Source organism: Jaculus jaculus, chromosome 1, assembly GCF_020740685.1.
Source record: "Jaculus jaculus isolate mJacJac1 chromosome 1, mJacJac1.mat.Y.cur, whole genome shotgun sequence".
NCBI classification, from domain to species: domain Eukaryota; kingdom Metazoa; phylum Chordata; class Mammalia; order Rodentia; family Dipodidae; genus Jaculus; species Jaculus jaculus.
In genome coordinates, this window is record NC_059102.1 from 228315919 (window position 1) to 228565381 (window position 249463).

Consider the following 249463-nt stretch of genomic DNA (forward strand, 5'->3'; position numbering starts at 1 on the left):
CCTAACTTAACAAGTACTAGGTGGTGCTACAGCTGCTCCCCACACTGGAGCCTAAGTCCACCATCCCAGGGAAGATGGTCCTACATAATAAGACACCACATGCCTTGAAGACACTCTCAGTTACCGGACACAGGCCACAGCAAAGGAAAAGAGCATTTAAAACTAACTGATAGCAAAGCCAGGTGTGGTGGCACACGCCTTTAATCCCAGTACTTGGGAGGCTAAGGTAGGAGGATTGCTGTGAGTTCCAGGACAGGCTGAGGCTACAATGTGAATTCCAGGTCAGTCTGGGTTAGTATGAGACCCTACCTCAAAAAAAAAAAAAAGGAAGGGGGCTGGAGAGATGGCTTAGCAGTTAAGCGCTTGCCTGTGAAGCCTAAGGACCCCGGTTCGAGGCTCAATTCCCCGGGACCCACATTAGCCAGATGCACAACGGGGCACACGCGTCTGGAGTTCATTTGCAGTGGCTGGAGGCCCTGGCGCACCCATTCTCTCCTCTCTCTGCCTCTTTCTGTCTCTCAAATTAATTAATTAAATATATTTTAAAAAATAAAATAAGTCAGTCATGGTGGCACACACCTTTAATCCCAGCACTCAGGAGGCAGAGGTAGGAGTATTGGTGTGAGTTCAAGGTCACCCTGAGACTACATAGTGAATTCCAGGTCAGCCTGGTGAGACCCTACCTTAAAAAACTAAAATAAATAAATAAGTAATAATAATAATAAAAACAGAACAGAGCAGCTGCTGCCGTAGAAGTCAATGACTGGACACTGAGGGCAATGCAATGGTCTTGAATGATAGCATGGAGACCCACCCAAGAGCTCAGCACTGCCATAGCCTGAGCTAGGATCCACAGGACCCAGGCTCCTTGAGAAGGTGAAAGCTACCGGACAGGTGGCCCTGACAGGCAATCCCTGAAGTGGCTCGTTATATACTGATGGGACTTTCCAAAATGGCGAACAGCTGTGAGTAAAGTGCCACATCCAAAGAAGGACATCTGGCCCAGAGCCGCAGTGTCGCTCCTGTCCTGCACCCTGTGTGTGGGAGCAGCCCTCCCTTGATGTCCATACACGGAGCCCACAGCTCCGCCAACCATTGCTTCCCATGGTTCTCTAGCCCAGCAGGGGCCTCCTCTTCTGGCATCTACAAACTTGTGGCCAACAGCTCCATCCAAACTTGTAGATACCCCCAACACTGTCCCCTCCCAATACAGTGACACCAGGGACCACGTAGGTGTCAGCAAGCCGTGAAGCCGAGCAGCAGAACAAGAAGGGGTTAAAATTTGGGCCTCGGGGAATGTAGCATGTTACATTGCTATCAAGGATAAAAGCCTTCAACTGACTGGTGTCTACTGATGGCTTTTTTTTTTTTTTTTTTTTTTTTTTTTTTTGGCTTTTTGAGGTAGGGTGTCACTCCGGTCCAGGTTGACTTGGAATTAACTCTGTCATCTCGGTGGCCTTGAACTCATGGCAATCCTCCTACCTCTGCCTCTGGAATGCTGGGATTAAAGATGTGCACTACCACGCCCGGCTTCCTGATGCCTTCTTAATCATGGAGATAAGGGCCATTACTCAAGCTGCTTGCAGAGTAAAAGCAAAACAGAAAGAAAGTGATTTTTAAAAATATCCACATAGTCCCAGCACTCGGGAGGCAGAGGTAGGAGGATCACCACCCTGAGACTACAGAGTTAATTCCAGGTCAGCCTGGACCAGAGTGAGACCCTACCTCGGAAGAAAAAAAAAAAAATCCACATAGGCTCAGTTAAAGAGAACCAGATTTGACCAGGTAAATCCCAGTATCCTGATGATAGTGACACCCTATCATTTGCATTGCCATATTTGACTCGCTTATTGGCTTCACAAGTAACTTCCACTTGGAATGGCTGATATTAGAGACAGGAGCCAAAAACAAAGATGATATTTTTGTTTGATTGTTTGTTTTTTCTTAGAGGTAGGGTCTCACGATAACTCAAACTGACCTAGAATTCACTATGTAGTCTCAGGGTGGCCTTGAACTCACAGTGATCCTTCTGCCTCTACCTCCTGGGTGCTGGGATTAAAGGCATGCGCCACCACACCCAGCAAGGATGATGATTTTGTACAGACTATAGACCCAGGGAGAGTTCACACTTCTGGACCAAAGGCTGTTTGATGGTTCACGTGGGCAAAGTGGACAGCCTGTTGTGGCTGGCCTGCCGTGCCATCCTAGCACCATCACTGTGCTTATCCCCACATCTGGCTACTTCCTGAGGAACAAAAGCTCTGACCTCAGCCAATCATGCAGGAGACAGAAAGGAGATGGGGTAAAGTCTGTTTGACCACATTTTGTACATCTTGGGGAGAAAGCGCAGCAGGGGGAGGGGCAGCGCCCCTCAAATCACAGAGTGTAAGGGCTTCTTTGCATCAAGTCTCCTCTAGGGAACACCTGCTCAAAGGAGAGCAGCATCGGTGAGCCCCAGGTGTAGGGTAGAAGGAGAGAGAGCCCTGTGCATGGCCTTGCAGAAAACAGGCTTCTCTGACTGCAAGCATAGATTTCTGGCTACCCCAGGTGTGTGTCCTCTACATGTGTATGGGCTTCCCCGCATACCAAAACCCTTTCTTCCCCCTGAGGTCCTACATCCCACTCCTAGGCCCAGACCCAGTACTTAAAAGGCATCCTCCATTTTGGAGTACCCCAGATCCCTAGGACAGGGAAAAGCCATCAAAGCCACACCCAGCCTGAAAGCTAGAGCTTGACTAAACAGGTTGGGTCACCTGGACCACCCCTTGCCAATTACTGCCCTCCTGAGGTCTCCAGTCATAGACCATGACAGTTGCTGATTAGAGCGCATTTGCTGCTCATGTCCCTCAGCCTTATGGCCCCAGGGCTATGGTAAGGCTCACTGGCCTGCTTTCAGGGTGGAGCACTGAGGCAGTTCTCAGACCTAGCTCAGTGGTCCTATAGTCAGTCACAGGCTGGCTCTCAGGCTGAGGCTTGTGCCCTCTTTCAGGGAGGCCGCAACATGCCTCCAACAGAGACATGGGCATAGAGAACCACAATCAGCAAAGTGGGTCCCAGAGAGCCGCGCTTGCTCTCTGTGGGCCGGGGAGCTAGAGGCGGCTTTCTGTTGCTGGCGGGGGTGACAAGTGTTCTCCTTTGAAGACACTTGTGGTGGATGGACTTGCATCTTGCATGGCAGACCATTCCTGCAAGACTGCTCACCTAAGCAGAAGATTGGAAGTAGTCTTGGGGCCAGTGACAGGTATCCGTGGAGCAGCCCTGGGTGCTAGTGTGGACAGCTGGGCACCCATTCAATATGGTTCCCAGTGGCCATTGTCCATAATTGAAAACCTGGGCACACAGGCTCACTCAAAGAGGCATAGATGTTAGTAAAGACCGGAAGGGCATTCCTTCAGTACCTGCCCCCAAAGCTTGAAGTACTGAGCAAAAATAGACAGAGGGTTGTGATCTTACAGGGATGAAGGATGGGCCCCCAGCTCCCTTTTCTTGTACCTTGATCACTTCAGAGGCGAGAGCTACTCACAAAGGGTCCAGTTCGGAACTCCCACCGCCCAGCCAGGGTTACGACAATGTCCTGATTCACGGGAAACAGATTCCAAGGGTTCCGTAAGCAAGTGGACATCTTCCCCTTTCCTACACCCAACCAACGCACAAAGCAGATGCCCACAGGCCCAGAGAGAGAGCAAACCCAGGGATTAAAGACAAGGGACCAGGCAGAAGAGGCCCTCAGAGCATGCTGAAGTTGGGTTCCTGCTGGCAAGGTTTGGGGCCAGCTGCCACAGGACATGAGCCCTTGCTGGAGCCCAGCGTCTCAGTTCCCAGCGGGGTCTCGTGGACAGCATTGCAGCTGCTGCTGGTGGGGGCCCCTGTGTGTCTCTGTGGCCCCCTCGTTCCACACTGGCACATCCGCAGGAAGGCTGCCCGGAACTTCTGGGACATGAGGCTGTAGATGACGGGGTTGATGGCGCTGTTGGTGTAGACACAGGTACGGCAAAAGAGCAGCACCCAGGGGTCCAGGAGAGGCCGGGCCAGGAAGGAGTTGAGCAGCACCAGCGTGCGGTAGGGCGTCCACAGCATGGCGAAGAGCATCACGACCACCGCCAGCATCCTGGTGGCCTGTGAGGTGACAGGAGAGCACAGCTGTGAGAATAACTCACCAAGCGACAGAGGGAGCTGCCTGCGCGGCTGCCTCGAGCGTCACCGCGTTCGTAGCACCGCCTACGTAGGGTGCCAAAACCAAGAGTTGGGGCGTCACTCAGCGCTATGCTTCATGGCAGGGTCATGACCACTTCCCTGAGGTGTGAAAGTAACGCCCTGAGCTGCCCAGGGTTTTGGAGTTCCAAGGAGACAATTCTTTTTTTGTTTGTGTGTTTTTGTTTTTCGAGGTAGGGTCTCACTGTAGCCCAGGCTGACCTGGAACTCACTGTGTAGTCTCAGGGCAGCCTTGAACTCATGATGATCCTTCTACCTCTGCCTCCTGAGTGCTGGGATTAAAGGCATGTGCCACCACGCCTGGCTACCTGAATTGCTTTTTGTTTGTTTGGGGTTTTGGTTTTTTGTTTGTTTTTGTTTTTGTTTTTGGTCCAAGGAGACAATTCTGTCATGTGGCCCCTCTGCCCATGTGGGGTTCCCACTGACTGATGCTTTGGGCATGCCCACATCATTTCCACCTTTCAGCCCCTCGTTCTCTTCCCCACTCCCTGCATGATCCCATCTTGTTCCCTGAGCTCCCCTTTCTGCTCAGCCTGCTTACCTTGACCTTGACCTTGGCTTTGGCTGATCCTCCCCCTGGCGTGACTCTCTGAACTTTGGTTTGTGCCCTTGCCAACCCCATCTATCCAGTTGTCACCTCTCAGCAAGGCCTCCTGGGCCACTCATTAACTCCTGCTTACCCAGTGCCATGTGTTCCCTGTTTCTTCCCGTCCTTTCCTCGGACACGCTTCTATTTACTTGGTCTTCTGGTGTTTCTACCTGCGGCAACTCCAAGAGAGCAGCTGAGCTGGCACAGTCTCCCCTGGACTCCAGTACTCAATGGGCAGATAGAAAGGCTGGGCTCGTGTTTGATGAGTGAGCGAGTGACTGAGTGAATGAATAGGTGGGTAGATAAATGAATACATTTATGAATGAATGAATGAGCAAGGGACCAAGTGATTGCTGAGGTTCATCTGTTCTGTCACACTGGGGTGCAAGTATACTCTTGCTGCCTGCCTGTGCCTCTCCACAATGACTGTGTCTATCTGCCACCCCAACCCGACCCCAGAGGTGCCTCTGACCTGCTTCCTGGAGGATGGAGAGCCTTTGGGCCTGGAGCGTATGCCCAGCGCATCTTTGACTTGCCCATGGGGCCGCCTCGTCTCCTGCCAGGCCTGTTGGGATGGTGGACGACGGAACAGGATCCTCCCAATGAGCCCATAGAGCACCATGGCCACCAGCAGAGGCACAAGAAAGAAGACCGTGAAGTCCAGCAGATAGATGGGCAGGTAGAGGCTGCGGGACACCTTGTAGCCACACTCCAGACGCTGGTTCTCATGGACGTTGAGGTCCACCAGGAAGAACCAGAGCAGGCAGTAGATGGACGTGACCCCCCAGATGCTGGCAATGATCCTCTTGGCCCGGGCCACAGTGCAGATTGTCTGGGCCCGCATTGGATGGCAGATGGCGATGTACCTGTGGGCCACAGGCCGGGCATGTTGGTGCAGGAACCAGAGGCCACAGGACCTGTTTATGTCATGTCTGATGAGATCTTGAAGGATACCTGACCCAAACTGAGCCTTATCTTGACAGCAGTGGTTGTGCCATATTTTACAGGGGCAGAACTGGAAGGCTGTGGAGGTTTGGGGTGACAGGGCCTCAATGAGCAGGCACAGCAAAGACAGATAGCCTCAGAAGAAGGGTGAGGAGCTGAGAACAGCCCTGTGATGGTCTGTTCTATAACTCTCATGCCTCTTAAGAGTGCCTTCTTTTTGTTTATTTTTGTAGGTGTATTGTGCGTGTGTATGTTCACGTGTGTGTGGGCGCACATGTTTGTGTATTCATGTGCACGTGGAGAGGACAACACCGGGTGTCATTCCTTGGGAACACAGTCCATTGTTTTCTTGTTGAAACAGAGTCTCTAACTGGGTCTGGGACTTGCTGAGTAGACTGGGCTTGCTGGCTACTGAGCCTTAGAGATCATCCTGTTTCTGGCTCCCCAGAATTATATGGGCATGCCACAACTCCTGGCTTTTATTATTATTATTTATTATTATTATTATTATTTTGTTTTGCAAGGTAGGTTTGGCTCTGGCACAGGCTGACCTGGAATTAACTATGTAGTCTCAGGGTGGCTTCAAACTCATGGCGATCCTCCTACCCCTGCCTCCTGAGTGCTGGGATTAAAGGCGTGTGCCACCACAACCGGCTCCCACTCCCGGTTTTTGTGGGGGGGTGCTGGGACTCCAACTCAGGCCCTCACACTTGCACTTTACTGACTGCTCTGTCTCCTCAGCCCTCCAAAGATGCCTTGGAATGCCACATGTGTCTCAAAGGATTTTCTGCTGCCCTCAAGGGAAGACGGGCAGCCGTACCATCATCTCTCATAGGTCAGGCTTCCGAACTCTCTGCACTGCCTAGGCCCCTGGAGGCAATTGCATGGTACATATGAGACTCCACAGTGCTGACTAGGAAATGGTAGAGTGTACTAGGTCCCAGACAGCACAAACAGGGATTGTAGAAGAGGGCTTGGCATTTGGATGAGGCTAGTCTGGGCTCTGTCTCAATTCTGGGTGTCCTTGACAAGTTACTTAGCACCTATTTTGAGTTGCTTAAGGCCTCACAGCTCCTGCCAAGGGTGTGGCTGATTTTGACCTAACACTCAGGCTAGGTCAGAGCACTTCACCACTAGGCCATTTGCCTCTTAGGTGATAGAATCAGAGCTCAACTGGGTGTGGTGGTGCATATTCGTAATCCCGGCACTCAGGAGGCTAAGGCAAGAGGATTGCTGTGAATTTAAGGCCAGCAAGAGCTACACAGTGAATTCAAGGCCATAGCAAAACCCCAAAAATATCATAGATGGAGGAGACTTGAGAGAATTGTCATGGCTGGGTATGGTGGTGCAAACCTGTAATTCCAGCTATTTGGGTGGCTGAGGCAAGAGGATCAGAAAGTTTAAGGCCAGCTTGGGCAATGTAACAAAATCCTGTATCAAAAATAAATAAATAAAAATAAAGTGGGGGGGCGATGGAAAGAAATGTCTTCTAAGCACCTATTTTCCTGGTGGGAAACCCAGGCCCAGAGAAAGGCAGGGACTTTCCTGACACCCCATGACGAGCTAGGAGCAGGGCTGACACACACTGCTGGCACTGGTTCTCTTAGCATTCCACACCAGTACCCCTCCTGCTCCACAGAGCCCCAGTTTACCAGGAATCCCCCTCTGAGTCTTGGTTCCCTGGCTTTCCAGTGAGGCAGGCAATGGACAGGAGGAGGAAGCAGGGTAGCTTGCAGGCACCTACCTCTCCACAGTAAATGCCAGGATGGAGCAGGAGGAGATGTTGATGCCCAGGTACTGGAAGTAGGTGATGCCCAGGCAGCCAGCGTGCCCGTAGACCCAGTGCCCCACCAGGCTGTCGGAGACATTGGGTAGCCCCGCAGCCACCAGCACAATGAGGTCGGCCAGAGCCAGGCTGACCAGGTAGCAGTTGGTAGGTGTGTGCATGTCCTGTGAGGTCAGCACCACCAGGACAACCATGGCATTGCCCACGATGCCTGCCACACACACCAGGAGCACGAGGAAGACAGAGACCACTTTGTACTCAGTCAGGGCTAGAGTGGTGTCGCCGTGTGCCACTGAGATGTTGTTGGAGCTGTCCATCCTGCTGGTATTTTCCTAGGTTCCTCACAGGCCTGACGGAATGGGAAGAGGCAGCTCTGGGCCAGTCTAGTGAGTGGTGACAGCAACTCCTTCCCAGGCAAGAGTGTGTTGGACGCACAGTCCTACAACCATCACAGGAAGGGAAGCCCTATAGCCACAGTGGAGTGAGTTGAGCAGTAGAAGGCCAGCTGCGGCCCTGTGTCTCATGGGCTCCACGAAGGGCTTTCATTTTTGTGCAGGTTTATCAGCAAAGGAGGAATGTGCTCCAATGTGTGGCTTTAAAAGGGCTCCCTGGTAGAGTACCGAGTAACATCTCGATCACACCTTCCAAGGCTCAGTCTAATGCGGAAGAGGTGGAGGAAAGAATGTAAGAGCCAAAGGAAGGGTCGGACTCCTTACAACATGCTCCCTCCAGACATAAAATGGCCTCGATATCCATGACCTCACAGTGCCTGACACTACCTACACAAGCCTATCATGAGAGGAGGGAAAGATCATGACATCAAAATAAAAGAGAGACTTATTGAGATGGGGAGGAGATATGATGGAGAATGGAATTTCAAAGGGGAAAAGGGGGGAGAGGGAAGGTATTACCATGGAATATTTTTTATAATCATGGAAATGTTTTAAAAAATTGAGAAAAAATTTAATTTAATTTAATTTTTTAAAATCAAAAAAAAAAAAAAAAGGGTTCCCTGGGATCTGCAGATCCCAAGAAGGTCAGGACAGACAGAAGAGGGTGATCAGATTGATGGTCTGGCTGAGAGGGGCTGCCACTTGGTCGAGGGGTTGCTGGGGAGGGGGAGGATAGGTTTGATGTTGTCTCTGGGGGTGACATGGCAGGAGGTGAAGAAAAACGATCAGGCCAGCCTCCGGGGCATAGGGACATGCCTGTCCAGGGCTGAGATGGGGAGATCGAGGAAGGGATCAACGCAAGGCCTAGGTGGGGAGGCTCAGAAAGTAGTCTATGCAGGACTTAGGTGGGCACTGTCTTTGGGAGGCCGTGGATAAATGTACTATGGACTGTCCACCACCAAGGTCAGTGATGGGCAGGTGCTGGGGGACATCGGGAGCTAGATTTAGAGAGTCAGTGGTCATCGGTACAAGGAGACGGATGGCTTTGCCACTGCATGGAGAATTTTCTGGAGGGGCGGGCAGCTGCTGCAGTAGTCCTGTGCTGTTCCCAAATATATGACGTGGCCTGAGCCTATGGCTGCAGTGACGAGGGAGGGCAGAGCCCAGAGCCCAGAGGGGCAGCAGGGCCAGACCCTGGGGCTCCATGGAACTCTCGGTCCTCCATTTGCCTATGGGAATGTAGTTGGCCAGAGCTTGGGGACACAGTGGTTCGAACTAGACAGGAGGGAGATGGGCACAGGTTCCGAGAGCAAGGGAAGTGCTGGGTGCCATCTACCCAGGTTCTTAGGGGAGGGGGGACTGAAAAGGGGTTTTGCTGAGAGGCAGACAGGTGCAGAATCTGCCAAGGAGCAAACTGGGGGTGCTCAGCCACGGACAGACTTGGAGCACATGCACATATATATGTCACATGCATGACGTACGGCGCATTCAAGCATGCAGAACAATTTTTAAAATGACACAATGCGTACAGCCCACACAGTACAACACAAGTACTCACCCTGAACCCTCACACCCTGTTCCTTGTGTTCCACCACTGAAGCAGACACAGAGCTCAGCGTGGCAGGACCTCCAGGATGACCTGGAGCAAGCAGCAGGGCACAGGGTAGCCAGGCCAGGTACTCCTCCACCTCTTCACAGCCTCATACCGCAGCTGAAGCCGTCAGGGCAGGAACCAGGGCACCAGGGCAAAGTGAGACATGGCAGTTCCACAAAGGCTGCCCACACACCTGCACAATATACTATCTAGTTACACACACATCATACACAGCTCTGTACATGTAAAACAAAGCACATATCTGCACCCATACAACACAGCTGTATGACACACATGCACGTGTAATGTTTGTGTTCACATATGCAAGCAGTACATTGGGTATATGGAAGATACACACATGACACACATTTAAGCACACATCTGGGTATGCACACGCACACAACACATCGTGTTCCCATACACATGCACACAGGTGCATCCCACACCCAAGACCCACCACCTCACACACATATACCAAGTTTTGGGCCACAGACGTACCTAGCACATGTACACGTAAAAGACACGTGCATAATCAAAATCACAGCATACCCAACTGTGTCCCACACAGAAGCATGGCAAATCTTACCCAAACATGTACAATATACATCATGTGGGCACACATGACATCCAGTCCCCACATGCATGCAGTACACCTGTGTGCAAACACAACATAAGCTGACTCCCCACAGCTCAGGCATACGCTGTCAGCACGCACAGGTCCATTCTCTCACACACATGACATCCCTGCCCACATGCACATATCCACACAGCCCAGTGCACTCCTGAGAGCCACTCCTTGCTGGTTAGAAGTGGAGTAGAACAGACTGGCAGCTGCTTCCCCCCCACCAGCTCAGCTCACTTTCCCTGCAGCCGGAGGAGCGGGGTTGGGGGTGGAGGCTGGTGACACAGGGCAGAATCCACAAACCTCATCACCGTGGCTCCCCCAGGTGTGGGAGCCCGAGTCTCCTTGGTCTCCTGGACTCCCACCTGCTCCCACACTTTCTCTGCAGATGTTTTGCCAGGAGGGCAGCAAGGACCATCATGCATTGTGTCCCAGCCCAGGCCTCCAACTCTCGGCCCCTAGACCCCCAAGAGAAACTTCAAAGCCCAGGGAACTTACCCAGTGAAGACTCAATGCCTTCTCCTCCTTCCAGAGATAGGAAAAGAGAAGAGAAAAGGAGGGAGGGAAGGAGGCAGAGACAGACTGAGAGAACAATGCCTGCACTTTAATCATTCCACGGACAGAAGGGTTTGCATTTTCCAAGCTACAATGCCACTCACATAATGCAGATGTGCACCTCACACAGATACTCACAGCCTGCCAACTTCTCCTGGCTCTCTGGCTCCCTGGCTCCCCTCTAGCCCTCCCACTGCAGGCTGCAGAGCGGAAAGCCCAGTGCCAACCTATATCAGCATGAGCAGCCTGGGCCTCTCCAGCAGGGGGATCCTTGAGAGATGCTGTCCTGCTTCCCAGCCAAAGTGGGAGTGGTTCCCAAGCAGTTTATCTGCCTGGCAAGGCCCGACTCTGCTAGCCAGCTGAGCAATCCACCACAGAAAGGGGCTTGGGGAGGTGTGAGAGCATGGTCTCCAGCCTCCAGCTGAAACTGTAGCCCCACCCTGAGCCCCATTATTCACGAGGGGTCAGGCTGGATTAACCAGGGTGACAGGGCGGGGTGTGTATGTGGGGGGGGGGGGGTTGCGATGTTTGGGAGTTTGAAATCTGAAGATGATTCTAATATCCAGCTGCCCTGAGGGTAACCAAAGGAACAGTAACGACCCAACTGTAGGACACACTGGCAGTTCCACGTGTGGCGCCCCGGGAGTCTGAGGTGCAAAGGGAGATAAACATTGTACTCAAGAGAAGGGGCTGTAACAAGAGCCCAGGTGGGGGTCAGAGGAGCTCAGGGAAGCGTGACCCTGCCCGTGCACTTTTAGGCTGCTTCCAGGTTCAGGATGTCAGTTAAGGCAATGCTGCCAAGAGCACACTTGGACATGAGTCCTGTCTGAGTGATATTCTCAACCTCTTGACCCAAAAATGCCATTCTCAGGACCTAGCTAATGTTGGGACCACAGAGATGGGGGGTAGAGGGAGAGGGATGAGAAGAAAGAGGGGGATACACCTGGGGTCAGCACCCCCAGTCAGCACCCCAGCTCAGGGCTCGGTCACCTAGGGCAATGGGGAAGGACAAGCTGACAAGCTGTCACGGCTACATGGTTGGACAAGTCCACGGTGGGATTGTAAATACATGCCACCACACTTGGCATTTATTGATTTATTTAAGTATGAGTACACCAGAGACACCTGTCATTGCAAGCAAATTCCAGATGCATGTGTCACTTTGTGCATCCGGCTCTATGTAGGCACTGGGGAATTTAACCCTGGCCATCAGGCTTTGCACATAAGTCCCTTTAACCATGAGCCATCTCACCAGCCCCACACTTGGCATTTTTATGTGGATACTGGGCAGAAAACTCAGGTTCTCATGTTAGTGAGACAAGCACTTTACTGACAGCTAGCTATCTCGCCAGGCCTTCAAAGAATTTTTTAAAATAAATTTCTTCTTGAAATGTTTTTATCTATCTATTTATTTATAACAAGAAAGAGAGAAAGAGGAGCAAAAAGGCATGCCAGGGCCTCTAGCTACTGCAAACGAACAACAGATACATGCACCACTCTGTACATCTGGTATTATGTGGGCACTGGGGAATTGAACCCTGGCATTAGGCTTTGCAAACAAGTGCCTTGTGAGCCATCTCATCAGCCCTACACTTGGCATTTTTTATGTGAATACTGGGGAAAAATTTTACGTCCTCATCTTAGTGAGGCAAGCACTTTACTGACAGCTAGCTATCTCCCAGCCCCTCAAAGAATTTTTTAAATAAATTTCTTTTAAAAAATATTTTTATCTTTATTTATTTGACAGAGAAAGGAGGAGAGAAAGAGAGAGAGGGAGAGAGAATGGATGTGCCAGGGCTCCCAGCCACTGCAAACGAACTCCAGACACATGTGCCCTCTTGCACATCTGGCTAACATGGGTCCTGGGGAATCGAACCTGGGTCTTTTGGCTTTGCAGGCAAACGCCTTAACTGCTAAGCCATCCCTCCAGCCCTAAAATAAATTTCTTTTAAAAATATTATTTTATTTATTTGCAAGGAGAGACACAGAGAATGGGTCCTGGGGAATTGAAGCAGGGTTAGTCTTTGCAGGAAAGCGCATTAACCACTGAGCTATCTCGCCAGCCTAAAATAAATTTCTTTTTTCTCAAATATATTTTTTTAATTTTATTTATTTATTTATTTGAGAGTGACACAGAGAGAAAGAGGCAGAGAGAGAGAGAGAGAGAGAATGGGCGCACCAGGGCTTCCAGCCACTGCAAATGAACTCCAGACGTGTGCGCCCCCTTGTGCATCTGGCTAACATGGGTCCTGGGGAATCGAGCCTCGAACTGGGGTCCTTAGGTTTCACAGGCAAGCACGTAACTGCTAAGCCAGCTCTCCAGCCCTAAAATAAATTTCTTAATACTAAATGTTTTATTGTATACCTGCTTGTGTGTCTAGAGTCATAAAGAAACTTTTGAGGAAGCCACTGACAAATCCTGCTGGAACTGAGCTGAAAACCTCCTCCTTGTAGACCAGCTGATAGAAAGCTGGAAGAAGCCATTCTACACGCAGTTCAATGGGAGAAAGAGAAATCACCAGTGAAGATACTCAACAGTGGACACTTCAAGTCTCATATTTTGCCAGCCAGGCCAAATGAGCCAATGGGGTGCAATAGTGGCACGTCTGTCATGGTGGAAACCAACTGCCCTCTAATTGGACTGGAGGCCTGCTCCATGGGAGGGAATAATACATTCCTGATACTGAAAACCTAAAATAGGAGTAGTCATGAGCCCTAGGAGGTGTAACGTCTGCTGCTGTCTGGCTAAATGTATAAACTATGCTCATCAAACTGCCCATTAAGCACTTCTTTTAATGTTCATACCCATATTAACTCATACCCATATTAATGCTACTCTCACTTTTGGTAGAGAACCTTCTCTTTTCAGATGGCAGTGACCTTGGGATGACTCAGAAAGCATCATGATGCTAGAAAGAAGTGACAGGAGTGCTCAGCACTGAAGTATCTCTATCACACCTTCCAAGGCTCAGGATCCATTGCAGAAGAGGTAGTGGAAAGAATGTAAGAGCCAAAGGAAGGGTAGGACTCCTTATAATGTGCTCCCTGAGACACAAAATGGCCTGGCTATCCATGACCTCACAGTGCCTGATACTACCTACACAAGACCATCATAATAGGAGGAAAAGATCATGACATCAAAATAAAAGAGAGACTGATTGGGGGGAGGGAATATGATGGAGAATGGAGTTTCAAAGGGGAAAGTGGGGGGAGGGAGGGCATTACCATGGCATATTGTTTACAATCATGGAAGTTGTTAATTAAAAAAAAAAAACTGTCGGGGCTGGAGAGATGGCTTAGTAGTTAAGGCATTTGCCTGCAAAGCCTAAGGACCCAGATTTGATTTCCCAGTTCCCACATAAGCCAGATGTACAAGGGGGCACATGCATCTGGAGTTTGTTCACAGTGGCTGAGGGCACTGGCATGCCCATTCTCTCTTTCTTTTTCTCTCTCTCTCTCAAATATAAATTAATAAATAAATGTATTTTATTTATTTGTTTTTGCTTTTTTGAGGTAGGGTCTCACTCTGGTCCAGGCTGACCTAGAATTCATTATGTAGTCTCAGGGTGGCCTCGAACTCACGCTGATCCTCTGACCTCTGCCTCCTGAGTGCTGGGATTAAAGGTGTGTGCCAACACGCCTGGCTAAAAAATATTTTTAACACATAAACTTTTGGGGTACAAAGGGTCATGACTGGAAAAGTTTAAGGAGCCCTGCCTCCCATAGGCCTGAGCCAAAGGTTAATATCTGTCTCATAGCTGTAAGCAGTTTGGCTGGCATGCAGCTGTTGTCTGGCTATGAGTGAGGAACTGTGAGCATCCTCCCTGTGTATCTGGAGGTGGTCTGTGCTGGACTCTGGTCACAGGCATAGTCAGATCCAGGTGAAATGCAGAAGACATGGGGGTGGAGAGCCACGGCCCATGACTCTACAGTTTGCTCATGGAACTGGATTTCCGCAGGGTGTTGCCATCCTCCCCCAAATGCAGAGGCTTGAGGGCAATTGCAATGCCACTGTCCCTCGCTTTTCTGTGAGTTAGCTGGACTCACTCAGCAGTGGTTCTACTCTCTGCGATGATGAGGCTGTCAGGCTTTAAGACACTCCCCCTGTGTCCCGCATGCTCAGATGGGAGGGATGTCAATCCCCATGGGTGGGTGGGTTGGCCATCTAGACACTGCCTACTATTGTGTTGTTCTACAGGCACAGCTCTGTGGAGATCTTCACTGGGGGGCAGCAGGGCGGGGGGACACTGGTTGGATGCACACTCTGGCCTTTCTAGCTCCTGTTGGTGCCAATGTGGAACAGATACTTAGGGTGCAGACTGTGACATGGGAAGAAAAGAAACTTCAGACCCTATGAGCTGCAGGCCATGGGTAGGAAACGACCAGCCAGTGACCCTTTCCCTCAGTTGTTCACTTACCCAAACCAGTGGCTGAGGCCCTGCAACCTGGAAACAAGAGAAAACCCAGTGGAAGCCCAGAGGCCCAGAGAACTTCTGGGAGTGTGAGAACCTTGTGGGGTAGACAGCACTGAAAGAAGTGGCTCACCTGAGACTGTCATCCCTGCATGTCTCCAAGAAAAGGAGAGAGGCCTGGTTGGATCAGAGCTGGGCAAACCTACAGGTAGGATACGGTCTGAGGAGGACAGAACTGGTAAGCTCCTCCACTCACAAGGGATCAGGTCTTCTGATGGCCCAACCCTACTCTTTCTCCCCATCCCATTGCCTCTGAATAGGGGACCCCACACAGCCCAGGTGAGACCTTTCTTCAAGTTGAGTCCACACCTAGCTACACAGATCCTGGCCCAAGACAGGGCAGCCAGGCTAGCCTGGGCGCCATCTGGTGGCCACCTATGGGTTTAGCAAGGCCTCCCATACAAATGCCGCCTTTGCCAAAGGCAGCTATTAAAGCTGGATAGACATGTATGAATGGGTCTCTACATGCCTTATGTGGGGAGCAACCCAATACCACAGTATTGGGGTGGTGATCCTTAAGTGTGGGTCATCATGGTTCCCTTCCTCTGGGGTACCCAGATGAGGACAGAAAGAAAACAGCACAGCTTGGTGAGCTGATGAACAGCGGCTGTAGTTGGGGCTCTGAACCTGCAGGAATGAGGGGGAAACTCTGGAGGAATCTGTAGAGAAGTACACAGCTCAGATATCCAGGGTAAGATTCCCTTCAGTTCTTATAGCCAATCGCTGGGTCAGGAGCCCTGGAAATACAAAGAGATGCCTGGGCGGGCAGAAGGCTACATAGGGCTTGTTCAGTAGGCAACCTAGAAAAGCAGGCTGAAACTAGGCTCTGCTTCCCACAAGCAAGAGCTCTCTCATAAAACAGACCAGCTCTGCAATGTCCAGCAACTAGGACTTACATGGCTGGCATGATGCCCTTGGTGGTCCTTCTGCTGGTAACAGGCCAGCCATACTCACCTTAGGACCAAGTGACACTATCCTAACATGCTCACAACCATCAACAGCAACAAAATCAAAGAAAGTTACCAGGCATGCCACAAAAAGGGACCAGGGGCAGGGCATGGTAGTACATGCCTTTGATCCCAGCACTGGGGAGGCAGAGGTAGGAGGATTGCTGTGAGTTTGAGGCCACCCTGAGACTACATCATGAATTCCAGGTCAGCCTGGGCTAGAGTGAGACCCTATCTTTAAAAAAAAAAACAACAGGGCTGGAGAGATGGCTTAGCGGTTAAGCGCTTGCCTGTGAAGCCTAAGGACCCCGGTTCAAGGCTCGGTTCCCCAGGTCCCACGTTAGCCAGATGCACAAGGGGGCGCATGCGTCTGGAGTTCATTTGCAGTGGCTGGAAGCCCTGGCGCGCCCATTTGCTCTCTCTCCCTCTATCTGTCTTTCTCTCTGTGTCTGTTGTTCTCAAATATATAAATAAATAATTTTTAAAAAAAGTAACAGAAGTAGAGTGTGTGTCTCTGCTGAGTTGTCTGTTTTTTTTAAAAAAAGAAATCATAGCAGAGACACATAAGGTAATAGAGACCATTTATTTATTTATTTATTTTTATTTTTTTGAGACCACGTATTAACAAGGAGAAAGGCACTCCTCAGAATGGGAATTGGCTAGGGAGCTGGAAAGACAAACACCCAAAAGCCCTGGACCACAAGCTTCAGGGACCTTTATAGGTTGTTGACATAATACCAGCCTCTCTCGTGGTGCACATCTTGGGCTTTTGTCCTTCCATGTTGTTACAGGTAGCCAGCATGAAAGATTTCCAGTCTTCTGGCTGCCATCATCTCCATTCTTAATATGTTAATTTTGATATAACCCTCTCCAAAGTCTCTATTCTCCTGATACAGACCCAAAGGTGACACCATTGCAGAGGTTATCAGTAAGGCCCTTAAGATCATTGACACATTGCTTTCTTCATGTCATTCCCCTGTTGGCCTCAGCTATGGCTCCCCCTTGCTGTTTAATAAGCCAGTCAGCACCCTCCCTGAAAAGCAACCCCACAGTGAGCATCAAACAGGGAGGGCTGGGGAGATGTCTTCATGGGGAAGAGCACTTTCATAATAAGCATGAGGACCTGAGAGGGCCTGAGACTGAGTTCACCCACATAAAATCACATAAAATGGGGCACTTCTCGCCAATGCTGCGGCTCAGTGCGCTGCCAGGGCGCCCAGGCTCTCTGCCTAGAGCCCTTGGGCTTCTGGATTTGTGTTCTGAAGCATTCTGAACTGCCCGTGACTTTGACTTTCTGTGTGAAACCCTCTCCCCGCAAAGCTTCTTTTAACCTACTGGCTCCCATGTGCTTGACTTGGAGAAAACCAGGTTCGGCCAGGAAGCCACAGGTCTGGCCTCACCTTGACCCAGGTGTCCCTTACCAGCCAAGCCTGGGCTTGGACGATGAATATTTGTCAGGGATAGGTGACAAGGAAGGGGTGGGAGAGCTCAAAGGAAAGCAAGGCAGGAGGCAGGGGTCAACCCAGGTCAAGCTGCGGGCACCCACACCCTCATGCCAGGCATATGTCAAGAAACACACTCATGAGATAAGGAGCTAGACTGAGGAACCAGGGCCTTTTCTGTCTGCTGGTGAGGAAGCTTGTCCGTACTGTTGGTCTTTGTGGCAGACGCCCCTCTCACCTGCCTTTGCCTTCTGCTGGTCCTGTAATCCCAGGCCCAAGACCCCACCCCTATCTGCTCAGCCCCCAAGACCTTTCCTTCCAGCATCCTACCCATCTTTGCAGTGTTCCTAAGCAAGGCCCAAGACAGCAAACTGCAATTTTATTTCTGTATCAAAAGTTGATTTCTTCTTTATTATGTTCACAGAACTCTCTTCACTCCAAGTTCTTGTCTCTGTCTTCTGTTGGTTTGAAATGTTAGGTTACAGCCTTGGTGTGTGAATAATGTATGTAGGGTGAGAAGAAACAAAGTTGATATTAAGCTGTTTGAAATATGGAAGCGTAATAACTTTTAGGTATTCAAAATGTGCTTTCTGTGCCATTTTCTGTAAAGACTCAAGTAAAAATAAAATTGAAGCCCTCTAAAAAAAAATATCACATAAAATAACACATGCCTGTAACCCCAGTCCTGCTGGGAAGCAGATACCTGGCAGAAAAGGGAAACAGCGGCTCCAGGTTCAGAGACTCCTTCTCAAGCAAATATGCAAATGAGCAATAGAGGAGGGATGCCATCATTCCCCTCTGACCTATACCCAGAGAGAGAGAGAACAAGTGCATCAACACACACATGTGCATACACCCCCCTAAATCTCCCCCCCTATTACACAGGTATACACAAAATTTAAAAAAATAAAGGAAGATAGGACTGGCTGAGCAGGGGCATGGCCTCAAACAAGCCATCTCTGGTCTCTATAAAGAAGGGGATTGGAAGAAATTTTCTCTCCAAATTGTGTTCTGGCAGTGGGTTGGACAATTCTCAGCCAGGAGGGATTGTGCTGGGAAGGAGGGGACTCAAATCATACATGTGCATTTTATCCTCCGTACAATAGATCTAGTGATTCAGAAAGCCAACTCCCTCTCTTCCTACTTCTCACTCTCAAGAGGCAACGATTCTCAACTCTTTTGTCTGTACTGGCACTTTTTCTATCTCAATAACATTCAGATACATAAATAGATTTCTTCTTCTTTTGGTGTTTTCAAGACAGGTTTCACTATACAGCCCAAGTTGGCCTTGAACTCCTGATTTTTCTGCCTCATCTTACCAAGAACTGGGTTTATAAGCATGGGGGCTGGAGATATGGCTTAGCGGTTAAGCGCTTGCCTATGAAGCCTAAGGACCCCAGTTCAAGGCTCGACTCCCCAGGACCCACGTTAGCCAGATGCACAAGGGGGTGCACACATCTGGAGTTCATTTGCAGTCGCTGGAGGCCCTGGCGTGCCCAATCTCTCTCTCTCTCTCTCTCTGTCACTCTCAAATAAAATAAAAATGAACAAAAAAATTAAAAAACTATTTTTGCCAGGCATGGTAGCACACACCTTTAATCCCAGCACTTGGGAGGCAGAGGTAGGAGGATCACTGTGAGTTCAAAGCCAACCTGAGAGTACATAGTGAATTTCAGGTCAGCCTGGACTAGAGTGAGACCCTACCTGAAAAACCAAAATACATATATTTTTAAAATTTGGACTCAAGAGATGGCTAAATGGTTAAGGCCCTTGCCTGCAAAGTCTAAGGACCTGAGTTCAATTCCCCAATAACCACATAAAGCCAGGTGCATAGGATGGCACATGCATCTGAAGTCCATTTGGCTGGAGGTCCTGGTGCACCCATTCTCTCTTCTATTTCTGATTGCAAATAAAATTTTAAAATAAATATATTTATTTATTTATTTGCAAACAGAGGGGTAAGGGGCATGGCGCTAGGGTCTCTAGCTATTGCAAAAGAATGCCAGATGCATGCAACACTTTGTGTATCTAACTTATGTGAGCACTGGGGAATCAGCCTTAACAGTTGAACCATCTCCCCAGCCCACTGTCTTTTTAAAAAAGTTTCTAAAAATATTACATTTATTTATTTGAGGGAGAGAGAAGGAGAGAGAAAGAGGGAGGAAGAGGCAGATAGAGCTAAGAGAGAGAATGGGCATGCCAGGGCCTCCAACCACTGCAAATGAACTCCAGACATATGTGCTACCTTATGCATTTGGCTTTATGGGGGTACTAGGGAACCAAATCTAGGTCCTTGGGCTTCACAGACAAGTGCCTTAACTGCTAAGCCATCTGTCCAGTCCCCATATTCCTTTTTTTAAAAAAATCTTTTTTTTATTTATTTGAGAGAGACAAAGAGAACAAGGCAGACAGAGAGAATGGGCACACCAGGGCCTCCAGCCACTGCAGACGAACTCCAGACGCATGCGCCCCCTTGTGCATCTGGCTAACATGGGTCCTGGAGAATTGAGCCTCGAACCAGGGTCCTTAGGCTTCACAGGCAAGCGCTTAACCGCTAAACCATCTCTCCAGTCCCCATCTGCCTTTTTTAAACAGCAGCACCATTAACAGTCCCAGCAGAAATGTGCACTTCACTTGTCCTGCACCCCCAGAAAAAATGCTCTCTGTATGTGTGTGTGTATATATGCATATATGTACGTGTATGTATGTATGTGTGGTGTGTGTATATATATATATATATATATAAATTTTTGTTTTGTTTTTTTTCAGTGTAGGATCTCACTCTAGTCCAGGCTGACCTGGAATTCACTATGTAGTCTCAGGGTGGACTTGAATTCACAGTGATCCTCCTACCTCTGCCTCCCTAGTGCTGGGATTCTTTAAAGACATGTGCCACCATGACCAGTTTCATGATCATAATTTTATACGTGTTCATTTGTATTTTTCTGTTGCGGAAATTTGAGTTGTTTGCCCAGTATCATTTATGAGCTTCACCTCTGGTTTATCTCAATATTTTCTTTAACTTCTTAAAATTCATATAGTTTAATCATTACAACATTTCAACTAGTGGGTGGTATTACATTTGCAATATTGTAACTTTTAATACCTTAAACATTCGGGTGGTTTCCAGCATTTTCCCCTTGAGTTATTCCCTTATTGCTGAAAGATTTGTGACTATCCTTGTTCATGTTTCTTGGAGCTTAAGGTCAAAGAATTCCAGCCCAGTTGCTCTCACCCATTCTGAGCATCAGAATCACCTGGGCCTTGTTAAATATTGACCACCCACCCCTCCCCAATCCCTGCCCTCAGCTTCTGGGGTAGAATTCAACCAAGGGCACATCCTGATGAGGCAGCATGTTCAGAGGTCTCCATTTTGTTTTGCTTTTTTGTTTTCAAATTTTTTTTATTAACAACTTCCATGATTGTAAACAATATGCCATGGTGATGCTCCCCCCCCCTTTCGCCTTTGAAACTCCACTCTCCATCATATCCCCTCCCCCTCTCAGTCTCTTTATTTTGATGTCATGATCTTTTCCTCCTATTATGATGGTCTTGTGTAGGTAGTGTCAGGCACTGTGAGGTCATGGATAGCCAGGCCATTTTGTGTCTGGGGGGACCATGTTGTAAGGAATCCTACCCTTCCTTTGGCTCTTACATTCTTTCAGCCACCTCTTCCACAATAGACCCTGAGCCTTGGAAGGTGTGATAGAGATATTACAGTGCTGAGCACTCCTCTGTCACTTCTAGCACTATGATGCCTTCTGAGTCATCCCAAGGTCACTGCCATCTGAAAAGAGAAGATGCTCTACCAAAAGTGAGAGTAGTATTAATATATGGGTGTGAACATTATAACAGAAGTGCTTACTGGGCAGTTTGATAAGCATAGTATACACATTTAGCCAGACAGCAACAGACATTACACCCCTAGGGCTCATGACTACCTCTACTTTAAGTTTTCAGTATCAGGGAAGTATTCCCTCCCATGGAGCGGACCTCCAGTCCAATTAGAGGGCAGTTAGTTTCCACCATGACAGATGTGTCACTATTGCACCTGTTGATTTATTTTGCCTGACTGGCAAAATATAAGGCTTGCAGTGTCTACTGTTGAGTATCTTCACTGGTGATTTCTCTCTCCCATTGAACTGCATGCAGAATGGCTTCTTCCAGCTTTTTGTCAGCTGGTCTACATGGAGGAGGTTATCAGCTCAGTTCCATCAGAACTTCTTAGTGGCCTTACAGCTCAGGTATGTGGAGTCTTCAGCAATACGGTCCAGAAGTCTCCGTTTACCCCATAGTGAGAAAGCCTCCAGAAGAGTCTAAAGTCTCTGTGTTATACTCGCTCTGGGGAAAGACTGGAACCAACCTGAGGTTTAGAAAGGTGGCTCCGGCTACCTAGGGGAAGATGGGCCAATGGCAGGAGCGGGAAGGGGGAGCCGTGATGTTGATGCAGGCTGTGTTGGTAGTGGCTGGAACCAGGGCGGAAGGTGCAGAGACGGGAAAGCAATCTGGAAGTCAAACGGTCCTCTTCTCTCCCTCGCTCTGTGAGTTGCCTTCTTTCATTGCTTTTAAAAATTATTTGCATGCAGAGATAGATAGAGACAGAGATAGAGAGAGAGAGATGGAGAATGGGCACACCAGGGCCTCTAGCCACTGCATAAGAACTCTAGATGGATGTGCCACGTTGCATCTAGCTTTACGTGGGAACTGGGAAATTGAAACCTGGGGCGCTAGATCTTGGAGGAAAATGCCTTAACCATTGAGCCATCTCTCCAGGCCCCCCTTTCTTTTCTCTCTCTCTCTTCTTGTTTGTTTTTCAAGGTAGGGTCTCACTCTAGCTCAGTCTGACCTGGAATTCACTATGTAGTCTCAGGCTGGCCTTGAACTCATGGTGATCCTCCTACCTCTGCCTCCCAAGTGCTGGGATTAAAGGCATGTTCCACCATGCCCAGCTCTTCTCTTTTAAGAGAGAAAGAGTGAGAAGGCGGGGGGGGGGGGGGGGGAAGAGGCGCACCAAATGGTCACTTCAGGGCCTCTAGCCACTGTAAAGAAACTCTCAACCCATGTGTCACCTTATGCATCTGGCTTTCGTGGATCCCAGAGAATCAAACCTGGGTCCTTTGGCTTTGCAGGCAAGCGCCTTAATTGCTAAGCCATCTCCCCAACCCTCCAGTCCCTTTTTTACTTTTTTTTTCTTAAAAAAATATTTGTTTTAGTCAGACATGGTGGCACAAGCCATTAATCCCAGCACTCGGGGAAGGCTCTGAATATACTAAAAACCACTGAATTGTACACTTTAAAAGGGTGAAATTTATGGTATGTGAACTATATGTGTACTCACTGAGAGTACATAGTGAGTGAATTCCAGGTCAGTTTGGACTACAGTAAGACCCTACCTTGAAAAACATTTTAATTTATTTGCAAGCAGAGAGGGAAAGAGAAGCAGAAAGAGGGTATGGATGCATCAGGGTGTCTTGCTGCTGCAAATGATCTCCAAATGCATGCACCCCTTTATGCAACTGGCTTTACATGTGAACTGGGGAATCAAACCCAGGCCAGGAGGCTTTGTAATCAAGTGCCTTTAACTGCTGAGCCATCTCCCCTGCCCTTAGTTCCCTTTTTGCTATGACCAACTACCTGACAAAAACAACTTGGGAGGAAGTATTTCTTTGGGCTCACTGTTTCTGAGGGTTGAGTCCAAAGTCATCCCAACTCTGACCCATCTGTTTGGGCGAACGTGGCGCTAGTGGGGGAGTTACTATGCAGGAGTTTCTCTGTGGCATTTAGATAGCAGAGGCCAGGGTGGAAAGAGTCCCAGGAGCATGATCCCAGTGACCTCCTTCCTCCAACCTCCTCCCGCCCCCTCCCTTTCACACCTCCCGGGACACCAGAACACCATGAATACAACAAGGCATGAATCTATTCTTTAGGTCAGAGCCCCAGAATCCAATCCTTTCTAGAGACTCCCTTCTCCACCCACCTAGAGATGGGTTTCGCTACTCCAGGTGTTTCTCAACCCAATCAAGACAAAAAGCAGGATTAACCACCACATCCTTCCAGCCCATTTCTTCCTCCTTTAACTCTTCCTGCCTGTCTATATTTTAAATTTCAGCTTTGAGATATAGTTCACATACCGTAAAATTCACCCTTCTAAAGTGTACAATTCAGTGGTTTTTAGTATATTCAGAGTACTGTAGCTACTAATTACCAAAATGCAACTATCATTACTCAAACATTCATACCCACTAAGCACTCTGCTCCCCCTGCCCATAGACACTAATCCACTCTATGAATTTAGCCATTCTAGATTATTCCTACGAATACAATATTAGTTAACTTGAACTGTCATACTGAAATATCCTAGAGTGCCTTGTTATGGAAAACTGAGGCACACAGAATGGGCAGAGACTGAGAGGAGAATCAGAGTTTATTCCTAAACCCAATCCCTGAGCTCTAGTGGCTCAGAGTTTTGTTTTTTTTCCTTTCGAGGTAGTGTTTCACTCTAGTCCAGGCTGATCTTGGAATTCACTCTGTATTCTCAGGGTGGCCTCAAACTCTTACCGTTCCTCCTACCTCTGCCTCCCAAGTGCTGGGATTAAAGGCGTGTACCGCCACCATGCCCAGTTTGGCTCGGAGTTTTATAAGCAGTACACAGGGCAGGTTGACATTGCCTTAGATTCTTCACATTATTGGTGGGTTAAACTTCTGAGCTACATGACTGGGGACTACAAGCAGAGAATGACAGAAGCTCAGGGTGTTGCCTGTGACTGCACTAACCAGGTAGCATATTATAAGTAGGGTGCAGCTGCAAAGATTGGAAGGAGACTCAAGGTCATGCTGTCTCCCTGGTAAAGGCTTGCATAGTAGAAACTGCTTTAGAGCATCACCTGGGGCTGGTGTCTCTGTCAAGTTTCTTTTACCAGAGCCTGAGCACCACACAGAAACCAGTCCTTGTGATGCTTGTCTGTGATCCCAGCACTTGGAAGGTAGAAGCAAAGGATCAGAAATTCAAGCTTATCTTTGGTAAGGTACATGAGAGTTTCAGGGCAGCCAGAGATCAGGGCTTGGGAGGATGGCTCAGTGGATAGTGACATGCAAGTGTGAGGTCAGTTTGAAAGCCCAGCACCCATGTAAATGACAGATGAATGCTTGGAGGTGGAGCAGCCCGTAGGCAAGCTGGCAGACTAAACTCACCAATTCTGTGAGCCCTAGGTTCAAGTGAGAGGCCTTGCCTAAAGTGGACAGCAATCACCCATGTCAGCTTCTGGCCTCCACATGCACCCACATATATGTACACATGCCAAAAAAAATTACAAGGGGTCTGAAGGGATGGCTCATAAGTTAAAGGCCCTTGCTTGCAAAGCCTGATGACCTAGGTTTGATTCCCCAGTGCCCACGTGAAGCCAGATGCACAACGTAGCGCATGCAACTGAAGTTTGTTTGCAGTGGCAAGAGGCCCTGGCTTCTCTCTCTCCCGGTCTCAAATAAATAAATACATACACACATATATATATATTTAATTATTTATTTGAGAGAGAGAGAGAGGAAGAGGCAGAGAGAAAAAGAATGGGTGCACTAGGGCCTCTAGCCACTGCAAACGAACTGCAGACATATGTGCCCCCTTGTGCATCTGGCTTACATGAGTCCTGGGGAATTGAACCAAGGTCCTTAGGCTTCCCAGGCAAACGCCTTAACCACTAACCCATTTCTCCAGCCCAATAAATATATTTTTTAAAAATTGCAAGGGGAGCTGAAGACACTGCTTAGTAGTTAAGTAGCTTGCCAGCAAAGCCAAAATACCCAGGTTTAATTCCCCAGTACCCTCGTACAGCCAGATGCAGAAGGTGTTCATTTGGAATTTGTTTGCAGTGGCTAGAGGACGTGGCATGACCATTCTCTCTCTCTCAAATAAATAAAAATTGCAAGGGGAGCCAGGTGGTGCATGGCTTTAATCCCAGCACTTGGGAGGCAGAGGTAGGAAAATTGCTTTGAGAGGTCAGCCTGAGACTAGCGAATTCCATGTTACCCTGGGCTAGAGCAAGACCCCATCTCGAAAAGCCAAAGTAATAATAATGCTGCTGCTGCAAGGGGCCAGTACAAAAATGAGCTCCTGGGCTGGAGGGATGGTTTAGCAGTTAAAGTGCCTGCGTGCAAAGCCAAAGGACCCAGGTTCGATTTTCCAGGACCCATGTAAACCAGATGTAGACGGTGGTGCGTGCATCTGGAGTTTATTTGTAGCGGCTAGAGGCCCTAGCACGCCCATTTTCTCTCTCTCTCCTTCCCTCTTTCTCTAACAAATAAATAAATACATAATTTAAAATATATTTTTTAAAAGTGAGCTTCTGGACTTTTGTTAGTGATGTAAATACTCAGGCCAAGAGAGCAAGGCAGATGTGGGGGGGAAGGAGCACTGAAAAACACTCAACACCCACTTAAGTCTTTTTTCCCAGGTATAGCATTTCATGGAGAACTTTTTTTTTTTGTTTGTTTTTTCGAGGTAGGGTCTCACTCTAGCTCAGGCTGACCTGGAATTCAGTATGTAGTCTCAGGGTGGCCTCGAACTCGTGGTGATCCTCCTACCTCTGCCTACCAAGTGCTGGGAGTAAAGGCATGCGCCACCACGCCTGGCTGTTTTTGATTTTTCAAGGCAGAGTCTCACTCTAGCTCAGGCTGACCTGGAATTTACTATGTAGTCTCAAAGTGGCCTCAATCTCACGGTGATCCTCCTACCTCTCCCTCCCAAGTGCTGGGATTAAAGACGTGCACCATCATGCCCGGCCCACGAAAGTATTTTATTATTAAATGAAAGTATTTAAGTATTTTATTATTTATTTGAGAGAGGAGGAGGCAGAGAAAAAGAAAGACAGAGAGAGAGGGAGGGAGGGAGGGAGGGAAACGGGCCTGTTACGGCCTCCAGTGCATCTGGCTTACGTGCATACTGGTAACTTGAACCTCGGTCCTTTGGCTTTGCAGGCAAGCCACTTAACCGCTAAGGCATCTCTCCAGTCTTCATGATGAGCACGTTTTGTTTTGTTTTTCGAGGTAGGATCTCACTCTAGCTCAGGCTGACCTAGAATTCACTCCGTAGTCTCAAGCGTGTCCTCGAACTCACGGCGATCCTCCTACCTCTGCCTGAGTGCTGGGATTAAAGGCGTCCGCCACCACGCCCGGCTGGTGACCACTTTTAATGAGACGGGCATATTTAGTTCTACAGTCAACAAGTAAGAAATTTTAAGCTCTGTTTAAATACGTTGTTTTCCCATGTATGGAACCCAGGACCTCGTGCATGCTAATCAGGTTCTCTAGCACTGAGCTATGCCCCCACTCCCGGTAACATAATTCACTGGTCAAACTGTTGATATCAAACGAGACGGGAGCCTGACGGGAACAGTCCTTCGGGTCTCAAGTGCCGGAGCTTCTCCTCGCGCACACCAACGTACTACTTGGCCAGGCTCCGCTCGCCCTTTCCCAGCAGCCCGCCCGCGCTGGCCACGTGACACGCGCGGACTCTGCGCACGCGCCTTCCAGCCGCCTGTTAGCGTGCGGGCGGGTGGGCGGGCGTGGAAGAGGGGGAAGAGCGTGCCTGGGAAGCCTGCGCAGTAGCGAGGACTCGCGAGCGCGCGCGCGCCAGCGGGGCGGAGCCGCGCAAGAGGCCGGAAGGAAGCGCGGGCTGGGTGGGGGAGGGCGGGCGAGCGAGGGAAGCCCGCCGGTCCATAGGACGGCCGTCGCGGCCTGATGACGTCGCACAATGGCCGGCCCCCGCGGGTAGTGGAGCCCGTTTGTTCCGCCCGCGTCGCGCCTGAAGCCGGAGCCCGTGAGGAGCTGAAAGGCCGAGCTACGTCCCGTCCGCGCCGTCCCTACCCCAGCGGAGCCGTGGCCCCGTCCCAGCACGCGCGCTGAGGTAAGCGGGGCCGGCGGGCGGCGGGGAGGAGGCCGCCCGGGCGGCGGCGGGAGTGAGGCCCGGGAGCCCGGCGCCGCCTCCCGAGCGCTGGGGCGCGCCCCCGGTCGTGCGCAGCCGCGGGCCGAGGCGCGGCCGGCGCAGGACGGGACGGCGGGGCAGGCGCGAGCCCGCCGCTGCCTGGGACGTCCGGGCGCCCTCGCGCGCCGCTGCCTGCCTGCTTGCCTGCCGCGGAGTTGGTTTTTCCTGAAGCTGTCATTTCTCTTCCGGGCCACTCGCGTGGCACATGTTTGTCGCCTACAAAGAGGAGAGGAGCGCGCCCGGACTGCAGATGGGTCTTCGGGGAACTTTGCGCTCTCCGGAGCCTCCTCCAACTTGCTCCCGCTACTCGCAGTGCGCACAGGTGGAACGTGTTCCCTGTACCCCCGGGAGGCGCCGGTCTCTTAGAAAATCGTAACCTCGCCCCTTCCTTCGGCTGGAGACTCAGATGCCGAGTCGTTGGTGTAAAGCAGCCCAACAGCTGCGATGGTGGAAGGAGATAAAACTTCAAGACTTCCAGGCTTGCTCCTGCTAGGAATCCAGTTTTTCAGAATACTCTTGACAGCTGAGATCACTGGGCACAATGGATGCTTTAAATGAGCTTTGTTTAGCACTCGTTTGCCAGAGTAGGTCCTTCTGTAGACCCATTGGGGGAAAATAGTAGAGGGCATTTTAGCACCTACTTGCCGTTCGGTGGGTCACAAGGCTCTCTCCATTTCTTCTGGAGCCTCACCTCCACCCCATTGCCTGCCCCAGGGCAGAGGTGGGCATTCTCAGGATGGCCCTTACATAGGCTGACTCCCACTTCCCATTCCTGAGAGGAGAATCTTTACACTCTGAGCACTGTGAAGTCTAGCCAGCTCTGGAACCAATCCAATATGACCCATATGCTGGAACCCTCTTCAGTTATAGGTTGGAGATGCTCAGACATTTTAAGAGAGCTTTGTGGAATCCCTCCAGAAGGCACACAGGTAAGCTGTGGTCTTGCTTGTCTTTAGAGAGGTTTTACACCTTCTTGGTCATCAGATCAAGATCATCTTTGGGTGAGTATTTCTATACCAAGGAGTTTGGGATGGTTGAAAACACTTTCTCTAATGATGTCTGTCACCAAACCAACCTTGGCATCCTTGCTGTAGGTATTCTAAGACCATGAACTTATAAATCGGAATTTTAATTACTCTGTTAAAAGTAGCCGTCCCAAAGCCGGGTGTAGTGGCGCCAGCCTTTAATCCCAGCACTTGGGAGGCAGAGGTAGGAGGATCACTGTGAGTTAGAGGCCAGGAGACATACTCCTGAGCTAGAGGGAGACCCTATCTATGGTGGGGGGAGGGGTAGTTGTCCCAAAATGGATGTCATTGATGCTTCTTTGCCAAAATTCTCTTGGAACTCCATTGTCTTGATAGTTAACTCTGAGCCATGTGAGAAAATTGGTCTCGTTCAGTAGTCATACCCCATATTGACCAACAGTTGTTTTACCTGGCTTGGCATCTCTGAGTGGCTTGTAGTTCCTCAGTGACCCACCTGTAATGAGGAGGAAGATGGCCACTATTGAGAACACCAGAGTGTTCTGTAGCTGCTGTTGCCTAGAAGTTCTCCAAAATACTCTTCGTGTCAGCATTGCCATTGGAATCTGTAGCTTCTGGCACAAGAGATGACACTACTCTGTTAGCTCTGGCTATAGTCTCACAAATATACAGCAGTTTTACATTTCTTTCTGATGTGCAACTGGTTGCTCAAGTAACAGGCTTGTCATTTATTCAACAAACATTTATGGAGTATGTCAAATATAGCAAGGAGCAGGGACACGATAAAGGACACTTGTTATTCCATCCCCTGGACATGTTCACCATTATATTTTTTAAATATTTATTTGAGAAAGAGAGAAAATACGGGACCTCCTGCCACTGCAAATAAACTCCATCGTGCCTGTGCCACTTTTTGCATCTGTCTTTACATGGGTAGCAGGGAATCAAACCCCAGCCATCAAGCTTTGCAAGCAAGTAGTGCCTTTAACAGCTAAACCATCTTGCCAGCTGCAGGTTCGCATTGTAGATGGGAGAACTAAAGATTAACTCTAAACCTTGTGAGAGTCCTCAATTATAGGGTGATTGTATAAGAAAAACAACTGAAAAAGCCAGGCATGGTGGTGCACGCCTTTAATCCCAACACTTGGGAAGCAGAGGTACAAGGATTGCCATGAGTTCAAGGCCACCCTGAGACTACCAAGTGAATTCCAGGTCAGCCTTGGCTATAGCGAGACCCTACCTTGAAAAACCAAAAAAAAAAAAAAAAAATCCTGAACAAAAATTCTAAACCTGGGAGTCAGTTGAGTTGGACCCTCATTTCGTTGTCTGTACTTAATAAGAAGCTATGTGCTTCCCTTCCCCCATATCCAGTGTAGGATAGCACTCAGAATTCATTTCACAACAGAACCCTGGCACCCATAGGATCAGTTAACTTGTCTTAAGTGGAACCTAGAAATCAAGCCAAAGATATTTCTCCTCTAAAGGTGTGATTTAGGCTGCTTCTAATAGACATGCAGATTTGTGTTTTTCTCTGAAAGATGTTCTAAATGTGGCTTGGGATAGTAAAGTCCCAGGAGATCCCATGGGAGGAAAGACAGTGCAACTCCTTTTCTCAGGAAACTGGTCAGGGCCTCTGTAGGGTGGCTGGCTGTGTATCCTAAACACCAGGGCAGCTCTGCCCATGCCTCCTATGATTACTAATGGTGTCCCCTGTGGTCTCAGAAGTGTCCCAGCCAAATAACATATTATGTACATTATGTAGTACATAGGGTGTCAAGCGTCAGCCATTTGCTAAGCCTAGGAACCAGACATTGAGTGAATCCCCTTCCCTTCCCTCTCCTCTGTAGAAGGTGTGTTAACTTTTCATTATTATACTTGAGATAGTTAAGTCAGGCAGGTGTAAGTAGGAAGAAAACTCAGTAGCAGAGGCCAGTAAACTAGGAAAGAGATATAAAGGGAATAGAAAGGGAGGGAGGAGGAACTTAATAGGATGGTATTGTATATATGTAAGTAGAAGAGCAGATTAATGGGGGTGAAAAGGCCTAAGTGAGGGCTGGAGAGATGGCTTAGTGGCTAAGCGCTTGCCTGTGAAACCTAAGGGCCTTGGTTCGAGGCTCTATTCCCCAGGACCCTTGTTAGCCAGATGCACAAGGGGGTACACATGTCTGGAGTTTGTTTGCAGTGGCTAGACGCCCTGACGTGCTCACTCTCCTCTCTGTGCCTCTTTCTCTGTCTGTCGCTCTCAAATAAATAAATAAAAATTTTAAAAAATCATAAAATAGGGCTGGAGAGATGGCTTAGCAGTTAAACGCTTGCCTGTGAAGCCTAAGGACCCTGGTTCCAGGCTCAATTCCCCAGGACCCACGTAAGCCAGATGCACAAGGGGGCTCACACGTCTGGAGTTCGTTCACAGTGCTGGAAGCCCTGGCGCGCCCATTCTCTCTCTGTCTCCCTCTCCCTCTCCCTCTCCCTCTCCCTCCCCCCGCCTCTGTCTACTGCTCTCAAATAAATAAACAAAAAAAATTTTTTTAAACACACAAAAAAATCAAAATAAAAGGCCTAAGTGAGGTCAGGGGAAGAGATTGAGTAAAGGAAAGGTGGAGGGAGAGCTAACCAAAATCTAAGAGGATATAAATAAATCATATGGAAACTTTTTTGGGATTTAAAGATGTGCTCCACCACACCCTTGTATTCTTTATTATGTTTTTATATATTTTTTTAAATTTATTATTATTATTGGTTTTTAGAGGTAGGGTTTCATGCTAGTCCAGGCTGATCTGGAATTCACTATGTAGTCTCAGGGTGGCCTCGAACTCATGGTGATCCACCTACCTCTGCCTCTAGAGTGCTGGGATTAAAGGTGTGTGCCCACCATACCCAACTTAATTTATTATTATTTATTTATTTGCAAGCAGATGATGGATCTATGGATGGATAGATAGATGACATGCCAGGGCCTCTAGCCACTGCAAATGAACTGGCTTTACATGGATACTGGGGAGTTAAACTATTAGGTTTTGCAGGCAAGCACCTTAACTGATAAGCCATTTCTCCAGCTTTTTGTTTCTGTTTTTGTTTTTCAGTTTATTTGAAGAGAGAGAACGGGCATGCCAGGGCCTTTACCCTCTGCAAATGAACTCCAGATGCATGTACTACCTTTTGCATTTGGCTTATATTGGTCCTGGGGGATCGAACCTGGGTTGTTTGGCTTTGCAGGCAAGCATCTTAACCACTAAGCCATCATCTTTCCAGCAGCAACCCTTTATTTGTTTGTTTATGAGAGAAAGAGAGAATGGGCATGCCAGGACCTCTAGCCACTGCAAACAAAGTCCAAATGCATGTACTACCATGTACATCGGGCTTGCCTGGGTTCTGGAGAGTCGAACCTGGGTCCTTAGACTTTGCAGGCAAGCACCATCTCTCCAACCCTATCATTATTATTTTGTTAATATGAGTGCTGGGGATTGAACTCAGGCTCACATGTTTACTCAGCAATTGCTATTACCTGTTGAGCCATCTCCCTAGTCTCCAAGGGCCCAAGTTTCCTGTAATGTCAGCTGTGTCATTTTAAGCTAGTTTGATTAAGCATTTGGTTTAGTAACCTTTTTAGTATGACTGACTGAAGGTACTAGGTGCTGCCCCTAAGCAGTTGGGGAGATGAGAAGTTTCTATACTGCTATGGTGGAAATTTAAATTATACAATGTAATAAAAACTGCAAAGCTGGGGCTGAAGAGATGGTTTAGCAGTTAAGGTATTTGCCTGCGAAGCCTAAGGCCCCAGGTTTGATTCTCCAGGTCCCACGTAAGGCAGATGCACATGGTGGCACATGCATCTGGAGTTCATTTGCAGTGGCTAGAGGCCCTGGCACACCCATTCTCACTGCCCCCTCCCTCCCTTCCTTCTTTTCTCTCTCTAATAAATAAATAAAAATAAAAATGTCAAAAAAAAAAAAAACCCTGCAAAGTTGGGCTGGAGAGATGGTTTAGTGAGTAAGGTGCTTGCCTGTGAAGCCTAAGGATCCATATAGTCTACTCTCCAGATCCCATGTAAGCCAAACACAAGGTGACACAAGTGTGCAAGGTCACACACACACACTAGTTGGCACATGCATCTGGAGTTCAATTATAATGGCTGGAGGCCCTGGTGTGCCATTTCTTTCTCTCTCACTCTCATTCTCTCACATTTTTTTTTAAAAAAAGGCTAGTCTGGGCTGGAGAGATGGCTTAGCGGTTAAGCACTTGCCTGTGAAGCCTAAGGACCCTGGTTCGAGGCTCGGTTCCCCAGGTCCCACGTTAGCCAGATGCACAAGGGGGTGCACGCGTCTGGAGTTCGTTTGCAGAGGCTGAAAGCCCTGGCGTGCCCATTCTCTCTCTCTCTCCCTCCCTCTATCTGTCTTTCTCTCTGTGTCTGTCACTCTCAAATAAATAAAAATTTAAAAAAATTTAAAAAAACGGCTAGTCTGTTGGGCTTGTCTCAAAAAAAGAAAGAAAACACTACAAAGCTAAGGATGAGATGTTACACACCAAGGAAATCCTGCGTTGATTATATTGGTATCATTAACAGAGATCCAGAGGGGGTGGCAGTTGGCACTGGCTTCACCATGTGTGTCTGTCTTACATGGGTGCTGAGAAATAGAACCTGGGTCCCTGTGCTTTGCAGGCAAGCCCCTTAACTACTAAACCATCTCTCCATCCCCTGGCTTGTCTTTGACCCTATCTCCCCTCCCCCCCCCACGTGTGTGTGTGTGTGTGTGTGTGTGTGTGTGTGTGTGACTTGCACAAACTCTTGAGCTGTGGAAGAGTGTAGATCCCCAGCCTGACCACATTCTTGGTGACATTCACCTTGAACACTACCCATGCCAGTAGTGCTGTGTGTACCAAGGACCCTTGCAGCACCCAGCAAAAATCAGACTGTGGAGATGGCTTCCAGATATGCTAATAGGATTTTTTTTTTTTTTCTCCTTTTGAAGCAGGTTTTCTGTAGCCCAGGCCAGCTTAGAGTTCACCATGTGGACCAGGCTGGATTAGAATGTGCAGTAGACACTGTCTCAGCCTCCCAAGTGCTGGAATTAGAGGTGTGTGTCATTATACCTGTTAAGCTGATTTCTTTATTTTTTTTTCTTTCCTTCCTTTTTTTTTTTTTTTTTTTTGGTTTTTTGAGGGTCTAGGCTGACCTGGAATTAACTATGTAGTCTCAGGGTGACCTTGAACACAGCAGTCCTCCTCCCTCTGCCTCCTGAGTGCTGGGATTAAAGGTGTTTGCTGTCATGCCTGGCTTGCTTTTATATATATAATTTAAAAATTTTTTTTTTAATTTATTTGAGAGTTAAAGAAAGGTAGACAGAATGACTATGCCAGGGTCTCTAGCCACTGTAAACAAACTCTAGCCACATACCTCACTTTGTACTTCTGGCTTATATGGGTCCTGGGGAACAGAACCTGGATCTTTTGGCTTTGCAGGCAAGCACCTTAACCACTAAGCCATCTGTCTCTCCAGCCCAAGACTGATTTCTTAATAAAGATAATTTCCTTCAGTAGTCCTCTATAGTGTTGCTAGAAGACCAAAAAGTCCTCTTTCTGCTGTGTACCTTTTTTTTTTTTTTCCCCCCTGAGATAGGGTCTCACTCTAGCCCAGGCTGACATGGAATTCACTGTGTAGTCTCAGGGTGGTTTCATACTCACAGTGATCCTCTTATCTCAGTCTCTCGAGTTCTGGGATTAAAGGCATGCACCATCACACCCGGTCATCTGCTGTCTACTTTTAAGTGACTTAGAATAAATTGGTTTGTAAATTTACATTATCATAATTATTATATGTCATAAATAATGAGTTAAGTGGATTCTTTTTAAAAAAAAATATTTTATTTATTTGAGAGAGAGAGAGAATGGGTGCTCCAGGGCCTCTAGCCACTGCAGACAAACGAACTTCAGATGTATGTGCTGCCTTGTGCATCTGGTTTATGTGGGTCCTAGGGAATCAAACTAAGATCCTTTGGCCTTGCAGGCAAATGCCTTGACTGCTAACCATCTTTTCATCCCTAAGTAGTTTCTTATATGTATTATTCAATTAAAATAATCTGGTAGCAGTAATTTTTTGTATTTATTTACCTTTTCTTTTTGAGATAATGTCTCATGTAGCTGGGGTAACCTCATACTTACTATGAAGCCAAGCGTGACCTTCAATTCCACATCTTTCTCCTCTACTTCCCATGTGCTGAAATTGTAAGCCTATGCCACCATACCTGGCTAAAAAATATATATATATTTTTTTTTTTGGTGAAGTTTTACATACCACCTCTTGATACTGCATGTTTAAGCAGGTGGTCTTTTTAAAGTTTTTTTTTTTTTTAAGATAGGTCTTGTTATATAACCCACACTGGCCTGTCTAAGCTGCAAGTTTTCTCTTTTAAAAATATTAATTTGGGGTCTGAGATATAACTCTGTGATAGAGACTTACCTGGTATGTGTAAGGCCCTGAACTCAATCCCCAGCATTATATCCCCCCCAAAAAAAACGCACATAAATTTTTTTTTAATTAGTATGTAAAAATAAAGCATAAGTAATATATAGTATTTAAAATAGGCAAATGTGTATGACTTGGCATCGCTAAGCCCATCCTGATCTTGGAGTGAATAAACTAGATCTTGGTGAGGTACCATACAACCTGTGTTTTCAGCAGCCTTACAAAATGAAGAGCCAAATGAACACTGAGCTCTTTGCCATTCTCATCACCTCATACTAGCTCCATCATCACTTGCCTTCTCTGGTTTGATGGCATAGAAACACTAGCTTGCTAAATGTGTATGTACACACATTCCAGTCACCATTGTGGCCTGTCGAAAATGAATGGAGCACAGAGAGAGGGAGAATGGGTACACCAGGGCCTCTAGCCACTACAAACGAACTCTAGACACATGCACCACCATGTTCATTTGGCTTACATGGGTACTGGGGAATTGAACCTGAGTCCTTAGGCTTTGCAAGAAAGTACCTTATCTGCTAAGCCATTTCTCCAGTCGTCCCCCCCCCTTTTTTTTTGTTTTTTCAGGGTAGGGTCTCGTGCTAGTCCAGGCTGACCTGGAATTCACAATCCAGTCTCAGGGTGGCCTTGAACTCATGGCGATCCTCCTATCTCTGCCTCTCAAATGCTGGGATTAAAGGCATGCGCCACCATGCCCAGCTTCCGTTTTTCTTTTTTTTAGTGAAGGTTTTGCTTTGTTGCCCAAAGTAGCCTCAAACTTGAGGTCTTTCTGCCTCAGCTTCTCCAGTACTACAGTTACACCATGCCTAGCAGAGTAATATGCCTTTTGAGTTGTTAGGTTTGTAAACCAGAAAACATTAACTTAATAATTGGATCTGGATTAGTAAAAATAGAAATGAGATCTTCTAAAAGCCAGTTAGTGTTTACATAATCATACTACGTAAATAAACATTCTGCCAGAGTTCCTTTGCACAGAAAATTCCCATTTGGTATAGTGGCTTATACTCTGGTGTGTCACTGGTCCTGGAGCACTGCTCTTGAGAAACCTGAAGTGTTAGTGAGGTACTGAGAGGTGACAGGAGATCATGTTTGAAAAGTGACTTGGTCAGAGTCACAGGAAAGGCTCTAAGCTGGAAACAGTCATTAACTGGTCCAGGTGTGTCTCAGCCTTGGGATGACTCCAGATATGTACCTTCAACTTTGCTGCCTCTTTCTGTAGTGGAAACCTAACTTCCAGAAGCAATTTACCTCAAGTTGCCAGAGCTTACACCTTCCATGGATTGTAGGTCACTTCTGTTCATATGTGCAGAACACATCACACTTGGCCCAGTTGCCTGGGAAAGAGACTGAGTTGAGTAGAGAAGCCAGCCTCATGCAGTGGAGTTGGCATCTTTTCATAGGATGGCATTGGTGTTTGGAAGGAGCTATATGAGGGCAAGAGTAATGTAGGTCCTGCTTCCTTCCCAAGGCAGAGGTCATGTGGGCCTGGAGAATAGGCTGGATCTGTTCTTCAACTTGCCATGATAAAGTAGTTTGCTTTCTTCTTGTTTTTTTTTTGTTTTGTTTTGTTTTGTTTTTTGGTTTTTCGAGGTAGGGTCTCACCCTGGTCCAGGCTGACCTGGAATTAACTATGTAGTCTCAGGGTGGCCTTGAACTCATGGTGATCCTCCTACCTCTGCCTCCCGAGTGCTGGGATTAAAGACGTGCGCCACCACGCCCGGCTTTGTTTTTTTTTTTTTTTTTTGAGGTAGGGTCTTACTGTAGTCCAGGCTGACCTGGAATTCACTATGTAGTCTCATGGTGGCCTCAGATTCAACAGCAGTCCTCCTACCTCTGCCTCCTGAGTGCTGGGATTAAAGGCGTGTGTCACCATGCCTGGCTTTTTTTTTTTTTTTTTATGTATTTTATTTATATGTGAAAGAGGCTGAGAGTGAGTGAGTATGGGCATGCCAGGGCCTTCTGACACTGTAAACAGATTCCAGATGCCTGTGCCACTTTGTGCATCTGGCTTCTTGTGGGTACTGAGAAATCGAAACCAGGCTGTCAGGCTTGGCAAATGCGTGCCTTTAACCACTGCACCATCTCCCTAGCCCTCTTCTTTTTCTTTTGCAGAACTGTGGGTCCCGATGGATGTGGCTGAGAGCCCTGAACAGGATCCTCGCTTCCCAGAGGAGGAAGAGCAACCTGCGCTCTCAGACGATGACATACTGAGGGAAAGTGGCTCTGACCAGGATTTGGATGGAGCTGGTGGGAGGGCTTCTGATTTGGAGGATGAAGAAAAGGCAGCCAGGGTACCAAGCCAGGAGAATCGCTCAGACGAGGAGGACCAAGCCAGTGAGCCCAAGTCTCAGGATCAGGACTCAGAGGCCCATGAGCTAAGCAGGGGCCCAACAGGCTCCCCATGCGAGGAGGGGGACGATGGGGAAGAAGATCGAGCAAGTGACCTCAGGGACGAAGCCTCCTCGGTGACCAGGGAACTGGATGAGCATGAACTAGACTACGATGAGGAGGTCCCCGAGGAGCCGGCTCCTGCTGCCCAGGAGGAGGAGGCAGAAAAGGCTGGAGCTGAGGATGATGAGGAGAAGGGGGAAGGCGCTCCTGGGGAGGAGGGGAAACCTGGTGTCCAAAGTGTGGGAGAAAAAGAAACCACAGAGGCTGCCAAGGAGAAAAAGAAAGAGGATGATGACGGAGAAATCGACGATGGGGAGATAGACGTGAGTATGGCAGAGTAGGCAAAGTTCCTACCCTGTCGTGGGCATGGCTGATCCAGGAGAAGCCCCTCAGTGAGGTTCTTGGGCATTTCCTTGTCCTTAGACATCTGGTACAGGGAAGCAAGAGTTTGTGTTGGATGTATAGGAATGCTGAGCATGAAGAATGGAAATTAAGCCTGTGCAGAAAACCTGCCTGACTGTTGGTAGCCAGCAGAGTTATTGTGGAACCCCGATGAAGTCCACACCTTATTGTAGCTTCCACAAATCTGGCCTTCAAGTGAAGTAGGCAGGACTCTTAATTAAACATTGGGGTCATAGACATGGGAGGTCAGGTTTTCTTGGCAGATTATTTTGTTGCATGAACTTGAATGAGGAAGTTTTGAACAAACACCTTGAAGTTCTGAGCAATACTTTTCAGAGCAATTGGACTCAAAGCAGGTGAGTGAGTGACAGAATAGATTCGAGCCATCTGGGTTTCTAGGTACCCTTGGAAAGGAGACTGCCCATCTGAGTCATTCTGTCAGAAAGAAGATGGGTTGAGCATCTCTCAGAGATGGGGTGGGCCAAGGAGGGAGAGCAACCAGCCCTATCTGACCCCAGATTCCACTGTGCACATTAATTGGTAGGGTTATAGATATCGCTTACCTGACTGGTTCCTAAGAGCAGGGCAGGCATGTGTGACTGCAAGTGTATAATTCAGGCCTTTTTTCTTCTCATTGCAGCGTAGGAAGTGGTCTCTTGCATTACCTTAGATGGCCCTCATGAGGGATTGTTGGATTGGCTTTCTCGTGTTTTGCCAGCTATGCTACTAGTTTGGGGTCAGATTGTGGACTGCACTTTCACATCATCATGGCTGGGTTTTTGCTATACATAGTGCCAGATGCTCACTTTGTAATTGGGAGGACCAGTTGTATGCCAGTATTCAAGAAATACTAGGGAGGAATTCAAATAGGGTTGCAGGTCTCTGAGGGATGTGGGTGAGCTGTCGTGTTGGGCTGTGAGCAGTGGGGAAATGGATTAAACCAAGCCTGTTTTAGACAGCACCCATAATCTTAGTTTGCTGGTTTCTCCTGGCAACAGAACTGTACAAGATGAATCTGCAGGTTGTAACCTTGCCAGAGCCCCTCCTACCTGCAAAGCTCCTCGAAGAGTAATCTCACAGCAAGACACCAGGAGCAGCTCCGTTGGTCCTCATGGATCTTTACCTTACTATTAACAACTCAAGCCCTATCTCTTTGTCTTACTCTGTTTTTTTTTTTGTCTTGTCGTTGAGTAGACAGAAAATCAAGTCACTTGGCACACACCATCCCTTTGGGAAGGGCAGGGGTCATATTTGTTTATTTTCCACTGGTGCCAGTGCTGTTCAGAGGGCTCTGGATGCCTTTGTGCAGATCAGGTGGCCTGAGAAGCTGATGGCCATAGGTTGATAGGATAGGCCCTGGGCAGGGGTGGTGGAGGAGAGCCCAGAGCAGTGGTCAGCTCTTAGCTGCCTGTGAGAACTCTACAGACTAAGATGAGTTTTAGACTTTGTAAAACTTTTGGGTCAGCTGGGCATGATGGTACATGCCTTTAATCCAGCACCCAGGAGGCAGAGGTAGACAGGTCACTGTAAATTCAAGGCCATCCTGAGACTCCATAGTGTGAATTCCAGGCCAACTGAACAGTCAGGTTGAATGAGCCACAAGGTGGCGCTGCTCGTCTAGATCAACTAACTTCCGATTAGGCATTTATTTTATTAAGTAGAGGTGGGGTTAAATTGTAAAAAGATAGAGAATGCTCTGTTTAAATGTACAAAACAAAAAAAAGCAAAATGTGTCTATTTCCTGCCCAAAATACTTTCTATAGCCTACAGAGTTTTCAGGATTTTTCCAAGTATCCCTCTAGCTCCTAGGTGAGTTTGAGGCCATCTGTTGTGTAGCTGGGAATCGAAATTGGAAACAGACATGAGCTGGTGAGTGGCCAGAACACAGTTGTGGGAAGGGTGGACGTTTTCCCACACCTAGCTTCTGTGCTTCTGCTTGGTGAAGGTGGTATGGTAGATAGACCGGATCAGCTCACCATGTTAAGACCTGTCCTCTGTTCCAGGATGATGACTTGGAGGAAGGTGAAGTGAAAGACCCCAGTGACCGGAAGGTGAGGCCTCGCCCCACCTGCCGATTCTTCATGAAAGGTAATTGTCTGCCTTGGGGCCTTTGCACGGCCACCATGGCCTCGGCTTTTCCTGGGGCCATGGTGGTAATTTGGCCTCATCAGTGCTCTGCACTGTGTGAGGCTGTTTTAAGGGCCAGACTGTGAGAGTTGGTGGTGGTGATGGTATTGGTGGTGAACAACAGACCCTTTTATTGATCATTTCCTCACTTTGAAGACTGCCTTGAAAGGGGGCCAGCCTGTTTTCCACACTGCTGGTTCCAGGCCCACTGCTTATATCAGACCCATGGCTGCAGCAGGCAGTAGCAGTCACTTTCTGAGTGGTCCTTTCTGTGTTGCCAGACATTCCAATATTAGCATTTCCCACCTCTATAAAAGAGGACTGCTTTCTGCAAGGCACATCAGAAATACATCCTTCGTTTGGGATGGACATGAAACGGGTAGGGGAGGGCCACACCTGCAGAGGACCAGTGCAAGTTAAGTAGCTGCAGCAGGAGCAGTTTAAAGTCTTGCTTAATGATCTGGACTGACCACATGTCATGTGTAGTGTCACCGTCTATCATGATGATGTTACGGCGGCTTCTTGTTTTGTAAAGACTTGGGGGATTTGGAAATGGAAGTAAAAATTCCAGTCCGTAAGGGTTTCTTGGTGTGCAGCAGTAGTTTGGGCATGTTTCTTGTGGCTGAGCATTTATTTTCCTTGGACAGGTAGGAAGATGCATTCTCTTGCCCTTAGATGACTTTGCTCACTGGCCCGCCTGCGTGTACAGTCTAAAGTTCACAAGAGCTTCCTGTGTACTTCTTTTCCAGATGTTGTGACACCATTATCCACTCTTCTTCCACCAATACCAAATTCCATACCATTCAGAGGCCAGGTTAAAGGTACAAAATATCCTGTGTTCACTCTCTGTAGTGCCTTAAAGTCCCCTGCGCCAGAGGCCAGACTTCTTTCTCCTGGATCCAGAGCACGGTTGGGATGCCAGCAGGGAGGGACTTGAGGGGAAGAGACACATGCTGGGGCAGTGGCTTTGTGTGTGAAGGGACAGGAATTTCCACAGAAAGACAGTGGAGTCCTGCCCAAGAGTGGCCCATGAATACTCCTGTCCCTCAGGCCAGAGGTACCCTGAGGGAGACACTCGGGAACTTCAGTCAGGTTCACTTCTCTAGGACTTGGTTGTTGTCATTCTTGTTTTTGCTAAGTGAAAATAGTTGACCTATCTGAGTGACGTGTGTATGTGATGGGCCCCCAATGTCAGGTGGCTGGTAAGAGCCTGCTTGATAAGTGGGCCCACATAGCTGTATGCTATGGAGAGACCTTCATGTTATATCACCAGAACTGCCCTGAGAACACAGGGCTGTGAGTGCTGCATGGTAGTCTTCAAAAACATTGGTATTTTGAGTGCCAGTGTTTTAGAAAATATAAACGCAAGCAAATAATCCTTTTCCCATAATGGTGTGAGAGTAAATGATACCAGTCCAGCTCAAATGTCCAGATTATGGTGACAAAAGTTGGCACGCTCATGTATTGTACTTGGATTTCACTACATAACACTCTAGTCCCTGGCAGCTCAAGTGGCACCAGTGTGGAGTCGCTGAAGCCAGGGTCTCGCACCCTGACTCAATTCTCAGAACTTAAAGCACAGAACAAATAAAGTGAGATGGGTACCAATTCTCTGGGCCCTTTTGAAAGTGGACTGTGAGGGCACGGACCTTGTGATGCTTTGAATAGATGTGGGGAGGTGGTGGAAATGTAGAAGGTGGAGCCTACCTGGAGGAAGTGGTCACTAGGGGTGTGCTCTGGGAAGATATAACTTGTTCCTGGGCCCTTCCTGCTCTGTTCTGTGCCTCTTGTCTATCAAGACATGCGCTATTTTGCTTTGCTACATGCACCAGCTACCTTGTTGCTCTGTCATGCATCCGGCCCAAAACAGTGGAGCCAGTGAGCCTCTGATTTAAGCCTCTGAAAATGTAAGCCAAAATAAACCCTCTATTTGGTTGCTGCTTTTAGATATTTGTCACACTGACAAAAATCAGATGTCCTTTGTTTATGGCATGTTGCTAACATTCATGTGCATTGAATCAGGACACAGTTTGCAACATAGCATTTCCTTTGAACAGTGCCCCAGTGTTGGTTTCTGATGAATCCCCATTCCTGTACTTTCTGTGTGTTTACTGGAGGTGGAGCCCTGAGCTTTGCTGCACGCCAAGTAAGCATTCTACCACAGAGTTACTTCCTCAGATGTTCTTATTTTGAGATAGTATCCCACCAAGTCGCCAGGACCAACCTTGAACTTGTTCTATAGAGTAGGCTATCTTTGAATTTTTGTCCCTCCTTGTCTCAGTTTCCCAAGTGCTAAGTTAACAGGCCTTTCTTCATAAGCCTAGTTTGCTTTTATGCTCTTGAAAATTTGTGGCAAACTAGACATAACATAAAGTCTCTTATTTTAATATTTGTAAACATAGAGCTCATTGTTATCGATGCATTCAGGTTGTTGTACAGCCATCACCACTGCATCTCTAGGACTTTTTTTTTTTCCTTTTTTCTTTTTTGGTCTTTTGAGATAGGGTCTGGCTTTAGTCCAAGCTGACCAGGAATTCACTATGTATTGTCAGGTTGGCCTCAAACTCAAAGTGATCCTCCTATATCTGTGTGTCTCAAGTACTGGGATTAAAGGCATGTGCCACCACGCCTGGCTCTAGGACATTTTTAACTAGTAAAACTGAAATACCTCACAGTGCCTGGCACTACATCTACACAAAAACCAGTATAATAGGAATAGATGATTACATCAAAATAAAAGAGAGACTGATTGGGGGAAGGAATGTGATGGAGAGTAGAGTTGTGAAGGGGGAAGTAGGGGGAGGGAATTATCATGGCTTATTGTTTGTAATTATGGAAGTTGCAAAAATTATAAAAATTTAACTGAAACACTCCCCAGTAAATCACAGTTCTCCATTTTCTGACACCCACCTCCACTCCTGAAACCCATCATTATACTTTGTGTCTGTGGCTCTGGTCTTGTGGAGGTAGTGTCAGGCACTGTGAGGTCATTGGATAGCCAGGCCATTTTGTGTCTGAAGGAGCACGTTGTAAGGAGTCCTACCCTTCCTTTGGCTCTTACATTCTTTCTGCCACCTCTTCTGCAATGGACCCTGGGAGATTGTTCAGTGCTGAGCACTCCTCTCTGTCACTTCTCAGCACCATGGTACCTTCTGAGTCATCCCAAATTCACTGCCTTCTGAAAAGAAAAGCTTTCTCTAACCAGAAGTGAGAGTAGCATTAATATATGGGTATGAACATTAAGGTCAGGTCAGACTGGACTAGAATGAAAACCTATCTCAAAAAACAAAACAAAATAATAAAATAATATACAGGGACCTATAAGTATTCCTAGGAGCAATAAATTTAATCTCAAAGCCGGGTGTGGTGGTGCATGCCATTAATCCCAGCCAGAGGTAGGAGGAACACTGTGAGTTCGAGGCCACCCTGAGATTACATAGTAAATTCCAGGTCAGCCTGAGCTAGAGTGATACCCTGCCTCAGGGGAAAAACAAAAGAAAGTAAAGACGATGATGATCTCAATCAACTATTTTGATTATATACCGAGAAGTGGAGTTGCAAATTGCATGATGATTTGGACACTGGGGTGCTGGGAATGGAATGTAGAGCCTTGAGCATGCTGGGTAAGCACTCTACCACTAAGCCATACCACTTTGCTCTGCTTTTAATTTTAATTTTTATGGAACTGCCACACCTTTCTATTGGGGCAGCACCCTTTCATGTTCCTATCCCCAGAACAAGGATCATCACACCCTCACCAACATTGTCATTTTCCACTCTAGAAACATTGCTAAGGCTATGAAGGGGTATGTTGGCTTTGGTTTGCATTTCTTCTACTGTGGTGGTGGTGTCCATCTTGCTAATGTGCTTATGCCATTGATGTATCTTCCTTAGCTTTTTTGCTTGTTTTTTAATCTCGATGTTCTCTTTTGTGCTTAAAGCCACAGGCCTTAGTACCTTCTGAATCCCTGGGGGTCTGTGAATCCATTCATGGACCCCCCCCAAAGTTAAAATTTTCATGGGGTTGGGGGATGGCTCAGTCTGTAAAGTGCTTGCCATCAAGTATGAGAACATAATTTCCCTGTGTCCCCAGCATCCACATAAAAAGCTGAGTGTGGCTGTCAATGCCTGTAAGCCCAGAGTTGGGGAGTGAGAGAGGAAAGGATCCCTGGGGCTCACTGGCTAGCTAGTCTAGTAAGTTGGTGAGCTGTAGACCAATGAGAGACCCTGGCTCTAAAAAGTAAGGTGAAAAGCTAGGCAGAGTGGTACAATTATAATTCCAGCACTCAGGAGGTAGAGGCAGGAGAATCAGGAGTTCAGGGTCATCCTAAGCTACATGGTGATTTTGAGACTAGCCTGGGCTACATGAGGATCTAGCTCAGAATAATAAGTTGGGGAACACAACCACCATTGACCTCTTGCCTCACATGTATCCACACATATATAAGGGCCCACATACCCCTTAAGATAACCAAATTTGTAGTGATAAGCTAACTGGTAGAAAGTATCCCCCACTGTACATTTGCATGTGACAATACCAGCTTCATCTGAGTAGTAATTATAATTTAAAATATGTCAGGTGTTGGGGTACATGTCTTTAATCCCAGCATTTGGGAGGCAGAGATAGGAGGATCACTGTTAGTTTGAGACTACCCTGAGACTACATAGTGAATTCCAGGTCAGCCTGGGCTAGGACAAAGCCCTCCCTCAATAAAATAAAAGAAATAAACACAAAATATATGGCTGGAGAAATGGCTTAGTGGTTAAGGTGCTTACCTGCAAGGCCTAAGGGCTCGTTTTTTTTTTTCCTCAATTTTTTTTTGACATTCTCCATGATTATAAAAAGTATCCCATGGTAATGCCCCCCCCTACTTTCCCCTTTGAAATTCCATTCTCCATCATATCCCCTCCCCATCTCAATCAGTCTCTCTTTTATTTTGATGTCATGATCTTTTCCTCCTCTTATAATGGTCTTGTGTAGGTAGTGTCAGGCACTGTGAGGCCATGGATATTCAGGCCATTTTATGTCTGGAGGGAGCACGTTGTAAGGAGTCCTACCCTTCCTTTGGCTCTTACATTCTTGCCGCTAAGGGTTCATTTTCAACTGTCCAAGTGTAACATAAGCCAGACGCACAAGGTGATGCACAAGGTTGTACATGTGCACAAGGTGGCACATGCATCTGGAGTTCAATTGCAGTTCTTTAAGGACCTATCACACCAGTTCCTCCCCTCCCCTCTCTCTCTGTTTCTCATAAGATTACTAAACGGGGAAAAAAGATTTTAAGCCAAGTGTGGTGGCACATGCCTTTAATCCCAGCACTCAGAAGGCAAGGGTAGGAAGATTGCCATGAGTTCAAGGCCACCCTGAGACTACATAGTGAATTCCAAGTCAGCCTGGGCTAGAGTGAGACCCTACCTTGAAAAACCAAAAAATAAAAATAAAAAGATTTTATATATGTCTATGTCTATAAGGTATTTGGGGAGGGGAAGCTTTATAGAAGTACAGTTTACATGCCACAAAATTTCACTCTTTTTTTTTTTTCATTTGGCTTGTTTTTAGGTAGGACTCTAGTCCCAGGCAGGCCTCGAACTCACAGCAGTCCTCCCACCTCTGCCTCCTGAGTACTGGGATTTAGGGCATTCACCACCATGCCCGGCCTTCACCCACTCTTAAGTATGTAGTAAAATTGCCACATTATACAACCATCACCATAGTCCAGTTCTCAAACATTTCTGTCGCTCTAGTGAGACTCCTCTGTATACACCTTTTCCCCTATAGAGAGAGGTGGCCCATGTTCTGGGATGGGAGCACTGGGAGATAGCTTCTGAGCTTCAGCTAATGTAGTCCCTTACTAGTTCCACAGATCCAGACAGTGCTACATCCTTGCAAAGCCAGGCTTAGGGCAGGAAGGATGGAAGCTCCTGCCTCAGGGATAACAGTCTGATGTTAAAGTCCATTCTCCCAAGTGAGAATTAGCTTTTGGGCAGCATAACTGCTTTCCAGTGTGTAGTGGATTCTCTAGGTTCCAGACAGTTGCTGGCAGTGTGCCTGTGGGCTGCTACCTGTGGGTCTCAAATGCTCCATTGAACTCTGTAGTGCCTTCTTGTGGAGACCTGTGGTGTCTGCCAGCTGTCATGCGGCCGGACTTCTGGACTGGTGCCTGCAGCAGCACTGAACACAGAACTAGTAGTATTGCTGCTGTTCAGGTTCCCCATGAGAGACTGCATGAAAGAAATAATCCACTCTTCTGCCAAGTATTTGAAAATACTTCACAGATGTTTATGATAGCTTTTTTTAACTTTTAAATAGATGAATGAGGTATCTTTAAAGGCTCTCTGAGCTGGTAAGACCCAATAAGAGACTTACTTTCAAGTTGGCAATTAAAAAGAAGCAGTGATGGGCAGGAAAGATGGCTTAGTGTTTAAGGTGTTTGACTACAAAGCCAAAGGACCCAAGTTCGATTCCCCAAGACCCATGTAAGCCAGATGCACAAGGGGGCGCATGCGTCCGGAGTTCATTTGCAGTGGCTGGAGGCCCTGAGTGCCCATTCTCTGTGTCTTTTTCTTCTCCCTCCCTCTCTCTCTCTCTCTCAAATAAATAAATAAAAATAATTTTAAAAAGCAGAGCCGAGTGTGGTGGCACACACCTTTAATCCTAGCACTCAGGAGTTAAGAGGATGACTGAGAGTTCAGGGCCACCCTGAGACTACATAGTGAATTCCAGGTCAGCCTGGACTAAAGTGAGAACCTACCTTGAAACCCCCCCCCCCCAAAAAAAAAGCAGTGAAAAGTTTCATTTCTTCTGCCACAGCGAGTGCTTGTGTAAAGCCTCAAAGCATCACACCTCACTACAGGTGCTTGAGGTTTCTGTCTGTCCATGAGCTGTGAAGAAAGGGCTCACAAGTTCACCATCATGTGCCAATGGCCTGCAGTTTAATTATTAGAGTTCTGTAGCCTCCCCTCTGTTTATTTATTTGCAAGCAGAGAGAAAATGAGTGTGCCAAGTCCTTCCTGCCACTTGCAGACAAACTCCAGATAAGTGCACCACTTTGTACATCTGGCTTTACATGTATACTGAGGAATTGAACCTAGGCTTTGCAGGCAAACACGTTTAGCCATTGTGCCATCTCTCCAGTCCTTTGTTAGAAAGTATGTATTCACAACTCTAGAGTGAAACAAGTGTTTCATGTGGAAACTAGATACTGTAAAATTATCTCAGCTGTTCCAGTAGATATTTTTTCCTGTGCTGTGATAGTGCAGATAAGCAACCAGTTCAACCAACAAAGCCAAATTTGTAAACCTGATCATTTCTGGACCTCTCACACCCAAATCTACTCATGTACTTGCTATTGCTCATATCTGCTTTTGTTTGGAGAGAGGAGTCCTGGCTGTCTCACTTGTAGGGCTGTGGGTAGCAGCAGCTACAGGTGAGGAGGAAGCTGCCGTTTGCCATCTCTTAGTTTCCTAGGTTGCTGAAGAGGGATCTGTCTGGGCTTCTCTCATACTATATCTTTATCGTACATGCAGTTAGGATCTGTTGCTAATTTGCACACAGGTTCCTTTGTGATACATAGTTTAGTAAAAAAAGAAAGTGGGGAGGGGGCTGGGGAGATGCCTCAGCAGTTAAAGACGCTTGCAAAAAGAGTATGTATATGTGTGTGGACACACAGAGCCTCTTCATCTCTCCTTGCAAATAAATAAAAATATTTAAAACTGAGAACAATAAATAAAGCGGGGGCTGGGGTGATGGCTGAACTGTTAAAGGTATTTGCTTACAAGCCTGTGTGGACTTAAGTGGGATCCTCAGTGTCCATTGATGCATTGCAAAGCATGTGTCCATAATCCCTACATTACCTCAGTGTGAGGCAGAGCCAGGAATCCAGAAGTTTTCAAATAGCCACAGCAGCAAAAGACATTCTCAAAAATGTGGAGAAGATACCTTTGACCACCATGCAGGTGTTGCTTGTCCATGCACACATACACAAAAATTCGCAAAAAATGGTGGACAGCAAGATTTCACATGGGGTGTATAATGTACCCAGGATAAATGAGGGGGTTATATTCTGCACGTTTGTAAATGAGCCCCTGTAGGTTTTTGATCAACTGTGTCTGGCATGGAATAAAGGGAACAATTGGCTGTGTGCTTTTGGAAGCAGGGTCTTATGTAGCCCTAGGCTGACCTACAGCTCCTTGTAGCTGAAGATGACCTTGAACTGATCCTCCTGTCTCCACCTCTCAAGTGTTAGGATTACAAATGTGTGCCACCATGCCTGGCTTGTGTGGTGCTGGGGATCGAATTCAGCTAGGTGCTCTATCCACTGAGCTATATATCATCAGCCCATTTATTTATTTATTTATTTACTTTTAATTTGAGAGAGAGGGAGAAAGGATAGGTATAGCAGGGCCTCTTGCCACTGAGAATGAACTCCAGACATATGCACCACTTTGTGCATTTGGCTATTTTTACATAGGTTCCTGGGGAATCAGACCTACGCTGTCAGATATTGCAAGAAGCAAAGTGCCTTTAACTGCTAAGCCATCTTCCCACCTCGAGTCTTTTTTACCACTCAAGAGTAGGTGGAACCCTTACTGTTTGTGTTCATTCACCCTGATTTTCCTCTGACACTTAACGCTGTTCTTTCCCTTTCTGCTCACATAGGTGCTATGGGAATCTCTTGGCCATGGGCCTGTGTGGTGGGAGTTCAATTTGGGGCTGTTCTTTTGTTTTGAAAAATTTTGTTTTGAAAATCACTCATCTAGCTAGATAATGTGTTAGGTTAAGGTATTTGTGCCATTAATACTTCCTTAGACTTGCAAATTTTTTACAATGGCCTTTTAAAAATTTTAAGCAGGGCTCCCAGGGAGGCAGAGAGGTAGGAGGATCACCTTGAGTTTGAGGCCACCCTGAGATTGGATAGTAAATTCAGATCAGCCTGGGCTAGAGTGAAACCCTAACTTGAAAAAAAAAAAAAATCACATATTAGACATAGGGAAAGTGGTTTTTTTTTTTTCCAAGTATGGTCTTGCTCTAGTCCAGGCTGACCTGGAATTTACTATGCAGTCTTTTTTTTTTTTATTAACATCTTCCATGCTTATAAAAAATATCCCTCCTTCCACCCACTTTCCCCTTTGAAACTCCATTCTCCATCATATCCCCTCCCCATCTCAATCAGTCTCTCTTTTATTTTGATATTATCTTTTCCTCCTCTTATGATGGTCTTGTATAGGTAGTGTCAGGCACTGTGAGGTCATGGATATCCAGGCCATTTTGTGTCTGGAGGAGGAGCATGTTGTAAGGAGTCCTACCCTTCCTTTGGCTCTTATGTTCTTACTATACAGAATTAAGGTGGCCTCAAACTCATGATAGTCCTCTTACCTCTGACTCCCAAATGCTGGGATTTGCCACCATGTCCGGAATGGAAGTGTTTTTAAATCTTAGCTACTGTGCACTTTTAAAAAATTTTTTTTTCAATATTTATTATTTATTTGTGAGATTAAGGTGGGGGTTCAGGGCGAGTGGACACACCAGGGCCTCCAGCCACTGAAAATGAACTCCATACACATGCAACACCATGTGCAACTGGCTTATGTGGGTGCTGGGGATTCAAACCTGGGTCTTTTGGCTTTGTAGGCAAGTACCTGGACCACTGAGCCATCTCTCCAGCCCTGCCCTAGATCTTTTTTTTTTTTTTTAACAGTATATACATACGACTTTAAAAACTGATTTTTGCCTAGATAGCTTAATGGTTCAGGCACTTGCCTACAAAGCCAAAGGACCCAGGTTTTATTCCCCAGTACCCATGTAAGACCAGATATGCACAAGGTAGCTCATACTCTAGAGTTTGTTTGCAGTGGCTGGGAGGCCCTGGTATGCCCTTTCTCTCCCTGCCTTCCTGTGCCTCTTGTTCTCTCTCTGCTCCTCAAATAAATAAAATATATATATATATATATATATATATATATATATTTTTTTTTTTTTTTTTGGTTTTTCGAGGTAGGGTCTCACTCTGGTCCAGGCTGACCTGGAATTAACTCTGTCATCTCAGGGTGACCTTGAACTCATGGCAATCCTCCTACCTCTGCCTCCCGAGTGAAAAAAATATTTTTTTAAGCCAGGCGTGGCGGCACATGCCGTTAATCCCAGCACACGTAAGAGGATCAGCATGAGTTTGAGGCCACCCTGTGACTACATAGTGAATTCCAGGTCAGCCTGAGCTAGAGTGAGACCCTACCTCAAAAAATTAAATAAATTTTGCTAAGAGTGGTGCATGCCTTTAATCCCAGAACTTGAGTGGCAGAGTTGCCATGAGTTCAAGGCCACCCTGAGAGACTACATAGTGAATTCCAGGTCAGCCTGGGCTAAAGCAAGACCCTACTTCAAAAAAACAAAAAAAAAATTAAGAAAGTAGTACACTTGATGGTAAAGACATCCAAACATTTTACACTGAAAAGTTGAGTAGTTTCCATCAATAATCCTGGTTTCTGTTGACTATTGATGAGCAAAGTATAAAAACTCATTATAGTTGTCAGAGTGGGGAATGGGGGTTTGGCTGGTTGGTTTGTTTTTGAGGCAAACCCAACAGACTGGCCTTTTTTGTTGTTGTTGTTTTGTTTTTCAATTTTTCGAGGTAAGGTCTCACTCTAGCTCAGGCTGACCTGGAATTCACTATGAAGTGTCAGGTGGCCTCAAAGGTGATCCTCCTACCTCTGCCTCCCGAGTGCTGGGATTAAAGGCATGTGCCACCACACCCGTTTTTGTTTTTTTTTTCTTTAATGAGTGAGAGAATTGGCACACCAGGTTCTCCAGTCACTATAATTAACTAAAAATGTGTGTACCACCTTGTGCACTTGCCTCACCTTATGCATCTGGCTTACATAGGACCTGGAGAGTCGAACCTGGATCCCTAGGCTTTGCAGGCAAGCACATTAACTGCTAAGCCATCTCTCCAGCCTGTCAGTGTGTCTTTAATCACAAATATTTTAAAGACCAGACTACCCCAGAGTAGTTTGTGAGAACTTTGATTAAGGAAATGCAGGTTTACAGTGATGATAATGGTCACCCTGGGACATACTGACAGATCTGGCAATATTAGTGCTGCCCACTGATTGCCTTTGTACAGACCTCTTTGAATCACATTTTAAAAGACCTGCAGGAAGAGAGATGGCTCAGCAGTGAAAAGCATAGGATGTATGTGACTAGAGTTTTTTTTAATATCAAAAGGCCCTGGCATACCCATACACACACACTTTCTCCTTGTCTCTCATTAGTAAATAAATAAATAAAAACTTAAAAATACAAAACAAGCTGGGTGTGATGATGCATGCCTTTATTCCTAGCAGGGAGGCAGAGGTAGGAAGATTGCCATGAGTTCGAGGCTAGCCTGAGACTATATAGTGAATTCCAGGTCACCCTGAGCTAGAGCCTACCTAAAAAAGAATGACAGGATATGCTGTAGTCTCTGCCATGAGATGAGCCCCAGGCCAGGAAATCTCTTGGACTTCTCTGTTCTAATTAATAATCAGTTGATGATACATATGTCCTTTTTTTTTTTTTTGGTGGACTGATTTCCAAGATGTCCACAAATGTCAAAATCCAAGGATACCAAGTCTGCACTGTGAAATTGGGTCATAATTTTCACATGACGTACACATATTCTCTTATAATTTAAATAATCTACTGTCTTATAATGCTTGACACAATGTAAATCCCAGGCAAATCCTTGCTATGATGCATTGTTTCAGAAGTGGTGATAAGCCAGGTGTGGTGGTGCACGCCTTTAATCCCAGCACCTGGGAGGCAGAGGTAGGAGGATTGCTGAGAGTTCGCGGCCTCCCTGAGACTACATAGTTAATTCCAGGTCAGCCTGGACCAGAGTGAGACCCTACCTTGAAAAAACCAAAAAAGAAAAAGAAAGAAAGAAATGGTGATAAGAAAAGTGTCTGTAGGGGCTGGAGAGATGGCTCAGCAGTTAAGGCATTTGCCTGCAAAGCCTAAGGACCTGGGTTCAATTCTCAAGTACCCAGGTAAGCTATATGCACAAAGTGGCGCATGCATCTGGAGTTTGTTTGCAGTGGCTAGAGACCCTGGTACACTCATATATTCATCCCCCCTCCATATTTGCAAATAAATCATTTTTTTTTAAATAAGGGGCTGAAGAGATGACGTAGCGGTTAAGCACTTGTCTGTGAAGTCTAGACCCCGGTTTGAGGCTCAATTCCCCAGGACCCATGTAAGCCAGATGCACAAGGTGGCACATGCCAAAGGACCCTGGTTCAGTTTCCCAGTACTCACATAAAAGCCAGTTGCACTGGGTGGCACAGGCATCTGGAATTCGTTTATAGGAGCTGGAGCCCCTGTTGTGCCCATTCTCTCCCTCCCTTTTCCCCCATCTCTTTCTCTGTTTTGCTGCCTTTCTCATTCTCTCTCAAATACATAAATAGAAGAAAAAGAAAATTGTATATTCAGTTCCACTTTTTTTGTTGTTCTTTTGAGGAAGGGTCTCACTCTAGCTCAGGGTGACCTGGAGTCTCAGAGTGGCCTCTAACTCATGGCAATCCTCCTACCTCTACCTTCTGAGTGCTGGGATTAAAGGTGTGTGCCACCATGCCCGGCCTTCAACATGGTATTTTTGTTGTTGTTGTTGTTGTTTGGTTTATTATTTTTATTTGAGACAGAGGGTATGGGTATGCCAGGGCCTCCAACTACGGCAAATGAATTCCAGATATATGCAGTCCACCTTGTGCATCTGGTTTACATGGAACCTAGAGAATTGAACCTAGTTCCTTAGGCTTCTTAGGCAAGCACCTTAACCACTAAACCATATCTCCAGCCCAACAACATGGTGTTTTTGATTTGTGTGAACTAACTCCACAGGTATAGAACCTGCAGGTGTGGAGGGTTTACTACACACTGTACAAAGGGACTTTGAACAGGGCCTGAGAGTTCTGGGACTCGCAGGGGACCTCATTGAGAGAGTGCTATCTCATGGAAGTTTCTGGCTAAGCCAGTGGTCCAGACCTTCCCTGCTTGCCTCTGGGCCATTAGATGCCTTTGTACATGCAGGGAGAGGGCGGCTGGGTAGGCTTGGGCCTAGGCCTCTCTTAGCTGAGGCCCAGTGACTTGTGGGAGTGCTGGAAGGTTGTTGGCTGACTCCCAGGTTCTCTGTAAGTGCAGTGCCCACCCAGCTGCTGCCCTCCATCAGTTGGGCTTTTGACAACCTTGCTGATCTTACTTTTGTTTCCCTAGGGAACTGCACCTGGGGAATGAACTGTAGGTTTATACACCCTGGAGTGAACGACAAGGGGAACTACTCCCTCATCACCAAAGCCGACCCTTTTCCACCCAATGGTGCCCCGCCTCTTGGACCTCACCCACTGATGCCTGCCAATCCTTGGGTGCGTGAGCTCCTTTTTAATTGCCAGCAGATGGGCCACCTGAGCTCTTGTCTCTTGAATCTAGTGTGCCTTGAGAAGGGCTGGGGAGATTACTTAATGAGTAAAGTGCTGGCCACACAAATATGAGGGTCTGAGATTGGATCCCCACAACCCACATCAAAGCCAGGTGTGACAGCCACATGCCTATAATCCCAGGGCTGGAAATACAGGATAATTATTGGGGCTTATTGGTTAGCAAGTCTACCCAAATTGATAAGGTCCAGGTACAAAGAGAGACCTTGTCTCAAAGTGGGTGTCAGGTGTGGTGGTACACACCTTGAATCCCAGCACTCTGGAGGCTGAGATTCAAGGATCTCTTATGAGTTTGAAGCCAGCCTCAGACTACCGAGTGAGTTCTAGGTCATCCTGGGCTAGAATGAAATTCTACCTCAAAAAAGATTTTTTTAGAAAAGTGTGGAGAATGACATAGGAAGACACCTGACATTGACCACAAGTATACAAGTACATGCCAAAATAAGCAAACTAGTGTGTCTTGTGAAAAAGATGTCTAGTACCTGAGAACAGTCTGAGCTTCTGTTGTCCCCATGAAGAAGCAGCCTTGCATGTTAAGACATGTGGGATGCTGAGGCCAGTTGTATGCAGCTATTTCATGTGGTGATTCTGCATCCGTCTTCACAGATTTAAGCCATCCCTCAACATTTTCCTTCTTGTTTAATAGGGTGGTCCAGTACTTGATGAAATTTTGCCTCCACCCCCTCCAGAACCACCAACAGAGAGTGCCTGGGAAAGAGGTCTCCGACACGCAAAGGAGGTAAGAATCCAATGCGACCTGGGAGGAAAAGGCAATGGGGGAGGGGGGGTTTCCATAATCCCCACAGAGCTGGCTTTGCTTTTATCCAAAGATAGTGTGGAAGCTCAGGAAAGCCTTGGAAGCTATAGGAGTGCTTTTGGAGTTTCTTTAAGAATTAGAAAAAAGGGGCTGGAGGGATGGCTTAGTGGTTAAGGCATTTGCCTGCATAGCCAAAGGACCCAGGTCTGATTGCCCAGGACCCACATTAGCCAGATGCACAAGGGGACACATGCGTCTGGAGTTTGTTTGCAGTGGCTGGAAGCCCTGGTACACCTATTTTCCATTCTCTCTCTCTCCCTCTTTTTCTGTCAAATAAATCTAAAAAATTTTTTTAAAAGCAAAAGGAAGCCATTGGTGGTGGTGCATGCCTCACAGTGAGTTCAAGGCCACCCTGAGACTACATAGTGAATTCCAGGTCAGCTTGGGCTAGAGTGAGACCAAAAAGAAACAGGTAGAAAATGGGAAATGATATCTGTACTAGGCAGACCCCATCCCTGACAAACACCAGTAAGCCAAGGAGTGTCAGCCAGGACAAGAACTGCAGTCTTCTGGTGTCTAGGTCAGCCCAGAAGACAGAGATTATCCCTGGCTATCTCCTTAGTGAGTGAGACAGTCCCTATGATTTCGTGGGGCCTGCTACTGGAGTCTATCTCCTGTCCTCCTGAGGCCCGGCATCTGCTCTCCCTGGCTGTCTTAGGTGTCCTTGTGCTGCCCAGTCTAACCCCAGAGCCTGGCTTACAATATGGGCCCCAGTGACAGCTGGCACCTAACCCTGTTTTCTCAGTGCCCAAGCTATTCTCTCTTCAAGGAGAGGAAACAAAGCTCTGCTCCACACCTTCTGAGACTCACTGCGCCATTCTTACTGTCCAGCAGAGCTCTGGGGCATTTGAGTGTGGGAGCCACAGCGCACTTGTGTAGACCAGCCTCCTCCAAGGCCCCTCCATGGAGGCACCAGGTCCCTGGCCCGACCCTTGCCCTTTGGCACTGGTATAGTGTTAACTATTGCAAGGCTCAGGCTCCTAGTGTTCCCAACAGTAACTGAGGGTCCTCAATCCACACTGCCTTCTTTCTTTCTCTGATGGCAGGTTTTAAAAAAAGCAACCATTCGGAAAGAACAGGAGCCTGACTTTGAAGAGAAAAGGTTCACTGTGACCATTGGCGAAGATGAACGGGAGTTTGACAAGGAAAATGAAGTCTTCCGAGATTGGAATTCTCGGGTTCCAAGAGATGTCAGAGACACAGCGTAAGGAATGCTCTTCTAACACCCTTTTGAAAGAAACTTGAGTTGCCTCTGCTCCTCTGTACCATAGAGAGTAGCTACATACTCACCTGTACTCTGAAGCGAGCAGCTATATTCACATCCCTCAGGGACCACCACCTTCACAGGAGTTGGCGTGCCCTCTCTGAGCCAACTCCATCCTCCTTGGGCTCTGGCTTTTGTACAGAAGATGCTTTCCCTCTGTGCTGGGGGCCATGCTCCTGCAGTTCCCAACAGGCTCTGAGCATGTTATCAGCTGTCCTTGGAGCCCCTTGAATCTGTGCCTTGATCGCCTCACATCTTCGTTGGTTACTCAGAAAACATGAGGTTTCAGCCGGGCGTGGTGGTGCACGCCTTTAATCCCAGCACTCAGGAGGCAGAGTTAGGAGGATCGCCATGAGTTGGAGGCCACCCTGAGACTACATATTGAGTTCCAGGTCAGTCTGGGCTAGAGTGAAACCCTATCTCACCAAAAAAAAAAAAAAAAAAAAGAAAGAAAAGAGAAGAAAACATGAGGTTGGTTATTACAATCTAAGATCTAGGCAACTGGCTGTACTATAAATGCTGTCTGTGTTGTTTCTTCTCCTCAGACATTTAATATGCTGGTCTTTAACAGCCATGACAGGGAAAGTCCATGATCACATTATGTAACCTAAAGCATACTATTCCTGTTTGTCTGCTCCTTTCCCCAGGGTGGTTCCCACTCTCTCAGGGAAGGAAATAGGCCATTTTTGTCTACAGAGGGCACAAAGGTCTTACAGGAATGGATTGTAATCTCCTCAGTGGTCCACATTGGCCTCAGCACTGTCTTGGTCTTACAGAAATACTTAGCCTCAAAAAGTCATCATCATTGTGATTTTTGATTTTCTTTTCTTTTTTTTTTCTTCAAGGTAGGGTCTCACTCTAGCCCAGGCTGACTTGGAATTCACTATGTAGTCTCCGTGGGCTCAAACTCCTGGCGATCCTCCTACCTCTGCCTCTCGAGTGTCTGTACCACCCACACCCAGCACTTAATGCACTTTCTGGCTGGAGTGAGAGTAAGAGCTACCCAGAAGGAAGGATGGAGCACACATATGTATGTTCTAGCACCCTGTTGCCTAGACAACCTGAGGCTGCTCTGCTGAGCTCTGCCTGCACAGGAAGGGGTCGAGTACCTGGTGTCCACACTTATTCAGGCAGTATCCAGTGGGGAGAGAAGAGAACTAAAGATTTAATGATCCAGGGTTGTAGAAATAGCAGCTAAGGCACTTGCTTGTGAAGTCTAAGGACCCAGGTTTGATTTCTTCAGGATCCACATAAACCAGATGCACAAGGTGGCATATGCATCTGTAGTTCGTTTGCAGTGGCTGAAGGCCCTGGCACACCCATTCTCTATCTGCCTCTTCCTCCTCCCCCCCTTCAAATAATAAAATAGATATTTAAAATAATTAATGGGCCATGGCAGTCCCCTCTGTACAGAGCTTTGCATTCTGTGCTTTACTAGCCAGCCAAAATATATTAAATGGAAAATTCCAGAAGTAAGCAATTCCTAAGTTTTCAGTAAATTTACAGTATACTGTTACAATCACTCTTTAAGTTACTAATCTTTTTTTTTAAACTTTTATTTATTTGAAAGACAGCCAGAGAGCGAGTGTGTGTGTGAGAGAGAGAATGGGTGCGCCAGGGCTTCCAGCCAATGTAAACAAACTCCAGACGCATGTGCCACCTTGTACATCTGGCTTATGTGGATTCTGGGGAATCAAACCTGGGTCCTTCGGCTTTATAGGCAAGTGCCTTAATCACTAAGCCATCTCCCCAGCCCTGTTTTTATTAATATTATTATTACTGTTACTATTTTATTTTGTTTGGTTTTTCAAGGTAGGGTCTCACTGTAGCTCAGGCTGACCTTGAATTCACTATGTAGTCTCAGGGTGACCTCGAACTCATGGCGATCCTCCTACCTTTGCCTCCTGAGTACTGGGATTAAAGGTGTGCGCCACACGCCCAGCTAAGCTCTAATATTATTAAGGAGAAACTTTGTACGGACGCGTCATGTGTTGGTACCATCATTTCCCTTCTCCTTGTCCCCATTCCAATGAGGGTCCACCTCAGTATGGTTTCTGGTATTCACTGTGGGGCTGTGGGTTAGGAGTTGTGAGAGCACAGTTATTGTGGGAGAGGGGCAGTACTTCTGGGTATTCCCTCTCACCCTGTGGCTCTTACATCAGGCTACTACAGCATTGTGTTCTTAGCAGCTTCTGGATTTCCACTTCAGTGCGCTTTGAGTATCCTCAGTGTCTGTCTGCATCACTCTGGCTCAGGTTGTCAGGCATGCCTTGGGAGCAGCACTTGCTCACCCACTAATTCCTCTGTGGTTTCACCTAGTCCTGGCTGATGTGTGAGGGGGTGGTTCATCTCCTCGGTTCTTACTGCCTTCCTGCAGTCTACCTGGCCCCAATGAGCAGCTTAGTTGCTAATCTCTTTATCATAGCTATGAAAGCAAAACAGCGTTCAGTGCTATCTACAAAACTTGGAAGCCAGGTGTGGTGCTGCATGCATTTAATCCCAGCATTCAGGAGGCAGAGGTAGGAGGATTGCCATGAGTTCAAGGCTACCCTGAGACTACAGACTGAATTCCAGGTCATCCTGGACTAGAGTGAAACTCTACCTCAGTGGAAAAAAAAATCTTGGAACATGTCCACCATGAATAGGGACTAATGTAGGTAAAACCATACTTTGTTAACTTCTGCTTATGGACAGTGTTAAGAGACAGGTCTTAGAAAAAAATAGGCTCTACTGTCCACAGAGTGCCTTTAGCACCACCTGACTTAGGAGAACAGTCGGTGATGTGGTGTTTGGTACTTCCTTCTTTGTCATGTACCTTCTGGTAGCTAGTATGCAGGAAGCACTCTGGAATGTACAGAGTACTCTTAATGTGCATGGCTATTTGGGGGAAAGAAAAAGGTAGAATCCTTAGCATTAGTCATTAACACTGTTCTTAAGGTTCTCCTGCCAGAACAGGGATCTGAAAGTGAATTTGACTGAGATGGGAAGAAGTTCTGTGGCACTAACCATTTGAGTGCTTCTCTCTAGCTCAAAAGTAGTGTTGTGCCAGGTTAGAAACCGGGCCCTGCCCTGCCAGGAGCAGGTATCTGTGGTGAAGGGCCCTTAGTGACCAAAGCTCCACAGACAGGGCTAAGGTTTACCTGAGAGCTGCTTCTTGACGGGCTGTGGTTTGTTTTTTATTGTTGTCCCCCCACCCTTTTTTTTATTTTTGGTTTTTCAAGGTAGGGTCTCACTCTGGCCCAGGCTGACCTGGAATACACTATGGAGTCTCAGGGTGCCCTCGAACTCAAGGCAATCCTCCTACCTCTGCCTCCCGAGTGCTGGGATTAAAGGTGTGTGCCATCACGCCTGGCTTTTATCCCCTTTTAAGATAGGGTCTCATGTAGCCCAGGCTGGACTCAAAGTATGTAGCTGACGATAACTGAACTAATCCTTTTTCTTCCACTTCCTGAGTTTTGGAATTACAGGCATGTGCTACCACACCCACTTTTAAATGTGATTCTAGGGATAGAACCCATGGCTTTGTGCATGCTAGGCAAGCATTCTACCAACTGAGCTACACCCCAACCCTGTGTTATGTTTTGTTTGTGTTGTTTTAATATCTTTTGTGCCTCAGAGTTGGCTTGGGGGTTTTTGTGCCAGACCCTACCTATTCTTGGTGAGTCAGAACCTCTGCAAAAGCACCACTGTTTCTCAGCGGCACTGAGGAAGGGGACGTGATTGTATTGGAGTCTTGATTAGAGGCAGAGAAGGTATGTTAGCCAATTGATTGCAGAGGTAGGATGCTCTGAACACAGAGAGCCAAGTGCTGGTTGTAGCTACTTCAGCTAAAAAGCTGGGAGGGGAGGTCTGGTGGAGTGGGGTCCCAGACTGCTAGTGGGTTGCCAGATTGCCTTTGAGCAATGAACTGCTCCACTGCCAGTGTGAATGTCTTACATGGGTGCTGCTATGCAAATGTGGCTGAGCAAATCCATTTTCACCTTGGCCTTTCTAAACTTCCCTCGGGGAAGTGGGGCTGACATGGCGGTGGTGTGTGCACAAGTGCATTGCCTTAACATATAGAGTGCCTCTGAATAAAAAATGATGGGAACATAGTTTAGAGCGTCTCACCAGGATCGGTTGCTTTCTGAGCCTTGGTTTTGAAATGAAACAAACTAAATGATCACTGAGATTATAGCTCCAAGCTTTTACTCATTCATCAACAGTGGTGTGTCTCACTTGTCACTGTCATGACAGCAGCCAGGATAAAAACACAAGTGACTATAGTGACTATGAGCATGCCAAAATTCATTTAGATTGTTGAAGTATTATACTACTTTATTAATTATAGGAAGAGCCCTCGATTCTTTTTAAGGCTCAGTGTAATTTACTAGGATAAGGCGTACGCCTCACATCACATGAACATTTAAAAAAAATTATTTGTTAGCCGACCGTGGTGGTGCATGCCTTTAATCCCAGCACTTGGGAGGCAGAGGTAGGAGGATTGCCGTGAGTTTGAGGCCACCCTGAGACTCCATAGCGAATTCCAGGTCAGCCTGGGCTAGTGTGAGACCCTACCTCGAAAAAAATATATATATATTTGTTTATTTGACAGAAAGAGAATGGGCGCTCCAGGCTCTCCAGCTTCTGCAAATGAACTCCAGATGCATGTGCCACTTTGTGTATCTGGTTTACATGGATCCTGGGGAACCAAACCTGGGTCCTTTGGCTTTGCAGGCAAGCACCTTGACCAATAAGCAATCCCTCCAGCCCACATAAATATACTTTTTTTTTTTAATTTTTTATTTATTTATTTGAGAGCGACAGACACAGAGAGAAAGACAGATAGAGGGAGAGAGAGAGAATGGGCGCGCCAGGGCTTCCAGCCTCTGCAAATGAACTCCAGACACGTGCGCCCCCTTGTGCATCTGGCTAACGTGGGACCTGGGGAACCGAGCCTCGAACCGGGGTTCTTAGGCTTCACAGGCAAGCGCTTAACCGCTAAGCCATCTCTCCAGCCCTAAATATACTTTTTTAAAGAAGCAAGGAGAGGCCAGACGTGGTGGTGCACACCTTTAATCCCAGCACTCAAGAGGTAGATGTGGGAGGATTTCGGTGAGTTTGAGGCCACCCTGAGACCACATAGTAAATTCCAGGTCAGCCTGGGCTAGAGTAAGACCTTACCTGCAAAGCCTAAGGACCCATGTTTGATCTCTCTCCAGATCCCATATAAGCCAGACACACTAGGTGGCACAAGCATCTGGAGTTCGATTGCAATGGCTGAAGTCCTGGCGTGCCAATTCTGTCTCTCTCTCTCCCCCGTTCTCGTTCTGTCTAAAAAAAGAAACAAGCAGGTAAAGCATAGTAGCAGTTGGAAGAGCATAGACTATGAATAGATTTTCCTTTTGTGTAATATTAAAATGACTATAAAACCTAGCCTGGTGTGGTGGCACATGCTTTAATCCCAGTACTCTATTCTGGGCTAGAGTGAGACCCTACCTCAAAAAACCAAAGGGAAAAAAAAAAAAAAAAAAGACCAATAAGAAAGACACATGGATGGGGAGTGCAAAGGTAGATTGGTCCAGTGTAGTAACAATAGAAATAAGTAAAGGGGCATTGTTTACTTTGGTGAATTTGCTTTCCCATATTGAATAGTTTTTTTTTTAGTTGTGTGATCCTTTATTCTCATTCTCTTCATGTTCGTGTTTTCTTGCGGATATGATATGAATGTTATACCCTTTATAATTCCATTGTGACAAGAGGTCTGCTACCATTGCTGCAAATACAGCACTGCATGCATTACAGTTAGCAACAAATATTCATATCTGTAAACAGGCAGTCTGTGATACAGAGTATTTACTTACAATAACAAATAAAGATATTTTGTCTCTTAGTAGAATTTGCAGGATTGAAAATTTATGACTATTTTTCAGCATTTATGAAACCTATCTCATAATACTATTAAAATTTAGGGCTTTATTTTTCATAACACTATGTCACCTGCGGCAATTTCTTTATGTCAAGGAAATCAATGACTGACATTTTCTTAAGCAGATAATTGTAATTCACCGCAATTATTCCATCTACATCATGATTAGTGTATTCCAGGAACAAAGTTAGCTTTATCAGATTTTAAAAGCTATTTTAGCATAAGGGATGCAATTTTTAAAACATTATAAGATTGAAATATAAAATTTTGGAATTGTAATTATGGAAACTCTACTGCTTAGGGTAAATCTTTTTTTTTTTAAATTTCATTCTTTTTTTTTTTTTCCTCAATTTTATTACATTTCCATGATTATAAAAAGTATCCCATGGTAAAACCCTCCCTCCCCTCCCCCATATTGGATAATTTTTAAAAGGTGGAGCCAAGTCACCAAATACAGATTTGTGTAGCCCTCTTTCTCCCCATATAATAGAGTCATTGTTACATTCTGTTAAGCCATGGACAGACAAGGAATGTTATGTTTATCATGAATCCAGTCTTTAGTGTCCAAACAATAATGGTGTAATTTCCCAATCTGGTACCATGTCATGTAGGCCCCTGACAGGTTTCCCATGGGATGTTTTGATATTCAGGGTGAGGATCTGTATGAACAGAGCAGCAGGGTATGGGAGGATGAAACAAATTGTTTCTTTGTCATGTTTGTCGTAACTACCCACAACCAAAAATTCAGCTTGGCTGGTTTATAAGGAGCCAAGCCTTTAGATTGGATATAAGACATAGATTATTAGAACCCATACATATTGACAACTGAATGGACCAATAATAGATTTCTGAGGCTGAAATATCTAATATTAAATTAGATATTAATTTCAGGAGGCTGTATGCCTCTAGCCAAGAAGTAATATTGGACTGCTATCATGTCCACAAGCGTAGTAGGATTTTTTTTTTTTTTTGACAGAAAATTGGCACACCAGGGCCTCCAGCCACTGCAAACAAAGTCCAGACGCATGTCATGTACCACCTTGTGCATCTGGCTAACATGGGTCCTGGGGAATCAAACCAAGGTCCTTTGGCTTTGCAGGCAAACACCTTAACCTGCCAAGCCATCCCTCTAGCCCAGTAGTAGGATTTTAAGTTGACCTGACATAGTCAGGATCATCTCAGTTTGATGTGAAAGTTTCTTAAGCCTCCATCAGGTAACAATAGGGCCTTACTGATCTGCAGCAGGAGCAGAGGGCTGGGCAGAATTGATAACATTTGTATAGATTTTAAGAAGTTAAGATTACTTAAGTATATGAATATGTACTTAGAAGGCCTTTTGATATATCACCAAAACATTCACAGTCGCACATGTTCACACTTTAGGTTGGTATATCAGAAATATTTTAAGGGGCCTGGAGGGTTGGCTTAGCAGTTAAGGCGTTTGCTTGCAAAGACAAAGGATCCCGGTTTGACTCCCCAAGAACCACTTAGCTAGATGCACAAAGGCACATGTGTCTGGAGTTCATTTGCAGTGGCTGGAGGCCCTGGTGCCCCCATTCTCTCTCTCTCCTTCATTCTATGTAAAATATTCAAAAATATTTTAAGCCAGGCATAGTGGTGCACACTTTTAATTCAGCACTCGGGAGGCAGAGGTAGAAGGATCGCCATGAGTTCAAGGCCATCCTGAGACTACATAGTGAATTCCAGGTCAGTCTGAGCTAGAGTGAAACCCTACCTTGACAAAAACATACCAAAAAAAGAATCAAAAGCAAAATTAAGAATAACAAAAAGTTGGAAGAACCTTTCACGAGCCAGGTGTGATGGTGCACACCTTTAATCTCAGCACTTGGCTTGTTCGTGTCTGTGGGTCCAGGCAAGGTGGGTGGTCCTGGCTAATAGTAACTGTTTAATGAGAAGAGAAGGTTGTTTCCTCAGGAAGTGGACCTGGGTTTTAGCTGACCGTGAGGGCCAACATTGGAGGTGTCCCCTTCTCATGAGCCCATCTCATACTGTCTCTACCCAAGTCCACAATGCCAAATCCACTCCGTTGTCAGTAAACCAAAAATTATTATCACCTACTGTCTGCAGTGGTTTAAAGAGTTGTTCCTCTGAGACTTGAGCCCCTGAGAATTTTTTTTTTTTTGAATGTCAAAAAACCTTAATTCATGCTATTCTGTAGAAAGTTTTTACACCAGGCAAAATACGATTTAATGGGAGATATGTTTGAGCACTTCCCCCACTGACTGTACTTGCACCTCTATTCAAACTCGTGCAGTTAAAACAATGGGAAGTCAGAGCATAAGGCAGGTCATAAGTTTGTATCAGACCAGGTCATGACTTGTTTGTTTAGGTTCATTTCATCAGGAAATCTTTGGAGAAGCTCTACTCAAAGTGCATAGTCTTCTATGTCCCCAGACTAAGCCTGTGCAGACATTAGCCTTTTGTCAGTTAGTTAGTTCTCCACAGTAAGGAGGGCTCCTCTGACCCGACCAACTTCCCAGTGCCCACTCTGTGAGATGCCACCTTAATATGTGTCCTTGAGCCTGCTTTCATATAAACTAGAATATCAGCCTGTTTAACAGCCTCATAAAGATGCTTGTTGGAGGCTGGAGAGATAGCTCAGCAGTTAAGACACTTGCCTGAGAAACCTAAGGACCCACATTCGGTTCCTCAGAACCCATGTAAGCCATACATACATGGTGGTCCATGCGTCTAGGTTCACTTGCCGTGGCTAGCAGCCCTGGTGTGCCCATATTTTTTTTCTCTCCCCCCCCCCCCCCACCAAATACTATATATATGGCAGCAGGGGTAGGAGGATCACTGAATTTCAGGTCACTCTGAGACTACAGAGTGAATTCCAGGTCAGCCTGGGTTACAGTGAGATCCTACCTTGGTAAAAAGAAAAGATGCTCATTGGGATTGCCTTAATACTTGCAAACTAGGAAGGACCAGTGTGGCAATAGAGCTCCCTATCATATGTTCCCCTTCACATTTTTTGAGTCTTTCAAGAATAAACTGCACATTTGTAGTTGAATGGGTTATTCCTGAGCATCTTTCCTCTGCTTTTATAAACAAAGTTGTCGGTGCTCTGCCTCCTCAGTAGCTAGTCGTTTTCCTGAGTGTGACCAATCAATTTCCATGTTAAGTTTTTTATTTATTTATTTATTTATTTATTTATTTATTTGAGAGCGACAGACACAGAGAAAGACAGATAGAGGACAGAGAGAGAGAGAATGGGCGCGCCAGGGCTTCCAGCCTCTGCAAACGAACTCCAGACGTGTGCGCCCCCTTGTGCATCTGGCTAACGTGGGACCTGGGGAACCGAGCCTTGAACCGGGATCCTTAGGCTTTACAGGCAAGTGCTTAACCGCTAAGCCATCTCTCCAGCCCTCCATGTTAAGTTTTTATCCTCTGCCTCATTGAAGTGGCTGCCTTGTTATGTAAATTGTCTCTGTCATAAAGTCTCTAGGCTTTTATCTTATTAGAAAAGTGTAAGTCACAGTTTTACTGAGAGTTTTCTGCAGAAGTAGATACTGAACATTTGGGCTGGAGAAATGGCTTAGTGGTTAAGGCACTTGCCTGCGAAGCTTAAGGACCCAGGTTTGAGTCTACAGGGCCTACGTAAGGCAGATGCACATAGTGCCACATGTGTCTGGAATCCATATGCAATTGCTAGAGGCCCTGGATGCCCATTCTCTCCCTCTCCCTCCTACCTCTCTCTCTGTCTCTAATAAATAAATAAATAATCTTTTTTAAAAAATGTGTAAGTCACAATCTTACTGAGAGTTTTCAGCAGAAGTAGATACTGAACATTTGTCAATGATGTTTGTCTATCTGTGGATATGTACCTTGGCTTTTGCTCCAGATCCACAAGTAGCTATCGTTTTTAATGCATTTCCTAATATTGACTCTGCCTGCGTTCCAGGCTTAGATGCTACTACCTGGTCATGGCATATTTTCATAATGTGGGGTTGGATTCTTTTGGCTTGGATTATATGTAGATTTTTGCTGTAGCATTCCTAAGTGATAAGATTTTCCTCTTTGCTTTTTTCAGACTTGAGCCTTATGCAGATCCTTATTATGACTATGAAATAGAACGGTTTTGGCGTGGTGGACAGTATGAGAATTTCAGGGTGCAATATACAGAAACGGAGCCGTATCATAATTACCGAGTAAGTATGTCTGAAATATGAAGATATTGAATGTCATTGACCTATCTACCTCTGAAAACTATACACACCTTCCTTTCTGAGGTGTCATTATTTTCCCTAGCCTGGTCTTGAACTCATGATCCTCCTACCTCAGCTGCACAAATATCTGAGATTCTAGACATATGGCCTCCACACCCAGCAACAGTGCAAAATACTATTTATAGGGTTTCTTGTGAGCTGTGGGCAGAATGTATTGCCTAAAGTCCAAATTCAAGCCCCAGTTGATTGTTTACAGGGCCCTGGCTAAATTTGTGACAGTTTCAAGGGCTTTCTTTGAATCTTTGTTCTTGCCATGATTTTGAAAAATTAGATTTGCTTCTGAGGTTACTGAAGCCAATTTTTAGAGGACTCTCATTTTCCAGAGCATATTGCTTTTGGAGGCCCCAACCATGCCTTTAATGCATTGTACCATTCTCACCCATCCAGCCTGCTGACTAAGTACATGCTTCTGGCTGTCCTCACCATGTTGATCAGAGCTTATTGTGTGCCCCATACTGCAAATTCCTAGTTTATCTTCATTCTTTTTTGGTTTTTCAAGGTAGGGTCTCACTCTAGCTCAGGCTGACCTGGAATTCACTATGTAGTCTCAGGGAGGTTTGTCTTCATTCTTGAGCCCACTTGTAAAGGCTGTCCTTTTATAAGCCCTCAAGCAGTGGTCCATGGCTCACATGACAGAGCCCTGAGTTTTCACAGAACCAAAGGAAAGAGGTGGTTCCAGAAACCATAGGTAATGAGCTATGCAGGGCTATGGTGAAGAACTACCATCTCAGAGCATCTTTCTCCTGGAGGTGGGCTGCAGGATGCAGGTACCCATCCCTAAGTACGGCAGCCACCAGGTCGTCCTCTGCTGTGTCCAGTGAGCCAGAAGCAGAAAAGCCACAAGTACATGCAGCAGCATGTCTCCTGAGGTCTACGAAAGCCTGGATTGAACTTCATTCCGCTTTAATGTTGGCTGTTAGAGCAAGTGGATAAGTCAGAAATAGGGATTGTGTTCGTTAGGTGCTTTGTTCCAGACACTTCTCCATGAAGCAGTATTGTGCATCTGCCCCTGGAGTTTGTAATTGGGGTAACTTTGCCTTTAAGTTGAATTCACCTCTAATTTGGAAGCTATATTATTTTATAATGGGTTGTATTTTATTTGTTTTTATATTTTGTATTAATAGCCTGTGCCACCAGACCCAGCTTAACATGTGTTTTTTTTGTTTGTTTGTTTTTGTTTTCTAAGGTAGGGTCTCACTCTAGCTCAGGCTGACCTGGAATTCACTATGTATTTTCAGGGTGGCCTCGAACTCTCGGCGATCCTCCTACCTCTGCCTCCCCTCCAGAGTTCTGGGATTAAAGGCATGTGCCATGTGTTTTAACAATACACTTAAGAGTGCCATGACTTCTCAGGAGTATCCCTGTTGCTGCCTTGTTGCTGAGAAGCAGTACTTAATTGTAGCATCTGTATTTAGATTTTTTTGTGGGGGGCGGGGTTTCAAGGTTTACTCTGTTTTTAGCTCAGGCTGACCTGGAATTCACTATGTAGTGTAAGGGTTGTCTGGCCTCAAACTCACAGCAATCCTACCTCTGCCTCTTGAGTACTGGGATAAAGGTATGAACCAACATGCCTGTCTTGTATTTGGCTTTTTTTTTCCTTTTTTTAAATGAGAGAGAGAGAGAGAGAATGAGAATTAGCACACCAGGGCCTCCAGCCACTGTAATTGAACTCCATACGCATGCACCATTGTGCACACGTGCAACCTTGCATACTTGCATCACCTTGTGCATCTGGTTCTCATGGCACCTGGGGAGTGAAGCCATAGGTCCTTAGGCTTCACAGGCAGGCATCTTAACCACTAAGCCATCTCTCCAGTCTTGTATTTGGCTTTTTAACCCAGGAACGGGAGAGGGAACGAGAGCGAGAGAACAGACAGCGAGAACGGGAACGAGAACGGGAGCGTGACCGAGAGCGCGAGCGCCGACAGAGGGAACGGGAACGGGAGCGTGAACGGGAACGTGACAAGGAGCGGCAGCGGAGGAAGGAAGAGTGGGAGAGAGAGAGAGCCAAGCGTGATGAGAAGGACAGACAGCACCGGGACCGGGACAGGGACAAAGACCGGGATAAGGACAAAGAGAAGCCAAAGCCCCGGTCCCCACAGCCACCAAGGTAGGCCTTTTCAGAATCCTCAAGGGCTGGACCAAAGAGCAGGGCTCACCTTCTGCTCTGGTGTCTGATCCTGTTGGTCAGCACTTCCTCCCTTAGGATCTTTCTCTACACTCTAGAGGAGGCAGCAAAGGCCTTAGGTTTTTCCAGGTAGGGTCTTGCTCTCTAGCCCAGGCTGACCTGGAATTCACCATATAGTCTCAGGCTGGCCTCAAACACACGGTGATCCTCTTACCTCTGCCTCCCAAGAGCTGGGATTAAAGGCGTGCATTACCATGCACAGCTTCTTTTTCTTTTTTAATCTTACCTGGGTACTAGATAGTTAAAGCAGAGAACTGGGTGAAGTTTTATGTGTCTCTATGATTTATAACTTCATTGAGATATAATCCATGCACCTTGCAACATTCCCATTAAAAGTGTACAGTTCAGGGCTGGAGAGGTGGTTTAGCAGTTAAGGCACTTTACCCATGAAGCCTAAGGACCCAGGTTAGATTCTCCAGAACCCTAATAAGCCAGATGCACAAGGTGGCACATGCGTCTGGAGTTCGTTTGCAGTGACTAGATACCCTGGCACACCCATTCTTGATTCCTCTCTCTGCCTTTTACTCACTCTCTTAAATAAATAAATAAACAGCAATATTTAAAAGTATACCCACATAAAACCAGATGCATAAAATGGTGCGTATGTCTGGAGTTCCTTTGCAGTGGCAGGAGCTCCTGGCATGACCATACTCACTCTCTGTCTGCCCCCCACACCCAATTTGGAGGCAGAGGTAGGAGGATCGCCATGAGTTCAAGGCCCTATCACACCCATTCTCTTTTTTCACTCTGCCTCTTTCTCCATCTCTCTTTCAAAAATAATACAATAATAAAGAAAAGAAACAAGCTTTCTCTTTTATTTATTTTTTTATTTTATTTTGAGGTAGGGTCTCACTCTAGCCCCACTGACCTGGAATTCACAATATAGTCTCAAGCTGGCCTTGAACTCACAGTGATGCTTTTACTTCTGAGCACTAGGATTAAAGGTATATACCACCTTGCCCAAGTGTTGCTTTTTTTTGCTTTGTTTTGTTTTGCGAGGTAGGATCTCACTCTAGTCCAGGCTGACCTGGAATTCACTATGTAGTCTCAGGGTGGCCTGGAACTCACACTGATCCTCCTACCTCTGCATCTCAAGTGCTTGGATTAAAGGCATATGCAACCATGCCTGGTCCAGCTTTATTTATTTATTTATTTAACCATTTGTTTATTTATTTATTTGACAGCGACAGACAGAGAGAGAGGGAGATAAAGAGAATGGGCACACCAGCGCCTCCAGCCACTGCAAACGAACTCCAGATGTGTGCACCCCCTTGTGCATCTGGCTAACGTGGGTCCTGTAGAATTGAACCTTGAACCAGGGTTCTCAGGCTTCACAGGCAAGCGCTTAACCGCTAAGCCATTCTCCAGCCCCTGAGCACAGCTTTTTTTGTTGTTGTTCTGCGGATCATGCTTGCAAAGCAAGTACTTCACCCATTAAACCATTTCTTCAGCCCGAGACATTATTTTTGTTTTGTTTTAATATTTTTTTCTTGTCTATTTATTTATTTGACAGAGTGAGAGAAAGAGAATGGCCCATGAGGGCCTCCAGCCACTGTGAAAAATTCCAGACACATGTGCCATCTTAATGCATCTGGCTTATATGGGTACTGGGTCATTGAACCTGGGTCCTTAGACTTTGCAGGCAAGCCTCTTAACCCTTAAGCCATCCCTCCAGGCCTGTTTTGTTTTATTGAGGTCAGGTCTCACTCTAGACCACCTGAAACCCACCCTCTAGTCCCAGGCTGTCCTGAACTCAGAGCCATCCTCCTACTTTATGTGCCATCACACCTGGCCCAATCATTTCTTTCTTTCTTTCTATTTTAATCTTTATTTGAGAAAGAGAAAGATGCAGGTAGAAAGGATGTGCCAGGGCCTGCAAATGAACTCCATATTGCATGCACCACCTTGTGCATCTGACTTACATGGGTACTGGGAAATTGAACCTGGGCCCTAGGCTTTACAGACAAATGCCTTAACTGCTGACTCATCTCTCCAGCCTGCCTGCCTGCCTCCCTCCCTCCCTCCTTCCTTCTCTCTCTCTCTTTCTTTCTTTCCTTCTTTTCTGGTCACTGTATGTTTAAATTTATTCAAATTCAGAGTTCTATTCTACTACCATTTTTTTTTAATTTTTTTTTTATTTTATTTATTTGAGAGCGACAGACACAGAGAGAAAGACAGATAGAGGGAGGGAGAGAGAATGGGCGCGCCAGGGCTTCCAGCCTCTGCAAACAAACTCCAGACGCGTGCGCCCCCTTGTGCATCTGGCTAACATGGGACCTGGGGAACCGAGCCTCGAACCGGGGTCCTTAGGCTTCACAGGCAAGCGCTTAACCGCTAAGCCATCTCTCCAGCCCTCTACTACCATTTTTTTTTATTTATTTATTTTTTTTCCATTTTTTATTTACTGAAAAAAATTTTTTTCAAGGTAGTGTCTCACTCTGGCCCAGGCTGACCTGGAATTAACTGTGTAGTCTCAGGGTGGCCTCCCAACTCACAGCAATCCTCTTACCTCTGCCTCCTGAGTGCTGGGATTAAAGGTGTGTGCCATCACACACAGCTTTATTGAAATTTTTATGTGAAGATTATGCTCTTGAACCCTCTCCCCTTTTCCCAAATCTGCTGAGAGTCTTCTTTGGTGGGGTTATTGGTATTCATTGTGGGGACCAAGACGCCTTAGTCAGTCTCTTCAGGGATTGGGGAAACACTGTGTCTCAGGCTATTCCCACCCACCTTGAGGCTATTAGTCTTTCCACCCTCTCTTCCACAATGTTCTGTGAGCCTTGGCAAGCAATATAGGGACCTGTCTCTGTAGCCTCTGGATCTCTATTTTGATGAGGTTTGAGTGACCACCATGTCTGTTGCCATCTCTCTGGAACTGGTTTTCAGGCTAACCATTAGAACAGTATTTTTGTCACCACTTTCTCCATAATGACATTTGGGCCCAGGCAGATGAGGTGGAGGTGACCCATCCCATGGTAGACACTTGGTTCTCTGTTCTTGATTAATTGGTGTATCCTGGTTCACCCCAGTATTCTCTGCCATCTGTAAGATAGAACAGATTCTCAAACCAAAAGTGAAAGCAGTTTGAAGTAAGGGTATGAGTGAAGTTCACTAGAGAGAAATACTGTGGTATATGTCCACTCTTAGATAAAGAGCAGTGGAGGTTCCCTGTGTAGCCTGTTGGCTTCCTGTTCTAGGGAATTTGGGTTGGTTCCCAGAGCCAGATATGAGTCTCCCCTACTGAATGGGTTTCATGTCCAATCTGTGAGCAGTTGGTTACCTGCATCAGCTGTGTGCCACTGTTGCACAAGTGTGTACTTAACTTTTTTCAATCTGTTGGCAGCCATTATTTTCCAGCCAGTCTCAGTAGCACTATGAGAGTTAGTTAGGAGAAAAGAGGATTTCCCCTCAGTTCCAGCATGATCACTTGATGTCTTAGGGCAACAGCCTTTGGTATTTTTAGCAATAGGAATTTTAGCTTTTGAATGTAACCAAGTGTTTTGGCAATGACCTGCATTATCTTTTTAAACTTTTTTTTTATTGACAACTTCCATAATTATCAACAATGAAACATGGTAATTCCCTCCCCTACTTTACCCTCACAAATCCACTCTCAGTCATATCCCTACCCTCTCTCAATCAGTGTTGCTCTTATTTTGATGTCATCTTTTCCTCCTAGTATGAGGATCTTTTGTAGGTAGTACCAGGCACTGCAAGATCATGGGTATCCAGGCCATGTTGTGTCTGGAAGATTGCATTGTAAGCAGTCCTACCCTTCCTTTGGCTCTTAACATTCTTTCCACCACCTCTTCCACAATGGATCCTGAGCCTTGAAAGGCATCATAGAGATATCTCAGTGCTGAACACTCCACTGCCCCTTTTTCTCAGCACTATGTCATTTTGTTTGTTTGTTTTAAATTATCATTTTTTTTCTCAATTTTTATTACATTTTCCATGATTATAAAAAATATCCCATGGTAATACCCTCCCTCCCCCCCCCCACTTTCCCCTTTGAAATTCCATTCTCCATCATATCCCCTCCCCATCTCAATCAGTCTCTTTATTTTGATGCCATGATCTTTTCCTCCTCTTACGATGGTCTTGTGTAGGTAGTGTCAGGTACGGTGAGGTCATGGATATGCAGGCCATTTTGTGTCTGGAGGAGCATGTTGTAAGGAGTCCTACCTTTCCTTTGGTTCTTACATTCTTTCCACCACCTCTTCTGCATTAGATCCTGAGCCTTAGAAGATGTGATCAAGATGTTACTTAGTACTCCAGTCACTTCTTTCCAGCACTATGATACCTTCTGAGTCATACCAAGGCCACTGCCATCTGAAAAGAGAAGATTCTCTACCAAAAGTGAGAGTAGCATTAATATAAGGGTATAAATATTAAGAGAAGTGCTTACTGGGCAGTTTGATAAGCATAGTATATACACTTTTCCAGACATCAGCAGATGTTACACCCCTAGGGCTCATAACTACCCCTATTTTAAGTTTTTAGTATCAGGTATGTATTCCCCCCCCCCCCATGGAGCAGACCTCCAGTCCAATTAGAGGGCAGTTGGTTTCCACCATGACAGACGTGCCACTATTGCACCTGTTGGCTCATTTGGCCCGGCTGGCCAATCATAAGGCTTGCAGTGTCCACTGTTGAGTATCTTCACTGGTGGTATCTCTTTCTCCCAATGAACTACATGTAGAATGGCTTCTTTCAGCTTTCTGTCAGCTGGTCTACATGGAGGAGGTTATCAGCTCAGTTCCAGCAGGATTTTTCAGTGGCCTTGCAGCCCATGTATGTGGAGTCTTCAGCAATAGGGTCTTAACATCGATTCCTGGTGGGAAACCAAGGGCCTCTGCAATGGCCTATAATGTTTTGGGGGCATCAGGGACCTCCTCCCTGGCCAACAACTCACTGGAGGTATCCTATCCCTGGCACTGAAAATTTTCTAACAACGATCTATGTTCTATTGTCTGAAACTGGAGGATTCCATATGATTTATTTGCATCCTCTTAGATTTTGATTAGCCTTCCCTCCACCTTACCTTTACTCAATTTCTTCCCCTGACCTTATTTGGGCCTTTTCACCCCCGTTAATCTATTCTTCTACTTACATATATACAATACCAACCCATTAAGTACCCTCCTCCCTTCCTTTCTCTTCCCTTTATATCTCCTTTTTAACTTACTGGTCTCTGCTACTGAGTTTTTTCCTTCTCACACAGAAGCCCAATCATCTGTAGCTAGGATCCACATATGAAGGAGAACTTGAGGCGCTTAGCTTTCTGGGCCTGGGTTACCTCACTTAGTATAATCCTTTCCAGATCCATCTATTTTCCTGCAAATTTCATAACTTCATTTTTCTTTACCACTGAGTAGAACTCCATTGTATAAATATGCCACATCTTCATTATCCACTCATCAGTTGAGGGACATCTAGGCTGGTTCCATTTCCCAGCTATTATGAATTGAGTGGCAATAAACATGGTTGAGCATGTACTTCTGAGGAAATGGGATGAGTCCTTAGGATATATGCCTAGGAGTGCTATAGCTGGGTCATATGGTAGATCAATATAGCTGTTGTAGGAACCTCCACAATGGCTGGACCAGATTGCATTCCCAACAGTGTAGAAGGGTTCCTCTTTTTCCACATCCCCACCAGCATTTATGATCATTTGTTTTCATGATGGTAGCCAGTCTGACAGGGGTGAGATGGAATCTCAATGTAGTTTTAATCTGCATTTCCCTGATGACTAGGGATGTAGAACTTTTTTTTAGATGCTTATACGCCATCCATATTTCTTCTTTTGAGAACTCTCTATTTAGCTCCATAGCCCATTTTTTAATTGGTTTGTTTGATTTCTTAATATTTAACTTTTTGAGTTCTTCGTATATCCTAGATATTAATCCTCTATCAGATATATAGCTAGCAAAGATTTTTTCCCATTCTGTAGGTTGCCTCTTTGCTTTATTCAGTGTCCTTTGCAGTGCAAAATCTTTGTAATTTCATTAGGTCCCAGTGGTTAATCTGTGGTTTTATTGCTTGAGCAATTAGGGTTATATTCAGAAAGTCTTTGCTGAGACCAATATGTTGAAGGGTTTTCCCTACTTTTTCCTCTAGCAGTTTCAAAGTTTCAGGTCTGATGTTAAGGTCTTTAGTCCATTTGGATTTGATTTTTGTGCATGGAGAGACTATGTCTTTTTTTTTTTTTTTAAATGAAAGTCCTTCCCTCTGAGTTGCATAGCATTTCCAGAATGGACTTTGTCTTAGGTTGCATTCTCTACTGGGTCTCCTCTGGGAGGATGAGGCCCCACCCCTTTCAGCTCTCCTGGTTGGGTTGACCCTCACCTTCTTGAAAGCTGTTGTGGAATCCTCTGCTTGAGAGGTCTCCCCTTTTGATCCTGCCTTCCACATAATTCCCTACACACCTATGCAAGTATCAGTGTGGATTTATCATTTGTTGTCTCAGGACAGCCCTACCTTTCATCTGCAGTATCTGTCCAAGGATCACACAAGGCTATGGCTCCCTCACATTTGGTGATGGGTCTGCAGAAGCCTGTGTTCTACCTTATGGTGCAAGGTTGATAAAATTGCAAATGGATCTCTGTAAATAGAACCAGCTCAGTGCACTCTCCACCCATAAATTAACCCTTTTTCTATACCTGTCCAGACACTTGGTCTCAGCAGAAAAACAAGAAAAGCCATTGACAATCCATAAACCTCTTTCCCATCCCTTTTAATGTTTCTGCTTGTTTCCAAGATGCTGGGCACTCCTGCATATTGAGTATCTGTTTCAGCTATGGATGCTTTTTATAGAGGACTGTGCTTTTAGAAAAGACCATTTTGCTGGGTGTGGTGGTGCATGCCTTTAATCCCAGCACTTGGGAGGCAGAGGTAGAAGGATCACTGTTGAGTTCAAGGCCACCCTGAGACTACATAGTTAATTCTAGGTAGGTGTGGGCCAGACTGAGACCCTACCTCGGAAAAAAAAAAAAAAGACTGGGGCTGGAGAGATGGCTTAGTGGTTAAGCACTTGCTTCTGAAGCCTAAGGACCCCAATTTGAGGCTCAATCCCCCAGTACCCACATAAGCCAGATGCACAAGGTGGCACATGTATCTGGAATTCATTTGTAGTGGCTCTAGGCCCTGGTGCACCCATTCTCTCTCTCTCTCTCTCTCTCGTCCTCTGTCTCTCACTCTCAAATAAAAAGACCATTTTGGCAGTGGCTACTCACATGCAGGGTCAACAGTGTAGACCCCTGTGGGACAGATGGATGGGCCGGGTGTGGTGGCACATACCTTTAATCCCAGCACTTGGGAGGCAGAGGTAGGAGGATCGCCGTGAGTTCGAGGCCACTCTGAGATTACCTAGTGAATTCCAAGTCAGCTTGGGCTAGAGTGATACCATACCTCAAAAAATGGAAAAAAAAAAAAAAAGATGAATGGATATACAACTATAGTGCCATTCATATCTCCTTGCCCCACGACACACCACAAAATCACCGAAGCAGGTGCCAGTTGCTGGGCCACCAAATGGTAGACCAGAGATGTTCTTTCTCTTGAGTCCTGCACTTCATACCGTCTGAACTGTCCTGAGATCACAAGCAGGCTTAGCATACTCAGGTAGTGAGGTTTTATTGTTCTGTTTTTGCTTTTTACTTTTATTTACACACTTGCTTGCACATGTGTATGTGCATGTGGGTGTGCCAGGGTGTCTTGTCACTGCAAATGCGATGCCAGATGCTTTTTTGCATCAGGCTTTATGTGGGTGGCTGGGGAATTGTGACTGAGCCAGCAGGCGTTGCAAGCAAGCACCTTTAAACACTGAGCCATCTCCCTAACCCCAGGTAATGAGTTTGCCACCAATTCAGACACCAGTGGGGAGCTGCATACCCGTGGTTCTAACCTGGTTTACTTCAATCATGTCAAGCCCTCTTTGCCTAACTCTCTTTCTGCTTACGTGATCACTGTGCTTACCACTTTTGGCCATTTGGCCTGGCTCCCAGGTGTTAGGGCATTGTGGTTTGGGACTTGTTCCTGGTCAACATCTTAGGCCAGCCCAATGACTTAGGGTCTCATCAGGGCTGAATTTTCAGTTTAGAGCACTAGATTCTTTTTTCCTTTACCATCCCTGAAAATTGAGTCTCCCAGTGAATAGAACATTTGGGACCTCCCTTTTTGTATTGACACCTTCTAAGTAGGCCTGGTGGTGGGTGTAAAGAACTTTTCTTATTCAAACTGAACAGATAATTGCCACCAGGGAAAGACTTAGTGTGGTCAGTCTTCAGCTTCGGCACAGAATGTTGTTGGAGAATGCCCTGCAGTAAGAACAGATGATGAGGTCCTTAGCAGCAAGTAGCTGCTCTGAGGAGTCTGCCCAGCAACTGCTCCACTGCCCCAAACCGTGGGTGCTGGTGCTTCTCTTGTCTGTGTTGGTAGAGTCCTTTTCTCTCTTGCAGCCAGCACTGCTCTCTCCAGTGGCTCCTCCTCACCTGGCCAGGCTCCTTTCCACCAGAGAGCTACTTGGGCCTATTCCCCTCAACCTCATAGATAGCTACAGCTTTGCTCTGTTTAGAGCTCTCTGCAGTTAGTTTTTCACACTTAAGCTTCCTGAGACTTGGTTGCGCTTGTGCTGGAGCTATTTTTAGCCTAAAGCAGAGCCTTTCCACCCGTCTCTGAGATGCCTCTGTGTAGGAGGGGAAATCCCTTTTGTGAATACCTGCTTTGTTATCTTTGCAACCAAGCCAATAGATGTGCTCAGCCCACGGAGCTGGGGCAGGCCTCTGCTATGTGCTTTGGCCTGGGTAACTTCCAGGACTGTAGGTGTATAGAGTCCCTGGGCCCTTGCTGTAGGAGTATCCTGGTCACTGCCTTGCATGTTTGCAGGAGGCTTACTCTGGATGGGCAGCACTGCCCCTCGTACTTGCTCAGAAGCCATGTTGCTTTCCTGTTAGAGTTCAGGGGCATATCAGGCTGCAGAGAGACACTAGCACAGGTGTAGGTGAGGCTGTGTGGCCTTGTGCCCAACCTGCTGTGAATGGGATAGGTCACTCAGGTCTGCTTTGGCTGAACCAGTGACATCTTGTTTTTACAAAAAACATAAAAACTGCCTTTTCCTTGAGTGTTTTATCCTACCTGATTCAATATAATTTTTTAATCTCGCAGTACTGGGCATTGAACCTAGGGCTTTGGGCTTTGTGCATACTGGACAAGCACTCAACTACTAAGCTTATCCCTAGCTCTCTCTGTTTTCAGACAGGGTCCTACTAAGTTGCCCAAGCAGGCCTTGAGATACTTGCTCATGCCTTAGCTTCCTAAAGTAGTTGGGATTTACAAGCCCGTGCTTCCAGGCCAAGCTCAGCTTTCTTGGTCACAGCAGTTCTTTTTGGTCTCACCTGGCACTAGTACCCACAGTGCGACAGCATTCATGGCCACCTTTGTAGTGCCAGCATTTGTATGACCAAATCATATAGGGTTTGGAATTCCCTGATTCCAGCCACATAGAAATCATTGATTGTACCTGTGACACCTGTGAGAAGTGCTGCTTCCCTCTGCTGACTCTGATTGGACCTTATGATGACACTTGGGTGCAGTCAGCAGATAGCAGATGTGCGTGACACACTGGAGCCACCCACTCCATGCCTCTTGGTCATTGCACTGAATGAGGGGAAGGGAACAGAGCTTGCTCAAAGCTAGAGTTCCCCCAGTACCATGGGATCACTCTTGATGCACTTTTGATACGGCTGTTGGTTTTTCTGTTGTCACAAAAAAACTCCCTGGAATATATAATGACCTTTATTTCACCTTTCTGATCCATCCTGTCATTGCTTAATTGTCTGGCTCTGAGGAAATTGTTGTACCCACAGTGCTTTCAAGGAAGAGTGTATGTTATTTCTAACTCATGACTACTGACCCAGTGAATTGCTACTGAAGTTGCCCACCCATTAATAAAGATGGTTTGAATTGCCAGGCATGGTGGCGCATGCCTTCAATCCCAGCGCCATGAGTTTAAGGCCAGCCTGAGACTACAGAGTGAATTCCAAGTCAGCCTGGGTCAGAGGGAGACCCTACCTTCAAACACACAAACAAAAAGATGGTTAAAACCCATTTATAGAGGTACGGTATCTCTGTATACAGATGCAGTCAGTGGATTAGAAGTTCCTATGAGTGACCTCATGGCACAACGGTAGTGCGTCTGACTCCAAAAGTTACTGTATGTTGGAGTGGTTTTGGTTAAGGTTCCAACTCTATTTATTGTAAAGTAGCAAGGGTAAGGAGAGAAAACATGAGATAAAGAGCCACAGGCAATGTGGTCAGTCTTCCAAATGTCAAAAAAATCTTGAGGCATTGTCTTACTCTACCCCAGGCTGACCTGGAACTCACTCTGTAGCCCCAGACTGGCCTTGAACTCATGGTGATCCTCCTACCTCAGCCTCCTGAGTGCTGGGATTAAAGACCTGCACAACCACGCCCAGTTTGTGGGTTTTTTGTTTTGGTTTTGGATTTTCCAAGGTAGGGTCTTGCTCTAGCACAGGCTGACCTGGAATTAGTCTCAGGCTGGCCTTAAACTCACAGTGATCCTCCTACCTCAGCCTCAGTGCTAGATTTAAAGGCATGCACTACCATGCCTAGCAGCAGTTTGGGGGGCGGGGGGATATCAAGGCCTCCAGCCGCCACAGACACACTCTAACTCTAGATGTATGCACCACCTTTGTGACTTTATGTGGGTACTGAAGAATTGGACCAGGGTCCTTTGGCTTTTCAGGCAAGTGCCTTAACTGCTACGCCATCTTTCCAGCCCCTGCTCCCCCCCCCCTTTTTTTTTTAAATGTAGGCTGACTTGGAGTTCACTATGTAGTCTCAGACTGGCCTTGAAATCAGTGTTCCTCCTACCTCTGTCTCCTGGTGGGGGTGGGGGTGAGGAAGGGAGAAGTGAAAAAATGAGCATACCAGGGCCTCTAGCCCCTGCCAATAAACTCCAGGTGCATGCATCCCTTTTTGCATCTGGCTGTACATGGGTACTGGGGAGTCAAACTCAGGTCATTAGGCCTTAAGTGCTGAGCCATCTGTCCAGCCCCCCAGCCTGGGTTTTAATGAGACTTGCCCACCACTTGAAGCAATACAATTTTTGGTGGGGGGGGCTTGAGGTAGGGTCTCACTCTAGCCCGGGCTGACCAGGAATTCACTGTGTAGTCTCAGGGTGGCCTTGAACTCATGTGATCCTCCTACCTCTGCCTCCCTAGTGCTGGAATTAAAGGTGTGTGCCACCACACCCAGCTGTTTGTGTCTTTTTTTTTTTTAATTAACAACTTCCATGATTATAAACAATATCCCATGGTAATCTCCCTCCTCCCACTTTCCCCTTTGAAACTCCATTCTCCATCATATCCCCTCCTCCTCTCAATTAGTCTCTTTTATTTTGATGTCATGATCTTTTCTTTGTATTAGGATGGTCTTGTGTAGGTAGTGGCAGGCACTGTGAGGCCATGGATATCCAGGCCATTTTGTGTCTGAAGGATCACATTGTAAGGAGTCCTACCCTTCCTTTGGCTCATACATTCTTTCTGCAATGAAGCCTGAGCCTTGGAAGGTGTCAGAGAGATATTTCAGTGATGAGCATTCCTCTGTCACTTCTTTCCAGCACCATGATGCCTTCTGAGTCATCCCAAGGTCACTACTCTCTGAAAAGAGAAGATTCTCAGCCAAAAGTGAGAGTAGTATTAATATATAGGTATGAACATTAAGAGGAGTGCTTACTGGGCAGTTTGATGAGCATAGTATATACATTTAGCCAGATAGCAGCAGACGTTACACCCCTAGGGCTCACAACTACCCGTTTTAGGTTTTCAGTATCAGGGATGTGTTCCTTCCCATGGAGCGGGTCTCCAGTCCAATTAGAGGGCAGTTAGTTTCCACCATGACAGATGTGCCACTTGTGCACCCACTGGCTCATTTGGCCTGGCTAACAAAATATAAGGCTTGCAGTGTCCACTGTTGAGTATCTTCACTGGTAATTTCTCTCTCCCATTGAACTGCATGCAGAATGGCTTCTTCCAGCTTTCTGTCAGCTGGTCTACATGGAGGAGGTTTTCAGCTCAGATCCAGCAGGGTTTCTCAGTGGCCTTGCAGCCCAAGTATGTGGAGTCTTCAGCAATAGGGTCTTACCATCTAGTCCTGGTGGGAAACCAAGGGCCTTGACAGTGGCCTTATAATGTTTTGAGGGCATCAGGGACCTCTCTGACCAACAACTCACTGGAAGGTATCCCATCCCTGGCACTGAAAACTTTCTAGTACCAATCTACAGCTCCTGAGTGTTCCATTGTTCAAAAAAGTAGGTTTCCATATGACTTATTTATAGCCTCTTAGATTTTGATTAGCCCTCCTGTTTGTGTGTGTGTGTGTTTGTTTTTTTTTATTTTTATTTATTTATTTGAAAGAGGCAGAGAGAGAGAGAATGGATGCATCAGGGCCTCCAGCCACCACCTTGTGCATCTGGGCTTACATGGGTACTGAGGAACTGAGCCTTGAACCAGGGTCCTTAGGCTTCACAGGCAAGCACTTAACCGCTAAGCCATCTCTCCAGCCCCATTTTTTTACAAAATCCAACATCCTTTAATGGTAAAAGTATTACAGAAACTGGGACTAAAAGGAACATATCTCAACATAACAAAAGCTACTTATGACAAACCTACAGCCAACATAATACTAAATGATGAACAACTCAAGGCTTTTCCACTAAATTCAGAAACAAAACAAGGGTGTCCCCTGGCCACACTTTTAGTTCATATAGTACTGGAAGTCTGAGCTATAGCAATAAGGCAAGAGACACTCATAAAAGGGACACAAATTGGAAAGGAAGAGATCAAATTAGCACTATTTGCAGATAATATGATTCTATACATAAAAGACCCTAAAAACTCTCCCTGAACCTGAGCTGATAAACACTTTTAGCAACATAGCAGGATGCAAAACAAATCAGTAGCTTTCCTATATACTAAAAACAAACATATGCAGAATGAAATCAGGAAATCTCTCCCATTCACAATTGCCTCAAAAAACTAAATAAATAAATAAAGTACCTGGGAATAAACTTAACTAAGGAAGTATAGGAGTTCTACAATGAGAACTTTAAAGCACTCAAGCAAGAAATTGCAGAAGACAGAAGCAAATGGAAAGATATCCCATGTTCTTGGATAGGAACAACTAATATTGTGAAAATAGCAATCTTACTAAAAACAATCTACAATTTAATGCATTAAGATTCCAATGGCATTCTTCACAGGAATAGAAAAAAATCATAAATTTTATTTGGAAGCACAAAAAAACCTCAAATAGCCAAAACGATTTTGAGCAACAAAAATAATGGTGGTGTCACCATACCTGATTTTAAGATATATTACAAAGCCATAGTAACAAAAACAGCATGGTATTCAGTCCCGTTTTTTTGTTTTTCTTTTTTTTCTTTTTTTTTTTTTTAGTATCTCTATGGCCTTGAACTTATGGTCCTCATGCCTCAGCTTCCTAAGTGCTGGGCTTACAGGCCAGTGCCACCATGCTCAGCTCTTTAGTCTTTTTTCCTATCCAGAAGCTAAGTCCATGGGGTTTGGAGTATCTAGGTTGCCATTACCAGAAGTTCTGTGTCCCTTGGGTTCTGACTCATGATTAAGGTCAGACCATCTGTCAGCAGTGGCAGCCTCTGTCTGAATGTTATGAGTGACTTGGTTGGAGATGTGTAGGACACTCCTACTCCTGAGGACATTCCAAAGGGTAGAAGGAATTACGAAACTGAATTTTTATTTTATTATTATTTTTTGTTTTGTTTTGCTTTGTTTTTCAAGGTAGGGTTTTACTCTAGCTAAGGCTGACCTGGAATTCACTATGTAGTCTCAGGGTGGCATAAAACTTCTGGTGATCCTCCTACCTCTGCCTCCAGAGTGCTGGGATTAAAGGTGTGAGCCACCACGCATGGCTTTTAAAAAAAAGTTTGTTTATTTATTTGAGAGAGACAGAAAAAGACAAAAAGGCAAGTAGAGGGAGAGAGAGAATGGGCACACCAGGGTCTCCAGCCACTGCAAACAAACTCAAAGTGTATGCACCCCCTTGTGCATTTGGCTTATTTTGGTCCTGCAGAGTCAAACCTAGGTCCTTTGGCTTTGTAGGCAAGCGCCTTAACCACCATCTCTCCAGCCCCTAAACTGAATAAGCACCCACTCTACTGGTGTTGGCTGTTGGGAAGGAAGAGGTGCTATGAGAGTCCGGATTTCTCCAGAAATGGGTGTGGATGAGTTTGGACATAGCAAGGAGCACATACTTCAAAGTTCCTCTTCCTCTGACTTCAGTAGATTTTAAATGTAATTGTCTGGTGTTTATTCTGTGATCCTAAACTTGGCAGCTGTCCAGATTGGAGTTCCCAGACACATAGGCTGGCCACCTTGCTTACTGGCAACTCACTTCCTTGTGTGGCTGTGGCACAGTGCAGTGCAGGTGTGCCGTACCACCATGGGCCTGCAGAGGCTCCCGTAGCCTTGGAGGAGGGATGGCGCTGCAGCTGTGATCAAGGTCAGATCACCCAGGCCACATTCCTCTCTTGACCTTGCCTAGCTTGCTGCCTAGTCCCTGAAGAACATTCTTCCCCTCAGTACATTCTCCAGTATTCACTTGCATACTTTAAATACTTTCACCTTTTAAGCTTAAATGCCCTTTTTTGGTATTGTACATGTTAGGCAAGTGTTCTTACCACTGAGCTACAGCCTCAGCCCCTTAAATATATTTTAAAGGCAAGTCTTGATTCATTGCTGCAAAGTAAACACAAGTATGTCACTGGAGTGAGAAAACCTGAAGTAAAGATGGTTGCCTGGGGCTGAAGAGATGGCTTAGCAGTTAACACATTTGCCTGCAAAACCAAAGGACTGACTCAGGACCCATGTAAGTCAGATGGACAAGATGATGCATGCATCTGGAATTCATTTGCAGCAGCTAAAGACCCTGATGCACCTATTTTCTCTCCTCTCCTTTTCCCTCTCCCCCGCCTCTTTCTCAAATACATAGGTTATAATATTTTATAATATTTTAAAATAAGGGTTGGAGAGATGGCTTAGCGATTAAGAGCTTGCCTATGAAGCCTAAGGACCCCAGTTCAAGGCTTGATTCCCATTCCACAGGACCCACGTAAGCCAGATGCACAAGGGGGCGCCTGCACCTGGAGTTCATTTGCAGTGGCTAGAGGCCCTGGCGCACCCATTCTGTCTCTATCTATCTGCTTCTTTCTCTCTCTGTTGCTCTTAAATAAATGAACAATATATATATACATACTTAAAAAAGAGCCAGGGGTGGTGGCGCACGCCTTTAATCCCAGTACTCAGCACTGGAGAGGCAGAGGTAGGAGAATCGCCATGAGTTCAAGGCCACCCTGAGACTACCTGTTGAAATCCAGGTCAGCCTGAGCTAGAGACCCTACCTCAATAATAAGATGGTTTTCTGCAAGCTAGCAAATCAGCGCACATTGCCACACTCTGGACCACAGATACGGTAAACAGTCTCCTTCCTTGAGGACCACTGCCCAGCCCCTCAGTTAAAGGTAGTTGCACTGGTGCTGGGTTCAGGTGCTCTATCTGCGGGGTGAGAGGAGTTGAGGCCTAGCATAGCACCAACCTAGAGAGGCTTCACTATGCACGTGATAACTTCCTGCTAGAGGGTTCTTCCTGATAAGAGGATAAAATACTCCTAGGGGCAAGAAGCTACTCTGCCCATCTCCTGTGCCTCCAACTGGCTTTATTTTCCATGCTGTAATGAAGACCAGCTAACCTATCCTTCCACATATGGTGGCAGAACTTGAATATTGTCACAACTGTGTCTAACGAAGAGGGAACTCCCCACTGCCGCGGTGTCTTCTGATTCCCTGTGTCGAAGGGCTGCACCAGCCAGGTGACTAATAGCCCAGTAACCTTGTGTTCCACTTCCTCTTGTGTTTTTAGGATGAACGTATTCAGGAAGTGTAAAGGTGAGAGCAGTAACCTAATGGCCTGTGCCAGGGAACTGCCAGCAGGGTCTCCCTTCCTGTATGCTTTCCAGGAAGCATCCGGTTGCATCTGGCATTAATCTGAGTTAAGGCTGAGATAACAGGGACACAAGCCTGATTGAGTGTGTCCTTGGGGCAGGCTTCAGCACTTGGGTATTGCTCCAATGGGCTCCTTAGCATGTAGTAGTCTTGGCACCTGTCAGACTGGCTGGTAACTAAGCAGTTCTGAAAATGTCAGTAGGCAGGGTTTCATTGTTATGAGTGGTGATACTAGTGGTGAGTTTTTCCCCTGTTGTTTTGCTTTGATGCCAGCTCTCACTATGTTGCCTAAGCTGACCTTAAATATTCTTTTTCCGTGTGTGTGGTGTGCATGCATATGTATGTTTGCATTTATGTGGGGTATGCTTGTGTTCTGGCACGTGCGCATATATGTGTGCGCAGAGGCCAGAGATTAGCATATGGCATTTTTCTCCATCACTCTCGTCTTTAAAAAAGAAATTTAGCCAGGTGTGGTGGTGCATGCCTTTAATCCCAGCACTTGGGAGACAGAAGTAGGAGGATCACTGTGAGTTCAAGGCCACCTTGAGACTACATAGTGGACTCCATGTCAGCCTGGACTAGAGTGAGACCCTACCTTGAACGTCTTGACAGCTTAGCAGTTAAGGCGCTAGCTTGCAAAGCCTAATGATCCTTATTTGATTCCCCAGTACCCATATTAAGCCAGATGCACCAAGTGGCACATGTGTCTTGAGGTCATTTGCATCGACTAGAAGCTCTGGCATACTCATTCTCTCCCTCCCTCCCTTTCTCTCTCCCCCACTCTGCTTACAAATAAATAATTTTTTAAATTTTATTTATTTATTTGAGAGATGTCTTAGCAGTTAAGGCACATGCCTGCAAAGCCTAAGGGCCCAGGTTCATTTCCCCAGTACCCACATAAGCCAAGATGCACAAGGTAGTCTATACATCTGGAGTTTGTTTGTAGCTGCTGGAAGCCCTGACATACCCATATTCTCTCTCTCCCTTTTTCTCTCAAATAAGTAAAAATTTTTTTTTTGAAGAAATTTATGCCCACTGTGGTAATGCATGCCTTTAGTCCCAGCACTTGAGAGGCTGAGGTAGGAAGATCGCTATGAGTTCAAAGCCAGCCAACCTGAGACCAGTTCCAGGTTAGCCTGGGCTAGAGCAAGACCCTGCCTGGGGTGGTGGGGGGTGGGATTTATTTATTTGTGCGTATGTTAGGGGACGGCCACACCAGGGTCGCTGAGCCATCTCCCCAGCACCCCAATTTGTGTGTGGTGTGTATGCACGTGTGCTCATGTCTATGTGTCCACCTCCCAGTCACTATCTGTGTCTGCATACCCACCACAGCTTCCAGTGTTTTATTTTGGGCCCGGGGATTGAGCTCAAGTACTGCAGCTTGAGAGAGAAACACTATCCACTGAACCGTTTCTTTATATTTTACTGAAGCAGAGTCTCATGTACCCAGGGCTTCCCTATCAGTCAGTCTTTCTAACCAGCTTCCACCTGGGATCCGGTTTCTACCTCCCAAGTGCTGGGGTCCAAACTCAAAACCTGACATTTGCACAGCAATCGTTTATCTGCCAAACCGTCTCTCCAGCCTCTGGTCTTGAATTCTTCCCTTCCACCACCACCTCTGCATTAGGATGTTAGGTGTTTATACTTTCAATTTGCCTCTAATTATAATTGAAGTCAAACTAATTTGCTGTTAGTCTTAGGGCCCTGAGTTTTGTGTTATCTTCTTTCTTCTTCTTAAGCATCATCTTGTTTATTCTGTTTGCTTGCTTGTTCACTTGTTTGCTTTGAGGCTGTCACTTGCCTTGTAGACCAGGCTGGCCTGGCACATATAACCCTCCTGCTTCTACTGCTGAGTACTGAGACTACAGGTGTGCTTCATCACACCTATCTTCCTGTCACCCTGATGCAGGTGTTTGGGTTAATGGGGCATCTCGGAGGTGCCAGGCATAGCTGGTTGCTGAGATTCCATCCATGGGTGAAGGTGCCACTGGGCCTGGACCACTTGCTGCTGAACTTGCTCTGCTCACATTTCCTCTCCAGCTATGACAAGGGCAATAGAAGATTGAGAACTGAGCTGACGGCTGCCTCCTGCCACCATCATATCCTGCCCACACATGACCTTCTGGACATTGTGGAGTTTGGTTTTCATGAACTCCCTTTTATAGTGGACACATATAGTCCTTGGTATCAAAAATAAGTCAGAGGCTAGGCATGATGGCACATGCCTTTAATCCCAGCACTAGGGAGGCAAAGGTAGGTGGATCACTGTGAGTTCAAGGCCACCCTGAGACTACATAGTGAATTCCAGGTGAGCCTAGGCTAGAGAGACCCTACCTCAAAAAAAGTCTATGGCTTGAGAGGTCATAGCTCTAAGGGAGAACTATTACTGGTTTCTGGCTAAATGGATATATGATACCCACCAGACTACCCTCTAAATGTGTTTATGCTCATAATGCTACTCCCACTTTGGATTAGAAAAGCTTCTCTTTTCAGATGGCTTTGACCACTGGTGTGACTCAAAACTTAACCAAGGTTTTGAGTGAGAAGTGACAGTGGAGTGTTCAGCACTGAGTGAGACATCTGTATCACACTCTACATAGTGAATTCCAGATCAGCCTGGACTAGAGTGAGCTGGAGGAATGGCTTTGTGATTAAGGCACTTGATTGCAAAGCCAAAGGCCCAGGTTCAGTTCCCCAGGACCCACGTAAGCCAGATGCACTGGTGGCACATGCATCTGGAGTTCATTTGCAGAAACTAGAAGCCCTAGCATGCCCATTCTCTCTCTATCTGCCCCTCCCTCCCCTCTCAAATAAATTTTTTTGTTTGTTTTTTGTTTTTCGAGGTAGGGTCTCACTCTAGTCCAGGCTGACCTGGAATGCACTATGGAGTCTCAGGGTGGCCTTGAACTCACAGTGATCCTCCTACCTCTGCCTCCCGAGTGCTGGAATTAAAGGCGTGCACCACCACGCCCGGCTCTCAAATTTTTTAAAGGCCAGGCATGGTGGCACATGACTTTAATCCCAGCACTCAGGAGACAGAGGTAGGAGGATCACTATGAGTTTGAAGCCACCCTGAGACTACATAGTGAATTCCAAGTCAGCCTAGGCAAGAGCGAAACCCAACTTCAAAAGGCCAAAAAACAAATAAAAATTAAAAATCTTTAACAAGCATTAGAAAACGGTACATTTGTGTCTACTCTGGGTCAGTGAGATAAGCATGTTTGGATGAGGCAGACCACAACCCTGTCTGACACTACAGTTGAAAAGGCAAAACTTAGGGCTGGACAGATGGCTTAGGTGCTTGTATGCTTGATTCTTCAGGTTTCATGTAAGCCAGCTGCACGTGGTGGCACATGTATCTGGAGTTCGTATGCAGTGGCTTGAGGCCCTGGTGCACCCCATTCTGTCTGTCCCCCTCCCTTCCTCCCTCCCTTCCTCTATCTCAAAAAAATGATACTAAGGTTGGAGTCCTTTCTGGAGAGAGGTAAGTATGGTGGTGTAAGATCCTCTAGCTCTCGTCTCAGACTTTTTTTTTTAGTTTTCCAAGGTAGGGTCTCACTCTACCTGAGGCTGACCTGGAATTAGTCTCAGAGTGGCCTCGATCAAACTCATGGTGATCCTCCTACCTCTGCCTCCCGAGTGCTGGAATTAAAGGTGTGTGCCACCATGCCCTGCTAAGATTTTATTTTTATTTATTTGAGTCAGAGAGAATGAGAATGGGCACGCCCGGGCCTCTAGCCACTACCAATGAACTCCAGATGCACATACCACCTTATGCATCTGGCTTATGTGGGACCTGGAGAATTGAACCTGGGTCCTTAGGCTTCATAGGCATGCGCCTTAACCTCTAATCCATCTCTGCAGCTCTTCATTCTTTTTTGATGTTTGTTTGTTTTTGTTTTTTGAGGTAGGGTCTCACTCTAGTCCAGACTGACCTGGAATTCACTATGTAGTCTCAGGGTGGCCTCAAACTTAATGGCAGTTCTACTTCTGCCTCCCAAGTGCTGGGATTAAAGGTATGCATTGCCATGCCCAGCCCTTTTTTTTTTTTATATATTTATTTATTTTATTTGTAAGCAGAGAGAGAAGAGAGAGAGAATGAGCATGTCAGGACCTCCAGCCACTGCAGACAAACTCCAGATACATGCACCACTTTGTGCATCTGGTTTTACATGGGTACTGGGCAATCAAACCTAGGCCATTAGGTTTTGCAGACAAGCCTTAATCACTGAGCCATCTCTCCAACCTGGACTTCATTCTTTTTCTTTCTTTCCTTTTTGTTTTAAGTGAGAGAGAAAATTAGCATACCAGGACCTCCAGGCTGCAATTAAAATCCAGATGGGTATGTGTCCTTGTGCATCTGGCTTATGTAGGATCTGGAGAGTTGAACATGAGTCCTTAGGCTTCGCAGGCAAGCACCTTAACTGCTTTGCCATCTCTCCAGCCCTGGACTTCATTCTTAAATCAGTTAAATCAGCCATCACAAGTGCTGTAGCATTCCATTGCAGAATGCTCCCAGTTTCTTTCACCAAGCAGCACTGCTGGAAAAGGGTGGTAGCAACCTGAGCATCATGAAAACCCCTCTGTGATTATAGCCGTCAAGCTGAGCCACCAAAGAAGGAGGCTTCCTCTGTGGGGCCACAAGTAAAACGAGCTGATGAGTGGAAGGACCCTTGGCGCCGATCCAAGTCACCCAAGAAGAAACTTGGGGTTTCAGTCTCCCCAAGCCGGGCACGAAGGCGTCGCAAAACCTCAGCCTCATCAGCCTCTGCTTCCAACTCCTCCAGGTAAAGAAGCAGCTTGTGAGGACACATGGCTGGGTACCATACACTGCCAGGCGGTCACTTCCTCGCTTGCGCACGCGTGTGCTCCCTCTGTGTGTGTGTGTGTGTGTGTGTGTGTGTTGCCCAGGGACAGGTCATTGGGACATTATAGCATTAGATGAGACTGATGCTAACATCTGTGATAAGGTATTACATGCCCAAGAGCACAAAAGCAAAGCAGGATGTATGGCATACAGACCCTAGCCTAGTTGTGGGCTGGAGTCCTGTGCTGGAGGAAGGGGAAAGGACCCATGAAAGTTCCTATGGAAGAGGCTCTGGGGCTGCTGACAAGAACCGCACACTCTGGTCCAGTCAGCCAGCTTCCAGAGAGTTGCCTTAGAGGCAAACTCTGGGCATTTGGGGTATGAACATGTGAGGAAGTAAGTCTCAGGACAGGAGATCTGTCTCGTGTCTGGAAGGAGTTACAGATAGGCCAGGAAGAGTCCATGTGTAGGCAGATGGATTAATACAGAGACATAGCACATGTGCACCAGGGTCAGCTTGCAAACTCAAACCCAGTGCTCAATCCTGGTAATACTCCATTGGAGGGGGATGGGACTGCAAGTGTATCCATAGGTACCTGTTGTGAGTGCATCTCTCTTACCGTGTCTTTGCACATATATGCATATCTAGGAGCATATACCTGTGTGTGCACCAGTGTGTCTGTGCGTACCTTTGCCATCTTTGTCTTCGCTGATTGATGAACAGTGTTTCTGCATATGTCCCACTGGGGTGGTAAAGGTCACATTCTCACTTCCTCTTCCTGCCCCTTGGCCTGCAGGTCATCTTCACGGTCTTCGTCCTACTCTGGCTCTGGTTCATCCAGGTCCCGATCGCGGTCCTCATCCTACAGCTCCTATTCCAGCCGTTCTTCCAGACACAGCTCATTCTCAGGCAGCCGGTCCAGGTAAGGTACAGGTACTCTCAGGTTGAGTGGTCATGTTTCTGCCTACCACAAAAGGCAGTGTGGACTGAGGTGCCAATCAACATACTTAAACTGCATGTGCTGGAAGTTCCTAGACCTGCATTTGGAGTGGTTAGAGGTAGCCATCGCACAACAGTGTAGTCATGTTCCCAGGACAACTCGTCCACTGCAAGGGCACACATGCAGTAGGTACATTGAATGGCAGATAGGTTTCCATCATCCCAGAAAGTCTAGGAGGTTCAAGCAAGTTTTTATTGCATTTTTCCCATGGAAAATAGATACTTGAAGCTGGGTGTGGTGGCGCACACCTGTAACCCCAGCACTCAGAAGGCAGGGGTAGGAGGATCCCCATGAGTTTGAGGCCACCCTGAGACTACAGAATGAATTCCAGGTCAGCCTGGGCTAGAACAAGACCCTACCTTGGGGAGACACTTGAATTTAAGGCAAAATCTTAAGAGCACTCCTATATCCAGCCTGAGCTGACCCCAGGCCATCCTGGTCCCTCTGTCAGTGCCAGTCGAAGGTGTTCTGTTCCTCCCAGTGCTGTAGTTGTGCGACTCTTCTGGAGGGTCACAACTGTAGCATGGCATCCAGCAGAGTTGGAAGGGTGTTTGGATGGATGGATGGATGGATGGATGGGGCATCTTACTCCTAGTTGTTAACACACACACACACACACACACATACAGATGCAACCAGTCCAGTGCTTTGGGACACCTTATGTCTTTGGTACTAAAGCTGATCTGCCTGCCCTGTTGTAACTTGGTATTCCACCCATGACAGCTCTTCCTGACTGATGGTTTTGCTTGAAAATGGAACTCTAGAGAAGGTTAGAATGTAGCCAGGAGAGGTCATTGAAGCTGTTGAGTTACTCTTTTTGTGGGGTATGGAATAGAAAGGTCAGATGAGATGTGGGCTATGAGGCATGGGACAGGTGGAGTAGATCATACGGACTTTAAGACGTTAAAATAGCTAGCAGCCAGGAAAGCAAGTAGCCTTTTTCTACAGTATATGCCAGTCATAGCAGAACACAGGGTCTGACAGGACAGGTTCCTGCTGTGAGTATCAGCAGCACCCAGGGACAGAGAGAGGTATATATGGAGTTTCACTGTCAGGGGAAGACAAGGAACACCTGTTGGAGCATCAGAGACAGATAAACATTGTGTGGGGCCTTGTATAAGACAGGAGGCTGCCTTGCATGGTGGCGCACACCTTTAATCCCAGCACTCAGGAGGCAGAGATAGGAGGATCGCCGTGAGTTCTAGGTCATCCTGAGACTATAGTGAATTCTAGGTCAGCCTGGGCTAGAGACCCTACCTTGGAAAAAAAAAGACAGGAGGCTGGTGAGGTGGAGGATAAAGGTGTGGGGGTGGTGGTGGCTGGGAGGCCAGACAAACCTTTGAAAACTTTGGGCTTATTACACGGAGAAAGTTGTATGATCTTTGCTCTGGGCGTGCAGCTGATAGTGATGGCCCTAACATCAGGGACAGCTGGGACAGGATACAGAGGGAAAGTACAGCAGGTTTCCCTCTGCAGATGTTTCTGGGCCCTTCCTGCTAAGCCCAGCACAGTAGAGAAGTTGAGTGACTTCATAGGCAGTGAGGACATGGAAAGGTCCAGAATATCTTCCCAAGAGGTGTCAAGTAAGATCTAAGCAACCTCATCTGTTGCTTTCCTCCAAAAGCTTGGTCACATCTCACCATGGAACATAACTTTCTTAGCCGTTTAACCCAGGAGGTGTGCCTTGTAGCTGCTCAGCCTCCCCCACCGAACCCTACAGGCACTGTCCTCCTGGAGACCAGCAGGACTGGGCATCCTTCCATTCAGATGAGGAAGGGGCCACTTAGCCCAGTGCCTTGGGTGACTACGCAGACCTTTGCTGTGCTGTGCCCTTCATGAGGTGCAGCTACAGCTGCCCCTTCCTTCCAAGGCTAGGTGCAAGAGAACTTGCCATGGGAAAAGAACACGGGCTGCATGTGTCCAGCAGGAGCATCTCTGGAGGGTCCTCCTCTTGTACTTCTTTCCTGATCCTCCTGCAGTGGCAAGTCTCATCTCAGCTGTAGGCTCTACCCTGACATGGGGAGTTCCATGTGTCAGTTGTTAATAGGAAACATAGTTGGACTCCAAGCCTTTCACCCTCTTGCCTCAAGTGTTACCTCACTGTCAAAATCTCATCCTGGAAATTCCACCTAGACCCAGCTCCCTTTCCCTGGGGCTCTTTGTCCATCCTGACACCTGAAACTTGTGTTGAAATCAGTTGGTCATAATTTCCTTCCAGCTCTAGTTCTCCTGTGCTGAGCCAGACCTTACATCATGTCCCATCACCTGCTCAGGGGCTTCTATTGCCTTTGACTGCTGACATAGTGTTTGGGGACCTTTACCCTCCTTGTCATCTTCCTTGCCCTTCTCAGTTCCCACACTCAGCCCAGAGCCATATCTATACCTGGTTCAGTCCATGACCATGTGATCAGGTCATGCATTTGTCCTCACCAGTGGTGTGGGAACCATAGAGCCATGTACCCTGTCTGCACATGGGTGCTCCCTCCTTCCCAGGGCTGAAAGCTGCCCCTTACCATTTTCCTCTGCTGAGTGTGTGTGTTACCAGATGACAGTGTGGTCTGAAGCCAAACTGAAGTGGTTCTCTGTGGGTCTGGGGCAGAGGAATGCATCCAGCCACAGCCAGGGAAGAATGTGCCAAGCAGCAGATTTCTTCTCACATTCTGTTTGTTCTCTAGGTCCCGGTCCTTCTCCTCATCCCCATCGCCATCTCCTACACCTTCCCCACACAGACCTCCTGTCAGAACCAAGGGGGAGCCAGCCCCGCCTCCAGGGAAAACAGGGTAAGTCTTCTGACCTCTGTTCACTGTGGTGTTCCACTTTGGGTCTCCAGGGCTCCCAGCCTTCTCCACTGTCTGCCTCTTCTCATTGTCTGCCTGGAGGTGAAGTAGGCTCAGAGGCTGCAGGTATGGTTCCTGGGAGGTAGACAAAGGCATGAGCCTGGCTGCCATTTACCATGTCCCAGGAGGGGTGCATTGAACAGGGACCCTTTCTGCTCTGCCTTGAAGCTGCCTCTGTCCCACAGGGAGAAGTCAGTGAAGAAACCAGCCCCACCCCCTGCCCCACAACAGACCACCAAAACTACCACTCCTGCCCCTGAGCCTGCCAAACAAGGAGACCCCCGGGAGGCCAGGAGAAAGGAGCGGCAAGCCAGGACTCCCCCTAGGAGGTGAGCACATGGGCTTGCTGTGATCCTGGTGGGATTTTTCCTGCCCTTGGTACCCCCTGGGTGCATGTACTGATTAAAACCCCACAGTCTGTTGTCAGGGGTGTGGGGATATTCCCAGGGAAGCTGCTGACAGCTAGGAGCTGAGGCCCAGCCTGACCCAGGTCTTGGAGATCAGGCCAGAGCCCAGCCTGCGCAGGAGGTCTGGGTGCCGCCCTTAAGACTGGCTCTTCTACTTGTGTTGCAGGCGGACGCTGAGTGGCAGTGGCAGCGGCAGCGGCAGCAGCTACAGTGGCTCCAGCTCCCGATCCAGGTCACTTGCTTGGTCCCACTCCCCGTTGACCTTGCCTCTGCCCCTCACCCAGGTGGGCTGACTAAGCTAGGGGCCGCCTTTGAGTGTGCAAAGCTGGCACAAGCTTAACCCACGTACACACAGCTCCAAATGAGCGAGAGACTACGGCCTTCACATGAGAGCACCTGACCATGGGGGAGGGGCCAAATATTTAGCCCAGAAGAACAAAGCCCCAGGTTCTCTGTCCATATCCCACTGAGGATGGGCTGGGTCTCCCCTGGTCCTGCCACCTTCCTAGAGCGAGAAGCCAGCCTGAGGCATTCGATAAAACCAAAGGTGAGGGCTGGAGAGATGGCTTAGCAGTTAAGCGCTTGCCTGTGAAGCCTAAGGACTCCAGTTCGAGGCTTGATTCCCCAGGACCCATGTTAGCCAGATGCACAAGTGGGCACACGCATCTGGAGTTCGTTTGCAGTGGCTGGAGGCCCTGGCGCACCCATTCTCTCTGTATATATATATATATCTCTTTCTCTCTCTCTCTTTCTCTTTGTCACTCTCAAATAAATAAATAAAAATGAACAAAAAAATTAAATAAAAAAAAAAAACAAAGGTGAGGCGAAATGTTGAGGACTCTGTCATTACAGTTTTTCGAGGTAGTATCTCACTGTAGCCCAGTTCTTACCTGGAATTCACTATGTAGTCTGTAGGGCGGCCTCAAACTCGTGGTTGTCCTCCTACCTCTGCCTCCCAAATGCTGGGATTAAAGGCCTGCAGCTCCATGCCCAGCTCCTTTTGCTTTCTCCAAAATGATATTTTATGTCTTACTATATTGCCCAGCTGGCCTTGAATTCCTGGGCTTAAGAGTCCTCCTAAGTTTCTGGGACCATGGCTGTTCCATCACAACCCACTGGTTTTTAGCTTTTAAGTTTTTAGACATGGTCTTAATGTGTAGCCCTGGCTGGGCTGGAACTCGAAGCATTTCTCCTACTTCTGCCTCCTGAATGCTAAGATTTTAAACAAAGGCCACCGGTGATGCCTTGTTGTGCATGTTTGTTTGTTTTTGATTTTTGAGCTAGGGTCTCACTCTAACACAGGCTGACCTAGAACTCGTTAGTTCCAAGCTGGCCTCAAACTCACAGTGATACTCCTACCTTGCCCCTGAATGCTGGAATTAAAGGTGTGCGCCACCTCACCCATCTTATTGTGCATCTTTAGCCAGTTTAATATTCTGTCCTCATCATGATTGGCTGGAACTTGGTCATGTTTCCTTTTTCATTGCACAGTGTGAATCCAAGCTAGTGAAGCAGAACTTCATTCCATGGCTTGGTACTCCTAAGAGCCCCCTGAAATTTCATGTTCTGTAGGCACATACCCCATAAACGTGGAAATTGGGTGAAGGTAGACAGTAGAGACCCACTACCTCCTACCTTCAGCCTCCAGCCCAATGGTCCCCAGTCATGATCCGTACCAAGGGAAGCAACTATACTTGTATGTCCAGGTCCCTGAGTGTGAGCAGCGTCTCCTCAGTGTCCAGCGCCACCTCAAGTAGCAGCTCAGTGCCCAGTGTGGATTCAGAGGACATGTACGCAGATCTGGCCAGTCCTGTGTCCTCAGCCAGCTCTCGGTCCCCCACCCCTGCCCAGACTAAGAAGGAGAGAGGTAGGCAGGCCTTCGTCCTATTGGTGCACTCCAGGGACAGGCCTTTGGAGGGGAAGGAATGGGTGCTGCCTCAGGGGCATCCTGTCAGTATCAGACATGCCTTGTGTTGGTGCACATAGGAACCCATCATTGAGGGTTTGTCGTTGGTAGGAAAATCTAAGAAAGAAGACAGTGTTAAAGAGGAAAAGCGGAAAAGAGAGACGTCCACACAGCCACCCAAGTCCTCAAGAGCTCTGGCAGGTGGGAAGTCCTCCCAGCAGGCAACAGCACCTCAGCAGGCTCCCCCTGGGCAGCCCCAGCAGGGCTCCTTCGTCGCCCACAAGGAGATCAAGCTGACACTACTGAATAAGGTGAGGCTGAAGGGCCCTGCTAGGCTGCTTGTCCAATGGCAGCAGTGCCTGAGCCTGAACAAGTGCCAGTGAGTGACCTGGAGCACGCACCAACACAGCCCGGGGATGTTCAGATAGCACCCCATGAGCTGCGGCCCTGCCTGCCTCTGAGGACACTCCCTGTGGCTCTGGCTTGGTTGGCTCCCACACAGCAACCTTGGGACAGCAGGCAACCTGAGACCTTGTCCCCCAAAGCTCTGTACAGGTGTCTGGAAGGGCTGAGGCCTGGCATGTTGGGGTGCTGCTTGGTGTGTGCAAGGGGCTCAGAGGTGGCCCCATGGGTGGAAAGAGGTGGTCATTGGTCACAGTGTAGTCACAAGGTACACCACTGCCCTCTTCCCTGCCTGGTGGCAGCCACTCTTAACAGTACTGTGCTGTTCCAGGCGGCTGATAAAGGAAGCAGGAAGCGCTATGAGCCATCTGACAAGGACCGACAAAGCCCTCCTGCCAAGCGGGCCAACTTGTCCCCAGACCGAGGTAAGCCTCCCAGGTCCAGGGCTGGTGTTCCGTGAGTGCCACACGTGACTCAGAGGTCCCAGCTGCAGAGCCTCAGCACCCCATCTGATCTGAAAACTGTTGAGGACCCAGGAACTCTTGACTGCATAGGTCACATCAGCCCATTGTCTGTACTAGGAAGTAAAAGTACTAGGGTTTTATTTTGTCTTTGGACATTGTCTTTCTCTGTAGCCCAGGCTGGCCTCCAACTCAATGATCCTCCTGTTTCAACCTCCTTCGTGCTAGGATTACAGGCTTGTCTTACCACACCTGATAGGAAAACTGTTTTACTGAGTCTGAGGATGTAGCTCAGTGGTAGAGCTTTACAAAACCCTGGATATGAGTCCCAATACCAATAATAATAATAATAATAATAATAATAATAATAATAATAAACCTCAGTACATTGATACAAATAGAATCTTTAAATGACAAATCTCTTCCAAAAGAAATGAGAAGGCCCTCTGGGCAAATTCTTCCATCACCCAGCTGAGAGAAGTGAGTGTGCCTCTCACCCCTGAGCCTAGTTGTGATCTCGGGAACCCTATATCTCCCAAGACCCCACTTCAAGAGTCTCAAGCCCAGTTGGAAAGGCAGGGGATCCTACTGGCTGGCACTGGCTGGCACTGACAGGCAGAGCAGCAACCCATATTTCTTCCCGGAAGCATTTGCAGGCCAGGGGCCCAGGGCTCAGCCATAGCAGGTCCTGGAGCCCGTTGGGCAGGAGAAAGAAGCCGCTGTTTTCACTATGGACCCTAGGCTGCTGCATCTGGAAGGCCGTGCCTAGAGTCAGAGCCAAAACTACCAGGTTGCCTGTCCTGGTCCTTATCCAGTAGAGCAGAGCACTCCCAATCTCGGGTGTACTTTCACCTCTAAATGGTCAGACCTGCATGCCAAGCGAGGAGGGTCTGTTTTCTCACTAGACAGTGTTTTGTAGGAAGCTGAAGCAAGCTCCGTGGAAGCTTTGCTTTCTGAGCCAGCGCTTTCCTCTTGTCCTTTTTTTCTTGGGCTCTTATATTCTTTATAGAAATGAAGGTGTGCCAGGTTCCTTGACACTTTGGGCCTGGGTCTTCTGTGGGCCTCCAGATACACTGTACTGGTCTCATTCTGTCCTCTGTTGCCAGGTTCTCGGGATCGGAAGTCAGGGGGAAAGCTGGGCTCCCCAAAGCCAGAGCGGCAGAGAGGTCAAAACTCCAAAGCCCCTACTGCCCCCACAGACAGGTAAGTCCATGCTTATAGCAAACAGTCCTCTCCTAGAGAGGCTAGTGGAGAGTAGTGCTGGTCTGGTTGGTAAGTCAGGGGAGAGCTAGGGGTGGGCCACAGAGAAGGGATAAGAGGCAGGGGCAGACCCAACTACTGCTCTTAGAGGCCTCTAGCTCAGCCTTAGCACAGCTGCAGGATTCCACCTGGACAAGGGGTACAAGGTCTCAGGGTCAGTCTAGAGAGGTTAACTAGCAAGGGGCTAAGCTACAGCCCAGACCCTCCCAGACTCCCACAGAAGAGAAAGTCAGGAAGCTTTGGGTGCTCATCCTGAGATGGGACCTTATACCTCCCTCCTGCCTCATGCCTTCCTGCAGGAAACGCCCGCTGTCGCCACAGTCAAAGAGCTCCAGCAAGGTCACCAGCGTGCCCGGCAAAGCCACCGACACTGCCACAGCCGGCACCAAGTCAGGGAAGGCCAGCACACTGTCCCGGAGGGAGGAGCTGTTAAAACAGCTCAAGGCTGTAGAGGACGCCATCGCACGCAAGAGGGCCAAGATCCCTGGGAAAGTGTAGCAGCCTAGCTTGCTCCCTGAGCAGACTCTTAAGTGTTTTTATAAATAGAGTGAGCACAGCCATTTTGGATTTTGCAGTTAATATCTTATTTTGGCTGTGATTCTTTCTAAAAATTAAAAAAGAAAAAAAAAGTTTCTCTGCTGGAAAAGAAGCCACACACGAGATGATGACTACGCTGAAACCCATCCTCCCACCAGACTGAACCAGCCCCTCCATAGTAGTCTCCACAGACAGACGGACAGACAGGCAGGTCATCGCTGAGACACGCAGCACTGGCTTTATGTAACTTACGAGTTCTGGGTGTAGGGGGCTGCCTACCTCCCCCACTCCCCCGCCTTTCCTCAGGGTGGCCTCCCCGGCTAAGATGGCCTCCCCGGCTGCGTGTCCTCAGCAGAGCAGCGCCGTCTCCTCGATGGAGACAGGAAAACTGAAAGCTTCCTGGACTACTGGCAGCCTCTTCCCTTCCTCTCGTCCCCCAGATCAGAAGTATATATATATATATATTCTTGACTAAAGTCTGATTGGGAAATATTTCCTGTCTTTTATTTTAAACATCAAATTGTTTTAGTTGATTTAAAAAAGGAAAAAAAAAAAAAAAGACCAAAAAAACAGCCAAGGGTATTGTTGGGGTGTCTGTCGAATGTGGAGGGTCTTTTTTTGAGGGATCTCCTAAAATAAAATATTTTGATAAGCAGTCTCCTGGTCCTCCTTCTGCACACTGGGAGCCCTGGCCTCGGAGTGGCTCCTGTTCTCTCACCAGCCCGTTGGGAGCCAGCCAGCCAGACCTGTTGCATCAAGCTTCAGCCCTGGAATGTTGTGCCTTGGATCCCACTTGGTGGGGCTGAAGGCCTTTCCTGGGTTGTGAGCTGGTGGCCACTGCCCTGCAGCAGGCCCTGGCTGAACAGGAACTGTAGATCAGGTTAGGCAGATCCCCACAAAGCTACATGTCACTCTTACTTTGAACATGTCACTTGGCCCTGGCCCAAGTGTATGCAGTCCAAGATATGCAAAGCCTGGGCAAGATTGGAACACCTCTAGAGATGAAGTGACAACCCCAGGATGTTCCTGTGGCACTGTCCCATGTGGTGCTCACAGCGCCAGGGGCTCCGAGCCCTGCCACCTCTCCAGGCAGAGGCTTCAGGTATTACGGGGTCTGCATCGGCCCTGCCCCGCATCATCTCTGTTCCTGCTTCCTGTAAGGTGCCATGCTGAGAACTCCCAGTCACAGGGCAGCAACCTGGGTTCTGGTTCATAATGTGGCCTGAATTCCTCTTGCTTATGCTGGGGTGAGCACATGGCTCTTTTCCATTTTATGTCCATGTCACAGGCCACACAACCTGTCTTGCATCACAGCAGCCCAGACTGTACACCATGGGATTTTGCCCAGCTTTGAACCTAGTGGCTGGCAGGACACAAGCTGGAATCCAGCTCACCTGGGGACGGGCTAGCAATAATAATAGCTGCCCTCTGAGGCCACTTTTCTTGAAGCTGTGGCCCAGGGGCCCCTCCTCAGGTCCATTCTGTCTTGTCCAACCTAACTCTACCTTTGGTGGAACTTTCCAGGTAGGTATCTTGAGAGTCCCTCTTCAGGGAATGTGTCGACCCTGTAATGACTGATGTTTCTGGTCCAATCTTCACCAAGATGCCCCTACCCCAAGTGTCAGCACATACACCTCCTCCTCCCCTTCCCACAGCCTTTCCGTGGAGTCACACGTAACAGGTGGCTGGACCCCCAAGCCCAGCAGTGGTGTAGCCCTACCTTTGACAGGCCAACAGTGATCCCTGCCTAGAACCATAGAAACCTGACTTCCTGTCTCCCCACCTCATTTTACCTGGGCTATGGGTGGGGCCTGTGTGGGCTGCCCGACAGCCTTCCTCACCCCTCCTGCTGCCTTTCCAGTCTTGCCCAACCTAGGACTTCTGCGTGAGCCTCACCTCAGGAGTGAGCGGACCCATCTGTTCCCCTACACTCCCATGTCTTCTGTCCCCCATTTTTTATGTAGCCCTGGGCAGTCTGGATCCCACAGAAAATGCCAGACCAGTCCCCTGAATCCACCAGTTAAAATTGATTTTGGGGCTGGGCATGGTGGCTCATGCCTTTAATCCCAGCACTAAGGAAGCAGAGATAACAGTTAGAAGCCAATTTGGGACTATAGAGTGAGTTTCAGGACAGCCAGGGGTGTGAGATCCTACCTCGGGAAAAAAAAAAAAAATGTGAGGGCTAGGAAGATCGGGACTCAAGTTTGGATCCCCAGCACTCTTGTGAAATTCTGGCGTTTGGGCTAGAGAGAGGGTTCAGCAGTTAAGGTGCTTGCCTGCAAAGCCTAAGAACCCAGTACCCACATAAAGCCAAATGCACAAGGTGGCACATATGTCAAGTTCATTTGCAGTGGCTAGAGGTCCTGGCATGCCCATTTTCTCTTAAAACTTCTTTTAATAAAATATTTTAAAATGTAGATTTAGAAAAAATTCTGAAGCCAGGTATGGTGGTGCATGCCTTTAATCCCAGCACTCAGGAGGCAGTGTAGGAGGATCACCGTGAGTTCAAGGCCACCCTGAGACTACATAGTGAATTCCAGGTCAGCCTGGGCTAGAGCGAGACCTTACCTTGAAGGTAAATAAATAAAAATAAAGCTGAGACCTCAGTTCCCAGTGGTGCTGCTCAACTCCACTGGGTTCCATTTAGAAAACATAGCCTGCACATCCAGGGCCCACGGGCCCCAGCCTCTGAGGGCTGAGCAAGCAGGGGAGGACTGAGCAGCCAGCCTTGTTGGCAGTGGCTGTTAGACTAGCCAAGAAAGATCACCAGACCTTTAGTGGGTCTGGCAGGGTAGGCTAGACCTATGGTGGCTCAAACCCAGCTTTGCCAGTGTGTCTGCTGTTCAGCCTGGGGTGTACTGCTGTCACCCCGGGTCTTAGTTTCCCTCCCCGCCCGTAGGATAAATTGAAACTCCTCAACAGGTTTTAGGACAGTTGGAATACATCCCCAAGGCCACATTCTGCATGTGCATCTCCCACTGGGGCTGGGACACTGAGCGGAACAGAGGCAGGGGCTTAGGGGGACCAGTCAACCTCCATTTCCCAGGGAACTCACTCAACTGTTCCCCATCAAATCCCTCACTGCCCTGACTTGTGGCCCCATGTGGACAGACCTCTGCTGCACCCTCCAAGAGGTGGTACTGAAGGGGGTAGGTCACTGGCCTTAGGGTGGGCGCCGAGCGGAGCCCTTCTCATTTTCTTCCAGTGCCCGTGTTTCCTTTTCCTCCTTTGGCTCCTCCTTTCATGCCTCTCCTCCTTCCCTCTCCTCTGTTCCAAGGCCATAAAGTGCAATTAGGCAGCTTATGTACTGCAGAAATCTGCTGATCCTGTGCACCCAGGAAAACGTCCTGTCCTAACTGTGCACAGAAGCCTCAGGTCTTCTCTACTTAAATCTCTTTCCAAGAATGTAAGAGTCAAAGGAAGGGCAGAACTCCTTACAACGCGCTCCTCCAGACACAAAATGGCCTGGACAGTGCCGGACACTACCTACACAAGACCATCATAATAGGAGGAAATGATCATGACAACATCAAAATAAAAGAGCGACTGATTGAGAGGGGGAGGGGTTATGATGGAGAGTGGAGTTTCAAATGGGGAAAGTGGGGGGAGGGTGGGCATTACCATGGGATATTGTTTACAATTATGGAAGGTGTCAATAAAAAAAAAAAACCTCTCCTATATCTTCATTTTCCCCCAGCTCCTGCACCCCAGAATACTCACTTCTCTGGCACACAGGCTCCGAGCCCAGGAATGCCCCAAGAGTCAAACCAGCATGCCCAGGATGGACAGAGAAACAAAGGCCCGGGAATCTTCCCCAGTCATGTCCTCTGGGTTCTTTTTTCAAAGGTGTGGAGCCCCGCAGCCACAGGCGGACGTGTGGGTATGCGCGCGCTGTGGAGGCGTGGGAGGCCGTGGGCTAGGCCAGATGGAAGGAGGCAAGTCATTCAGGGTCTGCACAGTCTCTCAGGCCCAGCGGCAGGCCCTTTGAGACTTTGCAGAAAGTGTTTCCCTGGGGCAATGGCAGGTCTCAGCCCCTCCTGGCTAGTTCACGTGCAGAGAGATTGGGAGAGTGCACAGAAAGGGGGCAAGTTTCTGCCCTGGTCTGAGAGGCTCTGGGAACAGACCTGCAGCAGAATGGTCCTGCCTTTGGCCTCAACGGCAGGCTCCACTTACTTAACCGGCCCTGGACAACAGGTGGCCTCATGAGTTAATGAGCAGAACTGTCCCTTCATGCTATCATTTCCTGGGCACGTCAGCTCTCATGCTAGGGTAGAGGACTCATACCATAGTGCCTCAAGTTGACACCACCTCCTGGTGCGGGGAGGGAGGGCTGGGGAAGGAATCTGAGGGCCACTGCCTCTCTGCACACAAAGCTAGACATTCTCCACTCCAACTTGAGAACCAGGATGGACAGGCTCCTCGGCCTTGGAGGTTGCTAGGTCCCTTGGAAACCCTAAGAGGACCCTCTTGAGATGACATTTAAACCCCAGACATTCAAAATGTCTCAAGAGCTGGTTCACCTCAGCCAGCCCTGCTGCAGGCAGCTCTATCCCAAACTAGCTTCCTGCAGCAACTTGTGCGCCTCTCCATCAGGCTCAACTCCTCCATCTGAGGATTTTCAGCTTGGACTTTGCTTTTATAAAACTATAGGAGTGCCGGGCATGGTGGCTCACGTCTTTAGTGCCAGCACTTGGGAGGCAGAGGTAGGAGGATCACCATGAGTTCGAGACCACCCTGAGACCACATAGTGAATTCCAGGTCAGCCTGGGCTGGAGTGAGACCTTACCTCAAAAGAAAAACAAAATTCCCCACAATTCCCCAGGACCCACATTAGCCAGATGCACAAGGGGGCACATACATTTGGAGTTTGTCTGCAATGCCTGGAGGCCCTGGCGCACCCAGTCTCTCTTTCAATCTCTCTCTCTCTCTCTCTGTCACTCTCAAATAAATAAATAAAAACAAAAATAAATAAACTACAGGAGCCCCATCAAGACCTGAGGGCAACCCCTCAATTCTGACCTCTCCTCCTGTGCAATTATTGCCTTACAGACAAAATAGAACGTCAGTGTGCGCTCACAGAGGGCAGAGACTTGCCCTGATGGAGCCATGATGGGCGAACAATGCTGAAAGTACATGTCAACTCCAAACCTGACCCCTGGTCAGCAGGTCCAAATAGCAACACTGGCACAAGTCAAAGCAGAAAACTGGGCAGCCGCTCAACTGAACCCCTGTAGAGCCCCCCCCCCCCGTGCAAGCGTTCCACATAGTCCCTCTGGGCTCATGGGTGTCAATGACGCCCATTTCTATGCAGGGTAGGTGTGGTGGGGTGGGGCGGGGCACAGCGGCCCTTGCATGCGAACAGGACAGGAGGAGGAAGGACTGGTGCTGGCTGTACTGATGAGGAAACAGTGCAGGATTTTCCCCAGGTGTGGCCCCAGGTATAAAGAAGCACAAAGCCAGGCTCCACCAGGTGCAGCGCCGGGACCATCGCCAGGTGTGAGGCCATTCCGTGCCTGCTGCCATGGCCACCGCCCCCCTGATGGTGAGCCAGGGGCCTCCCCGGCCCCTAATGCCAGCCTAGCCTAGAAGGCTTGGGTCCTTCTAGTAGTCCCAGGAGGCAGATATTGGGAAGGGGTCTGGGAAGCCCCCAAATCTGGGGAGGGGGGAACCAGCCTCACCCAGAGCTTGGGTGTCTTTGAGCCATATACCTGTTTATCCATATGGAGATGGAGGGCTAAACCCCATCTTTCCACTGGGAACAAGTAAGCTGGGGAGGAAGCAAGGTGTCCCCTGGGGTATCCCCTAATCACACACATCTACCTATTCCCCAGTTCCTCCCTGGCATCCTGCTTCTGACCCAGCTGTCTGCTGGCTTGGCACACCAAGGCCCCCCATTCTGGAGGACCCTTCATGGTCATGGGACCCCACATTGCTATTCAGCTGAAGAGCTGCCCCACGGTCAGGCTCCCCCACACCTGCTGGCTCGAAGTGCCAGGTGGGAACAGGCCTTGCCTGTGGCCCTGGTGTCCAATGTGGAGGCCATGGGCCACAGAAGGCAGCATGCGGGGCCCCTGGCTAAAGCCCAGTGCCCTGTGTTACGACCGGAAGAGATCCTGGAAGCTGACACCCACCAGCGCTCCATCTCGCCCTGGAGATACCGGTGAGGGTGATGGGCTCCTCACTGGCATGGTAGCAGGGCGGCTCCCTCCCCAGGTCCCTAATCTGCTCAGTGAATACTCACACCTTGAGCCTTTCCACTCACCCTCCTAGAAGGCTGAGGCTTGGGCTAAGCAAGACCAGGGGCCCATTGAAGGCCCTGTTCTGTGCTTTGGAGGCCATAGGGAGGTGTGGACACCTGTATTTATTGAATACCTACTGCTTGCCAGCCCTCTCTATGCTGGCACTGCCCTTCTGCCTGATGTATGCATTTCCTCAGGTCTCACACCACCCATTCCTGGGCACATGGGGTAGCTGTGTGAGCATATGGGCCTCCAGGCAGGCAAGGGGGCTCTATACCCATCCTGTTAACTATGGAAGTTCAGATTGGTGTTGGACATGACCAGACCAAGTCACCTCACTGTCCTTGTCCCCGCAGCATTGACACGGATGAGAACCGCTACCCACAGAAGCTGGCAGTTGCAGAGTGCCTGTGCCAGGGCTGTATCAATGCCAGGACAGGCCGTGAGACTGCAGCGCTGAACTCTGTCCAACTGCTCCAGAGCCTGCTGGTGCTGCGACGCCGGCCCTGTTCCCGTGATGGCACTGCAGCCCCCACACCTGGAGCCTTCACCTTCCACACGGAGTTCATCCGCGTGCCTGTGGGCTGCACCTGTGTCCTGCCCAGATCAACACAGTGACCGTGGTCTCTGTTGTCCCCAGAGGTAGGGCACAGGTCTCCTCCCTCTCCAAAAGATCCTGCCTATTTATGAGTATTTATTGGTTATTTATTGATTCAGGATGGTGGCAAGAGGCTAGACCTTCCCCTGGCCCTGTGTTCTTGGGCTAATGCCCAGCTTCAGGCTGCTGGCCCCAGGCATGGGGAGACCAGTATCCCCAAGTCTGGAAGGGTCACTCCCAATGGCTCTCCAGCCAAAATAGACAACAGGCAAGGCAGAGCTGTGTGTTGTGTCACATGTCACACGCCTATAATCGCCTGAGGATGTGCAAAGGAAGGAGTGCCACAAGTTCAAAACTTGGCAAGCTTTAGGACTACATGGTGGGACCCTGTCTCAAAGAAGAGAGAAGAAAGGCTGGAGAGATGGCTAAGCCATTAAGGTACTTGCCTGCAAAACCAAAGGACCCAGGTTCAATTCCCCAGGACTCACATGTGCAAGATGCACAAGAGGGTACATGTTTCTGGAATTCATTTGCAGTGACTAGAGGTCCTGGCAAGCTGGCAAGCCCATACTCTCTCTCCCTCTTTTTCTCTCTCTCTCTTTCTCTTTCTCCTTCAAATAAATAAATAAAATAAAAATAAGAGAGAAGAGAAGGAAAGGAAAGGAAAGGAAAAGAAAAGATAAAGATGTCTGGCTTCGTCTTCTTGAACTTCTATAGACAGTGACAGTTAAGGCCACGAGGGACGCCATTCACCCCAGGGCCCCTCTCCTGCCTGATCACCGGTACTACACTGGCCCAGCCTCTAAGCCTCCTCTTCTCCGTAGCACTGAAGTAAAAGAACCTATTTTCTTAAGCAATTATTTATTGTAACTATGTTATTAAATGGATATGATTCAGTGGCTTATTCATTCTTTCTTTCTTTCTTTCATTTTCCTTCCTTCCTGATGTTTCCCACTGAACAGGTCCCTGGGGACTACCACAGCCCCCCAAATTTCTTCCCAAAGGTTTGTGTGAGGAGCAGGTGTGCCAGTGGGGAGGGGCTTAAACAGCCCCACATAGGTGCTCCTACCCTGAGCTGGGAACAAGTGTTGCTGTCTAAGGTCAAGCTGTGACTCCCCTTGTTACCATCTTGAGCATTCAGGAGTACCAACTCTGCCCCAAGGTTGAGTCCCTGGGGACAGTCCCCTGCAGCAGCATAGGCAGCCATCGTTACGCTGCCCCTTCCAGCAGAAGCCCAGCAGGCCCCTGCTCTTAACAAGGACCCAACGCTATGAGGCCAGACCTGAGGCCCAAATGCCAGTTCAGCTTCCTGTCAGGCCAGGGATCGGCAAGGCCAGCAGCCAATGCCCCTGCCCTGTTGGTTTAAGGGCCTGGACACCAGCAGTTTCCATCCTGGGAAGGGCAGCCAGACCCAGGGCAGACTCAGCGCCTTAGCCTCCTGCCTGTGACCACAGGTCCAACCACAGCTGACAGCAGCAGCTGTCAGGGCCTCCCCAGCCATCATCACCTGACTAATGCTGACTGTATACACGTGCATGGATTTGGGTGGCTGAGAAAGTAAAGGCACATGCCAGTACTCTAGTGTACCAAGAGGTGGAGACCACAGGGAAGGGCTTCCTGGGAGAGATGACCTTTGTCTAGAACCTGGGTAGACATTGGCTATGTTTCTACCAAGTGCTCTGCTCAGGGCCCTGAACAGGGCAGGGCACAAAACAGACAACATCCCTGCCTCCTGCTGTGGCCTGCCAACAAGAGCAGACAAGCAGGGCTGGAGAGATGGCTCAGCAGTTAAGGTGTTTGCCTGCCAAGCACAAGGACCAAGGTTCTATTCCCCAGCATCCATGTAAAGCCAAATGCACAAAGTGGTGCATGCATCTGGAGTTCATTTGCAGTGGCTGGAGTCCCTGGCACACGCACTCTCTCTGTCTCTCTTCTCTATCTCTTTCTGCTTGCAGATAAAAATATTAAAAAAAAAAAAAAAGCAGGTAAGCAGGAGGGACACTGGAAGGGGTATTTGAAGTGGGGCAGGGAAGCTTCCAGGATGTTTTAGTGCAGATCTGACAGAGTGGAAGGGAGCCACTAAACCCCTGGGTAGTGATGTTCCTAACAACAACAGCCAGTGCAGGCTGGAGAGATGTGGCTTAGCAGTTAAGGCGCTTGCCTGCAAAGCTAAAGGACTCAGGTTCAATTCCCCAGTACCCATGTAAGCCAGATGCACAAGGTGGCTCATTCATCTGGAGTTCATTTGCAACAGCTCTCTCTTTCTCTCTAGTAAATAAATAAACATTTAAAATTAAAAAAAAAAAAAAAAAGAACAGCCAAGGGCAAAGGCTCTGGGCACCTCAAGCACCTGAGCAAAGTCAGTGTGGCTAGAGCCCGGTGGAGGGGAGGGACGAAGGAGTCAGAGCATAACTGTGGTTGCTGCGGCAGCCAGGTTCTGATACTGCCCACCACACAGGGCCGGAGGCTTGGGTCCAAATGGCTGGTTCAGAGCTTGGAGGCTGCCAAGCGCTGAGGCTGAGCAGGATGACAGGCAAGTGGGCCAGGCTGAGGCATGGGCCATTCTGGGTCTGTGCTGGAGGCAGAACTGGAATAGATGTAAAAGGTGTGGGAGAGCAGGTGCTGGCATTTTGCCTTCTGTAAGGAGAGGGTCCTATGGCCTGGGATGGATTGTGGCTAAGTATTGGCTGTAAGGTACAGATTCTGACTGGTTAAGGTTTCTACAGGCCACAGACCCGTAACACTAGTGGACCCAGTAATCCTGGCATGACTTGCTGACAAAGCAGTTGGGCTGGAAGTGTGAGAATTTCAAAAAAAAAAATTGGGGGGGCTGGAGAGATGGCTTAGTGGTTAAGCACTTGCCTGTGAAGTTTAAGGACCCCAGTTCAAGGTTCGATTCCCCAGGACCCACGTAAGCCAGATGCACAAGGGGGCACATGTGTCTGGAGTTTGTCTGCAGTGGCTGGAGGCCCTGGCGTGCCCACTCTCTCACTCTCTGCCTCTTTCTCTGTCTGTCACTCTCAAATAAATAAATAAAATAAAATAGAATAATCTTTCTTTAAAAAAATGGGGGGGGGCTGGAAAGATGGCTTAGCAGTTAAAGAGCTTGCCTGTGAAGCCAAAGGACCCAGGTTCAATTCTCTAGGACCCAAGTAAGCCAGATGTACAAGGCAGCACATGCATCTGGAGTTCGTTTGCAGAGGCTGAAGGCCATAGCACACCCATTCTCTCTCTCTTTCTCTGTCAAATAAAAAATAAAATAATTTTTTTTCTAGGTAGGGTCTCACTCTAGCCCAGGCTTATCTGCAATTCACTGTGTAGTCTCAGGGTGGCCTTGAACTCAAGGCGATCCTCCTACCTCTGCTTCCCAAGTGCTGGGATTAAAGGTGTGTGCCACCACATTTGGCTCTTTATAAATTTATTTTAGGGTTGGAGAGATGGCTTAGCGGCTAAGCGCTCGCCTGTGAAGCCTAAGGACCCTGGTTCGAGGCTCGATACCCCAGGACCCATGTTAGCCAGATGCACAAGGGGGCACACGCATCTGCAGTTCATTTGCAGTGGCTGGAGGCCCTGGCGCGCCCATTCTCTCTCTCTCTCTCTTTTTGCCTCTTTCTCTGTCTGTTGCTCTCTAATAAATAAATAAAAATAAATAAACACAAATAAACTTATTTTATCTTATTTATTTGAGAGAGGGAGGCAGAGAGAAAGAGACAAGGCGAGTATGGGCACACCAGGGCCTCATGTCACTGCAAATGAACTCAGGATGCATTGTGCCACTTAGTACACTTGGCTTTATAGGCGTACCGGGCAATTGAACCTGGGCCATCAGGCTTTGCAAGAGAGTGTCTTCAACCTCTGAGCTATCTATCCAATCCAGTGTGAGGACTTTTGCAGGCCCAGGGGCCATAGGTGTCACCAAGAAAGCCCAGCCAGGCGTGAGAATGTTCAAGCTATATCCAGGCAAACCCTCAAGTCCAACAGGAGCTCCTGGCTTAGGGAGGGACAGGCAGACTAAGCCCTGGCCAGACAGACAGCACATCCCTGCAGACGCGTGTGAGAAAGCAGCTAGCAATCCTGAACAAAGATCTGGACGTCCCAGGTGGCAAGGAGTCCCTCCCATACTGAGGAGTATGTACGCATCCACCAGCCTCACCTCACCTTTGCTTCGGCAATAAGAGGTGCAAGAGGAAAAGCCAGAGGCTGCCCAGGAATCCTGGCTCTGTCCTATGGGTCCCCTGCACTCTCCTGCCCGTCAGCCCAAGGGTGCCTCCAGAATCCCTGCCCCTGTGGGCACTAGGGAACAGAGGTTCCAGTCCTGCAGGGTCTGGCAGGACACCCATCCAGGGTCCAGGGCAGGCATTCACATACCTGAAATTCCAGGTACCATGTTTCACAGAACATACAATACATTCCCATTTCATGAGTTCCTGAGAAAGAAGAGACCGAAGCCCAACCTGTGAGTCACCGGGTAGGAAGAAGAGCATGTCGCATTTGGTGCTCCATCCCAAACCCCTTCCCACTCCCACAGGAAAAGCCACTTGCACACAGCAGCCATTTACTTGTTTATTGCAGTGAGCATCGCCACCCCCTGGTGGCCACCTGAGGGAAGCGCCAGCTGGAGCCATGGGAAGCCTGCCCAAGGTCACACCACCTCATCGGTCACCGGGATGGGGTTGATTTGAGGGCCCCCAGCTGCTGCTCCGGCCTCCTCCCCTTCACTGGGCTTCTTCCGAACCTCTGCAGGTGGCCGGGGTGGGGGGTTGGTGGGGGGTTGCTTGATGGTGCCTCCAACCTGTGGCCGCTCCTTGGGCTTCTGCTCAATGGGGGTCCACTGCTCACCTCGGATGGCAGCCTAGGGGCAGAGAGGGACTGCAAGCTACGCACTACCACCAGGGCTTCATGGTGGACGTGAGTCTCAATCCTTAAGTGTGGCTTAGAGAGGTTAAGTAACTGGTCCATGGCCACAATCACGACACAAGATTTTTTTTTTATTCTCTCTCTCTTTTAAGGTTATACTCTTTTAATTTAATTTATTTAAGACAGAGGCAGATAGAGAGGATGGGTGCTCCCAGGACCTCTAGCCACTATACATGTGCATCTGGCTTTATGTGGGTACTGGGTAATTGAACTAGGGTCCTTAGGCTTTGCAGACATGTACCTTAACTGCTGAGCCATCTCTCCAACCCAGGACCTAGGACTTTCTTACACCAAACCCAAACTATGTGGCTATGCCAAGAAGGCCCTGCAGGGAAGGGGGTATGGAGTACATGGACTTCTAGAACAACCCCCAAGGCTTCTCCTAGATGCAAATTCCATGACTCATGGGGCTCTCAAGACTCCTCCAAGGGACTAGGGCTGGGAAAGCACCGGATTTTTCTGTCTGGTGGGGTACCCACCTACTCTAGACCCACCCAGGCCACAGTCTCCCCGGGGGGTGCCAGGTATGTCTGCAGAAAACACTGTAGGCCTAGGAGCTCCCCCACCTCAAAAAATGTGCTGGGTGTGGTGGCGCATGCCTTTAATCTCAGCACTCAGGAGGCAGAGGTAGGAGGATAGGCTGTGAGTTTGAGGCCAGCCTGAGATTACAGAGTGAATTCCAGGTCAGCCTGGGCTAGAATGAGACCTTACCTCAAAAAACCAAAATAGTAACAATAATAATAATCATACAAGCAGAGACTCAATGCCTGAGAACTTGCTAGGAACATAACCCTGGTCCCTCACCCTGAATTTTAAACATGCCTGCAACTGGGTCAGAGGCCTCTGGTGTCATTTTAGATTTAGCATTCCAAGGCTGGGGAGGTGGCTCTGTCAATACAGTGCTGCCCCACAAGTATGAGGACCTGAATTCAGAACCTGTACCCACATAAAAGCTGGGTGGGGTGACACCCACCTGTAATCCCAGTGCTGGGGCAGAGACAGAAGAATCCCTAGGGCTTGTTGGCTGGCTAGTCTAGCCAAATGATTGAGCTCTAGGTTCAGTGAGCACCTTGTCTCAAAAATAAGGTAGAACATGGGCTAGAGAGATGGCTTAGCCAGATGCACAAGGTGCGCATGCATCTGGAATTCGTTAGCAGCAGCTGGAGGCCCTGGCTTGCCCATATTCTTGATCAATCTCTCATTCTCTCCCTCCCTCCCTCCCTCCCTCCCTCTCTCTCTCTCTCTCTCTCCCTCCCTCCCTCCTTCTTCCTCTCCCTCTTTCTCTGTCCCTTAAGTAAATAAAGCTGCTGGGACCTAGGTGTGGTGGCATACGCCTTTAATGCCAACACTCAGGAGGCAGAGATAGGAGGATGGCCCTGAGTTCAAGGCCACCTGAGACTAATTCCAGGTCAGCCTGGGCTAGAGTGAAACCCTACCTCAAAAAAACTAAATAACTAAATAAATAATATATTATTAAAAAATAAGGTGAGGTTGGAGAGATGGCTTAGTGGTTAAAGCACTTTCTTGCAAAAGCCTAAGGACCCAGTTTCAATTCCCCAGTACCCACATAAGCTAGATGCACAATGTGACACATGTGTCTGGAGTTCGGTTGCAGTGGCTAGAGGCCCTGGAGAGCCCATTCTCTCTCTCATCCTGGTTCTCTCTCTCTCTCTCTCTCGCTTAAATAAATAAATAAGGTGGAACATGATAGAGGAAGACACCCAGTGTTAACCCTTGGTATGTACCTACACCCATACCACACACACAAATATGTCTGACAGATGAAGTCTTTATTATAGCACATACATCTGTGACCCCACCTGTGTCCCTGTGTATGTGTGAGGTAGGGTTTCATTCTAGCCCAGGCTGGCTTGGTATTCCCTATGTAATTTCAGGTTGGCCTTGAACTCACAGCCATCCTCCTACCTCTGCCTTCCTAGTGCTGGGATTAAAGGCGTGCTCCATCACGACTGGCTCATGACCCTACCTCCTCCCCCCACCCCACTCGCTTTTTAATTAATTTTTTGACAACTTCCATAATTGTAAACAATATTCCATGGTAATTCTCTCCCCCCCACTTTCCCCTTTGAAACTCCACTCTCCATCATATCTCCTCCCACTCTCAATCAGTCTGTCTTTTATTCTGATGTCATGATCTTTTCCTACTATTATGATGGTCTTGTGTAGGTAGTGTCAGGCACTGTGAGGTCATGGATATCCAGGCCATTTTGTGTCTGGAGTAGGACCCTACCTTTTAGTTGCAAAACCTGAACATTCTATTCTGAAGGTGAGACCAAGGCTGGCAGAAGAGAACTCAGAAAGGTATCACCTTGGAGCAGGAAAAGACTTTTAGAAAGCACCAACTAAGCTGGGTGTGGTGATATGCATCTGTAACCATAGCATTTGGGAGGTAGAGGCAGGAGGATTAGGAATTAATGCCAACCTCAGTTACATAGTGAGTTTAAGGCCAACCTGGGTTACAAGAGACCCTGTCTAAAAGGAAAACAAAGAAGAAAGAGGGAGCGAGAGAAAGGAAGGAAGAAAAAGAAGAAGGAGGAGGAGGAAAGGAAGGAAGGAAGAGATAAAAGGACTGTGTTAGCAGCTCCTCAGATGTGCACCTGACATAGGCCCAAACTGGAGGAGTAAGTGTCTATAGAAGCAAACCCTCGCTGGGCGTGGTGACGCACACCTTTAATTCCAGCACTCAGGAGGCAGAGGTAGAAAGATCACCATGAGTTCGAGGCCACCCTAAGACTGCACAGTGAATTCCGGGTCAGCCTTGACTAGAATGAGAGCCTACCTCAAAAAAATGAAGTAGACCCATATCCATTGCTGGGCTGTGTGACCTAGGCTAGCCATGCTACCTCTCTGAGCTTCCATAACCGCACCCACCTTCAGGGCAGGGCTGCAGTGCATCTTCAGTGGGGACACACTGGGAATGCCCAGTGTCCACAGATAGTGCAGCCGCCACCTCTCATGACATGAGCCAGTACGCAGGCTCCTGGCTTTGTCAAGGCCCCCAGAGCTGACAGAAGGGCCAAGGATGCAAAGCACCACAGTAGGGCTGGCCAGGGGGCTGACCGAGTAGACATCACTCACCAGCAGGTAGATGGCGCTTGCAATGACCAAACAGACGGTGCCTAGGATGGTAGCCAGCAGGAAGCCTGCGGGCACTGAGAGCCTGGAGGCGGGCAGGAGGAAGCAAACACAGATGGCCATCAGGCGAGGTCTTGAGCCCTTTGGCCATAAAGTCTCGGAGGGAGACAAATGGGTGCCATCCCCAGGACCTCAGACAAGGGGAGGCCAGCCCTGCCAAAGACCTGGAGAAACTCCTCTGTTCAGTGATGCACCCCTTGATTCTCATGCACCAGCTCTTGGGCCAAAGCCACCATGGCGGGAAGAGGCCCAAGTTAAAGCATGGGCACACAGGGGTGCCCCAGCGCTCGTACAGAAAAGACTAGCAGTCACACTGCACATGACACCCAAGCAGGAACCACCCAGCTGAGCCCCAAGAACCCCAGCATCATGACTATGGATCAGTGACTAGGTGGGGGGGGGCGGTTTGAACTGTCACACTCCACACACAGGGACACACAGCTTGGGGACCCTTTGCCCACACCTGAAAGCTGGGTTTGTGTCTAGGCAAACATGAGTGAAGGAGGGGCTTGTCTGAGCCACACCACCCGTGCAAGTACCCTCCCTCCCCCAGCCTCCTGTTGCCCAGGGGATGTGCTGCGGACTCACAGGAGGTGGAGGACTGCCCGGATGTAGTAGTTCCTGGTAAGAGGCCCAAACAGTTTCACCACTGCGGTCATGTACTTCTGTCCGCTAGATGTAGAGGAAAGACAGATGACCGGGCCAGGGCCAGTTACATTCGGGATGTCTTGTCGTCCTCCCCGCTGCACTGGGCACACGAGCCCAGCAGTTGGGGCAGGAACCAGGTCTAAAAGCAACAGGCTGGTCCCACAGGTCCCCGACTGGTGGAGAGTGAAGGACTCACCAGCGCTCCATGGTGGAGCCCTTTCTCCTCTTTCCCCGGGGGTATTCAAGCAGGCAGATGAACACTCCTGCGGCGCTGCAGCCCCTCGTTAAGGATCAGCCGTGCTCGGCCTGAGCCACAGCGAGGTGCCTCTGGCGGTGGAGGACAGAGGACACACGGCCTAGGAACAGCCTTGCAAGTTCCACAGGCCGCTGGCTGTCCTATAGATGGAGACAGCCTGCTCCTAAGGCCGCCGCTGAGCAAGATGCAGGCAGCAAGCGCTCTGCAAATGAAGGGAGCAGCCTCACCTCCACCCCAGGCCCCGTAGAAGGATACATGGAGTAGGCGCCAAAGTACCACTGCACGAAGCGCCCGGCAGTGGCCACAATGCCTCCCGTGATGAGAACTGAGGATAAAGGGGAGGTCGTTAGGAGTCGGTTCCTTGTTGCAGGGGCTCACTCCGGTCACCTCCCCTTCTATGCCCGCTGAGGCCACCTGTGAGTCCCCTGTCCAAGTGATGGAGTGGCAGCACTGCCCCAGGGGAAGACTGCCGCCCTGCTGAGGGTGGAGGGGGGTGTACGGACAGACACAGGAGAGTTTGGGGGACATGGCAAGGGTCACTCTGGGTTCCAGAAGCTGCAGCCACATGGGACTTACCACATTCAGCCCTGGGACCCCCAAGTCATCCTGGCCACCTTCCTGTCATTTGCCATTGCTTCACAGCTGAGCCTCTCCATCATACTGCTGGAGTGGCCCTTTGTTCAGTTCCATTCCTGCCTCAGTTCTATTTCAGCTGTCTCTGGTTGGTAGCCGTCAACCATTCTGCCCTTTCTTTCCAGCTGTGTGTGTGTTCTCTCTGGTCCTTTTGCAAGAAGCACATATCTGGATATTCCCCACCCCCTCAACTGTCAAGGGGCATGGTGGCTCACAATTTCTTTTTTTGTTTTTGTTTGGTTTTCAAGGTAGTATCTCACTGTAGCCCAGACTGACCTGGAATTCAAATTCACTCTGTAGTCTCAGGTTGGCCTCATAGTCACAGTGATCTTCCTACCTCTGCCTCCCAAGTGCAGGGATTAAAGTGTGCACCACCATGCCCGGTTTATGGCACAAACTTTTTAAAGTCTTGTAGGCTGTTACACATTTGTCCAGTCATTTGTTAAGTATCACTCCAGCCACGTGTGGTGGCACACATCTGTAACCTCAGCACTTGAGAGGCTGAGACAGGAGTTATCACAAGTTCCAGGCATCATTTCTTTTCTTCTTTTTCTTTCTTCTTCTATTCTGAATGTTAGTGGTAAGGCTTATTGGACTCAGTTTTTTTTCCCCTTTTTTTCAAGGCAGGGTCTTGCTCTAGCTCAGGTTGAACTGGAACTCAGCCTGGAGCCAAAGACTGGCCTCAAACTCATGGCAATCCTCCTACCTCAGCCAACCAAGTGCTGGCTCAAATATACATATATATGAAGAGAGAAAGAGAGGTTTTTCAAGGTACAGTCTCACTCTAGCCTAGGATAACCTGGAATTCACTATGTAGTCTCAAGGCGGCCTTGAACTCATGGCAATCCTCCTACCCCTGCCTCCCTGCTGAGATTAAAGATGTGTACCACCACATCCAACCTTCACAATTTATTTTTATTTTTCAGAGAAAGAGAATTGGCATGCCAGGGCTTCAGCCACTGAAATAGAACTCCAGATGATTGCACTACCTAGCGGGCATGTGCGACCTTGCACTTGCCTCACCTTTATGCATCTGGCTTACATGGAATCTGGAGAGAGGTCGAACATGGGTCCTTAGGCTTCGTAGGCAAGCATCTTAACTGATAAGCCATTTCTCCAGCCCTCAAAATTATTTTTTATCAAAAATTTTGGGAGCCGGGCATGGTGGCACACACCTTTAATCCCAGCACTCAGGAAGTAGAGGTAGGAGGATTGCTATGAGTTCGAGGCCACCCTGAGAATACAGAGTGAATTTCAGTTCAGGGCTAGAGTGAGACCCTACCTTGAAAAAAACAAAACAAAACAAAACAAAAAAAAGGACAGAACTAGGGCTGAAGAGATGGGAGAGATGGCTTAGTGGTTATAAGTGTGTGCCTGTGAAGCCAAGGACCCTGGTTCAAGGCTGGATTTCCCAGTACCCACATAACCACGTCAGTCAGATGCACAGGTGGCGCATGTATCTGGAGTATGTTTGCAGTGTCTGGAGGCCCTGATGCACCCATTCTCGCTCACTCTGTCTGTCACTCTCAAATAAATAAATAAAAATAAACAAATAAAAAAGAATTTGCAAAGGCAGCTCCTATCTTTCACCTAGAGGAGTGCATAGTGAAGCCGTCCCTTTTTCTACCCTTACATTTGGAAATAAGCTCCTCAAAATGCTGAAGATGCTGAGTGTGGTGGCACACGCCTTTAATCCCAGCACCTGGGAGGCAGAGGTAGGAGGATCACTGTGAGTTCGAGGCCAGCCTGAGACTACACAGTGAATTTCAGGTCAGCCTGAGCTACAGCAAGACCCTATCTTGAAAAACAAACACAAACAAAATGCTTACGGTTACTTGTCTCAAAATCCTCTGTCAGAATCACAGGTGGACTTTGGAATGTTAACTGCATTTTATCCCAAGTGTTCACTTATTAATTCTTCACCTCATGCCGTGTGCCAGTCTCCTTTTGGGTTCGCTTTCCCTCTTTTTTTTTTTTTTTTTTGGTTTTTCGAGGTGGGTTCTCACTCTAGCCCAGGCTGACCTGGAATTCACTGTGGAGTCTCAGGGTGGCCTCAAACTCGCGGCCATGTTCCTACCTCTACCTCCTAAGTGCGCCACCATGCCTGGCTTCACTTTCCCTCTTGATGAAGTATGTCATTTAGGCACATTGGCAGTGAGGAGATGTTAGCAACTCTTGAGCATGTCTCTTTCCTAGATCTATCACCTCACTGTTTGTCTTCAGGCACCTGTGATCAATATTGGGATCACTAGAGTCTGGCTCTAATTCATTTATTTTATTTATTTGGGAGAGAAAGAGACAGAGAGAAAGAAAGAGAGAGAATGGGCACGCCATGGCATCCAGCCACTACAAACGAACTCCAGACACATGTGCTCCCTTGGGCATCTAGCTTACTTGGGTCCTAAGGAATTGAACCTGGGTTCTTTAGATTTTCAGACAAGTGCCTCAACTGCTAAGCTATTTCTCCAGTCCTTTTTTTTCCCCCTTTCCTTCCTTCCTTCCTTCCTTCCTTCCTTCCTTCCTTCCTTCCTTCCTTCCTTCCTTCCTTCCTCCCTCCCTCCCTCCCTCCCTCCCTCCCTCCCTCCCTCCCTCTTTCTTTCTTTCTTTCTTTCTTTCTTTCTTTCTTTCTTTCTTTCTTTCTTTCTTTCTTTCTTTCTTTCTTTCTTTCTTTCTTGGTAGGGTCTTTAGGCTGACCTGGAATTCACTCTGTCATCTCAGGGTGGCTTCAAATTCATGGTGATCCTCCTACCTCTGCCTCCCAAGTGCTGGGATTAAAGGCATGCACCACCATGCCCAGCTTTTTTCCTTTCTTTAATGGTACAATTTCATAGCCATGTGTCCAAGAGTGGATTTGTTTTCATTAGTTCTGAAAAGGACTTTTTTTTTCCCCTTTAAGATAGAGTCTTGCACAAGGTGGTACATGCATCTGGAGTTCATTTGCAGTGGCTGGAGGCCCTGGCATACCCATTCTCTCTCTCCTTCCCTCCTTCTTTCTCTGTTAATAATAAAAATTAAAAAAAAAAAAAAAAGATAGGGTCTCGCTCTAGCCCAGGCTGACCTGAAATTCACTACATAGTCTCAGGCTGGCCTCAAATTCACGGCGATCCCCATACCTCAGTCTCCTGACTGCTGGGATTAAAGGCATGTGGTACCACGCCTGGCCCTGAAAAGTCCTTTTTTTCATCTTTAGTCTGTCTCTTCATTTCTGGGAAGTGTTCACTTATGGTTTTAGCCTCCCCCACATGCTGTGAATTGTCTCTTGAGGAACTTCCTCGACTCACATGTTCACTCCTCCTGCACAACGTATGACACAATTTCTATGTAGAAATCCCCACCTCGGTCCCATGGGGCCACATTTTCTTCATGGTTCCTCTGATCCATCTTTCTGTTTCACTCTTCATGGGCCATAGCAGCCACTACCCACTAGGACAAGATGTATTTGTAGTTGTAGACACTGTATGTGAATTCACTTGCGCATATCCAGTGGATTCCTTTCTCTCCATGAGCACTCGGGGCACGCTTGCTCCCTTTCCAGTGGGCCCAGCACCCCTTCCTCTATGGGTGCACATGCTCCTGTGCACAAATGACCTCCCTGGCAGTATTCATTTCCTTAAACAGCAAGCTTGTGTGGGCTTACATTGGCAGGGTGTGTTTCCCAATGGCCCTGGCTGAAGGCTTCTCCCTTCAATCTGGTTTCCCTGTTTCTGCATCTGGGGGTAAATCCAGCACCCCAAGGTCCCACAGGGGCCTGCATTTCAGGGTTTTGCTATCATGATCTCTGTCAGCTAGCCAGAGCTGGGACAATAGAAGTGTGAAGTGTGCTTGCTGTTCACAGCAGCCACAGGCACACAGGCCCTTGTGAGTCCTGCCTGTGTAGGCAACACCTCCTGCCTCCTTCAACAGAGATGGCAGAAGTGTCTCACAAAAAAAGCCATCACACTCCAGGTCAGCCTGGGCTAGAGTAAGACTCTACCTAAAAAAAAAAAAAAAAAGCCGTCACACTCCCCTGGGTGTCTCTAAAAACATCAGCCTTGCTCCTCACCTGAAATCCCACCAGTTTATTCTTATCCTTGGTTTTGAGCTCAGCTATATATTAACTCTCCCGAACACCTGTTTTTGTTGTTGTTTTTGTTTTTCTTTTTTTTTTTTTGTCATGGACATTTTGTTGTTGTTGTGTGGTTTTTTGGTTTATTTATTTATTTATTTATTTGAGAGCGACAGACACAGAGAGAAAGACAGATAGAGGGAGAGAGAGAGAATGGGCGCGCCAGGGCTTCCAGCCTCTGCAAACGAACTCCAGACGCGTGCACCCCCTTGTGCATCTGGCTAACGTGGGACCTGGGGAACCGAGCCTCGAACCGGGGTCCTTAGGCTTCACAGGCAAGCGCTTAACCGCTAAGCCATCTCTCCAGCCCTGTTTTTGTTTTTCATGACAGGGTCTCGTGTTCTATTCCAGGCTGACGTGGAATTCACCATGTACTCTCAGGGTGGCCTCGAACTCACAGAGATCCTCCTACCTCTGCCTCCCAAGTGCTGGGATTAAAGATGTGTGCCACCATGCCCAGTCAATTATCCCATTTTGCTGGTCAGCTTTGTGTGTGTGCTGGACCAGGGAAGAGAAACCTCCTCACCTGGCTTGTTGTCCACTCATCTTTGGGGTATTATGTCCTAATCCTGAAGCTCTGTTTTGCTGCCCACTATTAGCAAAAGGGGACCAAGACATCCTTCTATTTACCAAGGAGGCCTGAGGACTCAGCCCAGCATCCTAAAAGTGCCTACTGTGTGCAGGAGACCCTGTGGGGAGACAGTGCAGGGCAAGACCCAGACCCACAGTAGTGAATCAGATAGTGATGGGTTGGAACAGGGGACTGTGGTACAAGGGGATTAGGCTGCTCCAGATTGGATGCTTCTGAGCAGGCGACATCTGAGTTGAGAGGTGAAGGGAAGGAGGTATCAACTCTGGGTGCTGTGGAAGCTTGGACAAAGAAGGCCTTGGTGCAGAGACGCAGGAATAGAAAGGAAGTTGTGCGGCTGGAGTGAAGGCACGGGGGTGCCTGGGAGGCGAGCAGGGGCCCCTGCAGTCAGGTTTTTGCTCTGCAGTGGAGCTTGGGAATGATGTGGTCTGAATAGGTGGAATTTTCCGTGGCTGATTATAAAGAAGCCTGTCCCTGCTGCATGGGCCATGCTGTCCTAGGTGACTACACTTTCCAGTCACAAAGTAAAGCCAGCCGGACAGATCTCCAGCAAATCCCACTTACTGGATAAAGAAGTGGCAACAGCCTGTCCCTTCTATAGATCTCCATCGTGCTGTACTGAAACACTGGAGATGCGTCCGTCTGAGTACTGAACTTGAGCTGAGGCATGGAGCAGAAATTCTACACCGCAAGTCTGGGACCTGGGCCACTGGGTGGGTGGTCACTGCCCACACCCACAGGGACTACAGCCCAGGTCTCCTGGCCTTGGGCCGATTCCACCTCTACTTCCTGGAGGGAACTGAGAAACCGTGGGTGGTGTTTAGGGCACAGTCCATGGGCCAGCACGTGACAGCCCTGTGGGATGCAGAGAGAGGGGGAGACTTGTCTAAGGTACACCACCCCCACCATTTCCAGAACAGACTGCAGGGCTTCTGCTCCAAGGTTTACCACCCCAAATTGAGAGATTCCAGGGCTAAGCTGGGAAGATCTGTTTCCACCCTCTCCCCATTCACCGTCCCCGGGTGAGTCGTAGGCCCTCACCCCTCTTTCCTCCTTCCTGACCAGCTCCCACTCGGGAGCATTTGAAGTTTCCTCTGGCCTCAGATGGGCACCTGGTACCCCAGGATATAATGCATGCCAGGGTCCCACTGTCCCTTAGCAGACCTCCCAGACACCCAGGGCAGGGTGAGGCATCGACCCAGCCATTCTGCCCAAGGCCAAGTGTCCCGTAGTTTAGCAGACAGGGCGGTCATTCTGGGTAGTGTCCAGACCCTTGTGAAATAGCAGGGCTCATGCGCAGATTCTGGTTTGCAGGATGGAGATAGCTGCTCCCCCTGGGGGTGAGCCCAGTTCCTCCCACTCCAGGACCCTCCTGGGGGGCCAAGAAGGGTCTGGGGACCCCAAGGCTGGAGCCCCTACTCCAAGACAAGAAGAGGGCTGTCAGGGGCAGGTCCTCCAGTGGGTTTTCCCAACCAGGCGGGGCAGAGACTCCCGGAAACCACCGGGTGAATGCCTCTTGCCCCGACTGCAACTTCCTCTTCTGAGGTCCCGGCAGGGGCAGAGCAGGGTGCCGTGTGGGCACAGCGCAGGAAGCCAAGCACTGCCTGGAGGGGCTGCGCCTACCCTGCCCCCACAGCCCACGCTCCTTCCTACCTTGCAGCTGCACCCCAGGCCCCCTCGCCGCTGGTTTCCTGCGGGGTGTCCGGGAAGCCCCCCAGCCCAACTGCCCACCGCACTCACTCAGGCCCGACGCCAGTGCCTGCTCGTTGGCCCACATGGCCCACTCGATCTGCCCCATGGCAAAGACCCCGGACGCTCGCTGCACCCCGCGCAGTTCACTGCAGCCCAATCCACAGGTTGTGGCCCGCTCCCTCCACCCGGCGGCCCCACCTTCCAGGTTCCCCCGCCCCCTAGGCCGGCGCTGCCCCTGTCCAGCCCCGCCTTCCACGTACGCCCCGCCCCCTCAACAATGCCCCAGCGGCAGCATTCCTGTCACTTGTGTGTGACCCGTGGGTTGAGCAGCCTCCTCACGGAAGCCCCTCCTGCTGGAATGTGCCCCAAGGATCAGTGGTTTCTAGGGTGCTCAGCACAGGCCTCCGGAACTGAACAAAGAGTGAAGGGTCCCTTCGCTTCACCTGGCGCATTATAGACCTGACACTGGCAAGGGGACCCACATTCCTCCAGGCAGGGCTCTGGGATTGAGCAGGGGTGGCCTGGGTCAGACCACGTGACTATCTGGCCGAAGCCAGACAGGATGTGCAAAGTTGGGAAAACAGAGGAGCCACTATTGGCCCTCTTGTCTCCTTCACCCTGGACTGGCCCCAGCAATAGTGGCAGTCTGACGAGGGAATGGCATGTGAGCAAGGAGACAGGATGCTGCCACTGGAGGGCGCAGGCGATGGTGTTGGCTCCTGGGCACAAGGAGAACCTAGTCCATGGAGAACTTGCTTCAGGGGAGTGGCTGGAGAAGAAAGCACTCTCTCAGCTGTGGGTGGGGCCTCCAGGAGAAGAAAAGCCTGAGACTGGTAGGCAGCAGCAGAGTTTATTTCTGGGGGTCACCAGGTCCACCCCCCAGCTCCTTCACACCCACACTGGACCCAGCTGTGGCTCAGCAGCCCCTGGCCCCTCCCAGGGAGGGATCACTGGTTTTCTCATAGGCCTTCCATACACAGCGTAGCCTGAGTTCAGGAATCCCATCCGAGCATCCTGCGCGATCTTGGCCCAGCCTTTGTACTAGAAGCCACTGCTCGGATGAGCGCAGTTCTGAAGCACAGGAAGGACCAGGAGCAGGCCGGGTGAAGCATGTCAGTAGCTGCTGGGGAACCTGAGGCACCGGGCGGGGGACCAGCCCCTGCTGGGGTGGCTTCACTCCCCCAGGACAGCACCATCACCAGGCAGCCTCTCAGGTCCCCACAGACACAGCCATGCTGGTACACCATCTTCCCAGTCCCTGCGAGCAGCCCCTTCCTCAAGTGGGTCATGAGACCCGATATGGAGGTGTCAGGCAACCCGCTGTGGCAGGCCATCCGGGCCCAGGAGGTGAACGTGTGGATCATCCAGGACTTGAGGCCCTGGACCCACCTGGGGGTAGAGACAAACTAGTGTCAGGTCAAGGGGGACAGTGGCAGCCCTGTACATTCCTCTAGGCTCTTTTGGGGCCAGGCAATCTAGGGGTTCGGTGGGGAGGTAGGTTCTCCTCCTGTCCGAGGTCAGTGTAGGCTAGAAGTTAAATGGGCCGGATGGTAACCCATAACCACCTAGACTATTGCGTGCTCCCTCCCCAGAACCCCTGTCCCGGGGCTCAGTGGGTCGCAGGACCACAGGAGCAGCAGCCCTGAGTGCACAGCGAGTCTGCAGAGCAGGGACTTGCCAGGGCCCATGCTCATCAGCTCTGGATCGCTCCAATTTTAGCACGTGTGCTTCCAAAGCGAGCACCAAAGCAGGGGTTTGCAACTGGTCACTATGACACAGGGCTCTTGGCCTGCTCATGGTGGGGTGCCCACCCAAAGGCAATCTTGGGGGTCCAGACACTCAACTATGCTCATGAGTCGGGTGTAGCCAAGAGCAGAGTCTCAGGGATCCTAGCACCCATTTATGCTTGTGAATGGCTCCCCAAGGTCTGCATCTGACTGCATCCTCACATTCCCAGCCCCTCACACCCCACATGCAAACCATAAGTCCACTAAGAGGAAGCAAAAACAAGTGGCACCCGGTAGCTTTGAGCCTAAAGAGTTGCATGGGGCTAGTGCGTGCCACTGCTGCTGTCAGCACCTTGCTTCCTGTCTCAGACAGTGGGGTACAGGACTCTGGGGCCCTACACCAGGAAAAGAGGTACTTGCTGGGCACCAGGCCTCACCTGAGTGGCAATGATGTACTGGACGCCACCGGGGGTGGGTTCCATGGCCAGTGCAGCTTTCAGCTCATCAGAAAGAAGGGAAGGGATCACCTGCAGCCCCTTCAGAAACCTGGTACAGACAAGGCAGTAGGAGCATGTACCTGACTCCCTAAGGAAGGCCCAGAGCAGGCAGGTCTTGGAGACAGCAATGCGAGACAAAGCAGTCAGCTCCACCCCAAAGGAAGCGCAGTGCCAGGGAGTGGCATGGGACCACCTGCACAGGCTCTAACTTGTTCAGTAGAGCAATCAGGGCTTGCTTGTCCCCCCCAAAAAAGCTTCAGATAGTTAACATACTCCTCAGAATTCCAGTACTTCCTTAAGTTACCCTTCTCTGGGGCAAGGCATCACTGAACTCCAGGGAATTTGCAGTTTTCTTTGGTTTTCTGAAGTAGGGGCTTATACTATAGCTGAGGTTGGCCTTGAACTCACCTCCTGAGTGCTAGGATTACAGGTGTGAGACACCACTCCCAACTCAGCATCACCTCTTTTTTTTTTTTTTTTTTCCAAGGTAGGGTCTCACTCTAGTTCAGGCTGACCTGGAATTCACTATGTAGTCTCAGGGTGGTCTCAAACTCATGGCAATACTCCTACCTCTGCCTTCCGAGTGCTGGGATTAAAGACTGCACCACCATGCTCAGAATTCTTTCTTCCTCCCTCCCTCCCTTCCTTCCCTCCTTCCCCCTCCCTCTTTCTTTCTTTCTTTCCTTTTCTTTCTTTCTGCCAAGCGTCATGGCGCATGCCTTTAATGTCAGCACTCAGGAGGTAGAGGTAGGAGGACCACCATGAGCTTGAGGCCAGTCTGGGACTATTCCAGGTCAGCCTGGACTAGAGTGAGACCCTACCTCAAAATACCCCCCAAAACAATTGTTTATTGATTTATTTGAGAGAGGGGGTAGAGGGAGAGAGAATGAGTAAGTGTGCCAAGGTCACTTGCCACTATAAACAAACTCCAGACACATGTGCCACTTTGTGTGTCTAGCTTTATATGGGTACTGGGGAATTGAAACCAGGCCAGCAGGCTTTGCAAGCAAGCATCTTTAACCACAGAGCCATTTCCTCAGCCCTGAAACATCATTTCTTAGGAGGGGAGAGAGGAATATTATTCACACATGTGTACCCTGTGAGACTATGAGGCTAGATGTGCAATGGTTTCTATGTCACACAGCTGTGACCTCTGCAGGTGTATGGCCTACAGCTTGGACACCCAGGCTCAGCAACATATAGCCATATCTGTTCCTAGCAGAACATTCTGGGCACCAGTTCCCAAAGAGGGGAAGGGACGTCTACTCACTTGTCTCCATTTGCTGTAGGGGGAAAGCTGTGCCTCACAGCAGCCACAAACTCAGCCACGGTGTCATCCAAGGTGAAGATCACAGCGTTGGGGCCGGCATCAAATGTGTATGCCACCTGGAACCCACAGTGTCACCCCAGCTGTTCGCTCAGCACCCCTAGCTCTGATCCTCTACCTGTTGGAAAACCCAGGGCCTCTAGAGTTGAGTCAGGCCCTTGAGACCAAACCAGGGAGTACTGTCACCAAATCTGCTGGCACAAGTCACCTCTGTCTGCAGCTCACAGAGAGGCGAGAGGATGTGACCTGCATGGGTTGTACAGCCTGCATACTGGCCAAGAAACAAAGCACCACAGAACAAGGGCTCCATGCTCTGTCCTGTTGGAAGGAGTGGGTCTGGGCTGTGCCTGCCAGGGTTGTGAGCCCCAATCTGGAGGCCACTCACTGCCCAATTCTCTTCATCTGCCCATGTCTCCCATGGCCTGTCATCTTTGCCTGCCCACACCCCCTGTGGTCCCATCCCCTTCAGTCTCCTTCATCTGCCCGTGTTCCCTGCGCTCCGTCCCTCTCATCCAGCCATTCAGTCTACCCCCACCCCGCCCCATCCTCTATCTGCCCGCATCCCGACAGCCATCACCTTTGTCTGCCCGTGGTGGGCATTAAAGCGGTGCACTAGCTGAATGATGCGCCTGGAGGTATCATTGAGGTAGGAGATGGGCGGGAAGGTGTCAAGGCAGGTGGCGTGGAACTGGTTGCTGTCCTTCATGGTAAGCTGGGCAAAGCCGTGGAAGTCCCGCTCCTTGATGTAACGGGTCATCTCTGTCATGCGCGCAGGCACCACTGCCTCGGCCCGGAACTGCAAGGCGTGGCTATTGTTGAGTGGGTGGGGCGTGCTCTTCACTGTGTAGCTACAGGTGCAGGGTTCCCCGGGGTGGCCCTCCCCAGCGGGGCATACCTTGAGCAGGGCGCTGGTCTCCACACTGGTCTGCATGCCCACTGTGCTGCCTGTCAGCTTCTTCTCAGCACTAACCTGAGAGTGGAGACAGGCACTGGCCTAAGTACAGGGACCCGCAGCTCCAGCCCAGTCCTAGGCCCTCCGCTCACCCCTGCCGCAGGACTCCTTGCCGAGGGACAGGCCATGCAGGTCTGAGGTCACACCCAGGTCACAGAAAGGGAGGCAGCCGTGCTGTGTGCGAGCCACCCCTAACTGCTCAGCCTCCACCCCTTTTTCCACGCCTTGTCGACTCAGGAGTCCAGAGATACTGTCCCTCCATTCCCAACCCTGGCCTGAGTGCTGGACTTTAGAAAAACACCCCAAAGGCTGCAATGCCCCATCTGCTCACCACAAGGACAAGGACTCGGAGTTGAGGCCAGTGCCACTCAGGGGCCACCTGCTGGGCGATGCTGTCTGTTCCATCTGCCTGTTTCCCCATCTGCCACTCCACAAAGCCCCCGTACAGGCTGCGGCAGGCGCTGCCGGAGCCCCGCCGAGCCACTTCAGAGAGGTCGCCCTCAACACCATAGACCTGGGCCAGGGTGTAGGCTGCAGGCACAAGGGACGGCATGGAGGCAGGGTGAGGACGGCCCAGGTGCACTTACGTAGCCCAGGATCGACATCCCTAGCTCCCACATCCCTTTCATTTGTACCAGCTCTGAAATTGCAAAGGCTGCTACAGAAACCACCCTTGGGATGGGGGCTGCAAACAAGTGGGACTTTGAGGGGAGGGAAGGAGTTCAGAAGGCCACCTGGACAGGGGCCACCTTGAAGGCCTATGGAACTTGTCCTCTGGGGGAGGCTGGGAGGTAAGCTTCCTGGCTCCTAGTCTCCAGAGTGACCCTGACTCCAGATCGGGCTCACATACTCTCCCGGTTCAGGATGGCACAGGAGCCATCTGGACTAGGAAGCATCAGCTCTGGACCCATGTTCTACTCCCCAGATCCCACGTAAGCCAGTTGCACAAAGGTGAGGCAAGCACAAGGTCACACATGCCCACTAGGTGGCACAAGTATCTGGAGTTTGGTCTCAGTGACTGAGGCCCTGGCACTCCAGTTCTTTCTCTCTCTCTAAAAACACAACAGCAACAAAAATGATATGCCTTACAAAATAAAACCTTAAAAAAAAAGTCTGGAGCCAGCTGTGCCTAAAGCTAGATGCATCTCTTGGAATTTTAAGTTAGGGGACCTAAGAAATCATCCCCACTTCAGGCATTCATTGGCTCAAGGTGGCTCTGTCACTTGGGGCACTTGGGAGCTGGCAAGTCCTCACATGAGCATGTGGAGCATCCAGTGTACATGTGAGTTCTGGGCAAGAGTGAGTTCAGGGATCATGCACAGTCCATGATGGGCATCCTCAGTATGCCAACACTGAGCACTTCCTGCTGCCTTAGCACCACAGGTCTTGTGCATACCCACCTAAGCAGGCATAGCCTGCTGCTGAGGATGCCAGGCCTGCAGCTGTGGGAAAGTTGTTCACTGAGGCCACATGCACCTTGTAGCTGAGGCTGAGGGGCAGGGCATCTCCATCCCCTGCAGTCCTCTGCTTCTGGGCCAGGCGGCGGACTGTGGAAGAGGGGGACATGGTGAGTGGACCTGTCACCCAGCAGACCCACCAACCCAGTCCTGGCACCTCACCTGCCCAGGGCTGGGAGAAGGTGTGGTGTAGCTGAGACAGGCTAGTACCACAGACTTCCCACAGACCTCCTCCTGGGGAGCCCTGAACCCAGAGCCTGGCAGTCTCCCAGCCTCCCCATCCACTATGGCTGGAGCAGCCAAGAGTGCCCCTTTTGGGCACTCAGGCACAAGAGGAGCGGCTGCCACCCCAACTCACTCTCCCTCAGACAGGCCTGCAGGCGTGGCTGCCGCACGTCCTCCTCCCGGCCATTCAGCCAGATGCGGTCCTCCGTGAAGTCCTTGCTGATGGCAGCAGTTGTGGTGGTTTTTAGCTGGGAAGGAAAATATGGGGCCACTCAGAGGGCCAGTGTCACAGGCTGATGCTCACCCACCACCCCTTCTGCCAAGGAGGCCCTTGCCACCCATGGCCTGCATGGCTGCATGGGAGGGCAGCAGACAAACCAGCAAAGCCCCAAGGTGGGGCGCACGGGCCTGGCCTTCACCACACTGAGGCTGTCCCACACTCACAGCAGGACTGTGGGCACCTGGCCTTTCCTCAACAGAGGGAGGAGAGCTTCAAAGAAGTCCCACGGCTTTGGGAAAGTGTGTGAGGGTAATGAGACCCAGCACATGAATGCCAGGCAGCCCCAACATGGGAGCTGGAAGGATGCAGCCTGGCTGTGGCTCCCACGCTAACCGCTTCCCCCTGATAAACTGTTGGCCAGAGCCTGGTGTCCATGTGGTGCAAGCTCACCTGGTCCTGGTGCAAAGTGACACTCAGGGAGGAGTTGATGGGCAGGATCAGGGCCTCATCGCGCTTGCCCCCTGTAACAACCAAGGCCAGGCCAGTGAGTTCCCAGAGCCCCCCACCCCTGCACACACCGTAGCTGCCCCTACTCCTTTGCAACCTCCCCACCTCCATCCTGCTCTCCCTGCACCTGCTGACCACCACCTCACGAAGCCCTCCTGGGTTTTCCTGGCTTCAGCACTAGAGGCCAGCCCACTTCCACATCATTGTGGGTTTTTTTTGAGGTAGGGTTTCACTCCAGTCCAGGCTGACCTGGAATTAACTCTGTAGTCTCAGGGTGGCCTTGAACTAATGGTAATCCTCTCACCTCTGCCAACAAATGCTGGGATTAAAAGCGTGTGCTACCATGCCCAGATAAATATTTTCATTACCAACTTCCATAATTATAAACAATAAACCACGGTAACTCCCTCTCCTCCCCTACTTCCCCATCACAAATCCACGCTCCATCATATTGTCTTTGATTTTTTGTTTTGTTTTGTTTTTCGAGGTAGGGTCTCACTCTAGCTCAAGCTGACCTGTAATTCACCAGGTAGTCTCAGGGTGGCCTCGAATTCACAGTGATCCACCTATCTCTGCCTCCCGAGTGCTGGGATTAAAGGCGTGCGCCACCATACCCAGCTGTTTTTGATTTTTTGAAGTAAGTTCTCACTCTAGCCCAGGATGATCTGGCATTCTCTCTGTAGTCCCAGGCTGGCCTCAAACTCGCAGCAATCTTCCTACCTCTTCCTGTACGTATTCACTAGGTTGCAAGCCCTTACAGTGTGGCTTGTGGCCTTCTCCACCACCTGTGTGTCCACCCAGAAGACTCCAGTTCCTAACCACACCCCAGATGGCACCGTTCAGAACTGCATCTCCTCTGCCCAGCACTCCACACCCTACCAGTCATAGCCTGCAAAGTCAGCCTTTTTTCTTTCCTTCCTTCCTTCCTTCCTCTTCCTTCCCCTCCCCTCCCTCCCTCTCTTTCTCTTTCCCTCCCTCCTTCCTTTTCTTCCTTCTTTCCTCCCTCTCTCCCTCCCTTCCTTCCTCCCTCCCTCCATTCCTCCCTTCTTTCTTTCCTTCCCAGAAGACCAGGCAGAAGTCCTTGGTGGGCAGCACTCACAATGCTTATCTCAGAGCCTGGGTTCTTTGCCAAGCATCTGCATATGCTCAGCTGGTTTGGGGGGGGGGGGTCTCCAGGCTAGAAAGTAGCAAAACACTGACACCTAGCAGGAGAGAATCTTCCTACCCTTCACCATCCACAGACACCTCCCCATACACTGCACACTGAGTGCTCTCCTGGAGTCACAGGGTTGTGCCAAGGGTCAGGGGACAGCTTCTGATCAAGAAGATGGAGAGATGCCCTATTTCTATGCCTCTGGCTGCCTACAATGGAAGTCAAGTGTCCTATGTAAGCCAGCAGGAGTCTCTCACAGGTAAGAGAAATAAGACTCCAGGTCTTTGGCTCCAAGCATGGCTCAGACATGTCACCTAGATGTCTTTCTTTCTACAGGCCCCATATCCTTGAGGCCTATGCAGTAGCCAGAGGACTGGGAACTTTCTGCCACTGTTCTACTCCAACCCCCTCTTCTATCGCCCGAGGCCCTGGAAGCCTGGCTAGAATGAGTGCTCCTTCCCCTTCTCCCTGAAGAACAGGCTGCCTGGACTTCACACCCAGGACAGGACAGGTGCCCCTCCTAGAAATACATGGTGTTGTCAGAGAACACCCAAGTGGCTACAGGAACTCAAAAGGGCCCCCAGTTGGGACAGGCCCTGCCTCACTGTGGTGGAGTCTGGGCTTCTGCCTCCCTCTGCCAGCACCCCTCCCCACCAGAATGGAGTCAAAACACCAGCTAGATTTTAGTAAGACCCAAGTCTCAGATACAACAGAAACCCTGTGATGAGTTCCAGGTAAACCTGGGCTAGGTAGGATGAAACTGTGCTTAAAAAAAAAAAAAAAAAAAAAAAAGAAAGAACAAAAGAATAACAGAAAAAAACTTCAGCAAAGTGGTCTTAGACATCAAGCTGTAATGCACAAAAGGGAAGGCTGATAAGATACCTTGAGCTATGCTAAAATTAAAAACATTGTCTGACTTCGGTAATATAATGACCTCTCAAAACTCAACAGAGCCCTGGGGAGACCGCTCTGCGGCTAAGGTAACTTGCTTGTCGAGCCTGTTGGCCCTGGTTCGATTCCCTAGTACCTATATACAGCCAGAATACACAAAGTGGCACATGTGTCTAGAGTTCGTTTGCAGTGACAGTGGGACCCTGGCACGCCCATTTTCATATTCTCATTCTCTCTCCTTGCAAATAAATGAAATATCTTTAAAAGATCTCAACAGGGAAAGGGCAACCCATTCAATCATAGCATGAGAAAAAGACCAGCAGCAGCAGCAGCAGGCTCACCACTCACCACCAGGGAAATGCCAATCACAACCGCCATGAGCTGTTACCGCCTACCTGTCAGAAGGGCTAAAGTGAAAGATAGCAATATCACTGGGGAGGATGTAGAAACGCGGGGGCTGGAAAAACGGCTTAGCGGTTTAGGCGCTTTGCCTGCGAAGCCTAAGGACTCAGGTTCGATTCCCCAGTACCCATGAAAAGCCAGATGCACAAGCTGGCGCATGCATCTAAAATTCATTTGCAATGGCTAAGGACCGAGTTCCTTAGCAACTGCCACCTCACAGGACAGGCCCTCCGGGTTTGTCCCCGAGGATGAACCCTTAGCTTTACAGGTAACATACGAGAATCTACGTGGTCCTTGCTAAAGGACGTTCTCCGCGTGATAAGTAAAGGTGGAAGGATGCAGGTCCGCAGCTGCGCAGGACATCGCGCGCCGGGCCGAGAGCCACCCCGGCCTGTCTGCCCGGCCCGCGGGAACTGCCGGCCCCGGCCGTGACACTCACAGTACTTGATGACGGCGATGTTGACGGGCGCCGTGCAGGTCACCATCACCTGCGGCTTCTCGGAGGCCATGGTCGAAACGCCTACGGTCCAGAGCAGCCGAGCTGCCTTACCCGACCGGTCACTAAGGATCCACCGCCTCACGCGCTGCCACGCGATTGGTCGGCGCGGACGCTTGCTAGCGCACCGCCCAATCGACGGCGGGCCGAGCCCTTCGATCCATCTCTCAACCAATAGAAAGGATCGGACCATGGGCCGCCGACGCTGAGCCCGCCCTCCCTCCTCCGCGGGCGCCCCACCAGCCGGCGCGGGGGGCGGGGTCTGCGCACTGGGCGGGGCCCGCGCTTGCGCCGTGGGCGCGTGGGTGAGGTCTGCGCTGGCGCGAGGAAGCGGTGTTTCGGGAGCCGGTGCAGGAGGTCCCGAGTGAACGCTGAGGTGGTGATGCTGGACCCTGTGGGCCAGGCTGAAGACCTTCCAGTCTGACGTTCCTGAACGCCGCAGCCCGAGGGCACTGTGGCAATCAGCCCTCAGTTCTCCCAGACGCTCAAGCGAGGGGGGGCTCTCACAATCTGTTCCGCCACCCACATTCTGGATTCGCATCCTGGAGTCTCTTGTGCTCACAATCCTGGGTCTTCACCCCACGACCTGGGGTCCCCAATGGCCTGTCTAAGCCATCTAGATTAGATGGGGTATCAGGTTACTGATGGATGCTCTGCAACCAAGGCGCGCATACTTGAATGCCCCCCACTTGGGCCCCAAATAAGAAGTTTGTCGGTTTTTTGGTCAATTCTCACAGCTGAAATAGATTGAGACCTATGTATATATTTTTCTTTTTTAACTTTGTTTTTTTTTTTTTTTTTTTTTGGTTTTTTGAAGTAAGGTCTCACTCTAACCCAGGCTGACCTGGGTCTCTCTCTCTCTGTAGTCACAGGTGGGCCTTGAATTCATGGCAGTCTTCCTACCTCTGCCTCCCAAGTGCTAGGTAGGATTAAAGACATGTGCCACCACGCCCGGCTGTTTTCTTTTTATTTATGGTAGACTATACATAGCAAAATGGCCACTTAACGTTTGCTTAAGAATGTACAGTTCGGTGGCTTTTAGTATGTTTGTTCACTTGGTTTTCACTCCTGTTAGTTTCCAGAACTTTCCCGTCATTCCCAACAGAAACTTTGTTCCTATTAAACACAACATCCCATATCTCCTTTCTCTACAGTATCTTGCTGCTGCAATTGAATGCCTATCTGGCTTTATGTGGATGGCTGGGGAATTGAACCCTGGACTGGTAGGCTTTACAAGGAAGCATCTTTAACTGCTAAGCCATCTCACAAGACCCCACTCTCATTTCCTCTCTCTCTCTCTCTCTCTCTCTCTCTCTCTCAGATTTAAGATTTATTTGAGAGAGAGAGAAGAGTAGAGGATGAGTATGGCAGGGCCTCCAGCCACTGCAAGCAAATTCCAGATGCGTACACCACCTAGTGCATCTGGCTTATGTGGGTAATGGAGAATCGAACCTGGTCTTTAGGCTTCTCAGGCAAGCAGCTTAATCGCTAAGCCATCTCTCCAGCCCTCATTCTCTTTTTAAACTTTATTTTTGGCCTATGAGCAGTTCAAATTTCAGAAGATACAAAAGTATACGTTATGGGAAGTGTGGTGGCATATGCCTTTAATTCCAGCACTCAGAAGGCAGAGGAAAGAGGATCAGCATGAGTTGGAAACCAACCTTATACTACATAGTGAGTGGAGGCCACCCTCCAGCCTGAGACTACATGGTGAAGTCCAGGTCAGCCTGAACTAGAGTGAGACTACCTCGAAAAACCAATAAAAGAAAAAGGAAAAAAATGATTAAAAATGAGCTGGGCATGGTGGTGTGAACCTTTAATCCCAGTACTTGGGAGGCAGAGAAGAATCACTATGAGTTTAAGACCAGCCTGGAACTACATAGTGAGTTTCAGGTCAGCCTGGATTAGAGTGAGATTACCTCGAAAAAAACAAAACCAGTAAAAGTAAAATAAATAAAGATGGGGGGGGGGCTGGAGAGATGGCTTAGCGGTTAAGCACATGCTTGTGAAGCCTAAGGACCCCCCCTTCGAGGCTCAATTCCCCAGGACCCACTTTAGCCAGATGCACAAGGGGGTGCATGCCTCTGGAGTTCGTTTGCAGTGGCTGGAAGCCCTGGTGCACCCATTCTCTCTCTCCCTCTCTCTCTCTTTCTTTGTCACTCTCAAATAAATAAATAAAAATGAACAAAAACATTTAGAAAAAAAATAAAGGGGATGGAGAAATGGCTCAGTGGTTAAGGCACTTGCTTGCAAAACTTAAGCACCCGAGTTTGATTCCACAGTACCCACATAACACCAGATGTACAAGGTGGCACATGCATCTGGAGTTTGTTTGCAGTTGTTGGTAACCCTGGTGTGCCCATTCACTTTCTATCAGCCTGTTTCTCTATCTCTTAAATAAATAAATAAAATAAATAAGGCAGCCAAGGTGGTGCGTGCCTTTAATTCCAGCACTCAGGTGGCAGAGGTAGGAAGATCACTGTGAGCTGGAGACCAATCTTACACTACATAGTGAATTCCAGGTCAGCCTTGGGCACAGCAAGACCCTGCCTCAAAAAAAAAAAAAAAAAAGCCAGTTGTGGTGGCACACACCTTTAATCCCAGCACTTGGGAGGCTGAGGTAGTAGGATCTCTGTGAGCTTGAGGCCACCCTGAGACTACAGGTCCCGGGGGGGGGGGTGCTAGAGAGATGGGTTGGTGACTTAAGATGCTTGCCTGCAAAGCCAAAGGACCCAGGTTCAATTTCCCAGTACCCAAGTACAGCCAGGCAAGAGTCTTAACCACTGAGCCATCTCTCCAGCCCCATTTTCATGGTTTTGTTGAGAGATATGGGGTTAATGCCTCTTGGATCATAGTGGGGTGATAAGTAGGAGAACAGGAACTTTATTTATGCATGTGTTTGCTTTTCTGGGGGGGGGGGCTTGGAACCCAGAGCTTTGTGTATATTAAGCAAGTGTTCTTTACCACAGAGCCACACTCCAGCCTCCATGAAGAAAGGACGTTTTTACTATCTCAATCCCAGGAGCTGCTGGCCTTATGGAAGCTGCAGGAGTTTCTCTCTATATATGTGTATTCAGTGCCAAGGATCAACTTCTTGGGTTTTGCTCATGCTAGGCAACCAAGGATCCTTTTCCCTGGTGTTCTCTCAAATTCTGGCATAGAACTTACTGTGACTCTTTTTGTACACGGAGAAGCTGGCTGTAGGATGAACTCAGGGGGTGCAGGAAGGTGTGCTCATGAAGTCTCCTCCTGAGCTGCTGTCCCTGCAATGTTCGCACCCACAGGCGGGGCAGCCTGGAAATTTGTGTTCCATCGAGCTCTGCCAGTGAGCTATTCTTAGCTACTTGGGCGCAGCCGGGAGTGGGCTCTCTGGGTATAGATAGTAACAAGTGGGCTATTTTCAAACATCTAGAGAACCCCCCTAGAATATTATGTGCCAACAAGATATTTATAGAGCCCCCTGGGACTTGGAAGCTACAGCCATAACCTTAGCGCCTCTTTGGCTTTCAGGAGAGGTTTCTTTCAACAAGGTAAGGGAAGAGAGACCGGGTCACCCAGAGGCCTGCTGTCCCTCACACACCTCTTTCCAGGAGGCCTTGCATACTCTACTGTCACCCTTGGCTCAGAGAGTAATTGAGGCACACACCCTGTCCCAACGTGTCTGTACTGTTTCCTTTGTGGCAGTCTTCATCTTCAAGGAAAACCTCACCGACATGATGGATTATATATTGCTATTGCGTACAATCTCACTGGACCCCCAGGCCTCTGCTTCCACTAGACAGAAGTGGGCTGTGACCGCAGCACGTGCTTCAACTCACCAGGGGCCCATTGTCCCTCCTCTGCAACTGTTCCCACTTGGGAGAGAGATTCCAACAATGCGCCTGGAAGTTTGCTCAAAAAGCCTTCGTTGGGGAGAAAGGCGGAACTGTGACAATAATGAGTTGGTAGGTAGCTGGCTGTGAGTTCAAGGTCACCCTGAGACTACGTAGGAAAAAAGCCAGGCAGGGGATGGTAACAGTAATCCCATAGAAAGAGTTGGTCAAGCCAACCTCACCCAGGGACACTTCCTTTCCGATTGTCATTTTGTAGATGTGGGGACTGGGCTCCAGAAATCCACTGTGAAATGAGTATCTCAAGTGACTTTTCTGTGACCCAGCAAAATAAAGTGAAGGATGCCGCCACAGAGTACCAGGCTAAATGGACAGACATAGGCAGAGGGGTCCCCAGATACAGGTGTCCACAGAAAGGCAAACCAAGCCGGCTGCCCTCTGTGGCCTGACTTCATCCTGGCCTGCTAAGTGGAAAGTCTCCTCCATTCATTCCGTATCAGTTGCCTGGCAGGTGCCTGTTCCTTCTACTCCTCTGCCAACCCACCCTCTGCTACCCCTGCCCTCTGCCAGCCCAGATATAAATATAAGAGCATTTTCCATGGGCTGGTACCAGAGGGAAAACATTTGGCTTTATTTTAGACCTGTGAGATTCCCTGCCTTCAAGTCTGACAGGTGTGACCACCCCATTTAGACATGAGGGGCCAGAAATAGAACACAATCTACAATATAGCTTCCTTTAGGCATCTGAGTGCTATTTTAGAAGCTTGCTCCTGTGGGGTGCCCAAGCTCATGTTGATTGGGGCTCTGGAGACCCCTCCATTTGGGCTCCTTGACCTGCTTGCCAGGCACTTTGGGACAGGATCCCTGTTCTATCTCCATCCCTCATTTTGCACTGACATGGAGGGAGGGAACTCTTCCCCAACCTTTGGCTGTCCCTGTATCCTGTGTGGACTCAGAGAGAGAGGCCCTTGCCTTGCTGTAAGCAGGACCTTGGAAAAGAACTTGATAAACCATGTGTCTTTGGCTGTTTAACAAGATCCAGAAACTCAGAATGCAAGCCTGGAAATGAGTCTTTGTAAGACGAGGTTGCTATGGTATATGGTGGGCCCTAACCCAATGGCTGGGTGTCCTTGTAAGGGGAGAGAGACACACAGGGATAAGAACATGTGAAAGCCAAGACAGAGATAGTTGAGCTACTCCCACAAGCCAAGGATAGCAAGAACCACAGCCACCTCCCACCTCAGAAGGCCACCTTGAGCTAAAACCTGTGGCTTCCAGAACTTGGAGAGGGTGCATTTCCCTCCTGTGGGCACCCTTGCTGCTTTGAGGAGGGTCCCTGTGGAAAGGCAGTTGTCTGGGTCTGGAAACAGGAGTGCAAGTATCTCGGAGCACTTCCCTCTACCAGCTGGCACTGGGCTGGTGCAGGCTACAGCCACGGCTCTCATGGGGAGGGCGATCTATTTGTAGTCTCCCCGAATCCAGAGAGTGGAGCCAAACCCAAGCATGGTGGCTCAAGCCTGCAATCCCAGCACTTGGAAAGCTGAGGCAGAAGGATTATGGGGAGCTCAATGCCAGTTGGGGCTACAAAGGCCCTGTCTCAAAAAATTTCATCTTGGGAGGTCCCTAAAGCACCTCAGAGGGCCATTATCAAAGCAGCTTCCCACGGCTGGAAGCTCGCTGTGGGCCTGAAGCAGCTGTAGGATTGGAGGCTGAGGCACTGTGTGTGTGGCATGTGCGGGCCCACAAACCCTCCTGAGTGTTCGCTGTCACAGATAGCAGCTCAGCAGGCTCCTTCAGTTCAGGGGAGCTGGAAGCCTTGGAAGCTTAAGGCCTGGACATAGGTGGCTGGCTCCTGTCCCTTATTCTGGGATAGAAGTGGAGTGGCAGATGGCTTTTCTGGACCCTTCTACCCACACCTTCCATGGGGAATGTCACAGACTCTCCCGCTTTGGTGGATTCCCTGGGCCTCCTTGCTGTGTCCTAGGAGCCACCTGGAGGCAGTCCAACACACTGGGAAAGCCAGAGCTTTACTCTGTCCTATATCTGGAGTGCCACACACCCACACACAGCCAACTCAGTAGTCCCCAACTTTGACCCCATCCAAGATTGTCCCCTCTCATGGGCCCCACCCCTTATTCCTTGAAGCCAAGCTGTACCCTGCAGCTCCTGGTTTGGATCTCTCATTTCCTCCAGGGAGGGCACCGGGCTCACCTGCTCACAGGAGTGCTGTAACACTCTGGCACAATGCCCTTATCCAATCGCTCACCTGCCCTGTGCCCAGAAGCACCCAAGTTATCTGGGGTCCTGTCGCCCCTGTAGGCCTCTTCCTTAGACCCAGGGGATGGGTCAAAATGGACAACTTTAAGGACTGCTGGACCAGAGTGTGGGGACTCTTTATTACCCCACAGCTGTTCCCCTGAGAAGTCAGCGAGCCAACAAGGCCAGCTTACCGGACAAGCACCTAGGCACAAGTCAGGAGGGGTCTGGCTTCATCCCAACCACCCACCTCCTCCTCTCTGCCTTGCTCCATTCTAAGGGATACGTGGAGAGGAGGGCAGGGTGTGTGTGTGTGTGTGTGTGTGTGTGTGTGTGTGTGTGTGTACATATGTATGCACATACAGGGCAAGAGACAGTGTGTTTCACATCTCAAGCCAAAGGCAAGTGAGACTGCCTGAGAGGTAACTGTGCCTTTTGAGGTCTCACACACACACAATGTGTTTGCCTCAAGTAAAGATACTCATTTCAAGTTGTCTGCAGAGGGACCTGGAGCCAGTTCACTGGTATCTTGGCAGGATGTGTCCAGTACTAGTGACCATCTCCCAATAGTGACCATCTTCTAACAGTCTCTCCTTTTGAGAATAGGACCAGCAACAAGGCCACACTGAAAATGGAACGGAAGTTCTCATTTTGGCGACAGCCTCCTAGTGACAAGTCTCCTAATGGCCCCATTGAGCTTCTTGGTTCTGGCTGGATCCAGGCAACAGTGGGCTCTTCTAGCTGCCCCAGAACTGTTGGCCCTGTCCCCTCCACCTTGCTGTGCCTCTAGGGGCCAGGACAGCAGCTGGCTTCCTCATGTCGCACCAGGAGTGACATGCGGGAGAAAGTCTTGGCACAGACCTTACACCGGTACTTCTTGGTACCAGCGTGAGTCTGCAGATGAGCCCGCAGGTTGGAGCGGTCAGCGAAGGCTCTGCTACAGTGGGAGCAAGTGTAGGGCTTTTCACCTGCAGGGGGAAGATGAGAGGCCAGGTGAGCGACCACGGCCAGACCCATGCCACAGGTGGTGGCCAAAGGTGAAGAGTTTCCATCAGTCAATAAATCCCCCACCTGGCCCTCCTTGCCACAGCCACGCTCCCAAAAGCCTGAGCGCTCAGACAGGTGGAATGTCACCCTGCGTGGGACGGCAGCTTTAGAAGCCCTTCCTCGCTGCTGCTCTCACTGTTTGTGCCTGTCCCTCCTGCAGCCCAACTGAGAAATGCTGGAAGCTTCTGGCTGCTCTTCCTGGCCATTGGCCAGTGGGATATGGCACCACTGGGCTCCGGCTGAGGTCACCATGAGGGCAGAGCTGGACAGAGGGAGCCTGGACAGAGGCACCATCTCCAGTCAGGGTGACTAGGGATTGGGACAAAGTCCTTCTCCTGGGACCTCGGATCCCAGATCAACTGACCCTACAGAATGGAAGGGGAGGGATCACTGAGAATTATCTGTCAGGGCCTACAGCCCTTATACCTCTGTAATAGCAGTTGGCAGTCCCCAAAGGGCCCAGGGTACTTGCGTCCTTTCTGACTCCATCTCTCCAAAGTCTCTGCCCCCTCCAGGCCCTATGCCCTGCTGGAAAATCCCCACAAAGACCAGGCTTTCTCCCCGTCTCACTGCCCTGGTCCTAGAGCCACAGAATGTGGGCAGACAGGGCCCACAGAGGCCCAACACATTCCCAATCTAATGGGTTGAGTTGTGTAGCTCCTTAGAGATATTAGTGTCCTGACTCTTGCTCTCTGACCCCATTTGGGTCACGCCTTTAATCCCAGCACTTGAGCGGCAGAGGTAGGAGGATCGTTGTGAGTTCTAGGCCACCCTGAGACTATGGAGTGAATTCCGGGTCAGCCTAGGCTAGAATGAAACCCTTCCTCAACCCTCCCTCCCCCAAAAAAAAACACTCGAAAGATAATTAAGATGAGGCCATCTAGGTGAATCCTAATTCCCTGATTTACACGAGTGTCCTTACAGCAGAGGGAGATGTGGACATCACATACAGTCAGGAGAGATGGTGTAAGGAAGACAGAGGCAAACAAGGATGTGGCCAAAAGCTAAGGAGTGGGGCAGCAGCCAGGAGCTGAGAGTCACAGAGGGTCCCATGTAAAGGGTTTTGTATCAGCAAGTGCAAGAGTTGTACCCAGGTCCCAGAAGGCAGAGTCGTCCACACTGAGCTGAATAAGTACAGCTCTCCCCATTGTCTAACCTCCTGCCCTTCCTCCAACCCAGATCCTTCTCCCAGACCACAGTCCTGCCTGACCTACCTGTGTGGGTGCGGATATGGCCCTGGAGCAGCCAGGGCCTGGAGAAGGCCTTGCCACACACTTTGCAGACACAGGGCAACGTATGGGTGCGGATGTGCATCTTAAGGGCACCCAGGCTGGCATATTCCTTGTCGCAGTATCTGCAGGTGAAGGCACGTCCAGCTGGCAGGTGGCAATGTAGCTGCTGGTGTCGGGCCAGGCCAGCCAGTGTGTGATAGGGCTTGTGGCAATGAATGCACTTGAAGCCACCTGGGGCACGAGGTGTCTCCTCAGCCCTTAGATGTTTGTCTGATACACCGTCTACTTCGGGGCCCAGGATTGGGGGCCACCGCGTGGGCAGCATCAGCAGCGGGGGCAGATTGAGGTGATTCAGGCTGTCTTTGAGGGGCACGCTGGGGGCCCAGCCAGCCCTAGGGCCTACCCAGCTGATTTCCTGGAGGTCTGACCCAGAGGGCCCCAGAACCTCCTCATGCTGCTGCAGGAGAGGCAGCGAGACACAGGCAATGGCAGAGGTGCTGTCCCAGAGCCGTGGAGGGTCACAAGGCATGGAAGGAGCCTCCTTGTCTGAGGGGCAGGGGGGCTGTATCAGCTCCTCACATGGAGAACAGGAACCATTAGCTTCTAGAAGGGCAGAGGGGATAGAAAACACATGGTGAGGACTCATCTAACTGTAGCCCTGCCCATCTTACAGGCCATCTGCAGTTGGCACAAAAAAGGAGCTGCAAAGGCTCACATGCACCCATTACACAAGAGATGGAAGTGCTACACGCGGGGAAGAGAAGATGGCACCCAGGAGCCAAGGACTGTGGGAACTAGAACAAACCCAGGCTGTAGACAGCAAACCCAAGGTCCTTGTTAAAAACAGAAAAAGAGAAGCTGGGTGTGGTGACACACGCCTTTAATATCAGCACTGGGAGGCAGAGGTGGAAGAATTGCCATGAGTTCCAGGCCAGCTTGGGCTAGAGTGAGCCCCTACCTTGAAAACAAAAACAACAACAACAAAACAAACAGAAAAAGAGAAACATCTCCTAGCCCCAATGCAGTGTCAAGTAGTAGAAAATAGTCCTTATAGCCAGGCATGAGGCTATGAAGAATTCCAGCAGTAAGAAGGCTGAGGCAAGAGGATCTCTCATGGCAGGCCAAGCTGAGCTACATACTGAGACCCCCCAAAGAAACAGTCCTGATGGGCAGAGGACTTGCCCTTGCTCCAAGTCTCAGCCTGTCCAAGGGACTCTCCTCATTCCCCCACTGACTGTGAGCAGGAGTCAGGGCCATCAGCCTCAGGCTCCTATGCTGCTGCAGCAGCATGAGCTCAGAACACCAGGCGCCTGGCCTGGTACCACACCCGCAGCAGTCAGCCTCTAGTCACTGTATAATCGCCCCTGTGGCGTCTCCTTGCGTGTGTCATGATGTGGTGCGATCAGCTGTCTCCCCGGCCACTGGGCAGCACCTGTGAACACACATGCATATGCCCAGCCCGGTGTGTAGCTGGAACGCCCATCTGCTGCTTCCTTAGGCAAGCCTGCCGTGGTGTGGCCTCAGGCTGTGGTTCCTATATTCATAGTCAGCATGCCATGCGTTTGATCAGATAATGCCAGTATCCCTAAATAAAGTGGTCGGTCTGGGGTACGAGGCAAGTCCTGGATTCCTCAAAGCCCAAATTGCTCAACAGCCCCCTCCATCTGTTTTTTTCCTGTGTCGAGATAAATCTCTGCCCCCATTTCTACCTCTGTGCTGAGGCTTTGGGTAGAAAAGGCAGTTCACAAGACGGGAGGCAATGTTTAAAATTAGATGTTTGGTCAGGAACTACTAACTAGAATATGAAGAATGCTTATAACTCCACAATAAAAAGTCCAATGGGGGCTGGGAAGATGGCTTAGCAGGTAAGGTGCTTGCCTGCAAAGCCAAAGGAAATAGGTTTGATTCCCCAGGACCAGATGCACAAGGTGGCCCATGCATCTAAAGGTCATTTGCAGCAGCTGGAGACCCTGGCATACTCATTCTCTTTCTCTCTTTCTGCCTCTCTCTCCTCTCTCTCTCAAATAAATTACACACACACACACACACACATATACATATACATATAAAGTCAAATAGTACAACTTAAAATCTGAGTAAGAGCCAGGCATGGCGGTGCACACCTTTAATCCTAGCACTCAGGAAGCAGAGGTAGGAGGATCGCTGTAAGTTCAAGGGCAGCCTGGGACTACACAGTGAGTTCCAGGTCAGCCTGAGTTAAAGCGAGACCCTTGAAAAAAAAAAAAGTCTGAGCAAGAGGGTGTGAGAAGAGAGCTCAGTTGATAAGGTGTTTGCTTCACAAGTATGAGGATCGGAGTTTGATCCCAAGAACCAACATAACAAATTTGGGTATGGCGGCACAAAGTCCCAGCACTGGGGAGGCGGAGGCAGGAGGATCCCTGGGGCTTGCTGGCCATCCTATCTAAGCTAATTGGTGAGCTTCAGGCCAATAAGAGACCCTATCTCAGAAAAGTAGAGTATTGGGACTGGGGAGATGACTTAGTAGTTAAAGGTATTTGCATGCAAAGCCTGCCAGCCAGGGTTCAATTCCTCATCACTCACATAAAGCCAGACCCAAAACGTGGCACAAGTGTCTGAGGTTCCATTTGCAGTGTCAAGAGGCCCTGGCATGTTTTATCTCCTCCATCTATCCTCCTCTCTCTCACAAGTAAACATTTTTTAAACGGTAGACTATGTTTCCTGAGGAGTAACACTCCAGGGGCTGTCCTGTGTCCTCTACAGTCACATGCACACATGTGTGCACACACCAGCACCCATATACACACAAAAAAATGGCAGGAAGGGTTAGAGAAATGGCTCAGTGGCACTTTCCGTACAAGCATGAAGGCCAGAGGAGGCCTGAGAGACCAGTGGAGTTCAATCCCTAGAACTAACATAAACAGCTGTGGCCAGGCACTTCTGTAATCCCAGTTCCACAGAGAAGCAGAGACCCAGGAACCGCCAGAGCTCACAGAAAAGTGGCAAGCTCTGGGATCAGTAAGAGCGGGTGGACGAGCAGTGGAACAGGACACCTGACTTTGCACCCCAGCCACTGCAGACAAGTGCAGCCTGTGGCAGTGCCCCTTGCACTGCAAGGGCATACACATGTACATAGCCTGCCACCACCCCCTCCCCCCAGATACACACAAGCAAAAAAAAAAAAAAAAAATATATATATATATATATATATATATGGGCAAGCTGGACCTGTCTTTAATCCCAGCACTCAGAAGGCAGAGACAGGAGGACTGCTGTGAGTTTGAGGCCAGCCTAGGACTATAGAGTGAGTGCCAGGTCAGCATGGGCTACAGTGAGACCCTACCTCAAAAAAAAAGTATATATATATATATATATATATACACACACACATACACACACACACACACACACACACACACACATATATATCATTCCAAGATATAGGAATAACCGTCTTTCCAAAGATACGTAAATGGGCAATAAGCACATGAGAAAGTCTTTAACAGCATTATGCAAATCAAGAACCACTGCAAGATTTGCCACTGTACACCAGGAACTAGAACTTAAGAGAAAAAAAAAAAGACAGTAACAAGTATTGGAGAGGATGTGGAGAAATGGGAAGTCAGCGTCGAAGTCCCTCCCTCCCTTCCTCCCTCCCGAGCTGACTTCTTCCACCCAACTTTCTGAACTGTAAAATGAGCACATCAGGTTCTCTGTAGGACAGGTAAGACTCAGGCCAGAGGAGATCTGGAGAGACTATGTGGGCCAACGCTCTGGAAGGCATCCCTTCTGTGCAGGAGAAAGTCCCATGCTGGGTCCCTAGCGCTGAGGCCTAGGCACGGCTACAGAGGCAAACCCTTCATGTGCATGGTGCCCACCCCATAGGCAGAGTCCAGAAAGTGACCCGAGGCCAGGAGCTAGTGACCATGGTTTCTGCTAATGCCTTCCCCACATTTTCTTACTCTTTTGAGCTTTCTGTAAATCAAGTTCCTAGGAGAAGGTTTCAGGGTCCTTCTGGCTGAGAGGGGTTTTCCTGAGTCCCCTGAGAATAACTAAAAGGAAGGAAGGAAGAGGACCCTCAACCTCAGCACCTCAATCTACTCTAGGGTGACTTCATGACAGAAAGAGGGTCACCAGGGCCATGGGCCCTGGGAAAGCCAGGAGAAGACAGTGTTGAAGGGCAGTGAGGTTGTCCTGGACAGTGTCCCCCACTTCACCCCTCTTGGGGCCCTTCAGGGCATCATATTTGCGCATTCAAGTGGTAAGCTGTGGTTTACTGTGGGAGTGAACATCAAGGTTTTAAACTATTAAAACTATGCCCTGGGGCCTGTGGTAGAGTGCTTGCCTAGTCTGTGTGAGGCTCTGGTTCCCCAGTAGCACTAGATGAAAGCTGTGTTCCATGTAAATTCAAGCTCTCAGCCTATCTACAGGTATACTCACCTAACTAAGTGAAGGAAAAGTTTCATTTATTGCAAACCTTGCACTCCATAGTTTCAGTTCTCTCTTCTGTTGCAAGCTTAACTGGTGGTGACTCATGAAATTGATTTTAAAATGCTCCCTAAGGTGTAGGATCCTAGACAGCACCCTCTGGTGGCAGCCGGGGGTGGGGATACCATCCCCCTGCGGTTCTTGGCAAGGTTCACATGTGTGAAGGGTGCTGGCCAGGGCACTGGTCTTCAAAGCGCTCCCCCCACCAGATACCCAGCAATGCCCCAGGGCCAGGGTTCCTCCCAAGACGTTGCCCGGTTGAGTAGGGGCGGTTCTCACAGTGCAGCAGGCTCTCCCCAGATGCTCCAGCCCTTGAGCCTAGCGAGAAGCAGAATGGTGGACACCTGAGCCTATGTGGAGGGCGGCTCCTCCTTGGTCACTGCACCAGGACAGCAAGACAGTTTCTGGGGGGAGGGGTGCCCACCAGGGCGTCAAAGAGGCAAGCAGGCCCACTATACCAAGAAGGAGTCCGCGTGGTCTGTCCGCGAACTCACCACCTCCAGCCAGGATGCACTTGGTGAGCCTTCGCTCCCCTCACCAGCCCCACTGCCTCTGGGAAATTTTCCTGGCTTTGTGGTCCAGTGGGACATTCTCTGGGTGGGTGGACACAGCACCTGGCTGGCTTTCTAAAACTAGATCCTCCCATATCTCTGCATACAGACGGCTCCAGGGTCCCCGTAGGTGGCACTGTAGTGGTGGGAATGGGCTCAGTCCTCAAGGGAGAGCTACAGGCAGTGAGTCTCCCTGGCCCTGGACACTTCCTTTTCGGAGTCCGAGGTCCCAGCCATGAAGGAAGACATGTGCTGGGGAATTTGTCTCTTGCCCTCTCACCTGGGACAGGTGCGCCCCCGCTCCCTCCCAGGGACCTCCAGTCCCGCAGAGCTGAGTCCAGCGCAGGGAGCCGGCCAGCCCCTACCTCTCTGCGTCTCCAGCTGCCCATAGTTGGGGACTCTGTGGCTGGGGTGCGTTTTCACCAGGAAAGAGCGCGGCATGGTGTTCTCCCGCACAGCGCGGCGGCCCGGGCGCGAGCCCGCAGCGGGATCGCGGCTGTAGCTTCTGCCGGGCGCCCGCGAGCCGCGCGGCAGGTGCGGCAAGGGTCAGGCTCATTAGCATAGCTCGCCGGCTCAGCCTATCAGCGACGGGCGCGGCGGGGCGGGGCCGCGGCGCCACGCCCAGGACAGGTGCGCGGGCGGGGCCCGGACCGCGTGGCGGGTGGTGTCCGCCCCACGGGACTTGGCTGGCACGCACCGCGGTCACGCACCGACCCCGCGCGGCTGGCCGATCACCCGCTGCAGATGAAAGGGCAGAGTTCAGGCTTGGATGGATAGCGGGCCGGGTTGCAGTCCAGATCGCAGAGCCCGGTGCGCAGAGAACCCTCGAGGCTCACTAGCCCACCGCCTTCCCTCCCCACCTCCTCTGCATACGCACGCTGGGCGGACGAGCCTTGAACTCCAAGGCTGACCCACCTGAGCAGCCACAGTGATGATCCAGGTTCAGAACCCCGAAATAGGCTATGGACAAGCACTTGGCGAAGGCCCTTTCCAAGGGGATGTGAAGCCTGAAGGACCTCCCCCTCTTGACTCCCTATCACCACACATTCCCAGATAGCTCATTTGGTTGCTACAAACAACAAAGATTGAATGTCCATGATTATGGGAAATACTAAAATATAAGAAGGCAAATTGTGTGCGCTTGGCAATCTGGACAAGCCTTGTCCCTTCTCTCTCTCTCTCTCTCTCTCTCTCTCTCTTTTGGTTTTCTGAGGTAGGGTTTCACTCTAGCTCAGGCTGACCTGGAATTCACCATGTAGTCTCAGAGTGGCCTCCAACTCATAGCGATCCTCCTACCACTGCCTCCTAAGTGCTGGGATTAAAGGCGTGTGCCACCATGCCCAGCTAACCTTGTCCCTTCTCAGAATTATTTATTTGTTTGTTTGTTTGCTTGTATTTTTCGAGGTAGGGTCTCACTTTGGTCTAGGCTGACCTGGAATTAACTATGTAGTCTCAGGGTGGCCTCGAACTCTCAACAATCCTCCTACCACTGGAGTGCTGGGGTTAAAGGCATGCACCACCATGCTGGACCTTTTTTTAAAAATTGTTTTGTTTATTTTTTGATAGTGGTTTGTTTTTGTTTTTTCAAGGTAGGGTCTCACTCTGGCCCAGGCTGACCTGTAATTCACTATGGAGTCTCAGGGTGGCCTCAAACTCACAGCGATCCACCTACCTCTGCCTCCCGAGTGCTGGGATTAAAGGCGTGCGCCACCACGCCCGGCTTTGTTTTGTTTATTTTTATTTATTTATTTAAGAGCAACAGACAGAGAGAAAGAGGCAGAGAGAGAGAGAGGGAGAATGGGCATGCCAGGGCCACCAGCCACTGCGAACGAACTCCAGACGTGTGCGCCCACTTGTGCATCTGGCTAATGTGGGTCCTGGGGAATTGAGCCTTGAATTGGGGTCCTTAGGCTTCAAAGGCAAGTGCATAACCACTAAGCCATCTCTCCAGCTTTTTTTTTTTTTTTTTTTTTAGAGTCTCGCTCTAGCCCAAACTGACCTGGATTTCACCATCTCTTAGGCTGGCCTCGAACTCACAGACAGCACTCTTCCAACCTGTGCCTCCCAAGTGCTGGGATTAAAAGCATGTACCACCATGCCCGCCTCAGCATCCTTTACATAGGTACAGGCCTGTCTGGTTCCCTAGGTTTCTTTCACATGGCTGTTTCACTTCACAACTTTAGGGATCCTATGGGACAGCCTCTGGGTGGATGGACATAGCACTCCTTTGGCCTCCTGAGAGCCACTGGGCAAGCCTGGGCCACAGACCTTTCTACCTAGCACTGTTCTATACCAGATAACCTGGTGCTCTTTGGCATCTGTGCGCCGAGGTGGGATGGGGAGATGGCGGGGAACAAGGCTGAGTCGCACTTGAGTCCTCGTTCCTATGGTTGCAGGGCATGGATAGTGGGGGTCATTTCATGCCTATTTTGCATAAGAGAAAACCATGGGTCTTAGAGGTCTGGGGAGAGCAGATTTGGAACCCAGCCCGTATTTCTAGCTGTTAGCTGTGGTTTTGAGTGCTCATCTGTTGCTGGGTGAGGGAGTGCGAAAGTCCAAGGCGTCTGTGGAAGAGGTACAGGTCTCTCCTGTGGCCATGGCCTGGCACCACACTGCACATGAACACGTGCTTGCCGGCTGCCTATTCACCTGTTCCTTGGCTGTGTAAGGTTTCTATTTGTAGTCTTTCTTTCTTCTCCCCTCCCTGACACAGACAAGGCCTGTGGATTCCTGAACCAGCCCCTCACCCACACTGCTCTTCCCTCACCCACCAACCACTGTGTGGCCACAGGTTAGACCCTCCAAGTTCACCTCCTATTCCCTCTTATGATGGGTGCCCTAGCACAACTATGGGAAGCTGCTGGCCTCATGCAGCTGTGGTCCAAGATCTCAAGAGTCCTAGGTCCACCTTTGGGATGACATCAGTGGCCCCTAGGGACAGTCATCACCCTAAAGGAAGTTTGAGGTCCCCACAACCCACACTTACCCTCCTTATAGCTGAGCAGGCTCAGTTGGGGGTAGGGGTTGAGATAGGGTTTCACTTTAGCTCAGACTGACCTAAAGTTCACTGTGCAGTCTGAGGCTGGCCTCAAACTCACAGTGATCCTCTTATCTTGGCCTCCCAAGTGCTGGGACTAAAGGCAGATGCCACCACACCTGGCTAGGCTTATTCTTCAGTCGTGACTCATGGCTGTGTCCAGCTGGCTCCATAGGTTGTCTTCCCTGTCCCCATACATACACTGTCCCAAGACCCCTGAGCTGGAAAACCTCACCAGTGAAGCTGAACTGACCCTCAACTAGCTCAGAGTTCATCAGGCCTTTGTTTAAAGAGGCTGAAACTACATTGGTTAGGAACCTTGATATCCAACATGCTAATGAGCCCCAAAGAGTAACCACCTTGAAGTTATTTTCAAGTGAGATAACTAAAGGATTGTACATATCAACAACTCCCAGTTTTGGAAGGCTTGCTTTAAAAAAAAAAAAAAACTTTAAAAAGACCAAATGAAACAATAAGGGAAGCGCGGGGGAAAGTGCTAGTATAAAACAAACTTCTAAAAGGTGTGCATGTCATCCATCTAGTTTTTTTTTTAATAATTTTTAAAAATTATTTATTTATTTATTTGAGAGCAACAGACACAGAGAGAAAGACAGATAGAGGAAGAGAGAGAGAATGGGCGCACCAGGGCTTCCAGCCTCTGCAAACGAACTCCAGACGCGTGCGCCCCCTTGTGCATCTGGCTAACGTGGGACCTGGGGAACCGAGCCTCGAACCGGGGTCCTTAGGCTTCACAGGCAAGCGCTTAACTGCTAAACCATCTCTCCAGCCCCCATCTAGTTTTTTTTTTTTTTTTTTTTTTGGTTTTTTGAGGTAGGGTCTCACTCTGGTCCCAGCTGACCTGGAATTAACTCTGTCATCTCAGGGTGGCCTTGAACTCATGGCAATCCTCCTACCTCTGCCTCCCGAGTGCTGGGATTAAAGGCGTGCGCCACCACGCCCGGCTCCATCTAGTTTTTTAATGTGGCAAATTTCCACTATAACTTAAGACTTGAGGTGGAGATTTATAGTTGAACATACCCTCAGCAGATACAGTGACTAATTGGAAAGTGCAGTTCAAGGTCTGTCATGCTCAACCACTCCATTTGTTTGATATGAATATTAAGCATGTAGACCTAGTGCAGCATGGGAGCCATTCAGGAAGCTTATGCAATTGATCAAACTTTCATGCATAATTTACATGAAGTGGGCAGAATTTCAGCCACTTCTCTACACAACATTTAGTTGTATATGTGAACTCTCCTTTCTTAACTGGGGAATGTAGCCTTATGTAGAATGTTCATTTTAATCCTTTTTGACTTTAACTTTTTTTTTTTCCTTTACTTTTTCTTGGGAAAACCAAGTGATCTGTCTTTCAGCAGTTGTTTAGTTTTGATCATTTGAAACTGTGATTTTTATTTCATTTGTAACCAGCTGTTAAATTATTTTGTTTCCTGAAAAATTTTGTTTTGAAACAAAATAAAGGCTGTGTTAAATGAGTAAAAAAAAAAAAAAAAATGCTGAGACTAATGGAGAGAGGGAGGGGATATAATGGAGAGTGGAGTTGTGAAGGGGAAAATGGGAGAGGGGAGGGAAATATCATGGTTTTATTGTCTATTAAGTAAAGAAGTTGTAAATTTTTATTTTATTTTTTTGGTTTTTCGAGATAGGGTCTCACTCTGGCTCAGGCTGACCTGGAATTCACTATGTAGTCTCAGGGTAGCCTCAAACTCACAGTGATCCTTCTACCTCTGCCTCCTGAGTGCTGGGATTAAAGGCGTGCGCCACCACGCCCAGCTGTAAATTTTTTTTAATGGAGCTGGAGAGATGACTTAGCGGTTAAGGTGCTGTCTACAAAGCCAAAGGACCCAGTTTGATTCCCCAGGACCCACGTAAGCCTGATGCACAAGGGGGCACATGCATCTGGAGTTACAGTTTGCAGTGCCTGGAGGCCCTGGTGTGCCCATTCTTTCTCTCTCTCTCTCTCTGTGCCTATTTCTGTATCTCTCTCTCTCTCAAATAAATAAAAATATTGCTTTTAAGAAAAGATGTTGAGACCAGCTGCAGTCCTTCTCTGCTGACCATGACTACTCACTTGCATCTGTAGTAGTCCGAGTCCCGAGACTTAACTGAAAGGCCACAGCAGGACTCTATGGGTCCTCAGTAGTTCCAGGATGCCCCAGAAACACTCAGGCAGGCCACACAGCAGCCAGCACCCCTGGCGCAGTGAGTCAACAAGTGCTCCCAAGGTGCTACCCCACTGGGGCCTTCAACCTGCAAGGAGACATCCCAACTTGTCCACACCTTGACCTTGGAAGCATTAACTCTGAGTTGACAGATGTATCCTGGGTTGGTGGCAGTCACACCCTGCACCCATGTGTGTGACCTGATTCAGAGATTGGGTCCGTGCAGATATCACCAAGTCAAGAGGAGGTCATTAGGAAGGACTCTAACCCAATGACCAGTGTTCTTGTAAAGAAGAAACTTGGAGGATTGAAGGGATTGCTTAGTGGTTAAGGCGTTTGCTTGCAAAGCCAAAGGATCCCGGTTCGATTTCCCAGGACCCACGTAAGCCAGATGCACAAGACGGCACATGCGTTTGGAGTTCGTTTGCAGTGGCTGGAGGCCCTGGCTCACCCATTCTCTCTCTCTCTCTCTCCCTCTTTCTCTGTCAAATAAATAAATAAATATAATAAATATTTAAAAAATAAAAAAGGAAAAACTTGGAGCCAGGAGTGGTGTCACACACTAATTTCAGCACTCGGGAAGTTGAGGCAGGAGGATTTCTGTGAGTTTGAGGTCACTCTGAAACTACATAGTGAATTTCAGGTCAGCCTGTGCTAGAGTGAGAGCCTACATTGAAAATAAAACAAAACAAAAAGGAGGAGGAGGAGAAGACACTGGGATGCTCACAGAGTGGAGGCATAGTCATGCCATCAGGCCAGACTGCAGAAAGGCAGCTTCACAGGAAGGGGCTCTGTAGTCTAAGTAGCCAACAGCTGGGGGGACCCTGTTCCTCTCTCCTTCCAGCCCTTCCACACACCTACACACTGGACTTCTGGCTCCAGGACTGCGAGTGGCTACATTGCTGGTATTTCCAACACCCCACTTTGTGGTACTGCATTCCATCAGCCAAGGATTCTTGCTCAGACAGTGACCAGGACAGGTCAGAGCAGCTGAGTAACGAGTCTGCGGGTGCACACACCAGCGCCCTCGACCACACAGTGTCATTGCTCTCCTCCCCAGGGCTAGCGCTCCCATCCCGTCACGCGTGCCAGCTCTCCCTCGTATCTCTTGGGATTTCTTTGCTTCAAAATTGTGGATCCCAGCAGGGTGTAGTGGTGCACGCCTTTAATCCCAGTACTCGGGAGGCAGAGGTAGGAGGATTGCCATGAGTTGAAGGCCACCCTGAGACTACATAGTTAATCCCAGGTCAACCTGAGCCAGAGTGAGACCCTACCTCAAAAAAAAAAATTGTGTTGGGCTGGAGAGATGGCTTAGCGGTTAAGCGCTTGCCTGTGAAGCCTAAGGACCCTGGTTCGAGGCTCGGTTCCCCAGGTCCCACGTTAGCCAGATGCACAAGGGGGCGCTCACGTCTGGAGTTCGTTTGCAGAGGCTGGAAGCCCTGGCGCGCCCAGTCTCTCTCTCTCCCTCTATCTGTCTTTCTCTCTGTGTCTGTCGCTCTCAAATAAATAAATAAATAAAAACTAAAAAAAAAATTGTGTATCCCACTTCTAGGGAGGGGTGGTCTTGTCTCTTCCCTGCTCTTCTGGGGATGAAAAAGCCCAGACCAAGGGCCCAAGTCAGAAACTGTCTTCTCCCTTCTTTTTTTTTTTTTTTTTTAAATTTTTTATTTATTTATTTGAGAGCAACAGACACAGAGAGAAAGACAGATAGAGGGAGAGAGAGAGAATGGGCGCGCCAGGGCTTCCAGCCTCTGCAAACAAACTCCAGACGCATGCGCCCCTTGTGCATCTGGCTAACGTGGGACCTGGGGAACCGAGCCTCGAACCGGGGTCCTTAGGCTTCACAGGCAAGCGCTTAACCGCTAAGCCATCTCTCCAGCCCTTCTCCCTTCTTTATCCTGAAGATGTGAGAGGGAGGCCATTCGGGACCTTTGCTCTTGCCCTACAGAAAGTGCTCCACTTGCTACCAAATGTCCTTAGATAGACACTCCTTGGGCTTTGTGGAGAGTTCTTAGACCTCATCAGTACGGAATGCCTGCAGCTGGGCGAAGGTTCTTTCTCCGAGTGTTCAGGGCCCAGCAGGAGGACAACTCAGGGTTAGAATGTATAGCCAGCTATCCCTTGTTTGGGGCCCAGTCACTGGGCATTTTGTGTAAGGGAGGCCTATTTCAGCCTTCTCCAGGCATCACATCTAGGGTGGAGGGTCTGGATCTCCTGCAGATGCCATGCTTTGCAGGTGAGTTGAGTAAGAAGCTTGGGGGCCCTATCCCCCACTCTCCCCCTTTTTCTGAGGTAGGATCTCATTCTAGTCCAGGCTGACCTGGAATTCACTATGCAATGTCAGGGTGGCCTCGAACTCATGGTGATCCTCCTACCTCTGCCTCCCAAGTTCTGGGATTAAAGGTGTGTGCCACCATGCCCAGCATACACACTCTCCTTAATGAGCTTTGGGCCAAATTCCCTTCAACTGGGCCCCAGGAGCAGTAGGTTCAGCCTGAACCTTTCTCCAGGCTCTTGTGAGCCCAAATTAAGATGTCCCTGTGTTAAGCAAAAACCAGACGTCAAATGAAAGTGCCTGTAGGATTATGGGAGGCAAGGGTAAGGGTGATGGATGAGACACAGCTGATACCAGCTGCTTGGGTTCTCAGGAGCAGGCACTAGAGAACACAGGGCTTTGCAAATCACACTCAGTGCATCTGCCCTGTAGCTGTGGAGCAGCATGCAGGGCTCCTGAAACCGGGAGGCAGGATCATGAGCAGTTTCTCAGAGCCCTGGGGCTGAGGATGTCTTCCTGAGAAGCTCCCAGGCACCTGGCAAATGGGCAGCTTTCTAGGAAGCTGGTGCTCTCTCTTGATGCTGTTGCATAACCTGAAACTTAGGGCATGTTGCTGCCAGCCCAGGTGTCTGATGCCCTGGACCCTGCAGGGCACAGCAGGCTGGGTACTGGGGGATAGTTGTGAGAGTTCTAGCTTACAGAACTCTTCTCCAGAGAGAGTGGACCATGTCTGAGCAGCTGCATGCCTCCTATGCACCCATCCTGCTTGGGACAGGGGCCACCTGGCTGACCCGCCCATAGCTGGGGCAGCAGACTGTTCTGTCACTTCCTCTGACCATTCTCATGATTGACTGTGACAACACAGAGGAATTGTGCCCCCCCCCCCAAGAAACAGCCCACTAGAAATATAAATTCTGCCTACTTGGCTCTGACAAGGGTTTTATCAGAATACATGGGGGTGATTGGCCCATTCTGTCTCTCTCTGCCTTCTCTGCCTCTTTCTCTGTCTCTCTCAAATAAATTAAAAAAAAATAATAATAAAAGAAACAACCTGGCTGGCACCTCCTCCACCCCTTTTCTTTCACTTCAGACTTGCTTCACATGGAGTAGGGCTGTGGTTAGTCTGTCCAGGGAGGTGGAAGCCATGTGTTCACAAAGGACAGTGGCCAGCCAGCTGAGATGCATGAAAGACTCCCCTTTTGTCCCATGTTTCTGTTCCCATCACCAACACAGGAGCACCTAAGCATTTTTTAAAAAACCTTTTCCCACCCTTCCCTGGGTCTTCTGTGGGGCGGGATTGGATGACATGATGTGCAGGACCCCATGAGTCCGGCTTGACTGCACACAGGCCCAGGAGGCAGAGCGCAGCTAGTAGGCCAGGCTGTCCTGAAGTCCCATCTTGGCCACATGGCGACGGTGGACCCATGGCTTTACAACCTGCTGTTCCTCTCTTCCCTCGAGCTCGTGGGCTTCCAGGCCCTGCAGCTGCAAGGAACCTTACAGCCTGTGCTGGTGCTATGACATAATGCAAAGGAACCTGGGCAGCATCTGAGGAGCAGGGGTGCTTCTGAGGTCAGGGCTTGCTGCAGTAAGCCCCAGAGCTGCCTCTAGGGCTTCCTGGGCATCAGGGGTCATGGCCCGTGAGGACTCCGTGTCACATGCAGTCAGGAGTGGGGCAGGCCTGGACCTGTGAGAGCAGCATCTGGGCTCCCACTGGCCGTGGGTGGCTGCCCAAGAGACGACAGGCTTGGCCAGCAGCCAGGGGGCGAGTACAGACCAGCCCTGCTCTGACAGCTCTCATCCTGCCTCCTAGCCCAGCCCCGTACATGGACACCTCACCAGTGGCTGCCTGATGTTGTGTCTGAAGTCCCCTCTGGAAGGCCACAGCCCTGTTCATCCCAGAATCCAACATGGTCTGGAGAGGGTACCTCAGCCACCGGAAACATGCAGATGGGAGTCAAAGAACACTGAGTGGGGCAGGGGTCCTTGATGGTCCGCTGTGGAGCACCTGAAGGTCACTTTGCTGCTGCTTCTTTTTTTTTTTAATTTTTTTTTTTTTGAGAGCAACAGACAGAGAGAGAAAGAGGCAGAGAGAGAGAGAGAGAGAGAGAGAGAGAGAATGGGTGCACCAGGGCCTCCAGCCACTGCAAACAAACTCCAGATGCGTGCACCTTCTTGTGCATCTGGCTAACATGGGTCCTGAGGAACCGAGCCTCAAACCGGGGTTCTTAGGCTTCATAAGCAAGAGCTTAACCACTAAGCCATCTCTCCAGCCCTTTTTTTAAAAATTATTTTGTTTATTTTTATTTATTTACTTGAGAGTGACAGAGAGAGAGAGAAAGAGGCAGAGAGAGAGAAAGAGAGAGAGACAGAGAGAATGGGCGCGCCAGGGCCTCCAGCCACTGCAAACGAACTCTAGACGCGTGCGCCCCCTTGTGCATCTGGCTAACGTGGGTCCTGGAGAATCAAGCCTTGAACCAGGGTCCTTAGGCTTCACAGGCAAGCGCTTAACCGCTAAGCCACCTCTCCAGCCCCAGCCCTTTTTTTGAGGTAGGTTCTCACTTCAGTCCAGGCTGGCCTGGAATTCTTCACAGTGATCCTACCTCTGCCTCCTGAGTGCTGGGATTAAGTGTGCCACCACGCCCAACCGACTTTGCTTCTTATAGGGTGTACACGTTAGCCCAGTGACCAGTGGCCCCCTACCACCACCTTGAGTTACAGCCTGTGACTAGGAGTTACCTGGCCCACACCGCAATTTTAAGCTCAAACCACCACATTTCATTTAAGATTGAACTATCTTTCAGGGCTGAGGAGATTGCTCAATGGTTAAAGGTGCTTGATTGCAAGGCCTGTCAGCCCAGGTTCAATTCCTCAGTATCCACATAAAGCCAGATGCATAAAGGGGCACGTGAATCTGGAGCTTGACTGCAGCAGCCAGGGACCTTGGCATAGTCATTCTTTCTCTCTCTCTCTGCCTTCCTCACAAATAAGTATAAATATTTGAAAACAGTGAACTTTCAGAACAGAGACCTGAGAAAAAAGTGGGGACAGTGATGCAGGAAATAGCAACCCACCCACAATGACTAGCTGCCCTGTGACTACTGGCTACCAGGTGACTCCTCAGTTGTTTTTTTTTTTTCAAGGTTGGGTCTCGCTCTAGTCCAGGCTGAACTGGAATTCACTATGTAGTCTCAGGGTTGCCCCAAACTCTCGGTGATCCTCCTACCTCTGCATCCTGAGTGCTGGGATTGAAGGCACACACCACCACGCCTGACAATTTTTCTTTATTATTATTATTGAGACAGGGTCTTGATATATAGCCCTGGCCATCCTGGAACTATGGAGCCCAGGCTGGCCTCAAGCACTCCTCCTGCCTCAGCTTTCTGAGTTGTGGGATTACAAGTGTGAATCACCATGTCTAGATCTACTAAGTTTTTGGAAGCCTTTGATGAACTACATGACAATAGGGTGCTCTGTACCCCGGAGGTGGCTCCTTGGAAAGCCCTAAGCAGCTGGCCTACTTCCCAGAAGCCCAGGGGTTTTGCCCCAGCCAGTGAGACAAGGAGGTTGGGGGGTACTAAGTCAGAGGGAGGAGATGGTGCCAATATCTGTGTGACCTCCAGATGTCAGAGAAAGCTAGGCGAAGGGCACACAGGCAGCACAGCCACTAAGGAGAAACCACTTGCAGAAATGACACGGGGGTAGGGTGAGACTTCCCAACAGCCCTTGTGCTAACACCTGAAAGTGAAACCCACCCACAAGAGCACTGCAGATGCTCAGAAACATTTTATTTAAACTTTTTTGAAAAGACAGCAATACTTTATGCCATGAATAGAACAAGAGTGCTAACAAATGTTTTCTGGCCTGACCTGTCACCAAGCAGACCCACATCTGGATCCCCAAGGGCTCTGCCACTGTTAGGGACAGTTCCTGCCTGAGGCAAGACATGATTGGCTCTGGAAGGTGACAGTGGGTTGAGGACAATTCCTGTGGTGGAAGAGACGCTTGTCCTGACTGGGCTGCTCTGTACCTGCTGGGAGCAGCCACAGAAAGTGGCTGAGAGTGCTGGGATTTCTTCAGGTCATCAACACAAAGAAACCAGCACACAAGAGCCCCATAAACAGGAAGTTACCCGGGAGCAACACCTCTGTCCCACACAGGGGAAACCCTGCTCATCCTGTGGTCTGTGCTGTCACGCCTTTCCTTTTTGCACCGATCCCACACGTTTATTTTTGATTGTTTTTTTTAAAAAATATAATTTGTAAATGCTTCATAAAAATACTATTCTTCCTAGTCAAACACAGAGATCGCAATATGAAGAGAACTGCGTGTCTTTGCTCTATAAAACGTGAAAAGATTATCACACAGGGGAAGATAGAAAAACGCAGGGTTCCTAAGTATCACAAAAGCCAGTACCAAATGTGCACGGTGGAAGCGAAGCCAGGGGAGCCGGGCACCCCTCCTGTGGTCCTGCAGGGGTCCAGCTCAGGGTACCCCATCCTACTCCACATGAGGACACCATGGCTGGGAGGAGGCAGATGACTGCTCTAATCCAAAGGCCAGCACCTTGCCCCCTCAAAGCACCGATGACCCAGTGCCACTGGCCAGGACACAGGTAGCCCTGCTGATGACAAGTGGCTGGCCAGCCAGCATCCTGGCCTCCAGGGCTCCAGGACCAGCTCTTCTCACATGAGACTCCACCCAGATAGGGAGGCACGCTCCTGTCCAGGTGCTGGGGCAGGAGGGCAACAGTTCTGCCCCTCAAGGCGAGAGGATGTCTTTGACCCCAGGATTGGAGCAGGTGATTGGGCTGTGCCTCAGTTTTCAGAGAGGGACAGAGCCAGGGCAGCCTGGAAGGCGGCTTCTTCATCGATGCTGTAGTCCTGGAAACAAGAAGCAGAGATGGGTGGAGCGGAAAGGCACAGACAAGCCCTAGTTCCTATAGGCAGACCACCTCCTCGGTTCTAGTCATCACAGACTGACCCAGTGTGGCCCCCTGCCTCCCTTCCTGCGTTCCTCAGGGTGCCTGAGCCTCATCCACAGAGGTGACCCCACCCACTTATTCCCTGCCGACTTCTGAGGGCTGCCCGGGCCCCCATGTGCTGCCCGGGGTTTGCAGCTGCATGGTCAAGCCTGAGGGGTGGATATGTGGAATGAGCTGATCTTCCCCCCTTGGATGGTAAGAACCATCTCAAAAGATGAAAGGCAAGTCAGAGGGCAGCAATATCTCCAGCCATGGGGACCCCAAGCAGACAGGAAGCCCTGGGCAGCTGGAGGATGCCAGAGGTGATGGAATAGAGGGGATCACATGAAGGAAGGAGACTGGGTGAAGGATCTGCAAGCGGGTTGTGTCCTCCTTGTGGCAGGGAAACAGGGGCTCATGGAAAACTCACTCTAGCTCCTCTCCAGAAGCACCCAGGAGGAAGCCTGACCTACCCAGGACTGTCCCCAAGGCCGCTGCCTCAGGGAGGCCTAGGGTAGACACCAGGGAACCTAGAACTGCTCTGCTTTTTGCATGTACAAGAGCCTGGCAGCTCAGGTGCCTGGCGCCCTCCAGCGACTGGTCTTGGCAATGTCATTGGCCCTGCAGGGGTCCCTCTGGAGAGCTCACCACGAAAGTGTCATAGGAGAACTTGTGCCTGTGCAGCAGGTGCTGTAAGAAGTTGGCGCTCTTGTAGCTTGGATCTCCCCAAGGCATCGCCGAACAGATGGGGCAAACCTGAAACAGTGGTCAGTGTGTAATAGTGGAGTGGCTCCATGTCTGCCTAGCTACAGCGTGGCCGGCAGAGCTTGGTACCCTCTGCCTATGATGCTCGTGTGTGCCCTGTGGGTCTCCCACCCCACTTACAAATAGATGTCCCTCTTCTTTTGCCAGGCACAGCTATCCTCCCTTGCTCCCCAAGTGGGGCCTCCCCCAGAATGGGGAGGAACTCAACACTACGGACACTCACCACACGGTTGGGGTCACTGCGGTGGCTCTCCACACAGTGCTTCACAAGCTCCTGCTGGTCCAGGTTGCGGGCACCGCAGTAAGGGCAGGCAAAGGTAGACCTGTTGGGGATGTTGCTGGAGATGGAAGAACAGTGAGTGAGGCTGGGGCCACCAGCCACTCCACCTGCTCTTCTCAAAAACTTAGCCCTCTCTCTGTCCTAGCCCTCTCCACCTCATACGCTAGGCCACTGGGATGCAGCCATGACAGATGGAGGGGACTATGTGTGGCCCCTGATCCGGGAGGTACTCTTGCTCTACCCATCTGCTGGCCTGACCCAGGACCTCATTTTGGGTTTCACATCTGAGGTATCCCTATCCCCACCCAGAAGGCTGCCAACCTGGGAATGGGCTGAGATGTGGGTACCACGGGGACAAACTTGGGGCAGTTAGCCATCTGCTCCTGGACCTTCAGGCAGGAAGAAATGTGCACTCTCATCTTCGCAAGTGTCACCTAGGAGGCAGGAGGTGAGGCAGTGTTAGGCACGCTGCAGCCTCTGGCAGCAGGGACAAAGGACAGCCAGCAAGAGCCACATGCAGTAGCAGACCCCTCCCCAAACTGTCAAAGGATCTGACCAGCAACTACAATGGAGGCTTCTGGGAGGGTCTTGGGAGGGGCCCCAGTGAGGAAGAAACCACATGGAGACGCTGCCGACTTAGGGTCCTCACGGAGCCACCCAGACACAGCAGTGTCACAGGCTTGAGCAAACTGCAGAGTGCCGAGCCAAGGCCAAGACACTAGCCCCCCAGAACAGGAGACAGCACGCCCTGTGCCCAGGAGACCCTGAAGAGAGCTGCAAAGTGAAGCTATTCCATTGAGTGGAAGGAAACAGCACTGACTAGGGGAAACCCGCTCAACGGGAGGAAGACTTGACTGCTGGCAAAACACCTTATGTGGTATAAAAGCACAGCCCAGAGTGACGAAACTGCCACGTAGTCACAAGTCACCAGAGCCACTGGTGAACTTGCCAAGGGCAGCAGCCGAGCATGGATTCAGGGCTTGGGGAGGACAGAGGACTCTTGTGGGAGAAGCTCATCTTGGCATAACCTGGAAGAGACTGGGGCTAGCCCTTCCTTAAGAGTGGGCACAAAATCCTGACACTTGGCATGTGTTGAGAGACAAATAGATGTCCCTCTTCTTTTGCACTTTACAGGCCTATGGAGGTGGGAACAGGTAAGGATGCCAGCCTCGGTATGTGGATGTAGGGCAACTATCCCTGGCATCCAGAATAAATGCCCAGGACCAGCAGGTGCCCAAGAAGAGCCTCATGGGCCACCTGCCCCAGTTGTACATTCATGCAAAGACATGTGCTCAGAAGACCCAGGTTAGAGGAGTGAGGCGTTGGGGAGGGCCAGGGCCACGCCACTTATGATGTGGGGAGGGGATTCTGACCTCCCTAGGAAAGAAAGTCTGATGAGGCACTCAAGCACCAAAGCTTTCATAGCTTTACCTCAGGACAAGTTGACAGAACTTATTGAGACACAACCATGTCTAAAATGTCAACTGCAGACATATTCCAAAGTGTTCATTCCTCCAGGAGCCGTGGAAACAAAGGAACCTCCCACCCAGCAGTGAGCCTTTTGAGTGCCAACCAAAGAGGTGGGGAGACAGGCAGGCTCCGACGGGTAAGACCTTGTGTGCAGAATCAGTGGCAGTGCCCATACTGTTCAGCTTGATGGATGCTGGTCTCAGCCGTGAGATAATAAAATTTGAGGGGTCCCAACTGCCTGGTCCCACCTCCACCTTGAAGTCCCAAGAGCTGTCTTGGCTCCCACAACCTGTTATAACCCAAGTGTCTAACCCGTATCTGGGGAGTGTCAGAAACTGCAACAATTGGTATGGCCAGGAGCCCAGGTTAACATTCTCTGAGAGCCCTGCCCCAAAGAGCCCTTGGCCAGGGCCCTGGGAAGCAAGAGGGAGGGGAAAGGGCCTGGCAGGCAGCCTCACATTGCATAGAGCTGCAGAGGAAACTACCTCACCCAGTCTCCCCGGCCTCAGGAAGCCCAAGCAAGGTGTGTACCTTCTTGTTGCAACCCCGGCAGGGTGCCTTGTATGATGAGAGTTGCTTCTCCACATGGGAGGCCTTGTCCACTTTCTTGGGGTCAAAGGGCAGGCGGCAGAGCGGGCACAGAGGAGACGGCACCTGCAGACACGGCTGGAGACACTCCCCACAGAACCTGCAGGGGACATGGGCCTGAGGTCTTCGGCCAGTACAGGCCTGTCAGAGGCTGCTTCCCCCATACCAGCGCACATAGGGACAGCTACCCAGTGGTGGTCAATGGTTCTGGAGGTGGCTGTTCCTGTGTCTATGGCTCCCAGCTGGAGGGGTACCATCTGGCTAGAAGTAGACTGGATCCCTTCCAGCAGCAGGACCCGTGGTACAGCTCCTGTATTTGGAGCCTTGGTCCTGCAGCCTGAATCAAAGAGCTTTCACTGGGGTGAGACACCCAGCTCTGCCCGAGGGCTCCTGGTCATGGGGTGGTAACAGCACTCCAGGCAGCATAGGATCAGCCCAGGGGACAAGGGAGTAAATCACGAACCATATGGAAAAGGAGATGCAAGGCCCAATGATTCTAAACAATCAAAATCAGCTAGGTGACTTTGCTGGGATAGGGTCTCAGGCAGCAGGAGCTCTCACACCCTGAGCCATGGCTTGGTGACAGTATTGGCTGGCTTGGGTGCTGGGCACACACTTGGGGCAATGAGGCTCCCCAGGGGCTCCTGAACTCTTGGATGCTGGTGTGCTCTCGGATGCCCACAGCATAGCATGAGCCCATGCTCCCACCCCAAAGCTGGCATTTGTACCACTTCCCACCCTACAGACACATGCCAGAGGGAAAGGAGTGCAACTGTAGGACAACCTCTGCACAATGTTAAGTGCTGCCAGAGCACTTAGTCCAGTGAGAGTTCTGGAACACAGGGATGACGAGATGGAGGCCTAGGCCCTGAGGATGACGCTCACTGGGAAAGCTGGCCAGTGTGGACAAAAAGATGGCACCTCTGCAGACCGTGAGGAGGCTGCAGGAAGCCGGTGTGGTTTCACTTCTTCCTGTGATCGCCTGGCAGGCTGTGGGAGGGGGACCCAGAGCCATGCTGGTCAGAAAATATGTAAGAATGTCCTAAATTTAGCAGGTACCCTTTGCCATCATGAGACCTCAAGAAAAAGTCCTCTGTGCACTGAGGCAGGCAGGCAGGCTCAGACTAAGGTGAAGACAATGGCTCTTGCACTTTGGTTTCCCATGGAGCTGCCACCAGGCCAATCATGACTGCTGCGCAGTCAAAAGGTGGGCTCCCTGTCACTCTCATCTGAGCAGTACTCTCACCCATACAGCCCTGCAGGATGGTGCTGCCAAGATGGTGTGCACAGTGGGGCCCCATGAATTCCCACACACCAGTGTTCCTGGCTGGGAGAAGTGATAAAAGCTCAAGTGTGCATCAGTGGCAAAGGGTGCACTCACACTGTGTAGAAATGTTACTCGTGCCGGCCGTGGTGGCACACGCCTTTAATCCCAGCACTCAGGGGGCAGAGGTAGGAGGATCTCAGTGAGTCTGAGGCCACCCTGAGACTCCACAGTAAATTTCAGGTCAGCCTGGGCTACAGTGAGACCCTACCTCAAAAAACCAAAAAAAAAAAAAAAAAAAAAAAAAAGAAAGAAAGAAAGAAAGAAAAGAAATGTTACTCAGCCATGAAAAGGAGTGGGACAGTGACACATACTACACAGGGCGAGGCTTGGAAACATACAAGAAGTCAAACACAAAAGCGCAGTACCGTTTATACAAAATGCATCACACAGAACAACTGACAGAGGCAGAGGCAGAGGGAGAGAGGGAGAACCTGATTAGTGGCTGCCAAGAGGTTGGTGGGAGGTACTGGGCTCTTTTTGGGGTGAATGTTCAAAATGGTGCTGATGGTTGCATAACTCAGAACACTCTAGAAACCAAACAGGTTCCACATTTTTTATTTCCTGTTAGACAAATTTTCACTATGTAGCCCAGGCTGGGCCTGGAACTCACTATCCTCCTACCTCAGCCTCCCGAGTGAGCTACCATGCCTGACTTGGGTTCTATACTTTATGTTTTATTTTTATGTTTTTGTTTTTTCAAGGTAGGGTGTCACTCTAGCCCAGGCTGACCTGGAATTCACTATGTAGTCTCACGGTGATCTCAAACTCACAGCAATCCTCCTACCTCTGCCTCCCAAGTGCTGGGATTAAAGGTGTGTGCTACCACACCTGACTGATTTTTATTTTTTGAGGTGGGGTCTTACTCTAGCCCAGGTTGACCTGGAATTCATTATGTAGTCTCAGGGTGACCTCGAACTCATGGCAATCCTCCTACCTCTGCCTCCCAAGTACTGGGATTAAAGGCATGCTCCACCATGCCTGGACAGAATCTACATTTTATTTTAAACATCGTATTTATTTATTTGAGAGAGTGTGAAAGAAGAAGATAGACAGAATGGGCACACCAGGGCCTCTAGCCACTGCAAACAAACTCCAGACGCATGTGCCATCTCATGTATCTGGCTTACATGGGTACTGGGAGAATCGAACCTGGATCCTTAGGCTTCACAAGTAAGTGGCTTAACTGCTAAACCATCTTTCCAGCCCCAGAATCTACATTTTGAATGAACAAATTACAAGGCCCTGAATTCTATCTCATGGAAGCTATTAATTTCCACAGAAAGCAAAGCCATTTGAACAAAGCTGGGGAAGGGTCACAGCCACTTCATTGGGAAAAGGGGGAAAGGGAGAGATGGCTCAGTGGTTAAAGGCACTTGCTTGCAAAACCTGATAACCCAGGTTTGATTCTCCAGTACTCACATAAAGCCAGATGCACAAAGAGGTGTAAATTTTGCCTGTAGTTCATTTGCAGTGTCAGGAGGCCCTGGCATGCCCATACAAACTCTTTCAAAAGAATAAATAACACTATTTTTTAAAAAGAAAGGAAAAGGGTCTCAGACACAGCTAGGAATAGACACTGGTGGAGACAGGGAGGAAGGTACCCATACTCCCCCTCAGAATCCAGCTTAGACTCCAGAAGAACCCTGCTTCACTTGCAAAATGACTTTCCTCAAGTCATAGTCCCTAAGGAGCAGGAGGCAGAATGAAGCACCCACGTGGTAGGGTGCAGTTCTCAGCCTAGTTTCCAGTGCACACATCTCCTGTAGGAAGTTCCTGCCTGCATCTGCACAGGGCATGATGACAAGTAGCTTCTTAGCCTAATGAAGTGACTAAGAGCAATGGGTGTGGAGCTAGCTCTCCCTCCAGGAATGCCATCCTCTGAGGAATGGGCACTACTGATGTGATACTCCTGCCTGGGCTCCTGCCAGACCAAGATTTCAGACACCTACAAGGAGGCCAGTCCCCTCAGGCAAGATCTGCAGCTGTTCTGACTGGACACTGCCTGGTCAAGGCTCACCCATGTCTGTGCCCACCCTGTTCTGGACTCCATGTGGTTCACAGCCCAAGCACAACTTGGTGGCCCCAGGGAAATTCCTTGAGCCCTCCCCCCACCCCTCTGCTCTACTGACGGGCCTCTTTCTTGCTTGCGGCTGCAGCTTGAAAGCCCTCTTCACATTCCTTCCCTTGTCAAGTGCTGGAGCAGCAACACCAGCATCCACAGTAGGCTCCATGCACTGTGAGAAAAACAGCCCTCAGGAAAGACACTAGTCAGGTAGCTCCCAGGCAAGGGGAAGAACCAAGGAACTTTTGAAAGATGCTGCTTCAGTCTTTTTACTTTGTGCACTTTTAGACACACAGCTTATCTGTAAACAACAGACACTGGGAGGGAGTAAAAGATGGATGAGAACAGCCAGGAGAGGAGAGAGTACATTTCCAAGGCAGAAGCTGGACAAATGGCTCCTGCAGGAGCAGCAATGAGAACATGTTATAGGAAAGATGCTTTTCAATCCCGTATAATCTGTACCCAGGCAGACTGAATTTTAAGAAAAGACTTGGGGGTGAGGCATGGGGGAAGAAAGAGCAAATAATGACTTGTGCAGACTAAGAGGTCAAAAGTGCAATGGCCTGCATCAGGGTTGACGTGTTTGTGCCAAGGGGACAATACTGCTCCATGCCTTGGAAAGGCTTTCAAAAAGTGAAGCCCAAGACAAGCTCCACAGCCCTCTCTGAAAGACTGGGTGATGAAGAACACACCTCCATGCTCACTCTGTGTATTCAGAACAGGTCGTGTCTGAGGCTGCCCCACCAGAATGTTGCAGCAGAGTGAGAGGAGGTGGGAGCTGTGACCTTACAAGTCGACAGAGCTGTCAGTTGCGAGAAAACGCCTGTGCAGCCTGACACTGGGGGCAGGGAAAGTGAAGGCAGCTCAGGAGGGAGACAGTACCCCTACCACCTCCCTGGATGACTAGCAGGCACACGCCCACCCAACAGTTCTAGTAGTCTCCCCATGAGGGGCCTCCAAAGTCAGCTGCCTTTGTTTGCAAAATGCGCTAGGACCTCCCACCAGCCTGGGTGCACCTAGCCCAGCCCAAGCCTTGGAGAGCCCCACCTACTGGGCGGCATGGCCCTCAGCTGGGAAACTCTCCTGCCCTCTCCCTGGCCGCTAATCTCCTTCGAGCTGTGTAGCGCGTAGGGAGGTCGTGGAGCTGTCGCTCCATATTGGCTCCTTCCCAACCAGGCTAGAGCTCCGAAGGCTTTAAGTACCGCTCCCCGTGGGAAGCAGAGTCGCAACCTTGTTTCTGTTCCTGAAACACAGCGGAGCTGGCTGGGGGGAGGAGGGGGTGTCCTGGCCCAACCGGACACTCTAGCAAGATGCTTGGTGTTTGGTACCCTTTGGAAGCGCTTGTCTGGTAGCTCCAAGCTCAGTGTGACCCAAGTCCTTCAAAACAAAACAGCACCAGGCTCCAAACAAGCCCTTCCCCTAACTTTAGGGAACTCCTGTTCTCAGTAGTCGAGACGAGCAGACGTGGGGTGCAGAGAGTGGACTGCAAAAGCCACAAGTCATTTATTTACAACTGCCCGCCCATTTCCGCAAGCACGAACCCCAGCGCTTGGCGCAGCCAGCGGCCTTAGGCAGCTCGCGGGGCCGCGGCCCGGGCGGGTGCAGGTCGTCCCCGGGTCCGGGTGGCGGGGTCACGAGCACGGCCGGCGGGGAGAGGTCGGGCCGCGGACGAGCCGTGCAGAGGGCAGGGCCCGCGTCCCCACGTCCCCGCGCGGCCGCCCGCCTGGATCCCGGCCCGGACCCCCCCTCCCGTGGGCTCCCGGCGCGCGTGCTCACGTGTGGCCGCAGCTGCCGATGGCCACGGGCCGGTGGTACACTTCCAGGCAGATGGGGCAGCTGAACTGCGCCTCCAGGCCGCTGTCACCGCCCGCAGGCCCGGCCGGCGGCTGCCTTTGCTGCGCCGAGGCCACCAGGCTGCGGAACATCGCCATCCCGGGCCAGGCCGCCGCCGCCGCCCCCTGTCCAGGCCCGGCGGCCTGCGCGTCACCGCCGCGACGGCGCCGCGCTGACGTCACCCGGACAGACCCGCCCCGGCCTCGCTGGTGCCGCGACGTCATCAGGGCGCGCCGGCTCTTCCAGGGCGGACGGCCGCAGAGGGGCCGGGCGCCGCCATGTGTCAAGCGAGCGAGGACTACGCGGAGCCGGTGCGTGAGGACCCTCCGCCCGTTCCGCGGCCGGGGTAAGAGCCAGGCCTGGAGCGCGGGGCAAGCGGAAGCGCTTGGCGGGTGAGCGCAGCCCCCAGGTGGGCTCCACCAGCCGTCAGTGCCCAGGGCCACGGCGATCCGGCCCGTTTTGCAGGGCCTGCGCGGGGTGGGTGGAGGGAGAATGAGCCCGGGTTCGAGGGCCTCTGCCTTTGAGCAGGCATTTAGGTCTAAACACGGGCCCTGGTTTGTGTATGAACCAGATGCCTTCCTCTGGCCCAACGTGGGCTGGTAAGCAGGACGCTAGCTGCCCCTTTCCCGCTGCGGCGGGCGAGCCTGCCATCTGTGTCATTCTCTCCAAAGCCGGGAGCAGAAGTGCGTGAAGTGCGCCGAAGGCCTGCCCGTGGTGGTGATCCGAGCGGGAGATGCCTTTTGCAGGTGAGGCCTGAGTAGCCATGTTTTCCAGGCCAGTATGCTTGCTTGCTCTCTCTCTTTCTCTCTCAAGCACTGTTACTTTATACCTGCTAGTCACCTTTGCTCCTGGTCACCCTGTTGAAGTCGAAGGCATATACCTCCATACTGAGCTTAATAGGGCTCTTTGATAGCTAAGGTCAGGTATGGGCGGAAAGTTAGCCCTTCCCGGGCCACAGAAAGTGTGTGATTTCAGGAATGAGGGTTGTATGCACACAGTGAATGATGCTTGAACCCGAGCCGGTGAAACGGGTATCTGTGGTGTTCTCCTCGTCCTCAGGCAGCACCTCCATCTCCTCATGAGGAGACTTTTACCAAACCTCAAGCTGCTCCCTGGGGAGTCCCTTCCTGTGTCTAGGCACCATACTCGCTGGCCACTTGAGCTCAGCATTTTATCTTCAGCCTCCGAGCCACTTTACTGTTCTTGAAAGGAACCGCTGCGTGAGAGCATGTACAGTGCCCATTCGGTGTTAGGCGAGATTGCTCTGTGTTTTATGGGAACAAAGAAGACACACGGGGCGCAGTACAGGCGTAGGGCAGCCTCTGGGGCAGCATAACTCACCTTTGTACCGGGCCCTAAACTCTGACTACTTGCTGTCAGGGTTGCTGCGGGAACTTTTCTTCATTTTGATCTCACTGTCTGTGGTTTTGGGTATTGAACCCAGGGCCCTGCACATGCTGAACAGGTGATCTACCAGGGAGCCACACCCTCACCCCCTGGGAGCTTTTCAAGATTTCTGGGCCTCTCCTCTAGCCTTTCTACCTCAGTTGGTCTGTGAGATTCTGACTACAGCCAGGGCTGAGAACTTTTGCCCTAGTGACTCAAGAGAGTCTTTTGGAACATTTGTTAAGAATGCACCTTTCAGGGCTGGAGAGATGGCTTAGCGGTTAAGCGCTTGCCTGTGAAGCCTAAGGACCCCGGTTCGAGGCTCGGTTCCCCAGGTCCCACGTTAGCCAGATGCACAAGGGGGCGCACGCGTCTGGAGTTCGTTTGCAGAGGCTGGAAGCCCTGGCGCGCCCATTCTCTCTCTCTCCCTCCATCTGTCTTTCTCTCTATGTCTGTCGCTCTCAAATAAATAAATAAAAATAACAAAAAAAAAAATTAAAAAAAAAAAGAATGCACCTTTCAGGCTGGGGAGTTGGCTTAGCAGCTAAAGCACTTGCCTGCAAAGCCAATGGACCCAGGTTCAATTCCCTAGGACCGATATAATGCTAGATGCACAACGGAGCATGTGTCTGGAGTTCATTTGCAGCACTGGATGCCCTGGTGCACCCATTCTCTCTGTCTCTCTTCTCTCTCTCTCTGCTTGCAAATAAATAATTTTTTTAAAAATTCTAGCTGGGTGTGGTGGTGCACACCTTTAATCCCAGTACTCAGGAGGCAGAGGTAGGGGGATTTCAGTGAGTTTGAGGCCACCTTGAGACTACATAGTGAATCCCAGGTCAGCCTGGGCTAGAGTGAGACCCTACCTCGGGGGAAGAGGGGGATCCAAAAAACAACAACAACAAAAAGCTCCTTTCTAGGCCCCAGGTGGATGTTCTGATTCTGAGGGTGTCAGAAGGGGCGTAGTCCTCTTATTTGCTAAGGCTTCATGATCATGGCCATGGCCACCTCTGCTCAGGTGGGCTTGGGATACTAGTCTTAGTGGGCAAATCTGGGGACCCAGGATGCTGGGCTCTCTCTGCTTCCCCCTTTCATCCTGATGTGACACTGTGCCTTCTGCCTACAGAGGCCTTGGAGGCAGGTCATGAGCACAGTCTCTTATGGGGCTCTAGTGGCTTCATTCTGCTGTGGCCAGTCCATTGCCCATGCCCTTCCTGAGCACCCATGGAGCATTAGGCAGACCCAACACACTCTGCATTGCTCATATGCTGCAGTCTGGGTGGGAGCCTGGGAACTGCAGCTGGAAGAGCTTCTCCTCTTAACCCCCTTCCCACTGTGGTGGAGTGTCTGTGTGAAGAGGACACTTAAAAATCTTTAAGGGAGGAGGGTACTGAATAGGTTGATATTGTATATATGTAAGTACAATGATTGAGATGGGGAGGTAATATGATGGAGAATGGAATTTCAAAGGGGAAAGTGGGGGGGGGAGGGAATTACCATGGGATATTTTTTTATAATCATGGAAAATGCTAATAAAAATTTTAAAAAAATCTTTGAGAAAGAGAATTGGCAATCCAGGGCCTCAGCTACTGCAATGGAACTCCAAAAATACCTTTTAGAGAGAGAGAATTGAGCTACTGCAATGGAACTCCAGATGTTTGTGCCAACTAGTGGGCATGTATGACCTTGTGGTTGCCTCACCTTTGTGCATCTGGCTTATGTGGGATCTAGAGAGTCAAAGAACATGGGTCCTTAGGTTTCACAGGCAAGAGACTTAACTGCTAAGCCATCTCTCCAGCCCGAAGGGGCCACCTCTAAGGGTGGACATTGCTAAAAGAGAGACAGTGTCACCCAGTGGGGCCTCAGGCTTTCATAGCTACAGAGCAGCCCTCCTTGACATCTGTTGCAGGGACTGTTTCAAGGCCTTCTATGTCCACAAGTTCAGAGCCATGCTGGGGAAGAACCGGCTCATCTTTCCGGGTGAGAAGGTAGATGTGGGGCCTGGGGGTGAGGCTTGGTTCTCAGCCCCTGCTGCCCCCTGTGGGCAGCTGGTGTCCTGTGCATGTTTCTGCAGCTGGCCTGCTGTCTCTGGGTCCTGAGAGTGGACTTGGAGTCTGGGGCTGTCAAGAAGTGTTGAAGATTCATGCTTTGCTGGTGTCGCCCTCCTCAGGTGCTCTTGGCATGGTCTGGCGGACTTTCATCCAGCTCCATGGTCTGGCAAGTTCTTGAGGTATGTCTGCACCTCCCTGAGTCCCAGCTGCTGGGATGAATCAGGTGGGGACCTCCTTTCTCAGTCCACACTGCAGGGCTCTTCGGACACATGTTTTCAGATGTGTATACAAGGACACAAACCAGAATCTATGTCCAGGGTACCCAGCTGGGTCCCAGTTTAGCTCTGTGCATTTGCCCAACATGCATGCAGTGACTGGGACATAGTGTTGCAGCTTGGCCAAGTGTGGCTTGTGGGGCAAGGGTATGCTTCTCTGCAGTGTGGAGAAATGTGGTCTAAGAGGAAGTGAGGGGAAAGGCAGAGTGGAAGGCTCGAGTTGTGAACCTAACGAAATGCTTGCAGGTATTACAGTTCCTGTGAGGGTGCCTTGGCATGGGGGAGGACTAACTGGAGGGGCAGGTGTGAGGAGGCTGTGGCTCCTAGAAATGGGTGTCAGTGGTCTAAGCCAAGCCTGGGTGAGGGGAAGTGCTACTCCATTGTGGCTGTCCTGTGGTTGGTTTTCTCTCATGTGATGGTCCCTTAAATCTGCCTGCACAGGGGCGAGAAGCTCATCCCAAGACTGCCCAGTGCCCAGTACTGCTCCTCTTGGGCCCTGCTACCCCTCCTTCAGTGTGTTGTCACTCTGGTTTTTACCCAGTAAAATACTTGAGGGGTCTGAGGTTCCCAGCAGATCACATAGTGGCCCTGTGGCTTATCACAGGCTGCTGGGGTGTTAGACAGGCGGATGAGGTTTGGTTCTGAGGTTGAGGTGTGCTCAGCTGGTGAAGGAAGAACTGAACCCACACACTCTGGCAAGGTGGGCTTTTCAGCCTTGCTGGGTGTCTTTGTCCACTACCAGCAGAGTGAAGTCTTGAGAAATGCCGTATAGATAGATCTGAGTCTCTGACACTTCTCCTCTAGGGCCTGAGTCAGGATTCTGCCAAACGACTGCGTTTTGTGCCAGGGATCATCTATGTTGACGGTACATCTGGTCCTTCTTCCTTCTAGGCCCAAGACACTGGTATTGGTCCTACCAGCCTTTGGTATAACTTGTGCAGGAGAGTTAGTTTTGCTTTTGTCCCTACACCAAAGCTCTGAAGGGGCATTTCCAAAAGGAGATAGTGTTTCCAACGCCAGATGGCACTGCTGTCCTGGAGCCCTGACTGGGAGAATCTGGGCTCAGGAGTGCCTGCCAGGTCCTATTTTGGGGCCCAACAGCTAACGAGTGGTGCTGGGCAGGTGGGGTGAGGGTGTAGGGGGAGGCGCACGTGTGCATGCGCACACATGCATGCATTTCTAGTCATAAGGGGAAGCAGCTGTCAGGAAAGGCTGGTTCCAAAGGAAAATGCAGTTCTGTGCTTCTTACAGAAACCGAGGCCTGCAGAGTGGGTCTTTTTTGTGTGGCATTGGCCTCAGCCTGCCCTACCTGGCTTTTACTCTGTGGCCCTAAACCCTTTCTGCTGGGGTTTTGCAGAAGGAGCAGCCTGCGGCCAGAGCCCAGAAGACAGAGCAAAGACCCTGGCTGAGGTGAAGCTGGTCTTGCAAAGCACTGGCCTCCCATGGCATGTGGTCACTTTAGAGGAGGTAAGAGGGCTTGTTTCTGGACAAGGGCTCTGGGTTGACCTTGGAGGATGCCCATGAGGTCCACATGCTTGGTTATTGTCGCCAGCCTGAGGCGCTCGGTTTCCCCAGTATTTGAGAGGGTGCATGTGGGCCTAGCACTCACTGCCCTCTCCTGCTTCTTGGAAGGTGTTCGGCCTGTCACCGTCAGTGCTGCGTTGCGCTGCGCAGGAGCCAGCAGGGACAGAGGAGGCCTACAAGGCAGCTGTGGACAGCTTCCTGCAGAAGCAGCACGTACTGGAGGCCGAGGGCAGCTCCAGCGTGGCTCAGGGGAGTGAGCAGCTGTGCTCGCCCCCCAGCCAGGACCCTCCAGGCATGGCTGGATCCCCGACAGCCACCCAGACTGAGGCCCTGTCCAGACTGTTCAACTCTGTGAAGACACTGACAGCCAAAGAGGAGCTCCTACAGACCCTGCGGTGAGCCAGCCCTTGGGGCCCACCCCAGCCTATGAGACCCTTACCCGAGCGTGCACAACATGCCCCCTGTGCCACAGGACCCACCTGATTCTGCATGTGGCCCGAACCCATGGCTACTGCAAAGTGATGACTGGAGAGAGCTGCACCCGCTTGGCCATCAAGCTCATGACGAATCTAGCTCTGGGGAGAGGAGCCTTCCTTGCGTGGGACACAGTATGTGGGACCTGGGGGCCCCTTCCTGCTTTCCCTTTGGTCTCCTTCAATTGAAAGCATCTATGTATGGGTCATTGTGAGGGCTTCCACATGGAGGAGGGGCCAGGGACCCACTCATAGCTGCCAGGGTACAGGACCTTGGCCACATAGTTCTTGCTTCACAGGGCTTCTCGGATGAGCGGCATGGGGATGTGGTGCTGGTACGGCCCATGCGCGACCACACACTGAAGGAGGTGGCCTTCTACAACCGCCTGTTTGCTGTCCCCTCCGTTTTCACACCAGCCATCGACACTAAGGTGGGTCTGCGGTGGTGAGCTTCATGGGCTGGCTGGGGAGGCTTCTCTGCATGGTTAGAAATCCCCAGTGTATAGGCTGGAGAGATGGCTTAGCGGTTAAGCACTTGCCTGTGAAGCCTAAGGACCCTGGTTCGAGGCTTGATTCCCCAGGACCCACATTAGCCAGATGCACAAGGGGGCGCATGCGTCTGGAGTTTGTTTGCAGTGGCTGGAGACCCTGACACACCCACTCTCCCCTCCCTCTCTGCCTCTTTCTATCACTCTCAAATAAATAAAAAAAAAAAAAAAAAAGAAATCCCCAGTGTAGAGTCAGAGACCCAAATGGTCTATATCGGCCTGCCTGTACTAACCCTGAGGTTGTAGCTGGTCTTCTGTGGCTTCAGCAACCACCCTGCCTCTGATGGGCCAGTAGCAGTTTCCCCCAGAGCCTCTGAGCTTTTTTTTTTTTTGAGGTATAGTTTCACTGTAGTCCAGACTGACCTGGAATTCACTATGTAGTCTCAGGGTGGCCTTGAACTCATGGCAATCCTCCTACCTCTGCCTCCCAAGTGCTGGGATTAAAGGCGTGCGCCACCACGCCTGGCTCACTCTGAGTACCTTAGAGGACCAGGTTGGTACCTTAAGGGGGTGGCTTGGAGGGCAAGGAGCTAGCCAGCCCCAGCCAGCACTGCAAAGATAAAGGGGTGGCAGGAGGACCTGTTAGCTATGCTGCCAATCTCCCTAGCCCCATCTAGGGCAGACTCCAGGGACTGGCTGTGCAGAGCTTATAGTACCTGCTCTAGGGGCCCCTCAACCCTCCTGCAGCCCCCATCTGATTGTATGTAGGCCCCTGAAAAAGCCAGCATCCACCGGTTGATGGAAGCCTTCATTCTGAAGCTACAGACCCAGTTCCCCTCCACGGTCAGCACTGTGTACAGGTGTGTGTGTGCCACCAGGGAGTTGCTGAACCCACTGCCCATGCATGAGGGGACCAGAGCCTCAGCTGGGGCTGCGTTTGTGACCTGTTCCTGCCTGTCTACTTGTCCGCAGGACAAGTGAGAAGCTGGTCAAGGCTCCCAGGGAGGGCTGTGCTGACGGCCCCCGCTGCCTCCTCTGCATGTGTGTGCTGGACATCGATGCTGTTGGTTGGTATAGGGTCTTCTCGGGGTGTTGTGTGGGTGGGGGTTGACTGCCCCAGGGTCCCCTCAGCCCCTTTCTGTTGCAGACAGTGCCACAGCCTTTGGGGCTCAGACCTCCTCACATCTCTCCCAGATGCTGCCAGTTGAGGCTGGGCTGCCCACCCCGTCCTGCTGCGGAGCAGGGGAGGGCCAGGCCCAGAGGTGCTGCAGGGCAGTCTGTGGGAAGTGAGTCCTCACGCTTGTCTCACCTTGTGGGGGAGGCAGGAGGGCCACAGCCTGGGTCAGAGCCCATGAGGAGACCAAGCACATAGGTCACGTCTGCTGTTGTAGGGAGGACATGCAGGCTTTTGTCCGGGAGCAGCTGTGCTACGGCTGCCGGGTGAACATGAAGGACCTGGTGAGTGGCTGCCTGCAGTCCCTGTCGGCTGTCCCCTGGGGCCTCTGTGGCCCTCACCTACACTATCATCTCTTGTAGTCCTCCCTGGACCCACTGCCGCCCTATATCCTAGCTGAGGCCCAGCTCCGCACTCAGAGGTACTGGTACCTACTTTGTGGGGAGCACTTTGTGGCGGGGGGGCAGAGCTGGTTCCCATTGTGCTCTTTCCTCAGGACCCGGGTCACACAGGAAGTCCAGGAGTATCTGATCCAGGACAGTGATGAGGAGGAAGAGACTGGGCAGAGCTGAGCCTTAGCACACTCACTGGGCCTCTGTGGCAGACCAACCCCACAGACAGGAGTAGACACACGGACTGGCCTGGGACTGTCCATTTGTATAAATAAAAACATTTTTAATTAGAAAACTCTACAGTACGAGTGGGGAAGGGAGGGCCAGGCCCCCAGGCCCAGTGTGGCTGACCCTGGGCCCCCAGCATAACAGATGGGGACGCAGCATCCTTCTGACAGCAGCATCAGGGCTCAATTGGGCCAAAGAGGACAATCACAGCTGGTGGCCTGGGGCAGCTATACCCGGCCCAAAGAGTGTTGCCAACCTTGGTGGCTGTGCTGCCCCTGAGGAGGCTCCTTCATTCCCGGTGCCCAAGAACCAGGATTCTACTCCTTCTCACGTGTCCACTTAATCATGGTCTCGGGTGAACGGTACAGGAAGATGAGCTTGGCGTACAGCTCCTCCTCCAGTTCCAGCTCACGGGTCTCCCGGACCAGGAAAATGTCCTGGCACAGCTTGAGAATACGGTCCACGCACGGCAGCTCCTCAAACATGATAGAGTGTGAGATCTCACTGAAGAAGCCCCGCACAAACTTGCCGATGACCAGCACGATGGATACGTACAGCCCCATGATCCTGAGGAAGGAATGAGTGAGACGAGGGCTGCCTGACCCACTTGGCTACAGGTGCCTCCCCTGGCCAGTACTCACCCGTAGCCGGCCAGGAAGCCCAGGCTGGGAGGGCTGACCTTGTCGCTGAAGATGACCATGGGCAGCAGATTGCATTTAGCCTGGCAGTCCTGCAGCTCAATGACCCACCACTCAAGGAAGCCCGAGGCCCCCGTGCCCACTCGCTCCCTCCGCAGCTGGATGCGGACGCCAAGGTAGTCCGCTTCCTCACCTAGATTGAATGGGTAGTTAGAGCCATGGGCCCTGGCACACCCCTGGCCAAGACTGTGCCCCAGTCCACAGCCCCCCACTCACCTGGCTGTAGCTGCTTCACAGGGTTAGCCTCAGGCCCATTAGGGGCGCGGATGTACTTGGGGAAGAGGTGGGGGATGACTCTGTGGGAGAAGCCAGTGGGGTCAGGGCTGCCCTGGGCCTCCTGTCCCCCCCCCCACCATGGGCTACCACAGGCCCCTGCCCACCTACCCTAGGCAGTCCCCACTCACACTGATTGGTCTGATGTGCCCTCAAGTAGGCGGGCCAGTTGCCGTCGCTCTGTGCTATTAGGGGCCAGTTCCAAGGTATGCTTCTCATTGGTGTACTCCACATTGCCACCCTTGGCCAGGTCCCTGGGTGAGGAGGCACAGTGTGATGCATTGCTCAGTATACCCACCAGGTCCCCGTGAGCACAGGACCCACCTCTGGAAGTTCCAGGTGAAGCGTAATGTGATGTCGGCCGTGCCATTGTACAACTCCCGCTTCATTTGGGCCCGGCTCGGGGGGCTGATGCGCCACAGTGCTCCAGAGCTGCCCTCAATTTGCGCAGTGACGATATCCTCAGGGCTGTACTGGCTGATGAACTGCATGGCCAGCTGCACAGAGCACACTTCAGTTGGGGGCAACTGACCACCCCCCACCAAACAGATACAATAACGTGGAGGCCACTCACTGGGTAGGAGTCAAACTGCCGGGACAGCTCCTCGTAGGCCTGGGGTGTGAAGGGCTCTATGGACGGCTGCTGGGCGCTCATGGTGAACAGTGGCTAGGGACAGAGTGCGGTTAGTGCGGGATCCCACGTAGTCCACAGCATGGGGGCAGGGAGGGTGCAGCCCCAGCCCCACTCACCTCATAGCCACCCAGCTTAAGGGTAACGGTGACATCAATGGGCTGGTTGACAACACCAACCACTGAGCGCACCAGCGACATGAAGAGCAGTGGGAACCAGATAATGGCGATGAGGAAGAGGATGATGAGGCCACCCATGCCGTACTTGACAATCTTCTTCTTCTTCTGCCCCTTGGGCTGTGGGTATTTCTGTGGGTAGGCAAGACATGGGTCACCCTCTCAGGCACATGTACAGAAATGAACCCTTGGGTAGGGTCAGCTGACCTGGGCAAGGTGCTGAGGGTTTAGCAGGGACAGCCCTTTCAATGAAGGGCTGGGTGTCAGATGCAGAACCCATGCAAGAAGGCCTCCCACAAGGACAGTGGATCAGAGCCAGGTGAGTTTAAACCTTCCACAAGAACAGACTTGTCTTCTTTGCAATCTTGGATATGACAGGAGGGCTCGATATAACATCAAAAAATGAGCAAGTATGGAGCTGGAGAAATGGCTTAGTGGTTAAGGTGCTTGCCAGCAAAAGTCAAAAGACCTAGGTTTGATTTCCCAGTATCCACATAAAGCCTGCACAAGGTGGTACATGCTTCTGGAGTTTTGCAGAGGCTGGAGGATCTGGTATGCCCATTCTCTGCAAACTACCCCCCCCCCCACTTGTCTCAGTTTTTCTTTCAATGTAGGGTTTCACTCTAGCTCAGACTGACCTGAAATTCACTAGTGATCCCCCTACCTCTGCCTCCTGAGTGCTGGGATTAAAGGCGTGAGCCACCATGCCTGTCTCCACTTTCTTGATGGTCATTTGAAGTACAATAGTCTTGAAAATACTTAGTTTACCATTTTTTATTTTACTTGTTTGAAGCCATCCTGAGACTAGGAGTGAATTCTAGGTCAGCCTGGGCTAGAGCAAGACCCTACCTCAAAAAAACAAAACAAAGCCTGGTATAGTGGGGTGTGGTGGTGCACGCACTCGGGAGTTCAAGGCCACCCTGAGACTACATAGTGAATTCCAGGTCAGCCTGGACTAGAGTGAAACCCTACTTCAAAAAAATCAAATAAAAATAAAAGGCATCAGGCTGGGTGTTAGTCCCATGATCACCATGAGTTCAAGGCCAGACTGGGTCTACAAAGTGAGTTCTAGGTTGGCTTAGGCCAGAGTCAGGCCCTACCTCAAGGAAAAAAAATAGTAAATCAAGCTGGGCGTGGTGGTGCATGTCTTTAATCTCAGCACTCAGGAGATAGAGGTAGGAGGATCGGTGTGAGTTCAAGGTCATCCTGAGCCTACAAAGTGAATTCCAAGTCAGCTTGGGCCACGAGACCCTACCCTGAAAAACCAAACAAATAAAAATAAAAAATCAAGTAAGGCTGGGTGTGGTGGTGCATGCCTTTGATCTCAGCACTCGGGAGGCAGAGGTAGGAGGATTGCTATTAGTTCGAGGCCACTCTGAGACTACATAGTGAATTCCAGGTCAGCCTGGGTTAGAGTGAGACCCTACTGGAAAAAGAAAATCAAGGCACAGGACAATTTGCAAAGTGGCCATATGGCAAGGAACAAGTAGCTTTAACCCCAGAGAATGCGACAACTCTGTAACAGACAAGGGAGCCGAAATAAGGATGGGAATGGTCTGAACAGACTTCAAAGAAGACTAATGGCCAGCATCACAGGAAATCAGAAACTGAAATGCCCAGGTGGCTGATGCGAGTTTAAGGTGGTACAGCTGCTTGAAAAACAGAATACAGACCAGTGACCCATGAGTGAGAAGTTCCATGCGAAAGCTGACACCCACAGCACTGAAAATGTCTACCCAGACTCTCCTGTACAGGTGGGAGCTGCCCACGGAAGTCATGGTGGAAACAGCAGCAGTGCCTCAGCACAGTGATGTACAAATGGGGGCTGCTGCACCCCGTGGAATATTAAACTACCACAGAAAATGAAACGGTCACCCGTGTCAACAGAGAAAACCTTAGGAACATTACTGGGTTGAGGCAGCCTGACACAAAACAGCAAATACCCACGATTTTATATTAACTACCAAACATCTCTGGCAGGCAAGCTAGAGACAGAAAAGACAGGAAGTAGACTAGAGATCACCATGGGCTGGAGAGGGGATAAGGAGTGACTGCCAAAGGGATTGAGGCTTCTCTGTGGGACAGTGATGGCCTAAAGCTGGCTAGTGGTGGCTACATAGCTTTGTGAATGTACTGAGCAGAGTCCCTGTAATACAGTAGACAGGGTCTGTCTGCCCCACAGCCCTGCTATAAGCCTGAAGGCCAGTCTACCGTCCTCTGTTAACACCCAGGATCCCCTGTGGTAGCTCAAGGATTTTAGGAAGCTCCTTTCTCTGGGCTGCTGTGCACAGAGGCTGTGAACCGCTGGGAAGTCCCCTCTGCCCCAGCACCTTCTCTGTCTCTCGGCTGCACTTGATGATAAAGATGTTGGCGTAGATGTCCTCTACGCACATCCAGTTAGACAGGGACAGTGTGGTGTCGGTCCACACCCAGTCCATGACTGCTCGCAGCTCCACTAGGAATGGTACCAGCCGAAACCTGTGAGGCCAGAGTTCTGTTAGTAAGGCTGCCTACGTGGGCTGCAGTGGACCTGCCTGCTCCTCATGGCCCGTGGGCAGCCCACACTCACCCCTGGAAGAGGAAGAGGTTCAGATGATTGTACTTCTTGGTGAGAAAGTTGCCAAGGATGCGGGTGGGATAGCCGCAGCGGATCTGGTAGGCAGACAGGGCAAAGTAGATGCACTTGACAAAGTACCACAGCTGGGCCACTGCATTCTGGTTGAACATCCTGTATGGGATAAAACAGGACAAGACGGCAGGAAGGAGAGCCTATCAAAAATGATGTCCCTGAGCCAGGTCTCCTGGTGATGCCATCCCCAGGGAATGTCAGAAAAGAGGCCCCTTGAGGAAAGCAGCGCACCCGGCGCTCACCTCTCGGTGACCGCCGGCAGGATGAAGAACATCCAGAGGTGGATTGCCAGCACCAAGACCACCTGGAAGGCCAGCTTGCCCAGCACGGTCTTGCGCAGGTAGAGGGCACGGTCAATGACCATAGTGCTGAACTGGACTAGCAGCATAACGAGGAAGGCCTCTGGCACCTGGTCATCTGACAGCGACGACGCGATGTCTGTGGCCGCAGAATGCTTCTGTAGTGGGGGGCACAGGTCGGGGAGCTGGGGCGTGGCAACCACTGAACACCACCACATGGATGTTCTTTGGCCCAACTACCCCAGAGACCCACCAGGAAGTCCCGGGCCGGCTCACCCCAAAGGCCCAGAAGCCAAAGATGATGATGATGAAGTCAACGACGTCTGCCAAGAACATGAGCGCATAGACATCGGTAGCTGCGCGGTACTTGGTGTGCAAAATGTCATGGAAGAAGCGCCGCAGGGGCTGGTACACACTCTGGGCCCTGTGGGTGGGTGACCTCAGCTGAGTGTCTGGTCTTGGACCTCCCTCCCTGCTCCACTGCCACAACCCCTCCCAGCCTGGTCACTCACAGCGACAGGCAGAACCTCTGCAGCCGGCGTCCAGCCGCCTTCATTCTTTCCTTGGAGGCGCGTGGCCTCCTTTTCTTGGAGACTTCTTTTTCCTTCTCCTCCTTCTCCTCTCCCTTTTTCTCCTTGTAATCAGCCTCTGTGGGGGCAAAAGTGCCTCTGACTGAGCCCACTAGGAACTGGACAGCCACTCTGAGGGGCTGACATCACTATGGTCACCAGTGAGGGGCAAGCTGGGACATGTCCTTCCCTGGGGTAATTTTGATGCTTTAGCTTAGGCCCATAGTGTCCTGGGCTGGGGGACAGCTCCACAAGCAACAGCGGGGAGGACACTGAGGCAGCTGTGTGCGTCCATCTTCCCTGGTGGTCCAGGTAGTCCCTATGCTGAGCTGGCCATCTCCAACCAGGAGCCAAGAGGCCTGGGCTGCACGCTCACCAAGGGCTGCTGCTCCTTTGTGTGCTGGAGTCTCCTTCCTCCTGAAGCGCAGGCTGATGCGTCTTGTGTCTTGGGGTTTGAGGTCCACTGGGGGTTCTGAGGTCCCATCCTCAGATCTGACACTTGCTCCCCTCTGGTGGTCCTTGGTGCCTTCAGCCAGCCCCAGCTCCTGGGGGTGCCTTGTGTCTGTCTCAGGCTGAGGTCCCAGCAAAGCTTCTGGCTCCTCCTCCGTCCCCTGATCCTTCCCGCTATTCCTGCTGGGCTCCTTGGAGAACCGATCCTCCTCATGGTCCCAGAGGCCGTAGCACTGTGGGAGGGCAGGAGGGGGCAGTGAGGGGGGCTGTGCCACAAATGGACCTGGTCTACCCTGGGTAGCTCAGCGCCCAGCCTCATGCCTGGGCTTGAGTGCCGTGTGGTGCTTGGGGACCCTCGCTGGCCTCTGCACTCACCAGCAGCTGGGAGCGGTGGAAAAAGAGCGCCATGAGCTGCACCAGGTCGTATTTGACGTAGCTGTCCGTCTTCTCCAGGCCCAGGATGCGCGGTGGGAAGTAGGGCTTGTTCTCGTAGCGCCGCAGCACCACGTGGCTGTTCCAGGGGAAGAAGCCAAACTGGAACAGGTACTTGGTGACCACCATGACCTGCGGGACAGGGAGCTCAGCATGCGCCAGGCCGCCCCCCGCCGCCCCCCGCGGGCTGCCACCTACCTCAGTGAAGATGATGGCTGTCACCCAGAAGTGCTTGCTGGGCCTCGGGATGGTCAGCATGGCCCACAGGAAGACGAGCACCGGCAGCACCAGGGAGGCGGCGGAGGCCGTGACCATGTGGTTGAGAATGATAATGAAGTAGCACAGTAGCTCTGAGTGGGCAGCCACGCACTGGTACATGGCCCGCAGCAGTCGCAGCGTCCGGCCCTGCTGCTCCTCAAATCGCTCCGCCTCCTCCAGCTCCGGGATGTGCAGACGCCTGCCGAAGGACCCCCCAAGCCTGAGCACGGGAGCTGGGAGCACTCCTGGGGCGCGAGGTCCAGTGTGCGTCTATAGTGACGAACCGGCTCCGTCCCAGGCCTGGAACCCCCACCAGCTCCCAGCTCCTCCCACTCAGCCTCTTGCTCAGAAGGGCTCAGTGAAGGACCGAACTAGCTCTGCCCTGCCCCACCTGTCCAGGAGCAGCTCGCTGGCGGTGCGCGTTCGCGCCCGAGGGTTGGCCAGAAGCTCTTGGGAGCCATGCAGGGAAGCCTCAGCCTGGAGGTCCCCAGCATCGGGGACGATCTCCTCGCTGCCACTCCGGGTGTTGTAGCCTGTGCTCAGGGTGTCATCCGTCGTGCTGCTCAGAGGCTCCTCGGCCCCCAGTCCACTGTGGGAAAGAGGCAGGTCAGAGAGAGGGCCAGCTCTGTCGCCAGGCCCTAAGCCATGGGGACGGGTGCAGGAGTGACCCCAGGGGAACAGGAAAGGGTGGGTGGCCAGGCAGTGCTGCACCCTATGCTGTTCCTTCAGGAGCTCAGAAGTCAGTCCTTGCAGGCAGAAAAGGGGACTCACTCCAGCCCCCGTGGGCTCTGCACCCACCTTGACACCGTACTAGGGCCGTCATGGGGCTCTGCGGGCGCCGGCAGCTCGCTCTCGGTCTCACTCACATAAAGCTGGTCCAGCACTCCCCGGTGCACATCTCCACCCTGTAGGGCATGAGGAGGTTCTCTGGGCCACTGGATTGGCCCAGCTCTGCTCCACAACCTGTGGCATGCCTGGGAGGAGCCAGGCAGTAGGCATGGGCCTGGTGTAAATGGGGATGACGGCTAGTTGGGATATACCCTCAGGAGTTCCTGTGTGAGCAGATAGCGCTCTGCCCGCAGCACATCACTCATGGTCCGGTGGTGCCTCGTGAACATGCACAGCCAGCGCGTCAGCCCGTCCACCGTGGCCTGGCCCAGCACCCACAGGAACTGCACAGTGCTCAGCACACGCTGCATCACATGGCTGCGGCCTACATGGACGGCAGGACGGTGCTGGAGGGGCGCCCAGCCACGAGAGCCCCTAAGCCCCTGCCCATCAGACCCACGTACCTGCCACCTCGTCCTCCAGGGTCTCTGTTGGTTCTACCTCCTGACTGGAGCCATCTCCTGGGCACAAGGGTAGTCAGCATCTGGCAACCCTGTAGCTCCCCCACCAGAGCTGCCCCCACCACACAACTCACCCAAGGGCACCTGCCCCGCTTGCTCCTGCTGCGCCCGCTCCCGCCGCTGCCTCAGCACGGCCTGTGCATTCGTCACCCAGGCCTGGTACGCCATCTGCCGGCCATGCATCTGGGTTAGGATGCTGGCCTCCTCAACCTGACCCTAATTCAACCTGGCCCTAATGGCCCCTCCCGAGAAAGAGGAGGCAGAACCTGGCGCTAGCCAGTCCAGCACTGGACCCTGTTGTGTACGGCTGGAGACCTGCATTTCCTCAAGCTCTCTTTGGGACTGTGGTGACAAGATACAGACAGGCAACGGCTCCATGCAAACCTGGCCCTTGGTGCCAGAGTTCCAAAGTTGGACAAGAACCTCTCTTCGCCCTTGCACACCAACGTGTCCAGCACATATACACAGCCCTTCTCACAGGCTAGAAGACAGCCAGAGCCTGGAAGACTGCGGCAGAGCAGCAGCTGGCTACCCCACCCCTAATGCCCACAGGCATTAGGCTGGTTTCCCAGCTGCTTGGCAGTTCTGAGAGTGGACTTCCTGGATATATAAGGCCTGGAGTGTCTATCCCTCCACACCGTCATGACCCCACCTCACCTGGAAGGCACTCTGTGTTGAGGGCCTGGGGTCCTCAGGCAGGGCCTCCTCTTCCTCCTCACTGTCCGACTCAAACAGGAAGTAGTCCCCGGAGTGGATAACTATGGATGGAGAGGTGTGAGAGCTGGTCCCAGGCAGGGATTCCCCGCTCCAGCCAGACCGTCGTAGCCCTCGAGTTCCTTTTGTCAGTTTCCAGTTAAGCAGCAGCAGACCCATTGTTAGGGATGCGGGCTCCTGTCAGCATCCCTCCCACAGGGCTTTGCCCAAGTGCCACTCCTCCCACAGGGACCACTGGATGCAGGGTTCAGCAGGCTGGGGACAGTGATGCATGCACACACGGGCCAGAGAGCAGGACAAGACCAAACAGGACAAAGAGTCGCTGGTGGGGAGCAGGTCAGCAGTGAGGTTCAGGAGGGTCTTGGCAGGGTACCTGTGGCGTGGTCCAGCCAGGGGCGCCACCACTGTCTCCGTGGCGGGGAGGAGCCCCCTGGACTGTCAGGCCCTGTGGAGGGGCAGTGCGAGCGTGAGGCAGCAGGGAGGTTGTGAGGGAGACCCGCCTTTGGGACGAGGGCACATGGCAGAGATGGGGCAGAAACTGATGGGAAACCCCTGCAGAGTTAGGGTGTTCCATGCCATGTTTCAGCGTCCAGGAAGGGCAACAAGTTTAGGAAAACAGTCACAGGGGCCAAATGGCCTGCTGAGACAGAGGGGAACACATCATATGACACAGGACAGGGTGGCAGGGCCCCGTGGCACGCCACCAGCACAGGTGAAGGACAAAGAAGAGGTTTCTGTGGCACACCACTTGCACATGGCACAGGACGGGGTGCAGGCAGGCTCCGGTGGCACAGACATGCCTAGACAGGGGACCGTCTGAGGTACTGGGCTGTCCGCACTCACCTGGCTCCTGGCTGGGGTCCTGAGGGTCCAAGGCCTGGGAGCGGCCACGACTTGCCCGGCCCTGCCTGTGTTTCTCCTGCTTGGCACGGATGCGCTTCATCCTGTAAGTGGGAGAGGGCTCTAAGCACCAGGCTGGCCAGGAAGGGCCCAAGGGTCCCGCCCACATTGGGTACCTACTGTCTTTTCAGCTGGGCCAGGGACTTCTCCTCGGCCTTGCGGTGGAAATCGATGCTCTTAAGATTGGCTGCGTTGTACAGGGCGAAGCCCCTGCAGGGAGATGGTGTAAAAACCCAGCACTGAATTCCAGGTGCATTGGTTCCCTCACCTCCGGGGCTTAGCCTGGCCCAAGCCTCTGCCTCTAGGGTGTCTGCCCAGTCCTCCTGATTACAATGAGCACCTGCTAGGAGGTGCTTGCCACTCCATCCCTGTGCTGTGTGTGGTGAGGGTAAAAGACCCCCTGACACATTGTCTCCTAGAGCAGAAAAATCACTACAGGAAGAGGCATAGGGGTGGTACCCACACACTCTGCCCATGGAGTTCTGGGGGGAGGCAGGTGAAGTCACTGAAGTCAAGCTCAGCTCTGGGGGCAGAGGCCTCTGCTAGAAGCATGACACCACATCATGGCCTTCCAGCTAAGGGACCCTTAGGCCACTGGAGGGCTACAAGCTGGGCTGAAATATTATGGGACCACACGCCTTCTAGGTGAAGGTGGCCTGTGACAATGACTATATGCCCATGGTCCATTGCGTTCCCTCTTGGTGACAGCATCACTGGACAGAGAAGCTACTCTCGAGCAGCCCTGGCCCTAGGGCAAGGCTCCCCTTTGCAGGCCTGGGTGTGGCAACTGGTGCATGGGGCTGGGCACACCTGGAGGCCTGCAGAGCAGTGGCCCGCAGGTCTGCGCTGACGTGGAGGAAGTAGTGACTGAGGAAGACACGCCGCTGCAGCAGCAGGAAGCAGAAGCAGACGCTGTCCCAGATGATGCCAGCCTCCTCCACGGGCAGCAGGCAGTCTCGGTCCCGCCCCATCATCTCTTTGGCTGTGGGATGGGTGTCAGCACGGCCAGGGTCAGGGCCACAATCAGCAGGGGTGCCCGTGCCCCACCATGCTCACAGGCCTAGCCTACTCACGATTGTAGTAGCCTTTGACCGTGCACACGAGGCTGAAGAGCTGGATGACCCAGCAAAAGTTGCTCTGCATCTGCTCCACGAAGACACAGGACAGGAGCTGGCGGCGGGGGGTGGAGGGTGCAGGGAGCAAAAGTCAGGCTCGGGCGCCCTGAGACAGGACAGGCTGGGGTGGGCAGGCACGCCCACTCACCGACAGCATGTTCTTCGAGATGATGACAGTGACATTGTAGAGGATGAGGCAGTCCCACAGCACAAGGCGGGCTTGTGTGTCCTTCTGCAGCAGGGAGGTGCCGAAAAGCAGCAAGTAGAAGCAGGCCAGCAGGTAGCCCAGCCCGAAGATGCTGATGCGGGTGGCCCCAGTGACAAACACCACGACCAGCACCAGCCAAAACAGGTACCGGAAGATGGCCACCTTCAGCATATCCAAGTAGGACCTGCCAGGACAGCGTGTCACTGACAGTACCTGGGTCACCCTGGCCACCCCCTCTCCGCATGTGTCTGGTGGGGGGGGGGCGGGAACGACGACAGCAAGGGACCCACCTGCAGTGGATGAAGTTGGGCACAGGGTTGGGCTCCCCCCGCAGGGGCTCCAGGCGGTCAGTGTTGATGCCGGCCATGCGCTGCCACTCCTCCATGCGCTCGGCTGAGAACACCTGCCACTGCTGGGAGGCACAGAGCAGCAGGAGGAAGTCACCTGAGGGACACAGGAGAGCGCTGAGTGACACGCAGAGGAGCAAGAATGTGCCACTGGGGACTACCCCCTGCTCACACTTGGGAGGGTGTGAGTGGGTACGAGTTGGGCACAGGAGGGTGTAGATGTCAGCAGGCAGGTGCTGAACTGAGGACACGTCCACCTGTGTGCATAGGTTCTCTGGGTACAGTATCAGGGAACACTGGCACTGTGTACCACCCTGCACACTGCAGGGTCCTTAGCATGTACCTCCGTGTACACACACAGGCTCTTCTGACTGGTCATGGGCATGTACTCTTTGACAGGTCCCCACACACGTGAGTCAGGCTCTCAGCACTGTCCAGGTGTGCCTGTGGGGATGTGCAGCTCCCCTTGAGGAAAGAGCACCCCCGATAGCTGGCAAGACATGGACAACTCATCCCGTCATTGGCTCCAGACAAGGGTGCCCACATGCCCAATGTGCACCCTGACTATGGAGCCTTCATAACATATCCCCCCACCATGGGGCAGGCAAGTGTTCCTCTGGGAGGGTGGGAGACATGGCACTCACTGATGAGGTTGGTAGAGTTGGGGGCCCTGAAGAAGTCAGGCAGGTACAGCCACTTGATGAGGGCAGAATTCATAGGGATGGCCCGGCTCCAGCGCCACGGGTAGTCTGCGGGTGGAGGGCACATCAGGAAGGGCCCAGGTCACCCCTGCCCTGTTCTGCTGACCAGCAGCCTCAGAGACTGTGACTCCATCACAGACAAGGAATCATCCTCAAACCACTCACACGAGGCCTCCCTGAGACTACATAGTGAATTCCAGGTCAGCCTGGGACACAGCGAGACCCTAACTTGAAAAACCAAAAACAAACAAAAATGTTAAAAAACAAATAAAAAAAAACACCCAAAAACCAGAGCAGCAACACTGGAGCAAATCCCAAAGAAGAAAGCAAACATCCCGAGTAAACACAGATGCGGACAGACAAATGGAGAGAACAGACAGCTAGCTCTCTTTAGAAGAGGCCAGCCCATGAAGAAATGGGAAATAAGGGTGGGTTTAGAAAGCCAATTATTGGCTAGGGAAATGGGTCAATCATTAAAGTGCTTGCATTGTAAGCATGAGGTTGGTCCCCACGAGCCATGTTTATTTTATTTTTTTAAAGCAAAATGGCAGTATACACCTATAGCTCCAGAACTGGGGAGGGAGAGATGGTAGGTAGGTCCTTGCAGCTCACTGGCCGGTCTAGCCTAGCTGGTGAGCGATCGTGTCTGAACACAGGTAGATGGAATCTAAGGATGACACTTGAGTTGTCCTGTGTTCCACACTAATGCACACCCACGTGCATGTGGGATGACGCAGTGCCATGGCAGGAGGCGGGATTGTTTTCTTCTGCGCAGGGAGGTGCTGAAAAGCAACAAGTAAAAGCAGGCCAGCAAGTACCACAGTGTGTGTGTCCAGACATGTGCAAATAAATATACAAACACATCGCCCCCAAAGCAAACAGAAAAAACAAAGGGGTAAACAAAGGTGCTAGTACACAGCTCAGAGTAGAATACTAGCCCAAGGGTTCCATTCTGTCTCCAAAAAGAAAAAAAAAAAAGAGGCAGAGTCCCTACATCTGTAGATAAAGAAGAATTTTAATTGGGAGCAGGTGAAAAAGATAAGCTCCCCCCACCCCACAGATGCCAGAGGAAGACATATGAGAACGGCAACAGGAAAGGCTACAGTGTAGCATCACAGAACAGTGATCCCAGAGTTACTGCCTTAACACATTATGTGACAGGCATGCCTGCAGTGTCCAGGTACAGGCAGGCAGTGCAGCTACTAAGCCAGGTCAGATGGACAAGCCTGGCCCCCAGTCATGGGACGCACCAGTCTTTGGCACCACTGTGAGGTTTCTGCCCACAGCATTCCTCATGACTAGCCAGGCAGATCCAAACCTCAGGGCAAAGCCACCAGCCTGTCACTTTAGAAATGTCACAATGGATGAGAGAGACGTTGAGACAGCCAGGCCAAAAGACAGCTATGGCAGGCTGGGGCCATTTCAGAGTGGACTACACATTCCACAACAGTGCTGCCTGGGATGGGCTGTCACACAGGGAGGCCAAGCTAGAGTTAGTGCTGGGTGAAGCGAAGTGCCATAGCTAAGTCTCATGAGGCCCAGAGAGAGAACACAGGTGTTCCTTGCTCTATTCTCAAAACGCCTTTGGAATGTTTCAGGATAGCAATATTGGCCAACCCCAGGCCTGGTGGGACAGGCCTACAATCCCAGTTACTCAGGAGGAAGGAGGATGGTAAGCTCAAGGCTAGCATGGGTAAATGAGCAAGACTCTTCCAAACTAAAAATTAGAAAAATAGTTGGGGATATGGTTCACTGGCACAGTGTTTGCCCAACATGAACAAGTCCCATGCCCAGTTCCTACCATAGAAAGTTTAAAAAATAATAGGGCTGGAGAGATAGTTTAGCAGTTAAGACGCTTGCCTGCAAAGCTAAAGGACCTCAGTTTGATTCTCCAGGACCCATGTAAGCCAGATGCACAAGGTGGTGCCTGTGTCTGGAGTTCATTGCAGTGGCTAGAAGCCCTGGCACACCCATTCTTTCCTCTCTCTCTCTCTCTCTCGCTCACTCTGCCTCTTTCACCTCTCTCAAATAATACATAAAAATAAATAAAATATAAAAATCTTAAAAATAATAATACTATTGGGCAAAAAAAGGAAAAGAAGAAAACCATGGACACAGGGGGCCAGGCTGCACCCCTGAGCAATAAGGGAATAGCCCATGCAGGCCATGGAGTGTGATGGGTGCTCTTGGGGGACTCTGGGTGTGGGTAAGAATGAACTTACTGGGGCTGGGCTGCAGTAGACAGGGTTAAATCCAAGAGAGTGGTCAGAAACAGCCCACAGGCTCCTACACAGACACGGCCACAGCCACTCCAGCCCTGGTCCCCAGCTCACCGATGCACAGGGCAGGTGGCATGCCCAGGCACAGCAGGTACTGGTACAGCAGGAAGAGCGTGAGGAATAAGCAGTAGTTGGGCCAGAGGCGAGCAATGGCTTCGCGGCGTCGGCGGGTGAGGATGGCCACCAGCCAGCAGCCATGCAGGATCACCATGAAGTTCATTCGCTGTCCGATCACATTCACGGCCATGAGAAAGCAGATCTGAAAGAGGGGGAAGAGAGACGGGGTAGATGGATGTACCTTGTAGGCAGGAATTCTCTTGCATGTCTTAGGCCTGTGGGTTCAGAGAACACTTGTCTTGATGATGTAGGGTAGTGTGGCCTTACTGGGGACCCAGTAGTTCGGGTTACCCTTCTGAGAGGGCAACAGGGGAGAGACTTTAACCTCAAGACACCAGCCAGTCCCTTCCTATCACCTTCCAACCCCATCTTTCTGGGCACCGTGGAAAGGCTCGCAGCCCCAGGATGGACTGTGATTATGGTACCCACACAATATACAATCTTAATGGAGCCCTCAGCTGCCAACCCTGCCCTAGGGAGGTGAAATGCGATGCCTGGCCTCACCTCTAGCCCGAATTTGTAGAAGAAGAAGTTGACAAAGTACTTGAGGCAGCTGAGCAGGTCCTGGTCGAGGCGCTGCCGGGTGCCGTCGGCACAGACCGCCTGGGCAGGCAGTGGGGCCTGCTGGTGCTGCCGGCGGTAATGTTCTTGGCGCCGGTACACCATGGCCTCAAACACCAACAGCAGCAGGATCTGCAGGTGGTTCTGTAGGGGGAAGAGATCAGGTATCATCAGTGGGGACCAATGCGTGAGGGACTGCCCATCCTGCCACCAGCCTCAACTCACCTGGATGTACCCCAGGTTGGGGAAGCCCTTCCGCACTCCAAACCAGTTGGCAGGATCAACGGGGCCACGGTACAGCAGGGACTGGTTGATCTCCACAGCCTGCAGGTTGGTGCTGTTGGGGAAGGGCTAAAGGGAGGCACAGGTATTAGGTCCCAGGACTCAAGGGCAAAATGGGGGCTGAGACCACGGGTCCCGCTTTGAGCCTATCCCATGGTCAAGGCTCCAGGTCAGGGCCAGGCAGACAACAGCGTGAGCCAGGGGTTCGTGAAGTTGGGAGAGCTCATCAGACTTGGAGCCACCTTGGCAAAACAGGAAGACCAAGCATTTGGGAGATAAGGTGAAGAGATGCTCAAGGAGAAGGCAGGATGGAGTAAAGTGAAAGAAAGTAGATTATGGGCCCTCCCCTCACTGCAGGAACCTCTGGCCCGCCCAGCTGCCCATACCTCCGTGCAGTTGCTGGAGTACTCATGGGGGTTGACAATCTTGAGCTGGTACAGCATCTTGCACACAATGATGATGCAGGTCCACACGGTGGAGAGGCACGAGGCCATGGGCCGGAAGCGGGGATAGGGCAGGGCGAAGGCCCACAGCACCACCAGCAGCAGGTTCATTACGGACACCTGTGAAGGGCGGTGGCGGTGGTGGGTGAACTAGGCAGTGTCCTGGGTTCCGCAGCCACCCACGGAGCCTGGGATCAGGGACGCCCAGCAAGGCTGGGTCAGGAGCAACCCCACTCCAGATGAGGAATCTGAGGCCAGGCCAGCCACACCGACCTCCTTCAGGGACACCCAGACAGTGTACAGGGCCACCAGCTTGAAGATGTGCAGCTCTAGCAGACGCCGTACAAACACCTGGATGCGGGTTAGGATGTGGGAGAAGCTGGCCGCCAGCTCCAGCAGCCGCTCGGCGACAAGGCCCCACTTGCTGGTTGCGCCTGCGGGGACAGGGCTCAGTGAGGTGGTAGGGCTTGGGGAAGGAGGTAGGGTCAGTGATGAAGAGGTGACACTCTTGGGATTCAGGGGTGCTTTTGTGAATGTCCCAGAGGCAGGGCACAACAGAGCAGACCCCAGACCCGCTTCTCAGTACCTTGTGCCAGTGCTCTGCCAGACTCACCCTCAGGGACTTGTGTGGCTTGGTGGCGGCCACCCATGCTCAGCCCTTCTTCACTGAAGACTTCCTCTTCCTCTTGCTGCAGGAGAGGGGCTTCGCTCACTGCATCCTGCCTGGGAGAGTCCAAGAGTCACTTCCCACTTCCTCACTCTGTTCCTGGCCTCCTTTCTCCTGGGGACAACGCCTGCCCGAGTCCATCCATTCTTCCTGCTCTCCACTTTGTGTCTCTACCCTATTCTTTCATACGCAATCTCTTGGGCAAGCATATGTGGCCTTTAGCTCCCGGCTAAGAGTTGTCATCTGATCTTGTGATTTCTCACATCGATCCTGACCCCGTGGGCTATGTGAGAAAACACACAGTGCCCTTGACATCTGAAGGCAGCAGCCATGGCCTTGGCTCCGTGGAATCCCCTGTATACTGCACACCCAGGTGAGGCCTTTCTGAGTACCTAGGGGCACCAGAAGGGATTGGGCTGAGACAAGAGCCTGCTTGTCTTGTGGATGGCAACAGCGAAGGCAGGTCTAGTGGCCAGGGGCCGCGGAGCCCCACCTGTGAGCCCACCGCGGGCGGCGGGGGCCGGGCGGGGGGACGTGCTCCAGGTCAGTGAGCTGCATGAAGGGCCGGTGGAAGTAGTGCAGCTGCAGGATGCAGGCCAGCAGGAAGAAGCCGGGGATGAGGATGCTCGAGAAGAGCTCCGACACGCTGAACTGCTCCAGGCCCAGGTCCCCCAGCCTGGTGGGAAAGGACAGTCAGCGCCCCATCTGCCTCTCCTTAGCCGGCCCCACTCTAGCCATACAGGGAAGCCTACGGGCAGGAGCAGATCCAGGGGTGTGGGCCAGGCGTGATGAAAGCCAATGCCACCCTAACCTAACGGGGGGCGCCTGGCAGCGTCAAACTCACTGCTCATCCGTGAAACCCGTGAGGTTTCGCCAGTACGTGGGGAAGTCCTGGAACTGGAACGTGTAGACGGCGATGAGCACCAGCATGGTGTAGGCCACCACGAGCCACCAGAACACGCGCAGCAGCTTCCGCCACAGGCTGTAGTAGACCTGCCGGCGGCGGCCAGTGAGCAGGGCGGCCGGCGCTCGCCCGGCCCCTCCCGCCTGCCTGTGGGACAGTCACCTGGAACAGCGTGAGGCACAGCAGGAAGAGGAACATGTAGACGATCTTGTAGACGACCAGGCGGCCGGCGAAGCTGACCACGATGAACATGCCGGCGCACACGTAAATCCAGTATTTGGCGTAGATGCCCGTGACCAGCTCGCCTAGACTCCGCAGCAGGGTCCGCGCCTGTGTGGGCTCTGCAGGCCAAGACAGGAGGCAGGTTGGTGCCAGCAGGGGACCACTGGCGGCACCCCGGCCCTGCCCACCACTCACCTCTGTCGGCCACTGTGACCTCCAGCAGTGCGGCGGCGGGCGTCTTCGTCTTTTTCAGCAGCTTCTCCTTCACGAACTGTCGCACCAGGAGCCAGAATGTCAGCATGTAGAGCAGCTGTGCAGAGTGAGAGCGACACCAAGGGCCCAGGCCACGTCAGGGCGATTCCCATGGGCACAAGTACACACGCACCAACACACGTTCACACAGGGGTTAAGCACACATTCATATAGCCACAGATCCACATGTACGCACACAAGGTCACACACAAACTCATATATTTGTTCTTACCCACTAAGGTTCCCATATCTGTGCCCCCAGATTCACATGCGTATGCACTAGTGTGTGCACACACACACAAACACGCTTACACGAGTTCATACATAGGTGTTTCCACACATTGAGATACATTATAACCCACTGGGTCCACAAACAGGTGACAGGCACAAAGACACTGACATGAATCTATCTCACACAAGGACACCTGGGTGGCCCATGAGTCACAGTGGAGACACATGGGCTACATATGATGCCACCCTATCAGCAGGCAGAGTATATGTGGAACAGTCCCCAGCATCAGGGGTGCAGAGACAGCGCTCACAGCAGCACAATGGCACTCGGTCACTCAACAAGTGGACATTGAACAACTGCAAAGTGCTGGATGGGCCCACTGAGGCTCCACAGTGACTTCAGACATTTTTATTCTCCTATAGTTTCTACCCATCTAGACAAGTGCCATTGTCCTTGTAGGACCCCAGGCAGAAACCCCACCAACACCACATAGCTCCCGGATGTGGCATGGGACACTCACCATAGCGCCAAGGTCCAGGCAGGGGTAGCGTGTGTGCTCCAGTCCCAGCTGGCGCAGGCTGACAGGACCCAGCATAGTGGGCAGCTCAGGGCGCAGATCCATGGCCCACACGTAGCGCAGGCAGCAGAGCGTCAGCCCGTAGAGCAGGATGCAGGGTGAGCACAGCATGGCTAGCTGGTGGCGGCTACGGACTGTCCAGATGAGACAGGCCCAGAGCAGCAACACGAACGTCAGCCAGCTGTGGTATGTGATGCTCCACACCTGGACAGCAGGGCCAGTGGGCAGGGGCCGTACAGGCCACCTGGCCGAGTCCCAGCCCACCAAGGCAGCATGGCCCACGTGAGGCATGCCACATACATACATAAACACACGTACACACACACACACCATTCGCAGATGCAGTTCAACCAGCAAGTCTCCACCCAGCACCCTGCCCATGACCACCTCTCTGATCCCCACTGTCACTCCTCACCATCATGGCAATGAGGGCACACACATAGCTTTGGTCCATGATGAGGTGACCCAGGCCGTGCAGCGGTGACGTCTCTCTCAGTTCAGCCAGTCTGGGGCGTGCTAGGAATGGGGCTGAGGTCAGCTTCAATGTGACAACACCTTGGAGTCCCTTTCACGTACCCAGTGTGGCTCTAAAGCACAGATTTAGCAAGCAGAGGCCTTGGCTATAGTGGTAAGGTGGCGACAGGGCGGGGTAGAAGATTGTCACAGTGAGAGCTTGCCAAGAAAACAATAGAAGGCCAGGCATGGTGGCGCACGTCTTTAATCCCAGCACTCGGGAGTCAGAGGTAGGAGGATCGCCTTGAGTTCAAGGCCACCCTGAGACTACATAGTGAATTCCAGGTCAGCCTGAGCTAGAGTGGGACCTTACCTTGAAAAACAAAAAAACAAAAAAAAAAACAACCAAACAACCAAAAAAACCCAATAGGAACTGCTGGCTGCAAGTTCTGGCCCTACTTTTTTTCTGTTGTTGTTTATTTTTTTGAGGTAGGGTCTCACTCTGGCTCAGGCTGACCTGGAATTCACTATGTAGTCTCAGGGTGGCCTCAAACTCACAGTGATCCTCCTACCTCTGCCTCCCGAGTGCTGGGATTAAAGGTGTGCACCACCACACTGGACATGATCCTACTTAAAAAAATTTTTCTTAAATTAACTTATTTTCAAGCACACACAGAAAGAGAGAGAGAGAGACAGACAGACAGACAGACACACAGACATGACAGAATGAGCACACCAGAGCCTCCAGCTACTGCAAATGAACTCTACATGCATGTCACCTTGTGCATCTCGTTTTATGTTGGTACTGGGGAATTGAACCTGGGTCATTAGGCTTTGCAAATAAGCACCTTAACTGATGAGCTCTCTCTCCAGCCCTGACCCTACTTCTGGTATGTGTGGGGCCTTGCTTTCCAATACCCAGGGTGCGTGAGAAGACCTGTGGCCCCTTTCAGATCTGTGCTACGACTCATGGGTTTCATTCAATGAGTAGCAGAACAAGAAGGACTAGAGAAGGAGCTCAGTTGGACAGTGCTTGTCTAGCATACATAACCTAGGGCCAATTCCAGCACTTCAAAAAATAATAAAAAATAATAATAATAAAATAAGCCAGAAATGGTGGCGTATGCCCTTAATCCCAGCACTCAGGAGGCAGAGGTAGGAGGATCGCCATGAGTTCGAGGCCACCCCGAGGCTACATAGTGAATTCCAGGTCAGCCTGGGCAAGAGTGAGACCCCACCTCAAAAAACAAAATAAAAATAAAAATAAATAATAATAATGAAGAAGAAAAATGCAAGATCCAAGTTCAGGGTAAAGAAGCACCCAGAGAAGAGCCAGTCCTCTCCATAGCGACACTTCCGGGACAATCCTTCCCAAAAGGTAAGACTCCCGAGGCCCTGGCCCACAAGGAGCCACTTCTCACTCAAGAACGGGGGCGGGAGACATGGGAAGCACTCCAGAGAGTCTTGGAGATCAGCCCCTTGGCCCCTAGAGTCGCCCTGAGTGGCCCTAGCAGAACAGTGGGCGAGAAGTCTGTGTGGTGCACACTGGACTTGTGGCCACGAGGGGGCAGCCCTAGCCTTGCCCACAGCAGAGAGAGATCTAGGAATGGGAGCAAGCCAGGGAGAACCCAGGAGGGTGACCCTCATGATGGCCACGGAGCCCATAACTCACAGGGACGCTGTCGGACGGGTGTCTGGCTGGTCAGATCGTGTACGATGCAGTTGTCAGTGCTGGGGTCTGTGGACGTCATCATGTGCTGTGGAAGACAAATGGGTAAGCCAGCTGCGACACGCAGCTCCCCACAGCCCTTGGCCACCTGCTCACCTGGAGAGTGTCCCCATCCTGGATCCCTGACTCCAGCTGATCCAGTTCCAGCTCGTGTTCCTCATCCTCTGTAGCCACCTCCTTCCTCTGTGGAGACCAGAGTCTTGAGCACACAGCCCGAGCAAGGGAGACCCCGGGACACCTGCTTCACAGCCGGCTCGGTCCTGGCAGCCCACAGTGGCTGATGGCAGGGGCTCACCTGGTCCGGGCGGGGACACTTGCGTAGCTTTAGAAGGGAGGTGGCCGTATAATACAGCAGCAGCAGGATGCCCGGGCTCACGTAGACAGGCCAGTCATGGCTGGTGTTGAGTACCAGGGCATTGGGGCTGGAGTAGTTGGTGAGGACCACAAAGTCCTTGAGACCAAACACCCTGTCAGAGAGGGCGTGTCACTGACTGCCAGCCTCAAGGGCAGCAGGGTCAGAACGAGGCCAGGCAGGAGGGCCTGTGTGGGAGCCTTACCTGGCGCAGATGCTCGCTGGCGGGAGCGAGTGCTGAACGAAGGGCGTCTGGTAGCAGTAGAGGCAGATGAGATGGCCAGCACCGAAGCAGCTCACCATGACGCAGAGCGTGTTGAAGCCCACTGGGCTGATAGGAAAGTGGCAGGCCCACCAGGTGCAGATGGCCAGAAAGACCAGCAGGTAGAAGCTGGAAAAAGCCGAAGGGTGGGCGATGCCTGCAGGGTAGGGCAGGGCAGAGGCAAAAATGGGTCACACCTAGCCAGGTTATCAGGGTGCATGGGGTCCCCTCCCAGTGCCAGGCAACCCCAGACTGCCTCTTTCCTTGCCCCAGGGTACCTGCCAGCGCCAGCAGCACGATGGCCAGGGTCCGTCCAGCAGCCACCAGCAGCCAGTTGGCTGTGACCCGGAACCGAGTGGCCAGCCACAGCCTACGTTTGGGTGCCAGTGCAGGGGCTCCCCGCTGCCCGGCAAGGGGGGTGGCATCCAGATCCCCATCGTCATCATCTTCACCATCATCCTGTTGAGGTCACAGGAATATGAGGCCAAGTCCATGACCTTGAGGCCACCCTCCCCTGCCCAGCTGGGTGCAGAGGTGAGGCCTGGCCCACACCTGTCCCCCTGACACAGCAGAGTGCTGGCACAGCCTCCTCCTTGCCCTGAGATTGACCAGAGGCTTCCTTCCTCACCCTTCCCTTATTGCATCAGGCCCTGCCAAGCATAGCCATCCAGCCCAAGACACACAATCCTACCCAGACCAGGCACACACCAAGGCAGGCTGACCCGACTGTTCCAAAACACCTTGTGTTTCCTCTTTATCGCTCTATCTGGGTCATGATTTGAGACAGGACAGCTCACAATTCTCAAATGGTCCCCAAAGCCCCTGTTCTAGTATGCTTTTATGAGAGGGGATTTTGTTGTTGTTGTTATTTATTTATTATTATTTTATTTGGTTTTCTGAGGTAGGGTCTCACTCTAGCCCAGGCTGACCTGAAATTCACTATGTTGTCTCAGGGTGGCCTCGAACTCGTGGCGATCCCCCTACCTCTACCTCCCGAGGGCTGGGATTAAAGGCATGCGCCACCACGTCCAGCTGAGAGGGGATTTTTAGGAAGGAAGGCAAGTTCAAATGTGAGGGCACACCGTATACATTACATTACACTGCACAATTAACACAGCCGTTTAACACCTTGGAAATAGGTCCAGAGGTGACTTGCCCCAGTCACTTAGCCAGGGAGAGTAGGGCTCCATTTGGGTCCGGTGAGGTTTCTGGAGAGTGAGTGGAACCCTTGGGGACAAGCCAGGCACCAGGGTCTCCAGGTATCCTGCCAGCTGCCTGGATGGCTCTTCCTGTCGTTCCCCAACCTCCCACACTTGGGGCTGCTGCTGCCCTCCCTGACTCTCCAGAGTGACAGTGGTGGCCAGCTGCCTGGGAAAGAGAGGCACAGCCCATGCCTGGGGCGAGGGACTGGGACCTGTTTTCCCTGGCCCTAAGGGAAGGCTTCCCAGAGCACAGTTGTTTCTTATGCCTCGGGCCTGATGGAAAAGAACAGACTGTCATCAGCTGGCAACCTATGGCCCCAGCTGTGCCTGTGGGAACAGTTGAGGGGTACACGGAGCCCAGGCTGAGCACACCAGTTCTGCAGCCAGTTGGGCCGGCCCCCTCCCAGCTCCAACAGTCTGCACTACGTAGCTTTAGGAAGGGTCCTGAACTTCTCTGAGTCAATAAAGCAGGAAAGGCGAGCCAGTCCTGCCCTCACAGACCTCAAGGCAGGGGGGATTGTTGAGCAGATCCTGGAAGCAGGGGACATGGTGAGCAGACAAGGAAAATGCGGGGCTGGTCCTTAAGCCCACCCTGTTTTTAAGCCCACAGCAGCTGAAGACAGCACTGGAATGCAAGGTGCCCCACTGAACCGCCTGGGATTGTCCGGCAGAGCACAAGGGGCCCCTGGGAAGATATGACAGCCTGGCCCGGACTCTGAGAACCTCCTGAGAAGCACTGTGACAAATGATTCTGGACACTGTGGGAACAAGACAGCTGCTAATAGAGGGACAGATGCCCCGAGGCCACCCAAGGGCCAGCGCCCCCTCCCCAACCTTCTGTGTAACCTTGGAAGATGCTCGCTCCCTCTGGAGTCCAGCGAGTGTCAGCTGTCGACAAATGGATGTTGGGGTCTGGCACGTCAGGGCAGTGAGTTCCTATGTCGGGACACCGGGGCAGTCATAAATCCTGGCCATGCCCTGGGGGCCCAGCCCTGGTCCACAGAGACTAAGGGAGGCATAGGGTGGGGAGGCTGGGCTGCAGCTCACGGGCATGGCTTGGGGCTGCTGAGTGAGTGGCAGAGAGCCAGGGCTATATCCTCAGGTCTCCTGGACCCTGCCTCGGCCTAGAGACACACGGGCCGAGGCCTCTCTGACTCCTGTCCACATCTTCTAACTTAGCTGAGCCACATATGACAATTCCCACAGCACGGATCTGCTTATCATGTTTGGTAACTGACCAGTGCCAGAGCCCTGCTAAGCCGGTCTCAAGTGGACAAGACCACACGGCTGGGGCCAAGAATGGGATGAACCTCTTCTCTTCTCTTTATTTTATTTATTTGCAAGCAGAGAAAGAGATAGAGAAGAGAGACAGACAGAATGGGCGTGCAGGGCTTCCAGCCACTGCAAATGGACTCCAGATGCATGCACCCCTTGTGCATTTGGTTTATGTGGGTCCTGGGGAATTGAAGCAAATGCCTTAACCACTAAGCCATCTCTCCAGCCCCTCACCTCTTCTCTTGCATGCCTCTTCATACTCTACTCATGAATATACTCACAACTTAAAAAGGCAACACTTGAGCTGGGCATGGCGCCGCATGCCTTTAATCCCAGCACTTGGGACATCGAGATAGAAGGATCACTGTGAGTTCGAGACCACCCTGACATGACACAGTGAATTCCAGGTCAGCCTGAGCTACAGTGAGACCCTACCTTGAAAAACAAAAACAAAAACAACAACAAAAAAGCAACACTTGGGCAAGGTGGTATGTACCCTTAATCCTAGCACTCAGAGGCAGAGGTAGGAGCATCACTGTGAGTTCGAGGCCAGCCTGAGACTACAAAGTAAATGTAGGTCAGTCTGGGATAGAGTGAGTCCTTACCTCAAACAAACAAACAAACAAACAAAAGCCAGGCGTGGTGGCGCATGCCTTTAATTCCAGCACTTGGGAGGCAGAGGTAGGAGGACTGCTGTGAGTTCAAGGCCACCCTGAAACCACATGGTGAATTCCAGGTCTGTCTGGGCTAGAGTGAGTCCCTACCTAGAAAAACAAATTTAAAAAAACCAAAAACTTGTTAAAAATCAAAACCACCCTTAAGGTAGCTGGGACTTCAGTGCCAGCAAAGTGCACTCTCTACATGCCCAGCTGCCACCACCTCTCACCGGTTCCTGGGCACACTGGCTCCGCTGGGCTTGCCTTGTGAAGCGTCTGCAGAGGCCAAGGCACAGAGAGGATACCACCAGTACCCCCAGGTCGGGCGCCACTAGCCGGATGGTGTTAGGGATGTCCTTCAGGTCCAGCCTGCAAACACCAGAGAGAGCCCATGAGCCGCAAAGGAGGGCAGGGTAGAGTGGCAGGGGTGAGGGGTGGAGAGCAGAGACGGGCCCAGGTGGTCTTTGGGACAGAAAAGCCCAGAGGAGGCTCACAGGTGGCTTACTTCGTGACTCCTACGTGTGTAGAGATGGTCTCCCAAAGGTGGCCTGCAGAGAGAGCCCGGAGAACTCAGGTCAGGAAGGGTGCCCTGTGGCCAGCCTTGTGGGGATTGGAGGTCCTAGGTGTGTGGCAGTTAGGGGCTAAGGTTCCTGAGTGGAGCAGGGTGCCGATGACCCAGGGATGCTAACAACACCACCTTTACAGACAGGGAAACTGAGGCTTAGCTAGGGGGGCTCATGCCATTGGCAGGACAGGGGCTCTCAGCACAGTTGGGCAGGTATAAGCAGGGCTCTCAGGATGTCACACTGGTCTACCAGGAGGCAAAGTGAGGGCCCTGGTGCCCAAGTGCCTCTGACCCCTGCTGGGAGGCACTGACTTTTCTCCTGACCTCTGTTTCTAAACAGTAGGACAACTGTCATAGGATGACAACAGGAACACTGGGTGATGTTCACTGGCCTGTGTGGCATAGCAAGACGCCAGGATGGTGGGGACTCAGAGCCCAGGGCTTCCACACACACCATCAGGGCGCTGGTATTGGTCCCTGTCTGGCTGGAAGGCAGGTAACACATGGAAACAGTACACGGGCAAGAAAGGGAGAAAGGTGCTGGGGACAGGCAGGGGACACCATGGGCTGCTGCTGCTGCTCAGCTCATGTGGCTAAGCCCCAGGGGGTATATGAGGAAGGCACTGACAAGCAGAGGCACCTGGAAGCCCAGGGCTGCTTCCCAGCCTGATACCACTCCAAGCCTGGCCTCGACCCACCAGCTACATACATCACTTCTGGGAACATGTGACTTGGGGCCATCTGGGTTGGACATAAATGGTGACTGGATCTGGCGGGGGGTGGGGGGAGGTCAACCCATATAAGGCAAAGCTTAGATGAGGCTGGAGACCCCAGGTAGCCGGCTGATGCTCTTATGCTCTCCCCACCTCAGGACTGCTGTCCCCTGGCATCCCGCCCCTGCCGCGCCCCTCACGACTCAACTCTGTTCCAGAAGCTGGTTCAGGCGGGGTAGAGTGTGCAGGCATATCTGGAAGGCGATGTGGGCCACCAGGAAGAGGCAGCTGAGGCAGAGCAGAGCACGGAGCAGCCGGCCTGTGTGACCTGCAACAGAATGGGCAGTGTGGGGCAAGGAAAGGACAGTTGGCAGAGATGCTCCACCCAGGCAAATTGCCCCAGGGCAGGCCATGGCCAGTCCCCACGGCCCAAGACACATGCCCAGCATGGACGCAGGGTCCGAGCAGGGGCCTAGCCGGGGGATGCCTGGAGTCACGGCATCTGTCAGGAGGCCATGCAGGCAAACTAGAAAAACCCGCATGGGGCACTTGCTCCTTCCCAGGGCTGTCTGAAACCCCGGTGCCCTGTGAGTGAGCACGACCATGACCCTGGCTTATAGATGCAGATGTGAACACAGTGGGGAAGTGACTGGCCCGGGGTCACCGGGAGAGGTGTACAGAGCTTGCCGGCCGGGCGGCCCCGCTGGCTGGCTGCTGTCTAGACCTCGCTCCTGCTGCCCTTCTGCAAAGGGGATAGAGGTGGGGCTCTATCCAGGCTCTGCTAACTCCAGGGAGGCGAAATCGAATTTTCCCATTTGGCCAGCAAATATGGATGCCACAACTGGGCATGAAGCAGAACAGGAAGCCACGCTGTGCCACCGTAATGCCCACCTGTCCCTGGGTGTGGACTGGAGATAAGAGCACAGGGCGGGGAATCGCAGCCAAGGGGACGAAGCCTTCCCAGAAAAAGGAAAACAAACAAACAAAAAAAAGCAAAAAGCTGCATGAATGGACTAGGGTGTGCTGTGAACCACACTTGTAGGGATGCCACCATGTTGGTATAGGGAGGGCATATTGGGACAGACCTGGGTGTGGAAGGGGGTCAGAAGTGACTCCCACCAAGGTGGCATCTGAGGGGAGGAGGCATTCTGAGCAGTGGGAACCACCTGTACAAAGGCCCTGTGGTAGTTAGAGGGCAGCAGATCTCCGGGAGGGGAGTTATTTTTCAGGTGAAGCCCTGCAGATCTAGTGGGTTGCAGGGGGAGCTGGAAGAGAGCTCAGTGAGGACACGACAGCGGGCCCTGGAGCAGCCAGAACCACCAAGAGGGGCAGAGATGGCTCGATGGCGCAGGCCCTGCAGGATAACCCCCGAACTGGGGACAGAAGGATGGACAACCCTGGGAAGAGCCACGTGTCAGCTAAAAGCTCCATCTCGTAACCAGCTGGGTGGGGGTCCTGCTCAGCCTTTGGAACCCCCACATGTCCACCTGAGAGTCAGCCCTCGAGCCCACAACCAGCCTCGTGGCAGCGCACCCTCTCCGCCTGACCGTGGGGGCTCAGAGGGCCAGATGAGCTCAGGCAGACCCTTCACGCCCCTGTGACTGCTTGCTGTCAGCCTGAACCCCAGGCTCAGTCGGGCACAGATCCTTGGGCTCACACTGGAGCCCCAGATCTTCTGCCCCACTGGGCCTTGGCTCCCTCCTGGGCTGGGCCCTGCTCCTATCTGCCCGGCTGCTCCGGGGAAAGGGAGCAAGTGGGGCTGAGCAAGCTCACCTGGCCCTGGTCGATGGCCACCCAGCAGCTTTTGTTCCCCACTGGCATCTGGGCCCCAGCCTGTCTGCTTGGTGGAGGGAGCCCCACTGTGGGGAAGGAAACAGACCCCTCATCAAGGCAGGTAATGCCCCCACTTCCCCTCCAAGCAGAGCATGGACTCAGCATGGTAATGCCCACTTGGGAAAAGAAGAGGGACTTCTATAGGGACACCCTAAAGGAAACAGGAAGTGGCCTGGGGGTGGGCTTCCCAGCAACAGGGAGGGTGCCGTAAGCGGTCTAGGGCTTTGCACCCCCGTTGGAACCCCTGGAACCAACTACTGCTCAGCTAGCACATGCTCAGGGGTCCCATTCTCTTCTCTGCCTCCCCATAGTTCCACCCCCTTCCCACCTTCAGGGGCCCCTCCCCCCATATACCAACTGTGGCCCTCCCCAGGCCTCACCCAGACTAGGCTCCTGAGCGCTGCCCAGCCTCCAGGCAGAGGCACCATCTCTGTGGAGCTCTGGAGTCTTCATACGCGATTGGCAGACATTATCCTCCTAGCAGTAGCCTCTGGTAACCACCCAGCTGGTTACGAGAGTGGGACTTTTAGCTGACACGTGGCTCTTCCCAGGGTTGTCCATCCTTCTGTCCCCAGTCACTTAGGAGCCAACCTTGGATATCCCCATTGTAAGGGAGCCATCAGCGACCCTGTGTTCCTGAGCCCCAGTCACAGGGTACAGGCATTTGCCCTGGAGGTAAAGAATTGTCCTAACAGACCCTGGAGTCTACCTACCAAATGATGGGATTGTCACACTGCCTCTGTCCCTGGTTGCAGACCCTAGCAGCTTACCAACAGCTGAGCACCAAATGAGAGTCCTGAAGGCATTAGCAGGACAGGGCTGGGGGAACAGTACCTCCAAAGCAGAGGACAGGGCTGGGACATGAGGCCAGCAAGGGAGGATGGGAGGGACTGGTGAAGCTGGGGAGAGTGAAGAGGGGGATGGTATCCCTGCAGACAGCGAGGGCAGCCTTGGAGGTGGGCTTCGCTCTCAGGCAGGCATGGGGCTTCATGGAGCAGGTGGCTGGGAGCTGTGCCCACGGTCACCACAGCTTCTGCTACAGCCCAGCCGTGCTGTGCCGTGCCATGCTCTGTACTGCCCTGCCCTGCCTGGGGCACCTAGACCCAGGTTGATCCTCCACCCCTCCCGGTATAGCCCAGCTCAATTCTGGCCCCTAGTGTGTCAGGCAGCCGCCTACGTGGGGATCAGAGCCGGGCGGTGTCAGACCTTCCACGGGCCAGCGCCAACTCAGCAGCTGTGTAAGTCATAGACTCACACAGGGCGCTCCGCTCTGCATAAGCAGACCTCACATTTTCCTCTCTCACGCCTGGAAAAATCAGGCAGCGTCATGTCCCCGAAGAGCTTCTGAGGCTCGACAGATGGACGAATGAAGGGTCAGGTGGGAAAGTCTTCCCACCGTGCCTTCCAAGTCTACCACACAATCCCTTCTGCCTGGCTGGAAGCCTCTGCCTCCCACGGCCGATCAGGGATGCTTCAAAGCATCACATGGGGCATAAAACAGTCATGAGACAAGCGGCTTTGAGACACAAGAGTCTTGAGGGCACCAGCAGGGCAGGGCTTAGCTGACCATCAGGGACAAAGGGGTGGGACCCAAGGAGAGCAGAGCCTGGGAGCCACAGGACAGGAGAGGGCCCAGTGTCTGGGTAGTTAGCTCCTGGAGGGGTCGAGCCCTGGGTCCCAGTTGCTGCCCACACTCTGCTTGCATTGAACCTCTCAAATGCACACCCTTTGTGTTGAACCTCCCCTCAATCCTACCCATGCTATAAGACTAGTGCTGGCTCCAGAGCACCCCAAGCTGGATAGGAGGTGCCCTCCCCCCTTATGCTTGGAAGAATGACAGACCTAAAGACATCCTTGCCCAATCTCTGGCCCCCATGCACATGACTTACATGGCAAAGTAGGTTATGGTAGAGGTGGGGCTAACCCAACAAGGGGAGACTCTCCTGGGCCATTAGTGGCTGCATGTCCTTGCAAAGTACCAGGAGTGAAGCAAGACACGGAGCCATGGGATGTGGAAATGATTTATCTGGCCGCTGTGGTTTTGAGATGAAGGCACCCATGGGCCAAGGATGTTCCCACCAACAACAGACAGGAAGCTGGGTCCCCAGAGCCTCTTGGAAAGGCACAGCCTTGACCACGACCTGATTACAGCCCTGTGAGCCACTCAGTCTGGCCCCCAGAGTAAGTGGGCACGGCTCTTGGCAAAGTGGCTCGTTATATAGCCCCTGGAAGCTCGCTCGCTCTGAGGCTCCAGGCAGCCAGGCTGCTGCATGGAGCGCCTTTCGTTGTGGGTCCTGGGCATTCACACCCAACCTCAGCCCCTGCTGATCCTCAGCTGCTCGACTACTGTTCTCACCCGTGTCTCTTGCTCTGATGATGGCTCTTCCCAGGGTTCTTCCATAAACTTGGCACCTCAACCCCTCCAATCCCAGAGGACAGCAGAGAGGCCTCCCCACCTCGAGACTGCAGGTGGCCTTGATGGGACATCTCTGGGCACTTATTGCCACAACAAAAGCAGGCACTACACACCCATAGCCTACATGACAAGAACTCTGGGATGCTCTATTAAATCATATTTTGGGGGCTGGAGAGATGGCTTAGCAGTTAAAGCGTTTGTCTGTAAAGCCAAAACCAGGTTACCCAGGTTCAATTCCCCAGGACCCACATAAGCCAGATGCATAAGGTGGCGCATGTGTTTGGAGTTCGTTTGCAGTGGCTGGAGGCCCTGGCACATGCCCTCCCTTCCTCTCTCTCTCTCTCTCTCTCTTTCTCTCACTCAAATCAATAAAATAAATAATATTTTAAAAAATTAAGAAAAAGAATTCTGGGATGAAGGGTTCTCAGGAGGTAGATCTTCTGTGGCTGCAGCCCTAGTCATGGGCAGAGGCCCTGAGGAGCTGGGCGTTGGCCCTGTCACCCCATACTCCTGCCGTTGCCCCTTACCTGGAATGCTGTGCCGCGAGGGGCCTGGAAGCCAGGGCAGCAGCAGCAAGAACAGCAGGTAGACCAGTGAGAGTGCATTGAAGCGCAACAGGGAGGCTGGGGAGGAGACAGATGGTTAGCATATGCCGGAGCAAGGGCTGGCCCGCTATTACCCCGGAAGGGATAGTGCCACCCAATACCCCTCCTCATGCCATGAGGCTGGCACACCCATGTGAGTGTCCATAGACAGAAAGCCCATATCCCTACCACTGGGTACGTGACACTGTGATGCCATGCACACTTCCCTAGGGTGATATATGCATCCATACATGTACACACACACACAGCCCTGGCCACTTCCCTGTGACCCCATACACACACAACTCGTGACCCTTCTCCTGAGGACAGGCCCCAGGAAGAGATGCATTTTCCTGATTTCCTTTCCCTCCTTTTTGAAGTTTTAGCCTGTTGTTTAGCAGGCAGCTCAACTGGCTTTTTGTTTTTGGCATTTGGTTCCAGGAAAGGAACATGGGGGAGATTATCAGGACATGGCAAGCCTGGCACCCCTCCTGCCCTTCTGGGCCACTGGTAGAATTGTACAATGTGAAACCTGACTTCCTACTACTCTGCCCTGAGGGTCCTTATAACCCTACCCATGCCAACGTACAGCACAGATTTCCCCCCACCTCCCGAAGCTTCCCTGACACCCACGATGTACTGATAAAAGTCCGTCAGAGCAGCCAGGACACCTGGAACAGAGAACATGTGACTTGGCTAGTAACTCGGCAGCTGATCAGGCTTCCCCTGGGAGTACGAGATTTGTCAAAGACAAGGTATTGAACCCTATGCAGGTCCCGGCCCCACGGTGCTGGGCCACTCAGCCTGCCCTGGGGATGGACAGGACCAGAGAGAAGGCTGGATCATAGAGACTCCACACGCTGCCTTGGGGGGCACCAGAAGCACATGACTCCACCCACAAACCCCAGGACCAGAGCCACTCTCACGCCCTTCACATCTTGAGCAATCACTGCCTATTGGGGCTCATTATCCCAGACCAAAGAAGGGAAGAGTGTGGGACAGGTGCCAGGGGGCATCACACGCCCCATTACCCTCCCAGACAGCTCAACCCCAAGATTGAGACTTCTGTGGCTGTTGTAGTTAACTTCTCACGGCTGGGATAAAAAGCAGCTAGCTAATGGTAGAAAAGATTTTGTTTTGGCTTACAGTCTTGAGTGGAAGCTTCATGATGGCGGGGCGGGGTGGTGGGGGGAAGCGTGGCTTGACATCATGATCTGCCACAAGCAGGTGGAAAACAGCAGCCAGAGTGAGCCGAACCCTAGCAATGGGGAGCTGGCTATCACACCCCCAAGCCCATCCTCAACAACGCACTTCCTGCAGCAAGGTTTCACTTCCAAATAGCCACCAGCTGTGAGTGAAGCACTCAGAACATGTGTGTTTATGGGGGACATCTGATTCAAACCACCACCATGCCCCAGCAGGGGTGGCACTGACCCTTCACTATTTTACTGAGCTACAACTTCCTTGGGGGCCATCCCCCAAATTCACTTTCTTGCAGACCCACAAATGCAAAGACCATGAGCCCAGCAATAACCCTGGCACTCTCTTAGGGGGCAGCCACTGTGCACAGCCAAAGCCAACCTGAATTTGGGAACAGGGATTGGCCATAGAGGCATAGGCCCACTCGAAGAAGGTGGCAGGCCTGTGGAGGGTGGGGCAGGGACAAAATAAGTTCAGCTAGGTCACACTGCCTCTGGGGACAGAGGCCCAACGTGACAGTACCCACCTTGGGTAGATGCTTCTGTGCGGGCCATTCGTGTGTGACTGCCTGACTTAGGCTTGCACCCCATCCTGAGCTGCCCCAACATGAGATTCCTCTAGGGTCCCCAAGCACAGTGACTACTCCAGAGCTGAGGAAACACTTCTGGACCGCCCAGGGAAGCTGAGGGTCCTGGCTCTGGACGACACCACCTTCCCTCTGGGAGGCACTTCGCTCTTTTCCCTGGATCCTCCCTGGAGTCGGGTCACCGCCCTTCTGCAATGTATACTGGCTACCAGTGTGTAGCTCGGCTCCCTTAAATCTCAAGTTTTGAACAATAACACATTTTCACAAAAGAAAATCAATGCGCTCTGGCTCAAGAGGCAGGAGAGAAGTGCATTTATGGAAAAGCGTTCCAAAATCCCCTTCTGTTTTCCAGAGCTGTACTTTTCAGCCAGCCGGATCCTGTCTCTCCCCACCATTGCCAGCCCAGCACTCTCCCCTTCTGTTCCAACCTGATGATGGCTTGTCCACCTATCTGTCCATTTGTTCATCTCTTCATCTGTTCACTCATTTAACTACCCATTCAATAAGTTTGCCCGTCTATCATCTGTCCACCCATCTACCTATCCACTAGTCCATCCACCCACTCATCCACACATCCACCCATCCATGTGTGAATCCCAGTGACTACCCTGAGGATTGATGCTTCAGGTCCAATGTCTCAAGACCTTGATCTGATGTGATCTTCCAGAACATGGGCACTGAACTAGTCCAAGTGCCCCAGAAGTGGTGATCAAAAGTCCATGACAGGGCTGGAGAGATGGCTTGCTGGTTAAGTGCTTGCCTGTGGAGCCTAAGGACCCAGGTTCGAGGCTCAATTCTCCAGGACCCACGTTAGCCGGATGTGCAAGGGGGCGCACACATCTGGAGTTCGTTTGCAGTGGCTGGAAGCCCTGGCATGACCATTCTCTCTCTTTCTATCTCTCTCTCTCTGCCTCTTTCTCTCTGTTGCTCTCAAATAAATAAATAAACAAAATTTTTTTTTTTTAAAAAGACTATGACAGCTGGGCGTGGTGGTGCACACCTTTAATCCCAGCACTTGGGAGGTATAGGTAGGAGGATCGCTGTGAGTTCAAGGCCAGCCTGAGAATACATAGTGAATTCCAGGTCAGCCTGGACTAGAGTGAAACTCCACCTCCTGCCCCCCCCCAAAAGTAATTACATAGCCCAGTACTTGGGAGGCTGAGATAGGAGGATCCTGTGAATTTAAGGCCACTCTGAAGACTACATAGTGAATTCCAGGCAGCCTGCACTACAGCGGGACTCTACCTTGAAAATCCATACATACACACACAAAAAAAAGGAAAAAAAAGAAAAATTAAAAGTCCATTACAGAACACCCCAGTATAGCATGAACACAGGTGGCTGACCCTACAGTCTGTCTAGCCCACTTAAAAACTGGCCCCTGGGCTGAGGAAATAGATCAGTGTGAAAAGTGCTTGTCAAGCACGTGTGAGGACTTGAGTTCAGACCTCCGGGATCTACAGAAAGTTAGGTGAAGTTGTGGTATGTCTATAATTCCAATGCTCCTGAACCAAGATGGGAGGCAGAGACAGAAGACTCTTCAGAATCTTGGAGGCCCCCTCATCTGACCACACAACAATGAACAAGAGACCCAGCCTCAAACAAGGTGGGACTGACACCAGAGGTTGGTCTCTGACTTCCATATGCCCAAACCACACATACAGATTAAAAACAAAAGCACCTATTCATTCATTAATTCTCTCTCTCATATATAAAAAGTTTTTCTTTTCTTTTTTCTTTTTTTTTTTTTTTGAGGTAGGGTTTCACTCTAGCTCAGGCAGAACTGGATTTCACTATGTATGTAGTCTCAGGTTGGCTTTCAACTCATCATGATCCTCCTACCTCTGCCTCCTAAGTGCTGGGATTAAAGGCGTGCACCACCACACCTGGCAATAATAAAATATATAGATTTTTCTTTTTCTTAATTAAAAGGGCTAGGACTGGAGAGATGGAGCAAGAAGCCACCTGGAAAGGCTGTTGGCCTCAGGCCTGTGCAGGGTGAAGGCTGACTGGTGGGCTCAGATGAGAAACCAGGTTTGCGGGGAGGAGGGTGGTGAGGGGCAATATGGCCAGGCTGGACCAGGCCTCCTTGCTGCAGACCAGGGTTCCTTGGCACTACCCCCCGCCCCCTGTGCGGTGGTTGGTTGAAGCATATTAATATGACCTAACGGTGCCTGGAACCTCCGAAAAAGCCAGAGGAAGCATCAGCACAGGCAGCCTGGAGGAGACAAATTTGCTTGCGTCTGTGAAGACTGGCTGGACTTTAGCCACTGAGGGGCCTGCGGAGGACAAAGACATTCTGAGCAAGATACACAGCCTGTCCCTATCCTGTGGGAGCTGCTGACGGGGCCTGTGACTTCACGGGAAACAGGCCTTTCCTGAGCCAACAACAATAGGACAGGCAGAGGCAGGAAGGGCCCCTCAACCGCCAACACATGCTTAACCCTTCACGGACCCTTACTCCACAGCCAGAGGCTGAAGACCCCAGTCACCATCCATTCCCATGGCCTGGGTGCACTAAAGCCAATGGCACGGCTCCCCTGACCTCTGTGCGACCCAGGGCAGGGCTGACCTCTGCTGTGAGCAAGATATGAGCCAGAAAGGAAGAATGGGTAGATGGCAGGACCACACACAATTCCCCAGAGTGTTCCACACACAGGGCCAGTCTCCACCCATCCCACTGCCCACAGGCAGACAGGACTTCAGATATCCCAGACCTCATTAGAATTCCTGGGACACATTCCCAGCACGATCCAGGCCTGGGGAGGGAATGGGAGTTGCCAGAAACCACTGGGCCTACAGGGCTTCTGCCATGAGAAAGGGGGCTGTTAGGGTCTCAATCTCCTCTGTAAGACAAGTTGAGTGTAAATGGTCATGGTGAAAGGGCGCCACACATACCTCTGCTCGAGGAATGTCACAGTGACATGGGGCAGGTGGTAACCCCCTTTGACTGAGGCCTGAAGCACAATGCTCTGCCCCAACCAGAGCACAGATGCACACAGTGAGTAGCCAACGTGGGTGGGTGGCATAACTGGGGATCTCAGGGGACTGGGTTGGCACAGCAGGAGGAACAGGCGAGCGAAGGCTCAGATAAGGCATCAGGTCCCTGTGGATGTTAGAAGTGCATTGGCCCAGACAGAGATGGGCCTCATGGGCCAAGGAGACAAGTGTGGAGATCTCAAGATGAGGCTGAGCAGAGGATGGACATGCCTCAGCCCTCACGTCACTGCCCAGTGCAGACACAGGTCTGGGTGGGTGACCTGGGTCTCACGTAATCCCATGTGCCCATGAGAGCTACTATTATCACCCCTAGGTGCAGAAGAGAGAGAATGAGTCTGATGTGCCAAGGCCTCCTTCCCCAGTGAGAGGCCACAGGACACCTGCCTTCCTAGTCTTCTGGTTCTCTGCCTCTGAGGAGCAGGAGGTGCCATGGGAGAGGAGCACCCTAGGGCAAAAGGAAGCCCCTGGTGGCAAGGGGGATATGGACAGAAGACAGCCTGAGTGCCTTGTGCAGACAGGACAGGGCTTATCCAAGACCAGTGGCCATTGCCTCCGGCACCCATGGAATTAGGAGAGGTAGAGCAGAGCCTGCAGTCAAGCTGACCACTGGCCCCTTCTTCCTGATGTGTAGAGAAGTTCCCGAGGGCCTGGAGATGGCAGCCAGCTTGTCCTCTGCCAGGAAAGCCTGCTGCTCAGAGGGGTCACGGTCACTGCAGGCTATATTTGGGGGATGAGGGCAGCCTATGCCCTCAGAGTCTAGGCTCTCTGAGGGGCAGCAGCTGTCCCCATTCCATCACATCTCATATGAGTCTGTAAAACACCACGCTGAGGGATAGGGATGGAAATGTTTGCCCAATTCAGGTCCCTGGAAACTGGGCCTTCAGGATTGAGACAGGTATCAGGAGGTAACCTCTACACCCCAGAGTCCACTGACCAGGGCTCTGGATACACTAATTATTGGTGGTAACCACTTCAGAAAACGGCCTGGGAAGGAGGAAAAGTGGGGGGGGGGGCACTCAATGTGAGGATCACAGACTATGGCAGAGCCCAGAGGAAGTCTTGGGAAGACCTGGCCAGGTAAGTCAGGTCCATGACTGACAGGGTAAAGGGCAGGTGGGGGCCAACAAGCTGCTCAGGGGTGGGGGTGGGGAGCATGGAGTAGCTGAATCTAGGAAGGGATTCCTGTGGTCTCCCTCCACCCCACAACCTAGGCTGGGTGCCCAGGCAATGTCCCATCCTGCCTTTCCTCCTTCAAAAGAAGGGACAGCCAGGAGACAAGGACTCTCAGGCTTCACAGCAGGAATAGGCCCAATTTCTTGCCTAGCATTCATGACCCTCACTGTCAGCCCTTGTGTCCCTGTGAGCTTTTACTGTTTCCCTAAAAACAAAAACAAAAACAACAAACCACTGTCCTGTTTACATTCCAACCTTTGCCTGGAAGTGCCTCTCCTCTCTTCCTGTCGCTCTTCTCTCAGCCCGGGCTCCTCTCTACGCTGACGGCCCACAGCAGCTCGCACCCCGCTGCCTCACCCTGAGCTGGGAACAGCACTCCGAAAACACCCGGCCCACGGCTGCCACTCCAGATGCCCTGGAGAAACACAGCTGGGAATCTCCAAGATAGAACGGGACTGGCACCCACAGCAGTGAGCTCAGCAACACCTTTCGTGCCCGGCAGTGTCTGAGGCCACAGACAGCACAGAGCACCAGGGATCCCATGGGCACTGGGATCTAGTCTGCAGAACTAACCACACAGGGTGTTTGTGACCCTTGCAACCATTTGCCAGCCGCAGAGAAACTCATCCTAGTTTGGACAGGCAATCAAGCAAGAGTCTTGACTGCCTCCCCATCATGGAACTGCCACAGGTTCGCTTCTAGACACAGAACACCAGAGCCAGCATGCACCAGTTTCTGAGGTATTGCTGAGTGACAGATATGCCAATTTCGTCTGCTAGGACTTCTTTTGTTTAAAAACTGAAAGCAAGCGGGGTGTGGTGGAGCACGCCTTTAATCCCAGCACTCGGGAGGCAGAGGTAGGAGGGTTGCTGTGAGTTTGAGGCCACCCTGAGACTACATAGGGAATTCCAGGTCAGCCTGAGCTAGAGTGAGACCCTACCTCAATAAAATAATAATAATAATAATAATAATAATAATAATAAACTAAAAGCAAACCAGAAACAATTCACATGTCTGACCTTCATGAATGGATAAGAAGGTTGGAAGGGTCCCATGAACAGGGCCAGGGCCGCCCTCTGCAGAAAGGGCACTGGGTCCTCTCACCGACATCTCCTTTCTCTCCAGAAGGAATGTCGTCACATGTTACTGAAATGGTCAGCGAGGGCAAAGCCTGGGAAAGGATAAGGAAACAGTCCAAGAGCATGGTCAAGTCGGGGCGCCCGACTCCATCTGCCCTCCAAAGAAGGGAATGGGGCTGGGAAGGGCATAATCTATTTGTGTCCCACAGTGAGTAGGGACCTAGCTAGGCTCGGCGGCTCAGACTTGGGATACCATCAACTCAGGAAACTGACACAGGAGGATCTCAAGTTCCAGGCCATCTGGGAGAGACCCTGCCACAGAAAGTAAAAAAAGGCTGCCAGGGTGTGGTGGTGCATGCTTTAATCCCAGCACTCGGAGGCAGAGGTAAGAGGATTGCTATGAGTTCAAGGCCACCCTGAGACTACATAGTGAATTCCAGGTCAGCCTAAGCAACAGCAAGACCCTACCTCGAAAAACAAACAAGCAACAAAAAACAAACAAACAAACAAAAACAGAGAACCTGTCTCAAAAGCAACAAAACCAACCAAACAAAAGACTGGCGATGTGACTCAGTGGCAGAGTGCTTGCCTAGCATGCATGAGACTCTGGGATTAATCCCTAGTAACATAAGATAAGTGAATACATGAATAAACCATACTAGAGCCCAGGCCTTGGGATCCCAGCAGGCACCCAACTAGATCTTGCTTTTTGCTGTGCCAGCTGACTACTTGAAAGGCTGGTGGGAACAGGGGAGAACCAGATAATAGCTGCCAGGCCAGGTGTCCTTGTCCATTCCTGGGTTGTACCCCGCTCTACTGGCTCCAACACCCAGTCGCCCCGCCTGCCTTATTTGGCCTGAGCCGCGACCATAAGCATTTCTGTGTGAGGCTTCTGCCAGTGGGTGGGGCCCGACAGAGGAGGAAGAGGAAGGGGGAGGACGTGGCAGAGAGATTCCAGCAACAGCTGGCTCGGCCTTGCTTTTTGCTAGAGCTGGGACAAGCTTGGCCTATACTCCAGTGGAGCCTAGTGGCCACGCCTGCCACTCCCCCCACCCCCCAGGAAGCAGAGCATGAAAACTAAACTCAAATCCAGGCCAGAGGGATGCCTGGGCTCAGGTCAGTCCACCTTTCTGGAGGGCTGGAGGGGGTGGGGGACTGTACAGTCAGCTGAGAGCACATGAGGAAGCTGACTGCCCGGGCATGACGAAGCCTGTGGTCAGTGTGAGCTTAGGTAGAGTAACTGGATACCTGAGAGTCCCTTGAGAGCAGGCAGGGATGAAACTGGTCAAGCAGGGGAGGTCCCCATCTAGCTGGGCCAGGCCTGCTGTGCTCCTTTCCCTGGTTATCCACCTAGTATGCCCACACTTCCCACTCACCACCTCTAAGGCCCTAGGTGGACTCTGAGCCTGACAGGCAGTTAAACCCCCTGTGAGCATAAGCCTGTAGGGACCTGGGCTCCACCTTCGACTCCAAAGCTCACCCTGATCCCCCGCCAGCAGGCGCCTCAGGCCCTTGGTAACTTGGTACTGGCTGAAGACGACCATGTTCCTAGACATGCTTCCAGGTGGCTTCTCAACCATGGGTGCTATTCCCAACCTACCAGCACTACGGCCCATTGGAGTCAGAGAAGCACCTCTTCCCATTTACCCACATGGGCAAAAGGCACTGGCAAAGCTCAGCTGACATTCCTCCTGAGTGGAAGGTGGACCCAGCAGTAGTCAGGAAGGGTGTCTGAGCACATCATGGTTATAGACCCCTAAATGCCTCAGCGCTTCTGTTTGGTGGGGAGAGAGCCGAGACACCAGGACCACGGCTGCAGGAGGGCACGAGAACCAGCCCCAGCTGAGCAAGCACGGGCTGAGCAGGGAGCTGCCTCAGCCTGGACACCGAGGGCAGCGAGAGGCGCAGGGAACACGGTGTTACCTACTTGGAGCCCAGCCAAACAGCCTCGGGCTCAGGGAGCTCTTGGAGCATTTAATTAGCACAGTGTCCAGGGGTTTAATTAGTGTGGTGTATGGGAAACATGGTTTTCCGGCTCATCTGGCCAGCGTGGAGCAGGTCGAGTCAGCCGGGCTCCCTCGGCACCACAGGTTTCATTGAGCCAAGTGGCCAAGGCTGAGGGTAGCCTGGTGTCCAACCCCCAAGAGGAGCAGGGAACCCACAGTCATACAGCCAGCCACCATTCCCAGTGCCATTCAGCCTACAGTGACCTTGTAGGGCAGGAAGAGGACCATCTATGTGTGGCTATGCGTGTGGCAAAGGGACCGCTGAGTGTGGCTGTGTGAATGGGAGTGGGAGGGGTGGCTGCCGCCTAGGGAACTAGGTGTGGCCCATGGGGCACTGTGCACTGTGGCCACAGCCCCTCACATTCTCACTAGAGCCTAGGGGATTTCCACAGCACCCATTTCACAGGTAAGCAGACCAAGGCTGCTGGATGAGGTGGCCTTTCCCGGGGACCAGTCGGCAGGTAAAGCAGGTGGGGTTCAGTTACCTGCACCCCAGCTCTCAGCTAGTAGGGCTGCCTGCCCATAAGGATGCTGGGCAAGGAATGCAGGGTTGGTAAAACAGATGGCAGCTGGCAGCCTGACAGAGGAGACAAGGAGACGTGGGACTATTCACAGGCCTCTCAATGGATACAGCCTTACCCCAAACCATGCCAGGCAGACATGGATGAGCTAGGAGAAGTGCCCTCTGGGTACTGACCTCCCATCCAGGTCTACTCAGTACAGCCAGGGACCAGAAACCAAGGGAAGAATGAAAGTAACCCCAACCATCAGCAGCTCCCCTCTCGCCAAAAGCCAGGCTGAACCCCTCCCCCCAGCCAGCTAATTCCCCTCCAGGGACCTTGCCCATCACCTACTGCAAAACAATCCAGGTAACTAAAGTTGGGCAAAGGTGTCCCCTGGAGGGTCAGGACTAGCCACTTGCAGGAGATGTCTGTTAACAACCATGTGTGTGGGGGGGATTTCCAGGGTGCAGAGTTCAGTGGGCCACATTCCACACTAGCAGCCAATCCCCGCCGCCGCCCACCTGTGGGTCCTCTCCAGCTGCCCTCCAGCCTCCCAAGGAGGGAGGGAGGGAGGCTCAGCCATTTCTGCTGCTGCCACAGGCAAAGAGGCAGGGAGGGTCCAGGCAGGAGCAGGGCCTCGAGAAGGACTTGGATTTCAGATGGCCTCCATCCCAGCTGGAGGGAAGTGGGCTGGCAGAGCAACATCTCCTTCCTAGGCCACCTGAAGCTCAGGGGTCACTGGCCTCACCAGTTGGCCACTACCGCCCCCATACACTGTAGGCCATTGCCCTTCAGTTACTGAGGACTCCCCAGAACCTGAGATGCTGACATAGTGAGACACCCTCAGAGCCTCCAGGTGAGTCAGCCTTGTCCACTGCCCTTACCCGACCCATGGGTCACCACCTTCCCAGATGCTGGCCACTTGAGACCCTTAGGGACAAGGCAAAGGAACGAAAGGTATGTCTGGGACTCCCAACTAAGCTGCAAAAGACAGAGAAAGAGAGAGAGAGAGACAGAGAGTGCATGAGCGAGCGAACAGGGGGATAGAACTCCAAATGGGTCATGTATGGGGGAGAAGCAAGAGCCGAGCAGCCAGCAGCAGGCTGTTCTGGGTGGAGCCCCCTCCCCATTGCACCATGTCAGATGGGGAAACTGAAGCACGATGGGTCCACAAGGTGCTGGTGTGGACATCACAGCCACCCACAGCTGCAGTTGTTCTCCCAGGCACTGAGCCCAGGCCAGGCCCAGCTGGGAAAAAAAAAAAAAAAAAAAACAGGCCAGGACATGCTGGTTCCTTGGTCCACCAGCAACAGGCAGACAGGTCCCATGGGCTCTTTACAGGGGACATATATACCACACCTGGACATTCACACAGACCCAGGTTAGTGGGGTCAGTGGTTAATTCCAGACTGAAGGCTCCCTAACCAGAATCCAACAGTGTCAAGGAAGGCGCAAACAGAAGAGACTGGCTGTAGGCACTGCGCCAGGACCGGGGTTTGGGTGTGGGGCCCAATGACGCCTGGAGTTCCAGGTAATGATTCAAACCTGCCTGGTGCCCAGCTGGTGAGCTGTGGCGGGCAGGAGGAAGCCAGTATAGGGAGCAATTGCCCAGACAGGCAAAAGCTCCTTGGAGTTCAGTGATGGCACTCCCTGGCTCCCAAACCCCTTAGGGTCTGACTGAGTGAGCTTGTAGGGTGGTCTAGGCTGAGGCTGGCAGCAAGGACAGAGTGGAGAGGACAGCTCTGGCCTCACCCCCTCTCAGAGGAGTGGGGATCCTGATGAGATATGAATGAAGGAATCTCCTGGACAAGGCGCTGAGCATCCTACTAGCTTACTAGGCAGAGCACACACAGGTCATCCAGTAGGCAGTTTCCCTCACCCCTCGTTCCAGAAGCCTCTTGAACCACACTCATTAATGTGAAAACACTGGCCTTGAGCTTATCCCAAGATAAACGATGCAGCAGGAGCCACTGCTCCCAGAATTCTAAGCAACCCAAATGCCAAGATTCCTCCAGGCCACCCCTGATTGGGCACTGAGAAAAGCAGGCAGAGAGCCATAGAAAATGAAGATGACACTCTGGTCTCTGCCATCTTGTAATGAAGTCATGCTGCCCAGAGCTCTGCACTAGAATAAGGACCCTCAAGCAACCCTCATCCTCCTATCTGCCACACAGCAGAAATCTACCCTGGGACGGACCACAGGCAGCGTCCCTAAGGACAGCAATAGTACAGCTGTTCTGGCTGGTGAAGATGGCAACCACCACCTACTACCTTGGCTCTAAGAGAAGCTCCCCACCTTGAAAATGACCTGTGGCCTGGGACACCCCAGCCCAGCTATGATGATCATGAGAGAGATGAGCAGAACTCTAACCCCGTACACTGATGGGCCGCAGCTCATCTAGTGAGAAGACTATTGGGCTGTGAGTCAGTATGGGGTCCAGCCTCCAAGTAATAAATACAAGCCAGGTACGGTGGTGCATGTCTGTCTCTCCAGCACTTAGGAGGCTTAGGCAGGAGAACCACTTCAAGTTAAAGGCTAGCCTGGGCTACAGAGTGAGAACCTATTTCAAAACAAACAAACAAAAAAAAACCCAGACCAGCCGGGCGTGGTGGCACATGCCTTCAATCCCAGCACTCGGGAGGCGGAGGTAGGAGGATCGCCGTGAGTTCAAGGCCACCCTGAGACTCCATAGTGAATTCCAGGTCAGCCTGGGCTAGAGTGAGACCCTACCTCAAAAAACAAAACAAACAAACAAAAAAACCCAGACCATAGACTGTTACTAGAAAATAAGCAGTGTCAAGGATGGGATACTTTACAGTGAGTTGTTGGCCAGGGAGGTCCTTGACGCCCCTACAGGCCACTGCTGAGGCTCTTGGTTTCCCACCAGAACTAGATGGTAAGACCCTATTGCTAAAGACTCCACATGCTTGGGCTGCAAGATCACTGAGAAATCCTGCTGGAGCTGAGCTGAAAACCTCTTCCCTAAAGACCAGCTGAAAGAAAGCTGGAAATAGCTATGCTGCATGCAGTCCTATGGGAGAGAGAAGACATCAATGGTGGTAAACAGCAAGCCTTAAGATTGGCAGCTAGGCCAAAATGTGCCAACTGGTACACTAGTGGCATGTCTGTTGTGGAAACCAATCACTCTGTAATTGAACTGGAGGCCCATCTAGTCAAAACCCTACAGCAAGGGAGGTCATGGGCCCTAGGGGAGTAACACCTGTTGTTATCTGTCTAAATGCATATATTTTATGCCCATCAAACTGCCCTGTAAGCACTTTTCTTTTTCTTTTTTCTTTTTTTTGCTTAAAAAATTTTTTTTGTTTATTTTTATTTATTTATTTGAGAGCAACAGAGAGAGAAAGAAGCAGATAAACAGAATGGGTACACCAGGGACTCCAGGCACTACAAACGAACTCCAGACGTGTGCACCCCCTTGTGCGTCTGGCTAACATGGGTCCTGGGGAATCGAGCAAGCGCTTAACTGCTAAGCCATCTCTCCAGCCCATTGCTGTAAGCACTTTTCTTAATGCTCATATCCATATATTAATGCTTCTCTCACCTTTGGTTAGAGAAGCTTCTCTGTTCAGATGGCAGTGACCCCTGGGATGACACAAAAGTCACCCTAGTGCTGAGAAGAAGTGACAGAGGAGTGCTCAGCACTGAGACATCTCTCTGTCACCTTCCAAGGCTCAGGGTCCATTGCAGAAGAGGTGGCAGAAAGAATGTAAGAGCCAAAGGAAAGGTAGGACTCCTTACAATGCACTCTTCCAGACACAAAATGGCCTGGATAGCCATGACCTTGCAGTGCCTGACTCTACCTACACAAGACCCTCATAATAGGAGGAAAAGATGACGACATCAAAATAAGAGAGAGACCATAGCCAGGCGTGGTAGTGCACGCCTTAAACCCCAGCACTTGGGAGGCAGATAGGAGGATCACTGTGAGTTCAAGGCTACCTGAGATGACATAGTGAATTCCTGTGCTAGGACGAGACCCTACTTGAAAAAAAGGGGGGGTGCTAATTGAGAGGAGGAGGGGATAGAATGGAGGGTGGATTTGTGAGGGGGAAAGAGGGGATAGAGAGGAAACTATCATGGTTTGTTGTCTATAGTTATGGAAGTGGTCAATAAAAAAAGCTTAAAATGTAACTTTAACATATATTAAAGTTCCCAATAGGGCTGGAGAGATGGCTTAGCAGCTAACGCGCTTGTCTGCAAAGCCAAAGGTTCCATTCCCCAGGACCCACGTTAGCCAGATGCACAAGGGGTGCACGCGTCTGGAGTTCCTTTGCTGTGGCTGGAGGCCCTGGCACGTCCATTCTCTCTCTGTCCTCCCTTTTCTCTGTCAAATAAATAAATGAATAAGGTTCCCAAAAATTTTTAAAGAAAAAAGTAAAAAACAAAACTATGAGTAACTCTCAATATCTACACCAGAAGGTTTTGGGTTTCCCACGAATGCAGCATGACCCATGTCAAATCCCTTCTATAAACAGCAGTGTTTGCACAGAAGTAATCATCCCTCCGCCTGCCTGTACGCTACACCTCCTCGACAGGACTTACGATACCTACCATGACATAAATGCAGTGTAAACAGCTGTTAGAATGTGTGGCTCCGGGAATAATGATAAGAAAAACAGCCAACTGCTTAGCACAGACAGAGTTATAACCTCATGGCAGGTGACTGAGGTGGGAGGTGCATGATGCACCCATAAATACAGAGCTTGCAGATATGAGGCCCAACCACAGGGGGGACCTGCTGGGCCGTGCAGCTACAGGCAGGAGCAGGAGGGCCAAGTCTCACCCTCGGGAGCTCATGGTAGCCCGGGACCAGAGTGAACAATAAACAAGGATGCGAAGAAACATACCAGAGGGCACTGGAGCTGGACACAGTGGTAAGACGGTCCCGGGCTTGAGGACTTCAACGAACAAAACATCCAGTGCAAAGGCACTGGGGTGGAGATCCATGATGAAGCAAGCCTTACTGTGAACACCATGTGTCAGTCACAGAAGGTGAGGGGCCCCTCAAGGCACACACAGCCATGTGTCCCCACTGCTGACGTCTTAGCTGGGCCAAGTTAAGCCTCAGCCACTTACAAAGCCAAAATCCTCAGAGCGGGGCTCCTGGGTCATGCCATCGGGTCTCACCTGGGAACCACGGAAACACAGAGTTCTCAGATGTGACTAGACTTTGGGGATGGGCAATCTGGTCCCCACATGCTCCTGCTGAGGTATGTTCCCTGGAGCAGAAACAGGTGGTGGGCCACACCACCAGCCATCCAGTTCTGCGTGCCACAACTTGTCTAAGTGTATGGTGTCACCATCACCAGAGCAGCATCCCCTGGCAGGACACAGAAGCTGCAGCCAACTCTCTATGACTGACAGCGGCTTGTCCCGGAAAGGTGGTGGGTTCCACGGGAGCTCAGACAGCTGAAAGCACTCTGATCACCACTCCTTAGGACTAGCTCTTTCCTTGCAGATGCAGGTAACTGGTCCAGGCAGCTCCATCCACCCCACGTCTCTGCAGCTCCAGGTTGCACACTGACTCAGACCACCGCCCCCCCAACACACACCCTGTGACTCACCCCACACCTCTCAGCCCATCCAGTCTGCCTTATGCAAGCTGCCTAGTACTCGGTCATGAGGCTGACTGGCTCTACAAGGCCTCCCGCCATCCCCCCCCCCCCCCCGCACCTGGGAAGAATGTCACAAGGCTGCCTCCGGCTCCTGGCAGGGCAGGAATGGGTCGCTGGTCTAGAAATCAGCCTAGCAGGGGAGGGGGTGGGGGCACTCCTCCTTTCCAGCCCTGGTGTCCACCTCACCCTACACGCTTCAGTAGGAGAGTAGCATCTGGTCCCCTAACTTCCTGGCCTTGCCTTGGTTTCCCCTTTAGTAAATGGGAATGACAGGACAGATTGATAGATACAGACCCAGATGACAGATGGAAAGATTACATATGGGTTAGGGTGGGTAAACAAACAGCTATAGAGAGCTGGCACAAGTACTGCAGAAGCTCTATAGGTAAGGCCCCCCACCCATCCCAGCCCTCTGACATGACCCTGAGAGAAAACAATATGAAACAGGCCCAGGTCTATTCTGCCAGTCTGAGGCCTGGGCCCAGGTGGCTGTTCTCAACAACTGTGGTCATGGGCAGGACAGCAAGGTGCCAAGTCCCACATGTACTGTGGAAACTGAACAAGCTTGTAAAGTGACCAAGGGAAAAATCAACAGCATTAGCTTCTAGCAACCAGCCAGGTGGCCAGGCCTGGTCCCACCCCCACAAAAAGCTGGCTCCATCCCACAGTGAGACCTCCAACATTCAGGCACAAAGGCGTTGACTATCTTAGGCCTGCTAAAACTCTGGGCCCATGGCCTCAGTTTCCCTTTTCATGAAAGGCCTCTGACCAGCTCAGAGGTTTTCTGGTCTGCATTTTCTAGTCTTTTAAAGTGTAGAGGAGGGGGTTAGAGAGATGGATCAGCAGTTAAAGAATATTGCTTGCAAAGCCTGCTCGCGAGGGTTCGATTCCCCAGTGCCCACATAAAGCCAGACACACAAATGCATCTAGGGTTTATGTTATGTGGCAAGAAACCTTGGTGCACCCATTCTTTCTGTCTGTGTACCTCTCTCTTCCTCTCAAATAAATAAATAAAAATATTTTAACTTCCATAATGAATTCCAGGTCAGTCTGGGCTAGAGTGAGACCCTACCTTGAAAAACCAAAAAAAAAAAAAAAAAATAATAATAATAATAATGATATTTTAACAAATAGACAGCGAGGCAGTCTTCCTGTGAGCTAAGCTTTCCCCAGCAAAGCCCGGGGCTGAGGCTGATCCTCTTTGCCCAGTTCTCATAGTTCTTTCCCCTCCCCAGAAGAACCCTTCCAGGGAATAACTGCTTCTGGGCTCCAGGATTTTACCAGGGGTTACTTCCAAGGACATTCCAAGCCTGTAGCTCCAATATGTTTGGGGACCAGAAAGACTAAAAGCACTCTGGCTTCCTAGCCCAAAGAGGGGCCCAGATGACTTTTGCAGGAGGGGCCATGTCTGTCCAGTCTTCAGATCAGGGCAGGGGGGGCTCTGGGAGTCCCAGGCCCACTGCCGGGTTGGAAGAGTGAGGAGTAACCCTGTTTTATACAGCTGCCATAATGCTTTCTTGACCCTGATCGCGATCACTTTGAAGGTGACCTAGGAGGGGCAGTACTGCTGTCCTGTGCTAGAAAACCCATACCAGGGGGGACAGAGCCAGCTGAACATGCACCAGTGAGCTGGCCTCTCAACTCCAGGGTCCCCACTCCATGACTCCCCTCAGGAGTTAGGGCACGAGGGAATAAGGTCGAAGAATTCAGCTGTCACCAGCTTTTTATGTGGAGCCCATTACTCAAGGGATAAAACCTTCACCCCTAACATGCCTCACGTTTTCCCTCCCAACAGCTGGACTCTCTCAGCATGACTGGTGGCCACACAGATCACCTTCCACCTCCCCCGGACCAGGCACTTTTTCTTAAGGTCCCTCACTGTTGGGCAAAGTAGGCATTGTTCCTCCTGCCTGTGCCGAGCAGTGTACCACAAACCTCTGGGGCAAGTAGCTCATGAGCCCCTTAATTCTGTGATGTGTGGGTGTGTCCTGGGGAGGGGTCCAGGATGCCAGAGGCACAGTGAAATCAGTGTTGCCCAGCTGCCCACACCCTTCCTCCCACTCCCTGCCTGGCCCTTAACACCCAGGAATGTCCCCACAGGAGCTCACTGACTCCTGGAGAAGCAGATTAAGAAACCACTTAAAGAGGAGAGGGTAGGCTTTTCCCCGCACGGGCAAGCAGGGTGGGGACAGGGACAGCGCCGGCCAAGGGCTATATGTTCAGTTCCTGGAAAAAGAGGAGTGAGAAAAATGACGGGCGGGCAGTCCTCCTACCCACCACATCCTGTTTTTATGGAAAACTAATCTAATTCCTAACAGTGAAGCCAGCAGCAGACGTCCCTGAGGGTCCCCGGGGACTGCTATGTCAGTCCTATAGGGTGAGGCCTCTGTCCAGTGTCAAGAATGGCTGCCCTCCCCACTGGCCCCACCCCTGGAGGGCTGAGGCCCCACCTCGGCCATGTTCCCCTCCCAGGGAGAGGCTGGATCGATGGGCCTTTGGCGGCAGCGAGGCATGGGCTGGTTCTTATCCACGCTCCAAACTTGGGCCAGTCTCTGCACCGCACAGCCTCCACCAGTCTGTGTAAAAGGCAGCTGTCACCTGATGGGGGAGGGGGGCGGGGAGAGGGGCTGCTGCTCATGACAGGCAGATTGAAAAATTCTGGGAACACCATGTGCTTCAGGACCTAGGCCTGGAAGCCACATGGCTTCAGAACACAGGCTTTGGAGCCAAAACATCTGGCCAGGGTAACGGAGACACCTGGCTCCACTACTTCATGGCCTCTAGGCCTCAGTTTCCTAATCTGTAAAGTGGGGACTCGAACTGGATCTGCTTCAAAGACTGCGAGTGAGAGTGACTATTAAAGGTCCTTACACACTAACAGTATACAGTTAGTACTTGCTATGGCACAAGTGTCCCTTCCTTTTTTTTTTTTTTAAAAAAATATTTATTTATTTATTTATTTTGAGAGAGAGGAAGAGAAAGAGGCAAAGAGACAGAGAATGGGTGTGCCAGGACTTTCAGCCGCTGCAAGAAAGTCCAGATGTGTGTGGTCCTTGTGCACATGTGCAACATTGCGTTACTGCATCTGGCTTATGTGGGACCTGAAGAGTCAAACAGGCATTCTTAGTCTTTGCAGGCACGCTCCTTAACTGCTAAGCCATCTCTCCAGCCCCACTGTTGCTTCCTAACATTATACAAACTATATTTGCTGGGCACTCATCTGGAACTAGACTATAGAGTCCCTGGGAGACACTGGGCTGGGCTGAGGGATTCTGGGAGTGACCCTGTCCTGTCTCCCTATGGCCCTCAATGGCAGAGATGTCTTTGGGCTTACTATGGTCCTGGCTGAACTGGGGCTCTTTTCAAGAGAGAAGCCCAAAGGGCTCCATCGGAGCCAACCTCATCCCTGGGTCAGGCTGCCCCTTTCCCTCCTGGGGTGTGGGACCAGGGTGTCAGGCTAACACAGAACAGACATGCGCTCCCAGTGAGGGCCAGTTGAGGTGGATGGTGCTGGGACAAGCCTCATGTACCTCCACTCCCTGGAGGCGTGACTGGCCGAAAGGACTATTATTAACTCTTCTCCCAGGGCCAACATGGTCAGAGGGTGGTTAACAGATCACTGGGGACATTCATTAATCCCAACACCAGACAGTGACTCCCAAGACCTGCTCCAACCTCGGGGTTAGGGACACTGTGCCCTGGAGGGCTTACAGCTCAATCAGCCCTCAGTGGCGAGGGTCTCATGACTCCAGGTGTCTTTCCCATGGGGCCAAGGACACTACTTACATGTGCTTAAGTTCTGGCTGGGCACCTCTCTATTGCTTTCCCTACTAAAGGCATGTTTGGTTCTCCACAGCCTGGCATGGGGATAGCAACTGAGCTGCTGGGACAAAAGCAGTCATGATGGCTTGCCTACAGACACCCAGCTGGGGGGACCTTGGTGAGTTCTAACCCAGCTCCAGGGCAGTGGGCTTTGTTGGTTGGTAGCATCTGCTGAAGGGAACAGCTCGGCAGAGGCTGACAGCAGGCCCCAAGCACTTAAGCCAGCTGTCCCCTTGGGCAAGCTCTTAGCTTCCAAGTCCCCTGCATCCTGAGCTTCCAGCACACTCAGGGTAGGAGCGGTGGTGACGGCGCAGTAGGTAGGTGGCTTTCTCACCCCTCATCCAGTAGCCCGTGAAGTCAGAAGCTTGCGGTGTGCCTCCTCCTGACTCACCCACAGCCCAGGCAGCATGGCACACGTGGCTTCCTCCTGAGGGGCCGAGCCGTGGGCTGGACTCAAAGCTGCGTATCCTCAATTCACAGCCAATGCAGCCCCTACCTCAGCCACAGGGTGACACCACAGAGGTACAGACTGCTACCACCGCCTGGTCTTCATCTGGGTGGCTGTCTGCGTGCCCCGAGGAACAGGCTCCCAGCGAGCAACAGTATGGACATGTGGCTGTTCCTTGCGGGCCCGGAGACACAGCGTCTGGCCATGGTATGTGCCGCCCAGCCCGCACGGTGAGGGCATGGGCTACATCAGCCCCTCTTCCATCAAGTTGGATTTTGCAAGGCACCATGTCACCTGGGAGGTTGTCCCTGGGAGCCGTGGGGCCAAGCAAGGCAGGTGCTAATCTTATAACTGGAGATGTAAAAAAAGACTGGGCGGGAGCGTCCCTATCAACAGAATAGTTACAGTACTGGTCGCGTGTCTCACCAGGTGTTGGCCAGGTACTCAGCCCCATGGATTCCGTGAGGGGTAGAGGTGGCTGCAATAGACACTTTTTAGAAATTACTTATTTAGGGCTGGAGAGATGGCTCAGAGGTTAAGGTGCTTGCCTACAAAACCAAAGGACCCAGGTTCAATTTCCCAGGACCCACATAAGCCAGATGCATAAGGTGGTGTATGTGTCTGGAGTTCGTTTGCAGCAGCTAGAGGCCCTGAGATGCCCTTTCTTTCTTTCTTTTCTTTCTTTCTTTCTTTCTTTCTTTCTTTCTTTCTTTCTTTCTTTCTTTCTTTCTTTTTCTTTCTCCTTCTCTCTTTCTCAAATAAATAAAATAAATATTTAAAAATTACTTATTTGTGAATGTATACGTCCCAAATGTTTGGAATTATAGACGTGATCCACCATGACCAGCTGACGAGCCCAATTTTTGTTTTGTTGTTTTCGAGGTGGGGTCTCACTCTAGCCCAGACTGATCTGGAATTCACTCTGTAGCCTCAGGCGATCCTCCTACCTCTGCCTCCCAAGTGCTGGAATTAAAGGCATGTGCCACCATACCTGGCTTGTTTCTTTGGTTTGAGGTAGGGTCTCACTCTAGCCCAGGCTGACCTGGAATTCACTCTATAGTCTCAGGCTGGCTTTGAACTCACAGTAGTCCTCCTACCACTGTCTCTCGTGTGCTGTGATTAAAGGCATGCATCACTATACCCAGCTTCCAATTTTTTAAAATACTTTTTTCTAATTTATGAGGTGGGGAGGGGAGAGAGAGAATGGGTGCCAGGCTTCTTGCCGCTACAAATAAACTCCAGATTCATGCACTACTTTGTGCATCTGGTTTAACATGCGTCCTGGGGAATTGTAACTGGGCTGATGAGCTTTGCAAGCAAGGACCTTTAACCACTGAGCCATCTTCCCAGTCCCTCGACTAGCCCAACTTTTAAAGATGAAGGAGGGAGGGTTCAAGGCTCAGAGAAGGAATGTCACTTGCCTAAAGGAACCCAGCAGAACCAGAACTCAGCCACATCTGAAGGCAGGAAAGGGAGAAAGGTTGAGAAGTCAGACCTATGAACTCTTCCCATCTACAGCCTGTACCACAGATGAGCATGAAGCCTTGCCAACCACCAGTTCTAAGAAGCTATCCCAAGCAACCACATGTGGTTGCACCCAGCCAAAGGAAGGTCTGATGGCTGAGCCCCCAGCTAGAGACACTTGAAACACAGTTTCAATGGAGATATGATTCCTGGGTCACAAGTAACCACCTTCACACCAGAAGGCCCTAGCCACAGACAGGTAGGCTGTGTGACCCAAGACATTACAGGACAGTTGTTGCATGAGGCTGGGGCTGGCAGAGGGTGTGAAGGAGCCACAGTTATGGCTTCGCTGCCCCATAAGATGCTTGCAATACTCAGCTCAGGGCGGCCACCTCCTCCCGAGGCCCTCGGCAGTTCCTGCCCAGATCCTGTACCATCCACGGAAAGGCAAAATGGGGAGCTCCTGAGGCCACTCAGGTCTGGTAGGACCCGCTCCACAGGGAGGGCCACCCTTCCTCCTGCACATTACTAGAGGGGCCACTTCATCTGAAACACCTCCAGCCCATGCCAGGTCAGCAGTGCCCACTGGACACAGGGAAGGGTGTGTGCTTCCCCATCAGCCCCCAGGAGTGCCTGGAAAGGCTTGTCGTCTCTGGAATGTGACACAGCCTGCTGGCCCAGAAGCCTGGGGAACTCAAAGGACCTTGTCCTTGGAAGCAAAGACTACACCCTTGAATACATTACCCCCCTACACACACACACACACACACACACACACACACACACACCATGGTTCCTCCCAACAGCCCCAGGGCCGTGGTGTCTCCCTCTAAGTCTTTCTGACTCACAAGTCCCCTCTGCCTGGCCAGGACATGTGGCCTCAAGCCCCGTACCTGGTCTCTACAGTAGGAGACCTGAAGGAAGGGTGCAGAGAGGTCTGATCAGGGGTGGTTGAAGAGGAGGCTTGTCCCCTAGTGTGAGGTGTGAGGAAAGAGTGGAGGAAGGACAGAGAACAGGTCACGTGGGTGGGTGGGGGCCTGTCAGGAAGCAAATGCCTGGCCAGGGTGGTGGACCGGTCAAACGCAGCCTGTTTTTTATTTATTTATTTATTTATTTGACAGAGGAATACAGAGAGAGAATGGGCATGCCAGGGCCTCCTAGCCACTGCAAACAAACTCCAGATGCTTGTGCCACCTTGTGCGTCAGGTTATATGTGGGTATGTGGATACTGGGGAATCAAAACTGGGTCCTTTGGCTTTGCTGGCAAATGCCTTAACTGCTAAGTCATCTCTCTAGCCCCAGACCTGTGTTTTATGCACTCAACACAAGCCTGGCCTTACCCAGGAGCTCCAGAACAAGCAGCCGGTGGTTTCCCACAGGTCAGAGCCACCAGGGACCCCCCCCCAGGCTGAGGGACAGAGCCTGAGAGAGCAGGGGCCAACAGGTGGACTGTCAGTGGAATGGTAGGCAAAAGGCTGGCCACACAACTGATGTTCTCCCAGACTGTCAGAAAGAGGGTCTGTAAGCCGGGCGTGGTGGTGCACGCCTTTAATCCCAGCACTCAGAGGCTCCTACTCAGGTAGGAGGATGGCTGGGAGTTCGAGGCCACCCTGAGACCATAGAGTGAATTACAGGTCAGCCTGAGCTAGAGGGAGACCCTACCTCAAAAAACCAAAGAGAGAGAGAGAGAGAGAGTGGGCAGGGCATGGTGGCACACGACTTTAACCCCAGCACTCGGGAGGCAGAGGTAGGAGGATCTCTGTGAGTGTGAGGCCACCCTGAGACTACAGCAAGACCCTACCCCACACAAAAAAGAAAGGATCTGTAGCTCAAGATACCCAACAAGTCACCCCTTATTTCACCACCACACAGAGCTGTCCCCCACTCCATCCTCTGCTTATCCACTCTCTAGGCTTATATTCTATGGGTGCTGTGAGGAGAGAAAACTGAGGCAGGAGGCTCCTTGCAGAGGTCACACAGCAAACAAGCCCAAAGGCCAGATACCTGCTCACGGGGAGGCTGCCTCAGGTTCCACCACTTGCAGCAAGGCCTTGCCACTACCCTCTGACCACCAACAGCTTCCCGTAGGGCCACCTGGTCCCCAAAGCGCCATAAGCCTCCCCCGCTCCACTCCTGACCCTTGAAGATTGGGGCCCACCCGGCTGCCCTCCTCTGTGGCTGGGAAGGCCTGCACCCACTGATAAGACCTGGAATGAGGCTGCCCCACAGGGACATGTCACCAGGCAAGGCTGAGGCCTGGAGCAGCACCCACTTCATTGCCTCCTCCCGGCTCCTGCTGATGTTCTCTTCCCACCCCCAGCATGGTAACTCCAGCCTAGCCCAAACCCACTGAACGTAGGAGCACAATGATTGCAAATGGCAGGTGTGACCGGTGGAGCTGTGAGTGTGCAAGGCCCAGCCACCATCCCCAGAGACCGGCAGGAAGGCCGGTGTGGTGGAGGCTCATTCCGAGGCCCTGGTCTGCAGGGAGCAGGTCCAGCCACCTCTAGATAGTAGAGCAGAAACAGGTGGCACTGCAGGGCCAGTCAAGGACTGAACTGGGTTCTAGGAGGCAGAGGAGGGAGCGGGAGGTAGCGGCACCCAGACTCCACAACAGCGTGGTCACTCCAGGGTTCAAGGACTAAAGGACAGCTTCACGTCACACCGCACCTGGGGAGTGTTGGCCTGCATGGGCACCCCAGAGGACCCACAGACACGAAGCATGCCAGCACGTGTGTGCATGGGACAAAACTTGTGTCTGCTGAACCCTGGAAGTATCAGATTCAGACTGATGCCTGGGAATGCATCCTAGGGGGACAGTCCAAAGAGGGGAAAAACAGATGGGGTACAAAAACGACCACCACAAAGCTGGACATGGTGGCTCATGTCTTTAATCCCAGCACTTGGGAGGCAGAGGTAGGAGGATTGCTATGAGTTCAAGGCCACCCTGAGATACACAGTGTATTCCAGGTCAGCCTAGGCTAGAGTGAGACCCTACCTTAAAAAAAATGACCACCACAGTCCCTGGGAACAATGATGGGGAAGAGATCAGATGCCAGGGCTTCACTATGCAGTGGCTCCATGTGACAGACACCTACAAGGTCCCAAGTCCAGCAGCCCAGGGAGGTCATGCAGCAGACAGAATGAGGACCCTGTATTCACGAGGCTACCACATAGGGACATGACACATAGGCCTCAGACAAGAGAGTGAGGACACAAGAAGGGACAGCCAGGGGATATGATGTAGTGTGGATTTGTGAAAGGGAAAGTGGGGGAGGGGAGAGAGAATCATGGTTTATTGTCTGTACATATAGAAGCTGTCAATAAAAAGAGAAAAAAATTAAAAAAAATTAAAGCCAAAAAAAAAAAAGAAAGAAAGAAGGAACAGCCACTCAAATGGCTCAAGAAGAGGCTAAAAAGCAGGAGGAGCCCAAGCAAATGTGAAGCTGAGAAAGCCACACAGCCATGAAGAAGTGGAGAAGTGAACATCTATACAGAATGGTCATGTGAGCTAAGTGGACACTGCCCAGATTAAAGATGCCCATCCTCATAGATGGTAACACCCTATTGCTGAAGACTCCACATACTTGGGCTGCAAGGTCACTGAGAAATCCTGCTGGAGCTGAGCTAAAAACCTCCTCCATGTAGACCAGCTGACAGAAAGCTGGAAGAAGCCACACTGCATGCAGTTCAATGGGAAAGAGAGAAATCACCAGTGGAGATATTCAACAGTGGACACTGCAAGCCTTATATTTGGCCAGCCATGCCAAATGAGCCAGCAGGTGCAACAGTGGCATGTCTGTCATGGGGGAAACCAACTGCTCTCTAATTGAACTGGAGGTCCACTCCATGGAGGGAATACATCCCTGATACTGAAAACCTACAACAGGGGTAGTCATGAGCCCTAGGGGTGTAATGTCTGCTGGTGTTTGGCTAAATATATATACTATGCTCACCAAACTTCCCAGTAAACACTTTTTTTAATGTGCATACCCATATATTAATGCTACTCTCACTTTTGGTTAGAGAACCTTCTCTTTTCAGATGGCAGTGACCTTGGAATGACTCAGAAGGCACCATGGTCATGAGAAGAAGTGACAGAGGAGTTCTCAGCACTGAAATATTTCCATCACATCTTCCAAGGCTCAAGGTCCATTGCAGAAGAGGTGGTGGAAAGAATGTAAGAGCCAAAGGAAGGGTAGGACTCCTTACAACATGCCCCTCCTGACAAAAAATGGCCTGGATATCCATGACCTCACAGTGCCTGACACTACCTACATAAGACCATTATAATAGGAAGAAAAGATGATGACATCAAAATAAAAGAGAAACTGATTGAGAGGAGGAAGGGGTCTTTGTGGATCCTAGCTTCAAGTGTTTAGATTTGTATGTGAATTGGAATAAAAGTCAGTAGTAGAGACCAAGAAGCTACAATGGGACCATGAGGGAGGGAGGAGTGGGGAGGTCTTAAGGAGAGGGTATAGTACATATGTAGGCAGAAGGACAGATTACTGGGTAGGGAAATGGTCTAAGGAGAGGAGATGGAGGAGAAGAAGGGGTGGAAAGAGAGTTAATCAAAATTTAAGATTTAAGAATAAGCAGAGCCAGGCATGGTGGCGCACGCCTTTGATCCCAGCACTTAGGAGGCGGAGGTAGGAGGATTGCCATAAGTTCAAGACCACCCTGAGACTACATAGTGAATTCCAGGTCAGCCTGGGCTAGAGCAAGACCCTACCTCCAAATACAAAAAAAAAAAAAAAAAAAAAAAAAAAGATTTACGAATAAGCAATATGGGGGCTGTGCAGAGATGGCTCAATGATTAAAGGCACTTGCTTGATAGCCAGGGTTTAGTTATCCTGTCCCCACATAAAGCCAGATGCTCTCTAAATTGTGCATGCATGTGGAGTTCATTTACAGTGGTATTCTGTCTTCCTTTTTCTCACTCCCAAACAAATAAACATTATTTTAAAAGAACAAGCCATATGGAAAACTACTTTTTAAAATTGTCCTTTTCTTTCTTTTTTTTCTTTTTGGTTTGTTGAGGTAGAGTTTTACTCAAGCCCAGGGTACCTAGGTCACTAGATAGTCTCAGGGTGGCCTCGAACTCATGGCAATCCTCCCACGTCTGCCTCCTGAGTGCTGGGATTAAAGGCATGTGCCACCATGCCAGGCTAAAACCTACTTATTTACTAGCCAATAATACATTTTTTATTAAAAAATATGGAACGTTTCACAAATTTGCACGTCATCCTTGCACAGGGGCCATGCTACTCTTCTCTGTATTATTCCAATTTTAGTATGTGCTGTCAAAGCAAGCACAATACATATTTTAAACAAGAAAGAGTTTGGGTAGAAGTTATTTGTGGAGGTGGATAATATTGTGCCCAGAAACCAAAGATTGTTCTTAAATTTTTTTTTTTTTGTACTAGGGTAGGATACTTTCCAGCAAGTTATTGGCCAGGGAGGCTCCTGATGCCCCCACACACTACAGCTATTGCCAAGGCTCTTGGTTGTTCACCAGAACCAGATGGCAAGATCCTCTTGCTCAAGATACCACATGCTTGTGCTGCAGGATGCTGGGAAATCAAGCTGGATCTGAGCTGAAAGCCTCCTTCCTGTTGACTAGCTGTTAGGATGCTAACAAGACACAGGTTGGGGGAGAAAAAAGTCATCAAATATGTTAACCAACAGCAGATCCTACACACTTTATGGCTGGGCAGCCAGGCCAAATACCCAACTAGTCAAATGGTGGCATGTCTGTTACAGGAGAAACCAATTGCTCTCTGATTGGACTTGTGGCTCAGCCCATGGATGGAACTTTCTGATTGGTAGGATAGGAAACTACTACTGTTATCTGGCTAAAAGGATATATTATACCTGCCAAAGTGCCTCTAAATACTTGTGTTTATGCCCATATATTAATGCTACACTCACTGTTTTGTTTGTTTTTCAAGGTAGGGTCTCGCTCTAGCCCAGGCTGACATGGAATTCACTCTGTAGTCTCAGGGTGGCCTCAAACTCATGGCAATCCTCCTTCTTCTGCCTCCTGAATGCTGGGCTTAAAGGATTAAAGGTGTGCATCACCAAGCCTGGCTTCTACCCTCACTTTTTTTTTTTTTTTTTTTTTTGGTTTTTCGAGGTAGGGTCTCACTCTAGCCCAGGCTGACCTGGAATTCATTATGGAGTCTCAGGGTGGCCTCGAACTCACAGCAATCCTCCTACCTCTGCCTACAGAATGCTGGGATTAAAGGCATGCGCCACCACGCCCGGCCTACCCTCACTTTTGATTAGTGAAACTTCTCTCTGCAGATGGTGGTGACTACTGGGATGAATCAAAACTTACCAAAGTGCTAAGAAGTGACAGTGGTGTGTTCAGCACTGAGACATCTCTATCATACCCTCAAATGCTCAGGGATTATTGCAAAAGAGGTGGCAGAAACAATATAGGAGTAAAAGAAATGGGAGGAGTGCTTATAATACTATCTTCAAGACAAAGCGGCCAACACTGCCTACGCAAGATCTGAATAATAGGAGGGAAAAAAATGACAATATCAAAATAGGAGACTAAGCCGGGTGTGGTGTTACACACCTTTAATTTCAGCACTTGGGAGGCTTGGTAGGAGGATCGCCACAAATTCGAGGCCACCCTGAGACTACATAGTTAATTCCAGATCAGCCTGGACCAGAGTGAGATCCTACCTAAAAAAAAACACAAAAAACAAAAAACCCAAAAAACAAAAACAAACAAACAAAAAAAGGTTTTAAAGAAAGAAAGAAAAAGGGGGCTGGAGAGATGGCTCAGGGGTTAAGGCACTTGTCTGCAAAGCTTAATGTCCCAAGTTCGATTCCCCAGTGCACACATAAAGCCAGATGCAGAAAGTGCTACATGCATCTGGAATTCATTTACAGCAGCTAGAGCCTCTGGTGCATCCATATTCATTCCTATTTTTCTCTCCCTTTCTCTCTGCTTACAAATAAATAAATAACATTTAAAAAAAAGAAAGGCTGTGAGTTTGAGGCCAGCCTGAGACTACACAGTGAATTCCAGGTCAGCCTGGGCTACAGCAAGACTCTACCTCAAAGAAAAAAAGAGAGAGAAAGAGAGAGACAGACAGACAGACAGACAGACCAAGGCTGGAGGGATGGCTTAGCAGTTAAGGCGCTTGCCTACAAAGTCAAAGAACCCAGGTTCAGTTCCCCAGGACCCACGTTAAGCCAGATACACAAGGCGGCACATGTGTCTGGAGTTCATTTGCACCAGCTGAAGGGACTGGCACACATATTCTCTCTCTCTCTCAAATATTTAAAAAAGATAGGGCTGGAGAGATGGCTTAGCGGTTAAGCGCTTGCCTGTGAAGCCCAAGGACCCCAGTTCAAGACTTGATTCCCCAGGACCCATGTTAGCCAGATGCACAAAAGGGCGCCCGCGTCTGAAGTTCATTTGCTGTGGCTGAAGGCCCTGGCAGCCCATTCTCTCTCTATCTTCTTCTTTCTCTCTCTGTTGCTCTCAAATAAATAAAAATTTTAAAAAATCTTAAAAAAAAAAAAAAAAAAGAGAAAGCGGGCTGGAGAGATGGCTTAGCAGTTAAGCGCTTGCCTGTGAAGCCAAAGGACCCCAGTTTGAGGCTGGGTTCCCCAGGACCCACGTTAGCCAGATGCACAAGGGGGCGCACGCATCTGGAGTTTGTTTGCAGTGGCTGGAAGCCCTGGTGCGCCCATTCTCTCTCTTTCCCTCTGTCTTTCTCTCTGTGTCTGTTGCTCTCAAATAAATAAATAAATAAATGAACAAAAAAAATTAAAAAAAGAGAGAAAGAGGGGGAAAGAGAGAGAAAGAGAGAATAAGGACTGGAGAGATGGCTTAGCGGCTAAGGCACTTGCCTGCAAAGCCAAGGGACCTCGGTTCTCTTCCCCAGAACCCACATGAGCCAGATGCACAGGGTGACGCATGCACCTGAACTTCGTTTGCAGTGGCTAGGGACCCTAGCACACCCATTCATTCTCTCTTTCTCTCTCTTTATCTGCCTCTCTCAAATAAATAAATAAAATCAGAAAAATTAAAAGAGACCAATGACCAGGCATAATGTTGCAGGCCTGTCCTTTTAGCACTCGGAAGGCTGAAGCAGGAGATTCATGAGTTCTAGGTAAGCCTGCGCCTGGGCTATTATATATTGAGACCCTGTTTCCAAAAACCAAAACATAAGCCAAGGCTGCAGCTCATTTGGTAGGGTGTTTGTCTAGCATGCACAAACCCTGGGCTCAATCCCCAGCACCACATAAACCAGCATGGTGGCGCACGCCTTTGATCCCAGCACTCAGGAGACAGAGGTAGGAGGATCCCCGTGAATTTGAGGCCACCCTGAGACTCCATATTGAATCCCAGATCAGCCTGGGCTAGAGTGAGACCCTACCTCAGAAAAAAAAAAAAAAGAAGTTCAAGGTCAGTCTTGGTTACATAGCAAGTTTGAAGCTAGCTTGGACTTCATGAGACCCTACCTTAAAAAAAAAAAAGAGCAAGGTGTTGCGGGGGGGGGGGGGGAAGCAGGCAATGAGCAGAGTCATACAGTAACCCAGAGGAATGTTATATGGCTCTCAGGACCAAATCTTGCACTGGGCAGGGACCCCCAGCCACGCTGCACACTTCACCATATTCTCCTCTGAGAAACTGAGCTACCCCTGCCTGTCGGCTCAGAAGTCAGCCTCTCCCCTGCTTCCACAGCCTGGGGAGGTGAGTGAGACTAGCAAGTCAGAGGCCCAGGGCTCTCGCCATGGCACAGCCATTCAAGGGGTTACTTGGAAGAAAGAACAGCGGGATAGGGTCTAAAAGGAAGCAATAGAGGTGGGTGCACCTGGATGCAGAGCCCCAGATCTGGGGCAGTAGGAGCACAGAACCCCACAACTATCCACACAGAGGCCATGGCAGCAGAGACCAGGCAGGTTGGTGCCCAAGAGACTGCTCACTAGCAGCTGTTTTGGAATATATCAAGGTGAAGAGGGAGCTCGAGCCCGTAGTGCCTGACCCCATGGAGGGAGAGTAGATGGGTTTGGGGGGCTGCAGCCCACACGGCCATGCCAGCAAGGATAGCACACAAGCCTGCATGTGACCAAATCGTTAGGGGGCATGCTGGGCATGTGAGGGTAACCAGGCCATGGTGTACTCACTTGGGCACAGAGTGACCTCAGGCAACTGGGTAACCCTCTGATCGGCTCTTTTGCACACAGCACACAACAAACCCCACCCAGGCAGAGAGAGACCAAGGCATGGCAATAAGCCTGGTACAGAGCATGTAGGCATCATGTGGGGTCACTATTTTCATCAGCCCTCAGACAGGCTGGAGAGGAAAGAGAAAAACAAAAACAGCTATTAGGCCAGTGGACGGTCTTGTTTCCCTTTTAAAACTCCCTTAGATGTTGTCAGAATGATGCGCAGTGTTGAACAGCATTGTAATGATAAACAGAAATTGAGCAAATGAGAGAGAGAAAGGGAAGGAGGTCCACCAGCATGTCTGGTGCCACTCCACACAGCGGTAGGTGTGCCCACTGGGAGCCAGGGTGCGAGGGGCCAGGAGTCAGCAGGCTTTGGGGGGGGGTTCCAAGAGATGTATACTGGGCCCAATACCTGTAGTCCCTGAGGATCCTCAAAAGGCCACCTGCCCAGGACCCACAGCTGATCCTCGGGGCCCCCAATAAACACTGGCCTTCAGTGAGGTCCCAGGAATTTATTTCTGTAGTAGTTGTTTTCTCACTGAGTATCCTGGGGGAAGACTGGCCAAGGCAGTGGCTTCTAGACACAGGAGGGGAGCAAGCACAGGATGGTTGGGGGAGTGGGGCGCTAAGACCCCTGGATGTTGCTGGGGTCAAGAAGGCCCAACCTATATGCATAGCCCCTCTCAAGGCCTCAACTAGGGAGGGGCAGCAAATCTAACCATAAGTCTCTGGGTCTGGGTGGGAGGCTACCCTGGCTCCTCCCAGTCTCCCATTCTGGGCCCATTTTAGCACCCCATTCAATGGCAAAGGAAACCACAGGAGGCTGAGGAGGCCCTGTCCCTCAGCAGCCCGAACCTGGGGAAGGAACAAGCAGCGGCCCCAGCTATATATACTTACGGAGAAAAATAGCATATGCGTTATGTAGCCTGGTAAACAGCTGCGGCCAAACCCTGCCGGCCCGTTAGAGGGAACCAAAAATACCCCCTATAATTATGTTATTAAAACACACCAGAAAAATGGACCGGTCCCACTTGGCAATGACTCTTGGGATGGCTTCAGGGAGCCGGGAGGCTGCCCACATTGTCCAAGCAACCTGGCATCATCCAGGTAAGATAGTCTGGCCAGACACTTGCTAATGGCCCCTCCCACTGCAGGGCCAGCACACCAAGAGAGCACTCACTTCCCCATGGTAGCCAGTTCCCCAAGGGCCCAGCCTCTTGTCCTTATCCAAAACTGGGACCCCTGGCACTGTAGGGCACACTTTTAATCTTAGCATTCAGGAGGCAAAGATAAGAGAATGGCTGTGAGTTCAAGGCCACCCTGGGACTACAGTGAGTTCCAGGTTATTAGCCTGGACTAGAGAGAGAGAGAGAGACCCTACCTTGGAAAAAAAAAACCAAAAAAACTGCCAGGTATGGTGGCACACACCTTTAATCCCAGCACTTGGAAGGCAGAGGTCGGAGGATTGTCATGAGTTCGAGGCCAGCCTGAGACTACACAGTGAATTCCAGGTCAGCCTGGGCTACAGCAAGACCCTACTTCAAAAAACAAAAGCAAACAAATAACAACAAAAAGCGCCTATCATGAGTCAAAACACACGGGACCCAGTGTACACACCTGAGAAACATGAACAAATGAACAGAAATCCAGGAGCACATGCAGGACATGGGGAAGAGATCCCAAAATAACTGTGGACATTCCCACTATGAGGAAAAGACAAAAACAAAACAAGGAAAAAAAACAAAACAGGAGGCCAGGCTTGGTGGCACATGCTTTTAATCCCAGTACTCAGGAGGCAGAGGTAGGAGGACTGCTGTGAGCTCAAGGCTATCCTGAGACTACATAGTGAATTCCAGGTCAGCCTGAGCTAGAGCAAGACCCTACCTCAAGAAAAGGGGGGTGCAGAGAGATGGCCTAGCGGTTAAGGCACATGCCTGCAAAGTCTAAGGACCCAGGTCCAATACCCCAGGACCCACATAAGCCAGATGCACATGGTGGCACATGCATCTGGAGTTCATGTGCAGTGGCTAAAGGACCTGACACGCCCATTCTCACTCTCTCTCTCTCTCTCTCCCTCTTTCTCTGTCTCTAATAAATAAATACATAATAAATCTTAAAACAAAAAGAAAAACCCAAATAATGCTAACTTTTTCTTGTGCATGTGCACAGACTGCAGTGGTTATCTGTGTGTGTGGCGTACGCGTGTGATGACGCTGCACCCGGTACAACTGCCTGAGGTAGCAGAACACCAGGTGCTTCTCTGCACCATGGACATGCCTGTTTGTCCTTGTGATGGAGTTTTTTATGGATTCTGGGAGCATGCTGTTTGTGAGCCCCGACAATTCTGTCTCTGCTCCCCATAGGATGTGTGTGGCCACATCCAGCTATTTATGACAGTTTTGGAGATTCAAACTCAAGAGTTCTTAGACAACCTCATGGTGGTGCAGGAAACACTTAACCACTGAACCCCCTCTCCAGTTCCTCAAATCACTGTTTGTTTGTTTGTTTCTGAGATAGAGACAAAGAGGCAAAGAGAGCAAAAGTATGAGCATACCAGGACCTCTTGCCTCTTCAAATGAGCTCCAGATGCACTGGAATTACGTGGGTACTGGGGAATTGAATCCAGGCCATCAGGCTTTGCAGGCCAGTACCTTCAACTGCTGAACTATCTTTCCAGCCTTCAAATAACTTTTTTTTTTCTTTTGGTTTTTCATGATAGGGTCTCACTCTAGCCCAGGCTGACCTGGAATTCACTCTGTATTCTCAGGGTGGCCTTGAACTCACAGCGATCCTCCTACCTCTGCCTCTCCACTGCTGGGATTAAAAGTGTGTACCACCACACCCAGCTAACTTGGTTTTTTTTTTTCTTAATTAAAATATTTTTTAAGGGGCTGAAGAGATTGCTTAGTGGTTAAGGTGCTTGCCTGCAAAGCCAAATAACCAAGGTTCAATTCCCCGGGACCCATGTAAGTCAGATGCACAAAGTGATTCATGAATCTGGAGTTTATTTGCAATGGCTAGAGACCCTGGTGCACCCATTCTCTCTATCTGCCTCTTTGTCTCTCAAGTAAATAATAGAAATAAATATTAAATATACATATATTTAAATTTATTAAGATGAGACTTTTTATGGATACATCATGTTCAAATAACTTTTTTTTTTTTTTTTTTTTTTTTGGTTTTATGAGATAGGGTCTCACTGTAGCTCAGGCTGACCTGGAATTCACTATGTATTCTCAGAGTGGCCTGGAATGCATGAGCCACTTTGTGCATCTGGCTTTACGTGGACTGGGGAATCAAACCTAGGTCTTCAGGCTTTGCAATACAAGTGCCTCTAACTGATGAGCCATCTCTCCCAGCCCTCAAATAACTTTCTAAATTCTTTATTTTCATTTATTTGAGGGAAAGAGAGAGAGAAGGAATGGGAGTGCCAGGGACTGCAGCCACTGCAAACAAACTCCAGACACATGTGCCACCTTGTGCATCTGGCTTACATGGGACCTGGAGAATCAAACCTGGGTCCTATGGCTCTTAATACATTGTCATAATTACCCTGCCTCATTGCAGTTATTGTAGTTAATCTGCGCCTCATCTATAAATTAACCCTTATCACAAGTGTGTATAGGGAAGGACCAGCAGGGTTTGGTACTACAGCAGGTAAGGGTCCAACCTCCACCATGGCTGTTTGTTCTATGATGCTGAGGACTGAACCCAGGGCCTTGCGTATGCTAGACTAGTGCTCTACCACAGAGCTGCTCCTCCAGCCCCCTTTTTACGTTTCCTTGAGACTGGGTCTAAGTTGCCCAGGCTGGCCTTGAACTCGCAGTTGTCCTCCTGCATCAGAGTAGCATCACCACATTCAGCTCCACCAGAGGTCTTGGAACATGCGCCCAACAGATAATGGGGAACAACCATAACTGAAACTGAGGGGTGAGCTCTAGCCTCAGGCTTTGCCCAGCCTCCCTTCCCTCCCTGGCTCCTACCCCAGGAGGTGGCTCTGCAAGAAGGGAACAGGTACGGTGGAGGACGCTTCTGCCCCTACCCTGTCCCAGGAACATCCACTTCCAGTAACTCCCCATCTACCAGGTCACCAGCTGGGCTCCTTCTGGAGGGCCTTGGAACTCCACCCTCTACCCTGGCTGCCCATTCTGTCTTGCCAATGAGACTGGCTATCCGATACCTGTGCCTACCTCTCCCCAGTCTCCTGCCCCCCCTGCAGGGCCTCCTGTGTCCAGTCAAACTAGCTCAGCCTTCTGAGCCTCGCACCAGACAGTCCAGTGTCTACCCTGACCATCTTGCCTGTCCACAGGGAGTGGGAAGGAATAAGCCCCACTTTGGAAGTATTACTGGGGCTGTTATTGGAGGGCATCATTACTGGGGACCCCTTTGGGTGGTACTAGTGGGGAGATACTATTTTGGGTGATATTTTGGAGGAGAACCTATTTGGGACAGTGTTACTGGAGGACTCCATTTTGGATGGTCAGTTCCGCAGACACATGGCTGCACTCGCTCCTCTTCCCACCGGTAGACATAATAGGGATTCCCAACACCCTCAAACCTGGCTAGAAAAAGGCAAGAGCTCTCATTTCCCCATACCCAGGCACCACTGGCCTGGAACCAGAACCTGATTCTTGGCTCCAACTCAAGGCTCTGTCCCACAAGACTCAGATGAAAGGACGCATGAATGAACTTTGGAGCACTTAGGAAGACGCCCATTTGAGCGAGCAGCAGGCAGTCATATGCAGGGTGCGGAACTGCAGACTCCCTGGGAGACACATTCTGTGTGGAATGTGAGGACAGCTGCCACCCAGACCGGCACCCAGTGCCTCTCCTTCCTGAGAAGTGTCCTTTGTGCTGAAGGACGTTGGCCCCCTTGCACTGAGCTCCCCGGAGGCCTGACCTGGCTGCAGACCACTAGCGTCTGGCCCCGAGTGGCACACATGGAAAACCGCTCGGAGGCGCCCGGCCCCCAGGACCTCAGCACTGTCCATTCCCCAGGGAGGGCTGACTGGTCATATCCACCGGCTCCCCGGCCTGGGCGTGAGATCCACAGCCCAGAGACCAGAGATCAGAGGCCTGGAAGCAGCCTAAAGCTTTTATAGTTTCATTTACAGGGGAAGAAAGAAGATCCAGAAAAAGGGTAAGGGTCAGGCAAGTCCAGAGCAGCTGTCAGCCACCCTTTACCCACAAATCCCTCCAGCAAAGCCTCTGCCCACAGCAATTGCCCAGCTGCCTCCCTTTGTCCTTCCACCTAGGTCCTCCCACAGGTACCAGGTCGGCTGTCAGCAGGAGGTAAGGACTCACTAGCCCAAGGAAGGGGGAAAAAAAAAAAAACCACCCAGGCGGCCCCTTCTCCCACCAGTGAACTTGAGTTAATGCCCTGCATCTCAGAACCCTAACCTGAAACAGCTGTATTCCAAGGGGAAGGGTGTCAAAGGTCAAGAGGACAGGTATAGAAGGTTGAACTCAAGAACAAAAATACACATGGGGCTGGAGGGATGGCTTAGCGGTTAAGGCGTTTGCCCACAAAGCCCAAGGACCCGAGTTCAATTCCCCAGGACCCATGTAAGCCAGAAGCACAAGGGGGCACATGAGTCTGAAGTTTGTTTGCAATGGCTGGAGGCCCTGGCATGCCCATTCTCGCCCCCTAACTTTCTCTGTCAAATCAATAAAATAAAATATATATATATTAAAAAATACGTTTGAGGTAACCCAGGCCCAGAAAGCCAAGTGCCACATGTTCTCTCTCATATGTGGATCCTAAGTACAGATGATTGGGCTTCTGCGTGAGAAGGAAAATACTTAGTAGGAGAGGCCAGTAACTTAAAAAGGAGATATAAAGGGAAGAGAAAGGAAGGGAGGAGGGTACTTAATAGGTTGGTATTGTATATATGTAAGTACAATGATTGAGATGGGGAGGTAATATGATGGAGAATGGAATTTCAAAGGTAAAAGTGGGGGGGGGGGAGGAAGGGTATTACCATGGGATATTTTTTATAATAATGGAAAATGTTAATAAAAATTGTGAAAAGAAAAAAAAATGCATGAAGAAGTGAATGTCTAATTATGCATCTCGAAAACGGGTAACAGAGAAGACCACTGTTCTGCAAGGGGATTGTGAAGGACGGGGAGGCAAGGTGGCTAACAAGGGGCCTCCATGCGGAGCCTTCCTCACCTCTAACAGTGACAGAGAGCAAATTTATTGTAATAGGACTAAGGCACAGACATTGACCAAGGTCAGGGGCAGCACTTCTGCCCATCTCCAGTAAGGTCACTTCCTCTGCAGGACCCTCCTGCCAATACTCAGGGATGGGCAGAGCACCCTCAGCTCCCAGGTGGTCCCTGGCCCTTCCTCTAGTCACTGGTTTCCTGTGTTGCTTACTCAATCCTCCTCAGGCCCAGTGTGGAAACAGTGGCCCTCCCCTCTGCCAGCAGAGAACCCCTAGAGCTGCAGAGGGAAGTGGGACCTCACCCACTCTGAGGCTACCACGTTCTGGCAATGTCCCAGAAGCATGGGTGGTGACAGAGGATGCATCTCCACTGCTCTCCCTGCTCCTGAGATGCCCATCCGACTGCCACCCAGTCCTTGCTCTGTCAGACAGGTCAAGCCAGAGCCAGAGACCCCTTCTCACTGGCGGGTCACACAGGGTGAACAGTGACAGTGAAAATGTTCTGGAGAGGACAGGCCCACACTTAGACAGTGACACTTCTGAGAGTCAATCAGTCCAGGCCAGGGGCCACCCTGCTGTGGATGTGCATGTGTGGGTGTACGTCACAGACCTGGCAGTGCAGTGACCGTTGCACTCTGAAAGGAAAGGACAGGCTACAGAACCCTGCCACAAGGGTCATTCCCCATGTCATTCTCATTGAACAAGTGAGTTGCACTGGTTTGGTTTTTGCTTTTTTGTTTTTTTGAGGTAGGATCTCCCTCTAGCTCAGGCTGACCTGGAATTCACTATGTAGTCTCAGGATGGCCTCAAATTTTCAGCAATCCTACCTCAGCCTCAGGAGTGTTGGGATTAAAGGTGTGTGCCACCACGCCCGGCACGAACTACACTTTCTTACCACCTGGCACCTGCTTAGTGTTTAGGTTCCTGGTTGTCCCTGGGAGGCTCAGAATCACAAAGTGTGGGTCTTTCTATCCTAAACACAAAAAGTCCTGACTGGACATCTCTGAAATCCTCATGCCTGGGTCTTGATCCCCCAGGGTTCCAGGTCAGCAAGTGAGACAGGTCACTATTCCCTTGGGGATAGAAGCAGTGTCCCGCCTGGCTTTTCAGGTAGTCATCCTGTCTGGGGAGTGGCCTGGGGGATGGGGGGAGCCCGGGCACCCTAGGATGACTCAAACTCTCATAGAGGCCAGAGCCAGCACTATGAGCACACAGTGACTAACTTCTGAAAGCCTTGTTTCCAAAACACAGAACCCTCCTTGGAGGGTGGAGGGTAAGGGAGCCCTCACAAGAGAACAGAGTGAACATTCTACCTCCAGCAGGCAGCAAACGGTCCCTCAGGAACTGCCCACACCCCGTGGTGGCATGCCAGCCACCAGAGTCTCAGGTGTCACCAGGCAGGGCTCTTGGCTGGCTTTGTGTCCACCTCCCCCACCGTAAGGAAAACCGCCGAAGGCCCAGCCTCACACCCAGGCTCGGAGTCAGGGCAGGGCATTGCCTGGGCATCGGTATGTTCTCATGAACAGACTTTATTGGGGGGCAGTTTGGGCCTAAGAAGAGCCCAGAGCATATTAGTCACTAATATGCTTTTGAAAGCGCCCCAGGTGACTAACACAAGGCTGGTGGGAACCCCCCTGAGCAGGCACAATCTCCTCCACAACCCAACCAGAGTTGGGTAGGAAGTTTCCTCTACCACCCACGCGGGGCAGCTGGGAAATCAGAGAGGGGGGCCTCAGGACCCTGACTGATCCTCAGAGGTCACAAGCTGGCAGCCACTAGGCCTGACCTCCCTGTCTGTACTGGTACTGCCCACAGGCTAAGTACGGTTTGTAAATGGCTGGAAAAAGTATCAGAAGAATATTTCGTGATGTGAAAATATTTACCATCTGGTCTGTCAGAGAAAACTGCCAACTTTGCTCAAGGGCAAGTCACTGTCTGAGAGAGGGAGCCTCTCCAGGAAGAAGCCCTCCCTCTCTCACCAACTAGGCATCAATCACCTACTCCTAATCCCTGGGCTTCTCGTCCCCAGGCATTTGAAGGCTGAGTAGCCTCGGGTATCCTGAGGGACCTGGGACTGCCCCTTTAAGAAAATTACCTGTCTTCTAAACTCAGCCTCTGCATCCTCTAAGCCCTTTCAAGTTGTTTTTAACTGTCTGGCTTGTCCGCGAGCCAGCGAGGAAAACACGCCAGGAGTGTGGGCTGTGGACCCTGGTCCTTCTGAGCAAAATCCAGGCTCCCTGTGCACTTAGGCTGCGCTGAGAAGTGTCCCTAGGCCCCTCCTTTCCAAGCTCAATGGTGTTCATTGATTCGTGCTTTGAAAAAATTTTCCCCAGGTCTCTCACCACATTTTGGTGGTACAAATCAAAATTCAGCCCGTCTAGGGGTTCACAGGATGGCTGCGCTGAATCCCCAAGACCCCCAGGAGCCTGTACCCACGAAGGACTTTGAAAGACTCTGGGTGTGATCAGACACAACCCCCTCCCCTCTCAGACTGATGGATTTCCACACAGCAAGCAAGACTTTCATAACGCAAACCGCTCCATCTCTGTGGGCTAAGTTAATTAGGCCGTGAAGAAGGTCATACGTGGAGGAGAGTTGACTGTTGGAGGGGATGTAAAATGGGGGTAAGCTTCTGGGCACCTTGCCTTGGGTGACGCCGAGGGTGGCAGGGGTACAGAGGTGACCAGAGACAGCACCAAAAACACCGAGTGTGGGGCGCTTCCACAGAAGCAGGGGACACAGATGTCAGGATTGGGGATCCCCAGCTCTGACACCCGCACAAGGCATTGTGGGGCACCCTCTGCCCCAGCACTTCTGGAAGGGAGCCAACTAGGGCACGAGGAAGACAGAAGCCTTTTCCAAAGCAAGGAACTGAGTGAATGCCGGGGAGCTGGGCCATGCAGCGCCAGGGGCTGCGCCCAGGACTGGGACATTAGTTCTGCTCGGAAACTTCAACTTGAAAAGCTCCAGGCAGGAAGCCGCCTTCTCCCAGATTGGCCAGGAAGTCATGATGCAAGTTTTACTTTTTCTTTTCTTTCTTTTTCCTTTTTTTTTTTTTTAACGCGAAAGAGGAAAAGAGACCCGTGCTCCCCTCACCGTGGCAGTTTTTTCCTCCGGCGTCACCCGCCCCCAGCCAGGGCCTCTCTTCCACAGCCCGCGCGGAGACCACGGCGCGCAGTCTCGGGCGCTCCGGGACCCGAAGCCTCGCCGCCGCCCGCCGCGCTTCCACCCCGCGCAGAGCGGAGCTGCCCGGCGCGCTCATGCTTCTGGAATGCGGGCACCGGGGGGCGCGCGTCCCGGGGAGTCTCCGCGCCCGCCCGCGCGCCCAGCGCAGGGGCACCGAGACGCGGCTTTCCCGCCCATGCCCCCCACTCACCGGCCAGGAGCGTGCTGGGCAGCAGCAGCCAGTAGAGCCCGGCGCCCAGCACGTGCCGCTCCATACCCAGCCGCCCGGGGCCCACCGGGGGTGGGGGGGTTGCACCACCGCGGGCTAAGGGGAGGCGCGGGGGCCCGGGGGCCGGCTCTCCATGGCGCGCGGGGCGGCTCCCCGCACGTGCCACGCGCCGCGGCCGGGACCTCCCGCGGACCGGAGGGCACACGCGCGCGCAGCGGCCGCTTCCTTGGGTCAGGGCCCGCCGCTTCCTCGGCTACCGACGGCCGGAGCCCGCACGCGCCCGGGTGTCAGCGCAGCGCGGCTGGTGGAGGCCGAGCAGGGCCGGACGGCGGCGCGGCGGCTCCCTCCCTGCGCCCGCCCGCGGGCCTTTATAAGCTCGGCCCCCGCCCTCCCCGGCGTGCCCGCCTCCGCGCTTCCCCCGACGGCCGGGCGCGCCCAAGCACCCCTCACCGCCCCGCGCGGCCGGCGCGCACGCCCGCCCGCCCTCCAGGCCCCGCTGGCGCCCCGGGCGCCCGAGACCCCTGTCCGCGCTCGCCCCGCACACCCTCCGCTACAGGGAACTGAACGCGGCCTCTGGGTGAGCGCGCGCCACGGACAGGGCGCTTCTTCCTGGGGGGCCGGAGCTCGGCGACATATAAAGGCTCCTAGGGGCCACGTTTCCCTCCCCAACTCACACCCCCCCCCCGGCTGCACCCACGCGCAATTGCGCCCCGCGTGGCCAGAGCGACTTTCGCTTTGCTCCCCGAGCCACGGGGGCGCAGCGCCCCCTATGGACCTCAAGGGGCTCCGAGCTCCCACCAGCGGGACTTGGGGCAACGCTGGCCAGGCCTTGGTGGTTGTGATGGAGAACCATGGGCTGGTACCATCAGCAGGACAGCTGGGTCCCCACTGCGGTCTGTCCTGGGGCTTGGGAACGGATTACAGCCACATCTGCCCCCTGTGCTGCTTGGCCTTGATCTGTGTACTGTAGATGTAGTGAGTATAGCCAGAGCACCTGCTGACCTGTTGGTGACTGAGGAGGCCTCTTCTGAGTCTGAGATAGCCTGGTACCTCACCCAGGCCACTTCAGTTTGCCCTTGTCTGTGGGCACCTTAGGTGGGCAGGAAGAGGGAAAGGACCTATGATCGTTCAGCTGGGCACGTTCAGATGCAGTACAGAATGAGTGCGGATGACGCAAAGACTGCAGAACCAGGGTAGACTGGCCACCACTGAGCCTCAAGACACCAATGCCTGAAGGCACCAGTAGGGCCCTTTAACCCTCCTAATCAGCGGGAAATACAGACCTTCTGTAGACATTCCTGTGCTGATTAGCTTTCTCTCCACTCTGATTTGGCTCAGAAGTAGTGCTGCAGAGATGGGGAAGTATCAGAACTCCACTCTGCAGTCTTTTTTTTTTAAAAAAAAATTTAAATCATTTTTATTTATTTATTTGAGAGCGACAGACAGAAAGAGAGAGAGAGAGAGAATGAATGGGTGCGCCAGGGTCTCCAGCCACTGCACACGAACTCCAGATGCGTGCGCCCCCTTGTGCATCTGGCTAATGTGGGTCCTGGGGAATCGAGCCTCAAACCCGGGTCCTTAGGCTTCACAGGCAAGTGCTTTAGCGCTACACCATCTCTCCAGCCCCACTCTGCAATCTTAAAAAAAAAAAAAAATTTCGGGGGCTGGAGGGATGGCTTAGCGGTTAAGGTGTTTGCCTGCAAAGCCAAAGGACCCAGGTTTGATTTCCCAGGACCCATGTTAGCCAGATGCACAAGGGAGGTGCATGTGTCTGAAGTTCCTTTGCAGTGGCTGGAGGCCCTGGCATGCCCATTCATCCTCCCCCCCCCCCCTGTCTCTCGGTCAAATAAGTAAATAAAAATAAATAAAAAATAAAATATTTTTGTTGGGTGTGGTGGTGCTTGCCTTTAATCCCAGCACTCGGAAGGCAGAAGTAGGGGGATCGCTATGAGGCCACCCTGAGACTACATAGTGAATTCCAGTTCAGCCTGAGCTAGAGTGAGACCCTGCCTCGAAAAACCAAAAATAAATAAATAAGTGTGTGTGTGTTGTTGCAGGGTGTGGTGATACACGACTTTAGTCACAGCACTTGGGAAGCAGAGGTAAGAGGATTGTTATGAGTTTGAGGCCAGCCTGAGCTAAAGCGAAACCCTACCTTGAAAAACTAAAAATTTATATTTGGGTTAGAGAAATGGCTTAGCGGTTAGGACACTTGCCTGCAAAGCCAAAGGACCCAGGTTTGATTCCCTACTACCCATGTAAAGCATATGCACAAGGTAGTGCATGCATCTGGAGATCATTTGCTGTGGCTAGAGGCCCTGATGTATCCATTCTTCCTCCCTCCCTTCTCTCTCCCCCTCTCTCTCTCTCTCTCTCTCTCTCTCTCTCTCTCTCTCTCCCTCTCCGCTAAGCCATGTCTACAATCCTATTTTCACTTATTTGCAAGAAGAGAGGGGGGAAGAAAGGGTGCATGTCAGGGCCTCTTACCACTGCAAACAAGCTCCAGATGCATGCACCTCTTTGTGTGTCTGGCTTTATGTGGGTACTGAGGAATCAAACCTGGGCTTTCAGGCTTTTCAAGCAAGCACCTTTAAGCCCTGAGCCATCTTCCCAGCCTACTCTGCACTCTTGTAAAGGAACTCGGCAGTATGTGTCCAGTGAGTGTTAAAGTAGCAAAACACAAACCTAGCTGTTCACTGACTTCCCCTATGGGAGCTGTTCAAAGAAACGAATGTATCCCATGGCATAGTTCTGTGTTGCAGCTGAAGAGCATCAAGCCAGCACTCTGTGCCTCAGTAAGATCCGTCCCTAAAATACAATGTTACCAGTGGGAAAAGCCATCAAGTCTCCTCACACAGCAGAGCAACACATAGAGCTCTTCCCTGGAAGGGAACGTGCCCTGAAACATCTTCTAGACTTCATGGTTACCTAGGACCAGGGCACACCTGTGTCATCTAGGATAAGCAAAATTCACAAAATGAGGCCACCTTTGGCATCAGAACTTCCCTACTTTCTGCTTTCCAGGTCCAAAGAGGTGGTACACAGGGCCAGGGGGAGCCTGTCTGGCCCACAGCCCTGGCAAATCAGCTGCACCTCTCACATAACATGTCTAGGCCGCAGCCTAGTCTAGAATGGGCACCTCTTTGTTCCCCCCCTCTTCTTCTCCTTTCTTTCCTATTTATTTATTGGCTTTAAACTCACTATGTAACTGAAGATGACCTTGAACTTCTGATCCTCCTGGCTCCTCCATTTTAGCTATGAACCATCATGCTTGGTTTATGTGGGGATGGGGATGGAACCAGGATTTCCTGCATGCTAGGCAGTCATGAAATTGAGCTATGTCACCTTCTTTTCCTTTTTCTTTTTTCTTTTTATTAAGAACATATTTTAGGACTGGAGAGATGGCTTAGTGGTTAAGTGCTTGCTGTGAAGCCTAAGGATCCCGGTTCGAGGCTCAATTCCCCAGGACCCACATTAGCCAAAGCACAAGGGGGCGCATATGTCTGGAGTTAATTTGCAGTGCCTGGAGGCTCTGGCGTGCCTATTTTCTCTCCTTTCTCTCTCTCCCTCCCTCTCTCTCTCCCTCTGCCTCTTTTTCTCACTGTCAGTCCCAAATAAATTAATTAATTAACTAAAAAAAAAGAACATACTTTGGTGGGCATGGTGGCACATGCCTTTAGTCCCAGCACTTGGGAGGCAGAGGTAGGAGGATCGGTAAGAGATCGAGGCCACCCTGAGACTCCACAGTGAATTCCAGGTCAGCCTAGTCTAGAGTGAGACCCTACCTCGGGGAAAATTTAAAAAACAAGAAAAAGAAAGAAGACCATATTTTGTATGGATACATCATGTGTTCAGGACCATCTTTTCCCTTCCCCCCTCCCCCATTCCGCTGGGACCCTCCTCAGTGGAGTTGCTGGTATTCCCATGGAGCTGAGGGTTATGTGTTGTAGGAGCATCAGTCAGTTATTGAGGGGGAGACAATGTCTCTGGGTAGGATGTCCCAACCAGTGGGTCTTACAGTTTTTCCGCCACCCCCCTTCTGCATAATTCCCTGAGCCTTGGTGGGTGTGTTTTAATTAAGTCTACTTCAGTAATAAGCTCTTAGGAGCCTTTGAATTTCTGCTTTGGTAGGTGTTGAGTATCTTCAGCATCTGTCTTCTTCACCCTGGTGCTGATTGTCAGGCTCACCATGGAAGCAGCACTCTTGTCCATCTCCCAATTCCTCTGTGGTTTCACCTGGGCCTTGGCTGAAATGCAAGGGGTGGTTTATCTCCTCGGGTCTCACTACCTTCTAAAAAAAGACAAACAGCTTCTTCAACAGAGAGTGAAGTTAGTGTAAGTTAAATAGGATAAGTCTTATTAATTCAGGGAGATTTTGATGGATGTGGCCCGTGTTTTAGCCAGACTAGTGGGAACTTGACATTGGAGAGCATAATCTTTGTCTCCATTAAGATTTAGACATAGTTCCCAGTTCCATTGAGTGGATCTCTAAACCAATCAGAGGGCCACCATTGCACTGGTGTGTGCTTCTTGTCAGGCTGGTTGCTTCTGAGTAGCTTAGATGCCGGCTTGCTCACACCATTGTTGGCCACTTTCCCCCATTAGCTCATGTAGCGCTTTTCAGCACTAGACGGGCTGTCTGGGAACTGGCTCTCTTCCAGGTTCCAGCTGGGTCTCTCTGTGTTCTGTGTTGGCAGTGTATGGTGTCTTCATCAATAGGAGGACCTTTTTTTCTATGGATATTTTATTTTTAATACTTAAGCGTGAACCCAGGATCTTATACATGCCTACCACTGAGCAATATTCCAGCCCTTGAGATAAATAAAAGGAAACTGGAGGCCATTGCCACCCCATTCTCTCCTCTCTCTCTCTCTCTCTCTCTTTCTCTTTCTCTCTCAAATGAATAAAATTTTAAGTCTTTTGTAAAAAGGGCTGGAAGCATGACTCAGTGGTTAAGACGCTTACCTGCAAAGCCTAACAACCCAGATTTGATTCCCCAGTACCCACATAAAGCCAGATGCGTACTGCATATGCATCTGGAGTTCATTTGCAGCAGCTGAAGGCCTTTGTGTGCCCCTTCTCTCTGTCTCCTCTCTGCCTCTGCTTACAAATAAATAACTAACAAATAGCAAATTGAAGCCAGGTGTGGTGTCATACACCTGTAATGCCAGCATTTGGGAACTTGGGAGGTGGAGTCAGAAAAATTAGGCTGGCCTGGGCTTCGGAGCAAATTTGAGTCCAGCATGGGCTATAGTGACACCCCCCCCCATCTCCAAATAATGAAATAAAAGGACAGAAAATAAGGGGCAGGGGCTAGAAAGATGGCTTAGTGGTTAACATGCTTGTTTGTAAGCCAGACAGCCCAGGTTCGAATCCCCAGTACCCATGTAAAGCCAGATGCACAAGGTGACCCATGCATCTGGAGTTCCTTTGCAGTGGCAGGAGGCCATGGTGTGCCCATTCTCTCTCTTTCTCACTCTATCTCTCCCTGCTTATGAATAACTTTTTAAATATTTTTCTAAAGATGATGACATCAAAATAGAAGAGACTAACGAAGAGTGGAGTTGTTAAGGGGAAATGGGGGAGAGGAGAGAAATATCATAGGTTATTGTCTGTAAGTTTAGAAGTTATCAATAAAAATATTTTTTCTTCAGAGTGAGACCCTACCTTGAAAAAACCCAAAAAAAGAGGGAAAATATTTTTACTTTTCTTTTAAAAAAATATTTATTTGAAAAAGAGAGAGAGAGAAAGAGGGAGAGAGAGAATGGGTGCTCCAGGGCCTCGAGTCACTGCAAAGGAACTCTAGACACATGTTCCACCTAGTACATGTGGCTTATGTAGGTACTGGGGAATCAAACCTGGGTCCTTATGTTTCACAGACAAGTACCTTAACTGCTAAGCTATTTTTCCAGCCCCAGTATTGCTTTTTTAAAAAAGAAAAGAAGCTGGGCGTGGTGGTGCACGCCTTTGATACCAGCACTCGGGAGGCAGAGGTAGGAGGATTGCCATGAGTTTGAGGCCACCTTGAGACTACATAGTTAATTCAAGGTCAGCCTGAGCTAGAGTGAGACTCTACCTTGGGAAAAAGAAGAAGGAGGAGGAGGCGGAGGAAGAGGAAGAGGAGGAGAAGAAGAAAAGAAGAAGGGGCAGAACCAGAGTGGAAAGAGGAACTCTGAGCTTTCTCACTTGGGTTTCCACCTGTTTACCAGCACTAATAAAGTTATCATTACCTGTCTATAAAGGATAATAATTATACACAGAAACACCCCAAGTGTCCATTAGAAAGCCAATAGTTGAGCAAACATGCATTATGAAATGGGATGTCACATCACCATAAAAAGCAATGCATCTCTGATAAGGCTCAACCTGGATGAACCAGATGAACCTTGGAGACACTAGGCCAATAAAAGAAGTCTTACACAAAAGGATAGCCAGGCGTGGTGGCACACGCCTGTAGTCCCAACACTTAGGAGGCAAAGGTAGGAGGATCAACATAAGTTTGGGGCCAGCCTGGGATTACAGAGTGAGTTTCAGTTCAGCCTGGGGCGAAAGTGAGAACCTACCTCAAAAGTACTAATAACATGGTGATCTTGGGATGACTCAGAAGGCACCTTGGTGCTGAGAAGAAGTGACAGAGCAGTACTCAGCACTGAAACATCTCTATCACACCTTCCAAGACTCAGGGTCCATTGTGGCAGAAAGAATGTAGGAGTCAAAGGAAGGGTAGGACTGCTTACAATGCGCTCTTCCAGACACACAGTGGCCTGGATATCCATGACCTCACAGTGCCTGACACTACCTACATAAAACTATCATATAAGGGCTGGAGAGATGGCTCAGCGGTCAATGTGCTTGCCTATAAAACCATCATAAGATGATGACACCAAAATACAAGAGGGACTGATTGAGTGGGGGAAGGGATATGATGGAGAGTGGAGCTGCAAAGGGGAAAGTGGGAGGAGGGTTACCATGGTTTATTGTCTATAATTATGGAAGTTGTCAATTGTGGTGGTTTGATTCAGGTGGCCCCCATAAACTTAGGTGTTGTGAATGCTAGGTTCCCAGCTGATGGAGATTTGGGAATTAACGCCTCCTGGAGGGAGTGTATTGTTGGGGGTGGGCTTAT

At 50.7% G+C, this 249463-nt stretch overlaps 9 protein-coding genes and 1 non-coding gene across 16 annotated transcripts; 3 read left to right on the plus strand and 7 right to left on the minus strand.

The window, feature by feature from the left end:
• Window positions 1–3654: 3654 nt before the first annotated feature.
• On the minus strand, window positions 3655–10844 carry LOC101598116 (thyrotropin-releasing hormone receptor-like). Its single transcript, XM_004665951.2, has 4 exons — window positions 10639–10844; window positions 7491–7971; window positions 5274–5667; window positions 3655–4116 (listed from the first exon to the last, which is right to left on the minus strand). The coding sequence occupies exons 2-4, from the start codon at window positions 7847–7849 to the stop codon at window positions 3727–3729; spliced, it is 1143 nt and encodes a 380-aa protein (XP_004666008.2). The 5' UTR covers window positions 7850–7971; window positions 10639–10844; the 3' UTR covers window positions 3655–3726.
• A 16474-nt stretch (window positions 10845–27318) lies between these two features.
• Zc3h18 (zinc finger CCCH-type containing 18) lies at window positions 27319–98140 on the plus strand. 3 transcript variants are annotated; one of them, XM_004666061.3, is made up of 19 exons: window positions 27319–27454; window positions 37109–37710; window positions 39793–39877; window positions 40666–40737; window positions 53163–53311; window positions 54030–54122; window positions 55247–55404; window positions 65427–65544; window positions 67464–67732; window positions 88463–88654; window positions 89472–89597; window positions 92351–92455; window positions 92698–92841; window positions 93086–93151; window positions 94626–94786; window positions 94937–95136; window positions 95559–95652; window positions 96795–96891; window positions 97248–98140. In XM_004666061.3, the coding sequence occupies exons 2-19, from the start codon at window positions 37123–37125 to the stop codon at window positions 97444–97446; spliced, it is 2916 nt and encodes a 971-aa protein (XP_004666118.1). In that variant the 5' UTR covers window positions 27319–27454; window positions 37109–37122; the 3' UTR covers window positions 97447–98140. The 3 variants fall into 3 exon arrangements, with proteins under 3 accessions (XP_004666118.1, XP_045010353.1, XP_045010359.1); XM_045154418.1 differs by lacking the exon at window positions 27319–27454 and adding an exon at window positions 27688–28461; XM_045154424.1 differs by lacking the exons at window positions 27319–27454; window positions 40666–40737 and adding an exon at window positions 27690–28461.
• A 4866-nt stretch (window positions 98141–103006) lies between these two features.
• Window positions 103007–104342, plus strand: Il17c (interleukin 17C). The gene is made up of 3 exons (XM_004665952.2): window positions 103007–103027; window positions 103317–103645; window positions 104081–104342. The coding sequence occupies exons 1-3, from the start codon at window positions 103007–103009 to the stop codon at window positions 104340–104342; spliced, it is 612 nt and encodes a 203-aa protein (XP_004666009.2).
• A 4530-nt stretch (window positions 104343–108872) lies between these two features.
• On the minus strand, window positions 108873–120521 carry LOC101606708 (cytochrome b-245 light chain). Its single transcript, XM_004666064.2, has 6 exons — window positions 120367–120521; window positions 113555–113624; window positions 113240–113314; window positions 112984–113067; window positions 112339–112420; window positions 108873–109174 (listed from the first exon to the last, which is right to left on the minus strand). The coding sequence occupies exons 1-6, from the start codon at window positions 120422–120424 to the stop codon at window positions 108965–108967; spliced, it is 579 nt and encodes a 192-aa protein (XP_004666121.1). The 5' UTR covers window positions 120425–120521; the 3' UTR covers window positions 108873–108964.
• Window positions 120522–121149: 628 nt separating this feature from the next.
• Mvd (mevalonate diphosphate decarboxylase) lies at window positions 121150–130256 on the minus strand. Its single transcript, XM_004665953.2, has 10 exons — window positions 130116–130256; window positions 127174–127244; window positions 126637–126751; window positions 126222–126368; window positions 125153–125352; window positions 124765–124839; window positions 124447–124665; window positions 123813–123928; window positions 122483–122591; window positions 121150–121707 (listed from the first exon to the last, which is right to left on the minus strand). Exons 1-10 carry the CDS (start codon window positions 130183–130185, stop codon window positions 121627–121629), a joined length of 1203 nt encoding a protein of 400 aa, XP_004666010.1. The 5' UTR covers window positions 130186–130256; the 3' UTR covers window positions 121150–121626.
• Window positions 130257–136994: 6738 nt separating this feature from the next.
• Snai3 (snail family transcriptional repressor 3) lies at window positions 136995–143996 on the minus strand. Its single transcript, XM_004666065.2, has 3 exons — window positions 143921–143996; window positions 138520–139140; window positions 136995–137226 (listed from the first exon to the last, which is right to left on the minus strand). The coding sequence occupies exons 1-3, from the start codon at window positions 143994–143996 to the stop codon at window positions 137045–137047; spliced, it is 879 nt and encodes a 292-aa protein (XP_004666122.2). The 3' UTR covers window positions 136995–137044.
• Window positions 143997–154817: 10821 nt separating this feature from the next.
• Rnf166 (ring finger protein 166) lies at window positions 154818–164441 on the minus strand. Its single transcript, XM_004666067.2, has 6 exons — window positions 164282–164441; window positions 159060–159216; window positions 157380–157492; window positions 157002–157116; window positions 156662–156769; window positions 154818–155933 (listed from the first exon to the last, which is right to left on the minus strand). Exons 1-6 carry the CDS (start codon window positions 164434–164436, stop codon window positions 155868–155870), a joined length of 714 nt encoding a protein of 237 aa, XP_004666124.1. The 5' UTR covers window positions 164437–164441; the 3' UTR covers window positions 154818–155867.
• A 164-nt stretch (window positions 164442–164605) lies between these two features.
• On the plus strand, window positions 164606–172393 carry Ctu2 (cytosolic thiouridylase subunit 2). Of its 3 annotated transcripts, none has more exons than XM_045129988.1 (15): window positions 164606–164684; window positions 165010–165084; window positions 167631–167701; window positions 167892–167951; window positions 168852–168912; window positions 169405–169514; window positions 169680–169966; window positions 170044–170179; window positions 170344–170475; window positions 171301–171392; window positions 171505–171599; window positions 171680–171818; window positions 171924–171990; window positions 172069–172127; window positions 172203–172393. In XM_045129988.1, exons 2-15 carry the CDS (start codon window positions 165072–165074, stop codon window positions 172276–172278), a joined length of 1398 nt encoding a protein of 465 aa, XP_044985923.1. In that variant the 5' UTR covers window positions 164606–164684; window positions 165010–165071; the 3' UTR covers window positions 172279–172393. The 3 variants fall into 3 exon arrangements, 2 of the variants coding, with proteins under 2 accessions (XP_044985923.1, XP_044985913.1); XM_045129978.1 differs by having other exon boundaries at window positions 164612–164684; window positions 167631–167709; XR_006632715.1 differs by lacking the exon at window positions 171680–171818 and having other exon boundaries at window positions 164612–164684; window positions 167631–167709; window positions 172203–172285.
• On the minus strand, window positions 172361–242461 carry Piezo1 (piezo type mechanosensitive ion channel component 1). 3 transcript variants are annotated; one of them, XM_045161853.1, is made up of 52 exons: window positions 242320–242461; window positions 202595–202690; window positions 198027–198146; window positions 197046–197088; window positions 196771–196909; window positions 195456–195545; window positions 193686–193866; window positions 193351–193564; window positions 193089–193260; window positions 192890–192976; window positions 192737–192821; window positions 191027–191127; window positions 190555–190815; window positions 189746–189860; window positions 189491–189669; window positions 189269–189417; window positions 188918–189100; window positions 188371–188480; window positions 188031–188191; window positions 187701–187877; window positions 187258–187383; window positions 186976–187176; window positions 186409–186613; window positions 184019–184123; window positions 183318–183471; window positions 182968–183211; window positions 182778–182874; window positions 182515–182686; window positions 181825–181914; window positions 181648–181748; window positions 181178–181249; window positions 180748–180848; window positions 180165–180258; window positions 180034–180090; window positions 179782–179954; window positions 179540–179646; window positions 179133–179330; window positions 178682–178940; window positions 178427–178615; window positions 177978–178284; window positions 177545–177680; window positions 177309–177456; window positions 176976–177190; window positions 176674–176832; window positions 176435–176582; window positions 174048–174236; window positions 173872–173964; window positions 173622–173794; window positions 173429–173551; window positions 173241–173320; window positions 172968–173157; window positions 172361–172893 (listed from the first exon to the last, which is right to left on the minus strand). In XM_045161853.1, the coding sequence occupies exons 1-52, from the start codon at window positions 242381–242383 to the stop codon at window positions 172644–172646; spliced, it is 7683 nt and encodes a 2560-aa protein (XP_045017788.1). In that variant the 5' UTR covers window positions 242384–242461; the 3' UTR covers window positions 172361–172643. The 3 variants fall into 3 exon arrangements, with proteins under 3 accessions (XP_045017788.1, XP_045017799.1, XP_045017795.1); XM_045161864.1 differs by lacking the exon at window positions 195456–195545; XM_045161860.1 differs by lacking the exon at window positions 181178–181249.
• LOC123458187 lies at window positions 228784–228886 on the minus strand. The gene has a single exon (XR_006635485.1). It is a non-coding gene; the product is annotated as a U6 spliceosomal RNA (small nuclear RNA).
• Window positions 242462–249463: the final 7002 nt, after the last annotated feature.

What these genes read in the sequence shown, in the direction of transcription:
- LOC101598116 (XM_004665951.2), bottom strand. Translation starts at nt 7,849, where the DNA reads ATGGACAGCTCCAACAACATCTCAGTGGCACACGGCGACACCACTCTA. An exon ending in CTGGCATTTACTGTGGAGAG is followed by an intron (nt 5,668 to 7,490) that starts GTAGGTGCCTGC and finishes TGTGGCCCACAG; the next exon opens with GTACATCGCCATCTGCCATC. An exon ending in CTCCATCCTCCAGGAAGCAG is followed by an intron (nt 4,117 to 5,273) that starts GTCAGAGGCACC and finishes GTCACCTCACAG; the next exon opens with GCCACCAGGATGCTGGCGGT.
- Il17c (XM_004665952.2), top strand. Translation starts at nt 103,007, where the DNA reads ATGGCCACCGCCCCCCTGATG. An exon ending in TGGCCACCGCCCCCCTGATG is followed by an intron (nt 103,028 to 103,316) that starts GTGAGCCAGGGG and finishes CCTATTCCCCAG; the next exon opens with TTCCTCCCTGGCATCCTGCT. An exon ending in ATCTCGCCCTGGAGATACCG is followed by an intron (nt 103,646 to 104,080) that starts GTGAGGGTGATG and finishes TTGTCCCCGCAG; the next exon opens with CATTGACACGGATGAGAACC.
- Piezo1 (XM_045161853.1), bottom strand. Translation starts at nt 242,383, where the DNA reads ATGGAGCGGCACGTGCTGGGCGCCGGGCTCTACTGGCTGCTGCTGCCC. An exon ending in AGCCACACAAGTCCCTGAGG is followed by an intron (nt 188,192 to 188,370) that starts GTGAGTCTGGCA and finishes CTGTCCCCGCAG; the next exon opens with GCGCAACCAGCAAGTGGGGC. An exon ending in CCAACCTGGGGTACATCCAG is followed by an intron (nt 187,177 to 187,257) that starts GTGAGTTGAGGC and finishes TTCCCCCTACAG; the next exon opens with AACCACCTGCAGATCCTGCT.
- Ctu2 (XM_045129978.1), top strand. Translation starts at nt 164,617, where the DNA reads ATGTGTCAAGCGAGCGAGGACTACGCGGAGCCGGTGCGTGAGGACCCT. An exon ending in CCTTCCTTGCGTGGGACACA is followed by an intron (nt 170,180 to 170,343) that starts GTATGTGGGACC and finishes CTTGCTTCACAG; the next exon opens with GGCTTCTCGGATGAGCGGCA. An exon ending in GCTGGACATCGATGCTGTTG is followed by an intron (nt 171,600 to 171,679) that starts GTTGGTATAGGG and finishes TTTCTGTTGCAG; the next exon opens with ACAGTGCCACAGCCTTTGGG.
- LOC101606708 (XM_004666064.2), bottom strand. Translation starts at nt 120,424, where the DNA reads ATGGGGCAGATCGAGTGGGCCATGTGGGCCAACGAGCAGGCACTGGCG. An exon ending in CGGGCAGTCCTCCACCTCCT is followed by an intron (nt 112,421 to 112,983) that starts GTGAGTCCGCAG and finishes GCCCGCCTCCAG; the next exon opens with GCTCTCAGTGCCCGCAGGCT. An exon ending in CAAGCGCCATCTACCTGCTG is followed by an intron (nt 109,175 to 112,338) that starts GTGAGTGATGTC and finishes CTCTGCCCCTAG; the next exon opens with GCTGCCATCCGAGGTGAGCA.
- Snai3 (XM_004666065.2), bottom strand. Translation starts at nt 143,996, where the DNA reads ATGCCGCGCTCTTTCCTGGTGAAAACGCACCCCAGCCACAGAGTCCCC. An exon ending in GCAGCTGGAGACGCAGAGAG is followed by an intron (nt 139,141 to 143,920) that starts GTAGGGGCTGGC and finishes CTGCCCTTCTAG; the next exon opens with AAGCTAATGGTTCCTGTTCT. An exon ending in CCATATCCGCACCCACACAG is followed by an intron (nt 137,227 to 138,519) that starts GTAGGTCAGGCA and finishes TTCCCCCTGCAG; the next exon opens with GTGAAAAGCCCTACACTTGC.
- Rnf166 (XM_004666067.2), bottom strand. Translation starts at nt 164,436, where the DNA reads ATGGCGATGTTCCGCAGCCTGGTGGCCTCGGCGCAGCAAAGGCAGCCG. An exon ending in ATCGGCAGCTGCGGCCACAC is followed by an intron (nt 159,217 to 164,281) that starts GTGAGCACGCGC and finishes TGTCCCCTGCAG; the next exon opens with GTTCTGTGGGGAGTGTCTCC. An exon ending in ACATCTCAGCCCATTCCCAG is followed by an intron (nt 157,117 to 157,379) that starts GTTGGCAGCCTT and finishes TTCCATCTCCAG; the next exon opens with CAACATCCCCAACAGGTCTA.
- Mvd (XM_004665953.2), bottom strand. Translation starts at nt 130,185, where the DNA reads ATGGCCTCCGAGAAGCCGCAGGTGATGGTGACCTGCACGGCGCCCGTC. An exon ending in GCAGGCCTGTCTGAGGGAGA is followed by an intron (nt 126,369 to 126,636) that starts GTGAGTTGGGGT and finishes CCTCTTCCACAG; the next exon opens with TCCGCCGCCTGGCCCAGAAG. An exon ending in AGACCAGCGCCCTGCTCAAG is followed by an intron (nt 124,666 to 124,764) that starts GTATGCCCCGCT and finishes CACGCCTTGCAG; the next exon opens with TTCCGGGCCGAGGCAGTGGT.
- Zc3h18 (XM_045154418.1), top strand. Translation starts at nt 28,410, where the DNA reads ATGCTCAGACATTTTAAGAGAGCTTTGTGGAATCCCTCCAGAAGGCAC. An exon ending in AGCCGTATCATAATTACCGA is followed by an intron (nt 65,545 to 67,463) that starts GTAAGTATGTCT and finishes TTTTTAACCCAG; the next exon opens with GAACGGGAGAGGGAACGAGA. An exon ending in AGCTGACACTACTGAATAAG is followed by an intron (nt 95,137 to 95,558) that starts GTGAGGCTGAAG and finishes GTGCTGTTCCAG; the next exon opens with GCGGCTGATAAAGGAAGCAG.